We start from the raw sequence: 284,648 nt of genomic DNA, 5'->3' as shown, positions 1-284,648 counted from the left end.
TCGACGCTTCTTTTTTGGACACGCTCTTTCTTTTCCCTGTATCAGACAAGTACAAGGAAGGAAGGAAAGGAAAGTACAATAATTACGCTTTTATTGATTACTTTGAATCCTTTTCTGCGTCAGCTCAAATACCCGGAAGTGACACTTGCTCTAGGAGGAAAAACAGCAGAAATAAAGGTTTAGCACATCTAAGTCTTAAAGTTGTGAGAGAGACTCCTGACAGACTGTGGCTCATGGACCAAACAAACTGGCCACGCATCACACAACGCTCAACGCACGCGTGGAAAAATAGGATTGTTCTATTTTGAGGAATGCGTCTTGTGCGCTTCCGCTGGTGCGCGTTTTACGCACAGTTCGGTGTGGCCGCTCCAATTCACCTTCAATGCAGTATATGTCATACTCGTCAAAAAGGAAATACGTTTACGCAGAGCAGGTTCATAAACGCGCAGAACACGTGGACAGTGTGTCTGGGGGCTGAGAGCTTAAAAAGTGGCGCTGCGCACGTGGTGCAGACTGGCAGACAGATGCGTAAAGCGTGTCAAAGCATGGGCTGGTGGGTGTTTGCGCACACAGAAGGAGTCCAATGCTACCAAGAGCTAAAATAAATACATAAATAATGCGTGTTTTACAAATTGTAGATTCTCTTTGCTGGAGAGGGGGAGAGGGTGTCATTTTGGCTGTCCAGTCAGTGACATCATCCTCATGTGGGCACAACTTACTGTAAGTTCAGCAAACTGGCGAACAACCAATATGCCACTGGGTCATGACTCATGAGGCAGATATGGCATCAGCAGGCGGGACACTGGACAGTGTAGGTAGGCTAAAATGAACAACAGGTAACATATACAGAACGAGCTCTCCACCCAGCCCCTGCTGGCTTTAGGTAGCAATAGGTCGGCGCAGGCACTTGGCCATCTTTAAGCATTTGTTTATGCCAGTCTATCTTATCTTATCTTATCTTATCTTATCTTATCTTATCTTATCTTATCTTATCTTATCTTATCTTATCTTATCTTATCTTATCTTATCTTATCTTATCTTATCTTATCTTATCTTATCTTATCTTATCTTATCTTATCTTATCTTATCTTATCTTATCTTGTCTTGTCTTGTCCACAGAATGCACTGCACGCATTTAGCAGGAGCGCACACATACAGATGATCTCCCGGAATAACCGTGCGTAAACGGCACGGCACAGAGCGCACGAAGTGTTTGTGGACGTGAGCAGAGCGAAAGCCAGATGCTGATCGCGGGTCAATAGCATTCGGAATTCAGCTTTTATCCAAGCGACTCCGATCTAGTAAAGTTGAACTCGCGTTATTCTCCTTATAAAAACAGTTTGACTTCCGGGTATTCGAGTTGACGCAGAAATGGATTCAACGTAATCAATAACTGTTAATTGTATTTTCTGTGTTGGCAGTGTCTATCATCAAGTGAATGTCTTATATAGACAAATGAAAAAAACAAAATAGTCAGTGTTTTTATATTGCAACAGTACACAATATGTAAAAACTACTTTCAGATTTTGCATAATGCTTTTAAAATCAAAAATACAATGAACGCAAAAGTACATCCTTCCTCTCTCTCTGTCTCTCTCTCTCTCTCCTTCCTCTCTCTCACTCTCTCTCTCACTCTCTCTCTAATAATAATAATAATAAAAATAGCTACAAACCCTTCCTCACCCTCCGCGGGAGGTCTCTTTTTCCTCCAAGCTCGGGTCCCCCCCTGGTAGCTTGAGGGCTCTGCACTGTATCTTTTCTCTGACTTTTCTGGACCGAGATGCCTGATGTATTTCCTGGTATCTGCTGTAGCCACTCCTCCAGTTTGGGGGTCACTGCCCCGAGTGCCCCAACGACCACGGGCACCACTGATGCCGTCATGCTCCAGCTCTTCTCTGAGCCCCCTGGTGTTTCTCTAGTTTCTCATGTTCCTTTTTTCCTGATGTTGGTTTTGCTACGTCGACCACAACGGCTTTCCTCTGCCTTTTGTCCACCACCACAATGTCCGGTTGGTTCACCATCACCATTCTGTCCGTCTGTACCTGCCAGCATCTTACACCCTGCAGTTAATGTCTTTCTTGATATTGGATGATAAAAATGTAATTGTGGAATGGAGACAAGTCAGCAAGCATGATTTTGGACCTTTGGTGCCCTGTTGTGTCTAAGCTGTAAGGATGGTTTGGTGCAGCGGTTGTCATTGTGGGGACATTGCCAGTGGTTCGTGGCTTTTGTCAAAACTGACTCATGATGAACTGTTTTGAAAGAAGCCTTATGAATCAATGCTTAGATCAGCAGAATATTTGAGGTGAATTCCTGCATATTTATACTAAAACTGATGATTAATATGTTTATTCAGGTACAGGACGTTGGTATAATCAGCCTATTCTAAATGCATGTGATGTCATTATTAATATAACATGTCTTTTGCATTGGAAATCATTTTTCAACAATTCAACTATTAGGTGCAAACAAAACTTTTATTCCATCCAGTCCATAAAAAACATCATCACATATAGTCACATTACAAATCACAGGACAGAGGAGGTCATTGCCCAGCAACAACACTGTCCCACAGCGTTTCATAAGGAAATATGTTACGAAAACAATAAAAAGCTCTGACAAATAATGTGAGAAGCAATTTCAATGTGAATCTCTTTGATGCTGTCAAATGTGTGATTACTGATGGACCATATAACAGGTTTAAAATGTTGTAATAGACATTCTCTTTGTGTCCTAGGACAGCGTTTTTCAAATTTTCAAGACAAAAATGAAGATGAAACTGAATTGCATTTGAGTACGGTCAAAGAAAAGCTTTTTAGAAGACAATTAACAGTAAGAAAGGATGAGTTTGAAAACATTTAAAAGTTATATTGAGCCCAACACACTGTTTTTTGCCAATGAATAGGTGCTTTGGAAATAATCAACTACACCCTGGAGGTAGGGGTGACTTCTTCACTCATACATTCGACACATCCCGTTTTTGCAGTAGTCAGTGATAGCCTCTGTTGTCTGGGGCGCTCACACGACGGGGTAGCTGGCCAGGTTGGATATCCCACACAGGTTGTCACGGTTACGGGCCATCAGGATGTAGCCCTTGTTGCCCCAGTCCTCTCCCCAGCTGGACACAAAGGAAAATACGTTAGAAAAAGATGAGCATGACGTTTCTATTTAACTTCAACTTGGACGTTTTTATGTGTATGATGTAGGCAGCGCCCTCTTTTCACTATTTTTGTTTTAGTTTGAAATGGCCTTGCTCTTTTTGTCATGCAAGTCTTATTCACGTCAAAAACCGGTGGAGAAACCGACATTCTCTGGAAATAGTGACATTGCTCGACAGTGGTTTATCAAAAATACAAATAATATAGTCCAAAAAACATGTAATTGCAGGTTTTGCTCAAAATGTCTGTACATTTTTTAGCAGTTTTATAGAAATCCCTGCTTAAAGGTTTCCTGTCATGTCCGATGGGCGAGGAGAGCATTTATCTTTGGTCCTCATGGCGGGGTGCTGACATTGCTGCGATAACGACTCCAGAAGGTTTGCTATAACAACGAAACCAACTGGGACTTGTGTCAAAAACAACCTAAAAGCCTGGCTCCAAAGGTTTTAGATGATTTTAGAAGATATTTCTAAAAATACAGTGACAACTCTGAGAAAAGTGACATATTTTTTTTGTTTTATGCATTCTTAAAGAGGGGGTATTATGCTTTTTTCAATCACCTAACACCAGTCTATATCACACTACAATGATGACGAAACCTTCTGTTGGTCTGTAACTGCAGTAAATTAGAATAACTGCCTTGTATAAAATGTCTCTCTCAAAATGGCTGTAGCGAAAGTCTTGAAATAGGCCTCTGTCTCTTTAAGAACCTCTGAGCCTTTCCGACACGCCCCCTCCACACGCTGTCTGTGGCATCAGTGGGGAGGGGGTTCTGCTGAGGAGCAGTGGTTGGTTACTCGGCTGGTGACGAAAGCTCGGAGGCGTCTCCAGGAGGTGGGGGCGTTCCTAGGAGGACTCAGGCAAACCTATCCCTAAAATGGCCGCCATCAGAGTTTTGACAGATTACTCAAAAATACGTGAATGTGCCAAGGCAGCACTTCAGGCATGTTTTCAATGAGGGAATGACATAATAACATGATGTAAAGCTTGAAAAAGTCGATTTTGCATAATACCCCCCCTTTAAAAGAGCTGCCATCATAGATTCTGTCTCGACTGGACTAATTAATGTGCGCAGTCTACTACTATAATTCTACGGTCATGTCCAATTTGCCTTTTCAACATCCATTTCTCCCCCAAACATTCCTCTTTTTACTGGAATAAAAGTTTGCATTTTATTTTCATCATTCTATGAAAGTTTTAGCAAAGTTCTTCTCCGCCCGTCCACTGGGGGCGCTACTCTTTACAATTAAAAACCTCTAGTTCCTTATTGCTTGTCCTCTAGCTCGTGCACTATATTGCATTAGTTCTTACCTAAGCTATCCCTTTCAGTGTTGCTTTGTTTCTGGGGGGACAGGCCGACAGCAGCTGTGGATTGGGTGTGTGTGCTGAGTATTTGCCCTAAACGGATGTAGGAAGCGCCTTGTTACCTCCATGTAGTACTAGGTTAGCATTCCCAGCATAGACCTATAGACCCACCACAGCTGCCTTGCCCCACCACCTTGTTGTATCCTTTTGTAACATTTTTTCTAAAGTAAATTGGAACTGTTGTCCTCATTTTCAACCAACTCATTTGTGTCCTTATATCGTGATACTAGTAATAACCTATAGTAAACCACAAACCACTACATATGCTTCTTTTTTGTTGCAGCAGTTGTTTTTAAATCAGAATTTCCCTTTCTCGAGTGTAATTTTTGGCTTCTCCCTTCCCTAGAATTTAGAGTTTCACACCGTCATCCCTATCTCGAACATGGCTGACGGAGAGATAGAAAAGCCATTACGACTGAGCCGGGGTATCATTTTGTCGTCCCTTTGAGCCTCCACTCACCTGTTCTTGACGATCCAGTACTTCTTTCCTTTGACGGTGACTCCGAAGCCCACTGCCAGCACGGCGTGATTGATGTCGTCTTTGTTACAGCTGGGGTCGTAGAAGACACCTGTAGAGCACACCGAAAGCGAAATCAGGACTGTTTGCACCGGCAACAACCGGGCGATGAGGCCAAGGTCAAGATTGTGACATTGTAATAGAGACATTAATATAGTTTTGTTTCATTTTCCACCCAGATCATTCAGTGACGTGCGTGTGGACTCGGATCGGGCCCTGACCTTTCTGGTAGAACTGGAAGGAGCTGAGCGTGGCGTCGATGCCCACAGACACCGGCCCCACTTTCCACACGGCCACAGCCAAGGCGTGCTCGTTCCCCACCGGGATCTCCTTGAAGCCTTTGCACTGCGCCGCCATCCCGCTCGAGTTGTAGCGGCACGGCTGGTCCTGCGCACGGGACAGAAAAGGCAAACAGCAGAGGTTAGATTCAGGAAAGTTGTGTTTGAAATTACGGTATGGTTTTCACACTTCTTGTACGGGTCTGGGGTGCGACATCACTCAAATGCATGTTTTATGGTTCAAATACATAACTATTGGGTAGCTAATACTTCACAAATTGTTTAATCGATGAAAAATGCAACAACAAAAAAGACCATGGTTGTTTTGAGCATTTTGACAGTTTTGAAATTTTGGAAAATTCCCAAAACGTCTGAGCTAAAGTTCTCAGTTTCCAGAAAATGTCCAAGTCTAGGCTCCACAAAGGCCTCTCAACCGAGCAAATTTTCTCCAGTTCAGTTTTACCCAAATCTAAAAGCTTATTGACTGGTGCTTACAACCTCTAGGCCTATAAACCTTTGTTTGTCTAGTTTTTGTGCTTTTGTTGTCTTCATTTTGTCACTTAATGTCGCTTTCTTTTCATCGCTTTTTTGTCTTGTTTTGGTCACTTTTTTAGTCGTGATTTGGTCGCTTTTTTGTTATGTTATTGTTGCTATTTTGTCACTCTTTTTTGTTGCATTTTCATCCTCATTTTTTGTCGCTATTTTGGCACTTTTTTCAAGAAGCTTTTAGATTAGGGTGATGCTAAACACGAGAAAAAGTGCTCAGTTCAGGGGGGTTTTAATAGGTTAATATGATGTCAGATGGAATAATAAAATCCATGTTTTGTGTAGTGGCTTGTCGCAGCGTTTTGTCGAAGTGCCGGTGGGTGTCTGCAGTGAGTGTCTGCAGTGAACGTCTGCAGTGAACGTCTGCAGTGAACGTCTGCAGTGAACGTCTGCAGTGAGCGTCTGCAGTGAGTGTCTGCAGAGAATGTTTGCAGTGAGGGTCTGCAGCGAGCGTCTGAGTCTCTGCAGTGAGTGTCTGCAGTGAACGTCTGAGTGTCTGCAGAGAATGTCTGCAGCGAGGATCTGCAGAGAACGTCTGCAGTGAGGGTCTGCAGTGAGCGTCTGCAGTGAGGGTCTGAGCGTCTGCTATGAGCGTCTGCAGTGAGTGTCTGCAGTGAGCGTCTGCGGTAAGGGTCTGAGCGTCTGCAGTGAGGGTGTGCAGCGAGCGTCTGCAGTGAGGGTCTGAGCGTCTGCTATGAGCGTCTGCAGTGAGTGTCTGCAGTGAGGGTCTGCAGGGAGGGTCTGAGCTTCTGCAGTGAGCGTCTGCAGTGAGGGTCTGCAGTGAACGTCTGAGCGTCTGCAGTGAGCGTCTGCAGTGAGTGTCTGCAGTGAGGGTCTGCAGTGAACGTCTGAGCGTCTGCAGTGAGCGTCTGCAGTGAGGGTCTGCAGTGAGGGTCTGAGCGTCTGCTATGAGCGTCTGCAGTGAGTGTCTGCAGTGAGGGTCTGCAGTGAACGTCTGAGCGTCTGCAGTGAGCGTCTGCAGTGAGGGTCTGCAGTGAGGGTCTGAGCGTCTGCTATGAGCGTCTGCAGTGAGCGTCTGCAGTGAGCGTCTGCAGTGAGCGTCTGCAGTGAGTGTCTGCAGTGAGGGTCTGCAGTGAACGTCTGAGCGTCTGCAGTGAGCGTCTGCAGTGAGGGTCTGCAGTGAATGTCTGAGCGTCTGCAGTGAGCGTCTGCAGTGAGGGTCTGCAGTGAGGGTCTGCAGTGAGTGTCTGGAGTGAGCGTCTGCAGTGAGTGTCTGCAGTGAGTGTCTGCAGCAAGCGTCTGAGCGTCTGCAGTGAGTGTCTGCAGTGAGTGTCTGCAGCAAGCGTCTGAGCGTCTGCAGTGAGTGTCTGCAGTGAGCGTCTGCAGTGAGCGTCTGAGCGTCTGCAGTGAGCGTCTGTGCCGTGTACCTCTCCGACGTAGGGGTAGGCATCCTCGGAGTCGATGCCCCCGTTCTCCTGCACGTATCTGAAGGCGTTGGTCATGTAGCCTCCTCCGCAGCCGCTGTTCTCCGTCACACAGTCCACCAGGTTCTGAGGGCTGAGGTCCACCAGCTGACCCGTCTGCTTGGCCAGCTGTCCCTCCAGGGCCCCGGATGAGCTGAAGGCCCAGCAGGAGCCGCACGAGCCCTGCGGGGGAGAGAAGAGGACATTTTTTCATTTATTTCAGAAATGACTAATTTGTCATAATGCAAACTTAACCTGCACAAACTCTGTAATGCCTGCAGGAGAAAATAGATGCACAGCCAGAACCAAAAAAGTCAGACGCTGCTTTAGTGAACCTTTTTATGCTCAAAAAAAGAGTAGCTGACTGCCATAGTCATGACATAAAGCACATGAACTGATCAGAGCCGCCTATTCTGTGCTGAAACTAGAAACGTGCAGTTGTTAAATGTACAAAACCATTTCAATACGATCAAAATACTAAATATTTCATTTGGTTTCTGTCTTCATATTTCCCCCTGCACTGTCATTTCTGACCACCTGAGGGCAGCCTTGTTCCACATCACGCCAAAGTAAATCGCTCCCCATTACCTCATCGGTTTTAGGAGGATGATCGAGCACCAGAATGTAGAATAACTATGACGTAATGTCGTAAATAACTAAGCCTTTCAAATGTGTATGCAATGTATAACAATAAAATGACTGTATGGAAAATGAAGTTCAAATTCACAATCTTCGTGAGTTTGCAAATGCTTATCAACATAATGCATTTCAATCAGGGCGGATGGTGTGGGTGGCATTGTGAGGAGGGTTGCATTTGCATAATTCATAAACGCCATAACAAAAGATTAAGAGTCCACTAGAGGGAGCCGTGACCTTGCACCGGATACACAAAGCATAGGAGTACAGTAAAGAGAGAGAAGGCTGCACATAAAGGCTTTTAGGGCAGACTGGCTGACAGCAAAACAAATCACATATTTCCATATTTAAAAAAGGTTTGGGTTTGAATGTTCTCCATGTATCTGGGTGGAGTTCCACAGCAGTGTTAATTTTGACAACATATTTTAATTTACTTTTAGTCTTAGTCTTTTGACTAAAATGTAAATTAATTTTAGTCGAGATTTAGTCAAAAAAATCGTTTCAATTTTAGTCTAGTTTTAGACTAAAATCGACTAAAAAATTGCAAGTAAATTTAGTCGACTAAATTTAAGACTAATTTAGTCGACTTTGCATTGATAATATTCATTATAATCCTGTTTGATCTTGTTCCTCTGCTTCATGGAGCTGCTCCACATGAACAAAGCTCAGAGCTGCTCCTTTAGCAGTGAATTTACATGATATGAGGCTCTTTCAGACGGTCAATACAAGTTTGGATGATTTTAGTCTCATTCAGTCATTTTTATTTAGTCTTATTTAGTAGATATTTTAGTCTTATTCGACTAAAATATCTGGACATTTTAGTCATAGTTTTAGTCTCCTGAACAACTTTTAATTTAGTTTTAGTCCAATTTTAGTCGTCAAAAATATCACTTTGACTAAAATTAAGACTAAATATTTTAGTCGACGAAATTAACACTGTTCCACAGGGAGCTCCGGATTCCTAATCAACAGGAACCAAGCTAAAAACCTCCACCTATAAGATGGACATTGGGCAATAAAGTCTACAAATACAAATAAGTTTCTAGTCATTATTTATCACCGCATCTCAGTGGCAGAGCGTTTGCCACCGTTTGATTCCATCTTTGACCTCTACATACTGTTGTTGTTGTTGTTGTTGTTGTTATGTTATGTCCTTGTCTATCAGTTTTGAACTTCAGGATCAGTAGCGTAACACTGTGGCTGGTAGGACTCAAACATCTAAGGTCCTCATGGAACAGGGTGACCAAATTTTCCATATTAAAAACAGGGACACAATGGGACACATGTTGAATGGAAAACCCCCCCAGGTTGTGTAAAACTGGGACAAATGGATGGTTTTGTGAAAATCTGCGGGGACGTGGGAAAGACGACTCCAAACTGGGACTGTCCCGGGTGAACTGGGACGTCTGGTAACTCTGTAATGGAAAGGCATGCTCATCTTCTATTGCTAACACTGACTGCAGACTTAGTTTCAGTACAAAGACAGACTTATCTGGATTTTTACACCTTGACAAGTAAGTACCTTCACATGGTCGCTAGTCTTTGCGCGTTTATGAGCCTCCAGTGCATGTGTATCTGAGTAGCTGTTAGTTTACCTGGTTCTTGATGGACGACACCATGCCCTTCTTGCGCCAGTCCACGGTCTTGGGCAGCCTCTGAACCTCGGCCTCATCGAAAGACATGAGGTTAGTGGAGTTCCTCCTCACTGTCCGGGGGATGCCGCTCACAAACATGCCCCACTCCTCTGAGGTCTGCACACAAACACGCACCAAACACAACAGGGGGTTAATACTGGGACACTGACAATGCTGATGATGATGTTTCTCTGTTCCCTCAACTCATCCCTGTGAAGAATTAGCATGCTACAAATGTTTAAGAGTTCAAAACAAAGCTCAAGTGTTTCGTCTTCACTGTATTGGTTGTTCATTTGTCATAGCTTTACTGAGAAGCTCTTACGGCTCAAAAAAGGGGATATTTGTTTCAAAACAGTGAGAGTGTTATGTGGGGGTGTAATGCTTTTTGCAATACATGTTTATCTTACACTTTGTCGGTTAGAAAATGTCAGATTTTGTTAAAACTGAAAGAAAAAATATCTGGTAGTTTCACTGATTTTTACATGATCTCTCCACAGTTACCCTGCTCCTCTGGCTCCCCTTTGCTGTGCAGCTGTGTGATAAGAGGAAATAAGCTAAGTAGGGCTGGGCCAAAACATCATATTGTAGCATTAATACTTATACTACATCAAGTATCGCAGGACTTTCAGTACCTGTGTTTGGAAGTATTTTGATCATGCACTCTTTTGTTTTCCAGTAACAGCGATTCACGTATCAATCAAAACACTTCAATAAATGTCAAATGGCATGTGGTTTATAAACTTGGACAGTTTATTTTTGCACATTTTAATGTAAACTTATTACTTCTCATAATTAGTTTTTGTATCACAATACGTATCGGATCGGCCCCTGAGTATCGTGATACGTATCGGATCGTGACAAAAGTGTGTCGTCCCAGCACTATTAGCAAGAGATCCAGAGGTGAGGGAAGCATTCCCCTGATACGCAGGACCTTTGGGAATAGGAGGAGCTTTTTGGGATCTGTCGACTCGATGCAAAGACGATTCACAGATTGAGATCGAGGTATGTTTTTGATGAACGAACAACATTGTAACATTCTTTCATCCTTGTAGAGGATGAGGCTGTCAAACATACGGCTGAAGATGTTTTATTCCGGCCCCCGCCCTGTAGAGCGTAAATTCCAGAGTATGTAGGGAAAGAAAGTAAGTCTGTATTTCCATTCCTGTGCGGAGTTATGGATTTTTAAAGAATGACCAGAATGCTCATTCTAGCCACTAGGGGGCATTAAATTTAGACAACAGATTATATAGCCACGTGGTAAATGGACAGTCTGCCCCAGGGCGGCTGTGGCTTCATTAAAAGCATACCATCACAGAGTGTGGAGAGAATGAATTATGACTACTATGTAGTACTTTGAGGAACTTGTGACACAAGCTTGTAAAGTGCAATACAAGTTTAAGCCATTGTTGTTAATGAAACTACAGTCAAGTTGGAGCTTTGACAGCTCATTATTATTCATTTATTGGGAACATTTTCACTATTATGTGAGGCCCGCGACCCGACGTGGGAGCTGAATTTTGGCCCGTGACCCAAAATGAGTTTGACACCCCTGTTGTAGTGGTATGACATTAGTTTTGTCTATTGCAAATTATGGTATATGTTGTACAAATCATTTCTGCTCAAAGTCACCAAACTGACTTTCCTCGAGCAGAAGAAATACAGCCATTATGTAATGTCTAAACGGTAAAACTTCCTTCTCTTCCTTCTGTCATCCGAGGTGAAACTGTCGGTGTCACCAGCAGACATGGGGACTTATTTTTAGAAATGAAATCTACAGCAACAAAAGGGAGGATCGGAACTGATGAAGTTCGGCTGAGCGCATTCACTTTTCGCGAACTTCCAAGTATTAAAAGAGACAAAGGACCGAGACGCGCCGAGATAACGCTATCGTTGGAAACTTAGCGGAGTCCTTTAGCTGAGCTCTGACGCAAGAGACAGTCAGGAGGAAGGCGTTTTAGACAAAGGCTGCTCACTCTTCTAATTGGTGGTTTGTAACTATGAAATCCTTGCTAATTGTCCATTATGAGACTCGCACCTATACGTTGATGACTGCATCGCTCGCACGCCGAATGACTCGACAATATCACAATCAAGGTTTTCGCCGGCTCCGTTGAAACCGCTCGACAAACGGAAGCCATCCCTCCCTTTGCCAACCACCTGTTCTCCCACAAACCCTAACAACCCGTTTCCTTGCATTTTTCCAGGACACGCTCCAGACGAGTTCTCGCGTCTAATGAATGAGGGCATTATTTCCGTTTCTCTTCCTCCCCGCTCAGTGTATAGAGCTTGTTACAGGAGGCGTCTCAATTTACGCCGAGCCATCCGTCACAGCCCCGCGCTGACGTCCCGGTGTCTGCGGGTGATTTAAAGCCAGCGAGAACCAGTTTCATCTCGCATGGAAGAATAAAAACTCAATATGCAAATACGTATCCATGTGTGTACGCTGCAGTGTGCTACAGAAATGAAGAGGTTTGATTATGAGTCGCTGGTTTGACATGTGAAGCGTGATGCGGCGTTCAAATCTGACATATTTTCATAAGCTCGATGAGTCAGACTGATTACTGTCAAAACAACAAAGTCACGTCTTTGTGTTCGTTCTCTTGTTTTACAGGAGTTTCCCATTGAAGAAAAGAGTTCTTTAAGTCGCCGTCTGCACTGAGTTATGAATGTTTCACCGTTCACCATGGAGTTCTTAGAGCTGGAGTGTCCAAACTTGTTTTCATCGAGGGCCGCATATCAAAATTTATATGGCTTGGAGGGCCAGAGATCAAGTGGTCAGTGCAGGGAAATATTCACTATGGTGCATTTAAGGGGAGACACTACAGGCAAAACTAAATTTGTTCAGTTTTCAGGTTTTGGGCCAAATTGGTCTCTGAACATATAAGCTTTCACCTGGAAACAGAAAATATACCTAATCTTCACAATAACATGTTTAAATATTGCGCTGATTCAATGTTCCCCCATAGACTTATATGGGAGAATGCAATTTCAAGGGCCTTTTTATCAAAACACATTTTTCTGTCATTGTGGCGACACTATGTCCACGTCAGTCGGACCTAAAGACTTCACATTTTCCATGCTTACACTGAACAATATTTGGAAGATTTTTTCAGAGGGATTTTTTATTATTTAATCCCTAAGCCCCATTTGAGTTTTGAATGTAAAAACAAAAGGCGAAAATTAAATTTTTACAAAATATTCCACTAAAAAACAGCTTATTTTAAAACTAAACAAGAAATCCTAAATCCCCTCTGAGAAAGTCTTGATAACTCATTTATCGATAAAATGAAACAGAAATTTGAATGTAGCTCTATCCATTATTCAGATTTCGTCGCTGAAAAGATGGGAAATTTGGGGCATTTTTTGACATAAAACACCATGTTCGTATCTGAAAAGATAAAATGACAGAAAACTTGCAATGTATTTTTTTCTTACATTTATGCCAGTGATCTACAGCAAAAGTTTCAAATTGATATCTGTAAATATAATTTTTTTCCCAGGGGACCTGCTTATTGGATGGACTGCCCTGGATTATCGGAAATTTGGAATGACAGCAGCTCGCAATGGGACCCCGCTGCTGTCGATTGAAATGAACAAGCACTTTGGAGCAGGGAGTGACTGAGTGATGGAATGGACAAGCAATGGACTGTTTTGTACGACCTGGAAGCTCGGTGTGGAGACAGTCAAAAAGTGGACTAAATCTTGGGAGGAAAAGGGATGAACTGTGAAGGAACTGCCTGCTCTGGAGAGCTGAACTCATGCTGAGACCAAGTAAAAGCTAATTTATTGTATATTTATGAACTATTACTGGAATAATAAGGTTTGAAGCAGCTGGACCGCTTATCTCTCCTACGCCGTCAACACTTTCCCTTCAAGGCCAAGCCACGGAGCGAAACCAGATTAGGACTGAGCTCTTTGGGTCATATTTTGCATAACACTGACTTTCAGACAGTAAAGAACCGCACACACATACCCCCTCCCTAACCACAAACCCGTCGTTCTGCGTCTGCCTCAATGCGTTTCTTTCATCGTGTATTTCCCTTGTCTTGATGTTTCTATGTATGTGCTTTGCCTTAACTTAACCTGATTGTAATTTCGCATGATATTCTTTTGTAAGGCGCATTGAGTTGCCTTGTGTACAAAATGCACTGTATAAATAACATTGCCTTGCCTTTAACCTCTTTTCCCCCATCTACACAAGCACATTTTCTCCAGTTATTATCCAGGCATTACCCCCTGACAAAAGGGGCAAAGTAGCGACAAAAAGTTCTGACAACAAAGCGATAAAAACGTGACCAAAAAAAGCACTTTTGTAGGTCTGAGCTTTCAAACGAGGCGTTAAACGGGGCTGTGTAACAAGTTTTTAGATTTGGGTAAAGTCGATCTGGTGTTGTCGAGCTCTCTTTGTTAAATCGGGGGCAAAGAGGTTAAACCACAATTTTATTTAGGCTTGGAACCTTTATGTCTCACCATGAAATGTTAGAACAGTATTTGATGTCCTAACTGTGTGCAAATTTGAAACGTGCGGTAAAAGTACTTTCTCTTGATGGAGATTTGTTTCTGTTTTTAATAACAAGGTTAAGCCCCTCCCTACTGCAGCCTGCTACTTGTAATTGAAGTATTTGACAAGGCTTTCATGGTGAAATACAAATCATGCACTACTCTAAACAACCAGTGCAGACGACGACTTGAGCAAACCTTCTCTGTGAATGACATTAAAGCGGTAGTGCGAAAGATTTTAATGCGTGGGAGTGAAATTTTAAAGTAAACGGTAAAGGTTCACAGGAAATCTTGTCTCATTGGTCAAAGTGATGGCATTGGGGATTCTGATTCGTTGCTGAAATCAACAAAGGGAGGGACTTTATAAAAAATATTATTATTTAACATTACTTACGTTACATCAAATATCAGACCCATTTGGTTAATTACACGCTATCTATTAAACGTGTCAAACATTTAAAGGTACACTGCGTAACATTTTGGACTATACTGTTGCCATCAGTTCAAAACATGCTCCTAATGACCAGCTCAACACAGAAAATGCAGTGGATAATCAAAGAATCGATTAGCATTAGAACCAAACCCTGTTTAAATCTCAAATTCTGTTATCTTTAGTCACATCTCCATGGAAACGAGCTGGAGACGTACCCACTCCCAGTAAAGCTACAGCCAGTCTTAGGAGAGATGAGCTGCTCACGGCAAAGGCGCTTGTTTGTTTGTACATTTATGTTTTTCAATTATAAAAATATCTGACGTAAAATAAATGGTTATATTTCAATATTTTTTATAGGGTAAAATGTTACGCAGTGGGGCTTTAAACTTACAGACTATCACTTTAAGCATATACAACATAAGTAGTAGCTCTCATTTTGTCATTTTTAGTTTGCAGAAGTAGCTCAGGAGGGAAAAAGGTTGGAGACCCCTGCTAAATACATCTAGTGGTCACCAAAACTCTCCATAGAAAATTAGGAATGAGTTATGATAAGTACTAAACTTTTAAATGATCAATCTTTCAAGAAGTCAGATTAATCAAAACAGCAACGTTTTGTGACTAACCCGCAAACATTGGCATATTTGAGTCAGGAAGTCAGGAAGTGTTCCTGTCATGAACCTTCAAGGATCTCGTTTGTACATCATCAAATCGTTTCTTTTAGTTCCTGGTGTGTGCTTGTGTGACCCACTCACCCAGTCGCCGAACCGGTTGAGGCCCTGCCAGTAGGTGTGCAGGCCCAGGTCGGCCTCTCTGTTGTGGGCCTCCACCTGCACATAGTTCTTCTCCCACACGCTCCTGCGCCACGCCTCCTCCTCCTGCCGGGACACAACCACAGGGAAACAATGTTAGAGAAGCCACGCCTCCTCACTCCTCCTCACTCCTGGGACACGGCATGAGAAAAACAATGCGATTAGAAGTCTCAAATTGGTCAAGCACAACATCGGACACCTTTTCACCTCAAGTGATGAGTTCTCTTTTGGATAGTACTTCCTCAGATAATGACACTTTTAAAACAGTCTGAGTAATTTGGGCAAATAGGACGAATTTCCATTTTAATTAGCAGACACCGACAGCCACCAAAGCCCTATTTCACTAATGAGGCCATGGAAACGAGTTCATATCCGCACAATGTACCGTTTTCCTAACAATCTGACGTGCCGCTTTAGCCATGGCACAGGGGGTAAGGCATGTCCTGAAGAGTAAAAGTTAAGATATCGATCGCTCATACTGTTTTCATGTCAATGCGGTGAGCGAGCGATTGGATGTGGCCGCTGGGTGACGACAACGCGAGGAAAAAGATCCAGATAAGCTTGGGTAAAGCTGAACTGGAGAAAATGCACTCAGTTTCAGTTTACGTGGGGGTTAAGAGGTGAAGCTTGTCAGACTTCCACAAGCAAAATCTATAATCTGAGTATTAACATTGCTGAGATTCTTCATGTATTCATTCTCATAAACGATGAGGATAAATACATGAAATCCAATTATCTCCTACAAAAATGCCAGAAAAATACACAATAATATTTTTTCTGACTAAATATGTAAATATGTATCTAAGTGTATGTTATAATGTGCAATAGAAATGAAGATGTTTGATCATGAGTTGGTTTTACATGTGGGAAAAAAAATGTAGTTATGAACTAATATTTGACATGTTTTTCTGAGTTTGATAAGCCAAACTGCTGACTGTGAAAGATGGACTGGCCCCCTCAAAGTCCAGATCTTTTTTGGGATGTGCAGGAGAAGGCTTTGCACAGTGGTCACACTCTCCCATCATCAGCACAAGATGTTGTGTTGGAAAATGAACGTCATACTGGATTTTTTAATATTGCAGAAGCTTATTGAAACATTGGCACAGCGAATGCTGTAATCAAAGCTAAAGGTGTTGGATAAAATACATGCCTTTTTTGCTTATGAGTTGTTCAGTTGTTTGCTCAAAACCCCTTAAAGGACTTATATAATTTGTAAATTATGGCAATAGGTAACCAATCAAATCAAAGTGTTGTTGCTAAAGTGAATAGAATAAAGGGAGCTCTCCTCTAAATGTGCGAGCCTGTCATCTTCCCCTGTTCCTGTGCATTACCATATTGAATCTTCTAGCCTGACCTATGACGACCAGAGAATTCTGTGCCATTTTACTCTACCTACTTATCTGAGTGGAGCTGAATAAATTCCGCGGGACAAGCAAACACAAAGCTCTTTTCTGCTGACGACACAGTCAGTAACATATGTACAGAAGCGTACATCCTTAAACATGCAGAGAACGCACATACATGCATGAAAGTGCCGCGCTCTCTGGGGAATACATTAGTCGAGGCTGAATGTTCCGAGTCCGCCGCAGTGGTACGTATAGAACAGCTGTGCAGCGCTGACCTCCAGCCTGAGGGGTCAAGGAGACCCAGGCGGGACACGCTCTGGTCAGGAACACTGTTGGGGAGATTGCTATTGTGCTATTGTGATTTTATATTAACACTTTTTAATCATCTGTGTTATTTAGTTCAAGACGTTTCACCTCTTCTTCATCACTCTTTCTAATTCTAATCAAGCTAAAATCACACTGTGCAACATTTCACCCAGAAGATGCATTAAATACAGGAACTTATTTCTGTCTGGAGAAGAAATATAAATCTTTACTGTGAGGGAGCTCGCCTCTCCATATTTAGCTCGTAACTTTGCTGGCAGTGGGACAACACCAGCTCGTCTCCATGGAGATGTTGCTGCTTCGCTTTGACTTCAGCCAAACAAATGCTTTATTTTGATACACCATTGCAAATGTGATTGATTTAGAAATAGGCAGCAATAACAGACATGCTCCTAATAGTCAGTTTCTTTCTTTACTACAAAAAATATATAACCTGGAATGTGCTGCAGGGTGCCTTTAAAGCAGTACTAAGTAACTCTTCCCCCTAGAGGCCATAAGCGCAACTGCAGGTGTAGTAGCAAGTTACGATTTTTTTATGTATTAATTGTCTTGGAGAGTAAATACTACGCTGACAGGAAAGGCGAAGGGAGAGAGGGATACTGTGCATCCAATTATACAACGGAAATATTTTTTTTCACTCAAACTTGGCTGTAAATACTGTTTAAAGTGACGTTAGCCCGCAGTTAGCTTTGCCCGTTAGCCTGTTAGCTTCTTCTTCGTGATTCCATTAGTGTGTATTGCTTTCTCCGGACCGGTGGCAGTCAAGTTGCAAACATGGTTTTCTGGCCAGAGACACCAGGGGGAGATGAAAGACCCTCCAATCATCCCATAAACACTTGTATAACCCCCACAGGGACTACGGAAAGGATTTATTATGGTAAATAAGTTACTTAGTACTGCTTTAAGCATTATCCATGGCTTCCTCTGACCTCTGCATTTGACCTACTATTTTGTATCTGAAGGATTTGCCTCTGTGCATGTTGACATTTGATGGACTCAGATGCAGAGAGAACATGCAAACTCCTCACCGGGCCGGCCAGGCTACACTCCTTTATTTATCCTAAATGGGAGAGTAGTCCGGACATAAAGCTGCTTCAAGCAAGATGCTTGGAGAAAAAACAAAACACTATTGACCTTATTTCGTTTGTGTGGGTGAGTAATGCCCGTCCTCTCACTCGTATTAGTTTACATAGGACTGGAGAAGTCCTATTAGAGTTAGAATTATGTCTAATTACATTATGTACCTACAAACTACAAATACATATTATTCCATTGTGTATCTAACCCATAGGTACAACTTATTACACATTGTTACAGAGCACATTACATTGTACTAAATTTAGAAATGTAAAATGTATCAATAGTAGTGTAAAATAAAGTGCTACCATTTTATTTTATTTTTCTGAATGTGTAAAATAATACAAGTCCAACTCTAAAAACTGCAACTGAAATGGATGTACACCTTTTGTTTAATCCCCTACCAGGACTTGAGAAGGATTAGCATGAGCTACATAAGCTAGCAGTAACATAGCATCAAGCTAGGCTAACTTCTTTGTTGATATCAGGCCAAGGCAGGGCATCTTTACAGTCGTCAGTTACTGAAGATTACTTAAAATTGTCCACGTCACAGAAGCACAGTGCTCCAAAAGAGTTCCAAAAACTAGAGCCACTTTCTTTCGATCAGAAATAAGTGCGTCTGGATGGTCAGGCGAGCAAACTCCATACATGCTGTAGATAAAGTCTTTATCTCCCAGGCAAGTTATCCACACAGCAAAACACTTGCTGTGTGGATAACCCCTGTGCCACCCTGTCAACATCCTCCAGTTCAAATGCAGTTATACCAACTTCACACTTGAAACAACCAAAGTGGTGTCAGATATTTGCTCGGTGATGTCGGGTCTGTATGTTTAAGTGGAGCGTTGAAAGACTGGCAGAGGATGAGTGAGACACAGAGTGTGAATTCTCTTTGTGCTCGTCCTGCTTTAGTTTCCCTGTTCTCGGCTCCATCTGCTCCACTCGGGGCCATAACCACAACAGCAGCAACTCTTGCACCACTCGACTCATGCACACGCTCGCAGTGTGAGGCCTCACCGAGACATTCACAATGCAGGAGGTGAACAACGGCATGGGATTTATGTTCAGTGTGTCAGCGGCAAGAAGGTGCAGCAAAAAGAATTAGACTCGATTATGGGCAACATTGTTAGTGTCAATGTCACGCAAACAAATACATGTGAAAGTGCTTTGTATGAACTTGCACATACGAGAACTTCATGGTTTCGGTCAGATGGAGATTAACAAAATGAAGAATTTGGCTACGAAAAGCTTTTGATTCTTTGTTCATGTGTTGTATTTTGGTTCAAAGCTAAGGTTACACTGTTAGAAGGAAGAGGTTACAACTCACACATGTTTGTTGAACATCTGTCACACCATTTTAAGCTAAAGGAAAAAATGAATGTTATAATTATTCTTAAATCAGTAACATGCATTCTTCCTTTTATGTTATCTCAACTTAAAAAGTTCAAGTTGAGATAACATGATGTTTTTATTAACAAATATATGCACTTCTGGTTATATAAACTCATTATCATTTATTATTTAGACCAGGGTTCACCAACGTGGCGCCCGCGGGCACCCAGGGGCCCTTTGGGGCATGTCCAGTAGCCCTTGGGACTTTTTCTAAAGTGTAAAACACTTCATTTTCTTGAATCTAATTCTTAAAATTACAGTTATTTCGGTTCTTGTGACTCAGTATGAGTTTAAAATAAAGCTATTTTAATATAATATGGGCTCAATATCCTATAAGTGAACAGTGTACGTTTAAGTCTTTAGGATTTGTTTTTAACTGGTAGCCCTCGAACAACTTAATGCTCTTAAAGTCGCCCTCAGCTGAAATAAGGTTGGTGACCCCTGATTTAGACACTGCCATAAGTTTCGCACTATTAGCTGCTACTTTTTTTTCTAATTCATAGATTTTTATGGTCATACTGAATATTGTGTCATGTGTCACTCTCTGTCTTCCTCCACATCTGTCTACTGGAGTGGGGAAGCAGGATGCCCTCCCACACTATAGCTAACGTGGCTTCAAGCGCAAAATAAATGTGTTTAATTCTCTCACCGATTAAATATTATGAAGGGTCCAGCTAAACTCATGTATCAAAAGCCAGCCTCGAGCGGTCACCACGAACCCAGCTCAGAGCAGCTTTGAACACCCGGAAACTCCTGATGAGGAGTCGCTGTGCGGGCAGTGCTTTGGCCAAACTGAACACACGCACGAATAATACAATTGAAGTCCAGTATTTCCAGAGCACTGATGGCGGTTCAAATGTGCTTGTAACAGCTGCGGCTTATAGATCAGTGCAGCCTATATATGTACAAAAAATAATGATTCTTTATAAATTTTGAAGCGCTCAACAGTCCGGAATTTACAGTAATTGCCCATGGTACCAGCTATAGTTCTTTTTTTTTGTCTCAAGAAATTGTAATGAATTTTTAAAATGAGTCTCTTTCAATTATGTTTTAATAACATTTTGCAAGTTTATTTTCTGTGAGGTTTTTTTTTTTGCACTGAAAAAACATCAAACCGTGCCCCTCCAAGTTTAACCTCATTTTTAGTGCACGTTACACCCCTACTATTATACGCCTTGATTGCAGAATCTAGTGGAGTTTCTACTGTTATTGTGCTGTCGTTTCTAGCTCTCTCAATCCTTCCTGCACATACAATTGTTTTGGGCACATCTGCAGTTCATACAAAACACACTGCAAAAAGTAATTTACTAGATCAGTATAAACATCTCAATTTGAGCATAATAATCCAAATTTTAGTTGTTTTGACTGGTTAAGAAGTTCTTGGGCATTTGTCCTGGATTATTTCACTTGTTCTGAGATGTTTCTGACTCGTTTCGATACATTTCGTCCTTATTTCAGGTCAGGTTTCTTTGCCAATGGGGTAAGAAAATTGGTCTTATCTCATTGGCAACTTTACTTTCTTATTTCAAGCGAGATTTACCCTAGAACTGGTCTGAAATGTCCTCAAACAAGCAAAGTTCAGGAAAAGTGTCTAAATGAGTGAAAACCGCTCAAAACAAGATACATTTCCTCAATTCAAGTCATTTAAGCCAATGCTCGATATTTACTTTTTGTAGTGCAGAGCGGATCTGCAATAGACAAAAGGTGTGCCCACTTAAACTTTCTTTTCCATTTTGCCAGTTGATAAATTCAGTATGTGCATATGTATATGTATATGTATATGTATATGTATATGTATATGTATATGTATATGTATATGTATATGTATTTTCTTGTTGCACGGACTTCATGCCGACACAGAGAATGGTGGTTTTGCGGATGACTTTGCAAAAACCTTTCGCACCGGGAGTGACATTGGTTCATAAATCAATAACTGTTACTGACTGATCTGCCGTAGCTCCTGCCGTGAGTGACCTTCCACTCCTTCCAGTGTCCGTCCAGCTCCCTATGGGCCGTGGGCAGGCTCAGGGCCGACCCCAGGAGCAGCGCAGTGCACAGTGTTACCAGCATCTTCTCTCTCTGAAACAAACGAGAAAACTTCACCGTCAGAATGCTCGCACATCCCAAATCATTCACTCTTTTTGAACAATTTAGTTGAACTTATTCTTTAAAAAAAAAAAAGTGCCATGGCCAAACACGCAGACGCTTTCAATTTGATCTAGTTGTCAAAAAGCTTTGTCAGCAAGTTCACATCAAACACAGGCAACCAAAGAGCAATTCCTGTGTTCCGGAGTTAAGTGGAAACAGACCGCACAGTGTGACCTATTCCCCATTGCTTCATGACATTCTCTGGCCCACGTACAAAGCTTTATCATTTTCATTTAAGCCATCTGTGACACGACTGGATGAAAGCAGTTTGGATTAGGATTGCCACAACGTATTATGGAAAAGTAATCTTGCAAAGAAATGTTGGCATTTGTTTGTGTAAGCATTGTTCCATTATTGCCAAAGCAGTAAAAAAAAGTATGTTAGCGTGCTGTTGTTATTGAGGCGAGGCTACAGCATGTGTGAAGGAAGCTGCTCTATGTGTATGTACATATTTATTTTCAAATATATTCCTGCTGGCCATGTTGGGGCATGTTTATTTATGGTCTTTGCGTTATTACTAATTCTATTTTATCTGCTTTATTCTTTTCAATTATATGAAATGTGCTCTACAAGTACAGTAAACATGCCTTGTCTATGGATAGAGCATTTACTAAAACTAATAGAAACTAATCCCTCTCTGTTGGAGACACTGCAGGCCAAACTCTTAACCTATAAACTTTCACCTGCAAATGAAAAAACCTTAACTATAACCCGTTTAACTATTGCACTGATTCAACGTTCCACCATAGAATTATAAGGGACATTGTTTGTGTGGCCAGACATCCACTGTCTGTGCAAAAGACACGTCTTTGGAAAGAACTGGAAAAGTGTGTTCTTGTTGGCCAGGCTAGGAAATTGACAAGGAAATTAGTCACAAGGACTAATTTCTCAAAATTTCTCAACTTCTTCCTACTCCCTTTGAGCAGCACTAATACCTCTTATGTTGTAAAAAACTCTGCATGTTATATGCATACTATACCTGTATGCATCTGTTGCTCAAATAAACTAAACTAACTAACTCAAAAGGCATTTTTCAAACATTTTGGCTCCACATAAGTAATAAGGCTGCACGATATTGAAGGAGCTTGCGATATTGCAATAACAATATTGTTGTGATTTTTGACCAATGTTGAAATGTTGCATTCTATTTACGCAAATTGCAAGTTTTTCAGCAAGCAGAAGCACTGAAAAACACAAAATCAAGGGTCAAATTGAACTAAATCAGGAAATGTTTAACATAAACTGAACTTTTACACATCTCATTGTTTGCAAACAAAGCCTGAAGTATCTCCAATTTACTCCATAGTTGTGTAAAGCTTTTGGTCAAGTTTGTCAGATGATTGTTGGACTCTCGGAACAGTCTAGAAAAACTTAAAAGCTCACAAGCCCGTCACATGTCACATGGTCTGATGTCCAGTAAGACAGTGGTTCCCAACCTGGGGGGCGGGCTAAGACAGTGGTTCTCAACCTTTTGGAGCCGTGACCCCCATTATAACAAGTAAAGCCCCCCCCCAACCGGGTCACACCGCGAAAAATAGGAACATTAGCCTACATAATTCTTAAAAAACAAAGAAAAAAACAAATGGCTGAAAGAAAATTCATCAAACTACGACCAAATAATGGCACTCTGGTAAAATAGCACACACATGCTACAATAAAACATTAGATTATACGCTAATGAAAATATGTATATTTTATCTAAATGATCTGGCGACCCCCCAAAATTTGTCTCGCGACCACCTTGGGGGTCCCGACCCCCAGGTTGAGAACCACTGGGCTAAGAGACTGATTCTTCTGTTATGGAAGGGGAAACAGGTCCAAACCATGGATCAGCTCAATTGGACTGACCGATAGCACTGCAGGGTTTGGGGGAAGGTGTGGGAGGAAGTTTTTATTTATTTATTTTATAGGTTTAGGTTTTTTTTGGTTCCTTTGTTTGTTTTTGATATGTTTTAGTCATGTTATGTGTTTGTGCTCTGTAGTTTTCGTCTGTATATTGTGAGATTTATTTATTGTGTTTATGTGTTTTTTGTGTGTATTTTTTGTAAAATTACGTTTTGAACAGTTATTTTGTAAAATAATTGTTCAATAATGGTTTTTAACGTATACAAATATCTACGTGTAATTATTTAATTTTTTTAAGTTTGCCAAACAAGTCAGATGAAGACTTTACTGTGTACGGATATTGCATCACCTAATATCGCGATTCGAAATTTTGAAAGGTTTTTTTCCCCTATGGATTTTTTTAATGTCGAATTCCTAACCTGATTTATTGAATCTTGAATTTCCAAACACAAGGTGAAATTTGAATTTTCACTGTTTTTCACTGTAAATTATTATTATTTCAAATCTGAAAAAGGTCTTGTCGCTAATTTATGAACAACAACAACAAAAACACACATTTAAACCCGGCTCAATTCATTATTCAGACTTTGCCACAGAAAGTCTGAGCCATTTGGTGCATACTTAGGCCTATTTCTATATAAAAACATCAAATGAAAGAAAACTTGCAATACATTTCTCCCTCACATTCATGTCAGTAATCTACAGCGAAACTTTCAAATGGATACCTCTAAATTCAAAAAGTTTTCCTGTTCACCCACAGTGTCTCGCCTTAAGTGTACATCTGTTTAGTTAAGTCCACTATTGGTAAATTATGCCTATTTTATATTCTCCATTGCTTCATTTAAAAACACGCACCAAACCCTTGTGTTCCACCGCCTTTTTACGGTGGAATGAAATGATCCAAGAAATTAAGCGTCTCGACTGTTTTCAACGACCCGGTAAGTTCATCCAGTCCAGACAACACATTCTGTCGAGACAACGGCTTGCTTTGAAAACTCCCTTGACTTCTTGTTGCTTCCCACACGTTCATTAGCATAGCGCATCTCTTCACTTTTGCGTGACTCAGCGACAAAGCGGCGTCTACGGCATAACAGTTCCGTGACCTATGCAAATCCCCAACTGCATGTTCCCGAGCCTGCACAGAGCTGTCTTTTCTTTGTTTGAAGGAACGTAAAAGTAGGACAGGAAAACAGACCAGCAGCTATAGGTTCTGAGATTACGAAATGTCTCAAAGTGTCAGAGTGAAGTTTCCTCACCTTGTAGCCTCGTTGGTGTCCCTGCTTCTTAGCTTCCTAGGTCTTCAGAAGCCGCACCGGTTTATATGGATGGAATTTTGGGGAAGTGGACTGGTTTGGGGAGGAGTTTTTACCTACTTCTTCTTCCTCATTCTTTTCTTTTCTTTTTTTTTTTTCTTTTTCCTGGCTGGGGATTTACATCTGGTTTTGTCTCGACCAAGCGCAGACCTCCAAAAGCAGATGATGTCAAGTGTCGGGTTACGCGCACACGCCGTCTGGAGTCTGCAGAGAATTCTAGGTCAAGGCATGGGAAACAAAGTCAAACAAAACACACAACTTGGAATTTCTTGCTCAAACATTTTGGAATCCCAGCATGCTGCGTAATAAGTAACTCATACTAATCAAACTGATATTTCTGTGTGAGACTGAGCTAGCAGTTTGGTGCTTCACCCAAATAATGTTGTGGTTACTCAGTTAAAATCTGCTAAAGGCTCCATCGTTGAACGTTTGACTGCATTGACCACCGGCTGGCTCTCGATGTAGAGCAGAGGTTGGTTCTCAGCTGGTTTCGGGACTAGAGCTGGGTACGCTACATTTTTTTCCAATACCGGTACTTTAATACTTGGTTTTCAATACTGAAACCTGAATGATACTTTTTCCGATATCTATACTAAAATATTTGTCATCTAGAACCATTTAACAGAACATTGTGACTCTGAATTTAGTTAAACATTTTTAGTCATAACTGAATCTAAATGTCAAAATTTAGATTCAGAAAGTTATGACTCTAAATTTTGACATTTAGAGTCATAATTTAAAATATGACTCAATAAGTTATATTTAGACGGCTCACATTTGTTTTACAGTAATAATGAATGGAGACATGTTTGGCAGAAATGTTGTTTTCTTTGATTTTTTTTAAAGGGATTATTAAGGATTTTTGACATAGGGGCCTCATTTCCTAGTTGTCCAAAGTGTTGTTGATTTCTGGAGATTTTTCTTTTTTTTTTTAATTCATGCAGCCCTAATATTTGAAGAGTTTTGTGGTGCTGGGCTAGTGCTAGGCTAGCGCATGTCTATGGTAACTAGTAGCCTGCATTAAAAACAGTCTGACCCAAACACAGTGCACCTGAAGCAACTCACTTATAACACCAGATTCCCCATATAAATGTCTGTGTTTACTGAATAATTTTTGAAATATAACCATTTTGCATTTAAGAACTCATATTTGAGCAGCATCAGCTTCCTGGTTGTAAGCTACGCAGCGGCGGAGTGATCTGCTAGCTTACCGGATCTACAGTAGTTTGTTTACCTGTGGTCGGCATAACTACACATGGAATTCACCCAAATAATGTTGTGGTTACTCAGTTAAAATCTGCTAAAGGCTCCGTCGTTGAACGTTTGACTGCATTGACCACCGGCTGGCTCTCGATATAGAGCAGAAGTTGGTTCTCAGCTGGTTTCGGGACTAGAGCTGGGTACGCTAAATTTTGTCCAATACCGGTACTTTAATACTTGGTTTTCAATACTGAAACCTGAATGATACTTTTTTCCGATATCTGTACTAAAATATTTGTCATCTAGAACCATTTAACAGAACATTATGACTCTGAATTTAGTTAAACATCTTTAGTCATTATGACTCTAAATTTTGACATTTAGAGTCATAATTTAAAATATGACTCTAAAAAAGTTAGATTTAGACGGCTCACATTTGTTTTAAAGTAATCATGAATGGAGATAAGTTGTTTTCTTTGTTTTTTTTAAAGGGATTATTAAGGATTTTTGACATAGGGCCTCATTTCCTAGTTGTGCAAAGTGTTGTTGATTTCTCGAGATTTTTCCTTTTTTTTTTTAATTCATGCATCCCTAATATTTGAAGAGTTTAGTGGTGCTAGGCTAGTGCTAGGCTAGCGCGTGTCTATGGTAACTAGTAGCCTGCATTAAAAACAGTCTGACCCAAACACAGTGCACCTGAGGCAAATCACTTATAACACCAGACTAACCATATAAATGTCTGTGTTGACTGAATAATTTTTGAATTATAACCATTTTGCATTTAAGAACTCATATTTGAGCAGCATCAGCTTCCTGGTTGTAAGCTACGCAGCGGCGGAGTGATCTGCTAGCTCACCGGATCTATAGTAGTTTGTTTACCTGCGGTCGGCATTACTACACGTGGAATTCACAACGGAGCTTTCTACAAATCAGATATGGCAACGTTTGGAGGACGACCCCATGGTTTTGAACAGGTTCTTAATGCAGGCTACTAGTTACCATAGACATGCACTAGCCTAGCACTAGCCTAGCACCACTAAACTCTTCAAATATAAGAACTGCATGAATAAAAAATAAAAATAAATCTTCAGAAATCAACAACACTCTGGATAACTAGAATAAGGCCCTATGTCAAAAATGTGTTTAATGTGTCACATGCACTTTAAATTTGCATCATTTATTTGAGCTGAAACAACCAAATAACTTCCTTTCATACTGTCTCTAAAAGTCATTATTTAATTTCCGGCACCGGCAAGACTTTATTTGTTACACATAATGTGAAATACTGTCATTTCCACACAAATTATAATTGAATAAACATTAGATAAGCTTTAAAAGATAAAATGGTCGAATCCAGAGGGAAGTTTTTTGAAAGAAATGCTCCCTGGGAAAGGCTTGCGGCCCAACGATAATGGTTCTGGTAATGGTTAATGGAAACAGAAATAGAAATAGAACCTTCAAAAGTAGAAAATGGAGAGAAATTCCTTCTCCATTTGCTGCATTTACCATAGAAATATAAAGGATAAGTAATCCTAACATATCTGGACAGTTGGCAAGTAAACTAGTCCCAGACACTTTTCAGAATCCGTTAGCCTGCTCAATGTGTTTCTCTGATAGCTGTAAGCATTCGCCATCAAACATCGCAAGTTATGAAAGATCCAAAGAAGCACATTTAGGTCAAAGCCTAGTTAGAAATCATTAACGAATGTTCAGACCTGATGAGATTTTACTTAAAACAGTCATGTTTTTGCTTTTTGTGGGGTCAGATACAAATCCAGTGGCCACTAAACATCTTCTTATAAGATGTTAATGATAATGAAGCCACAGAAGTGATATAAATGCTATGAAAATGACAAAACATGCCTCCCCATACGTTAGTATTGAGCTGTTTTCCCTGTTTCATCTGCACTTGCTTTTGCTGTGTTATGTCGGGGTGGGAACCTCTCGATGGCTCATGATAACGATCATCTCATGGGCGTCTATTGACTGGGAATATGGGAATATATTGGGAACATTGCACCCTGTTAAATCTAATTTAGTCAGTGTAGGCTCTTTTTTTCTCAGTCCGGTTTAGTCCTGATTTGATCTCGATGGTGGAACTTAGTTAGCTAGTTAGTTAGTTGCTCTTGTATCTGAGAGACCTGTATCTTTGACTGGAGGGTGATAGAGTGAGACAGCGGTGTAATGGGTGTTGTCCTGTGTTATCACACGTGTAATGCATGTTATGGCCTCAGTGGTGTGAGGTTGGGAGCATAGACTGACCACTGTGGCTGCTTCTGTGGTTATTTTGGTGAACACGTTCCTGTTTTTGAGTGTAGCATGGTCATGAAACAGGGGGAGCACAGTAAGACAGGCACAGGTGAGACAGGAAGTCCTTTAAGTTTTTTTTTAAAACTATGGAGAGTCTTTGTTTGCGTCTTTCATGAATGCCCAAAGTGTACCTGAATTTATCGTTGATTGTGCCGGCAAAGCGTGCACAAAGAAGAGCACATCGGTCCAAAGGTGTTCATCACAAAGTCCAACTAAGCGCTGTGAGAAAAAGGCTCTCAGTATGGAGGACCAGAGTCATCCCGCACATTCCCTCTTCTCCTACCTACCTTCGGGGAGACGTCTGCGGAGCCTCAAAACTCAGAAATCTCGTTTCACAGACAGTTTTTATCCTCAGGCGGTGAGGCTCATGAACATCAGCCTTAAGGGGAGTTTTTTTTTTTTGCATTTTATTGCTGGAATGTTTTGTTGTGTTGTCTTGATGTTTTTATATGTAGATTAGTTTCCAGGGCAAAACTCTTTTCATTGCTTTTGGTACCCTGCACTTGACACATATGACAAATAAACTTGAACTTCTCCTTCTCCTTGTCAATGTCAATGTCAATGTCAATTTTATTCATAAAGCACATTTAGAAACAACCACAGTCGACCAAAGTGCTGTACAAGAACAGTAACAATATGTACAATAAACACAATAAAACAGGGGTAGGCAACGTTAGGCCCGGGGGCCAAAACCGGCCCTCCATCATCTCTGGCCCTCGAGATGATTTTGAGAAATATTATGACCCAAATCATAGATCAAGTGCCTGTTAAAGTGCTCTAGAAATGTTAAAAATACTGTCAATTCCTTAAAATGTCTTAGCAGAGCACCCTTTTAGGCTATAATCCTAAAAGAATACTCTAAGAATACTAAGCAATAGCTTAAATCTACTTGAATTAAGAGATTAAATCTAAAGATTGAGTGGATTTCGTCTGGCCTTAAAGCAGATAAAACCTATTCTTGCCAATGGAACAAGCACAAGTTTTTTCTTAATTCAGATTCTTTTGTATAATTTCTAATGAAAAATAAATATTTCTTTTACAGTAAAAGTTAATTTGTTTGATTTCCAGTGGGATTTCTATTTGTTCCATTGGCATTGGTGTTTTTATCTGATCTTAGAATAGTTCAAACCGACTCAAATTTAGCATAAAAAACCCTTTATTCAAGCGATTTTAAGTAATTTATCTAATTTGCAATGGACAATTTTCCAGTATATGATGTACAACACTGGCATATGTAGAAAGTGATGATTTACTTCAATTGCTTCAATTGGAGGGTCCGGCCCTTGGTCTTTTGACGATGAAGAAAACCGGCCCTCCGCTGAGCACACTTGCCTCCCCCTGCAATAAAACTTAAACACAGGTAATATATAAAGGCACAAACTGTGTCTGGTCTACATAGAACCGAAGGCCAAAGCAAAAAGATGAGTTTTTAATTTGGTTTTAAACTCCTCTACAGACTGAGCCGAGCGCACATGTAGAGGAAGGCTGTTCCAAAGTTTAGGGGCCACTGAGAAGGCTCGGTCACCTCTGGACACACGCTTGGATTTAGGAACAGACAAAAGGAGCTGGTCTGCAGACCTCAGAGCTCTGGAAGGACAGAGAGGCAGGAGTTCTGACAGATACTTGGGTGCCAGCGAATTTAGGATTCATTTAAAAACAGAATTTTAAACTTGATTCGAAAGGGAACTGACATCCAAAGATTTTCCTCATGGAGACATTGTAATAATCCAGAAATCAAAATGAGCTGGTAAAACGACTCCCAAGTACCCTAAGTACACAGGAAAAACCACACTAACTGGCAAAAAGCTCACAAAAGTAGATTTTTTCTAATCCGTCCCGTTTAAGAAGTCCCAGTATGGCCGTGCCACCTGCTCATCTGATGTACACAGTTGTGGATGTTGGGCTGGTGCAGTCATTTGTGCAAAATGTATATAAGATTGGACTGAGAACACAACCTTGTGGCACTCCAGTGTTGACAACGAGTGGAGCTGTTGTTCTGCCGCTAGTTTTTTTGGAAGGTGTGTTTAAAATCCTACATCCATGACATTGACTTGATGTGAAGTTCATACATGATAACGTCTGCTTTACCTAATGAATCCTCCCCCATCGGCAGATTCATGAGCTGCCATGTGGCCCCTAATAAATGAAAGTGCGAGGCTCAACGACACAAAGACGGATGGCCCCAAGCCGGGGTCCTTATCTGTCCGTGCATTAGCGCTGACACACGCAGACGTATCGGAGTGTGTCTCAGGGGGGATTTATGAGGCCAGCCACACTCCAGAGATAAAGTATTTATTGTAAGGACCTGAACATTAGGGAGCGGTGTAAAAAAACACATTGTTAAATTAAAAACACTCATAAATTTAGTCCCGTTTTCTTTGGAGATTCATGAGAGGGAAACTGCGTAGCACATTGAGCTGCCGACTTTTATAAGTGAAGTCAAAGTCTCAAACAAAGGGTAATGACTCACTTTTTGTTTGTTTTTGGGGGGGAAAAATGGGCAAAAAATAGGGAATGGATTTGGGGAAAATGAGGGAGAAAAAATGGGAAAATTAGAAAAAAGAAAAAAAGAAATTGGACAAAAAATGCGCTTTATTTTCTTTATTAAAAATAAAGAAATAGCCCATGTGAAGCGATACATGTGTGAATATTTTGTTCCGAGGTCATTTCTGCTGAGGAAGGGCTCGATTACACCTGTTCTATTCTGGTCTGATGGACTTCCCATTTGTCTGTGTGCACATCCTCATTTTGAACGGCGTCGTGTGACCGTGCACACTCATGGAGCCGTCTGCCGCTGCCTCATTCAGAGCGTAAATATAAACAGAGGCCCCACATGTGGCTCATATGTGAATGAGACATGTTTCCACTCACGCAGGGCAGGGGGTGAGGTCATGCAAGACCTTCTGCATCTGACACCGTACAAGGTAAAGTCACATGATCACTATACTGAGGCTCGGGTGGTGAAGATGATCCAAATACTGCCGTGGTGTCCTTGGGCTCGACGCTTTTTCCTGACTCTCGACCGTTCTAAATAGATTCATATTGAGGCGTCCGCTGTTAGGGCTTCAGCTGACTTCAGTTTGTGGAATATTTCCTGGATGTTCCTGACCTTTTTGCACTTTAATGATTCAAAAACTAAAGTCATTGTGTTTGGACCCAATTCCAGTTTTAACCCAGTTGATTCGGGAGGACAGAATGACTTTTGTTGTTTTTAAATGTATAAATGGTGCTGCCCCACTGTACTTCACTGAGCTCCTACAATCGTCCTCCGTCTCTCAGGTCGGCTGATCAGCTCCTCCTCAGCTACATCAGACAGGTTTCTGAGGGGCCTGTTTTTAAATCTGTTCTAAACACACACTTGTTCACTTTGTCTTTTGACTCAGCCTGAGATTTTGACATTTGTATTGTTTTTATCCTGTTTTACCTTTGTAGCACTTTGGTCAAACCTAGTTTTTTTCTTTGCGCAGAACGATATCGATTCAATACACACTTGAATCGATTCTAAGGTAGTGTATTTCCAAATAGCCTAAATAACCTAAATAACTTTAGAACTAAATGAGTGCATGCTGTAGCCCTCTGGGGAGCAAAGTTACAGCATGGCAGAAAAAAACTAGTAAGAATCTTCAAAGATTTAGTGGTTGTTTTTCGAAAAATCTTGCCATGATGTCTACGGTGGCAGCCATGTTGTTTACTGTGAAGGCCAACCTGATGTTGCTGGGCTGTGCCAGTGCGTCATTACACACATGTCCACATGGCGGTGGTGTTCAATTCTTAATGTAAATATTTATATTTTCACCAACTTAGAGTTAGTTTCTACTATTTGCAGCATTAGTTCTTCTGAGAATGTCTTCCAGATAAGATAAGATAAGAGAGTCTTTATTGATCTCACAATGTAGAAATTCACTTGCTACATCGGCTCCAATATCCAATAAAAATTAGTACCGTGTGATATCCTGAACTCCTATAAGTGAATCGTGAATCGTGAATTGGGTCCTTGTGATGAGAATCAAATAGAATCGATCTGGGAAATCCAAATCGATACCCAGCCCTAACTCAAACCCCTATTGGTATTTGAAGCAAAAAAGGTGGATTGTTGCACCTCTAATTGCGACAAAGCCACTATTGGGCTGCAACCACTTATGTCCACTGAGGAGGCTCTGCACCTGCTAAAAACAGTCAGGCAATTCTTATTACCTTTGCAGTGCTTCCGTTTAGCCTTTAGAGTAGAATCAGATCGCAAGCAGAATTGAGTATTTCGGACCACTGCAAAAGAAACAACCACATCATGGACTGGGACGAGGCTCGGGTCATTGGATCAGAAACCAATAAATTCAAACGCTGGATAAAAGAAGCCATAGAAATCAGGAAACGGAGCACCGACACCATCAACCGTGACGAAGGAGCGTTTCTCCTGTCCCACACCTGGGACACCCTCCTCCAATGATTACGCCCCCTGTCGCCCTGAATCCACCGGGCGGCAGGGGGCGTGACCAGTCTGTCGGACCTGTTGGGACCGTCAGACTGGTCACGCCTCGGGAGTAAGAACAGCTGATAAGTGACACGTCACCGCACGCTGGTGATGCTTCTGATGACGGCCTGCAGATGGCGCTGAAACATGTAAAGGTAAAAGATCTTTAACATCTCTAACCTTAGTGTCTGACAAAACGAACCTAAAAAGTGATACTAGAACCGAGTCCAACAGTTGTGATGGGACGTTCTGTCTGTAAGTAAGTTAGTAAGTAAGTGCCTTATTTGTCAAATTGTGTTCAAATAGCATCAGGCCTTCAATATAATTCAATATAGCGTTTCTTGAATGAATATGTTTGGTCACGGTGGTGGTGAGGAAGGGAGGGGTCCTGTCAAATGACCGACCCAGTGGCCAATGACCTCCAGTAAAAAATTCTCACAGCAAGAAGGATTATTCATCCGATTCATAAACTATTAGTTCAGGATCTCTCAAATGACTTTTAACAACAAAAATGCACATCTCATGCACACGGCTCATGTGAGAGAAAAATGCAGGTATTTCGTCAAAGTTTCTAACACTGCATAATTTATCGAAGTCTAAAAGTGTTCCAAAACACCGCTTTAACGTATGGGTGAAAGGTTCAGTTAAACTTCAGGCCTCAGGAGGGTTGGCGTTCAGCGAAAGCGGCGGCATTTCTCGACGGTAGCGTTGACCTGGCTGCCCTCACGGCGGCGGGATTAATGCCAGACTGTATGCAACACAAGAGGAATGATAAAACGCTGAAACTGTTTGCCAAGTTCAGTTTCCCAACAACTGCATCGAGGAAAGTTTGAGGAGTAAAAAAGATGTAGTTTCAGACACTTGAAGATGCCGTCCAATAAACAACAAAGCTTCTCCTGTGCTTTTACAGAACAAAGTAAATTTAGTGAAGCACTGTACTTCACTTGTAGTATTTGTGTTGGGAACTTTACACTTCTGCTCCACTATTTGAAAGAAAGGCTCCAAAGTAAAAAAGTCAATTTCCTCTTGTATTTTGTTCATTTTAAGGGGAGACACTACAGGCAAAACTCATTTTTTTCAGTTTCAGGTTTTTTGGCCAAATTGGTCTCTGAACATATAAGCTTTCACCCGGAAACAGAAAACATGCCTAATCTTCACAATAACATGTTAAAATATTGCGCTGATTCAATGTTTGCCCATAGACTTATATGGGAGAATGCAATTTCAAGGGCCTTTTTCTCAAAACACATTTTTCTGTCATTGTGGCGACACTATGTCCACGTCAGTCGGACCTAAAGACTTCACATTTTCCAGCCTTGGACTGAACAATATTTGGAAGATTTTTTCAGAGGGATTTTTTATTATCTAATACCTAGCCCCATTTACTTAGTTTTAAATGTCAAAAAATAAGGCGAAAATTACATTTTTACAATTTTGTCCACAAAAAAAACAGCATATTTTGAAACTAAACAAGAAATCCAAAATCCCCTCTGAAAAAGTCTTGGTAACTCATTTATCAATAAAGTGAAACCATAAATTTGAATGTAGCTCTATCCGTTATTCAGATCTCGTCACAGAAAAGATGGGAAATTTGGGGCATTTTTAGGCATAAAACACCTTGTTCTTATATGAAAAGATAAAATGACAGAAAACTTGCAATGCATTTTTTTCTCACATTTATGCCAGTGATCTACAGCAAAAGTTTCAAATTGATATCTGTAAATATACATTTTTTTCCTATTCACCTGCAGATTCACTTGCAGTGTCTCGCCTTAAAAGCCGAATATTGCACACTCCAGAACAGTAGGTGGCGCTGTACAGATGTCCTAACCACTGCCACCCACTCATTTTTACATAATTCATTTGATTACTTTCAATACTATTTAATGCCCTGAATATAATGAAGAAATACACATTGTAGTGTTTCTGGAAGAGAAGAAGAAACGTTTGATGATAAGTCTTCTGTAAAAGATTTGGCAGCATCTTATAGTACTTTAAATCTCTGTTGTGTGTTATCCCATTCGTCCAATCATCTGAGGGGTCGGGTCTGGCCTGGCATCGCCCTGATCTAAAACATTAATGAAACAACCTGCTATTTCAAGACATTTTCCCCAGTGGGTGGATTTACCAAAAGCACGGACCTCGAGGAGTAAACCAGCGTCCGCGGTGTTAATATTCCAAAGCTCAACATTGACCTTGCAAACACTGGACATCACCTGGGGCTCTCCATTAGCCTATAATTACCAGTCAAATGAAGCTGCGGTTATGCATACTAAACAGGGGCGCAAAATGATCTGCAAAGAGAGGGGCTCGGAAGCAATAACACAAACTCTCATCAGCATTCAGGCGACATCCACAGCTTCAGATTTCCCAGTGGATATAACGCTGAATGGGAACAGACAACAGTATTCCATTCACATACAAACCGGACAGCTTGCTCTGGTGTGTTCTGCGAGAGTCTGAGATCAGGAAGTAATATTCAGAATAATGGGTGAAATTAAAAAGCAAGTTTGCAACATGTGTTCCGCTTTGGTGAAACTGTGTTTGTGTTTTGTTGGAAGTTACACAGTTATCGAAGGGAAGTTTACAGCGTCTATTGGCTTTTGTTTTACTGGAGGGAAATGTGTTTCTGACCCGTCCTTCAATGCCAATTACAATCTGTTTTTCATGCAAAATCTCCACTGTCAAACTCGGACTCAGTCAACACAATGTGAGAAGAAACACACAAGTCTGATGAATAAAAGTTTGTGAATATAGGGGGTCATTTATCATCATTCATTAGCGGCAGTTTCTCATTTACATTACCGACTTGATAAATGACCCCCTTGGTTTGATGTTGAGTGTGTTAACATGCACTTGAACCCTAGTTAGGACACAGTTCTGGATAGGATGTTTACACGGGCTCAGAGAAACCAGGATAATCATATTGTTGTTTACATGGGAAACAACAGTATCCTGGAAATTTAGGCTCCAGAGTGAAGCACAGATGTCTAAACGCGGACAAAAACTATCCAAGGACAGCCACAGCGACACCCAAAAACAAGCACAACAGGTGAATCCTCCAGCCAAGTGATTCTGACCATCGGCCAGGCTCCACATCTGGAGATTGGTCACTGGAGCTGCATGCAACGTCGTCGGATGGGTCAAATGCAGAGGACACATTTCGGTGTACAGTTGTATAACCTTAAAGGGACAGACCACCGTTTTTCCATACTGTGATATGTTCTTACATCATGATATGTACCTGTCAGGTCTTTGTGCCCGTGAAAGAGCGTGGTCACTTCCAACTTCACCCCCGTTTGGAGCCATTGGAATATGCTGGGAGAGGCCAAATGCTAACAACATTGTGAGAAAATTCCCATCATCCAAGGAAGTCCCTGAACATCCACAGGGATGAAGGTGGATAAACCAAGCACACCGTCCCTGTTTACGCCGCCCTCCACCACCTGCTGATGATAAACAATCTGCCACCTGATTAAACAAAGGTCAGATAAAGGCAAAAAGAAACTGAAAAGAACAAAGAGCGGAGAAAATAAATCTAATGAAACTGATCCCTTGCCTCCTGCCTCTCTATCCATCTATGGGTTTTACCTTTACCAGACATCTTTCTGCGTGACTGAGGGCAGACCGTTTTTCCATACTGAGATATGTTCTTACCTGAGCTTAGACGAGTTGATACGTACCTGTCTGGTCTTTGTGCCCGTGGAAGAGCGTGGTAGCTTCCAACTTCACCCCCGTTTGGAGCTATAGGAAGATGCTGAGAGAGGCAAAATTCAAACAGCTTTGGTCATTGTGCGTGACTGAGCGCACGCACAAAGACCAGACAGGTACGCATCAACTTGTCTAAGCTCAGGTAAAAACATATGTCAGTGTGGAAAAACGGTGGCCTGTTCCTTTTAATGTGGGAAAAATACAGTACAGTCCCGGGTTCGATCCCCGGCCGGACAGGGGCTTTTGTGTGGAGTGTGCATGTTCTGGGTCAGCGCAGGTTTCCTCTGGGTACTCCGGTTTCCCCACCACTAAAAAATATCTACAATAGGTTCCGCTCTGGGGCCAAGACTCTCCTGGAAATGAGATTCCTAATCTCAGTGGGACTTTCATGGTTAAATAAAGATAAAGATCAAATACAAAAGTCCAAGAGCATGTGCAGAAAACCGCTGAGCGAAAAGTCGTTAGATACAGACCAACACCAAACCAAAGCACTTTAAAAATTAGCCAAAGTAAACACACCATAGAGAAAAATGTTGAGAAACAGAGTTAGTAACAAGTACGTCAGCATCAGTAGTGGTGAGAATCCTGGATACTTTGGGAATATCCTGGTTTTGAATACTTTGATTCTTACTTCTCCGGGACATTAAAACCAGGATTCTGTTTGACATGGGCACAGACAAAACCAGGACACTAAAACCCGGGATATTCCAGAGACTTTTTTGCCTCGAGGGAACCTGAGTAGGACTTTTTACTTCCAAGACGTGAGCTGTTTTCAAGGTGAGCCCGTTGAGCTCGATCGACGCGCCCGTGTCCAAAGTGCTTCACCAAATCCCCTGTAAGACTTTCTGTGCTCGGGTTTCCTACTGGCCACTTTATGTAATGAGTCTCCCCGCACCACTTTTACCAGTGATCCCTTCTCCAATCCCACACCGAGCGGCCCCCTCCCCCCCCCTGGTCATGACCCGCCCGTAAATGCACAGCGGAGTGGACAGCAGCCCCCGGCCGCTCCGTCTGTACCTGAGGAATCTATTAATAGGCCTCGAGTCGAGAGCGCTTCTCCATAATGAAACGGCTTAATGCTGATGGGAGCGTGGTGGCCATTCTCTTTATGACGGGTATAATGTTTTTATCCTTAGGCACGGATTTACTAGCACTTAGCTGCTCGGATTTATCGCTACAGGATAGAGTCACCAAGTTAGCGTTAGGAAGCTCAAGGACACAGGCGTTAGAGTGAATAGGTTCATTCGCCATTTTAGCGATTTCTCATGCATTTATTGGACACTATTATGAAGATGAACGGTTTTCAATATTTACGGTGGTTGATCAAAGGTAATAACGCTCACGGGACTGAAATGCCACGGAAATCGGTTTCAAACGGTTTGAATTCAGATGTTGAATGCAGATTTGAAGATGCGAAAATCTATTCTTCAATCGAGGTAGAAGTTCTTCTGAGTCATCTGCAGTTACTTATGCAAAATCGACTTTTTCAAGCTTTATGTTATTCTGTCATTCCCTCATTAAAAACATGCCTGAAGTGTGGCCTTGGCACATTCACGTATTTTTGAGTAATCTGTAAAAACTCTGATGGCGGCCATTTTAGGGATAGGTTTGCCTGAGTCCTCCTAGGAACGCCCCCACCTCCTGGAGACGCCTCCGAGCTTTCGTCACCAGCCGAGTAACCAACCACTACTCTGGGGGTTCTGCACTGCACTGCAGAACAACCTCCCGACTGATGCCACAGACAGCGTGTGGAGGGGGCGTGTCGGAAAGGGTCAGAGGGTTCTTAAAGAGACAGAGGCCTATTTCAAGACATTCACTACAGCCATTTTGAAAGAGAAATTTCATACAAGGCAGTTATTCTAATTTACTGCAGTTACAGACCAACAGAAGGTTTGGTCATCATTGTAGTGTGCTATAGACTGGTGCTATGTGACTGAAAAAAGCATAATACTCCCTCTTTAATTAATTCGTTGACTTCGAGCAAGAATTCTCCAGCTCCGACTCTGGAAAAGCATGTGAATATTTTGAGTGAAGCTTTTCTAAGGGCATCACTTGGTGCTAATCATCCAGGATCCCGGCTCATGATCTTAGGATGACCTCTGCTGCTCTGCGATCACTCGTTGCTCCAGAGACACCTGGTTGTCAAATGCAGGGAACAAACCTGTCCTTATCCTTTTGACCAAGACACTTTTGATCACTTTACATAGGCAAAAAAGGGAGATCTGAGGGTCCTCACCCAGGGAACATTTCAGAGAAAGTGACAATAACAAGCAGCTAGTTTATGAGCTAAAGACATTTGAGACCTACAAATGTTTTCTTCTGAAACACTGAAGAGGCACCAAGAGCCCCCCACACCTGCAGCACAGTGGGGGCGTCAGAAGAGGAGCTACAGGAAACAAGGAAGGGACAAAGGAAGAGGTATCCGTGCAAGACTCACAGCAAAGCCTCCCATGCCTTCTATCCTTAGTAGTGTTCTGGCTAATGGGCGTTCATTGGAGAATAAAACAGATTAACTGACAAGCTCTTCCTAGAAGATGGTGAAAGACTGCACAGAGGAAGAGGAAGGAGGAGGTGGTGGAGCTGATCAGTGCAGGATACCACGCTCTGAAACAGGGACAAACCCACGAGGCGCTGCAGAGGATTTTCAGAGGATCAGGGAAGACTGAAGGCAGCCAGGTTTCCTCGGGGTGCTCCGGATTCCCCGACCTCCAAAAACATGCTGGTCAGGTTGGGCCACAGTGGCGGTGTGACTCAGGACTAACACCTGAACACAATTTTGTTGTACGGTTGTACAATGACAAATAAAGCAAGGCAAGGCAAGGCAAGTTTATTTATATGGCACAGTTCATGTACTTGACAACTCAATGTGCCTCACAGTAACACCACACATAGTAAAGATAGAATAAAAAGCATTAAAAACACAATAAAAAGCATTAAAAATACAATGAAAATCAAGAAAACAAATCATTAGTTACAATTACATTGACAAAAAAAAAAAAAAAAAAAAGTTTCAATCTCCATAGGCAGCAGTAAAAAGGCTAGAGACAAAAGCATGAATTAGTCTCTCCAAGTCTGGTTTGGACACTATGTTTTTTATTTTGGCAATGTTTTTAGGTGGTAATAGGCCGCTGATTGTTTCGGACTTAATATGACTGAGTCTGGGTCTGAGTCCATGATTACCCCGAGATTTCTAACTTGCCTTTTGGGTGCCAGTGAAAGAGCTGCAAGATGACCAATGACAACCTCTCGGTGTTTTTGTGGGCCAAAGACCTTTTATCTGTATTCAGCTGGAGGAAGTTATTTTGCATCCACGCACTAATCTGTTTGATACAATGACACAGTGAATCTATAGGCCCATGTTCACCCACTGTCAATGAAACATAGATCTGCGTATCATCTGCGTAATTATGATAAGATACATTGTTACCTGATATTAATTGACCTAGCGGAAGCATGTACAAATTGAACAAGAGGGGCCCCAGAATCGACCCCTGGGGAACACCACAAGTCAATGCTATTAGGTCTGAGACACAGTTTCCGATGGCGACATAGTATGTTCGTTCCTCGAGGTAGCACGCTTACTATTAAAGTGTTATTGTATATTAACAGGTATTCGATCTCAATTGTGTGCCATTGTATTTCTCAGTCACCCTGACATACACTCGAGCCGTCCTTAAGACAGACACATCTTTCACCCTTCTCTCTCTCTCTTCTGAAAGAGGCGTTTTTTTTTTTATCAACTTACTAAAACGGCGGTGCAATTACTGTACATAATGACCTAAATGTGGTGACCCTTGGGGCACTGCACCGAAATGATTCTCCAACTGCCTCTTTTGAACGATGCAAACCAGATAAAAACTAAAAACATGTACAATAAGCCAGGATGAGTATAAATGTAGTGTATGTGATCACACAGACTGGTAGCCTCACTTCCTTCACCACCACCACTGGGCGAGTATGGACTGAATGAATAATGACACTTTAACGCTAACGTCCAGCGGCATCGAGGGATGGGTTGTACAGTTGACGTATAATGACATATAAAGCAACACACATTACCCAAATCCAAAAGCTTCTTGAAAAAACATCAAAAAAGTGATAAAGAAGCGACAAAAACGAGAGGAAAAGGATCAGTTTATATCATTAGCGTTACACTGGACTGTAAGCTCCAGCCATGAAGCTTTTACATTTGGGGGTTAAGAGGTTAATGAACATTCAATGACATTAAGATTTATTTAGCAATCATGCAAGAATTTAGCATAGTCGAGAGGAAGGGTTACAGAGAGAAGCCGTCAGATTTAATTTCATCCTTTTCTTGCAAACACCAGCAATGGGACAAATGTATTCCCTCTATTTTCAAATCTCACCACCGCATGCATCACCTTCTTCCTTCCTTCCTTCCTCTTTCGTTGTCCCTCACGCATCTGGTTCCCATTTAGGACCAGCTCAGCAACCTCCCAGGATGCTTAAGTCACGTGATCACCCCCTCCCTCCCCTCCTCCTTCACTCCTGCTGACTCAGCCACCACGGGATGGTCCCTGGTGCCATTACCGAATTGGTATAGGCCGCCTCCGTTAATAGCCACCGCTACGATCTTACATCATGGAGGTGAGCCATCCCATTCTCTATATGTGTCCCATCCATATGACACCCTCGAGGACACATTACGCAACGCCGTAGGCTGGCCCCGTTTAAGTCAAAAGGATGATAGGCGTTTTGTTTTTTTGAATTTCTATGGGTGAAGTAATCCCCCCCATCATCTATATTGTGTAGTTTAGCTCCAGATTTGGCCAGCTTTAAGAGCGTTTTTGGATTCTGGAGGATTAGAATATGAGGCGCGTTGTCTCGAGTCAGGATTGGGCGGTCAGGGAAAATGGGATGTGAATTTGAGCGAAGACTTACTGTTTTTGTGGTGTGGAAGATTTAACGTTTTTTTGAGAATTGATGATAATGGATTTATGTAGCGCTTTTTCTGGACACTTAAAAGTACTTTAGTTCATTCACTGCATACTCGGTGGTGGCCACAGCTGCCCTGGGGTAGACTGACGGGTGCTGTGGATAGATACAGTAACGCATTATGTGTTGGGTTTTCTTTATTTCCAACACTTAAGACTTTAAAGATTCAAGTTGGTCATTTTATACTCACTACTGCCACCTCAGGTCTTATGTGTAACTGTAGGTTCAATATTAAGCTCTTGCATGACGGCACTTCGGACCTTTTTGAGTGACAGTGCAGGATTTTAGAGGCAGTTGTGGTGAACAGGTCTGGGGCCATTCCACAGGACATTGCTGAAACACATAGAGGGAGGAAAATACTTAATTTCAACATTTTTAAACTCCATACAGTCCCTTTAAAGTATGAATGAACACAATTATAGGAAACAAAAGAGTGAAATAACTCAAAATATGTTTTATGTTTTTAAATTCTTCAAAATGGCCACCCTTTATTCTTGCCATTTTTCTCAGTGAGCTTCACCAGGTCGTCCCTGAAATGTTTTTTTCAACAGTCTGTGAATTCAAAACATCGTAAAGCTCATTGAGAAAAGCTATAGTTTGAATAATCTATTGCAACTTTTGTTGTTTAAAGGGGGGGTATTATGCAAAATCGACTTTTTCAAGCTTTACATCATGTTATTAAATCACTCCCTCATTGAAAACATGCCTGAAGTGTTGCCTTGGCACATTCAAGTATTTTTGAGTAATCTGTAAAAACTCTGATGGCGGCCATTTTAGGGATAGGTTTGCCTGAGTCCTCCTAGGAACGCCCCCACCTCCTGGAGACGCCTCCGAGCTTTCGTCACCAGCCGAGTAACCAACCACTGCTCCTCAGCAGAACCCCCTCCCCACTGATGCCACAGACAGCGTGTGGAGGGGGCGTGTCGGAAAGGCTCAGAGGTTCTTAAAGAGACAGAGGCCTATTTCAAGACATTCACTACAGCCATTTTGAGAGAGACATTTTATACAAGGCAGTTATTCTAATTTACTGCATTTACAGACCAACAGAAGGTTTGGTCATCATTGTAGTGTGATATAGACTGGTGCTATGTGATTGAAAAAAGAATAATACCCCTCTTTAAAACATAATTCCATATGTGTTCATTCATAAATGCTGAACGCTTTCAGTAAAAATCTACAATGTAAATAGTCTTGAAATAAAAGAAAAATACATAAAACTTTTGACCAGACGGTATATTAATAAGTAAATCATTCATTTGTCACACACAAATTTAAAGCCGTCCTCAGCTACTCCAACAACAGCTGCATTCCCACATTGCATCACTAGATGAGCCACCTTCAAACAGTGAGTTAACTTTGTCCCACAGAAGCAGATGAGTGCAGCACCTTCCTCACCTCATCCCCGACACGCCCCTCACCCCACCCACCCCCGGCCCCACCCCACCATGTCAGCACAAACACGTGCAGGGATCGCAAATGTTCGAATCAGCGGTCAGACTTTAGCATTATGGCAGAAATCCTCCAATATCTACAGGGATTTTTTTTCCCATAAAGCACAGGGAGGCGTATGGGGCGTTCGAAGGATGTGTGGAAATAAAAGTTCTGCCCTGTAAATTTAGTTCTAAATGGCACATTAATGTTCTACATAGAAAAAGTAATATAAGTATTATAGTATTGGTCTCCAAATGTGTCCTTTGCTACATACTTGATTTATTCTGCTGCTAATGTGTTCCAGGGTGGGGCGGGGTTGGGGGGGGGGCAGAGCAGGGTTCACTGACACTTACTGAGGTCAGCTTTGAAACAGTGAACTACATAGTGTCACTCTGCACCTTCACCTCAGCCCGTCTGACCACCACCAACCGCACACTCTGCATTCATACATAGGCGCAGGGTCGGCCAAGGGGGCATAGCCGATTGAATAGGGCGCCATCTGCTGGAGGGGGCGCCGAATTGTGCGTTAACGGGGGTTGTTTACGAAGCGTTTGACTCACAAAAGTGGATCGACAGCATTTGCGCTTCTTTTGCTCACGCAGCATTCAAAGACTGGATTGATTGAAAGCATCTCCGCATCCCAAAGCATCAGACGAGTCGCAGTCCTAAACATACTGGGCTTATGAACAGGACGCCATTTCCTAACGTCACATCGGTACAAAGGGGGAAAAAAAAGATAATCAACTCTAAGCTCGTGTGCTTTTCTCTGTGGAGTTCACTCGGGAGCACGCAAATCCCTTAGACTTCTTTTGTTCCAAAGCGATTATTCTGACCTTATCTGATCCTCTCTGATCTCTTTTGGACCGTCTTTTTATTGGTCGCCACTGTCTAGACATGACTTTTAAAAAAAATCTATGTCCTCCATACCTCATTAGAAATGCTATTTTTAGAGCTAACTCCGCCTGTAAGTGTTCCACATTCACTCGGAAGGAAATATGCTTCGCCAAACCAGGAGAGACTGAAACCCACACTGAAGGGATGAAGTTTGACGATTAGACCCCGGCAGGTGATGTTTACATGAGTACATCTGCTCCTGTAACTTTCTGAAGGACATTCTTCGTGCCCAATGGTGTGTCTGCAGAACTTAACACGGATCCAAACACATCAGTGCAAATCTGGCAGTTGTTATGACAAAACACACTAACACACACGCTAACACACATGCTAACACACATGCTAACACGCGCTTTGATTGACTCATCGCTCTGTCCAGGCCGCTCCATCGGGTGTTTACATGATGGGACTCACGTTGGTTAAAAAAGTTAATCCACTTTGATTCTGGCGAAGGTTCACCAAACATCCATCAAGAGAGAGTCACAGAAAAACACTATTTTGGCTGATAGTTGCCAAATCCTGGAAAGACATTCCAACTTCTGGCGAGTGTCCTCTTCTTTAGGAAGGTTGAAAAAAGTCCTGCACCTCTCGTAGCCAAACACGCTTTTCTCCACGACATTATCGTTAAAGAAAAAAGAACAAGCGTGTCCAGAGTAGGTTAGAAAGAGCTCCTTCTTCACAACTTTTGGTGCAAGTATGAGATCTGTTCAGACGCTCAGGGGGTGTGTTTTTTTTTTTTCTTTCTTTCTTACAACAGTAATAATGAAAAAAGCTGTTTAATAAATCAAAATCAGGCTGTAAGGCATTACATTAAATATATCAGGCTCTTCCTGTTTGACACTATGACGTAAAAACCGTCAGAGTGTCACAACTCAGTGGTTTACCTGGAGAGGGCGGAGCAGCTGCTCAGAGAATTTTCAAATTTTCTGTCATTTTATATTTTCGCATATAAAATATTGTGAAAGTGATAGTCTGTAAGTTTTAAAAATCAAATAGTTTGTGTATATGTGATGCAACATAAGTGATTTTGGATAGAAATATATTTTCTAAAGTCCGTCCTCAGTGCCACCACTTTGACCAATGAGACGAGCTTTCCTGTGAACCAATCAATTACTTTTGAAAGTTTGTTCTTGCTCTCCTCATTTTGCAAACTTGGAGTGGCTTTCTGGTCCAATCAGGAGGGAAGGAGGAGGATCTTGATTGTTCACTTTCAGATTTCACCCTCACTCTCTCCTCACTTTGCAATCATACAGACTGTCACTTTAAGCCCAAGTGTGTGTGTGTGTGTGTGTGTGTGTGTGTGTGTATTATGGAGTCTCCAAATAGTCTTCAAACGACCTTGTAGAATCCAAATGACCATATTTGGATGACAGCGTCATCTCTGTCGCCATTCGTGCTACACGTGGATACCAAACATGTCAACATTTGAGTATATTCATATAAGTGTGGGAAAGAGTGAGCGCTGCACCGTTGTAGTTATTTCCTGGAAAACTCTGAAGCGCTGCTCTGTCATTAAAATGTGAAAATAGCAACAAATCCAAACATTGACCACTGTGTGAAAAATCGATGTTTTTCAGCGCCTCAACGTAGCCTCAGTTTACTGTTTTAACTGTTTTATATCTTTGCTGTATCTTCAGATCATTTGGACAACGTCTTATTTTGACTGCCCAAAGGACGCCTGGATTTGATGTCTGTCTCCCTCTACTGGTAATATTTAAGAGCATGAAGAGCAAAAGAAGTTAACTTTTTTTGTCCTTCAAGGCAGACATTTGTGAAAAAAATTATTAGCTTTTTTATTGATTGTGACCGTGAACTTGACATGACCGTGACAGTGCTCATCCTCGCGAATCACTGATGTTAGACATGTTTTAGGAAATTTAGGAAGGAGTTAAGATCAGGGGCTTCCAACTTTTTCAGGCCGTAGCCCCCAAAATCACTCAACTTGGGAACCCCCTTCTGCAAAATGCAATTACTACAGGTTTAATGATGTTCGTTTGGATGCTATATTTTGATTTTCAGCTTAATAGCCTATAGGCCAGTGTAACATCTAATTTGAAAGCTAAGACCTACAAAGCTGATCTAAGATTTTTCCTCTCGTTGTCGCCAGGTTGTCATTACTTTCTCAGCACTTTTTTAAGATAACAACGGAGAAATTCACTTTTCTGTCACGTTTTTTTTGCTTTTATGTCGACTGTTTTGTCACTTTTTTTCTGCTTGTTTTCTCGCTTTTTCATACATTGTTGTTGCTTTTTAAAGGGATATTTCAGGATTTCTGACATAGGGACTAATTTCCTAGTTATCCAGAGTGTTGTTGATTTTTCAATATATATGTATACATGAGTTAATTCATGCAGTTCTTATATTTGAAGAGTTTAGTGGTGCTAGGCTAATCTCAAGGCTAGCGCATTTCTATGGTACCAGCTAGCCTGCATTAAAAACCGTCTGACCCAAACACAGAGCACCTGAGGCAAATCACTTATAACACCAGACTAACCATATAAATGCGTGTGTTGACTGAATATTTTTTGAAATATGACCATTTTGCATTTAAAATAACTTATATTTGAGCAGCATCAGCTTCCTGGTTGTGAGCTACGCAGCGGCGGAGTGATCTGCTAGCTTACCGGATCTACAGTAGTTTGTTTACCTGCGGCCGGCGTTACTACACGTGGAATTCACAACGGAGCTTTCTACAAATCAGATATGGCAACGTATCGAGGACGACCCCATGATTTTGAAGAGGTTTTTAATGCAGGCTACTAGTTACCATAGACATGCGCTAGCCTAGCACTAGCCCTACACCACTTAACTCTTCAAATATAAGGACTGCATGAATTAAAAATATATATATATACAGTATCTCCAGAAATCAACAACACTCTGGAAATGAGGAATTATGTCAAAAATCCTAAACTATCCCTTTAATCACTTTTTTGTTTGCTTTTTAGTCACTTGTTTGTTGCTATTTTGTTGCTTGCTTTGTTTTTCTTTCATCACTTTTTTGTTGCCTTTTTGCTGCATTTTTGTGGCCTGTTTCGTTGCATTTTTGTCACTTTTTTGACAGTATTGGTCTGTTCCAATAAAGATCTCTTATCTTATCTTTGATTAGATGCAGAAGGGGGCCCCACGTTGTTGGTTGAGTGATTTTGGGGGTTGTGCTCTGACAAGTCTGGGAAACAGCCTATACTTGTTTTTTGCCTATTCGTTTTCCCCTATTCCCCTGCTCCATTCTTTATCTCCATCCCCCAACAGGCTCCACCCACCCTGGGGAAAAAAACTGGCATTAAATCAAGCACCATTCATGATTTTTTCGCCTTTCACTTCACAACATCCTGTCCTGGCTGCATGTGGCATCTGCACAAACACCCCGGGGCTGTCCGCAGATGTGTTGTTGCGGTATCAGGATTAGCATTAGCATTAGCGGCTGGCATCACATTCATAATTTCCCCCTCGTCACGTGCAGCCTCCCCCCCACCCCAACGCAACCCTGCCTGCCGTCTTAAGTCGGGATTAGCGTCCACATGGTGTTTGTGCGAGCCAGTGCCTTCGCCCGTTCGCTTCATTCATGTTTTGGTGCGAGGCTTAAATGAGGAACGACCAGCTCTTGGAGTTAGCCTGGTGCCCACGGGGGAGAGCGTGAAGCGCTAGCCGAACCACAGTGGATTATGTAAGGAACCCATTCATAAAGACAGAAGAGAGGAGCCGTATTTGAGTGTTAATGTGGTTCTCACTGGCATCTTGTGTTTGCATGTTGTCCAATTGAAGCTATTGAGAGGTCATTAACGAAGTAAATGAACCTCTTAAATTCGTCGACTGGACTGGGTTGGGTTGAATGAGAATGTGACGTGAATGTGAGCCACATTCTGACCACGAGAGCTAAGAAGAAGCTTCTGTGAATAGAAGCGAAATGTCCTCATCTCAGCCAAGCCCAGTCCAGTTTAAGCTTCATTACGGCCATCGGGAATTCAAAGAAAATGGCCGATGATCCCAGATACCCACGTCTTTGTAAACAATAGGGAAAGCTCGTATTCGGGCTGGTCATTTCCAGGGACGGACTGGGACTGAAAAACGGCCCTGGACTCTGACCAGCCTGGCCCAAAGTAGCGTAAATGCAGCACTTCCACAAAGACATATGTGAACCTCTTACCTCCCAGCTTAACCGAGTGCATTTCCTCCAGTTCGGTTTCACCCAAATCTAAAAGCTTCTCCACTGGAGAGCAACAGCAAGAACGCCTCATTTGAAAGCTAAGACATACGAAAGTGATTGCACCCTTTTGTTACATGGTTGCAGCATGTTTTTGTTGTTTTTTCATTACTTTTTTTGTGGCTTTATGTTGTGTTTTCGTCCGTTTTTTGTAGGTTTTTCTTTGCTTATTTCGTTGCTTTGTTGTCATGTTTTTGTCACGTCTTGGTCACTTTTTTGTCACATTTTTGTCGCTTTTCTGGCTCGCTCGTTGCTATTTTGATGCTTTGCTTTTAAGCTCTTAGATTTGGCGGGGGTTTAAGAGGTCAAGGAGAACATTTAGACTGGTGGCCCAAGAACCAGTGGCCCTTCTGTGATCTTCCAGAATGGACATATTGGCCATGTCCGCCCCTGGTCATTTCCTATTCTATACAAAGACCACTCCGGGGTCTCGTCCAATCTGCCCGCGTTCCGATGAGCATGATTGCCTGTGTGAAAACAAACATGGCTGCTTATGTGAGAGAAAAAGAATAAAATTGCACAAAAGAGTGAAAACAGGTGAGAGTAGTTATATCTTTACTATTACAGAGGAATAGAACATTACACCCAGTATGGTTTCTCCTCCAGCTTGATCATTCTGAACACCAATACAAGATTTTGACAGTGGATCCGCAGCGAATGCAAACTGTAATCAAAGCTGTGTAAAGCAGCGTTTCAACGGCTAGGCTGTAATTTGGACATTCTCTGGATGACAATTTGCTCGTGCCTGTTTGGAAACCTGCACAGGTCACTGACTGAGCTCATGTGCAGGGCTCCCTTTCGCAGCTGACCGAGGCTGCTCTCTGAATCCCATTTCAACTGCTCTCATTCTGACTGAAAAGACGCATTAACCAACAGTCCTATTAGAGTTATATGACCATTTTTTGGAAACACACAAAGATTTTGTTATTGCAATGTGCATCCCTCAAATGTGGAAGAGTTCCCCTTTCAAATATTCAAATACATCTTTTTAAAGAGGGGGTATTATGCTTTTTTCAATCACATAGCACCAGTCTATAGCACACTACAATGATGAGCAAACCATCTGTTGGTCTGTAAATGCAGTAAATTAAAACAACTGCCTTGTATAAAATGTCTCTCTCAAAATGGCTGTAGTGAATGTCTTGAAATAGGCCTCTGTCTCTTTAAGAACCTCTGACTCTTTCCGACACGCCCCCTCCACACGCTGTCTGTTCTGCTGAGGAGCAGTGGTTGGTTTCTCGGCTGGTGACGAGGAGGTGGGGGCGTTCCTAGGAGGACTCAGGCAAACCTATCCCTAAAATGGCCGCCATCAGAGTTTTTACAGATTATTCAAAAATATATGAATGTGCCAAGGCAACACTTCAGGCATGTTTTTAATGAGGGAATGGCATAATAACATGATGGAAAGCTTGAAAAAGTCGATTTTGCATAATACCCCCCCTTTAAACTTTTTAGAGACATATCAAAGACATATCTGGAGCGAGGTTCTTGCATGATACATATTTAGTCACACTCGAAACGTCTTTCCCTGGTAAAGGTCATACAGTAGAACCCCTTGTCTCTGAGTTTTAAAGTCTAAACTCCTTCACCAAACCTGTTCTGATCCACTATTTTCTTTGCACAGTTGAACATGTACCAGCTCCGTTCTTCAAAGTGGGAAACTTGTTGTCTGGCCATGGGTATCATTGGTGCAGAAAGCGCAGAGGAAGCCGTGGAACTTGATATTGGAGAGAACTCTAACAGAACTCGAACAGGAAAAGATGAAGGATCAAGAGTGTTATTAAAACGTGGTATAAAACACTTGAGAGAATTAACTTTCTGGTTGAGTGTTCATTACTCTGAAAGGTTTTGCGCACAAGCCTAACCTTTCCCCTGCAGCCTTTGACAAAGTTCTCCACCATTCAGCTCGATCCAAGTTCGCTCTTCTCAAACTTTCGTCTGATGTCTGACGTGGATGTCGAACGCCCTTTTAAAGATTATTTTCTACAACTCGTCACGCCGGGACACATATCCAGGCCGTAATTACAGGATGTATATGTGCAATCAGCGCCTTTTCAACGGGATTCTGATCATGTTTACTTGGAAGCAGGGCTGATCTTTAGTTCCCTGTTGGAGGCACTTGATTAGGATTCAACCTTTTGAACGAATGCCATTGCACCCGCATGGGGCTGCCTGATTGGACGGAGCTGATTAGTATTTCCTGGTTCCCCCAACAAGCGCACGGGAGACGTCTACATTTTTTAGAGGGCAAGGTGAGGTAAGGCGAGGGCAGGGATCGATCGGACGTCGCCGCAAAATACAAATGGGATGGTTCCAATTGTGCTTGTCGAGGAGAGAGCGCTACAACTGAAGTCAGATGAGATTAATATTGATTTTAAGGATTTATTGAGTATGTCTTAGAGAAAGACATCGAACTCACGTGTTGTTTAACCTTGTGTTGAGCAGTGCTGACCGATCCAGAAGGAGAAGGAGATTCGCAACTGCTTCAGTTTTAGGACCAAAAAACAACATTAATTTCTACTTATTTTTAAGATTGTCTTGCTGTTTGACCTTGTATGTACAAAAAGGCCACACCCGGTGTTATCTGGTTTAACTGCGTTTCGATTGGGTCGGCTCTTGGCACCGTCCTCTGCCTCAGGCCAAAGTGCGCTGACCTGGTGTGAACAGACTTAACTCTGATTGGCCAGACACAGAGTGGGAGGAGGGGCAGCGAGACAGTGCAGGTGAATGGGAAAGAAAGTTAATTTATAGATGTCAATTTGGAACTTTTGCTCAACATTACTGACATAAATGGTAAATGGACTGAACTTACAGTATATAGCGCATCCAACATTGGAAGGTTTGGAGTCTGTCGGAGCTACTGCAGTGGTTATGTTGTTGCATGAGTGGAACAAAAACCTTGAGAATTTTGAGAAAACCAAACCGAAGGTTTTGTACCACGTGCAGTGCACATGCGTGACACATTTCTTTTCAAAATGAAAAGATATTTTTGAAAAGAATTTCTTTTCTTTTCTTTCTTTTCTTTTAGCCTTTTTTATACTCTGACATGAAAACTAAGATGTTAAGGAAGGAAACCCAGATCTCCACTTCGACCACTGCCTGAAAAAACAATACTTTCACCTGCCGTGTCTCGCCTTAAACTTTCAAAACTACACCCAAAGTATTTCTAGAGTTAAATTAAGTGAGTTTAGTTTACTAGTTGGTTCCCTCTCCTCATAACCTGCTCCACCCCTCTAGCTACACCGTACATCAGCTCAGATGTGTCTTCCCTCTCTGCGTCTTCTTCTCTTTCCTTTTTCACTGGCCGCTGACAGCACAGCCACCTGTGATGATGCAAAGGTTTTGTCTGAACGTCTGAATTTAACTTTGCCAGCAAATTTACTACGTCTGTATGAACGGCCGTGCACAAAATCTCATTGCGTGTGTGTGGCATCACATTGACACACATTTCTTTCTGTAGTCATACGGGACGTTCTTTTGTCAGTAAAACAGAGGTGCAAATCCGGTACAATGCCATTCGATCACAATGGCCTCGATGTGGTGCCCCTCGGAGCGCTTGATGCCCGACGCACAGTGACAGCCCTCACTAAAACAGGCATCATACTGATTATCACATGGCTGTTGAAAAAGGTGGTATTTCCGCCGTGTGCATCATGTTTCCTACACGGTACCGCCGACATGCTCTCTGTTGTGGAAGCAGAGGTGCAACCATGTAGAGTATTATTGCGCACTGAACCGTGTGGCACTGAAGCGTGCACCACGGAGGAAAAAATGACAATAGGATTTTTGAACCTACCTTAAATATACGTGGGGCTTGGTGATGTTTGCAGACCAGATCGAAGGGCTAGACAGGCCGCAACTGGCTCCCGGGCATTAGTTTGCCCACCTCTGATCTCATCCCTGTTAAGAACTGGGATGCTAGAAATGTCTTCGGAAACTTTGGAATGACAAATTTAAACTTTACAAACAATGAAAGTGGATTGTACTGTAGGGAACACCTAGTTTTGCAGGTACACGTCTGGAGGTGCCGGGCAGGTAATTATGTAACAGATGCACATCATTTGTTAATCCTGAAGCTCCTAAAGGTCCTGTGCGTTTGAGTTTATGTCGAGCAGGCTTTGGATGATTAGGCACAGACGTGAGCAGAATGTGAGCCGTGCAGGGCGGACACAAACTCAGCCCAAGGAAGCTTTGGTTTGTACTCGTTTCATCTTTGTTGAAAACAGATGCTTTTCTCACTTGATAGGAGCAAAGGCACAAATAGACTGGACTTGGTGAACTACCACAGGAGAACCGGCAAACTCTGCAGAAAGATACCACTCGGGCGGGGAACCAAAGCTGAGACCCAGATGCGGTGATACCAGTGACAGGTAACCGGAAGAGTTGGGACGATTCCTGGTGGGCCGCGATACTTTTGGGCCATCAAGGGGGGGAATCAATTAATAATGGACTCTCACAGTTACACGACAACAGGCTTAAAGGCTTTAACTGGGCTGCAGCTGGAGTCTAGGCTGCCGTTTTATTAAAACAAATGTTTATACAAATGTCTTTTGTCATGTAAATCGATCAAATAATGACTGAGGTGTAGAAAGAACTTTCACATTGGGCTTTGCATTCATTAGAGATGCCATTGGATGCTGAACTGACTCAGAGCAGAGTTAGTTTAAAGGGGCTAGACGCAAGTTAGCCGTTTTATACTCACTACTGCCACCTTCTATATTAAGCTCATGCATGACGGCACTTCAGACCCAAAGTAACACCTTTTTGTGTGACAGTGCAGGATTTTAGAGGCAGTTGTGGTGAACAGGTCTGGGCACATTCTACACATTAGGACATGGCTGGAACATGTAGGGGGAGGAAAATACTTTATTTTAACATTTTTAAACTCGGTATAGTCCCTTTACGTTGGTGCAGTCCAGCGGAGAAAACACAGACGTGTCCGCCTGAGTAAATAAGTGGACAGAAAAGAGACAGGTGAGGCAAAAGAAAGACAAAAAGAAAGGATGAAGGGCGACCAACGTGTAAAAAGTGCATGAATAATATATTTTTAATTTGCATCACTCAAAGCTAACTGTGGTGACGTGTCAGGCCCAGTTTATGTGTGCAGCGGCCCGTGTGAAAAGAGAAAGTGTTGGAACCGAACCATACAACCTTTAATTATTAAAGCAGTATGCGCTACGAGGTGAGCTAAAACTGGGGGTAAAAGAGCCGTTATATATCATATTGCTGGGTTGCAGGTGACATCACAGCATTCTAAAGGCCTATACTATTATATAGAGGAAAAATTATTTTGTTTTTGAGGAAATTTTTGGTCTTGTACAGAGAGATCTTTGACCCAGTGACTGATATTAAAGATCATTTTTTAAATTCATATATTTTCTTTTTAGCTACGACTTGTGAAAGTGTAATGTTATTAATAGGAAAAACTGGCTCCTGCCCCCCGCTGGGTCCGATGACATCATCACATTCTAGAACCTGCAACCCAGCAATAGCTCTCGGGGCTTAAGGGACAGCAGAAGGAAGGTTTCCTGAGAGCCTGGTGTGTGGAGCTTTTCTTCAGTTAGTTTGTCACCTTTAGTGTTGGGCAACGTTACTTTTAAAAGTAGCTTGTTAAGTTAGCATGTAGCTTGTTACATTGGGGGTCAGCCGTATGTTCCCCCGGTACCTATGCTCCCCCGTCAATAGAAGTGGGGGAACATCGATGTATCAAGATTAGGCACCAGCCCACTATCCTTAATGTCAGTGGCTAGGGCAGGGTCAGGGTTATGTATGACGTTTCACTCTCATGACTTGTGATTGGTTGATGCACCGACTCGCACTCAGGGAACATATGTACGCACCTGTTGCATTACTGCGTTGCTTTATTATGAAAGTAATGCGTTAGAGACTTGTGCGGTACCAATAATGCTCCATTTCACACACTGAGCCGCCAATAAAAGCTAACTCATGCAAACCCGATACCAGTAAATGTGTTTTATAATTGCACAATAAATTAACTTCACTAAGCTTTATTTTGTGCTGACAAATTACAGCAATGGGCAGCAATAATGAACATGTACACGCCGACTTATAAAAGCTTAGCTGCGTTCGCTTTATGTAAATAGTCAACAGTAAACAGGCCCAGTTTTTCAACTACAAGAAAGTCTGTAAAGGAGCTCTTACAAAGTGCATTAATAAATAATAATACAATAATAAACACACGACATACTCAATTGATTTAGATGAATTGTACAGCTTTCCTCAACCACATAACCGTTTGTTGATTCCATTGGAAGGACCGATCCTGTCAAAAGCTGCGTGTTTGAGAGGGCGAGCTTCATCGTGGGTTTTCCTCTTTCGCTTCGCCACCAGCGCTGGATTGTCCTTTTCACCAGGAAGTTTAAAATAATGTGAGTACTTCCACAATGGGACTAGCCTAGCCTTGGCCATCCGTAAACTCCGGTCAATTATCATTTCCTTACACATACGTCTGGGTCTGATCTCAGTTACATCGGTTGAATTTCAAACTATCATTCAGCGAGCGGGTCAAGCATTTGCTGGTTGTAGTTTGGCGATGGCGGCGGATACAAAAGTAATGGAAGCTCTTCAATCCATTATGGCTCGGCTCCCAAATATCCAGGAATTAAAATTGAAGCCTTGGAATACGCAAGAAATGCTCCCAAGAGGTTTGATAGAGTTATAATAGAGTTATGATAGAGTTATGATAGAGTTATGATGAGTTCACCCCTCCCACCTGAACGAAGCTCAATTGTGAAGGTTCAGACTCTTGTACGAAACGCAATGAGTACGAGGGTCTGGTACAATGTGAACACACTTGCTGAAAACTCTGCCATGTTGAAGAGTTACTATAAAGTAACTCAACCAAAGACATTCTCTGCAGTTTGGCTTCATCCAAATCTAAAAGCTTCAGCTTACAGCCTATAGGCCGGTGTTATCACTCATTTGAAAGCTAATACCTTTCCTTGCGACGTTGTCATCACTTTTAGCATTTTCTTTTTCATTTCACTTTTGCCACTTTCTTTGTCGAATTTATGATCACTTTTTGATGCTGTTTTGTTGCGTTTTCATTCTGGTTTTCTTCTTTGACGCTTTTACATTTGGGTAATGACAAACTGGGGCAAAGGTGCTCGGTTCAGGTGGGGGTTGAGAGGTGAAACATGTTTGCTTCATATCTTGGGGGCACAGATGGGCACATGCTTATGAAACATTTACGGAAAGTCACGCACAACCTACCTTTAAACCGAGACATTTTGTGCAGCTAAACAGCTAAGCGAGTCCTGGCGTTCCCGCTGGCACAGAGGCACAGACTGGCTCTCTGGGGGAGGCGGCGGGAGGGGCAGTGTGTGGATGAGTGCGTCTGAATTTTTGGGACTGGGTAATGCTAAAATGTTCCTGCCTCAGCCCTTGCTCCACCGCTGCCCTCCAAAGGTGCGTCTCTCTCTCACACTCTCTCGCTCTCTCTCTCTGCTGCGGATTTAAAAGTTGTGTTCCCATCCGCGGGGTAAATACCAGTGCGGCGCTGACAGGAACCAGCAGAGCACAAAATACAACAGGATCTTCGAGTGCTCTCTGACATCTGTCGGGAAAAAAAAAAAAGCTCTCGGTTTATTTCCCCCCCAAAGAGAAACGAGAAAGTCTGACCAAAGGTTTGTCTGCAAACAGCCCAGAGATACCGCACATAATTTTTCGTATCTAGCTTCTTTTTTTTTTTTTTTCGCAGAGGGCAGGATGATGAGAACCTAAAAGAGAGGGAAATATGCAAAATTGACCTTTGGAGCTTTCTACCAAGTTTACCAAGTGGTTTCATTTACCAAAACACGGCTGGAGTTGTGTTTTGAGTTGAGTGATCTTTCCATCTCTGCAGCAACTTTTCCAAATTCATTCCAGAAGAATGAGAGATATAATTTTCTACACATTTTTAAATTACCATAAATTCTCTAATATAGGCCGGGGCCTTTATTTACTCAAGGGCATCTAGGACCAGGCCTTTATTGGAACCACGCCACAATTAGAGACAGGCCTTTATTTCTATTTGAGCAAAACGGACGACCAGGAAAATGAAGAAAAACGAGATTTGTGTCCATTTGCACCTAAAATATTAGGTTCATTTATTAATTAACATTGCAAACACTGTCCCAGCGGCTGGACCATTGACGCCTTTTAATTTGTAGGGACAACAGGAAGTATTTTGTTGCTGTTAGCGGAGCTTTGACATCAATGTCACTGCAGGTTTCTGTTCTGTTTTTACCGCAGACCAGATTATTTGTTGTTATCTTGTGTAAAAGGCGAGTTTAGACGGAGCGTTTGTGTTTGTGATCGATCATGAGACTGACCCGAGAGAAGACGAGACGCTCGCGCTGATCGGACACGGAGCAGCTGGACGTGCATTGAAGACGCGATAATGACTTTATTAAAACCCTGGAGGGTCACACAACATTTGATGCTTGCCCTGTTTCCAAATACAGTCACAGGAGGTTTGAAAAGTGGCTAAATCTGTGTCAAAGTTACGCTCGGATCAGCTCCTCCGCAGCGTCCCCCTCGGCCCGGGTTCCCGTTTGTTTACTTCCTGCACGTGAGTTATCATTTACACGAGTATGAGACAAATTCCTAACATGGGGAATATTTCTACCGCTATAGTTTCTAATAAAAGCCCCGGCCTGTTTTAGAGACCGGCTTTAATCTGTTAGAGACCCCGCCGCTAATGGAATACAGGCCAGTATTCGAGAATTAATGGTACTTTTTACAAAACCATTTAGTAGAATTGCCTTTACACTGTATATTTTGGGATATTTTGGATTTCCTTCCACAAGCTTCTCACAATAGTTGGGAGGAATTTTAGTCCATTCCTCCAAACAGAACTGGTGAAACTTCAAAACATTGACTTTGTCTTCCTTAAACCACTTCGTAACTAGTTTGCTTTTGGGCCATCGTCCATTTGGAAGACCCATCTGTGCCCAAGCTTTAACTTCCTGTCTGATGTCTTGAGATGTTGCTTCAATATCTTTCTTCATGATGTCATTTATTTTGTGAAGTGCAGTCCCTCCCACAGCAAAACAACCCCGCAGCATGATGCTGCACCCCCCCATATGTCACAGTTGGGATGGTGTTCTCAGGCTTGCAAGACACTTTTTTTTTACTTTCAGTCGGACCACAGGATGTGTCTCCAAAAATAAAGTCTTTGTATTTGTTTTATTTGCAAGTCCACTCTGGCTTTTTGTGTTTCTTTTGGAGCAAGAGCTTCATGGCAGAGTTCCCTCTCAGCCCATGTTGGTACAGTAGTTGTTTCATTCTGGATAATGACAAACTACCATGCTCAGCATCTTCTCCAGGGGCCTCATTTATCAAGCTGTGCGTGAGACTCTGACTTTGAAAGTGCATAGGAAAGTAACAAAAAAATTCATACGCAAAGTTTATTTCCGATCTATAAAAGCTTGCGTATGCGCCGGTACGCACACCTGACCGTAATCTTTCCTTCGCTGATTCCACCTGGAGCAGAAAGCTGCGGCCCTCACGCCACGCCCTCTGCCCGCCTCCATTTGACCATAAAAGGCAATGCAAAGTGACTTATGAATGAGATTTCTCTAAACATGAGGCGATAATGAGTGGGTTTTACCGAAGGCGAGGTGCAGAGAGGGAGGTGCAGAGAGGGAGGGGCAGAGAGGGAGGGGCAGAGAGGGAGGGGCTGAGAGGGAGGGGCAGAGAGGGAGGTGCAGAGAGGGAGGGGCTGAGAGGGAGGTGCAGAGAGGGAGGGGCTGAGAGGGAGAGGCTGAGAGGGAGAGAGGGAGGTGCAGAGAGGGAGGGGCTGATGCTGCTGCAGCTCGGGCAGAGACGACACGGGCTCGAGGAGATTTACTGAAGAGTGAACTCTGCTTCTCTGATCACACGTATTGGCATCTTTCTACATATAAATATCAATAAAACTTTTCAAAGCACACAATGTTTAGAACGTAAAGAAGAGCCTTAAGTGTCGGCTAGATTTGCCAATAGCAAGATTTGGATTTGCCAATAAAACACGATAAACTGTGGAGCATTTCAGTAAAACTCCAAACTCCAAACGGCACATGCTGTACATTAGGTCATGTTCTGTGTAGTATGAAGCAGCGGTTCGGCCCGGGTCGTGTGAGTGTGGAGAGGTCAGTGACCGGGGTGAGTGAGTGTGGAGAGGTCAGTGTCCGGGGTGAGTGAGTGAGGAGAGGTCAGTGTCCGGGGTGAGTGAGTGAGGAGAGGTCAGTGTCCGGGGTGAGTGAGTGAGGAGAGGTCAGTGTCCGGTGGTGTCTCAGGAGGGCGCGCGCAGTGGAGCCGTGGTGCCGGTGCGCACTGCGTAAAGACGGCCTCGTCTGAAGGGCATGTGACCCGAGCTTTGGACCTAAACCCAGCTGGTCAGACTTATGTCCAGAGATGACTCAAAGCACAGGACAACGGGGTCATTCCTGCTTCCCGTTTAAAAGGCTTTAGCGCCAGTGCGCATACGTGCACGGGTACGAGCGTGCACGTATGTGCGCACCAATATTCACAAACATCGTAATAAGTTGCTTATTTCATTCTAATCTTTGTCATTGCTGAAGAAAGTAAATTCAAACCATTTCAAAGCAAACCAAACCAAACCTAACTTCCTCAAACCAGTGTGTCGCTGCTCTCCCGTCTCTCAGCAGTGTTTCTGAAAAGTGCGTACCTCGTACGGGAGCTCTTTAGTTTGCGTGGAGGAGCGCAATGTTTCACGTTCAGTTTGTTTTCTATAAATACCAACTTTGGCGCAGAGGAGCGGCTACGCAAAGTTTTGGCCTCATTTTGTGCGCAGCAAGCTTGATAAATGAGGCCCCTGGTCTTTTGCATTTGTTCTTGGGTTGATATTCACATTTCAGACCCAGAACCCGCCTTCTGTCAGATCTGTATTATGACTGGTCATTTCCATCATTGTTTTAACCAATGAACCTGAACCTTCAAGTGTCTTGAAATTGTACCCAATGATGAACCAGACTTGTGCTTCCAATGACATAACATCGTCATCTGGGCTTTCCCACATTGTTTAAAGAATTCATGTCAGACAGTGGGGAAAAAATCTTCTTTTTACTATATGGCCCTTAGAAATAAAAAGGACAAATGGTAATGTGTGTGCACAGTTAGAAAATATTAAAATTCTGATGCCTGTTCAATGGATTTCCCCCCCCTATTGTCATTAGCATAAGCAAAGCAGAACAAATTAACATAACACAAATTATGAATAAGATGTTTTTTTGGCTGTCATCGACCATATTTATGTGACGTCAAAGCCGGGTTGAAACATTTTCACTGAATGCATGCACAGGCCTTCTGAGATTTGACTATATATGTATGAGCAGGTAAAATGGAACCTAAAGGACTCCCGTCAGCCCTGGGTCTATCTACAGCCTGTCCGTCCATGGGAGTGGATGTCTGCTTCTGTGCTTCTCCTCGAGGTTTCTCTTTTTTCCCACTGGGTTTTTGAGTTTTTCCTTGGCAGTGCAGGAGAGTCTGAGGACGTGGGAAGCCTCGGGGCTCGTTTCAGTGAGCTGCTGACGCTTGTTTGTACATTTCCATTGCTGGAAATTATATTTGCCTGGACGCTAGATTGTCCTGTTCTGTTTCATTGTCGTAAGGGCCGAGACTACCTGGAGACTCGCCTTATCTCCAGGAGACGCCTCGGAGACATCTTCGAGACCAGCAGCAAATCAAGCCTCCAACTGGTCTCCAATTAGTTTCCAGGCCGGTGAGATAGGCCCTTAATGTTTGTGCACAGGACAAAACAATTGATTGATCTTTTATATTTTAGCTTAGTTTATTTGAGCAGTTTGCATTTATTATAATTATGGAGGCTCAAAAGAAGCAGGCTGACACTCCCCATGAATCCTCAAGCTCACTTTTTTTCTGAAATTTACTGCATAAAAAAATGGTTAAAGAACTTTTACAAGATAAATAAACGCTGGCCTACATTTCTGCTTGCTGTTTATCACGCGCACATCAACAGACCCCTTTAGAAAACTTGTCTCCAAATCTCGCCATGTATCCCCCTGAAGCAGACTGCCTGTCAAAGAGCGCATTAACATTTCAAACTCTGCCGGTTTGGGGAGCGAAGAGGAAGAGGCTGGCATTTCTATAATTCAGTCAGCCTCAGAGTGCCTCATATCGCAACAATTCTGAGGAGCTGATAGTATAGTAAAGGTAAGGATTCACTTGTTTGCCCCTCACAAAACGTGAAGCAGGCTGTGTTGGGGGCAGTGCAGTGATAAGCCCCGTATATAGGTCAAGGTTAGTGGTCAATCGGATCTAATATTTAATGTCCCGACTAAACCGGTAAATCCAACTGTGCGCACAAGTTAAGGGAAACGTTCATCCTTATGCTACACAGCCCGTCCCCCAGCACGGAGACTATTTTTCAAATAGTCTCCGAATATGAATGATAACACTCATAGTTAGCGGTTGTGTTAAGCCATTTATGGTCAAACAACTGAGTTTGTTTGACCATATCACAATGATAAAAGAAACTACCAAAGTGACCCTGGTCAAAAGTTTACATACCCTGGTGAACTTAGCCTGATAATATGCACACAACTTCACACAAAGGCGTTTGAATGGCTGCTAAAGCAAGCATCCTCACCTGTGACCTGTGTTTGTAATTATTGTGTGTTTATTAAAGGTCAGGGAGGTTTTTGGGTTCCTGACAGACCCTGTCATCTTTCATCCAGTGCTGCACTGACGTTTCTGGTTTCTGAGTCATGAGGGAAGCAAAAGAATCGTCAGGTTTTGTAAGAAAAAGTAGTTTAACTGTAAATGGGAAAGGGATATAAAAAGATACCAAGGTACTGAGAGAATCAATCAGCAGTTGTTGAAACCAAACCACGGTCAGGTTGACCAACAAAAAATTCAGCAACAACTGCCGGGAAAGACTCACTGAAAAAAGTGGTGTAGCTGTAGCGTTCAAGGAGGCACAATAAAGAGGCACTTGATGAAAAATGGGCTGCTTGGCCAATGGGCCAGAAGAAAGCCATTACTTTGCAAATGCCACAATGTATCTGTTTACAATATGCCAAACAGCACAGAGACAAGCCTCATCATTTCTAAAACAATGTCATTTGGAATGATGAAACCAAAATGGACCTTTTTGGCCACAACCATAAACGTAACATTTGGGGGAGTCACCAAGGCCTGTATGGCACACCATTCCTACAGTGAAACACGGAGGTGGATCACTGATGTTTTGGGGATGTGTGAGCTTCAGGGGACTGGTCAAAACTGATCAGGATGAATGCAGCATGTTATTGAGGAATACTGGAGGGAAAGTGTCACTCATCAACCTGGAAGCTGCACATGGGACGCACTTGGACGTTCCAACATGACAATGATCCAAAGCACAAGGACCTCTCATTGGCTACAGCAGAATATAGTGAAGGTTCTGGAGTGACCCAGGATGGCCCAGAATTCTAAAATTCTGCCCGGGTATGTACATTTTTGAGCAGAACTGTATAAATAATGTTAAGTGAGTTTGAGGAGAAGAGTTTTGAGTCTGTAGGAGACACTAAAGTGGAGATGCTGTTGCAATAGTGGAATAAAAAACACATTTTGAGAAAAGGGGATCTAGAGTTTTGTAATGTGTAATGTTTTGTACATTTCTCCCGTCTTTATCCCCTGCTGTCTCCCAGAAAGGGAACGACCATGTTTGGATTACAGCGTCATCTCGGTCGCCTTTCGTGCTATACCTGGATGCCAAACTTGTCAATATTTGTGAATGAATACGCAAGGGGGAAGACGAGGGAGTTGTAGTTGATATCCTTGGCTCGCTAGCAGACAAAGCAACTTAAAACAAGTTCATAAAGGTTTGTTTGGTCTTGTTTTTCTCTTAAAAAGAACCCAAATTAAACCAATCCATAAAGCTTCCATACATATTCGTTAAAGGAATAGGCCATCGTTTTTACATATTGAGAAATGTTCTTACCTGAGCTTAGACGAGTTCATGTGTACCTGTCTGGCCTTTACGCGTGCGCTCAGTCATGTAAACACAGCACAGACGGCGTTAGCATTTAGCATCTCCTCCTCTCCACTCCACGTTAAAAAAAGTGAATAGGTGATTTGAATATGTCAGTAAAATCAAATCAAATACTGATGCTAAACAAATACAACTCTTTCTAATGTCCTCTTGAAGGCTGATAAACCAGTGGTGCCCTTCCGTGTGTGTGAGGAGGGCTTTTCCTGTCCCGTCCCCACACTGTCTCACTCTCTCCAGCTGTTGTCATGCCTCCAATCCACACATTTGGCCGACCTGCGCAGATCCGCCTGGCTCTTGGCTCGGGGGGGGGGGCGCTCATAGTAATGTACTGTACTGGATGCGCGCCAACCTCCACTCACTCGGCAGCGGATAAAAAAGGAAAAAAAAAATCAAATCCTCTCAGCGCGTCCCGCCTGGGGGATTTTGTCACCCATATGACTGTTTTTATCACGAAGAACTGCACGCATCGGGAGCAGGTGTAGCCGTCGACCGCAGCGCTTTGCATCGACCTGTTGAAAATAACGATTTGTGCCGCTATTGTGGAAGTATCTGGCAACCCCCAAGAATGTGCAATCATCGTGAGCGCTCAGGATCGGGGCTCGGGAAAATAAATTTGCTGCAAAGCTCGGGCATCAGCAGAAAAAAATTGATCGTGCTGGCAAAATCCCCCCAAATTGTTTGCGCTCATAAGGGCAACGATGATGAATTGGACCGAGGCTCAGGTTATGTGAGGGCTCCTTATCTGTGTCCAAACAGCCTTAAAGGACTGACATCTGCTGTGGCATGGGGGTCATCATTAAATAGATCTCAAAGCTAAACTATAGACAGTACTGTATGTATTTTGAATTTGCATTTGAGCCATCCTTCAAAGGGACTTGGGCAAACATTTGGGGACTGGTCAGTCTAGATCTGGAGCCTCATTACTGGTCACGAACACCTTGAATAGAGTGGAAAAAAACGATGACTAATACTGATATTTTAATGACAAAAAATATTCCACCTTTTAAACAGTCAGGTAAGAACGTCCCCTCCTGGAACTGCCACCTTAACGTGGTGGAGGGGTCTGAGCACCCGAATGATCCTGTGTTGTCTGGGGCTTCGTGCCCCTGGTAGGGTCTCCCATGACAAACAGGTCCTAGGTGACGGGTCAGACAAAGAGTGGTTCAGAAGCCCCTTATGAGAGACCAACAAGCCCAGTTTGAATTGTGAAGTCATGTACCCACCACCTGCAGGAGGAGCCATAGGGGCTGGTGCAGTGTGATTTGGGCAGCTCCAACAGCTGCCCCCACGACCCAGAAACGGAAAAGTGGAAGAAATGGATGGATGGATGGATGGATGGATGGATGGATGGATGGATGGATGGATGGGTGGGTGGATGGGTGGATGGGTGGATGGATGGATGGATGGATGGATGGGTGGGTGGATGGGTGGATGGGTGGGTGGATGGATAGATGGATGGATGGATGGATGGAAGGTAAGAATGTTTACATTATACGTCAACCTATACAAGACTAAAGATGGTGCACTTGTTTTGTGCATTGTGAGATAAGCATCTCATAGTGCTACACCTTAGTCATTATTGATTTATTTTGACCATCACTAACACACCACATTCACACAGGCAAGGTGCGTGAAGTGCATTCCCCCAGGACACAAGGACAGTCTGCACTTGCAGGAGCCAAGGTCAAACCATCAACATTCGGTTAAGTTATACTTTATTGATCCCCGTAGGGAAATTCGTTCTCTGCATGTGACCCATCCTCAATGCCGCGGGGTCGACCTGTTGGAGCAGAGGGCAGCCAGCGTAAGCCGGCGTTCGAGGACCCATCTCCAGATTATCCAATAGCCAGGCTAATGTTCAGAAACACCTGGCCAGAGGATTAAAAAGGAAGAAAAAGAGGAAACCCAAGATTAGATTAGACCATCCATCCATCCATCCATCCATCCATCCATCCATCCATCCATCCATCCATTTTCTTCCACTTGTCCGTTTCCGGGTCGTGGGGGCAGCTGTTGGAGCTGCCCAAATCACATTGCACCAGCCCCTTATGGCTCCTCCTGCAGGTGGTGGGTCCACAGATGTACGGCCTCACGATTCTAACCGGGCCTGTTGGTCTCTCATAAGGGGCTTCTGAACCGCTCTTTGTCTGACCCGTCACCTCTGACCTGTTTGCCATGGGAGACCCTACCAGGGGTACGAAGCCCCCGACAACAGAGCTCCCAGGATCATGCGGGTGCTCAAACCCCTCCACCACGTTAAGGTGGCGGTTCCAGGAGGGGTAGATTAGACTAGATTGGTTTATTTGAATGGGGACAGTGCAATTTCATACACACACACAACACATTAACAAAAAAAAGCCAGAATTAGTCAGAAGGCTATTTCTGTAGTCCCCTGATCAGGAAGACAGCTAGAAGGTTTACCAGTCCTGGCAGGTTGTCCCAGCTGCATCTGGAGCAGCAGTGCCCAAAGTGTGTCTTGTCTTGTCGGTGGCCCTCCATGCTGCATACACTTCGACATGTCCATTTTACCAATGTTCCTGTCCTCCTTTATGCTGCCCTCATTCCGAGTGACCAACCTTTCCCTTAAACCTTTAAATCTTAATTTAGCACCTGTTGCAGAACTGTCGACCTGTCACATATTTCTGCGGCGGAACTTGTTAAAAGCTTTGAGAACCAAAGCAGCAGACACACCGCTGTGTACAAACAAAACAAACAAAAGCAGATTTGACCCAGATTTGTGACAATAACCTGTACCATCCTCCTTTCACATCCATTTCAGGTCTTACGTAAACCCGGGCATAGTCTGCGCGCACTGCACCCGCTTTTTACTATCGCGCTCCTCCTCTGCGTTTAGGACCAGCGCAAACTCTTCCAAACGCACGGGATGCGGAGTGGTCTTTGGCACACAGAGGGGGAGGGGGAGGGAGGGGGAGGGAGGGGGCGCGTGCGCAGCGGTAGCAGAGTCCAGAGTGGAGCCAGTTCACTAAAGCATCACTCTCTCTCCCTCACACACACACGCGCGCGCACTCTCTCTCGCAACAACGCACCGACACGCGCGACCTAAATTATCATAGTAGCGCAATTACCCGGAACTCCCCGAGGTATGCGCACTCAGAGGGAACATTAACGAGGAAGGAGGGCGCGACTGGGACGGCGCAGATGTTGGACAAGTCTCGTTAAACGCAGCGGAGGAGGAGGAGGAGGAGGAGGAGGAGGAAGAGGAGAGCAGGAGTGCAGAAGTACGGTGTCCTGGCGCGGGATGGACGCGTTCGTGCGCTCGGATGGAGACGCGTAAGAAAAAAGAGGAGATTCGGGACCATGTTTCCCTCCGTCAGAGCCGCGGCTGGTGAGTGTTCATGGCGACGGACTTTTACGCGTAAAGAAAGAAGTACTTTCCGCCTCCTTGACGGGCTTTGCGGCACTTTTTGAAGTACTTCGCAGCGAGAAAGTAGCGCAGGTTTCTGGAGAATCAAAAGTCTTGCGTGGATATTGTTTTCTGTTTCCACTTAATAATGTCATTCATGGAACAAAGTGCGTTATTTTTGTTACAGGCTATTTTTTTTTTGTAATTTCGAGCATTTGGAGAAACTTTGTGTTGGGAAAAGTAGCAGGTCTACACTGTAATTGTCTCTGTTCAGTTGAAGTGACAATAGAAAAAGAGAGATATATATATATGCGTTGTTGCCTGGTGTGGGCGCAGTGACCTGAGTAAGAAGATTACGCAATGTTTATGTCCAGCCAGTCCCGTGTGGAGATCGCTGTGGGACACTTTAGGGAAATATTCAAAGGTTTTTACGTTGCATTGATTTTTATCGGAGTCTGTTGAGTTCGCAGGAAGAAAGTTCCCTGAGCAGAGAGTCCATAAGTTATGAGCAGAAGACCGTTTTATGATGCAACTGACTAAAACCTGCATGTCTCTCAACTGATAAACTGAGCTCTCTCTTTCTTTCTGTCTCTCTCTCCCTCTCTTTTTCTGTTTCTCCCTTTCACTACCTCTTTCTTTCTGTCTCCCTTTCTCTCTATTTTTCTGTCTCCCTCCCATTCTGCCTCTTTCTGCCTCTTTCTCTCTCTCTCTCTCTCTTTCTCTCTCTCTCTCACTCTCTCTCTCTGTCTTTCTTTTTTGTCTCTGTCCCATTCGGTCACATTTCTTTCTGTCTCCCTTTCTCTCTTTGTTTCTGCCTCCCTCTCCCATTCTGCATCCCTCTCTCTCTCTCTCTCTCTCTCTCTCTCTCCTCTCTCTCTCTCTCTCTCTCTCTCTCTCTCTCTCACAAAGCTTTATTTCGCTAAATCGAAGCCGATGGCCACCTGGTTTGGCACAAGTCCAATGGATTATTTCAGGTTTTGTGCTACTTTTGCCCCACTTTCCTTGTAATCCTCATTTCAGCCGGTCGAAGGGGTTAGGACAGAGGAAGGCAACCAATATAAGACAAAATAAGACGGGACTTACTTCATCTCGGCAGTGGAGGAATTCACTCGTTACATCAGCTCAAAGAAACACTCTTGAGAGTGTTTTGTGCATTCTTTGATTCCACATTGTGGCCGACCTGACCCGGAGGTAGAGGAAACCGTAGCACCTGGAGGAAACGTGGCTGGCTCCCTTCCGTCTCCTCTGATCCTCTGAAACTTCCTTCCTCCTCCTTCCTCTTCCTCCTTCCTCTTCCTCCTTCCTCTTCCGCTCCACCACAGTCTTTCACCATGTTCTGGAAAGAGTTTAGCAGTTAATCTGTTTTATTCTCCTGTGAACGTCCATTAGCCAGAACAATACAGTAGTATAAATAGATGGCATGTGTGGCTTCACTCGGAGTCTTGCCTGGATACCTCCTCGTTTGTCCCTTACTTGTTTCCTGTAGCTCCTCTTGTGACGCTTCCCCTGTGCCACCACTCGCGCACTGCTCTAAGTGATTATCCCAATCAGTGGTTTTGCTCGGGATAATTTCTCTCCTTCATTTTGACGGACAGGGTCTTAAAAAATCCGTCATGAGCTATTTTTATCCGACATGAAAACAATGTGAGCTCAGGATAAATGGACCTAAACTAAACACATTTTTAACAGAAATAAGTTTGAATTAATGCGTAAAAGTCTCAAAGCTTGTCTGCTTGTCAATATTAAGGCTCATATTACACTAATAGAAATGTAAATTTGAGCTTTTTATTTGCATTTTCTCAACTTTAACGTAGTGCTTAAGAAACAGTGGGTGAACGGGACAGTTTGCATCGTGTGTCTTCGTAGCCTGCACTTCACGCATTCCCACATTGCATCTCCCTCAAACAGAGAGTTAACTTTGTCCCGCAGAAGCAGATGAGCACCGTACCTCCCTCACATACTTCCAGGAGTTTACACTTCCCCGGTGGGAAAAGTATAAAAAAAGAGCTTATTAAAGCTATATTTGTGGTTGGTGCAAGTCTTGTTCTAATGAAAGCAATATTAAAACTATTTTTCATTGAAAAAAAATTAAAAATCCAAAATTGAAGCGCTTTATTGTTTGTGGATAAAACACTTTTATAGAGCTTTGCAACTGACATGGTTTGAAGAAGGTTGCAGACCCCCCTGGGAAAGGTTGTGCAAGAGGCCTGTACTTAAAAAGTAGAAAAGTGCATCTTAGAGTCTATCAGATACTTGTGTTCACTCGTCTGTCTGCGGAGAATCAACCTCAGCAGATGTTCAACATCTGCTTATCTTGTAACTAACTTAGGAGTAGAGCAGCAGGTAGTGTTGGTGAAGAGGCTGGTTGTGTTTTGGCTGCAGCATGATGAAGCACTAACATGCCACTTTAGAGCGCGATGCACCTGATGAATCATTGTCAGCCACAAATCTGATATCTACATGTGAAATGAGATTGTGCTGTTGCCTTTGAGCATTTATGAAAGAGTTAGCTCAGAATATCAGGTCCTTATAGTTGCAAGAGAGGAAAGTGGTTGGTTGACTTTATTGATTTTTTTTGTTTTTGTTTCTTTGCTGACCATATCAAAGTTTATTACTAACAATTCCCAAAAAGAGAAAAGATGAATGAACATTGTACTGATTTTCATAAATGTCGACGAGGTCCGTTTGGCCATTTGGCCGGTGTGAGTCTTGGCCCAGTTTAGCCCATGTCATGTGCACAATAACAATCCTCTGTTGAGTTTGCTCCATAAACCTAAAAAGGCCCAGGCTCCACTGTTTTAGCCAGAGGATTACTGATCCCGCTCAGTGCTGCCTCACTGCCTGTTGTTACAACTCGATCAGAGGATTGTTGCTTTGCAATGAAGTCTGTAAAGGGGAGTATTATACAAAACACACATTTGACATCTTTTTACCGTGTTACAATGTTGTTCTCTCGTCAAAAACAGACCTGGAACTGTGTGTCGAGCCACTCCCACACTTTTGAGTAATCTTTCAATCTTCACCGGTGGCGATTCTTTGCAGCGGCAGCTCTCAAACAGCTCCTCTTGGGTCCTATGTATCCAGGAAATGTTTTCCTCTCCTCTCTAGTGAAAACTCTCATCACAGCTTCACTACAGCCACAACGGCGATTTTCTCTGGAGCAGAGTTAGGCAAGTCAGCGTCGTGTAAGGCTGATTTCAGCAAAACACCCGGGGTGTTAAAATGCCAATGTTTTACATTATGTATGACCTAGTGGGATGTTCTGCCAGGAACATACGGACAGTATTTCCTGCATTTGTAGTACTTTAACACATTTGAGCTGTTATTTGTATAATAATACTTCTCAATACTTCTCCGAGCGCCAGCCCATGCTGGCAGCTCACTGCTCCTACAGGTCGCCCCATGCGACACTGAGGATGGGTCAAATGCAGAGAACTAATTTCTCTACAGAGATTAATACAGTATAACTTAACTTAACTTAAACTCATCTTGGGGCCCCCCAAGATGAGTTTGATGAGTGATGAGAGGTTCTGTGCTGGAGGACTGGATTTGGCCCCGGGCCTGACGTTGCCGTCCCTCCTCTATTGAAACAGCTGTGCAGCGAAGGGGAGCACGAGTAAGGGGTGGGAGGGGCTTAGAGTGAGACAAAGTGTAAGCTATAGTGAAAATGTATTTGAGATTATTACTAAATACCTGCAAAAAGCAGAATACCCGCTCTTTAAGGCGCTGTGGCAACTTTGTGTCGTCATGGAGACTTTCTGCACTTGTGCAGTTCTGAATGTACCAAATATAAAAACAATTCTTCCAGTCTTCTTTGATCGTTGTTCTTTTTGTAGCCAAAGGTACCAGTCATGTGGCGCTGCACAATTTATTTCAATCTAATCAAAATGTACATGTTTGCAATTAACAAATTAAAAAGGCTGCATAATATATTTAGGTAATGTAATGTAATGTCTCTGAAGACGATTTGGACTCATCATGTACTAACCCTGTAGTTTAGACAGTGGTTCCCAACTGACGGGAAGATTTTCAGTGGATCAAAAATAATAGGTTGATTGGTTGTTTTGATATTTGACAATAAAAACAGTATTAAGTGGTGGGATTTATGGGTTCCCGACTGAGCCGGATCTTTGGGAATCGTTTAACTGGCTCATTCTATCTCATTCTATTCGGAACAGGAATATGTGAACAACTACATGTCAGATAGAACCTGATCATTCTAAGGGGACAAATAGTTTTCATCATAAGTTGATCGATGTTTTTCTTTGGGTCGCAGCTTGTTGTGATGTGTTGAAGATGGGCCCCAAAGCCACTAGACGTCTGCAAACTTGTTCTGAAATGTTTGTCCACGACTACGAACAGCCAGATGACGACTTAAACATCACTCCTGTGCGAATGAGAGTCAACACAAACAAGTCACAGCACTTGCTAGACAACTTGCTATGTCTGTGCAGCCCCACAGCATGATAAACGTCCTTTTTCCCCACTACCTTTAACTGCCGCCTGGCCTGCGCATTGAGCCATTAAGCCCGGGATGAGCGTGCGAGCTGGGGGGCCATGGAGGTACATTGTCCTCTGTGGTAATGAAGGACACACGTATGCTCTGTGGAGGGAGCGCCGGCGCCTGGGACCCGGCCAAACCAGCAATTTCATCAGGGCGTTTTCAGCGTGGGAAGTTTGTCATCGGGGTTAGTTAAGAGATGATTTATCCGCCCGCTCTGACGGGGCGTCTGCTGCCTGTCACGTCTTCACAAGGGGATGAGGACAAAGGTTTTCTGTGCCAGTTTATTCACCTTTATATGTGATACTTTCGACTAGGGCTGGGTACTGTTTGTTTTTGTTTCGATAGCACTACTTTAACGATACCTGCTTTTCGATACCGGTACTTTTTCGTTCAGGAAAAAACGGCACAACAGAAAGCAACAGAAAGCAACACAGTGGGCTTAAGCACTGATAATACAGTGTGTTCCAAATTATTATACAAATGACATTTTTGTAAGATTTTAACTGTTAGAGGATCATTTGAATGTGATTGAAAAAATCTCCAAGGACTTTTTTTCAAAAATAAATAGAGTAAAAACCTACAAATCTACTTTTTAAAATTATTATGCAACTCATTGTTTCAATAATTTTTAAAGCTTGTAACTAACTGAAAATGGCCATTTTGGGAATTTGCAGCATTAGGAGGTCATATTTACTGAAAACAAAAGCTATTTCGATCAAAAACATCTTAACAGATGCCACCTTTCCTCTACCCAATCTCGTCAGACCTTGGAAGCTAAGCAAGGGCCTGGTCGGTACTTGGATGGGAGACCGTTTGGGAACACCAGGAAGCCTAGTGAATGTAGTGAGTGAGTGGTTGGTGGTAGTCGGAGGGGCCGATGGCGCAGACTGGTTGCCTCGCTTTCGTCAGTCTACCCCAGGGCAGCTGTGGCTACAACAGTAGCTTACCACCACAGAGTATGGAGTGTAAAGCGTCTTTGAGTGTCCAGAAAAGCGCTATATAAAACCGAAGCATCATAGGCCAAGTTATATTTTAACATAGAGCCCTTTGATTCTTAAATCCATTAAACTTGTGAGTTTTTGGACAGTTTCTGCTTGGATTTCTTTGCAGGATGTCAGAATAGCCTCCCAGAGCTGCTGTTTGGATGAAAACTGCCTCCCACCATCATAGATGTTTTGCTTGTTGAGGCTCCAAAGGTTCTCAACAGGGTTGAGGTCAGGCGAGGAGGGGGTCCACATCATGAGTTTCTCTCCTTTTATGTCCATAGCAGCCAGTGATGCAGAGGTTTTCTTTACAGCAGGACATGGTGCGTTGTCATGCATGAAGAGGATTTTTATAGGGAAAGCACAGCTCTTCTTCTGGTACCATAGAAGTCACAACTTTGCTTAATAATGTGGAACGTCCTTTTTCAGTAGTTTTTCCCTTAACTGGGCTTAACTGACTACTCATCATAGGCATCTGAGATTGATGTCAGTGATTCAAAGAGCCCTGAGACACGATACCATCAATGAGTTTCATTGAAAAACGTATTTTTTTTTTAATCTTTTTGACATTGAAATACAATTTGCATAATAATTTGGAACGCAGTGTATATTTTTTATATAACTGGAAATAAATTCAGCCGTCAAAGGCTTAAGGGGAGACAAAGCAGGTGAAAGTATTGATTTGTGTTCGAAGTGGAGATTTTTAGCTAGTTTCCTCACTTTACATCTTAGTTTTCATGTCAGTGTATAAAAAAAAAACGAAACTGACCCCGTGCGATGCTTGATTTATGTCGTTTTGTCGCTAGCGAGGCGGAGATCACCCGGAAGTAGCAACTACGTCACTTCACAAAGGCAACTTTCCCTACACATTCATTCACAAATATTGACAAATTTTACATCCACGTGTCCTGTCATCCAAAATCCCTCTGAAAAAATCTGTCAACAAAATAAAACCATATATTTGAATCTTAGTCTATCCATTATTTAGATTTTGTTGCTGAAAATATAGGTAATTTTGGCCATTTTTATGCACAAAATGGAAAAAGAAAACTTGCAAATACATTTTTCCTCATACTTTATTGTATCATACTTAATTTCAGTATTGTTCAGCAAAAGTTTCAAATTGATATCTCTAAAAAAAATGTTCACCAGCAGTGTCTCTTGTCTGAAGAGAATCTGCATTTATTTTGTTGAGAATATTACACAAATAGAATCACTGAAGCTGATAAAAGTTGATGACTGTGCAACCATCGTCTACATACAGAACCAGCTTTGACAATCCACTCTTGCCCCGTAATTATTTACTTCCTGTCACCCGGAACAAATATGCTTACTTTATGTAAAGACTAAACTCGCTCTCACAATAAAAGCATCTGGGTTAATGTGGGCTGAATGTTCTGGTGGATACTCATTAAGGTTAGCCTTATGAATCAAGCCTGCTCCAGAACAAGAAAACCTCCTTTCATTCATGCCTTACTTTCCGAGGGCTAAAAATAGAAGCAACTTCCAGTTCGCTGCTTTGTAATATATATGTAAAAAGCACAGTCCACTCGGGCCGCTCCGTCTCCGTCCATTGTGAGCGATCAGAAAGAGTTGTGCGCTCTGAGAGGATGAATAAACAGCCTTCCGGACTGACTTTTGACGTTTTTACTGCAAGAGTAGTCACGGGTCTGCCGGTTTGGAGACAAAGAGTTGTGCGTTTGAGTGGATTCCTTTTCCATCAGAAGTTTTATGGGTAAATGAGGAAAAAGTGCGGTCTTTGGGCCCGTGGGCGGTGCACTATTCACTCGCTGTCATATCACATCATTCACTAAGAGTAGTTTAGAGTCTCCCATTCAACCTCTTGTCATGGTGTTGGATAATAGAAGAAGCCAGTACTAGGAGAAGAACTGGGAGATAAACTGCTGGGGCCCAATAGCACGTTCATTTTTCACCAAGATCTTCAATTGACGATGGGAGAGTGTGACCATTGCACAAATCCGTCTCTGGCACATCCCAAAGACTCTCAACGGGGCTCAGATCTGGACTCTGTGGCGGCCGATCCATCTCATGCTCCCTGAACCGCTCTTTCACAATGTGAGTACGATGAATCCTGGCATTGTCGTCTTGGAATACGCCCGCGCCATCAGGGAAGGAGAAATCTGTTGATGGAATTAGCTGGTCATTCAGGATGTTCAGGTCGTCGGCTGATCTCATTCTTTGGGCTCATAGTGTTGCTGAACCTAGACCTGACCAACTGCAGGGACTCCAGCACAGTTAGTTACATCCAGGTGGACACTTTTGGTCATAAAGCATGGTGGCTCTTTGGGCTTTCTGAATGGACAGTTGGAAGCAGGCAAGCTGAAGAACTTTCACATCAACTGTTTAAATTGTGATGTCAGCGTTTCGAAGGAAATCGACACACACTACCTCTTGATAGAAAGTGACAATAAGCATGACAAGCACAAGGAACCAAAAGTAGAGGATGTTAGGAAAGGACAACAATAATGGAAGAAAACCATTTGAATAAAATAAGCAGAGAAAATGTGTCTGGCTAATGTTCGTTATGACTTAAGAACAGCTTCAGACTGAACGATAAATATTGTGAGGATATAAGTATGTGCTGGAGAACACTGTATCCTCTGCAGGTTTAGAAAGGTCCCTGTACCATTTGTCATCGGGACATGTGTCCTATCTCTGTCTTTAAGTGACTTTGAAAATAATATATAGTTTGACTCTTGCCAGTGCACTTTAATGTCATGTCGTGGCATATAGCTGGTCATCACAGAAATGACAGAGATGATGAAAGGACGATAACGACTATGCACATCAAGAAACATGATCTAAATACAGCAATAGTTTTCCTCTTCCAGTGTGAAACGCCTGGTTTTCCGTTTGGTTCAGGTGATTCCCTGGGCTTGATCCGAGAGTGCTGCGGCTCTCTGCGGCGTCCAGGAAAAAATAGACTCCTTGCAGATTCTCTCCGTGTTGCGGTGTACGGCCTAATGCGGGCTAGCCTGGCCTAAGCCATCCTTAAACTCTGGTCAATGATATAACTTCCCTACATGTACGCCTGGGTCTGATCTCAGTGGCCGCGTTACATCGGTTGAATTTCAACCGACCATTCTGCGAGCGGGGGAGGCGGGGCTTGGAGGTGACGTCAAGCATTTGCGCTGCATTTGCTGGTTGTAGTTTGGCAATGGCGGCGGATACGAAAGTAATGGAAGCTCTTCAATCCGTTCAAATATCTAGAAATTAAAATTGAAGCCTTGGAATGCCCAAGGACTGCTCCAAAGAGTTATAGTAGCTGCTTCACTCACTCGGGCGCATAACGTACGTCACGACCAAACGCTAGCGAAAAATCTGATCCAATCGTTTCAAAGGAGTTCCACCTGATAACGGAGCTCAATTGTGAAGGTCCAGACCCTTGTACGAAATGAAGTACAAGAGTATGGTAAAACCAGGCTAGATGCAAACTTTTTTTTTGCGAAGGCAGTGCCGTAAATGCTCAGGATTCTATCTGAGCCTGGGGTAAAAGCGTTAACTTTAACGGCCTCGGCTACTCAGGTAATGAATCAGGAATAGGCTACTTCATATTTTGTGCGAGGATTAAAAGTAAAGTCCTTTTGTTTTGTTGTACTTTAGTTCCACCTAAAGTCGGGGAAACTGGAGCCTCCTATCTTGAACTCTATCTGAATCATTTAGCCTGTGGCCTCACGTATTCTGTACTTTAATATTGCAGAAGATTTTGAAAATCCTCCGTTGTCTTCCCGGGCCTCACCCAGAGTCGACCCCAGTCCCCTCTGACCGTCTCTGTCGCCCGGTGACCCCTGCGTGTGACTGTTACAGAGAAGCCTAGCGTCACGTGGCTCTATGTTCACCGGGATGTTCTGCTCCAGCTGCGCTCCTGTTCCCCAAGGTCATTAGGCTCGCTCCCCCCACCCCCCCACCCCCACTGCAGCATCATGGTCCCAGCATGCACCTCTGCACCATCGTACCAGCATGCACCACTGCAGCGAAGCTCTCCGGAGAATGTACTCTGCTCTTACTCTCACCTTCACTTTGTCATTTCGGACACAAAACGCACCACGGAGCTACTGAGCTGAGAAATTACACGGTGTTTGTCACTCAGGAAATGGGCCTGAACTCGCTTTGACTTGCGCTGTTTTGTTCACTGACGTTTCCGAGTTTGAATTTGCAATTTGGTGAAACATCGTTGTGTGGAGGCTCTGATGAGGGGATTCCACTACATGCATGTTCACCCAGCTCCGCTCCGGACCGCCTGGCTTGAAGAGAACAGTTTGTGGGGGGAAAAAAAGCAATCTAAGGAAAGAATAAATCCCTATTTACGTAGAAGCAGATACACTGAATGAAAAAAGAATGAAAAAAGCATCTCATTTTGCTGTAAATGTTTTGATAAATCTCAATTTACTTGAAATAAGATGTTTGTAGTTCTTTTAGTGCTAAAAAGAACTACAAAAAGATATGACTTTTTCCTGTTGAGTTGCAATAGTTATTAGCCTTTACATCAACACTCTTGTCTGATTCTCCTTTCATATATTATATTATCACATGAATCATAGTGCTTCACAGTAGGGGTGTGACAATATATCGATTTTGCGATACTGTATATCACGATATTTTGGGGAGCAAAGCAATACCGATTCTTTTACTTCTGATATTGATACTTTTGATGATGTCATGCATATTAATGAGGAAACAGTGCCCCCCATGTTTTCACAGTCAACAGAGGCCAATAATGAGCAAGAATTCAGTCAGAACAGTAGAGGGCGGCACTTGGACATGCCACACAGATGATACTTTTTATAATCATCAATAAGATTAGCTTGGGGTTGATTCATTCCTTTTGAAGTAGGTCTTTGGTTTCTTGTTTATTTAAATGTAAGTGAAGAGATGCTATTTTCAGTCAGGGATCATTTATTCACTTACTTATTTAAGAAAAAGGGCCACAAAGCACATGAAAAGAAATGTAAATGATGAATAATATGTATGTATGATATGTTATGAAAAAGCTTCCCACCCCTTCTTCACGGTTACATAAAACTACAAGACGGCAGATAAAATCAATCCATAATACATCAGTATAGAGATTAGTGAATTTGCCTGACAGCCCTTTCCTCAGAAGCCTGCCAGTATCTCTCCTACTCCACATGCTATGCACCGAAAAAAAGATCTAAGTCTCCACGTTCATTTAAAAATTGCATTCAGAAACACAAGATCGGGCCCTATACCTTGCAGTGTTTTTTAGATTGGTAAAAATATGTGTTATTGCTTTGATGTGGCTGTTTTAAGTTCAGGTTTGAGTCCATGATTACTCCTACATTTCTAACCTGACTTTTCGGTTTTAGAGAAAGAGACTCGAGGCTTTGTTTCTGTGGCTAAAGACAATGATTTCAGTTTTCGTCTGCGTTTAGCTGGAGTTCGCTTTGAAGCTCACGCACATCCAGTTGGTTTCTCCTGTGAGCGGGGGACACTGGGCAGAGAAAAGTTGCGTGAATCGTGTTGTCACTCTCCCGGGAGAACTCAACTTAGTTTGTTTATATCTTCAAACAAAAAGTGATTGAGCCTGGATGAGGTTTCTAGCTTTCAAACGAGCCCTCCTGGGGTTCCTCCGCCTTCGGGCAGAGTTGAAAAGTCCCGAAAACCCATGTCGAAAGTGTGCGCCCAGATCAGCCTAAGAGTTGTGCTTTTGTTAGCCTAAATGAGCATATTTTCCAAACAATACTAGACCAACCCATGTGTTTCCCCCCCCCCCACAAAACTAGACTTCTCAAAATGCAGCATAAATATTGTAAAAATCCAAATTTCTCCTTGGTATCCGACAGGTCTCAGATAGAAATAGTGTTCGCCAGATTGCCACACTGCTTGAGACCGCGTAGACCTCTCAGAGACCTCTCCAAGACCATGCGGAGACTCTGCTGAAATCTGACCTGTTTGTTTCCACCTGGAGACCTGGAGACTCGCCTTATTGCCAGGGGTCAAAACTCTCTGCGGTGAGATAGTCCCTTAAAGCCACTTTTCCATAGGCTGGCACAACTCGGTCCAATGCCTGGTCTGGTTTGGTGAGCCTTTCCACAGCGGAGGCCAGTGCCAAACCGGTCTCACCAGGCATACGTTTTGGGACTGACCTCTGGCTGTGGCCAAAGCGCTAAACCGTGACTAATGTGACGTGAGCAGACTGCAGTCCTCTGATTGGCAAACGAGAGAATGGACAGCCCTCACTATTGACACACAGGTCATTCGGATTTAATATTTCACATCATACTGCTGTTCTAAAAGGGGATTTCGCTGTTATTAGCATTTAGCCGCTGTTAGCGCAACTTTAGTTGGTGTTAGAAAAACATTTGCAAGTTGCTTTACCTTCGTAGTTTGCATTTTAGCGGTTTCTTTTCTGTTTTATTAGCCTTGGCACCTCTGAATGATTCCATAACCCACACCAGAAGGCAGCATTTGTCCACATTTGTTGTCATCGCGACGTGCACATTTTTTTATGACGTTCTGTTCATCTCCTCTGTGGGGGGGCGCTCAACTGCGGTTGTGTTATCTTGTGGAAAAGCAAGCGTGTACTGCAGGGGTAGGCAAGTTGCGTAACGGAAGGCCGATTTTCATCATTGCCAAAACAGCGAGGGCCCAACCTCATCATTGTAGCCTAAAGTTAAGAACCATTTTCTACAAATGCCAATGTTTTACATTTGTGGTTCTAAAGTGGTCCGGCTCCGAGACCCGCCATTACCTTAATGACAAGCTGCGACCACAATAAAGCTGTGATTTGTCATATGTTGTATAAAACATTGTATTTACCACGCATGTTTTTATTGAACAAGCCGTGGATTTGCTTTGAACTGACTGAAATTATAATAAAAACAACCCAATAATATTAATTTTAAAGGGGGGGTATTGTGCAAAATGTACTTTTTCAAGCTTTGCATCATGTTATTATGTCATTCCCTCATTAAAAACATGCCTGAAGTGTTTTGCTACAGCCATTTTGAGAAAGCAATTTTATACAAGGCAGTTATTCTAATTTACTGCATTTACAGACCAACAGAAGGTTTTTTGAAAAAAAGTTCCCTATAGGCTCGCAACCCACTTTTGAGTCCCGACCCACCAGCTGAGAATCACTGTTTTACATTATATTAAGTGGGATGTTCTGCAAGGACATTTAAAAAAATAGAAAACACACTAAAAAAAGTACTTTGACAGATATTTGATCCCTTATTTGCATAATAATATTTCTCAAAATCATATTGGGGGCCAGAGGTTCTGTGCTGGAGGGCCGGAAATTGGCCCCCGGGCCTGACGTTGCCTACCCCTGGTGTACTGGGTAGAGTCTGTCTAAGTGTGATAAGTGCACGTAGATTGTGGCGTGCGCGGTAGGAACGTGGAACAGAGGCTTAAAGGAATAGGCCACCGTTTTTACATACTGAGATATGCTCTTACCTCACTTTAGCCGAGTTAATATATCCCCGTCTGGTCTTTGTCCGTGCGCTCTGCCAGGCAAACGGAGCACATACGCAGCCTCTCCCACATGTCATATAGCTCCAAAAAAGCTCACGATAGAAGCTACCAAGCTCTTCCACGTGTTCCCTATTTAAATAAAGTTACGTGAAGTGTTTTCATGCAAAGTATATTTACACAGAAATGTAACATGTCGATTTTATAAGCAAATAAAAAGGGGTACTATATTGTGAGGCGTAATGATACGAGGAGCACAGCGTCCGCACAGTAACTCCTAAAGGTTATTGACGGAAGTGAGCGGGGGAAGTCTTTAGGAGTTACTGCGCGGACGTTTTGCTCCTCATATCATTACGCCTCACAATATAGTCCCCCTTTTTATTTGCTTATAAAATCGACATGCTACATTTCTGTGTAAACATACTTCGCATGAAAACACTTCACGTAACTTTATTTAAATAGGGAACACGTGGAAGAGCTTGGTAGCTTCTATCGTGAGCTTTTTTGGAGCTATATGACATGTGGGAGAGGCTGCGTATGTGCTCCGTTTGCCTGGCAGAGCACACGGACAAAGACCAGACGGGGATATATTAACTCGGCTAAAGTGAGGTAAGAGCATATCTCAGTATGTAAAAACGGTGGCCTATTCCTTTAAGCAGTTCACGGGATGAAGAAGGTTGGACACCGCCTTTCTTCTAATGCTGTTGAAGTTGCGTGATTACGTTGTGAGCAGAATTTTTCGCGTATTTTTTCAGCAAGGCGGGTTAAAATACATGCAAGTAAGTGACAAGTTCTTCCGTGCGCACCCCACAAATAGCACATTACATCATCTAGACTTTAAAGTCGGTGTCATCACTCGCTATACTTCTTGTCTCTGTGGAGTTGTGGCTGGCCCAGATTCAAGTTTCTGCTGCGGGGACATGTTGTCGCGAACGAATCGGATCACGCCGTACCTTTGCCTTACATGTCCTGCCCATTGTTGCGCAAAGACCCCGGAATAGAACCACCAGCCCCCTTCGCTGCAACCCATGTGTCGCATCACACTCCTGACTATGCATGCTTTTAATCCTCCAGACAAAGTAGAGTGGGGATGTGGCATGTTGTTGTGTCTCCATGATCACACGCACTCCTGGTTACGAGTCCACTCCCAGTAAGTGAACCAGAAGCTCTGCACGGAAAATACATCTACGTCGCACTTTTTGTTTTAAATAGAGGTGTTATAGCTTTGATGCTTTGACCAGGTCAGTGCTTCTAAAACTGTGGTATCAGGTGCTGCTCACGGTCATCTGCAATTTGTGAATTCAGTTACGCCTTAGTTATGCACACAGGCCAATTGTTGTTCTAGTTCAGGCATGATTTAGTCAGATTTGGATTTATTTTTAGTTCTGATTTGATCTTGGTCAAACACCCTGTCCAAAAAAATGATAAATCCGCCACAATAAAAAGGTCACACACTCTGATGTTTCGCTGGACCGGCTTTAGCTTTGACCGTGCATGGGGGAATGTGACCTCTTCTCCGGCACATCGCGAAGATTTGTCAATGGTGTTAAGATTTGGACTTTGTGGCGGCGGATCCATGCTTGAAAGTGATGCCTCCTTTGGGAGAAACCCATGGATGGAATAACCTGACATGGGTTGCTGAACATAGGCCTGACCAACGGCAGTGAGTCCATGATCAGAACAGTAGTTACATCCAGATGGTCACTTCTTTTTTTGGGGGGGGGTCAGAAGGTGTATTTTACGTGGTGGAAAGTGGGGAGAAGTTGCAAAACCATTGAACCGGTTTATTTACTTAAATTTCAGGTCACCATTACAGCCACTTAATGGAAACTTTTATGTGCAGGCAACAGAGCAATCAGAGCAAATTATTCAGAGCTCTCTGCTCTTCGACATGAGATGATTATACCGCACATTTATTTTACAGACTTGTAGTTACTTGTCTCCTTGGAGCTACACAGACCTGCCAAGTCAAGTGGACGGAGCCAAAGTGCATCCAGTAGAGGCAAAGGCAGCAGAGAAGTCACACATCCAGTGGAATCGGGGGTTTATAGGTTCGGACTTATACTTTGCCTGACCAAAACAAAACAAAAAAGAGTGGCCTCCTGGATTTAACTAACTGTTCTGGTCCCGGGTTTTATTTTTATTTTGGCAACTTTTGTTATTTGGCCAGGCTTTGTTCACTGCAAAAAATAATTGAATGTCTTAACTTGAGCATAATATTTCAGATTTGAGTTGTTTTGACTGTAGTTCAGATGTAGTTGGCCTTTTGACCTAGATTATTTCACCTGCCAATGGGGAAGGCAAATTGCTCTTATCCCATTAGCAATTTCAACTGTCGTATTTCATGCCAGATTGACCAGTCTGAAAAGTCATAAAACAGGCAAAGTAATCATGGTCAGATCAGGGGAAAAAGTCATCTGCCAGCTTAGCAATTATTCATATACAAATCTCAAAGCCTATTGACAGGAGAGTTTACAGTCAATATACCAGCGTGATACCTCATTTGAAAGCCAAGACTAAAAATTTCTAAAAATATGTGTGAGATCCGTGTGAGTGAAACACAACTCAGATCACATTTGCCGTTCCTAACCCTAATCATAACCCTAATGCCTGACCCTTAACCTTACCCTCGTCCCCTGATCGGGCGAACGGCAAGTAACAAGTTACTCCCGTGCTTGATCTTTTATAGTTTCGATCCCAGTGGCCGCGGTTAGTACAGTTCCATGATCACCATGTAGGGGGCCGCCATTGGCCTCCATTGCTGCTATACCTCCATCAAGTGGTTGCAGAAGAAGCTAGTTTTGCACTAGAAAGCATTGTTCTTTACACATGTTTAAACATCTGTAAAGCCTAGTTTCTAATTTTGTTTTACTTTCCACAGCTAGATATTCCTCCTGTGACAACACTGGGTTAGGTGCAATTAAAGAAACAAGGCGGGTTTTCGTAAGGTACATTTCTGAATTCTTGTATATTAATGAGGGCCTGACTTTGATTGACGGGCCGTTATCATCAGAGCTAAAGGCGCGGTTACGACTGAACTACACGCCCCGTGAGGGCCGAGTCTACAGGGAAGATCCCGCCCTTATGCCCTTTTTAGGAACATGCTCATTAAAGCAGGGTGGGAGGAGTCTGTAAATCCAGCATGGTTTACCTGTCGAACGTAGTTATTTACGCAAATTGTGTTTGTCTATTATTTGTTACAGTCTATGGTTGATCCATGGGACAAAGTGTGCTCTCAGAGTTTTCACCAGAACCGATGACGAAGATCATATTGAGCCTAATGACCTGACTGAATCCACTGTAACAGCCCTCGCCCAGAGACTGGCAGACTTTCATGAATATTTGACCAAGTAAAAAGTTTTACAGTGATATTGTGATATTAACAAAAGCAGATGCTACTGAGATCCTCTTTGCATATTCTTTTATTACATTCATTGTCATTCTCTTTGTATATGTTTGTTTGTAATGTTAGCAACCCAGTCACTGTCCTATTTCCTCCTCTTTGTATCGATGTCCTATATTTCAAATTCTTCCAAAAGTATAACGTGTAGACCTACTTCCATGAAAGTGCAAGTCTGCTCACATTGGGGACACGCAGTATGAGGCATGTCACTTTATTTAATCAATTCTGGGCCTGTTGGGAAATACTATGTTCATTAGCAAAGATAATTGACTATTATACTACTATTAACCAGACTCATTGTTTTCAGTGGATTGTTCTACTTGCAAAAATAGTCTTTAGTATGCAAGTACATTGAGACTGAAGCGCACTTAACTTGTTTTATCTGCACTATTAATCCTAAACTGACAGTGTTTAACATGCCACATCAAAAAAATCCCTTCCCTGTAGTTTTCCCCAACCTTTTTAGACATTTTACAACCCAACATTGAGGCAGGTGATGGGAAGAGTTAGAGCGTTGTTGTTGGACATACTGTTGAGAATATACAGCATGTAATCTGATAAATGCATCCGCTGAGAGCATATAAATCAGCGGCGTCGAGACCAACACCGCTGCCTACACTGCTTTCAGGGCGTTCTTCATTGTTGTCATCGCGCAGGATAAAACATAAATTGGCAGCGTGTCTGCAATGAAGTTAAATTTTCACAATACTCTTCGTATTCTTGTTGTATCATGTTGAAGTTCGATGCTAAAAATCTTACTCATGTGGAGGCATAAAGTAGTGGCGGTTCATTGCTCAAGGGGGTCGACAGTGGTAGAAGTGGGCCTTCTCATGATCAGAAGGCCGGGGGTTCGAATCCAGACTCCACACTCTTGTTGTGTCCCTGGGCAAGACATTTCACCCACCTTGCCTCTAGTGTCTGCGTACATTGGTGTATGAATGAGAGTGTGAATGGGTGTGTGGGTTAGTTAGTTAGTAACTTGGTAAAATGATGACTGTCTCCAATGATGGTTCTAGAGTCATCTTCTGTGTAGAACGTTTGGCCTCTCATCCAAAAGGCTTTTGGACACTAAAGTTTAAGCTCAGCCCGCAGACCATGTATGTATAGTCCACTGGGAAGAGTTTAGCTTGGCTCCGCCCCTCCCCTCTCCAGGCCTGGGCCGTAGGAGGCTGCTGTACAGGTGGAATCTAAGGCCACCATTCCTGTTCATGGAGGGATTTTGTTTCTTTGCAAAAAAAATGTTTCTTTGACTGCTCTTTCAAAACCAACGTTTTTCTTTAGCTACTTTCAAATGTCACTCTGTCTTTTCTCACTTTGCAAACCCACAGACTATCACATTTAAGGGGAAAGCAGTATTATGCAAAATTGACTTTTTCGAGCTTTCTACCATGTTATTCTATGACCCACTCGCGCACCTTTGAGTGATCTTTCTGGCTGTTCCCATCACCCCACACCCCACAACTCCTTTCGACACCTTTCGGTCTCTTGCTAAGCTTAATCCTCTCATTACGAAGTGAAAACACTTGCCATTGCTTAATCCGCAGAGGATAGAAAAAAGAAACTACACTGGATGTTTTGTTTTAGCCGTTTTAGATCAACATTGCATTTTCTAACCAACAAAGTGTAAGATAGTGATAAAGGTGGGTTAGCAAATGTCTACAAAAAGCATACAACCTGCTCAAATGCTACAAAATACAGTCGAATGGAAATAACTTAAGATCCAAAAGATCCAACAAACCCACTGTATCTACAATGCAACATGTCACAAGCATATCTATTGTTTTGACCTTCTCTGACAGCCGTCCCTTCCTCTCCCATTATTTCGTGTGCCTTTCACTGCCCCATCAGTGCGAGAGATTATACTACTGCTCGTGATTGAATAGAATGCACCCAGGCACACAATTAATATAATCTTATTTGTCCCTGCCGCTATCTGGGCCCCTAGCCACTTTATCTGCGCCCACCACTCCCTTTCCGAGCGCGACTGTTCTTGGTGGCTCGGTTAGATTAGCATTTTGGCGCCGCGTCCCCTACAGCTGTTTGAGAAATTAAAAACGACTTCCGTGACCTCCATCGCTGGCTGTAAATTGTTTTGTTTTTTCGCAGAGAGCGCAGATCAAGTATAATGTGGACGTGAATGAACGCAAGATTGGATGCTTGGTCACACAAAATGTGTTATGGTGGGTGCAGTTGTGGCTGTCACAAGTTTAGCATTCAAGCTGCAAAGTCAAAAAGAAGATGTGGTGGGAGGGGGGATTGCCAGTGTTATTGTTTCTTAAACTAAGGGGGTCATTTACTAAGCCAGGTGCTAAATTGCGAGTACTTAAAATTAGCGAGTGGGTGTGTTGCACTGGATTTAATATTAGAAACTGTGCGTTTGTTAGTGCCGCAAATGTGATGCTGCTGCTGCTCTTATTCCTGCACCTTTCAGGGAGCATTTACGTGGAGGAGCACATGTCACATGCTGCACAGGCCACAGCCATATCTCGGACTTAAGCTAACAGGACACAGTGATCTGCTGAATGTTTGCCTGGAGATTATGAGTTTTTTTATCATAGACCCCTCGAAAGCAGAGAATATCGATCCAGCAAGAATGCACGCGCGCACAGGCTCGCACTTTGGAGAAGCTCGGGGACGAGCAGCAGGTGAACAGGTGAACATACGGTTCTGCTTCGGCCCGCGGATTTGGTAAGGATTAACGCCTTTAAAAGGACAGCAGTTCAATGCAGAGCCAAAGGGAACAGTGCCATAGGTAACTTGTACTGTCTTTATAACCCTGCACACCATGAAAACAACCCAGATATTATTTTATCTTTGTAAATGAGCCAGATGTAAACATCTGTACACCACATATGTTCAAAAACTGCATTACACTGTCCTCCACAAAAGTTTACACCTGCTACCCCAACGTACTCATTTCTTGCACGGTTTTACTTTACATAGTCGAGATAACCCCTCCTGGAACCGCCACCTAAACGTGGTGGTTTGAGCGCCCGAATGATCCTGGGGGCTCTGTTGTCCGGGCCTTGTGCCCCTGGTAGGGTCTCCAATGGCAAACTGTCCTAGGTGACGGGTTAGACAAAGAGGCCCCTTATGAGAGACCAACAGGCCCGGGTTAGAACCATGACGCCGTCCTCCTGTGGACCTACCACCTGCAGGAGGAGCCATAAGGGGCTGGTGAAATGTGATTTGGCCAGCTCCAATGGCTGCCCCCATGACCCGGCAACGGACAAGTGGAAGAAAATACGACAGTGCTTGCTAAACGCAATCATCTGCATTTTCTTCGCCTCAAATGTTGCCCATTGTGGCAAAATTGCCTTCGGTTGCATATTCATGAGGACCCATGCGCTAAGTTTGCCTTTGTCGTTTTTTAGAAACGCAAATATCAACTGCACTTTCTTTATGCTCCACTTAAGTACACTCTACCGTGTTTGTACGTGTTAAAACGCTTAGTAAATGACACCGTAAGAGCAGTACGATTTTTACATTGGGCATACAGACCGCCTTCGTTTAGCAGCAGAGGATGCATGGACCAAGGATGGTTGCTTGAAGCTTTTGCAATCAGTCGCTCGAGTCACTTCAGTCGCCGATGAACACCTATCCACGAGAAGCTACAGCTGGTGCGCAGAAACCTGGGTTTTATTGCACGCAGGTACCTGAGCACACAGTTGTGCATGAAAAACTGTTTCCTCATTTTTTGTTTGTGCTTTGGTGACAGTGACATAGTTTTACTACCTTCCTTCGACACTTTACATAAACATCGCCCAGCTTCCAGCCCCCCGACCTCTCCCAGAGGTGCCCTCCCCGATGCTTTTTCTCCTCTCCCCGGGCCTGTGCAGTACGGAGGCAGCAACTGCTTCCAAACTGTGCCTCAATGCCCCCTCCCAGGCCTACGCAGCGAGCAGATACCGGGCCCCTGCGCAATGCAGGTTTGTAATGTCCTGCCCCTGACTGTGCCCTGGTTTACAGAGCAGCCCACAAACTTCCCGACCACTCGTACAGCCGAAACATTATTTCATGTGTGCTTTGGCGTTTCATAATGAGTAAGTCACAAACAATAAGTTATCCATTGAGTCTCATGTAACACACTGTCTCTGCGGTTTACACCTGTCTGTTCTGAAGTGGATGGAATTCTTGAATTAGTTTAGCAGATCATATTTCAGTCGTCTCTCAGGCGCTAATTCTTCTTCACTGCCTAAAATGAGAGCTATGTTATGACTCTCAAAGATGAATCTAATTAAAAATAAAAATCTCCCCTCAGACTGAGCAAAATGACATCAAATTGCTACCTTTTGCGTATTCTCAGCAGCATCCCAACACGTTTGATTAACTCTCCTCAGCCGATCTAATCCATATTTGCATAATGATTGTGTTAGAGTCCCGTCTAATCGAATCCTCCCGGGACTCTTTTAACTCTCCCGCAACGCACCCAGCAGCTGTTTCCGAACCCTCTCCAGGGGGGTCCCCTGGGGGCCCGCGGACTGCAGCAGGTGCCAGGAGCCCTCTCTTTCTGGCGTGAGTGCGCCGTATAACCAAGGGCCCCACGCTGTGATCTCAGATCCGTTTGTTCTCTCCAGTCACTTTAATTGGGGATTTGGGCTGGCTCTTGTCTTTAGTCCGGACCGAAATAGCTCTTTGACAAGTGTCAGAAGGCAGCAGGGATCACGGCGCATTCTCTGCTAAATGGGCTGGTGGAGCGTGCACGCATGGAGGGAAGGGTTCAAGGAAGTTTACAGAGAAAAACGAGACAAGCTTTCTGATCAGTCGTTTAGAGATGGCACGAGAAAACTTTACGCAGACAAAATACAGAATAAAAACGGAAGCTGGGTCCTCCACTCATTTCTTACTCAACAACGCGTACAAGCACGTTGAAAATGTCGTGTCATTTATTTGCCGACTTTTCTTCTGCTTTTAATTAGATACAGCCCTTCATCCCGTTCTTAACTTGCCTGACCAGCTTCTTTAATTGATTTTGAACTTTCTCACGGACAGGATCCCACAAGTGTTTGTGCTCTAGGAAAAAAGATGATCCTTTCCAGTTGTGCAGTGGAAATTACGAGTGCATTGTGGGCACGTTTTTTAGTGGTCGTCGTTAAAAAAACAGACAAGAATACTCTACGTCGTAAACGAGTAAATTCACATGACAAAGTCGTCTCGAGAACACTTTCCTGCTGCTACCTCGTATCTGCTTTGTTCCGTAAAACAAGACGCTACGCGCAAAAAGAGATGACATTAAACCTTTGTAGCCAAACGAATACTGTAGGCTTCATAACAATCAGCTAGGAGGCATGAAAACGTAGTATCGTTGTGTTGAAAGGTCAAAGGTGATCTCATCTTGGGAACTCGAGCATCAAAATAATTTCCCAGATGAGGAGGCGTTCAATTTTGTATCTACAATTCTTTATGAGGCCTAGCGAAGGCAGCATAAATGGTCAGATGTCCTCAGCAGCCATCTCAACACAGGTGCTCCTCAGGGGTGTGTCTTGTCGCCCCTCTTGTTCACACTGTTGCAGGGCCACTCGGAAGAACAGGTTCTTGATAAAGATTTTAGACGACACTTGGAGTCCTTCAGGATCTGAAAATGAAGAATGGCGCTGCCCTAACAAAGCTTGTCCAATGGTGTGACAGTATCCATCCTAATTTGAAACCAAAGATATGGTTATTGATTCTAGACGTCATCATCACCTCTCTGCGCGGCGAAGTGGTTGAAGTTGTGAAGAAGTACAAGTATCATAGTACTTGGACTGATAGCAAGTTGGGCTTATGTGTCCTGGGCCAACCTAGCCATGCTCTGTCCTCAGAGTTATGGCTTCTGGGTGTTGTTTCTATGTGCCTTCTTCAGAATTCTATCTCAGTCTGAAAAAGATAGGGTGAGGCAGTCACAAGGGGTGAACTCGGAGGACAGCTGGTCTGAGGAAGACCCGGGGCACACTGAAGAGACTTGGATCTGTGGCTTTCGGAGACTGCTATTCTCCTGCTGATGATTTACGCGCATGTCGATAAAGCCTGTAGTACTTCAGTATTTTGCATAACAAATGAGGAGCCTCTGCTTTTGCTAAAAGTGGGGCAGGGGGAGAGAGAGGAGCGGGGATGACACTTTAATTGGGCGGTGACACTAACTCAAGGCTCAGTGAAGACATTAGCAAAGTTCTTTGCTGTCATGGCGATATTTTCAACAAACATCGCCGATCTAACATGCACCTTAACTGCAGGAAAGGGAAGTAAACAGTCGCCCAAGCTGCACTCAGCACTAGGACCAGGGTAGTATCTTCTCCGGGTGGGAAAAGCCAGTGGGACTGCATACAAATAAACCGCTCGTCTCGCAAAAGCCGCTTTGGAGCCGTCTGAACGTGCATCTTTGTGAAGGGCTCAGGTCAATTACACACAGATTTATTTTCTCATTTAAATAGGATTGGAGAAGCGCTACTTTATCATTATTCATTCCAAACTTTCATGAATCATGTTGCACCTCATCAATCCCACTGACCACCACTCATACATTCACACAGGCAAGGTGGGTGAACTTTGAAAATGACGAAGACGGCACAATGTTATGAACCACGTGACTAGACGGAACAAGGTGGCAGAAAAGCAGAGCCCCATTGACGGCAAAACGACTCCAATTTGAGGCTTGGTAGTTTTACATTTTACGCTTTATACAACTCAAAACAGAAAGGGCAGATGGCGTACTACCTCCAGAAGCAGTTTGCGAGCCGACTAGTCTGGAAAACTTTGAGAATTCTGTATTTTGGTCAGTTTATTTTTCCTATGTCCGTTAGCATCCCATCGACCATATTCAGATGTTGTCAAAGCCTGGTTAGAAGTAATTCATGAAATAGTTAAAGGGGGGGTATTATGCAAAATCGACTTTTTCAAGCTTTACATCATGTTATTATGTCATTCCCTCATTAAAAACATGCCTGAAGTGTTGCCTTGGCACATTCACATATTTTTGAGTCATCTGTAAAAACTCTGATGGCAGCCATTTTAGGGATAGCTTTGCCTGAGTCCTCCTAGGAACGCCCCCACCTCCTGGAAACGCCTCCGAGCTTTCGTCACCAGCCGAGTAACCAACTACTGCTCCTCAGCAGAACCCCCTCCCCACTGATGCCACAGACAGCGAGTGGAGGGGGCGTGTCGGAAAGGGTCAGAGGTTCTTAAAGAGACAGAGGCCTATTTCAAGACATTCACTACAGACATTTTGAGAGAGCAATTTTATACAAGGCAGTTATTCTAATTTACTGCATTTACAGACCAACAGAAGGTTTCGTCATCATTCTAGTGTGCTATAGACCAGTGCTATGTGATTGAAAAAAGTATAATACCCCCTCTTTAATCCTAAAAATTAGCGTATAAAAGTGACTTCTGATCCAAATGTTAAAACATCAGTTATTGTGGGTCAGGTACACATCCAATGGCCATTCTTACTTTGCCAAAGTGGCACTGGCTTCACCATTCCAGACCATATGGGAAGAAAAAGCTCTATTTACAGGTCAGTGAAATCCGTTGACCATCATAAATGCCCATTGGTTTGGAACAGGCTCAGAAACTAACACAGTTTATGCGATTTTTATGGTGCAACCTGCCATACGTGCTGCATAGACGCCCATAACAATTGCTCGAACAGCTTCCACACCGCTAAATGGCGGACATTTGAATCTTTCGGTCGCATGGATCCGTTCCTTCGTCTGATTCACTGTCGCGATACGATTTTAATTCAGTAAAATGATGGCATGATGCAGGAAGCCCATATTCCAAAAGATTTACAACTCAAACCTGAGACTCTAATTTAAGCACTGTGAGGCCACCTGCTAATGTTCAGTCTGTGTGAGTTTGCGGCTCAGTCCCTTCAAGCCTGTGTGTCTGTGGTGTCATGTGAGAAAGCTGATCCAACTGGAAAATGTTATTTGTTGATAAATACTGGATTTATTTCCGCTTCTGCACGGTAACGTCATTTTCCACTTTTCTGCTCTTTGATATTTGAACCGGGGGAAATGTGTGTCTTTTGTGCTGCAATCACATTTATTTGTTCCACAGTGGAGAAATTGCATTACTTCATGAAGACGGAAAGGAAGGTCAAATGTGAAGCTAGGTTTAAAACGATTTCAGGGAAATAATGACTTCTGTCTTGTAATGGGGGTATATATATATATATATGAAATGACATGGATGATCAGTGTTCAAATGTCTTTACGGTGTTGATAACTTGTCTGTCGGTAAAGAAGAGGAAAGGCACAACAAGGTGTAGTGTAGATTATATGAGTCAGTGTTGTATTTGGCAGCTTGCTTAGTTTTAGTCGTAGTCTATTTGACGAAAATGCTTTTAGTCATGTCTAAATATGATAGTTTTAGTCTAGTTTTAGTCAACGAAAACTTGAAAAGTTGAGTCATTTTCAGTTAAAAGTATTCGTACTTTCAACACATTTAGGTAGCTAAGTGTTGGAAATTCAGGCCATGGTGGACAGTAGGCAAACATAATATTGTGATCAGTATTTTTCCTAAAAGCGGCCGCGATCCTCATCCTCTGATAATAACAGCTTGGAGGATGTTTATTAAGTTGTTACACCGCCATCCACCTGTAACTTTGTGTTTTACTCACACAATCTTTCATTTCAGAAGCTACGAGGTCTTAGCTTTGAGGCGTTGCACCAATAGTACCAGGAGAACTTCCACATCCGCACAGTAATATCTTCACTTTACTCCAAACTACTCCTGGTATCATTACACCTTACAATATAGAAAATCCACATTGTTTAATTTTGTTTAACTATACTTTACCGTGTAACACTTCACGTAACTATATTTAAAGAGGGAAAACGTGGAAGAGCTTGGTAGCTTCTAACTTCACCCGGTTTGGAGCTATAGAGGAGAGGCTAAATGCTAACGCCGTCTGTGCTGTGTTTACGTGACTGAGGGCACGCGTGACGACCAGACAGGTACAAATGAACTCGTCTAAGCTACGGTAAGAACATATCTCAGTATGTAAAAACGGTGGCCTGTTTACATGAGACAATTTTACATTCACTCCATCCACAGTGATAAGATGCATGTGCAGCTTTAACAGCACCGTCTGCAGATTCATTCATACTTTCACTGATCACGACGTTTGACAAACCACTTTTAAACATTTTCATCTTGTCAACGAAAACTCATAAAGGTCTCATCATGTTGTAGTCACCAGAGAGCCATTTTTAGCTGCTCACCATTATGTTAGGGGCGTTAACAAAATGATTTCGTTTGAGTGTTCATTGGCGTACAACAACACTGATAGGAGTCATGGTTTGTGTATCTGCATCTGCTTTTCGAAATCGAAAGTTGTTTGTAGTTTTAATTAAGGAACCACATGCTCCTGTTATAATTATGTATTTACTTCACCACTTTCTGGGACTTTTGTGTGTCTGTTTTACTTGCAAATGATTAAAGTCGGTATGCGTGGCTGACAGCTGAGGAGTCTGACAGCAGCAGTCTGTTAAGACTATGGGATTAATCATTCAGAGAGACAGGTTCTTTACACTTGAGTCTGCAGACAAACCCTTGTCTGAGGCGTCTGATTGGACAGACCCCTGCTGCTCTTTGCACACTGTCAGGAAAGAAGGAGATATCCACAGTTGTTTTAATAGTTACTGCATTGGCAAGATATAAAGTTATTTACACATGTCCAACAGTTACAATCATAGGAACTGATTACATTGAAAGATGCAAATTTAATTTAATTCTGGTATATTGTCCAAATCTGATGCAACAGTAATTAGCTGCCTGTTCCAGAATCCCCAAACCCTGCACTGAGCACTTGAAGCAACAGGCAGGTCTCACAGGCTTATGCAGACGCTTTGGTCATGTTGCCAAATCGTAGCTTAATTTGTCAAAAGGCTGTCTGCTCGCTTCATCCACACTTAGTCACCACCGCGTGCTTTCATTAGACGTCCGCCATAGCAACCAGTGCCGGTGCATAATCGAAAATAGTTGTGCTGTAAAAAAAAAAAAAAGAAAAAAAAAGAGAGAGAGAGAGAGAGAGAGAAAGAAACATAGCCTGGCAACTCGACACCCATGTGACCTCGCGTGCCAATCGGGGCATCAAATAGACGGGTCCAGTTTATTGTTGGGATTCCAGTTTAAATGGGGTCAGGGTTGTGGGTCGTGGCTTTTGGCTTCTCCTTGAGGTTTATGATGTGGTCGCGTGTAGGAGCTGAACGCAGAGGCGACGAGACAGTAAGAAGGAGTCTATAGCTTAACTGATTTTACTTACAGCAAAACAATCATGAATGTGTAGTCAGGTTTGGGGCATACCTGCTGTTTGTTGTCACCATTATCCTGTGTTTTGGGCGGCTATTCAGCTGAAATCGACACGGAAATGCTCGTTGATTGTAGCGAGAACAGTGGAAGTCATTGGAGTCGGACAGAGCACAATCGGAAAACCAGACACAGCTCTATTGCGTTCACTTTGTAGCATTTACGTATTAGTATGATGTTGCTAATTTCCTCACGATAATATTTGCCGTTCAAAAGGCCACCAGTTGATTCAATTCAAGCATCCACATTCTCAAAAGAGTTGCTCATACTATGTGCTTTTCTTGTATTCTTTCTTCTCCTTTAAAGAAGCTGGTTGACCCAATTAAAGTAATGCACTACTCACAAAGAACTATGACAGATGTGGTTAATTTGCTTCCACTGTACGCTGCAAAGTCGCCCTTGAGTCACTCTGACTGAAGTCTATAAAGTCACAGAACTTTGCCAACGCGTCTTTCATTTTGGCGTTTACGGCACTCCAGATCCCCTGCTTTGGTTCCAACATGAAGTAATCAGTGCGCTCTCAGACTTTCTCCATTTGTCCAGGCAGGTTACAGTCAAAGACGCTAGATCTCGTGTGAGCTGCGAAAGATGCAAAGGTTTGTTTATTCCCAGCTTACTGCAGATCGGATAGGCTCTATGCAGGAAAATGGCAAGTGACTTCCTAGTGCGATCCCCGCTGGTCCTTCCGCTCTCGCTATTATCCCATTAAGAATTAACGATGTCTTGCATAAATCAATGAATAGTTCAAGAAAACATCCCTCACAGTGAGTTACTGATCCTAAGTCACTCACTATGTGTTCAAAACATTACGTTGGATGTAAATTCTTGACTGCAGGAAACATCGGTGTTTTTTGAGGTGGACTTAGAGCTAACGGCGAGTATAATTTTTTTTTTTTTAAATTAAACAACTAAAAAGTATTTATGCTAGAGACAGGCCGATGTCAAAATATTGTTGCCTTTTTCATTTTTATTTAGTGTTAGCCATTAGTTTCAAGATAAAAACAAGTTTCCTCCGGTGAATGTTCCTGACGCGATGTTTTTAACATGATGCGAGTGACTGTCCACCAGTCACAATCTTGAGCTATTCTATCTTGCTCTCTTGAGGCGGACTGAGCAAGCGACGGCTGAGAATCCACTCGGACGTCACGCGACGCTCCCGTGCATACAGCCTATTGCCACGAGATCTAAACCGTATCAAATAGAAGCAGGTTGGCAGCACGGTGGCACAGCAGTTAGTGCTCTCACATCGTAGCAAGAAGGCTCAGTTAGCATTTGTGTGTGGAGTTCAGACGTTCTCCTCATGGTTAGGTTTTTTTACATCAATTTGAAACACTACTGTCATAAAAATAAGACAAAAATGTATATAAGTTTTTATTCACATTATGTAACTAATAAGAATTAATTTAAAAAAAAAGTCCCGTCCCTAATAATAGTATGGCGTTGTATGTGTAAAAGAGACAAACATGGAGGAAATCAAAATAATGGGTGGAGCCTGATTTAAATTTGTAGGGGAGGGGATTATGGATATTTTCATTAGTTTTTAAATAAGCTTGTAAAATAAAAAAAATAAAATTTAGCCTTGTTTTTGGCGGTACAAAGCTCCATAAATCAGGCTGGGAATTAGTTATCAACAAAGTCCTTCACAAAATGAACAAGTATTGTTAAGTCTAAGACTAGAAAGTTTGAGAGTTTGTAGGAGCTACTAAAGTGATTTTGTTGTCAGATTGTTATCTTGAGAAAAAGGCAGTGTGCTGTGATGTTAAAATCATCGTGATGGGTGAGTTTCCTTTTCTTTTTTGTTTATTAGATGTTAAAGGGCTGTTTCAGGATTTTTGACATAGTGCCTCATTTCCTAGTTATCCAGACTGTTGCTTTTTTGTAATTCATGTAGTTCTTATATTTGAAGAGTTTCGTGGCGCTCGGCTAATGCAAGGCTAGTGCATTTCTGTGGTATCAGCTACACTGCATTAAAAACAGTCTGACACACTCCACAGAGCACCTGAGGCAAATCGCTTATAACGCCAGACTAACCATATAAATGTCTGATAGAATAATTTTTGGAATATAACTGACCTTGCATCACATGAATGATCGCATTTTGAGGGACTATTTTTTAGCAGATCCCTCCGCCGCCGCGTAGCTTATACAAAGCTGATGCTGCTCAAATATAAGGTATTTTAAATGCAAAATGGTTAAAATTATTCTATCGACACATTTATATGGTTAGTCTGGCGTTATAAGTGATTTGCCTCAGGTGCTCTGTGGAGCGGGTCAGACTGTTGTAATGCAGTGTAGCTGATACCATAGAAATGCACTAGCCTTGCATTAGCCTAGCGCCACGAAACTCTTCAAATATAAGAACTGCATGAATTACAAAAAAGCAACACGCTGGATAACTAGGAAATGAAGTCAAAAATCCTGAAATATCCCTTTAAGGGAGATTTTAGCTTAAAAGCTCAACATTGACCTCTGTGTGAAAAAATATCTGTTTTCATCTGCTGCGTGTCACTTTAAATCAGGGGTATTGTGCTTCTTACACGTATTTGGTTATAATTTCGAACACATCAATCACTATCTTGCACTGTGTTGTCCTGAGTTCCATGGGGGAACAACATACAGTAGATAGTATCAGGGTATAATATTAAGACGTTTTGCTGAATGCCCCTCTCTACAAACGGACCAGACTTCAAGTAAAACCAACTCAGACACCCAGATCTAAAGCAATTCGTTTATGCTTGCTGAACAACAACACATTGGTAGTCCCTGATTGGAGCAGACAGCGGAGGCAGGAAGCTACTCCCCTCTCATGTGTTCCCCATGTCCCATGTGAGGCGCGACAGCTGCCAGCCTGTGTCTCTCATGAGGGGCTTTGGGCAGATCAAGTCCTTTCAGCCCACTCTGGGGAAGCCCTCACATTGTGGATGGATGGAAAGCTGGTATTTAGCACCACTTCCATCACGCCTTCGAGTTCCAATGTTTACACACTGCCCCGGAAAGAGGAACGGGGGACCCCTCTCGGAGACATAGCAGACAGGAACATGACACGAGGGAGAGGATTTTGTCTTGTTCTTTTGTTGGCCTCCCATTAGATTTAGCTCGCTATGTTAGTGACAGGTCTATCGATAAATCTACAACTGCTGAGTAGAGTTTTTGCAAGACTGTAGGTCTCGTCACTGCATCTTATCTGGAGCCTCCTGTTGTTCACGTTGGGTACACATGGGTTGGGTACACATGACCTTGTAGTGTCTCATGACAATGATAATCAAATATGCCGATGATACAACCATCATTGGGTTCATCAGTTCAAATGTTAAATCTCATGATCGTAAAGAGGTAGAGAATGTTGTTCAATGGAGTAAAGAAAACACTTGAAAAACATAGTCACTTGTTTTTGATTTGTGTCACAAAAGTTGCCTATTAATATCCATGATTCTGAGGTGACTCTTTGTTATGACATGAACTGGAACTCTAATAACATTTCTATGAAAGCGAGACTGTGCCACTTCTTTTTACGCAAGATTCAACAATTTATTCAAAATATTAAGATTCTTTTAAACTTCTGAGAGGGTTCTAACCAGTCGCATTCCTGTGTTGTTTGTTGTCTCACTCAGACAGAAAAGAAGACTTGAACTAGGGCTGCACGATATTGATGTAACTTTTACTCATTTGTGCCCAATCACAGGAACCAGGGACATATGTCTGTTCTGAGGGATTTTTGAGCTTTTCACAGATTGTTAAAGTGTAGTCTCCAACTGCTTTCCAACAATGTGTAACACATGGAAATCTGATTATATTTGGAGAAGTGAGAGCAATTTGAAGTTAAGGACCCAGAATATTTCTAACCAGAGAAATCGGCCTCTTAGGTTAGGTTAGGTTAGGTTAGGTTAGGTTAGGTTCGGTTAGGTTAGGTTAATTTATTTGTACCCGTGGGTAAATTCGTTTTGCAATTCTGAGAACTAGTCGACACATTAAAACACATTATACAAAGATAAAACATCACACATATAAAATATAAACATATATCAAAACATCTAAACTTTTTTGGGCAGTTCTCACCTCTCTCTGCTGCTCGAGTGACAATAGGGCTCATTTACATCTCATTTAGATAAGCCATACCCACTCCCCCCGTAAAGCTGTAAAGCACAGGGGGGAGGAAAGGCGAAAAGCAAGAAATGGGCCATCAAAGAGAGAGCCTACCTCTACATCAACTAGCAACACCATGACAACTAGCAACATTATCCCAACACACACACCTTTGACCAGAGGGCAAGAAGAAGGCACACACGGTCATTAGTTCCATGGACAATGACGACGTTATATTATCTGTAACCTGCAAACACAGCTTACTACCAAAAACAAAGCGCAAACAAATCCAACCCACTGAACACAGCACGTTTGCTTACAGCACAACATCAAAAAGCAAACAGACACGATGGCACAGTGGCCACCAGTGATAATAAAAAAACTTTCACTCACCCGTCTGAAGTAACCTTTGCGCACCTTCTGCCCAGCAAACATCCCGCTGTCTTAAAACACGCTCTGAAGGCAAGGCACTGGCTCGGGAAACGTAATGGTCAGCAGGGGGCGCTGTGCATGCTTACAGCCAGGGCATCATCAGTCGCACCACAAAAGTTAGCCTGGAAAAGTTCACTGGTTTCACGCAGAAAAACAAACTTCTGTAGTAGTATTTCAGCATTAGCATTCGGCTATTCAGAGCGCATAATCATGAAGCCACACACGCACAATGACACGCCCCCACGGTGTGTGCTATTTCTCCGACTTTTTCACCCTGAGAGTTCACGCTTTTAAATATACTAATACTTTTATCTAAAACATAATGAGGGCTTCTTTTTGATCTCAACAAAAATCACCAATTAAAAAAAAACCCTCTTCTTTCTCGATTTGTGGGAAACTGAGTCAGCCGACTTGTGTCCCTGGTTCTGGCGACAGGGCACAATTATAAGTTCAAAAGAATTGTCAATCTCAGTCAGCTGAAGACTTAAGTGATATACAGTATACAGATAATACAGATATTGCATCACCTAATATTGCAATACAATGTTTTGATGATATATTGTGTATCTCATCAGCAGGAACATTGGCTGCACTTGGAGGCCACATATAAAGCTAGACTTTTAAACCGGGCTTTGCAAATTGTTAATGACGCCTCAGGCCGCGCTGCTAGGGACATTTTTGAAACACTTCCTTCAGGGAAAAGGTATCGCTCAAATGTTCTACTGATCGCAATTCAAACAGTTTCTTTCCCTGAGCCGTGATGACTCTAAACAAGGGACTTTGTATTGTACAGTATTTTACTTGTGTTTTTATGTGGCATTTGCTTGTTTTTATCTGTAATGTGGACAGTGCACTTTGAGCTTCTGGCACATTTTTCCCCCAACGTGGTTTTATGTTACAAAATGCCTAATAAACTGAACTCAACTCAACTGAACTAACTACTACGTCATGTTGAATTTCCATCCTGGGTTGGAGTGTTGTGCATATGTCTAGTACAAGAACACAGTGAAAATATGGACTTGTCAGGCGCTTTGAACAAACAGGGCTCTGAACTTCTGATCATGGCTTGGCGTGAGATTTTGATGAGTGTGGAAACTTTCAAAAAGACTTTCAAAATGTAACATCTTCGAGCCTGCGTGGTGCTTCTGTTTTCCTCTGATGCCGTTTCTCGCTGGCTGTTGAGATTGACTCATATGTCGACGAAAAACATGATAAATTCTTGCCCGTTTGCCGCAGTAATGCAGTCCAAAGGTCCAGTCTCGGGGAAGGTTTTTCAGAGTGAGAAATGCGAGCGCGTCACTTGAGAGCTTTTGAACAACAGCTTAGTGTATTTTTGGGGTTTAGTTTCTACTTTTTGTAACCTTTGTGGTCCTGTAGTATTGCCTTTCTAGCTGTAATCCAATCTACACTGTTGAAAATGTAAAGCAGTTACGAAGGCCCACTCATTTTGCTTCTTTTTTTAGCACAATCCCCTACACTGCCTGATCAAAAAAGAAAGTCACCGCCTGGATTTAACTAACTTTAGAAACTCTTCCAAGCAAAATCAATCAATCAGTTAAATTTTTTTGAGTGATTTATATTTTTGAGTCACAGTGCAGGATTTTAGAGGCAGTTGTTGTGAACAGGTCTGAGCTCATTCTACACATTAGGACATGGCTGGAACATGTAAGGGGAGGAAAATACATAATATTAACATTTTTAAACTCCGTATTGAACAAGCATCAATCCCACTTGGAATCAGACAAATTCACTTTTGTATTTACAAATATTTATGCTCCAATTGAAATTATACAAAATGTCAGAATTGAGAAAAAGAAAGTCCTTGTTCCATTGGCAATAAGAGGTTTTACCTTATCTACGACTGCGCCCAACCTACTCAAACTTTAGATTTAACCCCTTAAAGTGATAACCTGGAAGTCTATATGTATTACAGATTTAGAAAATGTGCAAAAATCGACCACCTGCTCTTGCATTTTGATGTGAAGTAATAGTAAACGTCATAATAATAATGATAACCATAATCGTGTCCTCCCGTGTTGACCAATGAGACGAGCTTTTCCTGTGAACCAGCCTGTCAGGTCCAATCAGGAAGGAGGGGGAGGAGCTTGGTCATTTACTTCTTAAAATTCTGTTCCTGCTCTCCTCATTTTGCAAAGTAAGAAGGGCTTTCTGGTTAAAGACGGGAGGGATTTGATTGTTTACTTTCACATTTCCCTCTCCTCACTTTGCAAACTTACAGACTATCACTTCAATTCAAGTAATTTTATGTCATTTCTTCCTTTAGTCTGGATGATTATTGTTTTTCCAGTGTACCTGAACATTCCCAACTACCAGCTTATTCCATTAATGGATTTATTCTTCCCTGATAGCGTATTCCAAGATGACAATTCCAGGGATTAATCGGGCTCACGTTGTAAAAGAGCAGTTCAGGGAGCATGAGACATCATTTTCACACATGGATTGGCCACCATAGAGTCCAGATCTTAACCCCATTGACACTCTTTGGGATGTCCTGAAGACTCTCTCAGACGGTGTATATTTGTCTACGAATCATCATCACTTACACCGTGCTTTTCGCCTGAGCCCCCTTTGCCAGTCCTTGTGCTTTCTCACACGCTGCTCTGGATCGCGTCCCAGTCTGAATTCGGTCTCTTAATTAAATTACAGCTGATATCAATCTAATTTTGCACCTGCCATGTGATCGCACGCCTCACACGGTATATTTAATTACAGCCCAGCATTAGCGCTAATATGATGTCACGTAATCGTCTGGGGCACTATTTAAGGCAACGCCTCAGCCGCCATAACCCACAAGGCCCTGGAGGCTGTCCCCCGCGTTTGGCCTCGTGTGGGACGGCAGTTAAATAATAAATAATTCCCCCTCCCTCTCCTCTCTGGCCCGCGCGTGCTCCACATAGCGCGCTAATGTGACTCCTTCAGATCGATCCTGATTGGCAGGAGTTCAGCATTCGCGGCGGGCCAGTGGGGCTACGTTGCGTTAGCGCAGATATATTGGTCCGTCGAGGGGGTCCCTGGGAGCCGGGGACTGGAGAGCACAAGTGTGGGGATTGTGAGTCAGCGTTGGCAGCCCCTATAAGAGCCATCTGCGAAAATAGAGAGGAGGCCACACAGACAAACATTGTGCAGTCGTCCGGGGGTGGGCCGCCCAAAGTCCAGGCCGATCACGCGCAAGACATGGCCGGGGTCTGAGGAAGAGGAAGGAGCGTGGAGGCATTCGTGGAGGATTTTGTGGGATTATTTGGGCTCTGTGTGTCTCACTTTGTTTTCCGTGAGTGATTTGTTATGTTCCTTTTTAAAAATGTAGATGGATTTCTGGGTTGTGTTTAGTTGGGAGCAACTTGCATTATTGATGGCGTGCTCCCAAAAGCAGGTCCAGACATTCACAATGACGCAATTACGTAAGCGTTTGCGAAGTAAACAGTAATTTCTTAAGCCTTAAGTTTGGTTGAATATTGAATTGTAATCCTGTTTTGGTCTGTTCCTTCAGATTCATTCGATTAGCCTTTGTAGAAAGTAATCAGTTCTTCTGATTGTTCATGTGTTTTGGTTGATAATCTTAACAACTGAGACTTTTGTGGCAACTTGTAATTAAAGTTAAATCTTTAGAGACTTGCCAAGTAATTGTTCAGTTATGGCATTCTGTTCTTATCATCTTTTGCCAGCTCTCATCAGTTTCTACAATTTTCTTTAATTTTGGACACATACACCAATGAATTGTTGGTCAAAAGACATTCCCAAACTATAATGTTGGCTGTTGACAAAACACTGGTTTATAAATATATTGAACAAATTATTCCAGATAAATGCCTTCACTCTTCTTTCCTTCAGTACTTTGATTATTTCCGTCCAAATGAAATAAGTTCAAAATGAGCACCGTTTCTAAATGTAAATGAGTTTGTTTTGATGTGCCGTGTTGACAGTCTGAAGGCAGATGTCAGCGTCCCCAGGCCGTAACATTTATCCACGCTGGCCTCTTTTACAGCCGGATCACATATAGTCTCCAGCTTAGCGAGTTTTACAAGGTATCACTTCACTTTATAGGCGATAATATGGAGTCTAAAAAAGGTCGCATGGGAATTTGAACCATGCCTATGGGATATAGCGTGGCCTACATTGCTCAAAGTATCCTGATTTCTACATTTTAAAACCTAAGTGTACAATTGATCCCAAAACTGCACGTCATAATCTCACCTGAAACATTTTCAATAGTTCTGAGCTTGTCACCATTTGGAAATCGGTTTGGTTTCATGATGGACAATGGGACATCCCGACATATCAAGTTGTGCTATGAAAACCAATGTCAGCATTGATTCCTTACAGTATGTGTGCTTGTCTGTTTCATATTTTGCAGGCACTCCCAGGTGAAATGCTGACAAATCCAAAGTTTGACGGTACATGGGGGTCTCACAACAACGGAACTGCTGCTGGTTATGAAAATCTGCACTCCGGCACCTAAGCAGTGAGTATTTTTTTCTCCTGAGCACTCTTGAATATTTCACTAATACAGTTGGCTCAGGAATTATTCATCACCCCTCTAGTTTTTCCAGTGTTGAAGTCTGATACTGACATTGTCCAAATTGATTTCTTCACCGTAATATTCTTAGGAAATGTACACTCTTGTTTTTATGGGGTTGTACTTTTCTGTATCGTGGAAAATAATGGAATATACAGCAGTTATGCTTTTATGAATGTCCAAAAACAGCACAATGATGATTGTAAGCAATGGAATAAAAATGTTCAGGAGGCTTAAAAACTTTCTGAAATCCCTTTGTGTTATGTACATCTCAAACTTCTACATTTCCTTTCTGCTTTTTCAGTCCGGAGGAAAGATGTTTGTGGAGTCGGTGGTCCGATGGGGGGCTTGGAGCATCCTTCTGGCCTGCCTGGGTGTATCTGCAGGGGGCTGCCCGTCACGCTGCACATGCCGCCCTGAAGCTAAAGAAGTCATCTGCTCCGGCAAGCATCTGAACTCAGTACCGGAGGGCTTTTCCAGCGATGCCAAGCGACTGGATTTATCCTACAATAAGCTTAAAACCGTGGGGCGGCGCCAATTCTCCGGGCTGCAGCTCCTGCAAGAGTTGGACCTAAGCGATAATCTGATCTCCATGATGGAAGTCGAGGCTTTCCAGGGCCTTCAAAATCTCAGGACTCTTCGGATTAAAAACAACCGACTTAAGATCATTCCAGTCGGAGTGTTCGCTGGACTGTCAAGTCTACGCTTCCTAGATTTGAGCCAGAATGAAATACTCGTCTTCCTGGATTACACCTTCAAAGATATGTCAAATTTACAAATACTAGAAGCGAGCGAAAATGACTTGGTTTTCATCTCCCAGCGGGCGTTCTTTGGACTCACGAGTTTAGTCGAGTTCAGTATAGATCGCAGTAACCTGACGTCGATACCCACCGAGGCTCTCTCTCAACTCCCGAACCTGACGCGCCTACGCATGCTGCGCATCTACATCTCTTCCCTCCCCAACAATGCTTTTCGTAGGCTGCACAAACTCCGCAGCCTCATCATCTCCAGTTGGCCCATGCTGGACACTTTGGCGAGTAGTAGCCTCGCCGGGCTCAACTTGACCACCCTTGTCATCAGCAACTGCAACCTTAGTGCGGTCCCTTACGCGGCACTGCGTCACTTGGCTTATTTGCGCTTTCTGGACTTGTCTTACAATCCCATCACCGTCATTCAAGGAAATCTACTCGGAGATCTTTTGAGGCTTCAAGAGCTACACTTAGCCGGGGGGAGCTTGCTGCGGATAGAACCGGCCGCCTTCAGAGGGCTGACTAACTTCCGCACGCTCAACATCTCGTCTAATCAGCTAACCACTTTGGAAGAGAGCGCTTTCCATTCCGTGGGTAACCTCCAGGTGCTAAGATTGGACGGTAACCCTTTGGCATGCGATTGCCGATTGCTTTGGGTGGTGCGTCGGAGGCTTCGCTTGAACTTTGATGGATTCCAGCCCACGTGTTCATCTCCGGACGCGGTGAGGTTACGGCAATTCAGGGACTTCTCTGAAAAAGAGCTGCCGAAGCTGTTTACCTGCCGCGCTGCGAAAATTCTAGACCGGCGACCTCAGGAGGCAAGAGTCGAGGAAGGCACAAATGTCCTTTTCTCCTGCAAAGCCGATGGGGACCCGGCTCCTGCCATAACATGGATTTCATCTCACAAGAATGTCTTCTCGCCCATGGGACGGATACGCGTCTTGCCAAACGGTACCTTGGAAGTGCGCTACGCCCAAGTTCAGGACAGCGGCGCCTACCAGTGCCTAGCCGGTAACGCCGCCGGTAATGACAGCCTCACAGTCGGACTCTACGTGAAAGGAGTTCCGCGAAACAGGAGCATCCCCATTTTCATCGACGACGCGTGGATAGAGCCCACGCAACTCACGCAAACTGCCAACTCGTCCTCTCAAATGGCCAAACCCTACCCGTTTGACGCAAAGACGCTGATCATCGCCACCACGATGGGCTTCCTTTCCTTCCTCAGCTCGGTAGCCATATGCTTTGTCTTTATGTTCTTCTGGAGTCAAAGCAAAGGACAAATCAAGCACACGGCGACCATTGACTTTGTGCCGCGGTCATCCATGGGCGGAGGTGGAGAAGGAGGCGACGGGGGCAGGTTCACCATGAAACTGATCTGAGGTCAAAAGTGTCTCGGACTACTGGGAGGACAGTAAAAGACGCTTTCTGTGAATTCTGCCTCGTAGGGAACATACTGTAGAACATTGCTTGTCTTAGGTCTTTAGATCAGGTTGTATCTCACGTGTATTCATTAAGGATTGTTTCCAGTGCATGGTGTGGTGTTGGTCGGCTCAGAAATACCAAGGAAACCACAGCAGCAATGTTTGCCATACAACGTACATAGTAGAGCAGATAAAGCCCATTTTTGGCTAAATTGTTCTCTCTGTGACACGAGCACCAATGTTGCCTGGCGTGAATGTTGCCTCGGATTTGTGTTTAAGAAAAGCCCATTATCCATCCAAACAAATCATTATGAGTGCCAATTTTCATGAAGGTTTCCAATGACACTTCTATTGTAAATGGACCAGGCTTCAGACTCCTGCTGATGATTTTTTTTTGTACATTTAGAGCTGACCTCAGCCCGTTAGTAGATAATAATTTTTGGTTCCAAATTGGCACCTGAACTCCAGAACCTAGATGGACTTGAGTTCGTAGAAGGACTAGGATGAGGTCATAGACACCCACCCACCTCACTAGATCTAAAGTGTGCTTTGAGAAACAATAAGACTCTTATTTTACTATCCGGGAAAGCACCAGCCTCCCAAGTCCACCATGACTAATGAATAAATGCCAAGGTAAGGTAAAACTATTCCCAGTTGAGCAGTGAAACACTAGAGTTATAAAAAGTGAGACTGTTTTGATCTAAAAGTCCACACATCTGCCAATGTTTATGCTGCCAGTTGGCATGATAAAAAAGAAAGGCAGAAAGCCAAGAGATTCAGTAATTACAACATAACATAACATTCTTTAAAGTGGACATGCTGGATCATTCAAAATCAGGGATAGGTATATAGATATACCAATCCCGATATATTTGCTGATCATGTTTGAGCAGCAGAAGCCCAAATCCCACAAACAACAGCTTGATATCTGTAAATGCAGAAATCAATAACACGATAAAGCCACTTCTCTGAGCTTTAGACTTTAGACTTTTACAGCGTAAACATGTTCATTAAACCTCAGATGCCTGTCGAAGGAAATGGTAAGACTGAGAGAGGAGATGATCCGAACAAACGCATTACTGTGTTGAAAACGTGGCTACTACTAGATTACTTGAGGAAGCGTTAAATTGAACACTGGTTACTTCGCCATTCATTTGCAAAAGTGGAACCTTGTATCTTTCTTTGTTTTCTGTTTCTCACACCCAGACAAACCAAACTGTGCCATACTGTTCCGACCTACGCCATGCTATCCAGTGGAAATAAGCAGTGAATTATTGAAATGTCATGCTCAGAGAAAAGAAATCTGCTGAACTTTAATCATTTAAGATGTAGGGTATATGACCGCTTGCCTTGCACAGGTGTGTTTTGTATCATAATGTAGCATGACTAAAAGATTTCATAGGTGTAAGGATTTAGTGTAGATGATTTCCACTTAAACTCTTTTTGCAATGCACCAGATGCCAGAGCAAACGAATCAATACCGTTTTCAGCCGATACTCGCCAACACAAGCCAAGGACACGGTTGTACTCTTGACCCTCTCCTGAGTCGCTATTTCTGCCTCCTCAGCAGAAATCCACCCTTTGAAAAGAGCGTCGTCTGTGAAAAAAAAGGATAATGCAGGTGTTGCTACATGCCTAACGCTAGCACAAAACACCGGAAAACAGGCCGGAAAATGCTCAAGCTAAATACTGCTAAAAGGGTTCTTGCCACCAACACTGCAGAAAGGAATTTCCATTAGTTGAAATGTCTTGAATTCCAAAAACTTAGACCTTTTTAATTGTATTTATTTATTTTTCACATTTCATCCATTATATTTCTAGTGAGTGGTCATTATAACTACAATGTTCTTTCTCTTTTCTCGGAAAAATCTGAAAGAAAGAAAGATTTTGCCAGCAGGGCCGTCAACAGGCTTGCAGGGGCCCTGGGCAGGAAGGGCTCACATGGGCCCCCCTCACCCATTTTCTATTATTTTTCAAAGAAAATGGCCTCCTTCATGCCCCCCCCCCCCCCCCCCTTAAATTCTTAAGCAAATGACCTGGTTGCCCTCCCCTGTCAACAGCCTGGTTGCTAGTTTGATCCTATGGGCAAGACACTTCGCCCACTTCAGGGTTGCCAGAGCTACGGCAATTTTAAGAAATTGGACGGCTTTCAGATCTTTTTTCCCCACAAGTGGTAACTATCCACAGGCTTTTGCAGTGCTGTTTTCCATTTGAAATATCGTATTAATTCTTAATCAAGTGAAAAACCTCAAACCCAAAGGCCGTCAGAGCTGCTCTCCCTGTGAGTGGGAGAGAAGGGGGGTGAGCCCGGATTATCACAGAGGCGCAGAGACATCAAAATACATCGGAAGTAATAGTGTTTGCTAGGTTTGGGGGTTTTGGCTTTTGATATCTGGCAACCCTGTCCCACCTGGCCTTTGTGTAAGTGTGTTACATGCACTCAAGTATATAGGTTATCAATGGGGATTTTAAATTTCGTTTTTTGTTTGGTTCATGTAAACACAGAATCCTGGTTTCCTGGATAAGCCGATATCCAGGATATTAGAAACCAGGATATTCTCATTGGGATATACCCACAATTTCCATGTAAACACAGTATCCTGGTCTGTCACCATTGCTGACGTACTGAGCATGAACTTTTGAAACTGATATGGCCGGAGCAAAAACTTTCCTACAGCCTTTGTATCTTCAACAAAACATTGAAGTAACCATAAAAAACAACAACTTTTGTTGCTCTGTGGTATCTCCGGTGGAAGTCAGCACTGTTCTTGGATAAAATGTTTAAATTCTCAAGTCTGTCGCTAAAGCAGGGAAAGAACTCTACTGTTTCAAGTGCTTCTTTGGATAGTTCTTGTCCCTGTGCTGGAGAAATGTCAGAAAAAGCCATGTGTTAGCAACATTACTAAAGTGTTTAGATCCTTACCATATTTGTCATTAGCTCCACCCCTGTCTGGAGCCTAAATATCCAGGATACTATATTTGCTCATGTAAACAGGGATATGAGTATCCTGGTTTCTTGGACGCATGTAAACATCATATCCAGAATATTGTCATAACCAGGATATGCCTAATAACCAGTTTACTCGAGCGCATGCAAGCACACTCACTGTAGCGCCTGAGGGACTGCCTGTTTGATTGACACAGATTGGCTGAAACTTGCCGTAAATCGGCCCCAGGGAAGAAGTAACTTTCAGTTACCGCCTCCGACGTCCGTGTGTTTAATATTTCAAACGTCAGTCGTTTTAACTAAGGAGAAGTTTCCTTTTTGCTGTGAATATATCTATAATTTTAAAGCATTTGCAATGAACATTGATCTTACAACTTCTATCTTTGCTTGGACATGTATTCCTAGCATGCTAACTACCGCTAACATACGTTGAGACTTAAAAAAAAAAGATAATGTAGCAATCCGGGAAAGGCAGCGTAGAAAATGTAAATAGGAATGTAAGCTTTCCCTTCCTTAAGCAACCATTTGTTATGGCATCTTTAGCATTGCTTTTTTTGATACTTTTTTTTTCCAGGAACACACCACTCTGAAAATGTGCCTCAGCGACATTTGAAGCCACAGACACTGAATGCTCACCGGATCTGTCTATTGCCATGTAAATACTCACTCTGAGGTTACCTTTTTTGTACAGCAACTTTCAAGGCATGCACACTGAAAAAGGTTTTGCTTGATCCGTGGCCCACGCTGCTTTTTACTGTCAAATAGGGGCATATATGGCCAAGATGTGAAATGGGCCACTGATCAAGACATTGCCTAGTCATCATTCGAAAACTGGTTGGAACGCTTCAATCAATCAGCTCATCCATTCACATCAGCGGTTTGCTTTTTTTTCTATGTTTTTATGTTATTAAAAGCATTTTCAAATCGATCCTCTGTGTGAATCGTCTCCTTTCTTCGTTTCCTCTTGGGTCTCTTCCCAAATGGGCCAAATCCGATCGTCTTAAGTCTCTTAGCGGTTCCGTCCTTAAAATGACTGTTGTTGAGGAAATTGGCAGGAGAAAGGCATCATTGGTTGCATAATCAGAGCTCGTAATCATGAGCGAAGGCAATGCGTGGCCTTGGCCCTCAGAGCAGCACGCTGACAACGTATGTGTCTCCTCTCGACTAAGGAATCGGGTGTTCAGCTTTTTTTCCTCTTCTTCTTCAAAGACGCAGAACAGTGCACTTTCACTGCAATGATTGAGCAAACTGATTGATTTCAAAGGCAGAGTTCTTTTCACGAAAGTGCACAGTCTTTGAAATCTAAAATGTAGTTCTGTTCTCACTAAAGCCTGATTCACACGGCAAGATAATAAGGACGATTTTAGCCCCGATTTCCCCATTCGGACAATCTTAAAGGAACTGGCCACCGTTTTTACATACTGAGATATACTGTATGTTCTACCTGAGCTTAGACGAGTTGATGCGTAAATGTCTGGTCTTTGTGCGTGCCCTCAGTCACGCAAAACCACCAAAGATGTTTTTAGCATTTGGCCTCTCCCAGCATATTCCTATGGCTCCAAACGGGGGTGAAGTTGGAAGCCACGCACTTCCACGGGCACAAAGACCAGACATGTACGTATCAACCATAGACTGTAAAAATAATGGACAGCTTCTGCTCACTCCTCCCCGTTTACCATAATGACCACGGTTGTGGGGGAATTCATGGCGGATTTACAGACTCCCCCTCCCCAGCTCTGACGAAGCATGTTCCTAAAAAGGACATACGGGCGGGATTTTCACCGTAGACTCGGCCCTTGCGTGACGTGTAGCTCGCGCTGCTCCAATGCTAGCAGTCCAACCCTAATTAAGTACGAGATTTCAAACATTCATATTACGAAAACCAGCCTGGTTTCTTAAATTGTGACTAACCCAGCGTTATCTCAGGAGGAATATCTGGCCTAGTCTAGGTTTGAAAAAATTGAAACCAGGCGTTAAAGTTGCTTTTAAAGTGTCTAAACTCCAATGCTTTTCAATGGGGGCCTAGTGGCGATATGGAGGTACTACAGCAATGGCGGAGCAATGGCAGCCCCCACGTTCGTGGTCAAAAAGCAGGGCAGCCAGCGGCCATTGGTACCAACTCGTCTAAGCTCAGGTAAGAAGATATCACAGCATGGAAAAATGGTGGCCTGTTCCTTTATGGACGTTCCGATTATGTAAGGGAAAATGTATAGAACTCTGGTCATTTTCGGGAAAATAAGTACCGTCAGGGCGAACCGCAGAGGGGTCTTGCTTCGCCCTGAAGGTTTGTTTAATGATTTGCATGGCAAATAGTTCCCAAACGTTTGCACATTGCTTGGCAACATTTGGCTAGGCTAGTAGCAGCAAGGCTAGTAGCTAGTCCAGCTACTTAGTTGAAGGTGCAGTTGGAGAGGAGGAATGCTGGTGAATCTCTGGGTAAGTTGAAAGTCGGACTCCCACTAACGTCACGAGCGATTCCCCCGACTTCTCTGGCAGAGACGGGGACAGAGATAGTTTCTTCTACTACTACATGAGGAGTGATATGAAAGACCCGAATTACAAGCACAAACTCTATCAGAAAATAATGACCTTCTACTTGTGTTGTGAAGAGCCGTATAATAAGGTGAGCTAATCTTATCAGATATTCCTGCTGTGTGGTGTGTTAAAGCTGGGGTACCTTCTCCACGGTGAAACCAACACTTCATCTTCCTCCTTTGCTCGTTTGGAGCTCTACGTGTACAGAAATTTCAACCGAAAAAACAATCCAAATTGCAGTTCATCGTTTAGCCATGTGGGGCAGCACGCACACACACACACACACACACACACACACACACACACACACACACATGGTTTTAGACTGTTCAGGTGTAGAAAAGTGCAAAGCTTACACTTACATCACAAAATATAAACTGGGAACAGGAGACGACACTCAGGGGTAGGCAAGTTCGCTTGGTGGAGGGACGGTTTTCTTCACCGTCAAAATACCAAGGTTTAAGTAAAGCATAATTTTCTCGAATGCCAGTGTTGTACATCATATATGAATTAAATGGGGTGTTCTTTTAAGACATTTTTTAAGGAATTGACACTATTTGTTCACATTTCTAGACTTAAACATGCATTTGATCTCTGGTTTGTGTAATTCCTCAAAATCCTGTCGAGGGCCAGAGGTTCCATGATGAAGGGCTGGTTTTGGCCTGACTTTGCCTACCCCGTTCTAAAGGATTAAAGGAGAAGTATATTGTTTTGTAGGTTTTCCAGTGAGAGGCTCCGTCAGCTGGGAAAACCTTCCAAACAATTGATCCTGGAGTGTCCTATAGCGACCACAGTGATGGGAAGAAAAGGCGCCATGCTGACCACTCATACAGCCACTGGGTCACTACAAGGGCAAATACACACAAATATCAACCCTTTTTTTTTGCATAAAAAGTTGCATAATACAGCTTTAAGGTTTACAGGCAAATTCTTCAATTACACCCATGTGTTTTCAAGCTAATTTTGACAATAATGAATGAATAATGAATTCAAATGTGGATTACAACAATTATTTTTTTAAGATTTTTAATCCTGTACTGAATTCTGTCTTCTGTATCAATCAATGCTCCTGAAGAAACCTGTCAGGAGTAGCGGGCAGCCACGGTGCAACGCCTGGGGAGCCGCCTCCAGGCTTTGCAGTATACGCTCGGAATCACCGGAATGGAGGATTAACTGATTTTGCATGTTTTTCGGGGGAAAATGCCGGAGGAAATCCACCCAGACCCAGTGGAAACACGCAAACTCCACACAGAAAAGCTATTTAAACCCTGGACCTTTTTACTTCTGCTTCCTCTTAGCTTCCACCTGAACCAAGCATTTTAGATCTGGGTAAAGCTGTAAAGTAACTTGATCATTTACAGTACAGGAAGAGGCCCATTATACTTGTACCTATCCATCCCCACCGATAGGCCACATCTGCCTTTGCCAGATCGCGTGTGAGCGAGCGGACACTTGGATTAGCCGCTCGCGTCTCGCCCTGTTGTTATATATAGGTCTGTCTGCTGACCCGGGAACCGCCACCTTTTAATAAAACGCTGCGCTCCCTTTGGTCGAGGGGGCAGATTAGAAGCCCCGCCCCCCCGCACAAAAAAAAACATTACTCCAATCTGGATTAGAGAATAGTGAAAGATGAGGTCATGGTATATCAGCGTAGAACTTCATTTCGTATTTACCGTAAATGGCGAGGAGCGGGTTATAATCTCTTTGATATGAGATTACCACAGCAGACAGGCAGATTAAATTATAGGCCATTAGGACAGTAAATTATAATGGGTCAAAGCGTGGAGTTGGAGCTAAAGAAATAAAAACAGTAAACATATTTTGATTTAACATTGTCTAACCATGAAACACTGTTAATAATGACAGTTTAACCTCCTACCACCCGCCTTAACTAAGCACATTTTCTCCAGTTTGGCTTTTGTGCTTGATTCAAGTGGTGTTTAAGAGGTTAAATTCAGACTTGTTTATTGTTTCCTTAGGATCCCCATTCAGAAAATAAAGCAAAGTACATGTGCTTGAGTAACTTTTTGAAGAATTTTTACTTCTTACTAGTTTAATCATACAATGCTTTTTACTTCTGAAATTAAAGGGAAGTATCTGTACTCTTTCTTGAGTCAAAATAATTGTTACTTTTTCCGCTGTGAATATTTAAAGGTGCATTATGCAACTTTTTATGTGAAAACAAAAAAAAGTTGTTATTTGTGCAGTATTGTAGTGACCCAGCGGTTGTATGAGTGGTCAGCATGGCACCTTTAACACAGTGGTCTCTCTAAATCGCTCCAGGATCAATAGTTTTGTAGAATGTCTAGTGACAGTGTAAACCTTCCAAACAATAGAACCGAGAGTGTCTTAGAGACCACTGTGACGGAATGAAAGACGCCATGCTGGGTCACTACAAGGTCAAATACACACAAATATCAAGCATTTGCCGCTTAAAGGTGCATTATGCAACTTTTTATGTGGAAAAAAAACACATAAAAAGTTGCATAAAACACCATTAAGCGGCAAATGCTTCATTTTGATCTATACATGTTTCAGTTGTCAATTGATTTGAACACTATATACGTAAAGGGCACAACAAAAGAAAAAAAAAAATAGGGCTGGAGAGAACCCCCTGTTTGTGAATGCAGGTGGGAGGGGAAGGCAGAGAGTTCAGCCTCTGTTCGGCGGATGAAGCCTTCCTTCAGGACGCCGGCTCATGTTCTCAGTCTGCCGAGGAAGTAGCAACGCTGGATTAAAATTTGACACAGAGATGTATTTGTTTGTCTGTTTGTCTTTTTTAAGTGTGGCACCGCAGCCACTGCTTGGCTTAAACTGGCAGGGATCATTTCACACGCTGCCAACTGGAAACTAGCAATAAAATAAATAAATAAATAAATAAAGTCTTATCTCGGCTCCTCCGGGCTTGTGCAAAAAAAAAAAATCACATATGAAATACTCTCTTTGAAGTCTGTTAGGCTTTTATCATTGCATTGCACTTATTTTGCTTTGAGTACATTTTTTTTATGAAACTTAACCAACCAAAAATACACAAATTTGCAACGGTAGAAAAATCCTCCTCACAAAAGACCAACTACTTTCTCCCCTACAGCAATAAAAACGCATTCATTTCTGTTTTAGATAAATTTTAAAAAGTCCAACTCTCTCTCTCGTTGTTTTAATATAACTGTGACACGTGTAACTGTGCCACCGCGCGATAGAGAGATTATATCATGGTACACACGGTGAGGAGGCCGGAGTGCTTTGCTGCCATCTGGTGGGCAGGGGGCGCAGTGCAGTTCACAGCCGCATGACCTCGCGGCGCGGAGGGAAAGGTCATTCTGAGGAGCAAAAGGGCACAGCAGGACACAACAAACGCATTAACAGGGGAACCCACGCTGCCTGGAAATCCTGGGACACGCCGTGCCTGTTTTCTAAACGCATGGGAAATGAAGCGGGAAATGTCAAATGTCCAGGTGAGGTCCAGCTCTAGTGTTTTTAAGTGCTAGCCTAATGTGTGCTAGCGCTAAAATGGCGTATCTCCGATGTGCAATATCCTCACGGTCGGACATCCGGGAATTTTCAGCCCTAAAGTGAGGGACCAGTGTGACGTCCTCATTTGAAAGCTGACCTGCAAAACTGATCGTAACTTTTGTTGTTGCGTTGTCGCCGCTTTTTTGTTGCATTTTTTTAAGCGTTTTGATCTTGTTTTTGTACGTTTTTTTAGTCATTTTTGTCACTTTTTTGTTGCTCTTTCGTGACTTCTTTTTTCTTTTTAAGATAAGATAAGATAAACCTTTATTAATCTCACAAAGGAGAAATTCACTTGTTACAGTCGGCGTTACTTCACAGTCTTATTGTACAGTCTGACAGCAGTGGGGATGTAGGCTTTGCGGTATCTCTTTAGTCGTGTTTTTTTCGCTTTCTTATTGTTGCTTTTCGAGCACTTTTTTGACGCAGTTTTGCCGCGTTTTTGCCACATTTTAGAATTGTTTTTGCCATGTTTTCCTCTTTTTTGTCGTGTTTTTGTTGTTCTTTTGGCGCTTTTTCCATCTAATGTTTGTCACTTTCTGTTGCGTTTTCGGAACATTTTTGTCATTTTTTTGGTTGCCTTTCCATCACTCTTTACTCGTTTGTTTTTGTCGCTTTTTATTGCATTATTGTTGCTTTTCCACCACGTTTTTCTCGCTCTTTTGCCACTTTTTTCCCTTTAGATTTTGGTAATGCCAAACTGAAGCAAATGCACTCTGATAAGGTGGGGGTCTGCGACAAAGCCACACAATTTTAGAAACATGCTCCAAGTGTTGGATTTATCGAGACTAACGACATCATTTCTGCTCACAGGTAACTTTTTAATTACATATATGATTGATGCCGGGACTAAACATTAGCCGCAGCAGTGTAAAATTACTATCATCATTTCTATTTACGCTTATTTTAACATCAGTGTGTGACAAATGTCAGCCAAATCGCTAATCCTGAACATGCACTGGCGTTTTTACCCCATTTTTAACCACATATGAACGCTAGGGTTGCTGAATTGTTGGAAAAATAATAATTGAAATCACGATTATTCAACATTTATTTGTCGCCTTTAAAAAGAAGCATGCTGAATGAAAACTATGCTGAATATTTTCTGTTTTCTAAACAGTCATGAAAGTACAAATGATTTAAAGTTTGCCTCAATTAAGGAGAGGTCTCTGTTTCACACCTGCCCCCTGCTGGCCAGCCCTCACACCTGCACAAGTAAACTGAGCAGTGCGGTCTGATGACATCATCACACAGCGCTGTTTGTTTTTATGTCAGGCGAAAGCATGAGCCACGGCACGTGAAATGCGAAGGGAAAATGATCTCAGCGGCCTGAAATAATGCAAGTCGGCTTTGGAAAAACAACAACCTCTTCTTTTTTTTCCGCTTATGCTAGTGCTAATCGTTTAGTGTTATAATCGAAATCGTAATCAAATTTCAATTAATTGCACAGCCCTACTTTCTCCCGATGTGATTGAGCCAAAAGATGTCAAATAACTTGAATACGGGCATGTTTGTAGCCAAATTCGACCGGTTTGGCCTGGTTGTAGTTCATGGTAGTTTGGTCTCGGTTTGATTGATCTGCCCCAATAATTTCTGAGATTTTGAGGATTAGAGTGAAGTCGCTCATTAGTTTACCTTGGTGTTTGCCCTTTTCAGTGTCATGGCGTCTGGTGTGCTTTTGTGTCATAGCAAAGTGAAAAAAACTGCTGACCTACTGCTACTCTTGTCTGCTTTGATCGAAAAAACAATGTTTGGCTTTATTTGTTAATTTTTTTAAAAGGCGATAAGTGTGGAAAAAGAGATCATATTAAAGTAAAGTAGCTAAATAGCTGTGGTGTTGAGAGGTCTAAGGTTATCTCTTCTCGGGGACTCGGGCATCAATTATGATCTCCCAGTTTCCGTGTGGAAAATACGAGATGAGGTGAAGTTCATGTGCAGTATAGGCAAGTGGTGTTTACCATAATAATGACAGCACACGAAGGCAGCAAAAGGCCGCGAGGATAATGCGTCGAGAATCGAGAATAGCCAACAGATATTTAATTTGTGTGAGCTTCCGACTTCCTCTCGCCCTGTTATATTACAGACTTGTATGCAAATGTCTAATGAAGTCTCTCTATCCAATCCACCACTATCGTGGAACAAAAACAAGCAGATTCCCACACTGTTTAAGTGTGGCACTAAAATGCTTCCTGCGGCACCTAAACATAAAAGCCTTTATATTTCCAGTATAAGAGAGCACTTGGTAAAGAAGTCCTGTCTGTTCTGCAAATAAATGTGCCACACCCGGCTGGACTAGACTTAGACTAGACTTGCTCATTTCAGCATATCGTCAACTAGACAGGGTTGATTGAGTAGTAGAGGATGTTTCATTTCTAGCTTCAGGTACTTCTCCCTTCTTTTGCCAGAGGTAGGGGAGACTGGGGCTGTCTGTCACCAGGGTTGGTTGTCGCATTGTTTTTTATACACTGAAGAGGCACCAATAGCCCCCACACCTGCAGCACAGTGGAGGCGCCACAAGAGGAGCTACAGGAAACAAAAAAGGGTCAAACGAGGAAATGGTGAAAGACTGTTGTGGAGTGGAGGGAGCTGAAGGAGGAGGTGGAGCTGACCAGTGCAGGACACCATGCTCTGAAACAGGGACAAACCCGGGAGGGTCAGAGGAGCCAGAGGGCAGCCAGCCAGGTTTCTTCACGGTGCTTCAGTTTCCCCGACCTGAACACCATTTCGTTGTACACTTGAACAATGACAATAAAGCACTAACTTACTTACTTTCTTACTAGTAGTCTCACAAGGGGGTGCACATTGAGATTTTTTGTTTTGTTTTTGACGTTTGTACAGTTTAAAGTTTTTTTGAAGCCTGTTGGTGAGTAGTTTCTGAAAAGTGTCATCAGCAAAATCTATGTGAGAGCAAGTTCAAACATTTTGTCAGAAGGTCAGTTGGGGCTGTTCTGTTTCAACCTAGTCCTGTCGATAATATTTGGAATATCTCTACAACCGTACTTTTGATTTGTTACAAAGCACTTCATTGTTAGACACCGATATGGTCTTTGTGTGGTCAAAATGCTGAGGTTAAAACTGTCAAGGAAAACAAGTAGTTTTCCTTTGAAACATCCAAAATAATGAGACGTCGTAAGAAAATAAACTTTGGTTTGATAATGCCAGCAAATATCGGAATAATTCCCCTCCGGCAAAATCCGAATGAGGAAATGCCTTTTCACTTTCAAGTGCATTTAGAGGATGCATTCAGCTTAAAATCTGCTTTTAGAGCACTTCCAGTGCCGCTCCATCACAAAGAGGAAGAAGCTGAAGAATGGAACGAAAGTGGAGAGGAAGTCCGACAGTCGACAGCGAAACATCAAAGGAATTAATTCATCCCATGTTCATGATCGCACAATGACGCTGCAATTTGTGTTTTGTATCAAGAGAATTATACAGTTCGAATGAAAAGCCAGGGAGAAAAAAGGTGTTGAGAGTTGACCTTAAAAACAGTTAGTGATTCGACATGTCAACAGAGTGAGGGCAGTGCACTCCGTCATTTTGGATTTACAGTAACAAAAAGAGCGTGAAAGCGAAACAAATACCTCCATTTTAAAGTCAATGCGAAAACAGACGGGAGCAGGTGTAAGGAGTAGAAATAAAACAAAGAAGCGGCGTTTGATCCTAATGTAGCTGTCAAACATCTCAAATTATGAACAAGAGATTTTTCGAGCTGTTGTCAACCCACCCCAATGTCTGCAAAATGGACAGTTGAGTTGTTTGTATTGGTATTGTTGAGGTGTAACTGTCATTTCCTACTCATAAAGTGCCTTAAACACCTCGGGCAAAACGATCCGCCTCGTGGCCTGCTTTACTGATTGAGCTGGTTGTCAGGCCGCACACATGATTGACAGCCAGCATGACTGACAGAATTATCAGCCAATCAAAATTTGACGTACAATGACAGTCTGTCCCCCAGGGTCTGCTGTGTCTCAGCAGCTCCCCCTTTGTTTTCCTCACCTCACGTTTGGGCAAGACGTCCAAGCCAATCAGAAGTGATCACGGACATTTGGCGCCCCTTCCTCATGAAGAGATTTGAGAGTAAAGCAGCAGGAACGACAGCGGGACACAGATTGCTTGGCCCGGACAGGAGAAGAGTTTCCCCGTGCCAGCAGCCAGGGATTTGGGAAGGAAACAGGTACGAAACTAGGAGCTCCAAAAAGGCATCCCACAAAGCAACAAACTGAAAGATGAGTGTCTTTTTATTGTGTTCGATTTTGCATTTGAGTGTATCTCTGATGTCTCGCTCTGTCAATAAAACATCTGATATGAACAGCCACCTGTTTCCACGTTATAATGCACTCGTCTCCGCCTCATGTGTCGCTTGTTTCCGCATATTACAAGTGTTCCCAAAGGTTTTTGTTTGGGGTCCCTGCTTTGCTTTGCGTTGCTGATACATCCTTTGGCGAACACATGCCGCATCAAAAGGCAGTTGTATCCATACGCCTTTCTATTGTCGATCAGTTTATAGGTGTTTGAGTGAGAGAACCCAGGCTGCTACTGAAGGCCCTGACTGATCACTGACTGTGGATTAAACTTACCCTTTGGTAGGACACAAACGGCATGCAGCGTATTCTGTAAACAAGGAAGTTAGTGGCAACAGCCAGAAGAGTGGAGACTAATGAGAATGAGCTTTGTGGTTGTTGCCACAAAAACTTAAGGATATACACTGCGGTCCAAATTATTATGCAAATTGTATTTCAATATCATAAAGGTAGCCTATAAAAAAAGTTTTAAAAAGGTTTTCAATGAAACTCATGGATGGTATTGTGTCTCAGGGCTCTTTGAATCACTGACATTAATCTCAGAGACCTGTGATGATCAGTTGTCAGGTTAAGCCCAGTTAAGGCAATAACTACTGAAAAAGGACGTTCCATGTTATTAAGCAGACTACCATTTTCAAGCAATAAAGGAAAGAAAAAGGATCTCTGCTGATGAAAAGCGTGAAATAGCTGAATGCCTTGGACTAGATATGAAAACCTTCGATCAAGCGTAATCATTGTACTGTTAAGAGATTTGTGACTGATTCAGAGCACACACGGGTTTGTGCAGATAGAGGCACAATGAGGACGATTTCTGCCAGACAAATACATCAGATTAATAGAACAGCTGCTACAAAGCAACAAACAGGTATGGTAAGGTATAGGTAAGTGTAGGACAGTTAAAGGCTTGAAAATCATGCTGACTGTCATTTGAGTTGATAGTCTTTTCTTTTTTTTAAGTCTTGTTTTGACACGGTTTGCTGAAAAACGAGTTACTTGCGATTTGGGTTTAATCAGAATGGAAAATATCGCGTTGAAGTGATTCAGTGACGTATCGCAATAATATCGTTATGGCGATATTGCCCAACCGCATTGCGTATCCCAAGTGACTTCAATATTGTTCAGCCCTAATTAGCAACTCGGTTCAGATTTTGAATGTTGGAGAAATCAACACAAATGCAGCTGTTTCAATCAATGCACGGACGGCAACAAGAAGAAAATCCTCTCCGAGAAGGTAAAGCATCTAAGCAGGTCCATTCTTTTCAAGCACATTTAAGAAAATAATGTACTTGTGGTTCATTCGGGTCCTGACGTGACAGCGTGCCCTGCGATTGGATTGATATGAAACTGATTAGCTGTGAGCAAAGTTGCAGACGGTCCTGCTTTTGAACTGATACAAAAAGCAGGAGTGATCGCCGGCCAGGCAAGGTCCGGGAAGCCGCTGGCCAACAGACGCAACGCATTTGTAGGAACAGCCTCAGATAACTAATGCCATTTATTTGATTTCTATGGTGCAACTTGTATCAAATTATTCGCCCTCGTGTTCCGGGGATCAGCACTTTCTGCAGCGTCTGTTTTGTAATGACCTCTCATCATAAAAAAAAGAAAAAAAAGGTGAGACATTTTCCAAATCTCCCTCAATTAAGCCCCGACAAATGCGAGCGCAGCACATTGCCAAACTGCTGAATCACTCCGCAGACTCCGGAGCTCCATTGACTTGTATCGATTGGATGGCTTCTGTGGCAGGATTCTGATTGGTCGACGAGGGGACGCCGTTTGAAATGGCCCCCTGGTGATTATGATGATGATCTATGGCTATAATTTGCTTTGATAAACACTTCGTCGAAACAGGTTGGGTCATTGAATCAATTGGGTGATTAAGGTCTGGATTCCCTCTTACTATCTTACTAAAATCTGGCATTTTTTTTTTTTAGCATTTTTTTAGCATTTAAATTAGGTTACGATTCAAGCTCAGTCTCATCTTTCTCAATCGCTTTTCAAGGTAGTTTTATACACGTTTAAACAATCAAACTTTTGTTCCTCTGCTGAAGAACAAATTTGATCAAGATCTTTTTCTGCCGTCCACCACTTGTGAGCTGTGTTTTAACTCTCACAGATCTTACACATAGTTTGAGATAAACACCACAGAAACACCACAAAAAAGTGATGAAAAAGCAAGAAAAACACAGCAGAAACATGACAACCAAGAATGCTGTAAAACTCGCCAGCAAGTTCATGAAATTGATACAAATGCTTTATAATTGACTGTTTTACACACATGTCTAAGTTTACAATATGACAAAATGAATTTCTTCCCATTACTGGAAAATAAATAATCAGGTATAGTTTCTTTAACTAAAAAATGCACACGGCTTGGATTGAATTGAATTAAACATTTTGTTTTGAGCCATATAAACAAAACTATACAAACAGCGTTCAAGAACAAATACAGAGACAAGAGTATGCCATATATGTCCAAGATAGTTTACATACAACACACTTCCTTTGCCCCTATAATTGGCCAACAAAAAAAATAAAAAAAGATTTTAGCTCGAAAAGGAGTGGGAAGAAGACAAACGTGTTTACTCCCACCCCCATTCATATATTCTACATAATTTAAATAATGTGGTAGCTAACTATCTTAGTTTAGCCCTTGGTCGCTTGTAGTAATGAAACGATTAAGTTTGTTACATGTATAAATGAGATGCAACAATGCATTACATTAAAGCCGTACTAAGTAACGTGTTTACCATAATTAATCCTTTCCGTAGTCCCTGTGGGGGTAATACAAGTGTTTATGGGATGATTGGAGGGTCTTTCATCTCCCCCTGGTGTCTCTGGACAGAAAACCATGTTTGCAACTTCGGAGCAGGCAATACACACTAATGGAATCACGAAGAAGAAGCTAACAGGCTAGCGGGCAAAGCTAACTGCGGGCTAGACAAGTTTGAGCGAGAAAAAATATTTCCATTGTATAATTGGATGCACAGTAACCCTCTCTCCCTTCGCCTTTCCTGTCAGCGTAGTATTTACTCTCCAAGACAATTAATAAGTAAAAAAATCGTAACTTGCTACTACACCTGCAGTTGCGCTTATGGCCTCTAGGGGCGAGAGTTACTTAGTACTGCTTTAAGTCAACATTCACAAAATGCCACACTTTATAAGAAGTGTATAATTATTCATTCCTACATCCAATATATCAGTATTACTGTTATCATAAAATCATCATCATCACAACCCACACCGTATTTATAATGTATATAAGTGTTATTTTGATATATAACACAGCCCACATACATTCATGAGAAGTATAATAACAGATTGATTCATAGCTTGATTGATGCTCATGGTAACCAGATTTAATTTTGATGATGTGTAGGAAGGAGTTGAGGTACTTGTTTTATTTATTTATTTATTTTTTATTTTTTGTCAGCCTGATGCCAGAGGGTAGCAGCCCGCGAGCAACCGGCCCACACGTATGTTGAATGTGGAATGCATGGTTATGTGCACATATTATAACTAATCTATAACTATCTAAGAATTAATGTATTTATTTCCTTTTTGTTGTCATCAGCACCAATACCATTGCTACAATCAGTTTACATTAATCAGTTTAGATTCATGAAGCACAAATTAAGTCATCTCTAATGAAATGGGAAAGAAAGAAACAAAGAAAGAAAGCCAGTCCTTATTGGCAAAATGAAGACAGCAAGAACAACATTTAAAAAGTAAACAATCAAGCTCCTCCCCCTTGATTGGACCTGACAGGCCGATTTACATGAAAGCTCGTCTCATTGGTCAAAGTGATGGCACAGCACCGGGCATTCCGGTTCATTGCCGGAATCAGCAAAGGGAGAGCTAATTACTTATTATTACTTATATTAAATTGCAGGCCTGCTGGCGCTCAATTATATGCAATCTATTCAATTTGTAAAACATTTAAACTTACCGACCGTCACTTTAATTACCACCTGGCCAGGGGATGAAGTTAGATTTATCCAATTACACATTTTACAGATAAAGAATGGGACTCATTATAAGACCCGAGGGAACCTGTCTTTTCAGTCTGTTGCCCTCACACTGTGGAACGCCCTGCCCCCGTCTCTGCGTCCGACCCATTCTGTTAACTCTTTTGAAAAGGATCTGAAGACATGTTTATTTAAAGGGACAGGCCACCGTTTTTCCATACTGAGATATGTTTTTACCTGAGCTTAGACGAGTTGATGCGTACCTGTCTGGTCGTTGTGCGTTCGCTCAGTCACGCACAACGACCAAAGATGTTGTTAGCATTTGGTCTCTCCCAGCATTTTCCAATGGCTCCAAACAGGGGTGAAGTTTGAAGCTACCACGCTCTTCCACAGACACAAGACCAGACTCGTCTAAGCTCAGGTAAGAACATATCTCAGTATGGAAAAACGGTGGCCTGTTCCTTCAAGAAAGCTTTTGTTTGATGGGTTTTCACTTGTGCCACTTTAATTTTATATTTTACATGGCTCGCTTGAATTCTGCCGAAGCCATTCAGAATATGTGTGCTGCCCAAATAATGACTAAAAGTAAGTCTTTGAGAACGAGTTTCTCAAGTCAGCTGGTGCGTTAGACCAGGGGCTCATCTCCTGTTTCCAAAATGCATCACAAACTGCTTGAGAACGTTCTACTATGATAATTGGTGATGAAAATAATTCATGTTCAAGAAGATGCACTTGTGTTTACTAACTGTTTATTCAGTTAGTAATTTTGAACTGTAGGTCGACATTAGAGGTCCTGATGAACTGTTTACAGTCAGTAGCTTTGTGACAAACTAAATCTCCTCTTCTGGACACTATGACCTGCTAAAGAACATGGGACAGTTGTGTCAGGAGTCCCCAAGTATTTATTTACGGGTAATGTGGGCCATCTTACCAGATCAGAACATATAGGCCTCTGTTTGTGAGTGTGGGAAACATGTGCGCGTCTCCTGATTGGTCAACAGTGTCACGTGATCACTGTCACAACAACACAGTTCATGCTACTGCGGCTGCTGCTACTACGAGCTTCAACCTGGCGATAGTTCTGTCAAAATGGAGATAAACGTCGACAACACGAAGATGCAGGACGTATTTCTTTGGATTTGATAAGAAAAGTAAAAGGGCGGAGCGGAGAAAGAGAAGCTAACGGACTCGGAGAAAAGGAGCTGGAAAGTTCGTCTCCAAACTCCGTAAGTGCTGTGGTTAAACTCTGCTCGCGGTTGAAATGTAGCTGGAAAAGGCTCTTGTGAACTTTTGGTGATAAAGTTGCGCTGTTTCGTGTGGAGCTGTTTCGTGTGGGGCTGTGGCCATGAAATGAGTTGTTTATGTTGCTGATTTGAAAGAGGGAGGCGCTGCAGTGTTTTTTTCACTCTGTCATTGGCCGCTGCTTCTGAGTGTCGCTTTGGAGACGCTATATTCACTCACGTTTCTCCTGTGCGTCCCACATTGGGCATAAAAGTCGTGTAGTGTGTGCTGACCATAAAATATCACGGTGAAAGTCGTCAGAGCTTCCAGGGTATAGACCCAGCTCCCAACCCAGCTTTTGTATCGCCGATAAGAGTCTCGCGTTATATATATATATATATTATAAATTGTTTGTTTTTACCATCTCTTGTAAAGCACTTTATGATTTTATCTGTGAAAAACACTTTAGAAATAAACCTGACTTACTAAGTATATACGTTCGTTTGAAAGATGAAGACATGAAAATGAAGAATAATGTTATTGTGTTGACAAATAAATACTCAAAAACTCATTTTGTAAACCTAATCTGTGGAGTTTGCATGTTCTCCCCGTGTCTGCGTAGGTTTCCTCTGGGTACTCTGGTTTCCCCTACCACTAAAAACATGTACAATAGGCCAGGATGAATGATGTGTGTGAGTGAATGTATGGTGGTGTCAGAGAGTTGGCGCAGACGTGTGCAGTCGTGACAGCGCTTCTGACAGTCTCCCCCAGGGGGAGCTGAAGCTACAAACGTAGTTTACCATCACCGAGTATGGAGTGAATGTTCAATTGTCTCATGTAAAGCGCTTTGTGACCATCTCTGTGAAAGGCGCTATATAAATAAAGATCTTCTTCTTCTTCTTCTAATCTAATGGAACAATAGAGGACCACGAAGTACAGCAGTTAGCACTCGTGCTTCACAGAAGGTCCCGGGTTCGATTCCCACCTGGACGGGGCCTTTCAGTGTGGAGTTTGTATGTTCTCCCCGTGTCTGTGGTTTCCCCCAGGTACTCCGGTTTCCACTACCACTTAAAACATGTACAATAGGTGAATCGTCCAGCCAGGTGTTTCTGACTCAGTACTCCGTTCTAGTGACGTAGAGGGATGGGTCAAATGCAGAGGGTTAATTATGTTGTACAGTTAAAGCACCTTAACTTACATTACCTTCACTTCGGTCATTCTTGGCTTCATTTCATTTGGTCAATCGACTATATTGTGCATTGTCATTACTAAATAAATGATTAGGTCAAGACTAAGTGACAACAAAATCACTCCCAAAATCAGGTAGGCTTTTCAGGACATTCGTCAAAAAGGAGGAAAAATCGACCAATATCTAAAAAGAGTTCTCATTACAAAAGGCGTATTCCAGTCATTTCCAAACCGCCCGTATTAACAACAGCCCCATCCATCATCATCATCATCCTCCTCCACCAGGAGGAGGAGGAGGATGAGGTCCTCCTCCTCTGCAACAGGTCTGACGTGTGCGTCCCGCCTGTGCGCTCCTCGACTCTCCCCGCGTCTTTCCCCCGCTCGTACCTCCTCCTCGCTCCTACTATACTCTCCCTCCATCCGAAGCCACTCTCCGTATCCCCCCCCCACCCCTTCTATTAACTTCGCGCGTCCAGAGTAGAGGCGAAGCGAAGAGGAGATCAGGCAGTGTGCGAAGTGTGCATGCGCGCGCGCTGGACTCTGTGTGGGATTGGACTGGCGTTTGGCACCGATCCGACAGCAGCAGCAGCAGCGGCGGCGGCGGCAGGAGCAGCAGCAGCGGCATCACACCGGCAGAGCGCACGAAGCCAAGGCTGCTTTCACTGGGACGGAGGGACCGAGCGTTCTGCCTTTTGGTGAATTAGTACCATTTGTTTTTTGGACGAGGAAGACGCGGCGAGGCGCGTAAAAAGAAGCAGCAGCAGCATGAATTCGCTCATCTTGATGTCCCTTCTGCTCACGGCCGTGGCGGGGAAGATGGCTCGGCTCAAATTCGTGGTGCACGGTAGGTCACGGGTTTGGGAGTCGGCTACGTCCGTTTGAACCTTGTTTTATCGGCGCGAATAGATAGAGCCATGGGGGGGTTGGATGGCTGAATGAATCGACAGCGCGAGAGGACGGCTGGTCGGGTGACAGTTTAGTGAGCAGCTTTTTCTTCATAAACTACTTTCTTTCACTGTTTCGCTACAAAGAGTCGAACTAAGCGATAATTTCTGAGCCGTGTGGTGCGCATTGGAACCGTCCTCGGCGAACGGATCGTAAATTACGCGCCAGTGAAGGTTGTCTGAGGGGGGTGAAAAAAACAGCCCTATGACATGAATATTGCAAGACATAGGAAGCTTGTGGCTTGAAAAAAAAAACGAATCATCAACAGAGTGGCGTTTTTTTTTTTTTTTACGCAAAGGCGACGCGAACTAATCGGTTTGTCCTGCACAACTCCGCCGCTTTATTCCGCTTTTGTGCACTTGCCCGTCTCGTCTCTGACATCACCATCACCTGTTTCTCAGTCAAGGCACATAGTGTGTAACAGGCGACCTTCCTCTCTCCCTCTCCATCTCTCTCACTGTAGCAGCCAGCGCGTAAAAAGAACAAAAAAAACACCGCGTCCTCTCCATTTTTGTGTGTGCGTTTGGAGCAACACGTCCGTCCATCTTCCTCCTCCCCCCTTTCCTTTCAATCCGCGCCTGTCACCGGTAAAACGCCGGTCATTACGGTGAAATATAGTCTTTCTTCTCATTGTGTGTGTGTGTGTGAGTGAGTGCGGGGTTTGGGGGGGGGGGGGGAGGTTGGGTCTGTCGCCGCACGGCTCGGCTCCGGGGTTGTTGTGCGTCCTTGGCTGAGCGAGCTGCAATGCGGGACACGTACTGCAGCAGTAGTAGCCCGTACGGAGCGGGTTCGGTTAAAAAAAGTAGGGAACGGGGCTAGAGCGGAGGAGCAGGTAGCGGGGGGCGAGTGACCTCCATTGGAAGAGCGTACAGAAGACATCAAATAATATCGGAAGGGGTGGGGGTGGGGGTGGGGGGAGCAATAAGCGATGGAACATTCCCGCCTCCTCTTGTAGTTATCTATTCCACGCACGTCCTCGCGTAATGTATTCAGCAAATCAATAGCCCCGGAGAGAAAGGGGGCTGGAGTGTCAACTTCACCTCTGTAGCTTCTCTTCGCTCCCTCCTTCATTTCTTTTCTTTCTATCTTCTTTCCCGTTCCGCGCGCGTCACGGTATAGCCAAAGGAGCGTCCGTCCAGCACCTTGGACAGCTCCTCGGCGCGCTTGTCCCCGAGTGCACCTTCCCAACGACTACCGGGAGCGCCCGTGTGGCTACATTTGTGTTTCGTCTTACTCCTGCTGTGCGTATAAACGATTTGGCCAAAGGAGATTTGCGTAAGAAGAAAATGCTACTTTTAAAAATGCGCCCTGCTTGAAAATATAAAAAGCAGTTGCTAAGTGAAAAGGGAAAGAAGGCAGGACTTATCCGCACACACAAAAAATCCATCTCGGATCTCTTTTTTTTCCATTGTAATGTTATTTTCTTGGTTGTTTTGTTTGGGATAGAAGCACCAGATGACTTCACCCATTCATTCAAAGACAGAATTCAAGAAATCCACCATTGTTGCTGCGTCTCACCTGCATGAAGGTGTGTTCAGAGAATGAAGCGGCAGGTGTAACTTTTGCTGTGGCGGGAGTGAACGAGTGAAGAAAGAAAGATTGAAAAGTGACGCCAGACCAATGCCTTATGGAAAGTGACGTGCATTTCGAGACCGCCGAACACGTCTGGATTTAAAGCAGACCGCTGAGCTGATGATGTTGTTGAAGTGGGAGGAGAGTCACCGGGAATAGGAGAAATTGTGGTTCAATTCAATTTTAATTGAACCACAAATGTATGTAAAAAAAAAAAATAAAGTTGATAGGACCATTGGTATGGAGGTTTTTAGGTTTTTACTGCTGATTAAACCATTTCCATGGTAAATTTCCATTCCATTCCAACAACCTGAAGTAAAATTGATTCTGAAGCATTATGTGCCACCAGGATGGAGAGTGAAGGCACCAAGCTAACCACCCATACAGCTGCTGGGTCGCTGAAAGGTCAATTACTAACTAATATCAACTTCTGTTTCGTTGAAAAAACGGAGTACCCGGAGGAAACCGACGCAGGGAGCACATGCAAACTCCACACAGAAGGGCCCCGTCCTTGGTGGGAATCGAACCCAGACCTTCTAGCTGTGAAGCATAAGTGCTAGCCTCCGTACTACCGTGCCGCTGATATATCTGATTTTATAATTAAATCTGCTTGGATTTTGGATTTTTGTCCTTAATTGACATGGTTTGATTAAGCTAAGGTTATGGTAGTTGGGGGGTGGCACAGATTAGCACAGCCTTTCCCTGAGGCAGCTGTGGCTAGATACATACTGTGGAATGCACAGTGCGAATAAGATTAATTTTGTGGAAAAAAGTCTAAAGATATTGTGACACTTTTCCTATTTTGACAACATACTTTGAACGGAAATGACCTGACCAAAAAAAAAAGAAGGATTCCACGTGGATGTAACTAGTTGTTCTGATCTGGGGCTGCCGCAGTTGGTCAGGTCTAGGTTCAGAAATGCTATGTGCCCAAAGAAGGTTATGCCAACTGGTGGCACGGGCATATTCCAAGATGGCAATGCCAGGGTTGTGTCTGAATTCCTCAAATATGTAGCTTCTACGTCCTGATCCGAGCTCTCGAACCCTTGTCACGTGATAAGGTCAACTGTTAGATCCCTATGCAGTTAGGAACTAGAGCTTCAGAGCTGTTTACCCAATCTGACCCAGCGGCAGAAAACACAGGGGAAGTGACAGCAGCAGCAACTGTTTCAGAAAAAAACAAACAATTGTATCACTGTATAGTATTGGATTACAAAAAACACAGAATTTAATGAACCACAATAACGATATGAAGCCACACAGTAAACAGACGAGGATAAAAGGCAGTTTCAGATTTATCTTCCACAGCTACAGCCTCATCACAGAAATAAAAAACAGTTGAGGTCTGCTCCTCCACTGTGCAAAGTCTGCAAATGATCCATGTGGCTTTAAGTTTCCTCTAAATGAAAGCAAAAGCACGAACTGCCTTCATTTAGGCCGTTTACAGAGGCGGCTCTTTAAAACAGTGACTGTGCTGTGGTGACTCTAACTCTATGTATTTTGTCACTTTTATAAAGTTTGGCTTGTGCAGTTTTTGTATTGAATTAAATGCGCGCCTGTCAATCAACAGTTGTTGCGCATGAAGAATCACTGGAGGGTGGGGGCATTGGCAGCGTGGTGGCTTGTAGTTTGGCATATAGCTCCTAATCAGGAGATCCATATGCTATGATAGGAAGCATTGAGGCTCCTTTCCCTAACTCCTTACTAACTGACAGTCGCTTCAGACGCTTCTTGCCATGGTGGGCGCTAGGGCTGCTCGATTATAGAAAAAATAATAATCACGATTATTTTAGTAATAATTGAAATCACGACTATTCAAACGATTATTTGTTGCCTTAAAAAAATCTTTATTTCATTTATTCATTTTTATTATTATTTTAAAAAACAACAATAATAAGAGCATTTTTTTTTATTTGCTCACGTTTCTAAATTAACTCTGTAGGGATACCTGCCCCCTGCTGGCCAGCCCTCACACCTGTCCAACAGAGCCGCGCGGCCTGATGACATCATCACACAGCGCTAATGTTTTTATGTCAAACCAAAGAAAGCCTGAGCCTCTAGCACGTGAAATGCGAAGGGAACAGAAACAATCATCACAGTGGTATGAAGTAATAAAAGTCTGTTTGAGCTCCGTTGATCTGCTCCTGAAGAAGAGTTTCAGACTTTTCTACTAAACAAAACCAGTGCCTGAGCAACGGATATCGAGGCTTCTAAAAGCTGTTCTCCTTTCAGCGCAAGGTGAGCTCTTTACAATGGCGTTATCTCAAGAGTTAGGTTTAAAAGATACTAGTACGATATTATTTACAGTTCTGTCATGCTGCGCTGGTGTTTCAGCTGATCAGACGCCTCACACAAACCGCGCAGGACGGACTTTTTGCGCTTTGGATGGACGAGCGGGAGGGCATCCTTAGTAATCGTTTGTTCTCGATTATGCTATTTTTGTGATCGTCTAGTGTAATAATCGAAATCGTATTGCACAGCCCTAGTGGACGCTGATGCACATCCGGTTTGGGCTTAGACCTCTTACCAATCAGCTTGTTTCAGATTGTGAGAGAAGAGTGGTTCAGGGAGCGTGAGATGGATTGGCCACCAAAGAGTCCAGGTCTTAACCCCATTGAGAGTCTTTGGGATGGACTGGAGAAAGGCTTTGCGCTGTGGTCACGCTCGGGGAAAAATACAATGTAATCAAAGCGAAAGGCGCTACAACCAACTATTAGAGCGGCAATTTTATTTTGTTGTCAGGCAGTATATCAGAAAGCTAGCGTGGCAGGTGAGAATGAGGTCAGCAAGGAGTCTGACTGTGCCAGGCTAAAACGTGAAATGATGAGAGACAAAAGAAAGACGTTTCAATTGTCGAAAATGTACAGTAAATTCTGCCTGAGCCACAGGACGCTTGCGTTTTGGATCAAACTCCACCCGTCGCCTCAGGAGCAAACCCAAAAATAGAAGCCGCTCCTCTTTCATGTAAACAGGAACACAGCTGGCACATCTGGGTCACCTACCTCAACTTGCGGAGGGTTTTACGTCCCCCATCCCCCCGCCTCACCCGACGCTTTCCGAATATTAAGCAGGCTATATGTTGTTCCGAATGAAGAAAGCGCCGCAACTTCACGAGAGAGCCGAGAACGGCGCTCGCTTTGAACTGACTCTCCGAAAAATGAATTTGTTCCAAAAAGCCGATTAAGCTCCACACGCCACTTGTTTGCTCCAAGCCGACACTTTTGGAATGTTGATTTTGACAGTGTTGTCTGAATCTTCGCGTAGTGAAATCGCTGGTGGCTCGAACAAAGAGAAGAGGAGTAAGAAGAAGAAGAAGGAGGGAAAAAAAAGATTGAACGAACAAGTGGTTGATTGTGTGTGAGGGAGCTGGGTCTTTCCTCTGGTGCGGCTCAGTCAATACAAACACCTGCTCATTCTGATTAATGCACTGAGCATCCAGGACAAACAGACTGGTGTGGGATATCAACTGCGCTCAGGGTTTTCTGTCTGTAATTCTAAACGATCCATACGTGCTGGCTTTGAATCTTCAGTCGCTTTGCTTGTGTGTGAATGTCTTTCGTTTTTGAGGTTGAGATCATGTTGAAGATCTGATTGTCTTTTGAGATAGATAGATAGATAGATAGATAGATAGATAGATAGATAGATAGATAGATAGATAGATAGATAGATAGATAGATAGATAGATAGATAGATAGATAGATAGATAGATAGATAGATAGATAGATAGATAGATAGATAGATAGATAGATAGATAAATAGATAGATAGGAAGCAACAAAAGAGGAGATGGTGTTGTGGGGTGGAGGGAGCTGCGCAGGAGGAAGAGGAAGGAGGAGGTGGAGCTGACCAGTGCAGGACACCACGCTCTGAAACAGGGACAAACCCGGAGGCGGTCAGGATACGAGGAGACTGAAGGCAGCCAGCCAAGTTTCCTCCGGGTGCTCAGTTTCCCCGAGCTTGGGTTGGCCTGACCAGTACACACAATAAAGCCTTTGCTTTACTTATTTCACAAGTCTAAGTTGTATTTCTTGTAATTGCGGGATGATTGTGGGTCCCAACGACGTTCCCAGCTGAGAACCACTGTTATAGAGCGAGAACGCACTGCAGTGTATGTAGTTTGTGAATTCAATCTCTGAAAAGGAAACAATTGTTGAACCTGATCATTATTTGGTATTGATTGGATTCTCAAACTTGCTCAAATAAAGTCTGTGGCTGAAAGTCCCTTCATCTGGCCATCACCATATTTTGACACCTTTACGAGAAAGGTTAATGAACTTTTGTGGACTTACCCAGTAATCACAGAGAATATATACAGACGCGTCACACTAGGTCGTGTGACCGAGCCGAGGGTTGAAGCTGAAGCTTGTTATTGGAACCACAATTTGGTTTAATGAATGTTTGTTCTCATTCTTGAAAAAACATAAGCAGATGGTTTTGTAGGAGCGGGAAATCAGCACTCAAAGTGCATGTATCCCAGGCTAACGCTAGGATTCTCCCTTGTTTATGTATTCATGGCTGTTGGATCACTTTGCTTCTCACCGTGTCTCTATCTTTTTTTGGTAGAAAATACATCCATAATTTAGCACTTGAAAAAAGAGTAGTGGTGGAGTAATAGATGAAAAAGTAGTTCTTTGTGGGCTTTCCCAAAGATGCTGTCTATCTATTATCCATAAACCAAGTTGGAAAAAAATCTCTATTTCGACAGTTACCATAGGTACCACCATAGAAAATGGAAATGTCCTCCCATCAGTTTGAAACTTTAGGCCAGGTTTATTCAAGTACATTCTATACTGGTCCAGATTTCTCAGTGTGGACATTTGTAGTAGCCATAGTAGAATTAGTGGGTGCATGGTGATAGTATTTATTCATTATGGCGAGATTTCCAGTGGGCCAGAGCAGATTGTTTGGCGGGACGGATCTGGCCCCCTGGCTGCCAACTGAATATGCCTGCATTAGGCCCACTCTTCGTAAATTAAAGCACTAATTGCACTGCACAACATTTGGGGCCAGTTCTTCCGCCTGGTGCCTCAAACGCGACGTTCGGCAGGCACTATTTGACTGTGCCACTGGCAAGAGGGGGTCGCTTATTTAAAAAAAAAAGGTGACCGAGGTTTATTACAAGCAGTACTGAACTGCTCTCCTATAGCAGCCTCATATTCTTTTCCTCGTTTGCATCGTGCATGTTTCATGTTCTTCCTTGAGCATTCTGGGCTTTTATGAGCTCTAAAAACTCGAGTTTAACACTGTCCAGCTGTGTCCGGAGTGTCCGGTGTCCGGAGAGAAACAGCCAGTCCTGCTGCAATGCCAGTCGACCCAAACAAAAGCATGTGTTCACCCCCGACTCCCCCACCACCCCTCTCCCTCACCCTTCCTGCCGGCGGAGTCTGGTTGGAGGATAAAGGTTGTTCTACGTAACATCGGCATTGGTCATGGGAGTCTGTCCTGCCCACTTAATGTGCCAGGTCAGGATCTGCAAGACCTAAGCGCAAAAGTTATGCTATAGTCTGCGTTTGGAAACACAAGATCGGGCCCTCAACGTTTGATTGAAAAATATTTTTACTCTACATCTACGTGTTTATATTTGTGACACACTCATGGAGCATTTAAATACAAGCTTACCATAACCCATTAAATACAAGCTTACCATAACCTATTAAATACACGCTTACCATAACCTATCAGCAAATGTAACACCCTCTGTAATGGCCTCAGTGTTTTAGTCGGGTGTGTTAGCGAGAAAATCCAAAGGGCCATCATCATTTGAATTATACCACCATGTTTATGCGCATTCAGATCGTGTGATTACAAACGGATTAAGGATTTTCTCAACTCGCACGTAATTACACTGATAGTATTAATCATAAGTAGCCATGAGAGTCACTACCCCAGAGCCTCAACTCTTTCATTATTTTTGCGTTCTAAAGCTGTGGATTTCTTTTAAATTGTCGTCGAACATGCGACTGGCTTTTCATCCCATTGCAATGTTGATCCTCATCGCAAACATACCCGGAGTGATGCTTCTGTTTCAGAAATGAATTTACCCTTCGTCTTCCTCCTACATAACAACACCAGCCTTCAACAAATCCGTTCATGAACATCGTCGCACTCTCTCGCTGTTTGATTTTGAACCGCTTCCTTTTTTCACCGGTGCAGTTCAGCGTTCAGTTCGGACTTCCTGGTGACATTTCTATGACTACCTGGTCCGTTGTCAAGGGAGTGACGACATCTTCTTTTCTGATTACCTTACCCTGAACTTAGCCTTGCTCTCATCTCCCGTCGGTCCGGATTTTTGCCGCAATATATCAACAAAACTCTTTCTCACTCCCGTTTTGAACAAATGCGTATTTATATGATTATCTTGCAGCCTTTGTGTAGCAGTGCGGATTTTATTCAACCCCCAAAAATACATCAAAGTCAATTTTTTGGCAGATTGTTACGGCAGATGTGCAGATGCAACCGCCCGTGTACCGTGACTGGAGATTTTGTCTCCCTGCGGAAGATTCAAACCCTTGTGAATTCCTTCCACAACGGTGTATTAGCTGGGAACACTTGTGTTTAAGCGCCAAGGAACAAAGTCAGCACGGCCATTAGTTGCAGAGTTTCTCTTAAGAGGAAACGATTGTGTTCAGTCTTGAAAGTGGATTTAACGGAGGCTGATAAAGCTATACTTCTGGGCTTCTCAGCGTTGATATTTTGTTGGTAACACGATGTTGCTGTGGCATGTCTTGTCAACTGGAAGGTACAGAGAGGGCAATGAAAAAACATCACGTGAATACACCTGTCAGACCACATAGAAAACTCTACACGACGTTCCAAATGATTATGCAAAGTGTATTTCAGTGTCATAAAGGTTGTCAGTTAAGCCCAGTTAAGGGAAAAAACTACTGAAAAAGGACGTTCCACATTATTAAGCAGACCACCAAGCAATATGGGAAAGAAAAAGGATCTCTCTGCTGATGAAAAGCGTGAAAGAGTTGAATACCTTGGTCTAGGTTTGAAAACCTTCGATATTTCACGAACGATTAAACGTAATCATCGTACTGTTAAAAGCTTTGTGGCTGATTCAAAGCACACACGGGTTTGTGTAGATAAAGGCACAATGAGGACGGTTTCTGCCGGACAAATACATCAGAAATTTAAAGACGGGAGACGTTAGAAAACCTAAGAACCGGTTTTCTCAAAATGTGTTCCTACAGACTCTGACAAAGACGATATTTTGAAGGTTTTTCATAAGTGTTTTTATTCTTTGTCTGATTTATTGAGGTTTGAGCCGCAATTAAACAAGACGAAATTTTAGTTTTTACAATTATTGTCACTTCTAAGCTTTATCAAAACTAAACCTCCTTGTGTGCTTCTGCCTCTTGGCCGCTCTTGTAAAAGAGACTGTATATGTTAATGAGTGCTTTCCTTGTCATTTTACAAATGTACAACGAAATTGCGTAATGTGTTAGTCCTGAGCTGCTGTGACTGAGCAGCGCCGCCGCTGTGGGCCAACCTGACCAGCCTGTTTTTGGAGGTAAAGGAAACCGTAGCACCTGGAGGAAACCTGCCCTCAGTCTCCTCTGATCCTCTTAAATGGTGCACCGCCTCTTGGGTTTGTCCCTGTTTCAGAGCGTGGTGTACTGCACTGGTCTGCTCCTCCTCCCTTTTGACCTTAAAGGCCAAATAGAAATAAAAACAAGATCCAAAAAGATCACGTTGGAAAAAAAATCTTTGTAACTAAAATGATCAAAATAAAACCATACCTTCAAACTTGGCTCTATCATTTTTCCCTCCCGGTGCTTAGCTCTTTGAAGCCCTCATATCATTAACCAAGACTTTTGAAGACACACATCTCCCAAAACACTACCTCCTGGAGCACCCGCCTTTGAAAGGCAAAAGGGTCACGCCAACTCGCCCCCCCCCGCCGCATTTCGACGGAGACTGACAACCGCTCGCTCGGCAGCTAATTCCCCTCCGCAGCTGGCCCTCCGTTTTGAGCACCGGTGCCCTTTCTGAAGTTCACCGCCGCTTTGATGACCTTCTCCGCTCCTTCACAACAACCTCGGCGCGTCAATGAAAAGCTCCTCACGCACGGCTACAAACTCTGAGGCGTATTAGTCAAAGCCGTGTTTTTTCTTTTTTTCCCCCCCTTTTTTTTTTAAAGAGGCCCTCCACAAAACAACTTGCATGTCAAAAGAGTCAGACGGCAAAGAGAAAACAGCTGGTTTATAAACAGAATCAAAAGAGACCGACTTCAAAAGATGTCAAGAAGCGAACGCGTGCTCTTCGAAATGCGAACATCTTGGCAAAAAAACAACCGCGAGGTCTTTCACTTTTAGTCAATTAGAGCCTCTTCCTTTTTGTTGTCTCAGAGTGCGATTAACATTTTGGCTTTGCAGCACCCCTTTAGCCCCGATGTGGAGGCTTACACGCACCGTTGGGAGGGAGCGATCCACCGGCCCCAGATTCATTAGCGCGTTTTTGAAGAACAAGCAGAAAAACACAGCGCCCCTGCTCGTTTTCTCTGTTTTTTTATGAAAAGCTGACCTTTTAGCAGAATACCGTGGCTTTCACCCGGGTGTCAAAACACGCAGCGATGACGCGGGGGTTTATAGCAGTGGCTTTCGCCTCCGGGCGCAGTTGTAAATGCAGCGAGAGAAATGGAACAAGGCGTTTTCGGAAAGCACCGGAGAGAATAGCGGTTTGTCTGTGCGGAGGGAGACGAGAAGTGCTGAGGTGTGGGATTTCGCAGGTTGATAAGTTCCGCTCGCTGAAGCCGGCTTTACGCCCGGGCCCCTGTGCTGCTGCGTTGCTGCGCCCCACTGCCACTGATTTAGGAGCTCCACAAGCTCAGTCGGCGTTATTTAGCACTACAGCCGTCGGGGCGCTTTAGCACTTGCTCTTCTGATCAAATAAAACACAGACGTCAACAGTTCTATTATCTTTACAGCCGTCGCGTGGCTTTGGACCCCGCTCCTATTAAAGCTTTCTGACAGAGAGATTGATTTCAACGACCTATTACCCCGGATTATGATTGAGAATTGGAGGGGCTTTAAAAAGAGAGACAATGCCTGAAGGTTGAACCCTGATATCGGACAGTAATATTAATCCCAATGGAATGAAAGTCCACTTTGTGTGTTTCTGTTGAAGGGCTTGGTCGCTTCTAACTTCACCCCGTTTGGAGCTATAGGAATATGCTGGGAGAGGCCAAATGCTAACAACATCTTTGGTCTTTTTTGCATAACTGAGCGCACACACATAGACCAGACAAGTATGTATCAACTCTAAGCTCAGGCAAGAACATATCTCAGTAAGGAAAAATGGTGGCCCGTTCCTTTAACTCTCGACTCGCTAAGAGCGCAAGGTTTGTCCCGTCTGGGAACAATAAAGTTCAAACGAAATCAAACCTAGCCCTCACAAGTCTTTCGCAGAAAACTTTTTTTTTAAGTGTATCGACTGAAAAAGTGGAGAAACCTTACTGGAGTCTGTTGAAATGACTGTTAAGTAGTTCTCATATCCAATAGTTATTCAGTAATGATCTGTGGGGAAAATGGATGAAATGTAATTGGACTTTACATTGGTTATTAGTTTTACTAAATGTTTAAATGTTTGGTGCAGCCCAGTGAGGCAACATCAATATATTGGACTGTACAAAACAACTTGATTGAATTGGTTTGAAAATACACACATTTAATTTTTATTTGGGTCGTGGTTTACTGGTGGATCTCAAATCTATAAACACTGCTCTAAACCACTTGTAGCTTGTTGTGAAATGACGGTGATTCTTGTTTTAGATTAACATTTCATATCCCTGTCTTCTCTCAAATGTTCTTGCTCCTGGATGTGTTTAAAATTTACACCAGGAACTGTAGAGTCTAGATATTAAAACATAAATAGCACATTTTTAGCAATATCCAACCAAGGTTGTACTGTTGATGTGTCCATGGGCACGACAATTATCCTCACTGCTTCATTGCCAGTTCAAGTGTTTGAAACTGATCGCAGCAGAGCCAAAGAACTAAATGAATTGAAGAAAATGGATCCAACAGAATGACCTTTAAATGCATGAGGCTCTGACTCAAAATATTGATTTTAATTTACTCTTCTCTGAGGCCTATGTTATTACAGTGGGGTGTTTGCGCTCGGCCTCATTTGCTTTCTGGTGTTCTCTGACCATCTCAATTGTACTGTTGCCATGCAACCTTACCATGAGCTGTGTCTCCGGACAAATGGTATTTGTTATTAAAAGCCTACATAATATGCACCACATGGAAGGTTTTCTATATTACTTGCTTTATTTCTATTCAGAATAATCAGGCCTGTCATGTCCTTTCCATGGGTCTCAACTTGGGATGTAAAATTACGACCGTCGCCATGGAGATTCCCAATTAAAAGCATTTTATTAAAAGCACTATTTTTTCAATAGTGAACAGTCCAACAAATGGTATCCTTGAAAAAAAAAAACGAATGTGACTGAAATCAGTGAATAAGAAGAGACTGCAGCTGCCATAGAAATGTCAGCGTTTGCCTCCTAATCCATGTTCGCGCCGTCCCAGCCTTAAAACACAACAGCCTGCACCGTTACTTATCCATAATGCATGATAAATCTCTGCCCTTTGCAAATGTCCGGTCAAAGTGTAGGTAGGAAGGCTGAATCAGAAATGCCACGCGAATGTGCTCTGCTGAATGACGGGACAGGCCTTCAGCACCACCGGCGTGTTCACACTCCCACCACTGCCCTTTCGCTTTGGCGCTCTCACGGCCCAAACCCCCAAAGGCCACGTGTTTAAGGAACAGCAAAAACGACAAAAGCGGACGGAACCAGCCGCGGACGTCTTTGGAGTGGATATCGGACGTTTGACTTTACTTCCACTGGACCATATTCCGTGAAAAATGTTTTTGTTCATTACTCTTTCAGCTTTTATTTTGCATCGTCAGTCTCTGTTAGCTCCGAGGCTCTCAAGGCTGTCAGGCAATTGCCACGAGCGCTAAACTCGGTGCTAAATGCTTTACACCTGTATGATAATGGCAGTCAATCAGTCGGCTCATTAAATGGTGGAATCAGTTCGGGAAGACGTGCCGCTCTGAAGCGATATTACTATGTTAATCGGCCGCTTGCTGCTATCAGATGGCGGAAGAAAACTATTTTAAACGATGATAAGATGTGAATACAAATTAATTTACTCGAACTAATGTCTCATGCACCTGTTAAGAAAGATTAAGTACAAAGAATAATACAAAAATTGCCCATGTTTGGTGTTCTCGCTCATTGAAAACATTCCTGGAGTTCCAAAACGTACGATATGAATGCTAGAAACAATAGAGCCTGCTTTTTCAAAATGAATATTTCTTTACACTCTCCACTTTAGCTCACTTTAGCTTACACTCTCCACTTTAGCTCCCACAGACTCCAAACTGTGGAGCTTCCAGGCTTGGACTTTTGAAGGTCAACCATATTCAAAAACTAAGATAATCAAAATCCTCTGATCTTTGTAACTAATATATATCCACTAAATAAAACCATACATTGTATTTTCACGCATAAAATGTCTCATTATTAGGGCACAGTTAAACGATGCCAGTCGGGTATTGAGAAAAAAAAAAGTTTAGTTACTACTGGTATTGAAATAATAAAACTATCGAAAGAGAGGTAAAAAGAAATACAGTTCTGATGCTGTTGGTCCAGGGACAGCATTAAAGGAATAGGCCACCGTTTTTACATACTGAGATATGTTCTTACCTAGCCTTAGTCGAGTTAATATATCGCCGTCTGGTCTTTGTCCGTGCGCTCTGTCACGCAAACGGAGCACATACGCAGCCTCTCCCACATGTCACATAGCTCCAAAAAAGCTCACGATAGAAGCTACTAAGCTCTTCCACGTGTTCCCTATTTAAATAAAGTTACGTGAAGTGTTTTCATGCAAAGTATATTTACACAGAAATGTAACATGTCGATTTTATAAGCAGATAAAAAGGGGGACTATATTGTGAGGCGTAATGATACGAGGAGCACAACGTCCGCGCAGTAACTCCTAAAGACTTCCCCGCTCACTTCCGTCAACAACCTTGTGACTCGGTTGTTTAAGCCAAAAAAAAATTCTGAATGTTTGCCCAATGTTCCTAGTCTATTGCCAGACAAACATGTTATATTTAGTCTGGGGACCACCAATGCATTTTCTCCTATGAGAAGGTGATAGCATAGCCATTTATTGGCCGCTACGAATAAACTTGATTTCAAGATGGCGTTGCGTCTGCTGCTGTCATGTTGGATCCATAAATAACGTTTTTTTTTACCTGTAAACAAACTACAAGCTTCCGTATGTCGACTAGCGCGTCATCGTCTTGCCGTCCCTCCTCGTTCTGTGATTGGTCTCCAAAATCCATGCGAAAATTACGGTCATGGTTCGAAATGATTGGAGCGCACGCAGCAGCATGGGTGTTCCCAGGCTACAATCCCAATCCCATTTTTCCCCAAATTATTCCCCATTTTCACACATGCAGACCTTATTGTTCTGTGTTCTGGTTCTAGATATATTGTAGTATGGGTATCAAAAAAAAGGATCGTTCATGTATCAGTATTGTGAAAGCACAGGCATCGAAAAAAAACAGTACCCAGACCTACTCATTCTTGTATGAAAACATGACATTATAGAAAACCCTCCCCTGATCTCAGAAACATCCCAGATTTATAGTTAGATTTGCATTTGAAACATGCCAACTGCTTTTTGATTGTGATTCACCTTGAAGCCCTAAAATGCAGTTTCATAAACCAAAGGACGCCATGATATCGTCCGAGCTGGTCCGAACATTGAAGGTCGCCATTTATGCACTGTTCAACGACCAGACTGCCAGAACTTGACGTCATTCTCCCTCTCTACACAGGCCTTCTAATCCCTGTCTTTAAATCAGCGTTCTGTTTTGTCTAATTTGATATTGTCTGCCTCCATCCGAGTAATTAAACTTTTAGCTCCTCAGCCCCAGGCCACATCTTCATTTAAGCGTCCGAAGACAATAAATCCATGCGCAACTCTTCCTCTTGTGCCGGGCTGCCAGCTGATTACTTCACTCTTTATTATCTTTGTATCCGCAGAGCCCTCCAGGTTCCACTTCAGCAAACCGCAGAACTACATCAGCATGTACCACCCGGAGGGCACCGACACGCTGTACGTGGGGGGACAGGCATCCATCTACGTGTTGAACTTCACCGACAACAGCGTCAGCGATCTGCAGGTAATGACGCCTTTGTCATCTCTATCAGCACTAAGCAAGGGGGAATTATTTACAGTAAAAGTAAAGCGTGGTGGCATTACCATGAGATGCAATAGTTGAAGATCTTCTGGATAGAGATAGCTTTCAGCTTCCTTGGCCTGCATGCCATTTGGAAATGTTGGCGTCTTCGAAAGGGAATACTGTACAGTTGATGTAATACTTGGTCGTAGCACCTTTGGCTTTGATTACAGCAACATTCACTGTGGCATTCATTTCTCACTAATGCCCGGTGTACGTTGCACCATTTTATGAGATCGTATATGCACATTTCAGGACTTGGGGGGTTGTAAAATCGTGAGCCTGCACTCGTCTACACTGAAAGAAATGGGAAAGGCCGTCTGTTAAATTGACCAAATTTTATTTTGCTACGTCTACTCTATTGTAACGTGTTCTGTGTTTCAGCACGTTAGTTTTGTGTTGAACCGACACAAAGGGCGATAAAATGCGCATACACCTTAGATACGTGTCAGCTCAACATGAACAGTCCATGTTACAGTAACGCAATTCATTTTCCCGCCGAAGACTACAGAGGCGGGCTTTTGCAATGCATCATGGGAAGAAGACAGCCGAAGACTGCGGTCTTGACAATCAGCAGCAGCAAAAAATAGGAATAATAACCATCAAAAGTTGGTAAGTACACATTTATGAGAGCTACATAATTTTGTTTTTAGTAGATAAAGGAATGTTGTATTTTTTGTATTTTTATTATTAATGTCAAAGAAGCGTTCGGCCGGAAAAAGTGGCTTCTGCCAATGAATCATACGCCATTACCCCAAATTTTGAAATGAAAATTTCATATTAACATTTTCTTCGTTTGTGGTCATTACCCTTTTTTAAAAAGTTACTCCTTACAGATAAACTGACCGCTGAGTGTATATGTATTTAAAGTATATCCATAATTGTGGAAATGGCCTGTTACATTCGTGTCTCAGTGACCAACGTCTTTTTTGGGGGGGGGGGGGGGGAACAACGTCTTTTTTGGGGGGGCAACGTCTTTTTCTGCCGCTGTTTCAGCAGTGCTAATGTTAGCTAGACAGAGCGCTGGCTTTGCCTCTGTGGAGTTTACACGCGTTTACAAGAACGTATTGTCACTGTTTTTAGAAGCGTTTCCCCTCCTGCTGGCTCTCGCTTTCCCTGCCCGCTCCGCGCTCGCCCCTAGCCGCCCCATACTGCAGCCCCGCGGGGTCGCATCCCCAGCCGGAGCGGGGCACTGCCCGGAGCTCCGTGCTGACTCCACGCTCCGGGCGGAGCCCCGCGTTGCCTCCACGCTTCGGGCGGAGCCCCGTGCTGCATCCCCGCTCCGGGTGGAGGCTCGCGCCGCGGCTTCGCTCCAGCCACGCAAAGACATGCATCAGGACGAAGAGGATTTGAAGCGCTTGTTTGTCAAGTCCTTTACTCCTGGTGTCCTTTGCTATGTTGTTAGCTTTCCTACATATCGAACTGAGTTTGGGAAAGAATGGAAATCTGTTATGTGTCTGGTGCAAAGCAGTAGCTACTGTCCATAGACGACACAAGTTAAAAACTATACCTAAAGGAGGGCCATTTGCTATGTGAACGATGACAGTTTTGTTGTTGTTGTTGTTGCAGATTGTGACACGCGGCTCAACATTGACTCAACATGGCTCTCCCTCACGTTTTGTGGTAAGAAATATTTGTGGTTTTACCATTAATTCTCTTGAGCTTTATCTTGGGTTGGTTTTTGGAGGCTGCTGTCTGAACCTGACGATCCAAGCAGCTTCCTCCAGCTTTTACTTCATTATTTTCACTGCACTTTGTAATCTCCTGTTTGTAAAATGTGGTATAGGAGTATAGTTGGAATAAGCAATAACCTCTACATTTGTCATGTTTTGTCCTCAAGTTTGTTTTTATTTTATTGTAGTTTGATACAACATGTGATGACTGGGGATGAAGTCAGGCCATGCCCTCATTTATGTAAGTATAAATAACAATATTTTAATATTTAGTCCATTGTATGCTATAATTTACATTTTGATTCATTGTGCTGTAGTTTGTAGAGTCAGCCCATGGTGCTGGAACAATATAGTTATGCAATATTGTGTAATAGTTTCCACAATTCTAAGCTTTACATTTTAGAAAATATATATTTAGTGATTCATTTGGAGTTGATCACTGCTACATGTCCTTTGAGAATTTTAACATCAGCCAGTCACGAAAACCCCTTTTGAAATAGTTCTGTGTTCTGTATCCCCTTCATGGCTGTGAAATATCTTCATTATAGAGAACGAGGAAGGGCTGCAGCCTCTTCTCACCTGCTCTCTGTGAAGCAGCTCGGCCTCTGAGGCGCTCAGCGATGGGATACATGTGCAGTGCATTTCAGGTACATGTTTGGAGGCTTTTTTATTCTTCTTATTGTAATTTCAGCTGTTGAAATGTGTGATATTGTATATTTGCAGATAAATGCAGAGTTCACGTGTACAGCAAGAGTCCTGTCACAACGGGACTATTGGATTCCAAATCTTCTGAACGTGTCCAGGAAGCTCTCCAGCCTGCATGGAAGGAAGCTCGAAGACCAAGCTGCTAAAATGCCTGTAAGTACTTAGTGGAGTCAGTGGATTTCAGTGATCTGTTTTGCTGTTTTATTGCGTAGTTATAAGGCTACCTCAAAACCCGCTTGTGTTCCTTTGTTCTGTCGACATTTTAGCAGAAAATAATTTTATGTCATAAACTTAGAGCAGCACTGCTCTAAAGCTACATCACTGTGGAGCAGCACGCAGTTTCACTTTGCATTTCATATGTAAACTAAACCGCCTTTTATGGTTGATGGTTCCAACATGATGCACGCTCACATCAACGAGAGATTAATTAATGACCGATTAAAATGGCCCAAGACGGATTATTGTCGAATATTTATGCAAGATATATTATGAATTTCGAATTACTCATTGTAAATTAACATGTTTCATTTTAATTATTATTATTTTTATTCCCACTAGAACATGGACATGAAGCTCAGAATAGGCCACCGCTGTGAGGATCCACCAGGCAAGATCCAAAGTTGGAGTATTCTGATGTGTTGAGGTGAGGTCATCCTCCATGACCCGGACAATGTGGCCCTTGAAGTGAGAATAAACTCGTCATGGAGTTGGAGCCAACTCTGCTGTCCAGAAAAACTTGCACCCTGAAAACGTAAATGAACATTTGTCTTTTTGGGCTCCTGGAGGGATATTAGTTGTGGTTCAGTATTGTGTTGTTGTCAACATTGTATAGCATTTAAACTTTGCCCCATGCTTCAGTGTTAATTTTGTCTTCTAAGATTATATTTTATTTGTCAGTAATATTCTTGCTGATTAAAATAAGACCAAAAATGACTCAAAAACTGAAAAGTAAAAGGGACTAAAATTATGTGGACTTCATATGATTTAAATTCACTCAAAGAAACAGGTCTGAGCTTTGTCCATGTGGGACTAATTGTGCATTGAATTATTGTTTACTGAAAACAATCATTTGACTAAGTCTTGACTGACTTGTTTTTGACAGTGAGGAGATAAGGGAGAAATCTATGGTACATCTATAAAAAAAAATAAAGTTTGAATCTAAATTCCTAAAGCACTCATGGATATGGTCAGAATGTTTATCTACAAAAAGGGTAGTAATAGGTTATACATTGTTTTATATTGGCAATTATTTGTATCTTTTGACGCATTTGTGGGAGTTGTGTTTTTTGGACTGAGGGGGTGGGGCTTAGCTTCAGCCTGACTCCAAACATAGACTGTATTATAGCAATGAACTAAGTCTGTGTGGCATCCCCCATAGTGTTCAGCAGGTCTCACTGAACCTGGTTTATGCAGTCTGGCTGGACTTTTGCTGTTGGCTCCAATATTTTGAATAGAGAAGTAAAAATAGCAAAAGGGGGAATAATGGGACAATATAGCATATGGTAAGACAAACGCGTTTTCAATCTAACTTCAACTGAGGGATGGAAAAGTCACTACAGCAAGAAACTTTCAGAGCTTCCCGTTCAACTTCTTACAGCAAACATGTTTTTGTGTGTTCACTGACACTGATTTTACAGCGTACATAAGTGCAGTTTTATGCTCAATTGTTGGCACTATGTTTCTTTCACATTTATATCAAATAAAGGTAAAAAAAGTATTGAAATTGTTTGTCATTTTGTATGCATTTCATTTGCATTGTCATCCTTCATTTATTGTAAATTGTATTTTACTTCAGTTAAGGTTAATGAGAATACAGGATGTGTGATAGATTTGAGGTATCTTGTTAAAGTCACATGATTAGAATCATGTACAAGTCACATGATTAATATCAAGTAAGAACAACATGATTAATATCAAGTAAGAACAACATGATTAATATCAAGTAAGAACAACATGATTAATATCAAGTAAGAACAACATGATTCGAATTATGTAAGGGTAACACGATTTAACCATCTGAAATTGAGTAGTTTTAACACATTTTAGTTCTGCATACTGAACATAAATCTATAGTGTCAATTCTTCAGAATTACTTCATGTTGATGCAACACAATTTGCATCATGTAGCATCTACACAAACTACACGTGTGGAACCAATGTCCACAATTAAATTGTGTTAAATCAACATGGTACTTTTTTCAGTGTAGTTCAAAGAGATAATCGTAGCTACGACCAAAGTTCTGTCGCCGCGGTTTCAGGAGCAGACGGCGGTTTGTTTAGCTGAGGCGAGTGCCGCATGCTCGTGGGGTTTATCTCTGCAATAAAGTGCAGGGAACTAAAATGCAGCCCCGTTCATGGCTGGCCTCTGTTGCCTGTGACTCTGGCAGCGTGCGGTGTTGACGAGACACTTGACAGAGATCGCAGTTGCAGTGAAAGGACGGACTAGTGCTCCGAAATCGGTAACACTGCCTAATGTCGGTCGCAGCTCGATTTGGTGGTTTGACGGTTCTATTTTAAATCTTTGACCCTGTCTCACGGTACGACTTAAGACCTGCGATGTTGAGCGAAGACCGAAGATTTTACCCGTGACGAGTGATGGCTAAAATCGTGCGCTGTACACCCAGCTTAAGATCTTGTATCGGTGATGGGAGAGTGTGACAAAGATTCTCAATGGGTTTAAGGTCTGGAGTCTTTGGTGGCCAATCGATCTCATGCTTCCCCCTGAACCACTCTTTCAATATGGGACCGATGAATCCTGGCATTGACATCTTGGAATACCCCAGTGCCGTGAGGGAAGAAGAAACCTATGATTGGAATAACCAGGTCATTCAGGATGTTGAGGTCATCAGCTGATCTCAGTCTTTGAGCAACCCCAGATCAATAACAATTAGATACATCCAGGTGGTGACTTATTTATTTTCTGTATACTGTATCAACTTTAGGATGGAACAACCAGTACTACAAACACAGGATACTGCACAAAATATAACTTGAAACCTGATAGTGGCGACATTACTTTGACTTCTAAAAAGGCTTAACAGTGATTAGCAACATTGATCAGTCCAGTGCGTACGGTAGTTCAGAGGCCATGGAAACACGTGGAGCTGAAGATTTCACGGTCAGCTGAGTCCGCGAAGCCGTCTGGTTCTCAAAGACGCTGACTGCAGTGTGTTTAGCCTGGATGTTCCGCACGTTAGCGATATACTGTTGGGCACGTGCCAAGGTGAGTGTGAGGACAATGACATTACAAACAGGCTCTGAAGCAGACTCTGTAGCAAAAAAAAACGTGGTTCTCTTTCTTCAGTGTTTGTGAACGCTATGAAAATGTAGCTCGACCGTTTTCAGGCACGATGCTGTACCTTTGATGCCTCGATGCCTTTAGGACCTGGTGAGAAATCCAGTGTTTGTTTTTTTTGCCGTTGCCTTGCTTTGCCCTAGTTTGATTTCAGGATTACGAATTCTCTGCGCTTGTCGCCGGCTGTAATCCTCCCTACAACAGCTCAGATTACAGAAGTGAATTTGGACATTGTCACTTTGAGCCGACATCAGAGTGCTCTGTGAGTGAGGGCCAGGTGATGTGGCACGCACCGACAGCTGGGCAGGGCTGGCCCAGTTTGACACAATCTGGAGCGGGGTTGTGTTCTAAAAAAAAAAAACTACTGTGATGTGCAGAGACCACATTTAAGGCTATAGGAGTTTTCTGGGATCCCATCCACATAATGACACATTGTCTTTTCATCGGGCACTTACATAATCTGGGCTTGATGCATCTTCAACAGTCAGTTGACCTCATTATTCAATTGACATAGATTTACCCTTTTTTCTCACGTGGGTTGGCCCGGGGGCCAAATCCGGCCCTCCAGCACAGCACCTCTGGCCCTCAAGATGATTTAGAGAAACATTATTACACAAATCAGAGAGTACTTTTTCACATTATTAGAGTTAAATGGGAGAAAAAAAAGGTACTGTCAATACACCCAATTAGGTCATATATTATGTAGTTATTCTCTTTTTTTATTCTTGTTCCATTGGCGCTAGCATTTGTTTAGTTCAAACCGATTCAAATTCAACATAGAATAACTTTAATTCAGGCAATTTTAAGTCATTTATCTCATTTAAGACGGTCATGTTTCCAGTGTTGTGCTTTACTTTGGGCTAATAATCAGCGGCTTCGGCCCTCGGTCTATTTCCAATAAAGAAAATCGGTCCTCTGCCAAGAAAACGTGCCTACCCCTGCTCAATAATTAAATCAATCAATCAATCAATTAAAGTGATAGTCTGTAAGTTTAACTGTTCTACAAATCAAATAGATTGCGTATAAGTGACCGCCTGGGGCTGCAATTTGATGTAAAGTAAGTAAAAAATAATTCAGAGAGTTTCTAAAGTCCCTCCCTTGGCTGATCTCAGCTGCTAATCAGAATCCGCGGGGCCATTACTTTGACCAATGAGACGAGCTTTGAAATCTCTCTTTATGTCTCACCTCATTTTGCAATCTTACAGACTTACTAGACCCTCTTCAGTTTGGGAAAGCGATGCAGGGCATAGATGGGCTTCAATCACGTAGCTTTTCTCTGTTTTGGATGCCATTTTGAGGAATTTTTGAATAGGTTGCAGTCACGTGACATCACAACAGGGCAGGTAAGAGTTCCATGGTCGTAACTATGGTAACTTTCAAAATGTAGATATTTTTGTCTGGATTTTTGGCTAATATCTCTGTCATTACTGGGACAGTCCACATGAAACAAAACAGCGTGTCAGCACGTATACACTCGAGCTACTCGATCCACTTCTAGAGGAGAATGCAGCGTCCCAAAATGTAAAACTGCCTTCGCTAAATCTGCCTTCTCTGTGATCGGGTCAGTGGAACACACTGCCAACCGAGATTATTGCAAGTACGACATTCAAAAGTTTTGCGCATTTGACTAAAAAATGGCTTCTAGAAAAACAAACTTGCACTCATGACCTGTAACGCCATGTGGGAGCGACCGTTCACCCAGAAAAAGGACCGGTAGGAAATGTTCTAATGTTCCAATCTTGTTTAAATTAAATGTATGTTTTTAATGATGTCAAAATGTATAAATCCATGGTCAAGTTTTCATCTACATTTAAAATCAGTTTTTGTAACATCAACCTGCCCAGGGACTACAGGTGGAAAGTAGCATCTTTGCTATAACCTGGCACAATGCATCTTTCCTTTTGGTCAATGTTAAATTGTGCACTGTCCCTGTCTAAATAAAAACCATACCATACCATACACTAAGGTCCAATTATTTTCTTCTAAAGGTCTTGAAATGTGGTGACACTCAATTACTCGTTCATCAGTGGAAAGGACTTTCAGGTTTGTGAATTAAATTCCAAATAATGATCAATTTCAACATTTATCAATTCTCTAGAGTTACATTAGTCCCTGCCCTCCATCCGAGATTATGACATCACAATGTAGAAATCTAAACCTATTCTTGATTTTATATTTTTTACCATTATTTTATTCATTTACTGTATTTGCAGAATTTATTTATTCATTAAAATAACAAACAATGAAAGAGGAAGCTCTTAATTAAAATATTCGTTGTGGACCAAACTCCTTCCTAACTTCCCTAACATATTTGTAACATCCTAGTTCTCGTCTGGGACACATTTCTTGGCACATTTCACAGCTTCCAGGGTCACTTTTCAGGATCCATCCTTTAAGTTCATTATGATTTGTTACACAGTGCTTTTTTCTCTCCCACAAAGGCTTGGGTTTACAATAACAGAGGACAAAACTAATTTAGTTCCACTACTGTAAAACAAAATCAGGTATAGTGCCTTTAATTATCTCTTTTTCAAGGGAGTCCGGGCTCCACCGTTCCACAGCCATGGCTTGCTCTGCCAATGCTGCATATTTTTCATCGCTCTGAACCCATGCAGCTGGATGTCACAAAATCTGTCGACATGCCTAAAAAGCATGATTCGACACCCAAAAGTCTGAGTTTCTGCGAGCCTTTCCTAGGAAACTTTCCTTTCAACATTACAGAAATTGTATATACTGAAAAAGTTTGAATACCGGAGTCTGAGATGCTGAGTTGTTTTGTTTATGATTTCAGCTTGAGGCTTATTCCGTGCTTATATCAACAAGAATCTGCCGGGAAATACAGTATTTTATTATGAGCAGACTCAAACTGCACAGTGTTGCATATAGAGGTTGGAATAAGTTGTATTTTTATTAGAGTCCGGACGTGACACCATTGAGAACCTCTGCCTTTAAAGAGAAATGGGTTCTTGACGTGATTGCGGGTCTGGTTGTTATTGGATATTGCAAATCTTTCGCTCCATTACGTCCCGGAGGTGCTCTGCAGGCATTGAGGCTGGTGACGGCGGAGTCCATTGCGATGATGAGACCACGAGAAAATAAGTCAGCCTTCCGTGAGGTCATGAATAAATGGACAGTGACGAAGAGCCCAAGCTCCAAAAGGATTTCTCGAATTATGTCGCGTTTGTCAGATTTCGATGAGTTCGGGCATAATGCAATGGAGAATTTAGTCACAGCGATTCTGTTATTTACAGTCTCGAGGTTTGAGCTGCAGCCGTGACCTAACCTCATGGGGCTGGGGCCGTTTGAGTGAAAGACATGCTCACGCATCAGAATTATCGATGCTGATGAATCAGAAGAGGCTACAGAAGAATCAAGTTTGTATGCTCTGCTGTCGCTAGAAAACAAACTCCACGTATGTCTCGAGCAGAACTGCAAACTACCGAGTGTCCCACAACCTGCCAAGGCACGTCGTTTCCATTTAAAGGTCCTATATCATGCAAAATCAACTTTTTAGAGCTTTTAGACATGTTGTTATGCTATTTCCTTATCAAAAACACCCCCAGAGTGGTTTGTGGCTTCATTCACGCAGCTCTCAGTAATCCTCCTGAATCCTGCTCTCTGAGGCTCCTCCCTCTCCTGGTGAACGACTGAGTGTTCAGTTGTGTCGTAACAGCGGAACGGAAGTGCTCGACGTCTGTAATGTAATGTCTTAATTCTATGCTTACGGCCTGATTTTAATTTGTAAAACAGCTTTTTCATTATTTCTGTTGTAAGAGAGAAACAAAGAGGAAAAAAAAAAAGTGAAGGAAAAAAAAAAAGAAAGGATGTGCCCGAGAGGTGCTTCCAGGTCAGCTGTGGCCAAAACAAACACATCCCCTGAGCGTCTGAACAGATCAGTCATGTTTGCGCTGCAGCTGTGAAGATGGAGCTCGTTGCAACTTATTCTGGACACACCTGTTCTTCATTCTTACCTAACGATAATGTCACGGAGAAAAAGAAGCGCGTTTGGCTACGGAGTTTATTCAACCTTTTTCAAGAAGAGGCCACTCTCTCAGAAGCTGTTTTTTTCTCCGGGATTCAGCGACTATCAGCCAAAATATTGTTTTTCTGTGACTGTCACTGATGGATGTTTGGTGAACCTTCACCAGAATCAAAGTGGATTAACTTTTATAACCAACACGATTCCCACAATGTAAACAGCGATGGACCAGAGCGGTGAGTCAATCCAAACGCGTGTTAGCTTGTGTGTTAGCATATTAGCTTGTGTGTGTTAGCCATTTTTGAAGCTGTGTTAAAGATGTCAACTCCGTATAACTGCATCGTGAAGTAACTTCACTTATTGCTGTTTATTTATATTACGGTAAAGTGTGTGCGGAGAGAGGGGGCGGAGTTAACTGAATCGAAGCGTTGTGTCTTCCGGGTTTGAAAAATACCTCCAGAAAACACTTATATTTATCACAAAAATGAGTGCTCCACAGTGGTAGAGGTACAATATATCATATAAATGCCTATACTTAACTTTGGAATGGCTAAAATAGCATGATATAGCTCCTTTAAAGGTTGAGGTGGTAAAAAAAAGCCGATTGCCTCATCGAAGTATGCGCCTATCATTGTATAAAGTCGTGTCTAATTGTAACAGCTTTACAGATGATTTCTGATTTAAGTATGAGGCGGATTTTCATTAAAACAAGCAGCATTTTGCAGCTTGTAATTTGGAAAATGCATTTCTGTAGCTAAACAGAGGGGCAACACCATAAATGTCTCTTTGGCTAAAGTTGAAATGTAATAACTGAGTATGGTGATGTTTAACCAGCAGTTTTAGAAGTACGTGAGTGGATCCTTGCTGAAAAGCGCTTTGAGTGCCTAATGTAGGTGGAAAAGCGCTTAGTGTTTAGGGCCAGATTTTGTTTTTCACAACTTGCTGGTTTTGAAATGCAGACCTTGCAGAAATTAACGCTACAACACAAAAATAAATTAGGTACAGGCTTCATTTTGTTCTGCACTTTCCAGTTTTTGCCAAGTTTTTTGCTTTTTAAAACAATGACGTCCTTGAGGTATATTTCTAAAAGTCTCGAAACAGGAAACACCACGGAAAAGACGTCAAGTCCAGCCTAGTTTCCAAAGCCTGAATAAAGCAGAACCTTTTGGCATAAAGGATCCGATTTGTCAAACTGATTAGGTGTAACCAGCAGAGCGGCATTGAAAACACTGGAGGCTTCCGTCACTGTGCTCTTTAAATATGACATTGCTTGATTAATCACATACAACAAGGCTGTAGATTATGCATAAAATTATTTAAGATGTTAATTTATGCACTTGACGTGGTGCTACGGTTTGTCGTGGAGCTTGATTAGTTGTTCCACAAGACACATCCCGTGTCAGTAGCTAAACGTCACAGTGTATTTAGTATAGAGTATCGATGTTCTGCAGTATCGAGGTTTCTATTGACAGGGAACGGCTCACAATTAGATAATTATCAGCCTTTATTGTTCTGTTTTATGGTTCTAGATGGCAAATATTTCAGTAAAGGTCTCGAAAAAAATCTTTCAGGTATCAAATTGGTAAACAATCATGTCCGCCAATGCTTCCAGGGAGAACCTTTAAACTCTTGTGCGTAGCTGTTGAGAGTCTACACTATATGGTTTAAATCCTCCGGCTCCAGAGAAACTGACAAAGGAAGAATGTGTGTTGAAGGTCATGAGTGCAGGGCAGGATCACTTGTGCCCGCTGCTGCTAAACGAGCCCCTGCAGGGCGTCCAGATCATGATGTCATCATCTACAAGCATTATTTTTCGGGTTTGCAAAGTTAAGACAGCCCAACTGTGGAAAACTTCCGTAAATGTGAATAATAATATACAAAATATGTGCTTGGAGTAGTATCAAGTCATGTCATGCTAAAACTGTGCAGAGATTCAAGGGAAGAAGAGTTTCTATTTTTGTTTTTTTACTGCTTTGATTTAGTTTTGAAGCTTTTTTCCTGTAATGATTTTTGAAGCTTTTTAAATTAATAAACACTACTTTCTGCTGTTGCTCCAAATTCAACATGTCTCTGCCTGTCATTCGGTGAGTGTTTCTGTCATACTAATTGTGATATTATTTATTTTATTATTGACCTTTAACCAGGATAATCCCACTGAGATTAAGAATCTTTTTCTCCCCTTTTTCAGGGGAGTTCTGGCCCCAGAGGGGAATCTATTGTACAAGTTTTTAGTGGTAGGGGAAACCGGAGTACCCGGAGGAAACCTACGCAGACACGGGGAGAATATGCAAACTCCACACAGAAAGGCCCCATCCAGGTGGGAATCGAACCCGGGACCTTCTTCCTGTGAGACGTGAGCGCTAACCGCTGCACCACCGTGCCGCCAACTTATGGATCTTGAGCTCATAGATCTTGTGCCATGGCCAGTGCAAATGCTAAAGGGCTATGGTTATCTTTCATGTGGCGCAGCTGTTTCACTATGTGCCTGCGCCACTAGCGAGCGGGCTTTGCTTATAAAAAGAAAGGCGTGGTTTATTACAAGCAGCACTGAGAGCGGTGCTCTGATTACAGCCTCACATTCATTTATCAACCACCATCGTGAGTTTAACAATGTCCATGTCCGGAGAGAAAGAGATGTAGCTACAGCCAGTCCCGCAGTGGCGTGGTCGGTACTCGCTCGGCTATAATTGTGTTAGCGCGACCAAAACAAAAGCATACGTTCACCCCCAACTCCCCTCTCCCCTTCCCAACTGCGGCAGGAAAGGAAGCGGGAGGAAAATGGCTTTTGTTTTGTACATAACACCGCCATTGGCCATGAGTGTTTCTCCATCCCACATACATACTCCCCGCTAAGCGCTAAGTCTAAGTGCGCTAAGCGCATAATGTCACGCTATAGTTTGTATTTAGAAACACAAGATAGGGCCCTTTGTGTGTCCTTTGTACTCTCTGTGAGACGCTCGAATGCCCAGTTAATGTGATAACATTCATTGGCAAGCAAACACTATGGTGATGTTACATCAGGCAGTTCATGGTTTTTGTCAGGTCAGGTCTTGTACATCAGAATCTCCGGGCTGGTGTGGCTCTCAGTGTCTCTTTGGCCAACGTTTTCCCAGCTCCTCAACGCGTCAGGACCTGAGTCACAGCTGGTGCGACCCTCAGTATAGCCTTTCCTGACCATGTATGGGACTTTATGTGAAGGCCACATTAGGCTTTTGAACTTGCCACGTCCAAGAACAATCCTCAAATAGACTCTAGTCACATCACCAACAAAGAGCAGTTTTAGCTTATCTTTTGCTATGTCAGTCAAAACCTTGGTGCAGTTTATCATCTTTTATGACCTGTTTGCCTGAACACATCATTAGCGCGTGAGTCTCATTTCTGCTGATCGCTAATACCGAGAGAGCCTCATCACTACTCCCCTCCTGCACAGGTGTTTACTTGTCACGCATAATTAGGCTTTCTAATAGCTTGTTTCTTGCCACAGCAGAAGAAAATAAAATAATAACTGTCGTGAAATAAGTTAGTCAGAGCTAAACGTAGAGCCTGTGAAATAATTAGCAAACAAAAGGGAAAACTCACAGCGAAATGACTACGCACTAGAGACGGGGTGAGTAATAAATAGTACCGGTTGTGCCGGGCTGCGTCAGTGTCCCAAATGGTTATGTTCAGAGAAAGTTAATGGCCTGTAAGATGAGATGGGCTTTTATCTCAGTGGAGAAGAGCCTTTACAGCATGATATAGATAGTAGAAAAGTAAAAAGATATACAGAGTGAGTATATCTTGAGTGAGTCAAAAGATATTTAAAATTTAAAAAGTACAATGCGGCGAACTATGCACATATTTTCTATTGTGGTTGGATTTGTTGGATAAAATGCATCTAACTAAACTGAAAAATAGGATTGGTTGTAGACTTTTTCCTGCTATTTTCTACTTTTGTAGCCGTACACAAGGGATGGCAACGCGCGCTAGTAAGCTAGCCGTTAGCGATGTGGTGTGGTAGCCTCACCCTATGACCTCAAGTCAATTTCTTGTAGTATTTTGGACTGGCTGGCTTATGATTTTGGGCCACCTGGCATCTTATTGTCTTCTTTAGAAAGGTTAAGGCGAGACACGGCAGGTGAAAACGCGTTTATTTTGTTTTCACGCAGTGGTCAATGGTGAGATTTTTAGCTAGTTTTATCCCTTAAAGGGGGGGTATTATGCAAAATCAACTTTTTCAAGCTTTACATCATGTTATTATGTCATTCCCTTATTAAAAACATGCCTGAAGTGTTGCCTTGGCACATTCACGTATGTAAGTGAGTAATCTGTAAAAACTCTGATGGCGGCCATTTTAGGGATAGCTTTGCCTGAGTCCTCCTAGGAACGCCCCCACCTCCTGGAGACGCCTCCGAGCTTTCGTCATCAGCCGAGTAACCAACCACTGCTCCTCAGCAGAACCCCCTCCCCACTGATGCCACAGACAGAGTGTGGAGGGGGCGTGTCTGAAAGGCTCAGAGGTTCTTAAAGAGACAGAGGCCTATTTCAAGACATTCGCTACAGCTATTTTGAGAGAGACATTTTATACAAGGCAGTTATTCTAATTTACTGCATTTACAGACCAACAGAAGGTTTGGTCATCATTGTAGTGTGATATAGACTGGTGCTATGTGACTGAAAAAAGCATAATACCCCCTCTTTAACATGGACGTCAGGGGTCTCCAGCCTTTTTTACTCACTGAGCTACTTTTACATAACAAAACCATCAGAGAGCTACTTGTAATTATTCGTAGGGTGACCAGATGTCCCAGTTTACCCGGGACTGCAGTTTTGAGCCCTCTGACGTCATGTTGATTGTTCCATTAAATTTACATTAAATGTTTACATACAAACAACTTACCTTTCAAAGTGGAGGTGGGTCCCAGAGTTTTTATGTGCGATATCTGGTCACCCGGATTATGTGACAAAGCCAAGATGTAGCCAAAATATTAACTATTTGGTTTGTAGATTCTGTTCAAAATGTTCAGAACAAAAATACAATTTTTATATCACACATTCCCAGTGAATACAAAATGGAGTTAGCCAATGATTATCACATTTATTATGCCAAAGAAAAATCCGAACCTCTCTGGCAGCTGTGTGAAAAAGTCAATGCCCCTGGACTTAATAACTGGTTGTGCCGACATTTGCAGAAATAACTCAAGTCAAGTGCTTGCAATAACAGGTGATGAGTTTGCCACATCGCTGAGGATGGATTTTAGCCCACTCTTCTTGGCAGAATTAGTGTAACATATTGGAGGGTTTTCGTGAACTGCCCTTTTGAGGTCACACCACAGCATCTCAAATGGATTTAAGTCTGGACTTTGACCATTTGTTCTTTTTGAACCGTTTGGAAGTGGATTTGTTGGTATGTTTGGGATCCTTGTCCTGCTCCATGGCCAAAGAGCGCTTGAACTCGAGGGCTTGAACTGAGGGCCGGACGTTTGTCCTCCAGGAGTTCCTGGTAGAATTCATTATTCCATCATTGACAGCAGGTTGTCCAGGTCCTGAAGCAGCGAAGCACTGGCACCTCCATGTTTGACTTTTGGCATAGTGGTCGATGTAATGAGTCACAGACATGACAAAAAGTTCAACTTTGGTCTTGTCAGTCCACAGATCATTTCTCTAAAAGTCTTGGGAACCATCCAGATGTTTTTTGGCAAGAGCTGTTGCGTTCTTATTTGTCAGCAGTGGTTTTCGCCTCAGAACTCTCCACGGATGCCAATTTTTGCTCAGTGTTTATCTCATAGTTAAAGACTTTGACTGAGCCCAGTGAAGCTGCAGATCTTCAGACGTCCTTCTGGATTCTTCGGTGACCTCCTGGATGAGGTCATTTCATGGCGTTATAGGTTTTCTTATGAGATTTTGTAGCCTTCTTTGTTTTTCCGGTCTAAATGTGATATTTTCTTGATTCAACATGGAGGTAATCAGACTTGGGAGTGACCAGAGAAACTGAACTCAGCTTTTCCACAAAATTGGTTATTCACAGCTAATCACAGAGGGGCATTTACTTTTTCACACAGCGCCATGGAGGTTTGTATTTTTCTCTCCCTTTATAAATGTGATAATCAGCAGCTCCTACAGACTCCAAACTTTCCAGTGTTGGATTTAAGACTATTTTGCAGGATTTTTCAGAGGGATTGTTTAATATCTAATCCCTGCCTGATTTCCATCTGCTTTTTTTTTTTACCGTGCATCTTATTCTAAGCAGCCCGCAGTTTGATTTTGGTGAAGTCCATGATGGTACTGCCAGTGTTGTTCCAACCATATGCGGGTCATGTATGAACGGACATCAAAAAGGCATCGTAAAAACAGCGATTTGTGAAACATTACGGGATATTAGATACCCGCCCTCCGGGCATTTATACTCAAAGCTCTGGATTAAAGTTAATAACAGTGCGCCGATGTGTGATATAGAAACCTGCTGGCTATGTTTCTGCTGGTGTTGTTTTTCACAACACCATTTATTATGGCTGTAAACACCACACGGCCGCAACATAAAAATCTGGAGAATATGTGAGGGAAAAAAAAAAAAATATGGATGTGCTCCAGCGGTAAGCAACATTAATTCTGCCGAGAAAAGTCGAGCACAGCGAGTGCCAGTGCCGGCGCCGCAGTGATTTTTGGTTTGAGAGAAAGGTTTTGAAATATGCCACAGTTAATACACGCTGTGCATATATCCCAGCGCAACATATGGAAGAAAGTTGGAATGAAGCCATATTGGGCTAATGAAATATGTGTGAAATCTGCAGAATTGAGCAGCTTTTATCCCAAACATGACATTCAAATGAATAGCCTTGTATTGTGGTATGAGAGTTCGGTCATTTCGAAGCATCTGTTGATTATATTTTTGGGATTCAGAAAAAGTACATCCCATCATAATTTTTTTCCCCCGCTTGATTATTACTGTTACCTTTATCAATGTGTTAACTCCCTTTGTTTTTGAGTTTTTAACCATGTTCAAACGTTTAACTTGGAGTAGAATGTTTGCTTCATTCAACAGTTTAATCTTGTCCACTTTGGTCATTTCTTCTTCTACTGAAGCCTGTCAATCTGTTTTGGAGTGCATTGTATAACAGAGAGAATAGGAACCAGTGCTATCACAGGACTCCTGCTGCTCTCAAAAGTGTTTCTCACAGTTTTATAACTTGTGTGTGTTCCCATTGCTGCCTGCAGAGGGCGCTCCGTGCTAATTCAAAATTCTGACAAACCCAGTCTCTCACTTCTTACTGTCTTTTCTTTAAAGAGTCATTATTTCAGATTCTAAAAGACAGCCAAAAGCAATACTTCTAAGTTTGGCATATGTCCTTGTAATCCAAATTCAACTACACAATATATATTAAAGAGGGGGGTATTATGCTTTCAATCACATAGCACCAGTCTATATCACACTACAATGATGACCAAACCTTCTGTTGGTCTGTAAATGCAGTAAATTAGAATAACTGCCTTGTATAAAATTGCTCTTTCAAAATGGCTGTAGTGAATGTCTTGAAATAGGCCTCTGTCTCTTTAAGAACCTCTGACCCTTTCAGACACGCCCCCTCCACACGCTGTCTGTGGCATCAGTGGGGAGGGGGTTCTGCTGAGGAGCAGTGGTTGGTTACTCGGATGGTGACGAAAGCTCGGAGGCGTCTCCAGGAGGTGGGGGCGTTCCTAGGAGGACTCAGGCAAAGCTATCCCTAAAATGGCCGCCATCAGAGTTTTTACAGATTACTCAAAAATATGTGAATGTGCCAAGGCAACACTTCAGGCATGTTTTTAATGAGGGAGTGACAACATGATGTAAAGCTTGAAGAAGTCGATTTTGCATAATACCCCCCCTTTAAATACCAGCATTTAGGTATTTTATTACAAAACAGTTTAGTTATAATTCGATACAATGTTTCTTGTACTGCACACTGCTCTCGTCAGGAGGAACCTGCTGTTTGGTGTTTATGGAAAGGACTTTATACACTGCCACCTGGATGTTCTGGTTGGGGGGTCAGTGCAGTTGGTCAGGTCTAGGTTCAGCAACACGACGGGCCCAAAGAATGAAACCTGAACATCCTGAATGACCAGGTTATTTTATCAATGGATTTCTTCCTCTCTGATGGCAAGGGCTGGGCACCGTTAACTCCTTTACTCCCACCTGAACCGAGCACATTTTCTCCAGTTTGGCTTTACCCCCAATCCAAAAGCTTCTCGAAAAAAGGTGAGGAAATAGCGACGATGATGATGAAGATGTGACAAAAAAGTGAGAAAACTTAGACAAAAAACTGACAAAAAATGTGCAAAATAATTGACAAAAAAAAGAAAACAAAAATGTGACAAAAATGTGATAAAAAATTGACAAAAAATGGACAAAAATTTGACAAAAAATTAACACAAATTTGACAAACAATTTGACAAAAAATGTACCAAAAAGTTACTAAAATGAGTTGAAAACCCCCCAAAAAATTATGGGAAAAAAAATCTGATGACGTGAGGAAAAAGATCCATTCAGATGAGTTTTGTAGATCTTAGCTTTCAAATGAGGCGTTACACTGGCCTACAGGATTTGGGTAAAGCTGAACTGGAGAAAATGCTCTCGGTTCAGGTGGGAGTTAAGAGGTTAAACGACACCAGTATGGTATCGGAAAAAAGTTAGGGTTCTGATATTGAAACTGGACTAGCATCGCAAAAAAGAGTTTTGATGCCTCTTTTCCCATTAACCTCTTAACTCCCGCCTGAACCGAGAGGATCTTTTTCCTCACGTCATCAGATTTTTTTCCCCATCATTTTGTTGTTGGGTATTCAACTCATTTTTGTAACTTTTTTGTCATTTCTTCGTCAATTTTTTTTTTAATCACATTTTGTCATTTTTTGTTAATTTTTTGTCACATTTTTGTAATTTTTTTGTCATTTTTTGTCAATTTTTTGTCACATTTTTGTAATTTTTTTGTCATTTTTTTATAAAAATGTTGTCAATTTTTTGGTCATTTTTTTGGTCATTTTTTTGTCATTTTTTGTCATTTTTTTGTCACATTTTGTCATTTTTTGTCATTTTTTTGTCTATTTTTTATAACAATTTTGTCACATCTTTGTCCATTTTTTTTGTAATTTTTGGTCAATTTTTGTCATTTTTTTGGTCAATTTTTTATCAATTTTTTGTCACATTTTTGTCACATTTTTATCACTTTTTTTCCCACATTTTTGTCAATTTCTTGTGACATTTTTGTGACATTTTTGCCACTTATTCATCAATCTTTCGTCTCTTTTTTTGTCAATGTTTTCTCACATTTCCATCATTGTTTTCGTCTCAGTTCTGTTGCTTTTTCACAACTTTTTTCCAGAAGCTTTTTTGTCAATTTTTTGTCACATTTTTGTCATTTTTTGTCACATTTTTGTAATTTTTTTGTCCATTTTCAATCAAATTTTTGTCACATTTTGTCACATTTTTGTAATTTTTTGGCACATTTTTATCATTTTTTTTTTACATTTTTGTCAATTTCTTGTGACATTTTTGTGACATTTTTGCCACTTTTTCATCAATTTTTTGTCTCTTTTTTGTCAATGTTTTCGTCTCAGTTTAGTTGCTTTTTCACAGCTTTTTTCCAGAAGCTTTTGGACAGGGGTAAAGCCAAACTGGAGAAAATGTGCTCGGTTCAGGTGGGGGGGGTAAGGGGTTAAGGATCAGCGATGTCTTGTCTTCGTGTTAAAAGCATTCCGTTGGATACATACAGCCTGTATTGAGAAGGCTTTGTCACACTCTCCCATCATCAGCACAAGATCTTGGTTTGAAATGAGTGGAATTTTTTCGAGCGTGTCAACTGTATTTTTCATGCCTGGCCAAGGTTTTTTCTATTTTGTCAAGCAACGCCACAGTTCCTTGAGCACGATTTTCCATCTGCGTTCCCCTCCTCCTCCTCGTCCTCCTCGTTTTTTTTGTTGTCGATGCGTTTGGGGGCAGCTGCAGCAGGGTCAGCGGTGGCTTTCGCGCGGAAACCGAACTGTGTGAAATGACTAAACAATCTCTCCTCTCTCTCCATCCTCCCACAGATCCCAGCGGCGTCCGACGAAACCGCCAAGAACACCTGCCGGGCCAAGGCTGCGCCGCTTGAGGTATATACGGGCTCATCACTGCGGCCCCATCTCCACCCCCTCTCGCCTCCACCTCCTCCCCCCCTCTTCCATCTGTGTCATCACACTGTTTGTCATTATCATTACGCCCCTGCGCAGAGGTGAGGCCGCACTGCGCACTCACGCTTTCGCCGTCGAAAAAATCTGTCACAAAGAGACGCGCTGAATGTTGATCACTGTGCAGTTTGTGGGCTTTACGCTGTATGTGAATGTGTCATGGCAAAAAAATAAAAAAACGCCTCTCATCATCTTTGGGTAATCCCACGATTTATTCATCTTCAAAAGAGATTTCCTCCCAAGGCCTTTCACACCGGTTTGTAATCTCCTGTTTGGGCCGGAATAGGTTTCTTTGACGTAAGCAACAATGATAGACGTACGAGCAGACATCTTAGACAAGGGTTCTTGAGTCATAGGACGATTCGTCTAAGAACAGGGGTGCCCAAAGTGGGGCCCGTGGGCCAAATTTGCGCTGCGTGTGGTTAATACTTACTCTCTTCCATTCATTCTCATTGGTAAATATGGATGCAGTACACTTTTTGACCACCAGCGTCAAATTAGGGGCGCTGTTTCACTCCTTTCGCAAAGTTAAGGAAACACTGTTGTGGTGTCTTGGTGTTTATCAATTACAGAGCGTTGTAGCATCAACTTTCACAGTTTTTCAACTTTTATTGCAAAGGTTGTTGACATCGACAACAGTGTATGTTAAAAATTGACTTATAAAAGAATTGATGCTGAACTTTCAAACACTTTCAAAATAATCTAATGTGGCATTTGCTTTGAGTTAACGAATGGGGTAAAGTTACTGTAGGTGCTGTAGATACAGGTGGGTTTTTTTTGCACTAAATTGCTGCAATTGTTGATTTGGTTTTGCTAAAATTAGGCTTTTGCCATAGTTACCATTTGTTTTAATATAGCATGTTATTTGCATAGATAGAATCAAATGCAAATGTAGGCTATCGGGAAAAAAGGAAATAAAAAAAGGAACTTTATAATTTGCAGTTATGTGTTTTTCGTGCTTGACATCGCCGTGTTTGGCCGGCGACTCACAGGCACTTTTTAATTTTGGCCCTCGGAGACAAAAAGTTTGGGCACCCCTGGTCTAAGAAGTGTGGCAGCTAGACTTAAGAATAAAGAATTCCAGATGGAGATGGACTGCAGACTGAGAGACGCTAGAGGTTTCTCTGTGGTGTTGGTAGAGCGTCTTATGCAGCTGTTGTTTCGTTTCTCCAGTACAATGCTCTTTGCACTTTTCTTCATTGCAGAAAATAGTGATAAAAAAACCTTTGCTGTCTGTGGCTGGCAATTTACATTGTGCGCTGTATGAATAAGCTTCCATTCCATTGTACGATTCTCATTGAAAGCGTTAAACTATGAATGAACTGAATTAAATGATCTTTTATATTTCATAAATTCTTCAAAATTGGCTCACTTTGCTCTTGGCCTTTTCTCAATGAGCTTCACGAGGTCGTCCCTGAAATGGTTTAACAGGCTGTGAAGTCAAAACCATTGTAGGTGACTGCATTGTGAAGGCTACTGAGAAAATGTCAAAAGTGTGCAACAGTAATGAAAGCAAGAGGCTGTTTTAAAAAATCTATTTCAAAATGTTTTTGTTTGTTTAAAGTGATAGTCTGGAAGTGTAAATGTTGTAATGTTGATGCTAAGACCAACTGGTCTTGCATTTTGATGTAAAGTAAATAATAATATACAGTATACAGTATATATTCATTTCTGGAAGTTCCCCCCTTCCTGGATTTTAGCAACTAATCAGAGTCAAGTATCTTTCACCGTTGACCAATGAGACAAGCTTTTCCTGTGACCCAGCCTTGTCAGGACCAATCAGGAGGGAGAGAGAGGAGCTTGATCATTCACATTCTGTTCCTGCTCATTTTACAAACTTTCTGGTTAAAGAGGGGAGGAATTTGATTGATTACTTTCAAATTTCATTCTTCTCACTTTGCAAACTTACAGACTATCACTTTAAACAAACAAAAACATTTTGAAATAGATTTTTTAAAACAGCCTCTGTTTCATGAGGACAGCATGTTAGCGCAGAGGTCAGCGCCTCCGCTTCACAGCTAGAAGGTCCCGGGTTCGATTCCCACCAGGACGGGCTCTTTCTATGTGGAGAGTTCTCCCCGTGTCTGTGTAGGTTTCCTCCCGGTACTCCGGTTTCCCCTACCACTAAAAACATGTGCAATAGGTGAATCCTCCAGCCAGGTGATTCTGATCCTCTGAAGCTTTTCAGAAACGGCAGCTACATAGGACAAAGACTCTCTTTTCCTTCTTGGCTCTGTAGCCTGTCTGTCCGGTTCTTCACTTGTTGTCCTTTGAGATTTGGCAAAGGACCATTTGGGATAGCCGCAGACTGGGGGGGCTCTGTTCTTCTTCTTTCGCCTTTCCGCCTGCACTTGTACAGGCAGCAGTTTGTGTCGGAGCGTTCTACTGCTGGAGAGGACAATTGGAATCCAACAAGAGGTATTGGTCAGTGTGAGTGGCCTTTCTGAAGACTTCTGACTTCAAAACCTCTATAGGAGCAGACAGTTGGAGCAAGGTTTTGCCGATTTGTTGATAGAATAAAATACTATTTGAGCCATTCACGATCCATCGCGCTTCTCTCGCTTTGGTGAAACTTTTAATCAACTATTCAATATACAATATTGTGGCTTTCTTACCTTAACTGTAGCCTTGAGAGAATGAAAGGAAAAGCGCTCAATGGCAACTGTGTGCAGTATTTAGTTTTTTCATTTACGCCAAAGACTATGCCGTTCTTATGTGCAAAAATAGGTGATGGAAAAGAAATCTCTGCATAGTTTATTACACATGCTCACACATTTGCATAGAGTGTAGTCTCAAGGAACATTCTCCTTGGGCACGGGCATGGATGTGCATATTAGGCCTATGCTGATAGCTTGAAAGAGATGCATCCAATCAATTTTCAATACATGGCTTTGTGTTGCAGTGCATGGGGAGATGCTAACCGTTATTATAACTGCAGAGAGTTGTGAACACTGCCGTGACTACCGGTCAGGTACCGGTCAGGTACCGGTCTGGAGACTAGTTGGAGACTATGGCACAGCGGTTAGTGCTCATGCTTCACAGCTAGAAGGTCCCAGGTTCGATTCCCATCTGGATGGGGCCTTTCTGTGTGGAGTTTGCATGTTCTCCCCGTGTCTGTGTAAGTTTCCTCCGGTTTCCCCTACCACTAAAAACATATACAATAGGCCAGGATGAATGTGAATGCATGGTGGTGGTCATAGTATTCGCGACACAACTGCTTGAGACTGCGTAGACCTCTCATAGACCTCTCGGAGACCATGTGAAGACCTCTCACATGGACCACATGGAGACTTTTTCAACCACATGGAGACTTAAAGAGACTAGATGCAAGTTGGTCATTTTTTGCTCACTACTGCCACCTCAATTCATACGCGTAACTGCAGTCTCTATATTAAAGCTGCACTATGTAACTTTTTATGCGGAAAAAAAAATCTTAATATTTGTGTGTATTTGAGCTGAGGTGGCTCGGGCATCTGTTTCGGATGCCTCCTGGTCGCCTCCCGCGGGAGGTGTTCCAGGCATGTCCTAGTGGGACAAGGCCTCGTGGAAGACCCAGGACACGGTGGTGGGACTATGTCTCCGAGCTGGCCTGGTGTCGCCTCGGGGTCCCCCCAGAACAGCTGGAGGAGGTGTGTGTGGATCGGGAAGTTTGGGCATCTCTGCTGAGACTGCTGCCCCCGCGACCCGGCCCCGGATAAAGCGGAAGAAAATGGATGGATGGATGGATGGATGTATTTGACCTTTTAGTGACTTGGTGGCGTTGTGGGTGCAGCACAGTACCTTTGCTCTCCCTCACAGTTGCCTTTATCGTGCTCCAGAATCAATTGTTTTGGGGTTTCTGGCCCGTTTCTGGTATGAACCCCTAAAAACTGTTGATCCTGGAGCGTCATAGAGGCCACTGTGAGGGAAAGCAAAGGTGCCATGCTGCACCCACAACGCAACCAAGTAATTAAAAGGTAAAATGCACCCAAATATTAAGATTTTTTTTTCACCTAAAAAGTTGCATAGTGCACCTTTAAGCTCGTGCATGACGGCACTTTGGACCTGAAGTAACAATTTTTTGAGTGACAGTGCAGGATTTTAGAGGCAGTTGTGGTGAACAGGTCTGGGCTCATTCTACACATTAGGACATGGCTGGAACATGTGGGGGAGGAAAATACTTAGTTTTAACATCTTTAAACTCTGTATAGTCCCTTTAAGTCTCCGTGCAGTCTCCGCTGAAATCGAACCTGTTTGTTTTCACCAAAACTACCTGGTGACTCGCCTTGTCTAAAGGGGACGTCCCGGAGTCATCTCTGTGACCAGCGGCAACTCGAGTCTCCAACTAGTCTCCAGTGAGATAAGCCCTTCAGCGATAGCAGAAGCTGCGTGGGCAAGTGTGCTGGACAGGTGTAGCTAAACTTGTGCTACTCTTTGAAAATGGATTCTTGTAGACTCCAAACATACAGTATTTAAGTAACTGTCATGTTTAACAAATAAACAATCAATGTAGAAGCAACTACAGAAACAAAATAAAAAGACTTCATTGTGATATGGTCTTTAATTGAAAAACACTGCCAACATGGACTTCTTCAGGATGTAGTAATCTCTTGACAGTTATATTAAAGTAGTTTGATTAATCACTGTGAGTAATTAGTAGTAGATGTGCACACTGGAGTCAGTATTTGAATATATAACATCAGAAAGTCTCCATGCTACAACTCAATAAATTCTTGTTTTGATCGACATGAGCATCCCAAATCCTTCTTTATTAAGCCTGCGTGGAAGAATATTGGATCTGTCTGCTGGATTTCGGGAGCTCTAATTGAAAATTGATTTGTACGGCCACCTGTTCGAGGACCACTTTTATTTTCTCTGAAAGAATTTCAAACGAGCAGAGGTCAAGGAAGCAAGTGTCTGGAAAACACTGCTCACAGGATATGGGGTCGTCTTGTAAGCGGACGCTCGGCTGCTGGAATCCCGCGGGTGATGCTGTCGTGTCCTTGGGCAAGACGCTGGTGTGTGGATGAGAGTCTGAGTGGCTGAGCGGCTCCTTGATGTAAAGCACAATATGAGCGTGACCATTTAGCATTTTGGGCAGAGGTTTCCAAGAGCAATCTCACAAATTTGCAAAACATTTAGAAACACAGACTTATGTGTTCAATGCATGTTCATCAGACCTGCTCCTCCTTTTCGGGAGCTCATTTTTCAATTATTCCACTTGTGGAATGCCTTCCATCTTTTTCTTTTAATTACATGTGTGGCCGTACCTGTGGCGTTCACCGGCTGTTGCCAAGAGCGCTGAATGTGCTCCTTCTCCTTTGCAGCCTCTCCTCATGACCTCACGCTACAAACTCACGCTCTTTCATTAAGCATTTACATTACTTTCTATATATCCGGCACCTCATTTGAAAACCTTTAGAATTCAAACTGCTGAATCAGTTTTACAGCATGAAGATGCATTTCATATCGCCAAACAAATTAACTGTCAGCTTTAGCTAAGGCTGAGATAGAGGCTGTGATTGGGTCACTGAATGATTACTGGCCACTGCTGAAGGTCTATGTTTCCGTTCGAGTTTATGAAAACGCTGTTGCTGAAGTAACAGAATTATTGTATAATGATTCGATTTCCTTGGAAATGTATGAATGGTCGAGTAGCCTTTTTAGAGTTTGAACATCCAAATACTGGTTGAATGTTTTCCTATCACTGCAAATCAATTTCCTTACAAGGACACTGATGTAATGATTCATCAAAAAATCTATTTCAAATCGCTTTAAACTGTTTAACATGTGAATCGATGTAAAATATGAAATAATTGACGCCTCACCCCCAACACATGCCTCACCCCCAACACATGCCTCACCCACAACACATGCCTCACCCCAACACATGCCTCACCCACAACATATGCCTCACCCCCAACACATGCCTCACCCCCAACACATGCCTCACCCCAACACATGCCTCACCCCACAACACAAGCCTCAACCCCAATACATGCCTCACCCCACAACACAAGCCTCAACCCCAATACATGCCTCACCCCACAACACATGCCTCACCCACAACACATGCCTCACCCCAACACATGCCTCACCCACAACATATGCCTCACCCCCACACATGCCTCACCCCCAACACATGCCTCACTCCAACACATGCCTCACCCACAACACATGCCTCACCTCCAACACATGCCTCACCCACAACACATGCCTCACCCACAACACATGCCTCACCCCCAACACATGCCTCACCCCAACACATGCCTCACCCACAACACATGCCTCACCTCCAACACATGCCTCACCCCAACACATGCCTCACCCCCAACACACGCCTCACCCACAACACATGCCTCACCCCCAACACATGCCTCACCCCGACACACGCCTCACCCCAACACATGCCTCACCCCCAACACATGCCTCACCCACAACACATGCCTCACCCACAACACATGCCACACCCCCAACACATGCCTCACCCACAACACATGCCACACCCCCAACACATGCCTCACCCACAACACATGCCTCACCCACAACACATGCCTCACCCACAACACATGCCTCACCCACAACACATGCCTCACCCCCAACACATGCCTCACCCCGACACACGCCTCACCCCAACACATGCCTCACCCCCAACACATGCCTCACCCACAACACATGCCTCACCCACAACACATGCCTCACCCCAACACATGCCTCACCCCCAACACATGCCTCACCCCAACACATGCCTCACCCCCAACACACGCCTCACCCACAACACATGCCTCACCCCCAACACATGCCTCACCCCGACACACGCCTCACCCCAACACACGCCTCACCCACAACACATGCCTCACCCACAACACATGCCACACCCCCAACACACGCCTCACCCACAACACATGCCTCACCCACAACACACGCCTCACCCCAACACATGCCTCACCCCACAACACACGCCTCAACCCCAATACATGCCTCACCCCCAACACAAGCCTCAACCCCAATACATGCCTCACCCCACAACACATGCCTCACCCACAACACATGCCTCACCCCCAACACACGCCTCACCCCGACACACGCCTCACCCACAACATATGCCTCACCCCCACACATGCCTCACCCCCAACACATGCCTCACCCACAACATATGCCTCACCCCCACACATGCCTCACCCCCAACACATGCCTCACCCCAACACATGCCTCACCCCAACACACGCCTCACCTCCAACACATGCCTCACCCCAACACATGCCTCACCCCCAACACATGCCTCAACCCCACAACACATGCCTCACCCACAACACATGCCTCACCCCCAACACATGCCTCACCCCGACACACGCCTCACCCCAACACATGCCTCACCCCAACACATGCCTCACCCCAACACATGCCTCACCCCACAACACACGCCTCACCCCACAACACATGCCTCACCCCCAACACATGCCTCACCCCCAACACATGCCTCACCCACAACACATGCCTCACCCACAACACATGCCACACCCCCAACACATGCCTCACCCACAACACATGCCACACCCCCAACACACGCCACACCCCCAACACACGCCACACCCACAACACATGCCTCACCCACAACACATGCCACACCCCCAACACACGCCACACCCCCAACACACGCCACACCCACAACACATGCGAGGCATCGAAGCAGCAGACGCAGCGACAGTCAGCGGCTAACGCAGAGTTTAACATTATGACAGAAGTTTACCAAAGATCGTAAACTGACAAACATCTGACCTGCTCTGATTCTGCTGAAATCCCCATCCAATGTCCGTTTGTCAAATAATCATCTCATAATCCAATATCTACAGGGAGCTGTCATGTCTTTTTCCTCTTTATGATTACAAAAGCTGCAGCGGGAGACAAAAACTGCTTTGCTACATATCTTAGTTCTGCTGATAAAAGTGTGTTGCACACAAGATTAATGAGTTTTTCGTATCTTATTGAATCTATCATCAGCGTTTGCAGGAGGAGTGGGGAGCGTGGGTGAGGGGGGGAAGCCAGGTGAGGAGAGGGAGGGCAGGACAAAAATCATAAAGACATAGCTCACCCAGGGCAGCTTCAAAAAAACAAACAAAAACAGTCAAAATGATTAGAACAGTTCTCTTACAGAGACAGTTACAGTTATTACAAGGACAAAAATGCAGATGTTAAAAAATAAAACAAAAACAAAAATGAGTCATATTCATTTTCTGAAGAAAAAGAAAAATTGAATCGAATCGGTGGTTGAGTAACTCGCTACATCCCTGAAGGACACACAGTAATGTAAGTGTATTATCTGGTGGAAAGTCTCGTGGTATCAGGTGCTATTGTCATGAATGAATAAATATTGTAATGACAAAAACCTGGATCAGCGAATTGAAACGAAACACATTCTAGTTTACTATTATCTTGTACTGCATTCAATCATTTTGGCAAGAAAGCTGGAAAAAAAAACTCATAAAAACATAGAAAATGGAAAGCTTTACAATGACAACTAACAACTTTGACAAACAATCAAATGTGACACCCCTATACTCCAAGTACCCATCCTATATTTATGCATTTCTGATGTCTGGAAGCACACAAGACCCTAGAACTCAAGTAATTGTAATTTGTGAATAAATGTGCAGTAACAATGTACATCTCCGCGTGTTTTAGCCATAGCATCAATGATTAGCGTCTGGCTTTACCCACATCCTCCCCAAGCACTGACATGAACATGGAGGACGCTGCACTCGCTCACATGGATGTGTGGTCTTCCTCCATGAAATACGCGCACACAATCATATTAAACACCATAAACATCCACGTTTACGCTCAGCCATGCTAATGTACGCGGACGGTGGTTACGTCGCTGATATTGCTGCATCAAATCACAGATGAGGGAGCCGCTGATAAGACCAGCTACATATTTAATGAGGGTCCAGGGAGAGCACCGGCGGCTGACAGCTCTGAAATACAATACCCGAGCCTGAGGGCAGTTTAATAACTTAGGAAAGCTTAACGGAATTATTCTAAGTCCCCTGACGGTGACAATGTAATCTGCGCACACACAGAATGGCCAGGACAACCGTATAATACCGCCGTCAACACACAGCAATAGTGATAGGATGGTTTTCCAGGAGAATGTTCCCGCTAAACCAATGAAAATGGAACAATGGTCTCCACTTTCATTTCAGTGTGTAAATTGCCTTCACTTCCAAACCTCGTATCTGTTAGCATGTTATTGACATGATCCATTGTGCATTTACTTACAATAGAAGCAATAGAATTTTTTCTCACTGACTAGGTATTTTAAACGGGAAGACTTTGGGCGCTTTCACACTGGCTCTGGTTTAGTCGACCCGAGAGCGGTGAGTCCCACCGCAGCACGTTGAGCTGTTCTATAAAGCGGCTCTGGGACTGGACCGGAGCAGGCGTGATGTGAACATGGCCAACCTTGGGCTGAACTTAGAAGTGCATTATGGAACCTTTAATGCAGAAAAAAAAAAGTTGATCAATGCATATTTGACCTTTCAGTGACCCAGCGGCTGTATGGGTGGATAGTATGCACCTTTGCTTTCCATCTTAGTGGCCTCTAGGAAGCTATTTCTTTTTAAGGTTTCTGGTTGGTTTTCACTGCTGATGGAGCTGTCTCCATGGTTATGCACAAATTCCATCCAGAAAGAAAGAAGAAAATAAAAAAGATCCTGTAGTGTCAGCCGTGTGACAAGTTAAGTGCGTTTGTCCTCAGCCTCGCACATCAGCCTCGCTGTAGTTAACCACGAGAAGTGCGCACGTGCGTACATGACAGGGCTCCGATCGCTTGATTCCCGTTGTCATGGGAATGAGTTTGGCGAACAGCTGATTGTTGTTGCGTGGCTGATGCTGCAGCTTTTGGGGCGAGAGCTTGTGAATGAACTCAGCTCTCTAACTCTCAACTCTAACCCTAACTCCTAAGTAAACATGAAACTAGACACAGTGAGAGTGCCCAAAATGTGTGCTGGTGTTTTGACCACGTTTCTGCGACATGGAGTTTGCCCCACACTCTATGCAAGCTCTCTATCTAATTTTTTCTCTCTCTCAATCATAATCCACGTCCTCAGACTACCGGCGAAAGCACTAGCACACCGAGGAGACAATGGTGCAGACGGTATAGCAGGTCATCTTGTAAAACTTGCCATCTTACCCATTTCTGAAACGCATTTTTGCTCTAAATGTGAAGGCTTTTGAATGTGGTTTCAGTAAAACGTTCTCAGGGCCTATCTCACCGGAGAGAGTTGCAGAGACATTGTGTAGACGTCTCCACAACTTTTACTGATTCTGCGCATACAGAGGGCCTATCACCGGCCTGGAGACTGGTTGGAGACTACAGTAGAGTTGTCGCTTGTCACGGAGATGGCAGGTTCGATTTCAGCGGAGACTCCTCATGGTCTCCGAGAGGTTACACGGTCTCAAGCAGCTGTGGCAACGTTGCAAACACCATTTGTTGTCCTCAACCTGTGAGACTGCATTTGACTCCATGACTCTTTGAGATCTCCTTGGTATCCAACAGGTCTTGTAGACATTGCAGGGACGTCCCAGAAACGTCTCACAAAGCTAGGACAACAAATAGTGTTCGCGACACAACTGCTTGACCAGTGGTTCCAAACCTCTTTTCCTTGAAGCCCCCCCTGTGTGTGCTAGTGTTGGTCCGCGCTCCCCTGTCCAAAAATGTATTAAAACATGAAAATAATTTCTAATAAGTATTTCAAACAAATAAACTGAAATGTTTGTGTTTCATGCACCTGTAGTCTTCTCTCAATCATATTTGATGATTTTTTCCACGTAATGACCTGACCCTCTGACCATGCAAAACTCCTCTCTGCAATCAAAGGTGCCCCCCCTTGGGAGGCCCGACCCCAGGTTGGGAACCACTGGCCTAGATCCCTCGGAGACCATGCAGAGACCACATGCAGGTCTACACTGAAATCGAACCTGTTCGTTTTCACTATATGGAGACTCACCTTATCTCCAGGAGACGAAAGCACTAGCACACCGAGGCGACGATGGCGTAGATGGAAGAGCGGGTCATCTCATGATCGGGACGTCGGCTCCTGCAAGTGCACACTGTTGTCGTGTCCTTGGACAAGACACTTCACCCACCTTGCCTCCTGTGTCTGCGTACATCGGTGAATGAATGAGAGTGTGAGTGGATGAGTGGTTGTACACAAGATACTTAAGCAACGCTATTGTTGCACCAGGCGGACGATCGGGCCCCTACGTGTTCTTCCTCTTCTGGTGTGAATAAAGCATCAGTAAAGTCTGAATTTAAGGTCCATAATTAAACCTCTCAAATTTTGATGTTTCTGGGCCATATTAGGAGATGTATTTTCTTCACATTAACAAACTTCGCAGTAACAAACACACCGTAGTTTACGATAAATTGCGGCAAAGTCGTTTCTTTGTGAACTCATTTAAATTGATATTCTGACGCGGTGTACAACTGTGTCTGAGCCGACTCCAGGGGAAAGGCTGGCCCACCATTCTAATTACTTCACTGCTCTCTTCAAACAATTACTCCAGTCTCTGCGGGTTCAAGTTGGATTTCGTCTTTGGAATACAATATCTGTCAGGGAGATGCTTTTTGTGGATAATAGTGTCTTGACTTTCTCCGGCTCGATATTCGAAAGACCCAATGTATCAGACGTTATCTAGCCAGTGCGCCCTCTTGAGTTTTCATTTTGGTCAGTCAGTGTTTTAGATCCACAAAATGATTTTATCTGGTCTTACATAATTAAACGTGTAATTCCACTCTAAATACTCAATCCACTAATGGTGATGTTTGTATCTGCAAAACACTGTCACTGCTACAATGGAGAATTACAATTCTTTATTCAGAACCGGGGGTGTAGACAGCTTTTAACCATGTTACAATGTTGGCTTACACATCTTTAAGTAATCTTTGTATCTTCACCAGTGGCTATTCTTGGCAGGCGGTAACAGCCCTCAGAAAATCCAGGAAATGTTTCCCTCACCTCTCCATCTCTTGCTAAACTCAATCTTCTCACGCAGAGTAAAAATACTCTCTCTTCACTACAGCCACACAGGGAGAGCAGTGTTTTTTTTCTCTCTTTGTTGAAACAGCTGCGCAGCAAAGGGGAGCAAGAAGAAGGGACTTATGGAAACTACTAGATATTTAGTTTCAGCTGTTTTACATCAATATTGCATTGATCACAACCAACAAAGAGTACGATGGTGAAAACAGTTCCGTGCTGTGGAGAAAGGTTTAGCTGCTGAGCTATACGCTGTTATTGGTGGTTTTCCCAGGCAAGGAAAACAAAATGGGGGGCAGCTGCTGAGACACAGCAGGGCCTCGGGGACACACTGTCGTTGTACATCAAAGTTTGATCGGCTGATATTTCTGTCAGTCACTCCGGCTGCCAAAGGAGGAGCAGTTCACCAAGGCACTTTTTGAGTAGGGAATTACAGTCACAACTCCACAATACCAATATAAGCACACAACTTGTTCTGATTGTGTGCATGCAGAGGGCTTATCTCACTGGTTGGAGGCTACAGTATTGTTGTTGCTAGTCACGGAGATGTCTCTGATACGTCTCCTATAAGGCGAGTCTCCAGGTAGTCTCAGCGAAAACGAACAGGTTCGATTTCAGTGGAGACTCCACATGGTCTCCGAGAGGTTACACTGTCTCAAGCAGCTGTGGCAATGTTGTAAACAGATGACTCTTCGAGATCTCCTTGGTCACAGAAGCGTCTCACAGGGTGAGGACAACAAATAGTGTTCGCGACACAACTGCTTGAGATTGCATAGACCAGTGGTTCCAAACCTCTTTTCCTTGAATCCCCCCCCCCCTGTGTGTGCTGTAGTTGGGCCGCGCCCCCCTGTCCAAAAATGGATTAAAACATTTAAAAAATTGCTGCGATTTGAGTGTTTCATGCACCTGTAGTCTTTTCTCAGTCATATTTTATCATTTTTAACCACATCATTTGCTCAAAAAAAATAAAAAAATATGTATGACCTGACCCTCTGACCATGCAAAGCTCTGGGCCCCCCTGGGGAGGCACGACCCCAAGTTGGGAACCATTGGCGCAGACAACTCGGAGACCATATGGAGACCACATGCAGGTCTACACTCAAATCGAACCTGTTTGTTTTCACTGATACTACATGGCCGTATCTTGGAAACATCTCCGTGACCAACGGCAACTCGAGTCTTCAACTAGTCTCCAGGCCGGTGAGATAAGCCCTAAGTCTTTCTTATGAAAATAAAATACTTTTGCAGAAGGAAAGCCCACTCACATTATGACATTTTTAATTTGTTCAGCCCAGAATCAAACTCTTTCTTATGTTCATTTACAAATGCTGGCTTTTAATATCATATAGCAATTCTCTCACATCTCTCAGTCTGACAGTAGTTTTTGCAGCAGGAGCAGAGATTTTTCTTTTTTCCTCTCGGTGGAATGTGTGTGGGCAGTTTCTCCGAGTGCGACAATGAGAATAATGGTCCGAGCAGCGCAGAGGATTGTAGTGCCTAGAGTCCCTGCTTTCTCAAAAAATATCAATACGTGCAGCCCATGAGAATGCATAATAGATTCTACACCGCGCTCGCAGGTGTGTGCTCGGAGATTATTACATGGCCACAGGTTCAAAAGTGCACCACATGACGTGTTACAAGGCTATCATTTAGTTTTGTACTGGGTTTAGTTCAGGGTTTTGCCTGCCCTTTCCAAGTGACTTTCAAAGGCTTTCAACAATTCTGTATAAGCTTCTTCAAACCATATGCGGCTCTCTGCCATTCAGCTTTCTTTTTGTTTCAAGTCAATTACAGGCCTTTTAAAAGCTTCATGTTCCCATAGCTGCGTTTCCGTTGCTCGATTTCCATGTGCATTTTGAAGTTTCGAATTAGGGACCTGCACAGGAATGGATTTTCAACCCTGCTCCTGCCCAGCACCAACACCCTCCTGCCCGCTCCCGCGAGAGATTCACACGTTCCCGACAGGTCCCGAGATTTTTAAAAGGCCACACCAGAACGCAGTATGCCGTGCCAACACACACTGGAATGTTGTTGTTGGCTTTAATGGTTTATCCAGAGTACAGCGCACAGAGTGAGGTTTGACAAGTATTAAACACACCTACAATAACAGAGTTTGAGTGTAGTTCAGCTAAGTTCAGCTGGTCAGTGGAGCGGAGTTCTGCAGAAACCCGAGATGATGCAGACAAACACTCGTGTCCACTTGTGTTTTACACGCTGTAGTCTTCTCTATTCGGCACAGTTAGAATCCTCAGTTTGCATGAGGTGGTTTTGGAGCTTTTAGCACACACTGTAAAGCTTAATGTACAGCAAATAAAGCCATGTGACTGTTGGCGGAGCCACCCTTTGGACTGCAGTGGACAGAAGTGATGAAATACACAGTAATCCCATCAGTCGCATTCTGTCGCTTGTCCAAAAATATATTTTCCCAGATGAGCAGGACCGCTCACTGCTCAAACTGTTATGTGCCCATGCTGCCGCGACACTCACGCTAACCGAGTGCAACCAGAAACCAAGTTTGCCAACTAAAAACGTGCACGGACGCTACTGATTTTCATTTGAAAAGTCTTGTGAACGTCACTTGACATAACCATCAATAATCTGATTCTAAAAATAAATAAGTAATAATAATGTGTTGTTTTAAAGATTTTTTTCCAAACAAAAACAACCACCTATGTTGTGTTTGGTGCCGATGTGGCCATGCATCTCTCGTGTTCTTTCGCCTGCCAATATATTCTATATAATATATTATTATGCATTATAAGGGCACCCGACTTACTTCTACGTACACAATTAGGAGCCATGTTAGGCCCAGTGTGCTATGCAGTGTTTCTTTTGCTCTTCCTTTATCAGCCTGCCAGTGCTTTGCCACAATGCAGTGTTTGTGTCGCACTTTGGCAGAGGCCCGGTGTTGACAATAGTATCTCCGCAGTACAGTATATCCTGTCGAAAGAACCCGCCGCCTCTGCCTTTGGGAGGGGGGGGTAATCCACTGTTTGCAGCCGGCCTCTTACAACCGCGGGCCAAGTAAACACTACGCTAGTGAGCTTTGGTGATGGGACTTACAGACGGAGTCTTTCAAATAGGTTAAATTCAGTGTCTTCCAAGGTGCAGTTATGAAGTGCTATAGAAATAAATCATGATTGATTGATTTGATTTTCCATCCTGGTCAATATTTATCTGATCTAATTTGTTGCTTTGTATAACTTATTTAGATGGCAGAAATTTTTATTTTATTTTTTCATTTTATTTGTATTTGAATGTTTAAGCTGCTGACAGGAAGTGACATACAGTAGATAAAGGTAAAGTTCCACAGCAGTTTGACTCTTTTCCCATTGACTTAACATGGTTGGCACGGCAACAGTTTAAAATGGTTTGCCTCTAACGATGTCACTTCCTGTCAGTGTCCAATAAGGAAGTGTTAGACACCGTTGTGTTCACTATGTTTTGGCAAAAAATGGTCTAATGAGTCATATGCACTTTAAAGGAACATTATGGAACATTTTATGCAGATAAAATGTGTATAAAGAAAAAAGTCATGTTTCCAAAGTTTATAATCCAAAGGCCATTTGGCATTTATTGAAGTTAAGATTGAAAAGTGCAACAACACAAAATGTAGCAAAGTGCTGTGTAACTGTTACTGGAAAATAAAGGAGTGTGTGATTAAAACACCAAACACAAGTATTGAAAGTACTGCGACGCTTGACACTTTGATTTGCAGCATAAAAGTATTGTTGTACCATATTTTGTCCCAGCCCTAATGGTTACGCACACATTCCACTCAGGAAAACCTAGCACAAACCCTAAAAAGAATTTAAACTGGAGGGAAAAGTTTCAATCATGAAGTCTTTTGAGAAATACCTTTGCGGCTTCAAAAACATCATGATGACGCCCAAATTCACCACCTGTGCGACAACATAAACCTTCTTCCTCGTCGTGAGTCAGTGGCACAGCACATCTCACAGCGCCACCTAATGTTGTCTTTGGTCCTCATGTGGGGTGCTAATATTGTTGTGATACCGCCCCCTAGTGGCAAAGGGCGACTCCACAAGGAACCCTGTAGAGTGGAAACCTATGCGAACTTTACATCTCCCAAAAACAACTTAAAGGAACAAGGTCTTTCCATACTGAGATATGTTCTTACCTGAGCTTAGACGAGTACCTGTCTGGTCTTTGTGCGTACCCTCAGTCACGCAAAACGACCAAAGATGTTGTTGTTAGCATTTGGACTCTCCCAATGTATTCCTACAGCTCCAAACGGGGGTGAAGTTGGAAGCTACCACGTAAATGTAGCCATCTCTCTACTCAAGTACGGCATCGGATTTTGGAAGCAATAGAAATAGTGATTGTAGGTTTATTCCAAACAGTCTTAACTGGCAACCGAAAATTTGGGGCTCATTATAACCATTTTCGCATTAAGCATAGCCAAGTATCTACTGTGGGGGATGTTTTTGTAATTGTGAATAAATGAGCATTTGTTGTACATTCAATATTGCATATAAAATTAAAATTAAAAGAGAATACAGTGTCTGAATATATGGGGTCTTAAATATTGTTTTAGTGGGACTTTGACCCTCTATAAAAGAGTGTTTGGTTCGTGCGCATCTTTGTTAAATTACATTCAAAAATAGCAAGGCTCACAAATGAGATCCGTTCGAAAGATTGTATTGCATTTTTCCAATTCTGTCCACGAACATTGAATCACTGGAACCCATCATCCCCTGCTGTGGAAGGCGGGCGGTGAATCCGACGCTCGCATCGGGCCTGGTACGACTGCAGAGTCCCCCCGTGCAGGCTCCTCGTGCAGCCTCCACAGCGGCTGGCTCGGGCAGATGGTGCAGGATGAGAAAGGCCTGACGGAAGCACTAAATCTTTTTTTCCCCCCTCGTAACGGCTCCGGCGCAGGGGAAGGAGAGCGAAGGGCGAGCGGCTGAATCGGCCCTTTACGCAAACACATCCACTCACTCACGGGATAAGATCGACGCTAAAACGAGCCGCGCAAATGAGGTCATCGCCTAATGGAATTCACTGCATTAGCTTCATTTAAGACCAGATACAGTCTTTTTTTTCTCTCTTTTTTTGGGGTACTGATAAGCGGTCGGAAAGCCTGGCGTTGTGGAAATGGAAAAGTGAACGCCAGCTATGTCATGGGTTTAAAAAAGTTCTAAATCTGGAATCTGCCATCCTCAAAAACAGTCCAACTCCCTCTCCACACTTTTCTAGCTCCCGAGTCGCGATGAGTTGAGTGCAGTCGCAGCAACAACTTGACCAGACCCCACCAACAACAGCAGCACAAACAACAAGTTCAGCAGCCACAGCCTCATGCAGACGCAAACAGCACAGAAAAAGCCAAAAGAAATGCTTTTATTCCAGCCAGGTTTCAACTGCAAAACAAAGAAGTCGCAGCGGCTTTGAGGCTAAAGTGATTTCTCTTCGCCACCGTCACGCGGCTGATGTCGGTCCAGTATTTCTTTTCTTCTTACTAAATCCACTGTTAGTACGTCCATCTTCTTAGCCTCTTTTGCATTTCCATTTGAGAATGCCTACAGTAAACAGCCCAGGACATAAGCGCCATAGAACCGCGCTGGGGCTGGTTTGGGATCGGTTTTTTTTTTTTTTCTCCAAAGAGAGAAATTAAGCAGGAGGATGAAAAGCATTTGCAGCGTGGCTTTGGCTGTTGGGCAGACTAGTCTAGTGTGGCCTCTCCCGTGATTTTCCTTCATTATGTGGTGAACATATCTATAATCACGCCAAATTCAGTCGTGTAATGTGGACCAGTCTCTACACAATCTTTTAAAGGAATAGGCCGCCGTTTTTACATACTGAGATATGTTCTTACCTTAGCTTTGACGAGTTCTTTAGGACCTGTCTGATCTTCCCCTCGTGCCTTCAATCACGTAAACACAGAGCAGACGGCGTTAGCATTTAGCCTCTCCCTCTCTCCTCTATAGCTCCAAAACAGGTCAAGATAGAAGCTACCAAGCTCTTCCACGTTTTCCCTATTTAAATATGGTTACGTGAAGTGTTCCACTACAAAGTATAATTACACAAAAGTGGATAAAAGGGAGGACTATATTGTAAGGCGTAATAATACCAGGAGTAGTTCGAAATCCGCGCAGTAATCTTCACTTTACTGTGCGGATGCCAAATTACTCCTGGTATTATTACAGGTCCTAAAGAACTCGTCAAAGCTAAGGTAAGAACATATCTCAGTATGTAAAAACGGTGGCCTATTCCTTTAAGACTGAAAAAAAATCACGTAGTGTGAGTCCAGACGCTCTCACCAAGCGTGTGCCAGTCGTGTCCTCAGTCAAACTCTCCTCTCTGCACAGATTAGCCTCTTTGCCTGAGACTATTATTGTTACAAGGAAAGGAAAGGACTCTATTTGTATAGCGCCTTTCACAGACATGGTCACAAAGCGTTTTACATTGGAATATGTTCACTCCGTGCTCGGTGGTGGTCGGCTGCCTTTGACGGGAAGCGAGGTTGCCAATCTGCGCCATCAGCCCACTCACTCTCACATACACCCTAAAGTACATTTTAGTGGTGGGGAAACCAGAGTACATGGAGGAAACCCACGCAGACACGGGGAGAACACGCAAACTCCAAACAGAAAGGCCCCATCCCGGGATCTTCGCAGCAAAAGGGACCGGTTCCCGCCCCCCTGCTGAGGGTTTTCATTAGTGATGAGCGGGTTGCTGGTTCCCCCCCAGTCCCTGCAGGCTGCCCACGGGTCCGGTCGGGTCATAAAATTCTCAATCGATCGCGGGTCGCCACTCATTGCTGCCGTACACGCATTCATTCTATTCAGCCACAACTCATTCTATCTTTACAGCAGGTTTTTGATGTAAATATGTGGCGGATTTTCATAAAATACAGTAAGTAGCGTTTTGCTGCTTGTGATCCAGAGAATGCTTTTATGAAGTTGGTGTGTGCGTCTGTGCTTGAGTTCGCATTACCTCTGCACTTTGGGCTGTCCAGAGAGTGAGCACGAGGGGATAAAACACACCAGTCCCGTTCATGCCCATTTTTGTTCGGAATTAAAGCCGTGGCCCAATCAGACGGATCATTTTTGAAACGTGCAATTTCTAACCCGACCCGACCAATGCGGGCCCAAAAAAAACCAAGACTTGCACATCACTAGTCTGCATCTCTACATTTTTCATTCATTGAAATTGTTCATTGTTGTTGTTTTTTTTAGTTTTCCAACAATAATGGAGTACAAATGACAAAACAGACCTCAGATTCTTAAACACTTGAGATTTGTTATGAGTCAGAAACCAGCAAAAACTCCCCTTTCTCTAATGAAGGGCATTATGAGGCCACATCGATTTAATTTGCGACTTCCTGCTCTTGCCTGGACCGCCGCCAACGTAGTATATATTGCATAATATCTTAACGTCTTCTGCGGCAGTAAAAGGGAAGCTTTAACAGCGGACGGCATGTTGTTTTGGATCGATGAAGTCCAATCAATGAAGAAGAAAAATGTCTGGCCGCTAGCGTGCGCTAACGCCGAAAGTCTGGCTCCACCGTCAGAAACACACGGTCTACAGTTTTTGTTTGTGGACGTTTAGTTCTTTCTGCGCGGCTCTCCACAGACATTTCAACTTTACTTGCATGGAATTCACGTTCAGATGGCAGATAGCATACTTTCTGCTAGTTAAGATGAGAACTGAGAATCCAGTCAGAAAATGGTACGGCAAAACTGGCCCGCACTACCCACTTCTCACCTACTCTTCCCTCCCACATGTCCTCCCACGTGGACTTGCATAAGAACCATACGAGCCTCATGGGAGAGCTGTGTACATCTTCCAAGCCTTAATTCTACATTCCAAGTGATTCCAATACTGCGTGCTTCATTGTAATGCCTATAGCCTCCGGTGGTGTAGATCTGATTCCTTGTATACGGCTTGATTCCCTCACGTGGGACCAAAGACAGCAGGAGCCCTGTTGCAGGGATTATTAGAAATACCATGGCAACATCCTGGTATCTAGAGTAAGAAGAGGGACGGATCAAAGTTTTTTTATGAATACAAATTAGCATACATGAAAATGGCCTAGAAAGCTAAGATATGACTTCATTGATCTCACAGTGGTGGAAGTTACTAGTTACAGCAACTCTTAAACACACAGTGGGGTGTAAATAGTTGAGGTTATTGCCGTCGATTCCCTGAGAATTTACTATAGAGGGCAGCTCCCAAAACACCCTGTTAGGTCATACACAGCTCATGATGTGCAACGCTGGGGATTGGAGAAAGCCATTACTTTGGGCCCCGACGGGAGGTTTGGCTCCCGGTTTGACAAGGAAGAATATCAGCCCAGCACAAATCAGACTGACCTACCCCCTGGTGTAGGGGATAGAGCAGAAGGCCTGCACACTCCAAAGGATCGACCCCCCTAGAAAGGTGGAGGCGACTCCGGCCCTTCTACAGTTTAATGGTTTACGCCTACTCTGTGACATGACATGCTTTTGAGAATGTTAATGGCGAGACGGTGCCGCAGATGGTAGAGCGGGTCGTCTCGTGATCGCAAAGTCGTGGGTTCAAACCCCAGCTCCCGGAAATGCACACTTCACCCTAGTTGCCTCCAGTGTCTGCGTACATTGGTGTATGAATGAGAGAGTGAATGGGTGACTGGTTCTTTACTGTAAAGCACTTTGAGCCTGATAGATCCTGCTTCCATCACTGACTTCCCTAGGTGTCTCTCCAAATTGTACAGCACACACTCTAAACAAACATTTTCAGCACTCTCACTCACACACACTCCACTTACTATACTTTAGACCTGGCTTACTGATCCTGTGGAATTCAACCCACTGTGGCTCAGTCTCATAGAAAAACAGTGTTGTTCTCTTCTTCAGCTGTTTGTAGAAGTTTTTATTTGGTTGTCTGGGTTCTGTAAAGATGCCTGCCTTTAGTGTCTTTATCTCCAAAGGACTTGCCGCTCTGTTGTGCCGGTGTTTTGATCACATTTCCACTAGCATTCTATTTATTGGTGCTAGACATGGACAGTGTTTAACTCAGTGGGAGAAATAGTTTGTAGTTTGTCCTGCAAAAGCTTAATGTCAGAGGAGATCGAGCAAAGGGAATGCAGCAAGCGCACTCAGCCGACTCATTTTTTTCCCCCCTTAAAGGAATAGGCCACCGTTTTTACATACTGAGATATGTTCTTACCTTAGCTTTGACGAGTTCTTTAGGACCTGTCTGATCTTCACCTCGTGCCTTCAATCACGTAAACACAGCGCAGACGGCGTTAGCATTTAGCCTATATTAGAACTATATTTTAAGGCGTAATAATACCAGGAGTAATTTGGCATCCGCACAGTAAAGTGAAGATTACTGCGCGGATTTCGAACTACTCCTGGTATTATTACGCCTTACAATATAGTCCTCCCTTTTATCCGCTTAGAAAATCCACATTGTTTAATTTTGTGTAATTATACTTTGTAGTGGAACACTTCACGTAACCATATTTAAATAGGGAAAACGTGGAAGAGCTTGGTAGCTTCTATCTTGACCTGTTTTGGAGCTATAGTGGAGAGAGGGAGAGGCTAAATGCTAACGCCGTCTGCGCTGTGTTTACGTGATTGAAGGCACAGGTGAAGATCAGACAGGTCCTAAAGAACTCGTCAAAGCTAAGGTGAGAACATACTGTATCTCAGTATGTAAAAACGGTGGCCTATTCCTTTAAGCGATGCCCTCGGGCTACCGGCAAAATCCCTGGCAGACCGCTGTGTGTGCACAAGATAGCAGCCACGCCTCGACCAACGCTGTCCTGGCGCCAGGCGGGAGACCGGGCCCATAGACATCGATGCTGTCCGACTATGCAGCTGCAGAGTCCGAGCACATGACCCCCCTGTAAGAAGTCGTGAGATGTTGAGGTGAAGTTGCAGCATGTTCCACCTGAACTTGAGCTTGTTCCATCCAGCTACACACGCTCTAAACAACCATGAAATATGCTGGAAAACATACAGATCCGGACATTGCGAAGCACACGCAGCCTTCCCACGCTTTCCATCACCAAAATTTCTGTGAATCAGAAACATCTGCCACTCTACTCCCTTCGTGTTCCATTTATCTCTCTCAGACTGTCGAAAACCGTTGCTTGCAACTTTCACAGTCCGACCCTGCCGCGCTGTTATAGCTGAATGCCACATGAGTCATCGTTAAGTTTGTCCTGTCACTCATCCTCGTGTTTCCCCCTCCCGCTCCTCACTGTGATTCACTGGTGCCTGCGCTCGATGCAGGGCTTAAACTCCCCGTGTCTCCTTTGCGCTGGCAGACACAAACGCTCCAAACATGGCCGCGTTCCAACTCTCTTTGAGCAATCCTCTCATTCATAATCTTTCTATTGTTGGTGCCCATCTCTCTCTCTCTGTCTCTGCAGAGGCATCCGTTTTGTCCCTTTGTCCTTCACTTCGGCTACGTCTTTCTGTTTCTGTACATCTACGGTCAATCAATCCTCTATCCGCCAACTGTCCCTTTTTGTTTCTAGCCTGTTTCGTCTGCTTTGTGCGCATACGGAAATATAATTGTTGGCGTAAAAAAATATTGTGTGTGTGTGGGGCTTTCGCTTTTGTCCAAACAGTCTGCAGCGTATTGCCCACAGTAATACAGGTATATTTGCAGGGCTCCAAAGCATCCTGGCAAAGTAGAAGCTCGTTTCCGTCGGAGCGGTACAGTTCGGGCCGGGTCAGTATATCCGCCAGAGCCCCTTCTCTTGTGTAAAAGTGTTATATATCGAGCCACAAACAAGCCTGAATAAACACCGTCTCTTTGGCTTAGGTCACTAAAGAGGAACACTTAAGCACAGCCCAGTCTGTTGGCTTTACTCGCGCCCAGAGAAATGTGCACGACGGCCTTTGAAATTAACGGACGCAACGTTGCAGTCGAGGTGGAAAAACATAGTGTCCGTCCCAGATCGACTTTTTTTTTTTGGTTTTGAAACGGGCCTAAGCTGCTCCTTTGATGTCGAAGCTTGCGGACCCCAGGGCAAAACCAAAAATATGGGCTTTTGCCTTCAAGTTCTGAACCCAAAACATGGGCATTGGGCCTCTCTCAAGCGAGGGTCCTCTTGATCAAAAATTCAGGGCCCACACTTTGAACCTTGCGGCTTATACAACGGTGCGGCTAATTAATAGATTTTTATGGTCAGACTGAATATTGTGTCATGTTATCAATATCAATGCAGCTACATTTAATACGAGTGGGTCCAAAAACACTCAGCAATAACAGCTCCAAAACCAAACATAAAGTTATGGAGACGATGGAGAGCTCACGCAGTTCCTTTCGGACGTATCCCACTCATCTGCACAATAACTGGGACAGGTGCAAACCATATCGCTGTCTCCCTCTGGCTCTGTCAGCGGTGTTTACTGCACACCGGGGCGGGGACAGCTTTAACACATTGAGTGCCGCACTGTTTTTGTAATTTAGCTGTAGAGTTTTCATGATATTTGTAGCATCACAGCGTATTCTATGTTATAGCTATGGACACATGCTATGGCTCATTTGAAAGATGAGACTCTAAGCTCTCCGTAGGTGAAAACAGTTTCATTCTACGTGCCTCGGTTCCTGAGAAATCTAAGCTAAACAGAGGCTAGTTTTGATTTTTTTTTTTCTAGAAACGGAGATAATGTGTCTTTTATGAAACACTCAACTTTCTGATTAACTCCTCCCCCCTCCACTCTCCTCTACAGGCACTAATGTTATGGGAAGAGGCAAATAACTAGATATCTCAGTTTCAATGACAACATTGTTGACACGTTTTGACACCGAGTGTCATCGATCACTTTTTATCACACGTGCATTTAAACAGCCTGGTTCTCGGATTGAAGATTTAAATATGATATTTCTCAGCCGTCTGTGGATCGATTTTAACCATTTAAAAACTCTGAGAAATGTTAAAATCTCAACTATTTAGATCTGTCCACGGGAAGCCGCTCTGATTTGTCAAACGCGCTCCAGAGAGTGAGAAAGAAATGTCGGCTCTACAGCTGTTCTCTGCGCAACACCACGCCCCCTCAGACTAAAAAAGAAACGCAAAAATGGAGAAATGTCCAGATGTGACTTTTCACAAAAGCTTTTGATCGTCATTTATTTCAGTTCTGTTCATCACAGAGCTACCAAAATCACACATAAGGTGTATTAGAGTGTCTAGTTTCGTAATTTAAAAAAAAATAAGCGATTCACCACGGACCCAGCTCAGCGCAGCTTCGAACACACATTTGTTTCTCTTTATCAATTTTGTTGGTGCGGCTTATATTCAGGTGCACTCAATAGTCTGGAATTTACAGTAATATTAATAAATCATATTTTTTATGTATACTTAATGATACAAATGCCTGACCTGTTTCCTATACGCGTAGACTCAGACCTGATTATCGTAGCGAGCACATGATTTGATAATACAATATAGCTTGGGTTCCTGTCACAGTCCCGTTTCCCTGTTACGGCTGCCATTTTCACGAGTTTTGACAGCTCAAAAGATGAAATATTTTAGTTTTGAGTCCTTTTACTATGCTAATGGCTCTCAGATCATCACTTTGCACTGATGTACCCTGTTTAACGCCCCATAGTCAAGTCAATGGGAGAAGGAAATGCCATAGGCGTTTCCCAGTCCTGCCATGTTCAGTTCAGTCTCATTACTCACCGTTGTTCCCTGCATTTCGGTCTCTTCATCAGAAGTGTTGGCCGTATTGTTGTTTTTCCGTCTCCATTGTGGAGCCCATGCTGCCAGTGCGTGTGACTAATCTTGGCTGCTTGTCTCCTGCTAACCCCCGCTCTCTTCTCCCCACAGCTGGAGTGTGACAACTTCATTACGGTCATACAGAAAGTCAACGACACTTTCATTGTGTGCGGGACCAACGCGGGCAGCCCCAGATGCTGGATGCTGGTAAGACTCTCTCCGTCTTTTCAATTCAGTTTGTGAAAAGCACATCGATTGTTCCATTTTGCGCACAAAGAGAGCCAAGCTTTCATTATGACCTATTATCACAGCATTACAGTTTCACGCGATTGATGAGACTCTAAATCCCAATGACTGCCCCAGCCACCAACAGATGGAACTCATTTCCCAAAAAAAAACATGACTCTTGGCAGAACTGACTGTGGACACAATCGAAGGTTTATACACAGTTCCCAGAAACTTGGGGAGGTTTCAGACATGTTGCCGTGCTTTTGGGGCCAAGCCGCGAGCACACATTCATCTGTATCTTACAGTGAGTGGCACCCCCGATCTTGATTTCTAATAATGTGAACAATCAAGAAAGGAAAAGACCAAAACAAAGACACTGAGGTATTTGCTGTGGAAAGTACTTCAAAGTAGAAAGTACAAATATGTAAAATAAGTCATAAGTAATAATTTTGTGTCTTCAAAAACATGAAAATAGCACCTGAATTCCCCACCTGTTTGGCAGTGGTGATTGAGTGTGCTTTAATTGGCTTCTGGGATTATTAAAAGTCTTTTGGGATGCACCGATACCAGCATCGGGTATCGGCTCGATACCACTCATACTCATAATCGTAACCAACACCACTTGAGGTGCGGTGCTCCTACAGAACGCACCTCTCAGCTTAGGACAGCCTGGTAGAGCAACAAGTTGGAGAATTCTTCAGTGTGGAAAAGCAATCCTCCACATAGAGCTGACTTTATTTACAGACTACACTCCCTAAATCAGTCTGTGCTGGATTTGACCAGTGCTAATGTTGCTAACTAGCGGCTAGCTAGCGGCTAATGGCTCAGGCGATTCATTCATTCATCAGTAAAACGAATGGAGGTAGTCCATTCATCGCTTAGGTACATTTTAGTCCCTAACCCAGCAACTAAAAAGTACTCTGAAAATGATAATAAAGAGGTACTGCATGCCCATATTGAGTGAAATTTAGCTACAGCAAAAAAACAAAAGGCTGTTCTTGCTAAGTTGCTACATGCAAACACATGGGAAAATACACACAGAGTGGTAGTAAGGCTAATTCAAAAAGAGGACTGACTAGTAGTAGTAACCACATAAATACTATTATTAAGAAAAAAACGTGTTAAATGCAGCACACGTATTGAATACGACATGGACAGTTCTGTCACAGTGTGAACTTAACTATCTCCATTTAACATCTTTATAAATCAAGAAAGTGAGACCCAAGAAACATGATGAAATATAAATAGAATAAAATAGCAGAGATGAAATTCTTATATATCTTGTCTTAAATGTGTAGCCTACGATCGATCTGCTCTGGAAAAATCTGTCTATAAACAGTCTATACTTCAAATACACTTTGTTGAAGAAAATGGTATTTGGTATCGGCAAGTACTCAAATTAGAAAAAGGTATCGGTGCATCCCTAAAAGACAAATTGACTCTTTGGAGCCTTATTAGAAATGTAGTGGAGATATATTTGTCTTTCAAAGGTAATGGAGTAAAAGTCATAAGTTCTCATCAAAAACTCTACAAACACAGTACATCAGTAAATTAACCTATTCATTGACTGGCTGAAACTCAATCTCTTCATGCTCATCATAAAATATGACTATTTCCATCACACACTATCATAAATAGAGACACCCTGAGGGAAATATTCTCAATCCTGATCATAAAAAAGTGGATAAAATTTGCCTCACCAGACAAATATTCCGATGTCCAGTCCTACAGCATGTATTTACTTACAAAACACATCTTCCAAGTCTGTTCTTCACTCAAAAAAAGAGGAATGAATCCAAACTTCAGTCGGTCCAAGGTCAGCAGCCTTCACCCTGTCGCACTCCAGAGTCTGACAGAAACCACTGTTATGTCCCTACAATGTGAGAAAAATGTTGGCGATAAATAATGGACTTTGAAGTTATGATTTTCCTATTGTGAAAATTAGCCTACGTATGTAAATTGCAAAATCATTTAAGTTTCGCCTGCAGTGTTTCCCACTTTCTCCAGTTTGGCTTTAACCGAATCTAAAAGCTTCTTGAAAAAAATGTCAAAATAGCGACAAAAACGTGGCGAAAACACGACAAAGAAGAGACATAAAAAGAGACAAAAACATGACAAAAAAACGCTTCCAAAATGTGCCAAAACCGCGCCAACAAGGCAATAAAACATTTTATAATCAGATTTCTTTCTAATGAGACAATACACTGTTGCTCTCCAGTCAAGAAGCTTTTAGATTTGGATAAAGTTGACCTGGAGACAATGGACTCAGTAAAGGCGAAGGGTGAGAGGTTGAAACTTAAAGGGGCCTTTCAGCAAGCCAGAGGCTGTATGGGAGGGTAGGACGCTCTGGGACTCTCTCGGTACTTTTTAGGGTTCTGGTAGGGTTTCTGGATGGAATGTTTGCATAACCATGGAGACTGTTCCCTCTGCAGTTTAAAACGTACCAGAAACCCTGAAAAACAATTGGTCCTAGAGCGTCATAGAGGCCGCCGTGATGGAAAGTAAAGGCAGCCGGGTCACTTAAGGGGAGACACTACAGGCAAAACTAAATGTTTCCAGTTTTCAGGTTTTGGGCCAAATTGGTCTCTGAACATATAAGCTTTCACCCGGAAACAAAAAATATGACTAATCTTCACAATAACATGTTTAAATATTGCACTGATTCAATGTTCCCCCATAGACTTATATGGGAGAATGCAATTTCAAGGGCCTTTTTCTCAAAACACATTTTTCTGTTATTGTGGCGACACTATGTCCACGTCAGTCGGACATAGCACATTTTCCAGCCTTGGACTGAACAATATTTGGAAGATTTTTTCAGAGGGATTTTTTATTATTTAATCCCTTAAGCCCCATTTATTGAGTTTTGAATGTCAAAAAATAAGGCGAAAATTACATTTTTACAAATTTTTACACTAAAAAACAGCTTATTTTAAAACTAAACAAGAAATCCAAAATCCCCTCTGAGAAAGTCTTGGCAACTCATTCATCAATAAAGTGAAACCATAAATTTCAATGTAGCTCTATCCATAATTCAGATTTCTTCGCCGAAAAGATGGGAAATTTGGGGCCTTTTTAGGCATAAAACACCTTGTTCTTATATGAAAAGATAAAATGACAGAAAACTTGCAATGTATTTTTTTCTCACATTTATGCCAGTGATCGACAGCAACAGTTTCAAATTGAAATCTGTAAATATACATTTTTTCCCTATTCACCTGCAGTGTCTCGCCTTAAAGGTCAACGAATATCTTTTTTTTCTTCTATCCGCAAACACAGTTCCATAAAGCACTTTTCAGTCACAAATCCAATCGCAACGTTTTGTCACGTTTTTCCGAGTGACGTATGTTTGTGTCTGGGAACACAAGAGAGGTATGTTTTTGATCCGCTGAATTTTGCATAATAGACTCTTTGAAAAACCTTCAAAAACACATCAAATGGGAGCTGCAAGCGCACAAACTGTAAGTACCAAGCAATGTCCACATGCATTTGGGGAGAAAAAAGTCGGTACAAGGCTCTCATTTAGGGCTCTTTTTTTCTGCGGCAAATGGCCCTGTTTCGGAGCACAGCCGAGACGGAGCGCTTTCGCAATCAATGCCCATTAGCATTCAGTTATTTTCTCATTCCCCGTCCTGTCGGCGGGATGAAGACCGGAGGTTATTTATTACGGCTCAGGATGTTTTCGCTGAGTGAATTTGTGTAATGAATGAGCGACGCGTTTGCTGAACATATACAGGCAGCAGGTGAAACGAGGACGGACTATTCAAGTATTCTACAGTTCAAAAGAAATGTAAAGCGTCTGCATGTGGAACGACGTGGATTCTCAGCCATCCAGGTGGTTAATTCTTCTAAAACAAATGGACTTCAATTTAAAAGCCGACATTTCACTCCACTTTCGAAATAGTCTTTGAGGGGTTTATTGTTACAAGTATATTTCAAAGATTGGAGAGCTCCATTCACTGAGCCATCGCTTCAAGAAGCTTCTGCGACGTCAAAAGATCGAGGGTCGTGTTCATTTTTCACAGAGATCTTGCATGGATGACGGGAGAGTGTGACCGCTGCGCACAGCCTTCTCCAGCACCTCCCAGAGATTCCTAATAGGCTTAAGGTCGATGTTAGAGGTTGATGAATCCTGGCGTTTGTCTTCTTGGAATATTCCCGAGCTGTTAAGGAAGAGGTAATCCATTGATGGAATAACCTGGTCCTTCAGGATGTTCAGCTGATCGCATTCTTTGGGCATTTAGTGTTTCTGAACCAAGACCTGACCAACTGCAGCGAACCCCAGATCAGAACAGTTAGGTACATCCAGATGGACGCTCTTTTTTTTTTTGGCCAGGCAGTACTTACAAAAAATATATATGTTGGATTAATCTGGTCTGGTCGGACCAACTTTTTAATTGTGTTTGGTTCCAATCAGTGCTGTTTTCGTCAACGAAGACGATAACGTTGACGCCCCTTTTTTTAATGACGATAACGTAACGGTGACGAGCTAAAATGAGCTCTTTGGGGACTTGGGGACGAGACGTTTACGAGTTAAGTCAATGAGACGAGACGAGACAAAAATGGGAGAAAGTTTTTGGTCAGATCGTTCACAAACAGAGTTTGTGCGCGGAGTGAGAGAACACACGATCATGATGCTCATGATGCGCCCGGGCAGCGGCGCCTCTTTCTCTCTCTCTCTCCCCGTGACATGCGGTCACTGCTCGCGTACATCCTCCTCGGAGTGTCTGACATCCATGTCACAGGGACTTTATTTTTTCTCAGGACAGTTTTCAATACCGTGGCGTATGAACGCAGAGAGCACGTTGATGTAGGCTACGTATGTGCAGACAGCGCTGTTGGTAAAAAAAAAAAATCAAAAAAAATCTAGAGGCGATGATCAGAGGACGAGGAGAGCGGGCGCTTTTGGGAAAAGTCCTGTTCACAGTCGGCCGACCACTTCTGCCAGTGCCTATCGTGGTGTCATCTGTTTGTCAAAAGCTATAGAAAGCCAATAGCCAATTATAACTTCTTATAATGAAACAGACGAAAACTTGACAAAACCCTTTTTAATTTTCGTCTGACTAAAACGTGACTAAAACTATCACATTTTGAAATGACTAAAATGTGACTAAACCTAAAAGCATTTTCGTCCAAAAGACTAAGACTAAAACTAAAAGGGCTGCCAAAAACAACACTGGTTCCAATCCTGTAAATATATATGGAAAATGACTGCCAATCACACTGATGCTCTTCACAGTTGCCAAGCTACAAGTTTGGCTTCGTTACCATATAAATGCATCAATCTGAACAGCTGATATTTCTAAACTAAACACAATTAAATGATGGGATGTCCATTTGTCTTCATGCCAAAACTGCACAGACCCGTGACCATCTGGACATATTTGGAGGCACAGTTTGGCCCTGTTCCCGATATATTTTGAAGGTATAGCGAAGAAGTGGAGACCGAGAGGACAAGGATGAAGATGGTTCTACTGCATCATTTCAGCACATATTCTAAACAGCAGGTCCAGAGAGTACAGTTTTATGAATTGCTTTATATATTTGGATGAGGCAACGGTAACAGGCTGTGACAGTTTGGAGGCAGAACCAGGAAAAAGCCGTCTTTCTGGTTGAGCTGCCTCCTCTTACTTCGCTCAGAGTCTGCTTCAAAACCTTGTTACATCTCGGTTCTGGCTCCACCAGCTCTGCAGTCGCGCACCAGGGTTTTAAATCGAGTAGAATGAATAAGAGGACCAAATCCCCTGTGCACTTGGACTCTGCAGAGACGGCGCGCATGAACCGAACAAACGGGTATTGCATTCCTTAAAGAGACTGAGAAATCAATTGTTCCGCTCGTGGCCATTGATCTGAATCCAGGTTCAGTTATTTAGCCGTTTCGCCATTATCCCGGCCCGTGAGCCCGTGACAGCGGGGCATCCGAGCTCAACGAAGTAACTGGTGAAGCCTCATCTTGATCATAGTCTGCGCGTCGTGAATTTTTCAGCCGAGAAACTCCGAGCTCCGTCAAAGTGTTCAAAGATTGATGCGGTTCGCTCATTCATTTCTCATGGCGGTTTCTGTTGGACCCGGCCAGGGTCGACACGGGACACAATGGAGAGGCAGGGGAGTTGCTTTTGGGACCAAGCCACGAGAAAACTTGCCTTCTAAATGCATAATAAACATGTGGGAACTCTTAAAAAGGCATTTCAGTTTATCTAGGGTTCATGCAGTTGGTCTGTTGTGTGAGATCAAGAGTTAAGTCCAAGCAACATTAACTCATTGACGTCAGTTATGTTTTTCAGTGGGAACGGGTGCAGTAAAGCCTTATGCAACTTCCATGTAAAGAACTTGTAGACATTATTTTACTGAGTCAGCTCAACAGTGCTCTTTGGAGGCCCGATCACAGGTAGCAGAAGTAGAAACCGCGGCTACTTCTTTTGATCTGACCGTGGTCTCAGACAATGACGATGGCGACCAGAGTAGGAGAAGATCGAACAGAACAGTTTCTTTGATGCTAATGTTTTTTGCTTTAGTGAACAAACTGCTTCTCTCTCATATGCGCTGTGATGAAAGGCACCACTATGTCCGGACAAGGGCTCGGGGTTGGCATCCTTAGCGTGCTTGTCGGTGGCTGTTTTAGGTCGAACACCTGTCTGCTTCCTTCATCCTCCTCGTTCACCATGACCACTGTCATCTCCTCCAACACTCTGGCTGCTTCCGAAACAGGCAGATTGCTAAGAGCTCTTACGCCAAACCGGATGTGCGTCAGCGTCCGCCATGGCAAGTTGCCTCCGAATTTGTAAGTCAGTTAGGAAGTAGTTAGGAAAAGGAGCCTTGATGCTAACTATCATGGCCACTTTAGCATAGGGACCTCTGATGCTAACTAACTGGTGATTAGGAGCTATGTGCCATCCCACAAGCCACTGCGCCAAATCCCCCCACCCCCCTCGCCCCCACCCTCGAGTGATTCATGCGCAACCACTGTTGATTGACAGGAGCACATTTAATAATAAAAATAATAATAATTAAAAATTAAGATTCTGCACAAGCCAAACTTTGTAAAAGTGACAAAATCCATGTTGTCGTCTCCACAGCTCAGTCACATGTCAGTGTTAAAGAGGAAACTCAGTAAACGGATTAAATGCTTTTGTTTTCATTTAGTAGAAAGTTAAGCCACATGGATCATTTGCATAATGTAGCTTTATGAAACAGCTGTTGAAATAAAATAACACTAAAGGGAAATGTTTGGATCATTTGGATTTATTTTTCTCCTTAAATGTCTTTGTTTGGACACTATGTTGTTGTTGGACACTGTACAGTAGGGGGCGACATGCACTTTTGTTTGGCCTGCACTCCACCAATAACTTTAAAGAAGAAGAAAAGCAGCTGTTGGTGATGTCACTTCCCTTTCCCCTGTTTAAGGACGGACGGATTGTTCAAATGCTGCTGAAGCTCTAGTTCCCTAACTGCATAGAGGTCTAACAGTTGACCCCATGAAAGGTTAAGGAGTTAGTTGCTAGTGTTAGTGCTTAGAGGCTACAATTTGATTGTTTCGGATTGAGCCTCTTACTACGAAAACCAAAACCTGTTCATGTGTGAGTTGCCTGTATTTTTCCTTACATTACAAAAAATATCAGCGTCAAAGTCAAAGCGTCAAATGTTCTGCTTGATGTGTTTCTTTTTACAAAAAGCTCGTTCTCTCACCTTTTTGCTCAGAAACTGGCGTTTTCAGTGAAACTAACCTATATGCAACTGGTGATTACGGAAGAACGAAACAAGCTAGAAACCAACTTTTTTTTACTAATGAAAGTAGAAAGTCTTTTCTTTTAGAATCTGAAAACGCCCCCGGCTCCTGGATGACTGTGAGAAGACCTAAGGCTGTGGTGTCGTGTCAGCACTCAGGCAACTCAATTCTATTTTTAAGTGTGTCATTACGTGGATTTATGGCAGTGTAAGAAATGTGAGCATTTCTGTAGAGCTCCGTGGTGTTGGGTGGTGTGGGCGCTTCTCCGGCCCACGACACTTAGACTACTCAGATCTGGCTTAATCAGTCGTAGTCAATGTGAAACATCTCTGTAACATCTTTAAAGAGTAACTAAACACCAAATCCACTTTTTTTTGCTGATTCTAAATGGTTGTTGAATAGAGTTAGCTACATGTCCCAGTCAATATGTTGACATTTGGTGCAAACTTGTTCAAAATCTCACTTTTGTGTCTAAAACCGCAGGGTTAGCGCCCCTACTGGTTTCACGCAGCAACTACATTTGATATTTTGCGATTGGAGGAGAGTGTGTCCACGGCGTCCACAAAACGTCATCAGTTCTGCCCTGGTTCTGCCTCTGTGGCCCCGCCCACTCACGCCTCCGCCTCCGTCACGTAGCAACCAGGACACGCGTCGCGCACACGCCGCCTAAGCTCATGAGCTCATGTTCGCAGTCACTGACAGCGAGCGAGTCGTCTACCAGCGGCGATCTTTATTTTTTTTTCGTAGGATAGTTGTTACTAGTGATGCGCGGGTTGCGGGTTCCACCGCCGTCTTTACAGCAGGTTTTTGGCGTAAATATACGTCGGATTTTCATAAAACAAGCAGCGTTTTGCAGCTTGTGATCCAGAGAACGCTTTTGTGGAGCTCATGTGTCCTGTTTTCCACCGTATGTGCGACTGTGTGTGACTTCGCGTTAGGCCTCCGAGACCACCCCTTTCTCAGCACTTTTTGACTTTTGTTTGTGGGTGGGGAACGGCTCTGCCACGCCCGTTTAGTTGCACTTTAAATGGTGTCACCTTACACGAGTGAAAGAAAGGTAGTGTGTTTTTGTGTGCCAAACCTTTGACATTGATGCATTGCAACATTATACACATAACCCTCAGAATGATGTTAAGCCATAGAACTATCACTCGGAATCATCTGCTGTTGCCCACAATTCACCAAAACATCCGGCAAAAATGGTTGGAGTAAACAACAGCGATTGCTCGTATGAGAAATCAAATGATCAATGATCAATAAAAATTGTTTCAAATTTCCGGAGGACGACCCTCTCAAACTCCCTGATTGTTCCGTGCTTGGCGTATAAAGATCGCATTTGTAGAAGTGTGTTATCTTCTTTGAGCAAGGCCTTTTGAGGAGGAAGGAAATGGGCTCCATCACGAAGCAAACTGAAAGCAAAACTAAAACTCTTCCAAAAGACTTGAAACTGAGAGGGCAGCCAAAAACAACACCGCGTGGAACCGTCGTCAGCCTTTCCCAGAAAACTTACCGCTTGAAAACCACTATGTTGAAGTGCTCCAAAAAGATAGCAAAATGGGCAAATCCTTTATAAACTCCCCTGTTGTAAGACCTTGAGACGCTCCTTTTGTACTTGTCTTTTTTGTCCGTATGGCGAGTTAGCAGAAAGTGGTCCTTGAGTTTCGCGGTGCCGTGGGGAAGCTCGGCTCTCCATCCATCGATCAAATTCATCCCGGCACAAACATAGGCAAGTCCTCCTGCTGGGACACTGTGGGGACACTTTTTTTTAAGCTTCACGGTCACGAGCCTCCAGCCTTTCCATCTAGATTCGAACCATCTTCCCCGCGCACGCTTCTTTTTAATGCCGTGCGCATTTTTAAACAGGCTATTTGCTTGTTTGAATAGACTTCCCGAGGCCGTTGTGCGCTCCAGTCGCAGTGCGGCGCAAATTGAGTAAACGCTCTACAGGCGCTGCGGTCCCTGATAATGTCGGTGCATCTGTCTTTCCTCTGCATTTCTTGGCACTGACTTATCTTTAAACAAGAGCAGCCCAGTTGTGCTTCCTTTTATCTGTGTTAGATGCGCGTCCCCCTGGCTCTGCGCTATTACCGGCTGCACTGAGCCTCAGACAGTTCAGGGCCAGATCAGCTTGGTCGGGGCTATTTCTGGAGCTCCCCGCTGTGATTCCGCCGTACTTGTGTGATGTTATATTAGCACTTTGTCGGATGGAGGAATGGGAAGTATCATGGAAGACTGCACTTGCTTTTCAATTAAACACGTCCTGGATAACGAGTAAAATAGCCCAACCTTCAGCAAACTGTATTTCCTGCAACATGTTACTGCTGTCATCAAGACGCTGTTTCAATTCTTTTGCCTGCCAGCCCTTGCCTCTGAAGCGCCTCTCTTCGCATCTCATCCAAAAGGCTTCGTCAGCAACACTGAGGTTTTCAACTCTCACATGGACTAGATGAGGACCACTTGGGAAGGGTTAGCTTGGCCAAGTCCCTCCCCTCTAGCGTCCGGCGTCTCGGAGAAACCCCAGAGAGTGTTTGGAGAACATAGAATCCTTCAAACCGGGGAACACACTGAGGAAAAAAAAATGTTAATCATAAAGGCAAAACCCTGAGCCACAAACACAAATGTGGTTTATTCTGTATTGTAGAAACAAATCAACAGCTACAGGAAAGACTTTACCAGCACTGTAGGGAAAGCTGTCCACCTCAAAGCCACTCAATGAACTAAATGGAGGTCTGAGAGTTCATCTGTTCCCTGTGTACAGCAGCCCGTACCTGGAGGGCTCTGCCATGCTAATGCTAATGCTAATGCTAATGCTAGTGCTAATGCTAATGCTGATGAGGTGGTGATACAGCCCAGGACAGATCAATAGGCAGGTAATTAGCAGAGATCAGCTAGAGAGGGAGAACGCCGGAAACCTTAGTGTTGCTGACGAAGCCTCTTGGATCAGAGGCGAAACGCTTCAGCTGCAGACTCAAGAACTTTCATCTTAATACATTTCATGTTTTGAAGTATTTTAAACATCCCAAAATGAATTGCAACATAAATGAAACTGTGAAATACATTTAACAACTGTAAAACCATCAGAATCTGTACTTCTCGTCGGTGTGATTCATTTTGTAACATTTTCTATAATGTGGGGCACACATCGCTAACAGTTGTAGCGTGTCTGTTCAGCCATCCCCTTTTGGAAACACTCCGGCGTTCCCTGCACTGTTGTCCGAGTTGTTCATGTCCACTTCCTCAAACTGACATGACTCTGATCCTCTGATCTCATCGAGTCTGCTCTGGGGCTGGCGGGGCTGTTTGTGTCTGTGTGGAGGAGTGTGGATATCCGGCAGAGAGTTAAAACAATCCTAACGTTTGACTTCTTTTGGGGTTTTTGCACTATAAAACACAGTTATCTTACTGTAGTTTTGGGATGTCAGCAAAACTACTTCTGTTTACATGATTTTTAGACTGAAAACTTCTCCTGACGGATTGCAATTGTTCTATTTTTTGACTTCACTTTCAAAAGAAGACAAATGAGTAGTCATGGTGGGGGTGGATCGATCCTCCTTTGGGGTTGTATTGCAGCCAGTGGCTCAGGGAACACTCCATGGGCAGAGAGAAGAGTTGATTCAATTCAAATTCAACAAATTCTGAAGGAAAGCGTAACACCCATCTGAGAAAAAGCTGAAGTTTAAAAGCAATGATCGTAAAAGCACCTCAAAATCCACGAGGAATGACCGTGGGGATTTACAGTCTTAGGACTTAAACATCATTAAAGATGTGTGGATGGACCTTCAAAGAGCAGCGTGTGCAAGACAGCCCAGAAATGTCTTAGTTCTGGAACACTTTTGTAAGGAAGAAAGGGCAAAAATCTGTCAAACAAGAATCGAAAGGCTCTTGTTTCTTTCATTTGTCATATCCTCCTGACTACCAGTAATGTAAATTGGTCCTCCGCAGAGAACATTTCCAAACCTGAACATCTCCCACCCAGTACATACTACTGAATGAGCTCCTTTTGGCGTCTACAGAGGACATTTAGAGCTTTTCAATTATACCAAATGTAAAGAGGTGGGGCTTTGCTAACTTACTTTTTTTCATCAAGGAAAATGTTCGATGCGAGCACATTTTATGGGAAGTAAATGCATCAAACTTTTTTACGGAGCAAATTTTGGATTGAAATGTTTGCATATTTAAGTGTCCTAAACACGGTTAATCCTCCAGCCAGGTGTTTCTGACCACCAGCCTGGCTCCACTCCAGATGAGTCCATGCTGGCAGCTCACTGCTCCTACAGCTCGCCCAGTGACATTGAGGCTGAGTCAAGATGAGAACAAATTTCTCTACAGAGATTTCTCTACAGAGCTTAATAAAGTATAACTTAACTTAACTTTAATTTTGGTATTTGAGTTTTTTAAAATGTCCTCTGTAGTGGACATTTGTAGTTATATATATATGGAGGAAATAAGTACAAAGAAGAAAAGAACTACACGCCCCCACGTCAAAAGTATCATTATATAAGTACAGGGCTTCAAGTGAAAAAAAATCCTGAGCCTGAACATTCTGTGGCTCAACCAGGACTTTTATCGATACTCCTTATCGTTCCGGTACTTTAATGGTGCTCTTATCAGTACTTTAAAAGAGAAAAAAAAAAAACTTTAGAGGCTATGTAGCCTAGGCCAATATTTTTTATTAAACTTTTTTATAACACATTTACTCTGCATTTGGACCTAATGTATTTCCAATTTGTGCAAACACTTAATATATGGGAGGTAAAATACAAGTATGTAGTGTAATATTTTTTGAAAATAATCTAGTAAGTAAAGGATTAAGTGTCATACATGTTTGTTAATCAGGCTGTTGGTTAGATTTGGCTGGAGCTATTTGTAAAATAATGACCTGGAGCCACTTTCAGCTTGTGTCCAGTGGGTCAACACCGGCCGCACTGACACGTGTGCGCGTTCACGCCACTGTGTGCATCGTTTGCGGAACAAATAGACTCCACTCGAATCGGGTATTTGTGACAGTGCGAGGCTCTGTTCAGTGTGTAGGCGTTACGTTTCCCTTTTAACCCTTTTAACTTATTTTATTATTTTTAGCGCGGGTGATGCTACCCCGTTAGCAAATAAACTCACTGTGGATCAGTCGTAGAACCTGCTGCTCTTCGCCTCTTTATCCGATTCTCACTCGTCTGGTCATAGCGTCCATTTGGCAAAACTTAATCCATAACAAAAGTAGCTACAGCATCCGTGTGGCAGTTGTTTTGGTTTCAGAGGAATCACGTAACAGCGAGGCTGCGTGTGAGATGCATTCAAGGACCGTAAGAATTGCGGGAAACGCGAGTTTTTCACAAATGCGCGGAAAAACGGGACAAATAATTTGCAGTCTGCTTACATACATACATACATACACTTTGCTTGTGCCAGAGGCCTCAAGCCGGAAATCCGGCCCCCGGCCAGAATACTTTAAGCCCTGTAAGTATAAGAAGTATCATTCCAACAAAGCAAAACATACATGACGGTGGACAGGTTTTTGGATGTTAAACATGTTGTTATGTTGACCTTTTGGAATTGTATAACTTTGCTACTAAGGTACAGTTTAACCCAAATGGTTACGTGGTTACGTGATGAAGATCTGGACTCTGTGGCGGCCGACCCATATGTGAAAATGATCATCATCCTTTCCGTGTGCTTGTGTGCTCGCAGGTAAACGACACCGTTCTGACCGATGTCCAGGGGAACTTCCAGATCGCCTCGGCCTCCGACATCTCCCCGGCCTACCCCTCGCAGAAGTCCATCAGCGTGGCTACAGGTATGTTCAATTCAGGGCTGTGCGTTTTAAAAATCGACAAAACGCTATTCAAATATAACCCAGACTGTAAACTGTAAATCATTTATGCAGATCATTATTTATGCTCACTGAAATGCAAATGCGAGGTACGCTGAATCAAAATGCAATTATGGTCCACAGTATCATCATTTCCAGGTTATTATTTATCTATTTTCATAAATTAATTCAAATTTCCTTCCTTTGTGATTACCATTCACTGATGACTGTCATAATCAAAGTGTAGTCTGTGTTTCCATGAACTGCCTGGTTTAACGCAGGCGTGTTCCACGGTGGTTCTTTGGCAGTTCCTTTTGAACACCTTGGCCTTGGGTATTTGTTGTAAATTAAAATAATGTACGGGCTGTAAAGTGTGGAAAACGAGCCGGAGTAAAGCCAACCTCTATATCTGGACATACGACGGATTTGTGGTGAAGGCAATTGAAATGAACAGATCAAGTACTGTGAAGGGCTCGTGCGAAAATAGGGGGGGAAATGGGGATTAAATGAGGAAATAGGAATGATATTAGTTATAAAATATGAGCAAAAATTAGGGAAAGAAATGTGGAAACCGAGGTAAAAAAAAAAAAATGGTTAAAACAATTTTAAACTGTTACTGTCAAGGGAAAACAGTGAATCAGAATTGTATGGACCTATCCCTCTATTAAAGGTGCATTATGGAACTTTTGATGTGATTTTCTTCGGTGGCTGTTTGAGTGGTCAGCATGGCACCTTAACTTTCCATCACAGTGGCCCCTGTGACGCTCCAGGATCAACTGAATTTAGAGTTTCAGTAGGTTGTTCAGTGCTGATGGACTCTCTCACCAGAAAACCTACACAACAATTGATCCTGGAGCGTGTGGTGGAAAGTAAATGCACCTCGCAAATCAGCCATAATCAGCCATGTAAAAAACATTCCCCCCAAAACAAGACTTGAATAACAATACATCAGCACCACAGTAAGACTAAAAGTAACTAAAAGAGAAAATGCAGACAGTTTATCAGTTTGTCGATCTCAGTCCGATGAGGACTTTAGTGAAGTAATTGTGATTGTAAATTCTATCCCTTATGCCAGACTGATTTTGGCTCCCATTTCTGATGGAGGGCTATTGGTTAACAGTGGAGATGGGTTGTCATAAAGCTTATATAGGACCGCAGGGGTGTGGGGGAGGGTTGGGGCTTCTTTTTAAATTATTATTATTATTATCATTTACAAATTTTCTTCTGGATTTTGAAAACTCGTCTTTTTTTTACATCGTTTTTTCTTGTTGTTATTGTTTTTGTTTGTTTGTTATGGGTGTTTGTTGGGGGGGAAGGGGGAAAAAAAATCAAAGACATTTGTTTAGTTGAAGAAAATGAAAAATAGAAAATGAGCGCTGCTGAGGTCCCATAGGTGTGATAGGTATTGGTAAACTCACGGGTGCTCTTCCAAGGAGCCGATAGTGCATGAGGACAGAAGAGAGACTGGCTGTGCGTGTCAAAGGCAGTCAAAAAAGGGTAGGAGGCACTCCGGAGTAGCAAAAATTAAAAATCCTTTATTGGTGCATGGACAAAATAGATAAAAAAACGCCAACGCGTTTCGACAGCTATGTCTTCATCAGGGCGATCTTTGTGAGTGAAATTGCTTACAGGTGTGTTAAATACCCGAGAGGGCACACGTGAGGTATCACGTGACCCGGTGTAGCAAAATAATGCAACATAAGATCATCGAAAAACATTCAACAAGCTACTTGCATATGTGGACAGGACATATTGAAAGGCATATTAAAAGGCATTTACATGCGGGAGAAAACAACTTATGTGAACAGTTCAATAATGACGGAGTATAGAAAAATCGTTCATAAAGGTATTCACAAGAGCACTAGTGAGGGGACGACAATCAGTGTGTTAATGCTTACATATGACACCATAATAGAACAGGAGACGGAGAACACCGAGAGACAGACCGAAAAAGTCACACTTGCGAAACCAGGAATTTATGCTGTGGAGAGGAATGTCATAGGAAGGGGGAGAAATCTATCTCCTCATTTAGGCCCGGGGGGCTGGTGGCTTGCAGAGCCTCGATCCAGAAAGTTTCTCTCTGTAGGAGTCTTTTGAGTCTGTCACCCCCCCTCCGGTCATAGGGGATCTCCTCCAGGACCATTACTTTGAGATTGTTGAGACTTAGATGGCCGCTGTTTTTAAAGTGTTTAGCCATCGGATAGTCTAGATTTTGTGTTCTGATGGCATATTTGTGTTCAGCGAATCTCTGTTTTAGTTTGCGTTTGGTTCGTCCAACATAGAAGCTTCCACACATACAGTTGAGTCTGTAGACGATATAAGTGGAGTTGCAGTTGGCGAATGAGCGACAGTGGTATGTTTTAGAGAGGTCAGAGTTAGTGAAGGTGGTAGTTCTGTTGATGTGTGAACAATGAGTACAAGAGCCACATCTGAAGGTACCTGTAGGCTTTTTTAGAAAGGTTGTGGGCTTGTTGGCAGGTGTGTAGTTCCGTACTAGTTTGTCCCTTAAAGTTGGAGGCCGTTTGAAGGAGAACAAAGGAGGATTAGCAAAGGCTGGGCCCAGAGTGCGATCGCATGAAAGTATGCTCCAGTTTTTATAGATTATCCTTTTGATTGTGTGGGCCATGGTACTATATTGTATAGGACAGAAAATCCTGTTTTACAACTAAACATTTGTTTAGTTGTAACTTATTGTTCTGACTTGTCAATGAACAAAATTATATGTATATAAAAAAAACAACTGATTTGCATCACTGATACTCCAGTCCAAAACCGTTATTCCAAAAAATGAAAACCTTACAAAGCCAAATGTAGTCGACGCTCCTAAAATAAAACCCACGCACGCACTGAGATCACACTTACTTTCATATTTAGCCCAGATGCGTCGCCTTCCCTCAAACCCTCTTCAAACGCCGTCTGCTTTATTTCAGAACAACGCCGTTCAAACCAAAGTTCATCGCAGCTGCGCGCCACTGGAGCTGTCTCCCTAATCACTCTTTATTCAGCCGCATCATGCAAATGAAGATTCTCCGGGCACCAGCGTCGCCCGATACTTGGGAGTGCGGCTCTTGTCTCTCTCGGAGAGTAGTATTTAAAAACCATTCATCGTCGCGCTCAACAACGTAGCCGAGAACAAGTGGGCCCAATTACGTCCCGGGCCTCCCCATTCGGAACCCCGTTGTAGCGCGATCCAATTAAAACACACACGCTTTCTAATGAGGAACACTACTCGAGCCTGAGATTGCTGATTGAAGGCGTTAATAAACGTTGGGAAGGTTAAGGACGCTATCAGTCAGGCGCTAACTGCGATCTGCTCAGGCTGTTTGTGGCGAGATGTTAAATCAAGCCACATTGAAGGGACTGCATGAATGTATTGCTTCTTCTAATGCCTTAATGTGAGGTCGTCGTACTTCTAGACTGTATTAACGGGGATGAATTGTGTTGGAGCAGAGTCTCTTATAGAATTTAATAGAGTGGCCCTGTGAGTGCAGAGATCAGGAGCAGACATGAATAGAATACATGGGCGAGAAATAGTGATATTACGCTGACAGCCGATATGAAAATGAAATTTCATCCGGCTGAGACTTGTTAAACCGAAACACGGACATGAGTGCAGTAACCTTAGAGTTGAAAATGTTTCACCTTCATCCACGAGGTTTTGCCAAATGTAAAGTTCCGCTGGTAAAAGAGCTATGATGTGTTTTTCACTGAGGTAGGGTGACCAGACCGGTCCCGAATCCAGCTCAAATTGTCCAGAAAATGAACCCGAACCCCGTCTTTACCAGTAGGTATCGCCTGATTAGAGGCCATCACAGTCGGAGCCAGGGGTGGGAACCTCTGGGTACCTCTCGATTCGATACGATATGCGATACATGGCTTACGACAACGATTATCTCACGATACGCCGATCCTGTGATAATCGATATATTGCTCAAAAATAACCTGCGATACATCACGATTAAAAAAAAAAAAACATTTAACCTTTATTTTCACATACTACATATTATTCATCATGCACATTTCTTTTCATGTGCTTTGTACCACGTTTAGAAATGATCCCTGACTTACACACTGAAAATGGGTCTATAGATCTGTCAGGGACTTCATTTACATTTAAATAAACAAGAAACCACAGTCCTATTTAAAAAGGAATACATCAACCCCAAATTAATCTTCTTTATAATTATATCAACCATCATTAAAAGTAATTTATTTGTGTGACCGTGTTTGGTCCAAGTGCTTAAAACTGTAGTGCTGCCCCCTGCTGTCCTGACTCAATTCTTGATCATTATTGGCCTCTATTGACTGTGAAAACAGTGGAGCACTGCTGCCTCATTAATGTGCATGATGTTGCTCATAAATATGCATCATCAAAAATATCGATATCAAAATAAAAAGTATCGTATCGTCCCACAAAATATCGCGATCTATCCTAAAATCGATATATTGTCACACTCCTTCTCTGAACGCCTTTATTATCAATTATGGGAACACTCGGTCACGCTCAACTCTTCATATATCTTGTCTTCGAACCTGTTTTGTTTTGGACGTGGACATGGCTGAAGACGGCTGCTGGTTCCTCTGAGGCCACAAAGATCTGCACAGAGAGAAACTCCAAACGTGCTTAGAGCTGTGTCTTCTCTCTGTCCGTGATAACCAGCTTTGCCCACAGATCCCAGCGCTACATTTAGATTGTACTCAGCGGTTGAATCTCATTGGACACTGGCCAAGAACGCACCCTCCAGACCAGAAAAGCCCTTTGCTCCACTTGTTTGTTCCGGATCAGAAGCGTACTTCTTCTTTTTTTTTTTTTCCTTTGGTGCAGTTCGTATTCAGACAGGAAGAGATCTACATTTTGTAAACACACGTGTGTGATGATCGAGGCTCCCATTGGACAGCAAGGACCACAACAAATGAAATAAAAATGAATATTTGACGCTTCCTATGATAAGAGACTAAACTATACCGCCTTTGCTCTGCCCGATCCCGTCAGATCTTGGAAGCTAAGCAGGGAAGGGCCTGGCAGGACTTGGATGGGAGACCGTTTGGGAACACCAGTAAGCCTAGCTAATGTAGTGAGTGGTGGTCGGAGTGGCCGATGGCGCAGATTGGTTGCCTCGCTTCTGTCAGTCTACCCCAGGGCAGCTGTGGTTATTGAATGAATAGTGCAATGTAAAGCGTCTTTGAGCGTCCAGAAAAGCGCTATATAAAACCAATGCATTATTATTATTATTATTATTATTATTATTATTATTATTATTATTATTATTATTATTATTATTATTATTAAACCACTTAACATTAACCTTCACCGGAGTAGCTGGAGGAAGAGGAGTTTGTGCGGATGAAGGGTTGTCCGCAGAGCTGTTTGTTTCTATTATGGCCACGGGACAAACTGTTGGTCTTGTTCCTCCACTCTTCTTGAATGCGTCTCGTACTTTCATTTAAGTTTGGTGATTTTTTTCTCTCTTCATTTTCTCGCTTAACACGCTGAACACAAATACATTTTTGTGTCTTTTCTAGCAGTTGTGTTAGTGCACATCTGCCCAAATATCCAGGAGTCAGTGTCTCCTCGTTGCTCCAAGTCTGTCCACGGCTCATTGTTTGCATCCATCCAGTATTAGCGTTAGCAGCAGCGAAGGCCTTGCTACGGTGGCTTGTTAAGCCCAAAAAAGCTCATGTATCCTGGAGTTGTTTGGGATCAACAGTGGTTTATATTCACACCTGAAGCGAACTGGACCAGAGTCCGTTTGGAAGCGGACCGAGACCACCTGAAAAAGTGGGTCTCGGTCTGGTTCTTTGATCCGCATTTGGATGGATGGATGGATGGATAAACTTTATTGTCCTCAATGAGGAAATTTGTCTTGGGCTCATTGCCCGCAGCTGTCACTCATACAGTACAACCATTCATATAAAAGAATTCAGTAAGTCAGTGCAACCAGTACATCACAATAAAACAATTGAGTTCATCTTAGTTCTGACGCCTCTTCACCTGCTCTTTATCCTTCAGTTTGTTTAGAAGAGACACAGAGTTGGGGAGAAATGAGAGCTTGTATCTGTTGCTCTTGAACCTGTGTGCTCTGTACCGTCTTCCTGATGGAAGAATTTCATATTCACCATTCAGAAAATGTGATGGATTTTCAGTGATTTTCTGAGCTTGGATGAGGACAGTGCTTTCAAAGGTTTCTTTCAAGGACGGAAACTCTCTTGTGTTGGTCAGCTTCCTGGCCCTCAGGACGAGTCTCTCAAGTTGGATTTGTTTATTGTATTCACACCTGCATAAAAAGTCCGGACCAGCGTTCGAAATGAACCCTCCATCCATCCATCCATCCATCCATCCATCCATCCATCCATCCATCCATCCATCCATCCATCCACTGTCTTCCACTTGTCCGTTGCCGGGTCGTGGGGGCAGCTGTTTGAGCTGCCCAAATCACATTGCACCAGCCCCTTATGGCTCCTCCTGCAGGTGGTGGGTCCACAGAAGGACGGCCTCATGGTTCTAACCAGGCCTCTCATAAGGGGCTTCTGAAATGAACCCTGGTCCGTTTAAAGACGTTTAAAGATGACCAAACAGTGCAGGTCTGAATACACCCTCAGGCGGTGTCATCTGGTCACCCTAATTGAGAAGTTCCACATAAAACTAGCATCTACTTTCTTCAACTCAGCCAAACCACCTCGTGAATACCTGATCTCGTCTGATCTCGTCTGATCTCTGAGGCTGAACAGTTTGGGCCTATGGGCAGCACCAGGATGGGAGACTGTGTGGGGATACCTGGCGCCTGCGTGAGTTGGTGGCACAGACTGGCAGTTGCGCCTCGGTCCGCCCACGCGCATGAATCCCTAGTCTCTTTTCCGAAGCGCCTCGTGCGATTCGTGTCCGTGAAAAGCTCTATAAAATGACTCCTCTCAATCGCAAACGGAGATGAATCAAAACGTTCCCCTTCATTGGCTCCACACATCAGTAACCGTAAAGGCGGCCCTCACCAGCCTTAGATCAGAGCCTCCCAGTGTTAGTGAGGGAACAGCATAAACCAAAGCGGGTTGTTCTCGAGCAGTTATTCAGTAATCACACGACAGGAACACGGCGTCGTCTGAACCCCCCCCCCCCCCCCCCCCCCCCGCGCCTCTATCTGCACGGGGGTTGTTTGTGCAGAAGTCGAGGAGCTCTGTTTGCTCTGCGGGGGATGCTCATTGCGATTGGAGTCCATTTAGCAGCCAACGAACCGCTCCCGCACGCAAACGCTCTGATAATGATCTCTACTTACGAAGCCCCACTTTCCACTGCACTCTGGAAAAAAATGACTTCCAATCAAAACGGATCTACATTTGAGGAGTTTGGAGGTTTATTTGCTTATAAGGTCTGGATTTTCTCAGGCGTTTTCTTGTCATTTACCCCCCCCCAAAAAAAGGAAAATCGGGAGTGACTAAAACCAAAGAAAATGCAAAGTCTTGGATCACAGCGACGCAGATTGTACACTCAAGTCTATTTAGCAATCTCCCCAAAGGAATGTGGCCAACTGAATCATTCGTGCTTTCGCCAAGACCAAATCCAAATAGACTAAATAGAAATCTAGGTGTCATTTTAAACAGTGACTTCAATTTCAAAGCTCAAACATATTTTTATCAAAGCTGAGAGAGGCAAGACCTTGAAAAACTTGACAAAACCTAAAAGGAGATGCCACATAACTCCAATGTGTCGGTCCTTGTGTTGTGAAACGGCGCATTGATTTTAAAATCCTTTCATCAGTTTTTAAAATCCCTCAATGGAGTGGACCCTCAGCACTTATCAGAAATGTTCAATAAATACGTGCCTTCAAGTAAGGCTGGGCAATTCATCGAAATTTAATCAAAATCGCAATCTCTACTTTGGCCAATCTCAATAATCATCATGGGACTTTATAATCGACGGGTTTACAGCCATTTCTTTGGCACAAACACCTAGTTTGGGAGTTTGGTCGAGACAATGGAAGACTTTTCTGCGTTAAATGAGACTTGATGAAAGCATTTGTTTTTGTTTGAGCCGAAGTTTGAATAAAAGATGCATCTTATTTTGTGAATTGGCACGATGTTTTAAATGTAGTATGAACAAATAAAATTGAATCGAAAATCGAGATTGATCAATCTTTCACCTTCAAGACCCCTCTGATCACAGGATAAAGCATTTGCTCACTGTGCCCAGTAGGCTGCAGCAGCCTTTGGAGTAATCTCTCAGAGAATATAAAAGTAGTAGTGGAACAGCAGCAGGGTCATTTTTGCATTTTTTTGCTCATGCAGTATTCCCTCATTCACTGCACAGTCTGAGATTTGGGCAGTGTTGGGGGTAACGTATTACAAAAGTAAAGAGTTACAGAAATATATTGCTTTTTTCAGTAATATATTTATACTTTATTTATACAGTAATTTGTTTTATGAATATAACGTATAACTCAAACAAAGTAAGGTTATAAATTAGTCAATACAATTTAAGTTTGTAATTTAAAGGTCCTATATCATGCAAAATCGACTTTTTGGAGCTTTTAGCCATGTTGTTATGCTACTTCCTTATCAAAAACACCCCCAGAGTGGTTTGTGGCTTCATTCACGCAGTTCTCAGCAATCCTCCTGGGTGGGGGCGGAGTTAACCGAATCGAAGCGTTGTGTCTTCCGCGTTTGGAAAATAGCCCCAGAAAATAGTGCTCCATAGCGGAAGAGGTACAACATATCATATAAATGCCTATACTTTACTTTGGGATGGCTAAAATAGCATGATACAGATCCTTTAAGTAATTTGAGTTGCAAGTGCATAAACTGTTTGTATTGATATGCCAAACTTCCCACAAATATAATGCCTCAAACAAATCAAGTTGGACACTGGGGTATAAGCAGTTGCATGTCGTTAAAGGCCTAATGCGTAACATTTTGGCCTATTCTGTTGCCTCAGTACAAAACACGCTCCTGATGACCAGCTCGACACAGAAAATGCTATTACTGCAGTGGCTAATCAAAGAATAGATTTGGATGAGAACCTAAACTGTTTAAACGTCAAATTCTGCTGCCTTTAGTCGACATCTCCATGGAGACGAGCTGGAGACGTACCCACTCCCGGTCATGTCTTAGGAGAGCTGAGCCGCTCACAGCAAAGGCACTGGTTTGTTTGTGACATTTTTGAGGTATTTTTCAGTGATGAAAATATCTGTCATAAAATAAATGCTTGTATTTCAATGTTATTTACCGGGTCAAATTCTACACGGTGTGGCTTTAAAGTCATCTAAACATTTTAGTTTATATTTTGCCAAAAGTAACTCAAAGTAACTTAAGCCAGCTACATTTTTGAATCAGTGATATGTAATGCAAACATATAACATTTTAAAATATATAACAAGGCTACTAATATAGAATATGCTACATTTTGAATGTAATTTGCTCAACACTGGATTTGGGGACCTAAATGGTACATTTGGTGCAGCATGCTCACAAAGTTGCATATTTTTTTCATTTTTTTCAGGTAGCACTCACTGTTTAAGTTTAAGTTTAATGGTTTTGTATAGCCCAATATCACAACAGAAGCCGCCTCACAGGGCTGCACCGAACATTAAGGCAATAAAACAGAGCAATAAAGATGACAATTTAAAGTTCAGGTGAATCCAGGCAAATATAATGTCCAATAGGAGGTAGCGACGAGCAGTGTGGGTGTCCAGGGGCGGACTGGCCATATGTCCATTCTTGAAGAGCACAGAAGGGCCCCTCACTTTACCTTACCCTTGCCCTCGGGCGAAACCGAGCTTTACCCAAATCTAAAAGCTTAACCTCTTAACTCCCGCCTGAACCGAGAGGATCTTTTTCCTCACGTCATCACATTTTTTTCCCATCATTTTTTTTGTTGGATATTCAACTCATTTTTGTAACTTTTTTGGTCACATTTTTGTAGTTTTTTTGTCACATTTTTGTCAATTTTTGGTCAATTTTTTGTCTTTTTTTTGTAAATTTTTCGCCAATTTCTTGTGACATTTTTGTCATTTTTTTGTCATTTTTTTAATCAAATTTTTGTCATTTTTTTGTCACATTTTTGTCAATTTCTTGTGACATTTTTTTCCATCATTGTTTTCGTCTCAGTTCTGTTGCCATTTTCACAGCTTTTTTCCAGAAGCTTTTGGACTGGGGTAAAGCCAAACTGGAGAAAATGTGCTCGGTTCAGGTGGGAGTTAAGGGGTTAAAAGAAAAGCATCCAAAAACAAAAATGTGCTGGAAAAGCAACAAAAAAGTGACAAAAACACAACAAAATGGGACGAAAACGTGACGAAAAAGCGATGAAAAAACAACAACATGAAACCCCCCCCCCGAAAAACAAGAGACGAAAACACAACAAAAAGCCACAAAAAAGTGATGAAAATGTAATGAAAAAGCAGCAAAAACATGACAAAAACGCAGCGACAACGTGACAAAAAGTTACCATCACTTTTCTAGATTTGAGATTTCAAATGAGACGTTACAGTGTTGCTCTCCAGTCAAGAAGCTTTTACATTTGGGTAAAGCCGAACTGGAGAAAATGCTCTCGGTTAAGGCGGGGGGTAAGAGGTTAACATATGTATTTGTGGAAGTGTCGCATTTACGCTAATTTGAGCCAGGTTGAGCAGAGTCCAGGGCTGGTTTGCAGTCCCAGTCCGCCCCTGTGGGCGTCCCCCGTCCTTAGACTCTCCAGCACGGCAAGGAAAAACTCAAAAACCCGGCAGGAGAAAAGAGAAACCTTGGGGAGAACCACAGAAGGAGAGATCCACTCCCATGGACGGACAGGCTATAGAGACCCAGGGCCGAAGGATCCCTCAGCAGACGGGCCAAGATCACAGACCGTCCAGTCCTCAGATTCCAGAATATTTAGCACCTGCCCTGATAAATGACTCCCCTGTCTGTTCTAGTTTCAAGCCGTGTGACCATAAAAAGGGTGAATCTCAGTCAGAGGAAAGAACTCTTGTGATGTTGCGGTGTTGTGACCCAAAAGCAGGTTGAGAAGCCGCAATCGCCCTCATCAGATACGGCCACTTCAAAAACGGTTATTTCTCTTTTGCTGCGCACTCGGTGTCACTATGGAGACGGGGCCTAAACCGGAGGGCCGTGATTGGCGGAAACGCATTGCCACTTGATGTCTTCCTCCCTTGTAATGTTTATTCCAGAGTCCACAGCCTCCTGGGTCCACCGTCTTCAGTCTGTGTTTAATGTTCCCTCAGTGCGTCGCTTCCCCCTCCCCGCTCTCTCCCCCTCTGAAGCTCGTAGTCATCCATCAAAGCCGCCGTCTCGCTGAAAGCTTCTTCTTTTTTTTCCCCTCCCCTCCTCTTTCTTTCCTCTGCCTGTGTCTCTCAGATGGGAGTCTGTACTCGGCTCTCTCGTCAGTGGGAGGTCACGCCGGATCCATACGCCGCACATTTGGCTCCCAGAAGCTCCTGAAGACCGAGAACATTTGGCTGATGAGTGAGTAGGAGGAGAGTGGCACCAACACTGGCCGAGCACGAGCCTCATGAATATGGAAGTCACGGTCCTGCAAGAGCCCGGTGCATGGAAATATAGAGGTTTTAGAAATGGCATTATGTAACAAGGCCGCGCATTAGCCCTGCAATATCGTAGCACAAAGGACCAAATGCACTATACGAAGCATTAGACCTTGGTTCACTGCTGTACGACACACTATTTATTTCTTTTTCAGTTATTTGTGGTTGGAAGTTTTTATAGGGTAACCTTCTTTTTGCCTCATAAGAATATGTTGTAAAAAAAGTAAAATGTGATGTAATGTGTATTATATGTGTATTTTGCCTCACACAACATTCTTTATTTAAGGGATATTTCAGGATTTTTTGACATAGGGCCTCATTTCCTAGTTATCCAGAGTGTTGCTGATTTCTGGAGATATATTTTTTGTAATTCAAGCAGTTCTTATATTTGAAGAGTTTCGTGGCGCTAGGCTAGTGCAAGGCTAGCGCATTTCTACGGTATCAGCTAGCCTGCATTAAAAACAGTCTGACCTGCTCCACAGAGCACCTGAGGCAAATCACTTATAACGCCAGACTAACCATATAAATGTTTGTGTCAATAGAGTAATCTTAACCATTTTGCATTTAAAAGACCTTCTATTTGAGCAGCATCAGCTTTGTGGTTGTATAAGCGACGCAGCGGCGGAGTGATCTGCTAGAAAATAGTCCCTCAAAATGCGATCATTCATGTGATGCAAGGTCAGTTATATTCCAAAAATTATTCTATCGACACAGACATTTATATGGTTAGTCTGGCGTTATAAATGATTTGCCTCAGGTGCTCTGTGGAGCGGGTCAGACTGTTTTTAATGCAGGCTAGCTGATACCATAGAAATGCACTAGCCTAGCACAAGCCTCGCACCACGAGACTCTTCAAATATAAGAACTGCATGAATTACAAAAAAAATATCTCCAGAAATCAGCAACACTCTGGACAACTAGGAAATTAGGCCATATATCAAAAATCTTGAAATATCCCTTTAACTAGTCTGTAAGATTGCAAAGTAAGAAAGCCCTTTTGCAAAATGGGGAGACGAGGAACAGAGTTTTCACAAGTAAATGATCAAGCTCCTCCCCCTCCCTCCTGATTGGAAAAATATCAAACATGTTTGAAAACCCTTTCACTCGTATGTTCATCGTGAGCCGACTCGTAGCCTCCTGTACACTGCACAAAAGGGACGCACGGAGAGGCTGAAAGATCGTAGGACTTCAAAATAGTCATGCATAGGGACGGGACCGAAAAGCTCCGGTCGGGGGCAGTGTTAATTTTGACAACATATTTTAATTTAGTTTTAGTCTTTTGACAAAAGTGTAATTCAATTTTAGTCGAGATTTAGACCAAAAAATATATTCAATTTTAGTCTAGTTTTTGTCGACTAAAATTTAAGACAAATTTAGTCGACTTTACGTTTATAATATTCATTATAATCATATTTAATCTTGTTCCTCTGCTTTATGGAGCTGCTCTCACATGAACAAAGCTCAGAGCTGATCCTTTGGCTGAGAATTTACATGATCTGAGGCTCTTTCAGACAAGTCAATAGAAGTTTGGATGATTTTAGTCTCTCCCTTTCATTTTTATTTAGTCTTATTTTAGTCGACTAAAATATCTGGACATTTTAGTCATAGTTTTAGTCTCATGAAAGACTTTTAATTTCGTTTTAGTCCAATTTTAGTCGTCAAAATGATCACTTTGACTAAAATTAAGACGAAGAAGATTAAATATTTTAGTCGACGAAATTAACATTGGTCAGGGGCGGTATCTAAAAACTCAAATTCTTTCGGTGCCAACTTTCGGTTCTTCTTCCTTTCCAGACAGCAATATATGATCCGCAGGAAGTCTTAAAAAAAAAATCAACACCAGCATGTGAGTAGATAATGAGCCGCTTCAGCGCAAATGGAGCAAAGAAAAGCTGTAACTTTCTACACTTTTGTAATAGAGATGGCAGGACTGAGCCAGGACTAAACCAGGACTGAACAAAAAACTTTCAGGCAAATTGAAAAGCAAAACCAAGCAGTGACAGTAAGAATGTCTCTCTACCTTTATCGACAGACCCGGAGGCTGAGCTTACGTGCTGTTGTTTACAACTTTACAAGCAGCTGCAGCGAGGGGAATATCAAAGATTGTTTGTGGAAAAGTGAGCCCCCACACCATGTAAGGATCTTTGACGTGTGAAGTGCATTCGCTTCATCAAAGTGCGTTTAGAAAAGTTTAGCTGAAAGAAACCGTGTCATGATGTGGATCTGTTTCTGCAGCTCAGGAGGCAATAATGTTCTTTCTCTCTTTAGTAACACTTTGTGAGACGAGAAATGGGTCTATTTTGAGCAAAAACAAGTGTTGCGTTAAATTTTTTTAGCGTGTTTACCAGTGTCTGCCTCTGCTTCCTGGGAACACTTTACATTTACATTACATTCTGCTACAGCCCTATTGAGGATTGATTTCTTCCAGAACGTATCACCCGACCAAACTGGGCACTCAGCATTTTACAGTGCAGTGAATTAAAATGTGTTCAAAGACAGTTTATCATTTAACATTTACTTTCCTTTTGCCATTTGTGAAGAAAAAAAACACGAGGCGCTGTCAAACATTTGAACACATCTGTCCTTGACTAGAACTGGAATCTCTAAAAGCTTTTGTGCCTTTTTTGCTATTGGATTCAGACGTACTCTAGCTGTTTCCACTTGTGCGGAAGAAAATGAACAGGTCACAGACTACATTTCTCTGATTGGTTCTGCCCATTCTGGTTAGTCCTGCTTTGTAACAACCGACTTTCTCTGGAGCACACAATGAGAACACAATGAGACAGGAGCAGCCAGTTCGTAAATATATCGCACACTACTTCCATTTAAACAGCAGCGACCTCGATCGATATCCCGTTACTCTAAAATCTGTATTCCCCGGACGCCGCGCTGTAACCGTGGCACCTTAATGCGCTCTCATCAGATAATAGCATATCGATCGGCACAAAAAAGGGAAAAGTGGGAGACATTCGGACTGCGCACACTCACGCTTGTGCCGGTTCTGTCAGATCCGCAGTTTGCCGGAGCGGCCATGATCCCCACGTCCTTCAGAGACAAAGAGGAGATGTATTTCTTCTTCAGCGAGTTCAACAAGACGGCGCGAGTGGACGAGGAGCCGTTCCGCGCCCGCATCGGAAGAGTCTGCATGGTAAGAGAACACGACAGACCACCACACAAACTGAAACCGAAAGAGTTGACGAGTTTGGATCATCTCTGTGCCGAGGATCACGAGGTTGAGGCTAAAGCTGACCGCCGCTAGCGAAAAGCCCTTAACCACAACCCGCAACAATGGCATTAATGAGCTTTACACAATCTTTAGTTTTGAATAGCAAAATTGTCCCCCCATTAGTGGCGTATTTGAACGGCTCTTCAAGGTGAATGGTTCGAACCGGATCTCAATTGTGGAAAGAGCCGGATCATTGTTTCAGTCAATTTGACCCAGAACTCGTCAATTCAAAGATGTTGGTTGATTCCCTGACCACCATGTGACACCCTTAAAGGGGGGGTATTATGCAAAATCAACTTTTTCAAGCTTTACATCATGTTATTATGTCATTCCCTCATTAAAAACATGCCTGAAGTGTTGCCTTGGCACATTCACGTATTTTTGAGTAATCTGTAAAAACTCTGATGGCGGCCATTTTAGGGATAGGTTTGCCTGAGTCCTCCTAGGAACGCCCCCACCTCCTGGAGACGCCTCCGAGCTTTCGTCATCAGCCGAGTAACCAACCACTGCTCCTCAGCAGAACCCCCTCCCCACTGATGCCACAGACAGCGTGTGGAGGGGGCGTGTCGGAAAGGCTCAGAGGTTCTTAAAGAGACAGACGCCTATTTCAAGACATTCACTGCAGCCATTTTGAGAGAGCAATTTTATACAAGGCAGTTATTCTAATTTACTGCATTTACAGACCAACAGAAGGTTTGGTCATCATTGTAGTGTGTTATAGACTGGTGCTATGTGATTGAAAAAAGCATAATACCCCCGCTTTAAAGGAATAGGCCACCGTTTTTACATACTGAGATATGTTCTTACCTTAGCTTAGACGAGTTCTTTGGTATCTGTCTGGACTTCACCCGTGCCTTCAGTCACATAAACACAGCGCTGACGGCGGCCTCCCCCCCTCTCCTCTATATACTACAAAGTATAACTACACAAAATTAAACAATGTGGATTTTCTAAGCGGATGTAAGGGGGAACTATATTGTGAGGCGTAGTAATACCAGGAGTAGTTCTGCGCGGATTTCAAACAACTCTAAGGCTAAATGCTAACGCCGTCTGTGCTGTGTTTACGTGATTGAAGGCCAGACCAGACAGGTACTAAAGAACTCTTCTAAGCTCAGGAAGAACATATCTCAGTATGTAAAAACGGTGGTCTGTTCCTTTAAGTTTGAGTGTTGCAAAAAGTAATTGAGAAATTAGTATAGTTCCTTGAAATGAGTGGATTTGTCCTTGATTTGAGTAATCGATTTCAAGAAATCTGTCTATGAGGCAACTTTTTACACTGAAAATCATCATCAACAACAATCTTATTTCAAGCATTTAGGAACATTAGGATTTGTGATGAGATTTTTTTGGACACATTTCTTGAAATGAGTTACTCAAACCAAGGGCAAATTGACTTATTTCAAGAAGATTTTACTCAGAAAACCCTTATGTGTATAGCTTTCTTCTGGGTGTGTCCAATCAACATTTGTCTGACATGTTGCTAAAAAGGGGCTAGATAGAAGTTGGCCATTTTATACTCACTACTGCCACCTCAGGACATACGTGTAACTGCACCTTCTATATTAAGCTCGTACATGACAACAACCTTTTGAGTGACAGTGCAGGATTTTAGAGGCAGTTGTGGTGAACAGGTCTGAGCTCTTTTTACACTTTGGGACATGGCTGAAACGTGTAGAGGGAGGAAACTTTAGGGAGGAACTTTATCAAGTATCGCAATACTTTCAATTCTTGTGTTTGGAGGCCTTTTTATCCTGCACTGTTTTCCAGTAACAGCACTTTGTTACATTTTGTATTAATGCACTTTTCAAACTTCACACTTCAATAAATGTCAAATGGCATTTGGTTTATTAACTTTGGACACATGACTTTTTACTAGTGATGGGACTCGATTAAAGATTTTAATTGAGTTAATTTTGGCCTTTGTGATTAATTAATTGCAATTAATCGCATTTAAGCATCAATTATTTAGGGGTTCTATTTATTTTTAGAGGTATATTTTAGATGCTTTATGTATTTTTCTACATTTTAGCAGAACACAGTATTTGTCAGGCCTGTGTGATCATTTCAAACACTTCAAAGACAAGACTGATCTTTTCACATGTCGGCGCTTAACTGTGTGAATAAACAAGTTTGACAGTCAAAATTGTTTTTGGCTTCATGTGTTGTTTGTGCCTAAGCAACATCTGCAGGAAAAAGGAAACGGAAGTGACGAAAGTAAATTGTAATTCATTTCGATTAATATTTTTAATTGCACTAAACCTTGTGTAATTAATTAATCGTAATTAATCTAGTAAAGTCCCGGTCCTACTTTTTACACACTACTTGTAATTTTGTTCCCTCACGACATAAAAACAAACTAATAAACATAATAACAAACTAACTTTTAGTATTGATGGCACTGAACCCATACACGTGTGCAGACCTAATGCAGATTTGCGTGTGTGTATGTCTACATCAGGTGGATGAGGGAGGTGTCAAGCCCATCCTGGCAGACTCTTGGACCACGTTCCTGAAGGCCCGGGTCATGTGCGGAGCAGGGAACACCCAGCAGCAGTACAACAACCTCAAACAGGCCGTGGTGCTGACAGCCCAGGACAAGAGGGCGGGGGTCCTCTACGGACTCTTCTCCAACGCCTGGTGAGTGGGAAACCGAGGGAATCGTCTCACCACACGGCTGTACGGTTTTATTGACGCCAAAACAACGGGCGCTTTTATTGAAACTCATGAACAGCACGGCGATGGAACACGAGGTTATGCTGCCACAAGACTTACACAAACAAATATTTAAAGGCTTTAGTGCTTGGTTGTTTTGCTTTCCAGATTGATGCAACTGCGCCAATGTCGTTTGCTCCGTCAATCTGGTCGGATGTGGCCGGGTCCGAGTCGCCCTCATGTTCTTATCGTTCAATCCAAGCCCGTGTCACTTCTGACTAGCTCGAGGCAAGCCCACGTCCATGTTCTTCAATTTTTTGTTCCAAGATCTGAATGTGCCAGTCTGAGTCCAAGTGTCCAGCCCATTTAAGAAGAGTTTTCTTTTTACACTGCCTGACCGAAAAAAGAACCAAAAGGTCATCTTGGAGTACGCCAGGGAAGGAGAAGAAACACATTAACGGAATAACCGGGTCATTCAGGATCTTCAGGTCGTTCAGCTGATCTCATTCTTTGGGCACTGATCAACTACGGCAGCCCCAGATCAGAACAGTTAGCAACGTCCAGGTGATGACTTTGTTTTTGGTCAACTCTGATAACGCTGAACTGCCCATGAACTTCAATCATTATACTGTATCTATTCAGATGTTGGCAGGACTTGAGCTCTAAAAAAAATCGAGTCCGAGTCCAAGTCTGAACCTTAAAGTGACCTTCGGAAACTATAGAATAAGTCTGAGTGGAGTCTACAGTCAACAGTTGGATGTTCCGGCCGTGTTCCCGAGTCCCGTAAATGACTTGGAAAACGAGTGACAAGTCCTACATTCCGCTGACTACATCATTATTTCATTTTTACCGCGCTATAACTGGATTCTAAGTTCTCCAGCCACCGGCATATACAACTTTTGACAGGCCAGATCCGTTCTTTTCTACAATATATCAACAGCTCCGTAATTGACACTAGTTTCAACCATAATCTCCGGCGCGCACAGGCAGATTTACATGCACACTCCCCCTCACTCACTGTCTCCTTACATCAGCTCCAAAAGCGTCTTGTCACTAATGGTTTCGATTTCATTCCGCCGGAGTGGCAGTTTTCCGTGCGAGCGACAATCTGCCAAATAATCGTCCCCAAAGTTGGCAAATCCTGTCACGCTGATTGCAGCTCTCAGACTCATGACATCTGATAATACAAGTGCATCACAATGTGGTGTCAATTACCGCAGGAGGGGAGCATGAAATTACGCGCCGTGGTTCTAATTTGCACTGGGGATTTTTGCCGTTTCGTAAAAACATTTTTTTTTTTTTTTACGTTCTGAACTATAAAAGTTGTAGCACATGTTCTAAGTGCAATCCAGGAGCGTTAATGTTCGAGATAGTATTTATGAATGTGAACTGAATGTGCTGTATATTATGGAGGTTCTTAAGCGGTATTCAGATCTGTGGGAACTTGATTTGGTTTAGGGCTGAGAGACGGAAAAAAAAAGCTTTATCTGTACTGTATGTATTTTCTATTTATTAATGGTGCCTGTAATGCATTAACTATCCACTAGGGGTTGCTGCAGCGTCCTCAGCACCCTAGGGTCCCATGGCCTTTTTTTTCTCTATTTTCTTTTGTGCGTGTTTTTAGTGAATGGTGTCACATGAACCAGGCCCCATATTGGCTTATGTGTCAATTCAAATAATGTTAAATTGAACCTGAATTGAAATCACAAAGATGCCGAGTTGAAACTTTCAGTTTGTATGGAAGTGCTGCTGGACAAAAAGGACATTTGGTGTAATTATGTCATTTCAAACTTTAACAAATAGATATTGATCAGTTCCTGCCATAAAGAGCTGTGCTCACTACTCCACCTACTGACAATAAAAATTCAAAAAGACGTAGCTGAGGGCGGCTTTAACAAATAAGATATCCAACATCCTCTCTGAAAAATCTTTGTAACTAATACGTCAACAAAATACAACGATAAATTTAAACCATCCATCCATCCATCCATTTTCTTCCGCTTTATCCGGGGCCAGGTCGCGGGAGCAGGAGTCTCAGCTGAGATGCCCAAACTTCCCGATCCACACACACCTCCTCCTGCTGTTCGGGGGGGACCCCGAAGCGACACCAGGCCAGCTCGGAGACATAGTCCCACCACCGTGTCCTGGGTCTTCCACAAAGCCCTGTCCCACTAGGACATGCCTGGAACACCTCCCGCAGGAGGCGACCAGGAGGCATCCGGAACAGATGCCCTAGCCACCTCAGCTGCTCCTTTCGACGTGAAGGAGCAGCGACTCTACTCCGAGCTCCTCCCGGGTAACTGAGCTCCTCACCCGATCTCGGAGGGTGCGCCCAGCCACCCTGCGAAGGAAACTCATTTCAGCCGCTTGTATTCGCGATCTTGTCCTTTCGGTCATGACCCAAATCTCATGACCATAGGTGAGGGTGGGAACGTAGATCGATCGGTAAATCGAGAGCTTTGCCCCGACTCAGCTCCCTCTTCACCACGACAGACCGATACAGCGACCGCATCACTGCTGACGCCGCACCGATCAGTCTGTCGATCTCACGCTCCATCCGCCCCTCACTCGTGAACAAGACCCCGAGATACTTGAACTCCTCCACTTGAGGTAAGGACTCCCCACCGACCTGTAGAGGGGAAACCACCTTTTTCCGGTGGAGAACCATGGCCTCAGATTTGGAGGTGCTGATCCTCATCCCGGCCGCTACACACTCGGCTGCAAACCGCCCCAGAGGAGCCGAAGGTCCCGGTTTGTTGAAGCCAACAGAACAACATCATCCAGCAGAGATGAGATCCGGAGGCTCCCAAACCGGACACCCTCCGGCCCCTGGCTGCGCCTAAATTTAAACCATTACCGTTCAATATATATGCAATTTTGGCAATTTTTATGCAAGGAACCTTATTTTCACATGAAAGAATTCATTGAAAGAACACTCCCAATACTTTTTTCTCTCATATTTACGCAGCCAAAGTTTCAGATTGATATCTCTACACCCCCACCCCCCTCGTCTCTTCGCCTGCAGTGTCTCGCCTTAAAGTTTTCCTTTAAATTTGTCACTGCAACCAATTTGTTTCTTGTCCTAGTTGAATTGTCCCAAATGGCTTTGTCTATTAGGATAACCTGCAGCTCCAAAAAACAGCCAGAGGAGCAATGAAAGTAAGAGAAAAGATATGGCTCGGGGAACTCTCCCGTTGATCTGATCCCTTCTGAAATATTGTCTGTTACATCTCCGCATCCAAGATGGGAGCTCGTGGTTGAAGCAAAAAAGCCTGATTTAATGAGAGGAGTCTGGAGTTGGCACACACATCGCGACTCACATTTCTCCCTCCAGTTCATTTGCATAGATCTCTGTGTAATCCATCAGACTCTCTTGTCTCTGCATTTGAAGGTCAATTATGTCTAGACAGTCCTTGCAACAGACTGCCCTCCCCCAGGATGATGTCAGACACTCCTACCTTCACCACCAATGCCATGGCTACTACGAAGCTGTGACTCAGATGTCAATATTGCCGATGCACAGATGCAATGAGCAATGTTTTTTGATGGGGTTCAAACATGCAAAGCTAAATCATTCAGAGCAGCCATTGAAATGAAGATTTTCATGCCTGGGTTACAAAGCGGATAATGTGGAGGAAGTGTCTTGCCCAAGGACACTAAAACATTATGAGCTTGATGAATATATCATGCGATTGTTGGAGGGTAATCACCCTACAACGCGACAACCATAGATTTAAAAAAAAAATTATTAGACAAAATATCTTAAAATTGCATGATCTTGTTGATGTTTACACAGCAGTTGTGATGTACAAAGCTCACAATCTCAGGCTCCCTCAGTGTTTACAGGAGATGTTTCAAACTAGAGAATCTATAAACAACCTTAGAGGAACTGATCTGCTACTAAAACCTATGGCGCACAGTAACACTAAGAGGAGGTGTTTATCAGTTAAAGGCGTTGATCTATGGAACGGTTTATCTATTCAACTTAAGGGCTCCAAAACTATTAAAGCATTTAAGAAAATGTATAAGTTAAACATGATAGAGAAGTATAGAACACTTGAATGAAGACTATTAGAAAAGAAGTCGATCGAGGATACATGGCATCATTTCTGATTGTTGAAGTTTACGTTTTGTGCTTAAGTGTTTCCATCGTTGGTATTAGAGAAAGTGTATAATGTGTCATCTTTGGACACAGAGTCATAGTTTGTAAAAGGGGTTTAGGCAGAATAAGTCTTCAGCCTAAACCCCTTTCGATCCGGCATCATTTAGCACTTAAATTCTTAATGCATGTGTTTTCTTATTGTATAATGTCTAAGATCTTTGGAAAACATGTGATTTAAATGTTCATAACGACCGAAGAAAATAAATTAACTATAAAAAAAATAAAAATAAAAAAATTCAATAGAAAGGCCATTAGATCCTAACGTACGCAACATTACAGAATTCAATTGCCTGTTCTGTTAGCATTAGCCACCAAACATGACAAAATATGAACGGTCCAAATGTGTGTGGCTGTCGTCAACACATCGACCACATTTGCATGAAGCCTAGTCAGAAATATAGACCGTCAATAGCGAATAGTTTCCATAAACCACAAATCTAATGGACTTTACATTGAAACGTTTTTTGCATTTTGTCTTTGTCTTAACTTTTTTGCTATTTATATTTTTATATTAATCTTATTCTGAATAGTGGAACTGACTCCAAAAACCAAAACAAATTGCTAGCATGAGCGAGGTAGCATGAGCGAGCTAGCATGAGCTAGCAAGCATGAGCGAGTAAGCATGAGCGAGCTAGCATGAGCGAGCTAGCATGAGCGAGCAAGCATGAGCGAGCTAACATGAGCGAGCTAACATGAGCGAGCTAGCATGAGCGAGCGTTCAGTGGGGGCTAGCACTGAGCACTATGGGGCGCCCTAAGTCCATCGCCATTGACGGTCATGGATAGAAATCACTACTGAATGCACTGACCTTTTGAGGTTTTACTTTAGACAAAAAATAGTGTATAAAATCGGCCTCTGAGCTTGATGCTAAATCATATTTGGCTATGTTTTCTGGTTTGGTGGGGTTGGATATGTATCCAGTGCCCACTAGATCTCTTTTAAAGTAAAGCTTACACACACAAATTGAATTAGAACGATAGCTTCATGAGGCAATCTTTTACAAATCACAATAGGAATTTGAATTTTGTTTGGACACAATGGGTTAAAGTCCAGTACAGGTTGTCGTCTTTACTGGTTTGTTTTGAATTGAAGATATTTCGCCGCTCGTCTGAACGGCTCCATTGCTTCAACTGTTTAGTTCTGGCCTTTTATACTCTTCCAAAAAGTGGGGAGTCAGACGTGCCATTAGGCCTGCCTTTCTGTTGTCACCTTGTTATCAAATGACATGGGATGACAGGCTCAGGTAATAAAGGGCTCTTAATTGTGTCATTAGGCAAAAACTTTGAGCGCGTGGCTTGTGTAAGGAGGATAAGGACCTTTATATCTAAGGCGCTATCATTATCACTGAAATACGCCTTCGTCTGAATGTCACCGCTGAATGTGTTAACTCCTCTCTGTTCTCTTTCAGGGGCAAAACCGTGATTTGTGCCTACTCCATTGAAGACATAGACCAGGCCTTCTCTACGTCCAAGCTCAAGGGCTACAGCAGTCCATTAACCGGAGTGCGCCCCGGCATGGTAATCCACTTCTCCTCTCCTCTCGCCTCCGTTCCAAGTGCAAGTGCATGAGTCAGCCACGCTTTCATGACGGATCATAAAAGACAAGCAATTTTAATATCTTAGTCAGAGGCCTTGTGCTTCTTTCTGTTTTTAATGGCTTGTGTTTATACTTCAGACTCAAGAGCCTTCCCCAACCCGAGTCCTGCCTTTGTCGATTCTTTAGAAAGTAATTTAACAAACTCAGGTTATTAGATTATTCTAATTGGAAAGCAACATTTGAAACTTTCACAGGGATGTTCAAGGGGCCCTACTCAACTCTTCCCCCACCTAAAAACATAAATCAATATGACTAAAGTTGAATTTTCAATGTTTTTTATTTTTTCGTTCTTGCCTTTTTGCTGCTTAAATATTTAGTATTTGAAAAAGCTGAAATCCTGAATACTTCTATTCATTTACTGTACTAATCATGTCAAGATATGTCATAATCCTGAGACAAAAGACAAAAGCTGTCAGATCTCATCGCAGTCTTTGAATGAAGCAAGTCTCAAAGAAGACATGTTTTGGGTCCTGAGGCCAAAGCAAGAGATTATGATTTTGTAATGGGCTGGGAGAAACTCTAACTAAAGATAACGGTCATAAAAGGGAAGAAAAAGATCACTTTTGGGGGTTCTGACAGATGGCCTCTTTGCAGTGTTTCAGTATTGTGGTAAACCTGTTGGAAAATCATGCCTATTCTTATTCTAACACAAAACCCAAACCAACGTTAATGTCATACTTGATGTCAGAGTCTCAAACTTACCCTTGCCCCTCTCTCTCGCCAGTGTGTGCGCAAGAACTCCAGCGGGGGCCACAACGACATCAAGAACTTGGGGGTGATCCGGTACCACCCGGAGATCGAAGACGTGATCCGGCCCGTCGGCATCGCCCCGCTGGACCTGCCCACGGACGACCAGATCAACCACGCCGTGGCCGACATCGTGCTGGCCGTCAACGACGAGCACTACAGCGTCCTGTACCTCGGAACAGGTCAGTGGTTTAACCGGGGACTGAGACGGACCTGACAAATAACGAACAGTGAAACTTTCCCGCTTTGACCTCGGCAGGTAGAGGAGTTTGCTATGCTATGGGGAGGGTGAGGTGGCTGACGGTTACTTTGATCTGGCGTAAAGGGAATGGACAAAGGTTTGGACACTTTGTTAAAGGCGAGACACTGCAGGTGAATAGGGAAAAATATATATTTAGAGGTATTGATTTGAAACTTTTGCTAGCGATTACTGTCATGAATATGAGGAAATAATGTACTGTAAGTTTTCTGTCATTTCATGTTTTCATATAAAACTATGTGGCTTATACAGTATGTGACCAGTAACAGGAATCAGGGACACATGTCGGTTCTGGGGCATTTTGAGCTTTTCACAACAATGTGTAACCCATGGAAATCTGATAATATTTGGAGACGTAGCAGCGATTTGAATTTAACAGCTCCAGAAAGCCAAAAGGGCAGAAAAACCCCTCTGAAGTTTTGGGCTGGTCTCACCTCTCTCTGCTGTTGAGAATGACAATAGGGCTCATTTACATGTCATTTAGATAAACCATAGCTCCCCACTCTCATGTCATGTTACGTGTATGTTGTTGCTATACTGTATGTGTATGTTGGGCCATAGTGATGTAGATCATGGACATAGTGTAGCCTACTCTTTTATTTACTTTACAGTCAAAATGCTGCGTGCTTCTCCCATAGCTTCTTCCCAGTCCCTCTGCTGCCTGTGTTAGCTAGGCCTCCCTGAGCTGCTGGAGGCTCGCGCTGAGAGAGTTACAGACTCCAGACATGACTAAAGTTATAACTTTAGACAGGATTCCTGTACTACGTTTGTAATGCACGACAGGCCGATCGCATTGTTTACGTTTCTCTGCACACACCCAGCGTAACTTTATCTAACCATAAAACTGAAACTATGAGGCGGATCTTTCTCAAATGAGAAGTGGCTGAAAGCTAGGGATGCACTGACGACTTTTATGTATTAGTTTAAGCTTGTAGAGATTTTGATGTTCATTCCTCATGGACTACATGACTGTCTCCCATACAGAGAGATCATTAGTGATCACATCATCATTACTGCCATGGACAATGACTACGTTATATTATCCTTAACCTGCACACACAGCTTACGACCAAAAACAAAACGCAAACAAGTCCAACTCACTGAACACACACAGCAAACAGATACATGGCCATCCATCCATCCATCCATCCATCCATCCATCCATCCATCCATCCATCCATCCATCCATCCATCTTCCACTTTTCCGTTTCTGGGTCGTGGGGGCAGCTGTTGGAGTTGCCCAAATCACATTGCACCAGCCCCTATGGCTCCTCTTACAGGTGGTGGGTCCATAGAAGGACGGCCTCACGATTAACGGGGCCTGTTGGTCTCTCATAAGGGGCTTCTGAACCGCTCTTTGTCTGACCCGTCACCTATAGGACCTGTTTGCCATGGGAGACCCTACCAGGGGCACGAAGCCCCCGACAACAGAGCCCCCAGGATCATCGGGTGCTCAAACATCTGACGTAATCTTTGCATGCCTTCTGCTCAGCAAACCTTTGGTAAATCCTTTTTCGTTGCTTAGTTCTTTTCAGTGTAGAGTTTGGCAAATCCGCGCTACATCTTTCTGTCTTAAAACACGCTCTGAAGGCAAGGAGCTGGTTCGGGAAACGTAACGGTCAGCAGGGGGCGCTGTGCATGATTACAGCCAGGGCATCATCAGTCGCACTGGAAAAGTTAGCCTGGAAAAGTTCACTGGTTTCACGCAGAAAAGCAAACCTCTGTAGTCGTATCCAGCGTTAGCATTCGGCTATTCAGAGCGCTATCAACAGCAGCCGGCCTGCGTGCGACACATGGGGAAGTGTTGCATAGTCACGAAGCCACACACACAATGACGCTATTTCTCCATCAAAACAAAATATTTTTTCAACCTGAAAAACTGATGGACAATATAATAGGCGTATGTGTAAAACTGCCTTATTTACGTGGCATTTGTTTGCTAAAGCAAACCAAAAAGCAGCTGTGCCTCCTCCTCCGCGGTGTTAAACCTAAGTGTTTACGCTTTTAAATATACCAGTACTGCTAGCTTAAACATGTGGAGGCTTTTTCGTGGAACAGAACAGTCACAAAGTCTGACGTCTGTCTTTAATGCTACTTTTCTTAACTTTAATTACAGAATTTTTTAAGAGCAGGCGACACATTTATGCAGGAGATGTGGTGGTAGTTCATCATTTGCCGAGGCTTCTTCGTGTCTAGCCCGCTCGGTAGACTATTACATCGGCCCCTGCTCTCTGTCCGCTCTTTGTGGTCCTCTGATATGAGAACATGAAGGCAATTCATTGAGAGCAATATCACATTCAGCCGGCGTTCCAAAGACGCTGGAGTCAGAATATTAATGAGGAGACAAATTTTAGTCATCGCTTCGGTTCAAGGACAGGTTTTAAACCCGAGTCTTTCGTGAAACATTCGTCAGCTGGACCTGTTCCAAACACCGCTATATCAGTGACATGTTTAGTGCATTAGCATTTGCAAAGTCTAAATTGTCTTTCCAGTATTTGTGTGATTTTTCTGCCCCGACTATTCAAATGATGTAGATCACAGTGTCATGTTGTGATGCTTGTTCTTTCTGAATGGCAGTCACGGCTTAAAGACCTTAATGCACTGGTGTCACTGTAGCAAGTCTTAAGACCGCACCTGTCAAGCCGCACAATGCGACACGGATTTGTAACGAAGCACTTCTGGATTGTGTGAGCCAGTACACATGTTTTCAGAATCACTGACATGAACAAGGAGGATCGATCCCCTGGGCCAGATGGGGCTCATTGTGATGTGGCAAAAGTGCTTTTGTGCAGAGATTCATTGTATTTAACTTGCCATTAAGGACGTCACGATTCTACATTTTTGAGTCATGACTATTGTGATTACAATGATCAAAATGAAGGAAGAAAATATCCAAAAACCTCTTCCTCTTGGCAACGTTATATGCACTTTCAATTGGCTCATCTTCTCTGCAGTTGAAGAGCAGAACGTTTCGCCTCTCATCCAAAAGGCTTCATCAGTGACACTAAAGTTGAAGCTCAGCCCACAGACCATATATAGACCACTGGGAGGAGTTTAGCTTGGCTCAGTCCGACCCCTCTATTAACAGCTTCTCTCACCTGTAGGTTAACATCTTTGTAGTTTTAAGTCTTTGTAGTTCTAAGTCCTAACGATCTAACTCACACCAGAGTTTCAGTCTGAACAGCCCAACTCTCAGCTGATCACTGCTAATTACTTGCCTATTGATCTGTCCTGGGCTGAGTTTCAGCCTCATTAAAATTAGCCATTGGCACTGGGCCGTAGGAGGTGAAATCCAAGCCCATTCCTATACATGGAGGGATTTAGTTTCTTCACATGAATTGTTTCTTTGACTCCTCTTTCAAACCAACGTTTTTCTTTAGCTAAAATGTCCTCAAAGGAGTTGGAGGTGAACAGCAGACTGAGGGCCGCTTGTGCTTTCCCTGCAGTGTTGATAAAGCCTCTTCTGTAGCTGTTGTTTGGTTTCTCCAGTGTAACGTTCTTTGCATTCCTCTTCTTTGCATCAAATAGAACAAACCACGTTGCTTTGTTTGTAGCTCAGCGTTTTTGTCTTTGGGATGAACTAATTATCGTCTCCGTTTGTTCACTGGTCTGTGGCACACTGGTATTCTGTGTTGTCTAAAGATTCTCTGAAGTTTCTCTGAGCTACATAGGGCACGGAGACTCCCTTTCTTCTGGGCTCTGTAGTCTGTCTGTCCTGTTCTTTAGGTTTTCTTGCCCTTTGTGCTTTCGCGAAGGACCATTTGGAGACTGAGAGGCTCTCCGGACATGTTGTAGGAGTAGGAGCAACCTGTAGTTTGTAACGTCTACCGGTACTTTGTCCAGACAAGCGAAACCTCCTACACTTCAACTACAGAGTATGGATGGATAACTCCTGTACGACTGTAACGTGCCGCTGGCTTCATGTGCTTTGGGATGGATTTAACACCGGACGCTGTTTCTCCAGCCTTTACCAATGAATGTGCACCGTTGGAACCCGTAACATCCCGTCTGTCTGCTGCCCTCCGCTGGCAACAATTGTGAACAAAGCAGTTTGAAATGAATTGCACAAAGTAAGCTAATGTTCATTGAGGGGTTGATTAGAATTAACCTCGGCTTCCTTTCTCGTAAAACAACCCGAAAAGCCACGTTTTAAAGGTTCAGGTGAAGGGAAAAGAAATAATAATTGGGATAGCAGAAGTCAAAAGTTCAGGTGGACTTGCACTGCTCCACATTAGCCTTACCCTGGAGTCGATGTTCTGACAGAGCAGACATGAACTGCCCGGGAGTCTTTCGGATAAATCTGAGGTCAGGAGTTCAGCGGACTCTATTGCACAGAGAACCACTTGGCCGCGGGGAATTGTGTTGAGTACTTAACCGATTGATTGTTCATTTGGAGCTTTTGTTTTTGCCATTTCAATCGATGTCGGCACGAAATTAAACTAGGCCGGAGTTTTGATGAACCAATTTGTACTTGGTGTCCATATTTCGGCGTGGTTTATTTCCTGGTATTCCATAAATAGTTGATGTCGTGCAGCCAGTCATAAATATCAGTATCAGGCAGAAGGGCAGAGGCAGCTTGGCCACTGACCAGAAGAATCTCGTGGCTGATTGTGGAGCATTTGAAGAGCGGCAATTCTGAGCTGAGGTAGCACTCATGTTAGAATAAAGTTATGCATATTCACTCCTCGCCACTTCGCGCAGGCAAGTTGAAATCAAGAGGGAGGTGGACTCAGATGGAAATATAGATGAAAGATTTGCCCCCTACACAGTAAAAGCCATCATTACTTTGCTTCCATTGACCTCTATTGTACAAGTGGCTCTATAATCAGTGACCCCAACACCCTTCAGCATGTGACAAACTCCTACAATGTGTCACGTCAGGCCCGTGGGCTAAATCTGGCCCTCCTGCATAGATCCCTGGCCCCAAGAACATGAGCGCATGCAACAAAGATCAAATACATGTTTAAGATTTTAAAGTTTGATCAATTCTTTCAGAATATCTTGAGGAAGGATTCCAGGCCTCCTTCTGATGCGTGCCACCCACTGTTTGTTCCTCAGTTTATTGATGAGAAAGAAAATCATTGCCACTCAAGCTTGCCAACTGCTGACCTAGGTTATATGTGCAGAAGGAAGGTGTGACCTCCTACTGGACTTTTCAAAGGCCTTTCCTATCAGGGATTAGCACTGTCTTAAGCCTGGTGCACACACTGCACGATTTTCTTCCGTCTTATAAGATCTTGGGACGTCACATTGCAAGACTCGTCTCCACTGTGCGATGGTTCAAAGAGAGAATCATAGCTTTGACAAAAGTTTGTGGGAGCGAGTTTCAGGCTTCAGATGGCATGTGTTTTTACCTGGGGCAAGAGCCGCATGTCAGCGAGGGCAAAGTACTTCCAGGGCAAAGTGTAGGGGATGTGAATGTGAAATGTGGTCCCGTTCATGCCTGGCCTCTGTTGCTTGTGACTAGTGGTGCACCGATGTTGTATTTTGTTGACACTTGACAAAGAAAGGGTTTATACTGGCAGAAGCATGTAAAGTTTATTGCTTTTTGATGCACAAGTACTATATTTGAATACCCCAAACACAGAAAAAAATCGGCACATATTTCAGAGCTGTGCAGCTCTCTCAGTGGCAGACTGAGACACCCTCAGTGCAGGACGGAGCGCTACCGCAAAGCCTTCATCCCCACTGCTGTCAGACTGTACAATAAGACTGTGAAGTAACGCCGACTGTAACAAGTGAATTTCTCCTTTGTGAGATCAATAAAGGTTTATCTTATCTTATCTTATCTTATCTTATCTTATCTTATCTTATCTTATCTTATCTTATCTTATCTTATCTTATCTTATCTTATCTTATCTTATCTTATCTTATCTTATCTTATTTCATAGCATTTGCAATTTCTTGGGATTCACATCAGTTTCAGCCAAAACTGCAGCGGGACATGTTTCAACCATTATTTTGGGCGGCCGGTTGGTGCAGCAGTTAGCACTCGTCCCTCACAGCTCGAAGGTTCTTGTTCGATTCCTACCTGGGATGGGGCCTTTCTGTGTGGAGTTTGCATGTTCTCCCTGTGTCTGTGTAGGTTTCCCCTACCACTAAAAACATGTGCAATAGGTTAGTCCTCTAAGCCAGGTGTTTAAGATATCCTTTATTAATCTCTGTAGAGAAATCTCTGTAGAGAAATGTGTTCTCTGCATTTGACCCATCCTCAGTGTCGCCAGGCTGGTGGTCAGAAACACCTGGCTAGAGGATTAACCTATTGCACATGTTTTTACCACAAACGTACACAGACACAGGGAGAACATGCAAACTCCACACAGAAAGGCCCCAGACAGTCACAACACGTTCTGTAAAGTAAGTAAAAAAGTAAAGTAGCAACAATGTTTGAACAAACCTGCATGAAAAACAAACAAAACAGCTATTACATGGTTTTACACTGTTGCCAGTGCCTGTCCTGGCTTACTGTAGCCTCATAATCTTAAAATATTTATATATTCACAAGACGCTGCTAATCCCTCAAAGGAATTCACGGAGAGAGAATGAGCAGCTGCAGTGAGAACGATCGCAGTCTGAAGTCACGAGTTGCTTCTGTCCACACACCTGATCGGAGTGGCTCTCACCCCCAGCTTAACCATAGAGTAAAACATTCCAGACGGACTTCATGCTGTGGATATTTGTCTATTTGACAGTTGAGCTTTTTGTGTTGCCAAACGCATTCAAGCGCTTCTGGCCTTCAACCACACACTCACGATGATAAGAGACGCCAACGCCGAAACTCTGCTGCTGCTGCCCGAGGCCCTGTCTCCTGAAATTGCTTTGTGCCGAGGGGAGATCGCCATGGCAACCATCACACAGCGCTTCATGTGTGTGTCTATGAGCTTCACACGGAGGGATGACATCTGACGGCAAACGGCAAATGTTATTGATGCGCACGCAGTCGCTATTAATCAAGCTTTTCTGGATGTAAAAAGAAATGTTAGCCTAAATGAACAAGCTGGTGTTTAAAAGAAGAAGCCTGTCCGCTGTGGGCAGTGCTGCTAAATGTGTCAGAGGCCAGGCAGAAACATGGGCAGCCGGAACAGCCACAGGTCCCTGGGGAGCCTAAAAGAGAAACTAGAGCAGCCTGTGAATTCACACCGGGACAGGGGATGTGCGAGAGAGGGTTTCCATATGCCCGTTGGCTAATTTGGTGAAGCTGGAAAGCACAGAGATCTAGCATGTCGGCATTTGAAAGACCATATTTTTAAAGTCACACAAAATTAACTTTTAGGAGCTTTCAACTGTGTTATAACAACTTGTCAAAAAAAAACTCACCTGGAGTAGCGTTTTACATCATCACATTTTGCTTCATTCAAGTTTGAGTATGCTGATTCGTTGGCTTGTTTTGTCTCCTACTGCAGAAGCGCTCTGTATTTAATGGATGGTGACGCATATTAGAGAGAACCCAGAAGTATCCTTTGCATTTGAAAACCCTGTAAATAATAATCACCAGAGCTTTTCCTGCGCTCAAATTGGCTCAATCACGATGCTACGGGAGCGATGTCTACGTCACTGAAACTGATTCTTTCGTCCATTGAAACTAATGGGCAGAGATCATCCAGGAACTTCTAGTCTATGTCTGAGAAAACATTTTATTTGTTTTATTTATTTGTCAAATATTAAAAGGCTGAGGAAGACACTTGTTGCTTCACATATTTCATCGGGCCCTGTGCAAACCCTTGTTGGCTACAGTACAAAGGGTCTTTTGCTCATGTGTATTTGTGTACATGTAGCTGAGGCGTAATCGTCGGGATGGAGATGCCATAACATTTGAGGTGGATGAATGTAGTAGGCTGGAATCCTCGGTTTCTCTTGATTCTTACCCTGAATTGCACCCTTCCAACTCTTTTCGCTCGGTTCGTCTCTTGCTGCCAAGGTAGAAACTATACGACTCATTTGGCGGTGAGTCTGCTGTCCTGCGTTGCATATTTGATCCTTCAGTGACCCAGTGGCTGTATGGGCAGCCACTGTGATTCTGATCGTTTTTCTGGATGGAATGCATGGGTAACCATGGAGATCCATCAGAAAACCTACCAGTAACCCTCAAAAACAATTGGTACTGGAGCATCCTTGAAGCCACCGGGATGGAAAGCAAAGGCACCATGCTAGCCGTCCAAACAGCCACGGGTCACTGAAAGGTCAAATACGCACTTATATCAACTTTTTTCTGCATAAAAAGTTACATAGTGTGCCTTTAAAGATGATGAGAGATGAGTCAGTTACAAATGTTGGTAGAGAAGGTCCTAAACTATTGGCCATTTTAGAATCAAAGAATGCAAAAACATGTTTTGGAAAAGAAAGGCGAGGTTAAATGCGATGTCGTGCTCGGTCTTGGTTTTTAGTTGTGGCAAATTGATTGTAATTTATCAAATACAAAGGAGATTAGAACTGAAGGAGAGCTGACTGTATTGGTGTGAAGTGCTGGGGGCACTGCTGTGACAGAAGCAATTTCATGCCATTTGTCAAGCTCGTGACCGCTGGAGCTCGCAGGCGCACCCTGGAAATTCTCATCCGTCTAAATATATAATAATGAAACATGTTGTTTCAAAAGGAATCCAGTATTGCTAGTGACTTACTATGTGGTGTTCTTTTTAGATATTCTGCTTATTCTGAGCACTAGATCAGTTCTTGAACTAGGTGCTACTAGCACCAATCCAATAATGATACATTAGACATTGTTTCGACATAATGCAGTATGAACATCCTTTTGATTTTTGTCACAAACGTTATCAGTTGCCTGTTACTATCCATGATTCTCCTCTCTCCTCAAAGAATCAATCTTTTAAACTTGTACTCCTGCGTAATTGAGAGAGTTCTAACCAGTTGTACTGTGTGGTTTGGTAATCTGCCTCTGAAAGACTTTGCACAAAGTGGTTCTCATCAGCAGGACCATCGGCTGCACTTCGCCGCTCCTGGAGGCCACATACAAAGCTGACTCTTAAACCGGGCTTTGCAAATTGTTAATGACGCCTCGGGCCGAGCTGCTAGGCCAGTTTTTGAAAAGGTATCACTCGATCAAACAGATTCTCTCCTCAAGCTGCAATGTCTCTAAACAAGAGACTTTTTATTGTCTTTTTATTACCTTTCTCTGTGGCATTTGTTTGTTTTTATGTCATGTAACGTCCTTTTAAATGTGGACAGTGCACTTTGAGCTCCTTGCACATTATCTTCCCAATGTGGTTTTATACTGCAAACGACTGGACAGAGTCATCCATCCTACAGGCCCATAGAAGGTCATCTGAAATCCAGTTTCAGGTTGTGCTGCTTTTTGCAAATAAACCAGTGGTATAGTAGCTGAAACAAATTGACAATTCACAATAAAAAAGCTGCAGACACCAACTTTTACCAAACTTCCCTGGTTTCTCCCTAATAAAGATGTAACTTGTTTAACATCTCTCTGCATGCGCCACAAGGATCGACTGTCCCCATATTTCCTATTTCACGTATTGACTCCTCGGCGTCCGGCCCTTCACAGACGATCTCCTCTCGCCATTGGAATCACTGAGCTCTGCAGTCTTTCATCATCATCCATCCTCGTCACAAATATGCACCTCCGGATCATCAGTCGGCGCATAATTAATGTCAGGAGCCCGTAAAGTGGAGTGCAGGGCCCCGGCTCCTCCTGATGGATCGTGCCATTACAGCGATCGGCCAGTCGCATGAGAGGGGACTAATCTCACCACACACATGTTCTCGGGCCACGAGGAATACATTGGCCTTTGGAGGGACAGCGCACTAAATTTCAGATCAATGTAAGCCACTGTGCAAAATGAAACGTGGGGAGTTTGAGAAATGCTCCCTGCGGTTTTCACTCATTAATCTCTTACATGAGGAATTACTTACATTAGTACTATTTTCTACTCGATTGTGTTGTATCTGCCGGGTGTTTTCTTAAATTCTGAGTCACTGCCGCCCCTTAAGTGAAAGCAAAAGCATCGGATTAAAGTTCATGAGTAAGAGTGTGAAAGCATCCACTTACAGATGTGCTTTGTAAGTAAAACGTGAATGTATTTCACACAGATTCTGGTATTTTCATGAAGATTGTGGCTGTATCCGAATGTCCACACTATTCCCTATATAGTGACTATAAAGTGGTCACGCCATTTTGTAGGGGTGTCCGAATGTCCAGAGAGAAAAAAGTAGTCCACTCGAAATTTTCCCACAATGCATCTCGAAAAGTAGTGAGCATCGATGGTCACTAAACGGGTCAATATAGACCACAATGCATTGCGAGAGTCGGAGAAGAGCCTGACAGAGACAGGTCTTTGAACTAAACAACACGACTGAAGTAAATCAGCTGTTTCAGTCGTGTGCTGCGTATTCCTCATGAATAAACGACCAAAATACAAACGGTTACGGTGAAAAGATGCTAACGTTAGCTGCTAACCTTTAGCTTGAGCTGCTAAATGACCGACAGCTTCTTCTCGAATAATCCAAGCCATTCATGTAAAGTAAATGTGAAATAAAGCGTATCTGACTCGTGTTTATCCATAAATATTCCACTGTCTCTGAGATTGGTTGGTCTTTATCACAGAAATACTTTATTCCCGGAGTTTAGCGAACTTTTAGCAGATGTGGTCACTCAATCTGCTGGCGCTTCGCACACGGGACTCTGACCTACTTTCGGCAAGTCTAACGCTGGAGTGATTTTTTTTTTTTCTTCCTTTTTTTGTGGTGATAGTTTTAATTTAAATGACAAATAAAACGCCTGTGAAAGTGCCAAAACAGTCGTTCTGTTTCATACAATAAACGTTTGTAACAATAAATAAATTCAGATTAAAGGGACTATAAGGAGTTTAAAAATGTTAAAATTAAAGTATTTTCCTCCCCCTACATGTTCCAGCCATGTCCTAATGTGTAGAATGAGCTCAGACCTGTTCACCACAACTGCCTCTGAAATCCTGTACGGTCACTCAAAAATGTGTCACTTCGGCCCGAATTGCCGTCATGCACGAGCTTAATATAGAAGGTGCAGTTACACATATGGCCTGAGGTGGCAGTAGTGAGTATACAATTGCGAACTTGCTTCCAGCCCCTTTAAAAACAAAACAAAACATCACGCAGCTCGGAGAAAGTCGTGGCTTGTGTCCGAATCGCCAACAGAATCAGTGACTATGTAGTCGACTATAGTGCGGGCCTATGTAGTGAATGAGGGGTTAGGGGATAGTGTGGACATTCGGATACAGCCTGTGTGATCAAACCCGGACTAAACCATATCTAAGCCAGGGGTCAAGGGGTGCGGCTTCGTCCCTCAGTGTGTATGGTTTGACTCTGTCTGAGACTCCCAGGCATGAGTTTTGGGACCAACCTTGGGCCGTGGTCAAAGCGCGCTGCACTGATACTAACATGACGTGAACAGACTGCTGGCCTCGGACTGGCCTGACGAAAGAGGACAGCCGTCACTCAAACAGGCGCGTATTCAGGGTTCACTGCCTCCACCGGGACAGAGACGGCTGCGCAGTCTGGTCTTTGTCTGCAGGACGTACCACGCACGCCTGTCTGTCTCTGTGCAGAGTGTTGCATCATGGGCCCTGCTTCAAAAACCATGTCCGTCCCACGTGTCCCCGACCCTCGGCTTGTCATCCCCAATGTTGATTGATCAATAGTGTTGGAACTCTCTCTCTCTCTCTCTCTGTCTCTCTGCTTCTTCCTCCTCTCTCTCTGCTGGGACCGGCCCCAGAGAACACTACCGCCCACCGCTAACTTTCTATTGGTGCATCAGAACTTACATTTGCTGATGCTGGTTTTATGTTTTACCTAGACTTCAGCACGATGCCTGTGCGTGAAGTCTGCCCTGATCGCGGGCCGAGTTGCCACATGCTTCTTTTACTCCTCTTCCTCCCCGTTCTTATTGAATACGGCTGTATTTTTGTCAGCCACATTAATAAACCAGGGACGAAGCAAATACTGGTCAATGCCATTCAGTCATAGTGGCCTCGGTCAGAGTGTTCAATGGCCAAAGCACGTGCGTAATGAGGGTAAGGAAGCGGCAGCAAAGGGTGATTTAGCCGCTGTTAGCACAACTTTAGCTGCTATTAGCATAACATTAGCATGTAGCTTACCCATATAGTTCATATTTTGCTGTTTCTTTACTGTAGTATTTGCCCTGGCCCTAAAGATGATTATTTATTTTTTTTATTTTTTTTTCGTTTTTGTAAGATTTTGAACTGTAAACTTATGTGAAATGTGTTTAGATATCATGGACATGGAGCTCAAAAATAGACCTAAAACATAATGTTGGTGCCTCAGCATCGATATCTTATGTTTTATCATTTGAAATAATGTGTCTGTGGGAATGTAATTGTAACAATGAAATATAGGCACTAGAGGTAATGAAGACTTTGCCTGGGAATAACTTAAAACGAAGCTAACTTAAACTTAAAACAAACTTTCTGTTTTTAATCACGCCGTGGTTTACAGCTTCAGCACGGCCTGATAATCACTTTGATCGCAGAAGAGCCCAGAACCGATATAATATTATATATATTGGATTATTTAGACGAGGCGCTAAAACTGTAGAAGAAGAAACAGGATCAACCCTAGTATTACTCAAAACTCTGTGAATGTTTTGAAATACTATATATACTAAATACTAACAATATTTTAATCTGGTTTAAAGCTCAAAAAAGAAGTTACGGTTATATGTAAACTAAACCTATATTTGAGAATCACTGACAGGGCTGGACTGGCCATCGGGAGAATCAGGAGTTTTCCTGGTGGGCCGATGTACTTTTGGGCCGGTTGGGCCAGTCAGATCGAGACAAGGCCCATAATACCTTACACCGGCCCACAATTAGATGGAAAAGCCATTAGAAACTCTATCATGACATAGATGCAATTACACAATTCTTCCAATAGAGGGATGTGACGCCTTTTATACCCTTCTGGTGGCGCTTTCTTGAGTTATGTTCCCAGATAATCTCGTATAATGAGCAATGAGCCTCTGGGACATAACACTCATGCCCCTCACATTGCGAATATAAGAGGAAATAGTTTATTGTAAACACCCTCCAGGACCCACAGAACCTCGGACCTCTATTTTTGTAATACATTTTGCATCTCCGTGGTGAGTTTTACCATTTCATCTTCAATCAACAGTGGGATAATTTGGTCGGTTTTGAGAAGTTTGTTTGTGTTGCAGTCCATGAGGAACTTCATTAACAGAACGCACATTTTAAGATTGTTAAGTCATTTTACAAAAGTTCCATCAAGTTGTAAAAGACAAGATTAAAGTATTGAGTGCTATGAGGTGTTAGCTGGAATTCGGCAGAAACAACATGCAACTCTTGTCCTCGATTCACAGCTTATACTGCCAAGGGCTTATTGTTTTGCTCATCACCTCGACTATTGTATTGAATATGACTGTTGTTGTTTTTTTAGAGGGCCGGTCTTGACCCAAAAGTCTGTCTGTCTGTCTGTCTGTCTGTCTGTCTGGTGAGAACCCACGGACACCTCAGCATTACTCATCCCATTTACACCCCTCAGATCTGCACGCCCACCCGCCGCGCCACGCTTGTTTATTCTCAGCTCGCTCGTCTGGCAAACGCGACACATCTGCGCCTTTACACTACTCCCACCCTCGAACGCACCAGACCCGACCAAAAAAAAAGTGGTGCCGCGTCATTTCGCAGTCGCTAATTGTCAAAATAAGCCTCTGTGCTGCGTTCAAATGTAGTCGTTTGCCTGATTTGACCCGATTTGACACGCGCACTCATTAGTGCTCACTCTTGTCGACGGCTTTCCATGTGTTTTTTGTTATTTCTAGCAAACATCTGTGCCAGCGTGAGAAAAGCACACTCAGGCTTAATGATTTTAGGAAAAAAATATTGCCATGTTCAAATCAAGATTCACATTTGAAATATGTCCAACAGCGATAGCATTTGAGAGACGACTGCAATATGAACGGCTAAACTAATGCAGGCAATACATTCAGAACATGTTTGTAAAGGTTTCAACGACAGAACCTTTTGTGCTTTTGTTATATTCTGGCTCTGTCCATTATTCACTGCAGATTAAGGCCCTGTCCATACAAAGTCAAGCTGAGGACCAAACGCAAAGATATTTCATCAATCCAGTGTATCGACCATACAAGCCCGGCGTTTTGGGGGTCTGTAAACGACCATTTTCCAAACTAGGTCCCAGAGTGGAAAGATCTCAAAATGCCGTTTACGTGGCTCCGTTGTTACGACGTCTCTGAAACCTCTACTAAAACGATGACATCACAGCTCCAGAGTGGTGTCTGTTATCCATAATCTACTGACCTTAGAATGAGTTTGACTCATGGATATGTGATGGTTTGACTCCGCCCCTCTTTGCTCCACTGCCGTCCACAAGCCACAGGTGACAAGTAGAAAAACACGAGTCAGTCTGTGTTTTTGGACTGACAGTAAAAGTCACTGACAGGTTTTTTCTGCTTTAGTCCCGTTACGTCTGAAGAATAAACTCTTCTCCTCGTCTCTTCTGTAGATCCTAAATCCTTGAATCAGTTTCATTTTCACTGTTTACATTCCACATAGGTTGACTGCGCATGCGCCCTCTGCATCTTGTTCTATTTTCTGTGTTAGTGTCACAGCGCCGCACACAGGCCTGGAAGATGAATGTTCACAGACCTGAGTCGACCCATGTGGACGCACACATTTACTAAGCTGGCTTCGTGCTTGCAAAGAAAGTTTCTGAAAATATAAGCGTTTTGTCTTCATGTGGATATGGCCTTAATCGCTGAATATCTACAATATCGGCCGATAAAAGGGCGATATCTCCAGAACCGGAAGTGATAGCGACTTTCCTGTTTGCATTGGAAAGAGTCCCGTCAGAGCTTTAAAGTGAGTCCTCCCACAACATCTTATGCCTCAGGGGAGCTGAGAAACATTGCGGTGAAAATCAGTCGCAGGTTTGTAGATGTCAGATATATAAATATTTATGTTGCAGACTTTTGCTTATAATTTTGGAACCACAAGAGATGGAGACTTGGCGAGCTCCCTCAAGCTACAAGCTACCTTCTAAACATAAATATATCATCCCCATTTTACAGTTTAGGAGCATCAAACACAGGATTATAGACAAGACATCTGGAAATGATCGGCCGTGCATATCGGCATCGTCTAATAAAAATCCCCCATCGGCCTTTGAAAAACACATATCGGTCGACCTCCACTAGAAATCCTTAAACATTATCTGAAAGACTCCTTCCAATACATTTTCCTCGCCTTACGAAGAAGTCGTATTGAAAGAAATTCTTTTGAAACCATAGGTGAGATAATGATTACGAAATCAAGTCTTCGTCTTCTACTTTTTGTGCCGTAGTCTCCGTGGGGCTCTACTGCCAGACAAAAGGCATCTGGATTTTGACAAAGTGAATTTCTCAGCTCTTTTATCTCCGCCACGGTGCACAATAACGCTATCAGCCTCAATATCTGTCGTCTGTGAGGGGTGGCTGCAATCTTCGCCGCAGGTGCTGCAGACGCTGCCTATTCGCTCCCCGGACGCCCCCACTGTGCTCCCTGGAAGGTGGACGGTGCGTGCGTTGCTGCGTTGTTGCAAACCCTGGCGTAATCACGAGCCATCAGCGAAATACGGCTTGCATCATTAGCGGAAAGGTGAACGGACAGCATGGGGCTAATCTCAGACGCAAGATGATGAATGCTCGATTACAAAACGGCATAGAAGCGAGTCTGGAGAGCCACAACAGACCTTTAGAGTGATATTCTGTAAGATTGTAAAGTGAGGAGAGAGTGAGATTTGAAAGTAAATAATAATGTCTCGTGCCCCTCCCCTCCTGATTGGACCCGACAGGCCGCTTACCGGAAAGCTCGTCTCATTGGTCAAAGTGGGTTCTGAAGGGAGGAACTTTATACTATATTATTACTTAAAGGAATAGGCCACCATTTTTACATACTGAGATATGTTCTTACCTTAGCTTTGACGAGTTCTTTAGGACCTGTCTGATCTTCACCCGTGCCTTCAGTCACGTAAACACAGCGCAGACGGCGTTAGCATTTAGCCTCTCCCTCTCTCCACTATAGCTCCAAAACAGGTCAAGATAGAAGCTACCAAGCTCTTCCATGTTTTCCCTATTTAAATATGGTTACATGAAGTGTTACTCTACAAAGTATAATTACACAAAATTAAACAATGTGGATTTTCTAAGAGGGTAAAAGGGGGGACTATATTGTGAGGCGTAGTAATACCAGGAGTAATTTGACATCCGCACAGTAAAGTGAAGATATTACTGCACGGATTTCGAACTACTCCTGGTCAGTTCAGACAAGTCCTAAAGAACTCGTCAAAGCTAAGGTAAGAACATATCTCAGTATGTAAAAACGGTGGCCTATTTGATTAATCAAAGATCATTGGGAAGCCACAGAGATCTTTAGGGAGCCTATATGAGGAGCGCTTGGGACAGGAGGCAGTGCGCATCATAAATGACTCTTACCCCAGACGCTAAACAATGAGTTCGAACTACTGCAGTCAGGACGCAGATACAGAGTCACACCCGCAAAGAAAAACATTTTTAAGAACTCCTTTGTGCCGAGAGCTGCAAATTCTTTAAAGTTGTAAGAGAAGCTGGTCATCTTTAGGCATTAGCCTGCATTATTTTGCCCCTGTTTTAAAAGGGGCTAGATGCCAGATAGCCATTTTATATTCACTACTGCCACCACAGGTCATACACGTAACTGCACCTTCTATATTAATGCGGACCCGAAGTAACCATTTCAGTGACAGTGCAGGATTTTAGAGGCAGTTGTGTTGAATAGGTCCGGGCTCATTCTACACACTAGGACATTGCTGGAACATGTAGGGCAGGGGTGACGAAGTTGTTTGGGTCGTGGGTCGAAATTCAGCCCCCACAGCGGGTCGCGGGACGCATACATCGTAAAGGACGGTGGCCTCATAAATAACAACATCTTATTGTGCTTTATCAGCCTGTGTCACATGTTTCTCAAAGTGCTTCATAAAGTCATTATTCATTCACTCCACAATCGATGGCTGTAAGTTGCTATTGCAGCCACAGCCGCCCTGGGGCAGACTGACCATTTACCACGTGGCTATAATATGCTGTTTATATCCTGATCTCTTATGTCAGCGTCCTCTGCTGGACACGTGTGGAATTCTTTCCTTTTTTCAATTTAAGCTGCCCCCTAGTGGCTGGAGTGAGCAAGTGGTTATTTCTTTAAAAATCCATAACTCCACACAGGAATAGGTTAGAGACTTACTTTGCTTACGTGCTCAGGAATTCATGCTCCACATTAAATCATGCGGCCCGCGAGATGATGTACAATTTTAATTTAAAATTAAAATATTAAACTCTGTATGGTCCCTGTAAGTTAAAATGGCTTTGCTGCGTTAAATACAGGAAATGTGGTGCACATATGATGATGTTCTGGATGTTTGCATGTTTTTATATATCTTATATATGTCAATTATACACAATCTATTAATTAAATGTGTCAAACATTTAAACTTCCAGACTAGCACTTTAAAGTAGTTGCAATCAATTTATTTTCTTGTTGTAGAACACATTTCTTTTGCCGCCATAGAAAAACAAAACACCTGTGCTGTTGTGTATCTGGATAAATCGCTTTTTTACTGATCGCAAAGGCACCCAATTAATCCGGAACAGTTACGGTTTGGCCACTGCAATACATCATTCAAATCACCATTAGCCCCGCACACTGCAGGTCCGGTTACCAAGGCCGGACGGCACCACGGAAAGAACCCACAAGGATCAGGCCCAAGGATCAAACCAAACAGGAAGTCAGGCACCAGCCATGGAAGCTACAAACGTGCACTAACCTGGCTAGTATATCTCTGTGTTTGGATCGTCAGTCGTCAGTGGGACCCCGGCGTGAGAGTATGTCTATAAATCCATCCATCTATATGTCAGTATAAGCCCAGCGTGACAGTCCGCCTATTCACTTCTCAACTCTGTCTGAGACTGAGCTCCCACTGAAGCCGCCTCCCATCAACTAAATGGGGATGTTCAGGAGGTTCTGTGACAGCTAATAACGTGCTCGGGCTGCGGCAGCTGAGAGATTTTTCTCAACTACTGTACCTCGGGTGGTGTGCCTTTAATGACATGCTGGATACAACATCTGAAGACCGGTCGCAGAGACAGAGTAGCTTGCGTGGTGGCAGGATGGATTTCTTTCTTCATCCTAAGGGGCCAAACCTCCCTATTGTGGCGCAGGGTAAAGCACCACTTTCTAAAAATCTTACATGACTTCAGAGGATGTTCGGGGAAGACATTTTGAACAAACTGACTACTTTCAGCACTTTGTTTTAGTCGTTGTCAAAATAGCCAAAGGCTCTAAGCTAAAGCGTTGGATTGACCCCCGGGCCTGCATGACATTACCTCTCCCTGCATTAAACAAACATTAGTTCACAACATAAGAGCTGTGTCCATAAGCCGTCTTTATTGTCTCTTGATTTGAATTGTACAATACCTTTTTGCTCTGCAGGTATTTGTAAGACATAAGCACTATCTCCTGAGCTTCTTTCCCCACACATGTACTGGGTCTGTGTTCTCACTGATCCCGTTCAACAGTACAACTGTTCTTTACAGATGCTGGGCTTGTCTGGCTCAGTGAAACTGTGACCTTTGTTTTGTACTCCCACAGTGGAGGTCTCGTTTTTGTTGGCGTGCTTTAGTAGAACCTAAAATATTCCTCAGTCTTCGGTTACTATTATATTCAGGCTTCGATCAAATACTGCAGGCACCTTTAGCATTACCATTTCATCGAGCAGAATAATGTAAAGAAAGCATTCTGCCCCACACACGTAAAAACACAGTGCCCCCATAGGGAAATTTGTAGTTTGACTCATCCTTAAGTGGGACCCATGCCCACTTTGCCCAGATTCAGAGGTGTGCAGTCAGGAGCGTCTGTGTTTTAGGGTGATGTGGGAAAGGAAACACACTCAATCTGAGACCCAGGAACTCCTTGCTGTGAGGAAAGAGTAACCATTCAGCCTTCATGCAACCATTGAACCAGTGTAAATCAGGCTTAGGACACACATGCTTTCAAAAGCTTTTGTTTTGACCTCGCGTTTTGTAAAGCTGCATGTTTTGGCAGAACCTTTCTTACATTTCATTGATGTGGATTAGAAGTGGTCTGACTGACTGTGCAGGACCTGCAGCAGGAGTCAGAGGCACGGCCTTCAGTTCAAACCATAGCAAAATATGTATGTATTGTTGTAATTGTGCAATAGCCTTCGGCGCACCCCCTCCTCCGAGGTTTTTTTTTTCTTCTTACTAGAAGGATTTCTGGCTGTGGTGGAATATGGATTTGTACTTACATTTTAACTTTTGAAACCCTTTGTTTGCTGTGAACATCCCACACAGATGAATAGGCCTATTCAGTCAGTTATTTTCACTGCAGACGTGGCTAAAACCTCATTGAGGATCGTACAGCTTTGTGAAAAACAGATTTTGAAAGGTCGACTTATTTTTCAAAATAGTCAAGTCGACGAGTCGTGTGATGACATCATCATATTAACATGAGGACATCAAGTTCCCATCCAAATCCTTCATGTAACAATGTAGGCTCACATTCTTGGCCTCATCACATCAAAGTTCAAACTAGGCAGAGAGAGGGAGAGATTGACACACGACTAGTCCAGTGGTTCTCAACCTTTTGGAGCCGCAACCCCCATTATAACAGGTAAAGGGGTTCGTGACCCTCCGCCCGGGTTTTACCGTGAAAAATAGGAACATTAGCCGACATAATTCTTAAAAAACAAAGAAAAAAACAAATGGCTGAAATAAAACTCATCAAACTTTGATCAAATAATGGTACTCTGGTAAAGTAGCAAACACATGCTACAATAAAACATTTGATTATATGCTAATGAAATTATGTGTATTTCATCTAAATGATCTGGCGACCCCCCCAAATTTGTCTCGCGACCCCCTTGTTGAGAACCACTGGACTAGTCAGCCGACTCGTCTAAAATGATGTCGACTAGTGCCGCATTAATGCCCTACTGTGTATAGTGTCGGGGTGGCCACCCTCACATCCTCTTTACATTGAGACAACAGTAGCTCAGGCACAGAACCATTGAAATAAACAAGGTAGGTGGAGGAATAAATACATAAAATATATGCTGAAATATGAAAGTATTGAAAGTAATGCTAGCTTTTTTGTTTTTTTCACTGCTAGTCCATAATCTGCTTTGGATTGACTTTATTTAATTCACCAGAAAACGTCTAAAATGAGTTTCATCAGGCCACGCCCCCAGTATGACGCGTTTCCGTGTATCTATGAGCCTGTCCAGAACACCAGAAGATGAAGGGCACCACCTCATGACCTCATGAAGGTGGAACAGAGTATTTGGAGATGAACTAACCGCGCTCAAACACGCAGGGATGAATACGCCAGCAGAACTGAAAATAATCCTTGTCTATTTGAAGGAAAAGGCAGAAAACAAGTTGTGCTTCCGCAGCCTCAGAACTGCCGCTCGTTTTTTTGTCCAGCCCTTCTCTCGGAGTGCCCTTGTCGAGAGTTTTCCCCGCCCTTTTTTTTTTTCCGGAGCCAGCTTCTCGACGCCCCGGAGTTTGTCACAAGTGTATTAAAAGTCGGCGCTTCTCCGCACTCCAGTGAATCTTCCTGCCCCCACAATTATCAGCTGCCAGCGCGGGCCGTGTACCGCCGCGCACTCCCTCCCCCCCCAGACGCGCTCTCCATGCATCTTGTGGAGCGAGTGGGGCTTGACAAGGAAGGTTACGCTCATTTCACCCCGGACGAGTGCTTTTTCTGCGGCTCCGCGTACAGGTGCTTCAGCGTACAAAAGCTCTCCACAACTTTTCAAGCTTAATTGTATCCGACATCAAAACGTTATTTTGGATTTAACAAGAGCGCAGTACAGTCATCGATCATGATGAGGGGGGAGGAGTGTCCCCTCGCAAACATCCAAGTGGAATGCGGGTAATAGCGGAGAACGTATGACTTTCCAGAACAAAGGTCGTCAAAAAAGCCATTTTGTTTGTGAACTAGAGGAACTCCAGATAAAAGATGAACTGCACAGACTTAAAGTGCAACCTCTAGTGTTTATTACGATATATTGTCCTTGTTCCAGTCACTAGAGCGAGGACAATATATCGGTTTGTATAATATTGCAATACATGCCGTCAAACTTTATGAAAGCCAGTCAAACGCACTGATCTGGGATTGCTTTGTGGGGTCATTGTGCATGGAGCCACTTCTCTTTAACCTCTTAACTCCCGCCTGAACCGAGAGGATCTTTTTCCTCACGTTATCAGATTCTTTTCCATCATTTTTTTTGTTGGGTTTTTAACTCATTTTTGTAACTTTTTGGTCATTTTTTGGTCATTTTTTCTCACATTTTTGTCATTTTTTTGGTCACATTTTTTTAATCAAATTTTTTTCAGTTTTTGTCACATTTTGTCATTTTTTTGTCCATTTTTTGTCCATTTCTTGTGACATTTTTGCCACTTTTTCATCCATTTTTCGTCACTTTTTTCATCAATCTTTTCTCACTTTTTTGTCACATTTCCATCATTGTTTTTCGTCTCAGTTTTGTTGCTTTTTCACAGCTTTTTTCCCGAAGCTTTTGGATTGGGGGTAAAGCCAAACTGGAGAAAATGTGCTCGGTTCAGGTGGGAGTTAAGGGGCTAACATTTTCACTAAATTGAAAAATCTTGCTTGTAATGGTACATTTTTTCTGTAATACTTGAAGCACTAAGGCTGTTTTTGTGGAGTGTGCACTGTGACTGTAAAAGTACTTTTGATGGTTCATTGTAGCAGTTGCCTTGTAGTGTTAAGTTGAGTTTTGCTTTATTCATCACCGTAGAGAAGTTTGTCTCTGCATTTGACCCATCCTCAGTGCCGCAGGGGTGAAATGTAGGAGCAGCGTGAGTGTAAGTAAATCTAACCCAGTATCAGGACGTACTGATTTGAAAAGAGGAAAAATATAAGTTTGATGACCTCTTTTGATTGTATGACAATTGTATGGAGGGTTGCAGAATTCCAGGAACTTTCAACATTAGAAATTGTCCATGGGAATGAATAGAAATGTATGGGAATTTCCGGGAATAAATGGGAATACACAGCAGAGAAGAAAAGTCTCAATGAAATCGCAGTGTCTGACCCCAGGGTTTGAAGAGGACAGTGTTTTAGGCTGTGACCGATACAAAGAAGAGCTTTTGGAAGTGAAACAGACTCATTCTGTGTTTGTTTCTATCTTCATATTCACGAAGCGTGCAGTTTTACAATATTAGATTGTTTTAAAAGTCTGTAGTTTAGGCCTGCTCGGTGTCAGACATAGGCCCCGCCCACTTCTCTTACAGTAATGATCTGAGTCTCAGGGTGTGAGTTAGTGATCACAGTGTAATAAAAGTCATGATAGAAAACTTTGTCCCACCACTTAAGTAGTATTAAAGAGGGGGTATTATGCTTTTTTCAATCACACAGCACCAGTCTATAGCACACTACAATGATGACGAAACCTTCTGTTGGTCTGTAAATGCAGTAAATTAGAATAACTGCCTTGTATAAAATTGCTCTCTCAAAATGGCTGTAGGAAATGTCTTGAAATAGGCCTCTGTCTCTTTAAGAACCTCTGACCCTTTCAGACACGCTGTCTGTGGCATCAGGCGTCTCCAGGAGGTGGGGGCGTTCCTAGGAGGACTCAGGCAAACCTATTCCTAAAATGGCTGCCATCAGAGTTTTTACAGACTACTCAAAAATACGTGAATGTGCCAAGGCAACACTTCAGGCATGTTTTTAATGAGGGAATGACAGAATAACATGATGTAAAGCTTGAAAAAGTCCATTTTAATAATAATAATAATAATAATAATAATAATAATAATACCCCCCTTTAAGCACAATGTAGGTTTATGTTTTGACGCTATGGAGCCTCACGCATCAAAAACATTATGAATGGGTTGTTCACCAATTGTCATTTGGACAGTTTTTAATTTTGGAAAATTCAGATTCAGATTCATTCAGATTCATGTTCTTGTTAGACTCCCGAGGGAGGAATTTGACGTGAAGGAGAGTCAGGTGCATGACATAAATACAAATACAAGAACATAAACCCATTACAAAAAGACACCCACAGTGGCATGGCTTTACACATTCACATGATATTAGCTGTTCTCATTAAGTCATTGCCTGTGTGAGTACTAAAAAACTAGTTTCTGAGCTAAAGTCCATTGAAAGTATCGGGAATTATCCACCCTATTGCAGTCTTAGCTGTATGTAACATGAGTTGTGAATGTGAAGAGCAGATGCAACAGATGCACAGCACAACATGCATGTTAAGAAGAAACAAACAGGTCTTAGCTCTGTCATAGATGTTTTCAACAGAGCTGTACGTCTGCATTTTGACATGGCCGACTCTGACAGGCTCAAATAGCAACATATTTGTTGTGTTCACGATCTGACCAGGTTCCGGACAGACTTTCTTATTTAAAGTTAACAAACCCGTAATGCGCTCCCCCGTGTTTACCTCACACCGTCCCCCGTGTAAAGCGTGGCGGTTGTCACGGGGCAGGGCGGGGGCCACGGCGGCGGACCACGACGGGATGGTTGTAAACACTATAAAGCACAGGTACAGAGCCGGTGCGTTTCATTTCCTTCACCAGCTCCTGACAGAATGATCAGCGGGAGAGGGAAAGCCGCCGCAACACTTTCAATCACAGCAGCCCCGCGGCCATGGACAAATGTCAGCGTCTGCACTTGTATCCAGTCCACTGAGCCTCTCATGCAAGTGAATGAGGCGCAAAGGTTAGCGCAGCGCAGGAGGGTTTGTACAGGCAGGGTAATCATCCACAAACATCACCATTTCAGTTTGAAACTTGAAGATGCTTTATTTATCATCAAAGACTGGTGTTCCTCCGGTGAAATGGGAGCGCCCTCTACAGACGACAAAGGGTATTATCAATATTTAACCTCTTACCACCCGCCTAAACCAAATGCATTCTGTCCTCTTTGGCTATCATAATATGATAGCCATATTATAATATGGCCTGTGTAGCACCTCATTTGAAATGTATTTTTCCATCCATCCATCCATTTTCTTCCGCTTTATCCGGGGCCGGGTCGCGGGGGCAGCAGTCTCAGCAGAGATGCCCAAACTTCCCGATCCACACACACCTCCTCTAGCTGTTCTGGGGGGACCCCGAGGCGACACCAGGCCAGCTCGGAGACATAGTCCCACCACCGTGTCCTGGGCCTTCCACGAGGCCTTGTCCCACTAGGACATGCCTGGAACACCTCCGTGGGAGGCGACCAGGAGGCATCCGGAACAGATGCCCGAGCCACCTCAGCTGCTCCTTTCGACGTGAAGGAGCAGCGACTCTACTCCGAGCTCTTCCCGGGTAACTGAGCTCCTCACCCGATCTCGGAGGGTGCGCCCAGTCACCCTGCGAAGGAAACCCATTTCGGCCGCTTGTATTCGCGATCTTGTCCTTTCTGTCATGACCCAAATCTCATGACCATAGGTGAGGGTGGGAACGTAGATCGATCGGTAAATCGAGAGCTTTGCCCCGACTCAGCTCCCTCTTCACCACGACAGACCGATACAGCGACCGCATCACTGCTGACGCCGCACCAATCCGTCTGTCGATCTCACGCTCCATCCGTCCCTCACTCGTGAACAAGACCCCGAGATACTTGAACTCCTCCACTTGAGGTAAGGACTCCCCACCGACCTGAAGAGGGGAAATCACCTTTTTCCGGTGGAGAACCATGGCCTCGGATTTGGAGGTGCTGATTCTCATCCCGGCCGCTACACACTCGGCTGCAAACCGCCCCAGTGCGTGCTGAAGGTCCTGGTTCGTTGAAGCCATCAGAACAACATCGTCCGAGATGAGACTCTGAGGCTCCCAAACCGGACACCCTCCGGCCCCTGGCTGCGCCTAGAAATTCTGTCCATAAAAGTTATGAACAGAACCGGTGACAAAGGGCAGCCCTGGTGGAGACCAACACGCACCGGGAACAGGTCTGACTTACTGCCGGCAATGCGAACCAAGCTCTTGCTGCGGTCATACAGGGAACGGACAGCCCTTAGCAGAGGGCCCCGGACCTCATACTCCCGGAGCACCCCCCACAGGGCACCACGAGGGACGCGGTCGAACGCCTTCTCCAGGTCCACAAAACACATGTGGACTGGTTGGGCGAACTCCCACGAACCCTCGAGCACCCGATGAAGGGTATAGAGCTGGTCCAGTGTGCCACGACCAGGACGAAAACCGCATTGTTCCTTCTGAATCCGAGGTTCGACTATCGGCCGGATCCTCCTCTCCAGCACCCCGGAGTAGACCTTACCGGGGAGGCTAAGGAGGGTGATTCCTCTGTGATTGGAACACACCCTCCGATCCCCCTTTTTAAAGAGAGGGACCACCACCCCGGTTTGCCAGTCCAGGGGCACTGTCCCCGACCGCCACGCGTTGTTGCAGAGACGTGTCAGCCAAGACAGTCCTACAACATCCAGAGACTTAAGGTACTCAGGGCGAATCTCATCCACCCCCGGAGCCTTGCCACCGAGGAGCTTTCTCACCACCTCGGTGACTTCAGCCCCGTTGATGGACGAGCCCACCTCCGAGTCCCCAGCCTCTGCTTCCTCATTGGAAGACGTGACAACGGGATTGAGGAGGTCCTCGAAGTACTCCTTCCACCGCCCGACGACATCCCCAGTCGAGGTCAGCAGCTCCCCACCCGCACTGTAAACAGTGTTTGTGAAGCACTTCCCCTTCCTAAGGTGCCGGATGGTTTGCCAGAATCTCTTCGAGGCCGACCGATAGTCTTCCTCCATGGCCTCCCCGAACTCCTCCCAGACCCGAGTTTTAGCCTCCGCGACCGCACGAGCCGCAGCACGCTTGGCCTGCCGGTACCTCTCAGCTGCCTCAGGAGTCCCACAAGCCAACAAGGTCAGGTAGGACTCCTTCTTCAGCTTGACGGCATCCCTTACTTCCGGGCGCCACCACTGGGTTCGGGGATTGCCGCCGCGACAGGCACCAGAGACCTTACGGCCACAACTACGAGCAGCCGCATTGACATTGGAGGAGGAGAACAGAGTCCACTCGGACTCCATGTCCCCCGCCTCCCCCGGAATCTGGGTGAAGCTCTTCCGGAGGTGGGAGTTGAAGACCCCACCGACAGAGGGATCCACCAGACGTTCCCAGCAGACCCTCACAACACGCTTGGGCCTGCCAGGTCTGACCGGCTTCCTCCCCTGCCAGCGGATCCAGCTCACCACCAGGTGGTGATAAGTTGACAGCTCCGCCCCTCTCTTCACCCGAGTGTCCGAGACACGCGGCCGGAGATCAGATGACACAACTACAAAGTCGATCATCGACCTCCTGCCTAGGGTGTCCTGGTGCCACGTGCACTTATGGACACCCTTGTGCTCGAACATGGTGTTCGTTATGGACAAACTGCGACTAGCACTGAAGTCCAATAACAGAACACCACTCGGGTTCAGATCTGGGAGGCCGTTCTTCCCAATCACTCCCTCCCAGGTCTCACTGTCGTTACCCACGTGGGCATTGAAGTCCCCCAGCAGAACAATGGAGTCCCGTTGGAGCACTATCTAGTACCCCTCCCAGGGACTCCAAGAAGGCCGGGTACTCTGCACCGATGTTGGGCCCGTAGGCCGAAACAACGGTGAGAGACCTGTCCCCGACCCGAAGGCGTAGGGACGCGACCCTCTCGTTCACCGGGGTGAACTCCAACACGTGGCGGCTGAGCTGGGGGGATATGAGCAAACCCACCCCAGCCCCGGGCCCCGTGGGCAGAGACCCAGCCACCAGACGCTCGCGTTCGGGCCCCAACCCCAGGTCTGGCTCCAGGGTGGAGCCCCGGCTGTGCCATGCCGGGCGACGTCACGGTCCTTGAATGTCGTACGTCCATGAGGGTCTTCTGAAATTTATTTTTATTTTTTTCAATTTTGGTCACATTTTTGTTGAGTTTTTGTTATTTTTTTGTTGAGTTTTTGTCACATTTTTGTTGAATTTTTGTCACTTTTTTGTTGAGTTTTTGTCACTTTTTGGTTGAATTTTTGTCACTTTTTTGTTGAATTGTTGTCACTTTTTTGTTGTATTTTTGTCACTTTTTGGTAGAGTTTTTGTCACTTTTTGGTTGAATTTTTGTCACTTTTTGGTTGAATTTTTGTCATTTTTTGGTTGAATTGTTGTCACTTTTTGGTTGAATTTTTGTCACTTTTTGGTTGAATTTTTGTCACTTTTTTGTTGAGTCTTTGTCACTTTTTGGTTGAGTTTTTGTCACTTTTGTTGAATTTTTGTCACTTTTTGCTTGAGTTTGTGTCACTTTTTGCTTGAGTTTTTGTCACTTTTTGGTTGAGTTTTCAATACATCCTTGTTTTCTTCTCATTTTTTGCGGCTGTTTTGGTGCTTTTTCCCCAAGAAGCTTTTTGATTAGGGTAACGCCAAACTGGAGAAAATGGAATCTGTTCAGGTGGGAGTTAAGAGGTTAAAATATTGCACACAAGCAGATGTCTGGCGATGAGACAAGGCCAAGTATCAGTTCAGCTTAATAAAACCCAGACACAGTATTGTTTAGTTGTGATGCATTTTATACAGTGCCAAAGGAATTTACCAATAATTCATATCAACCGGCTGATATATCGGGCCTATATTTGTTTGTTTTTTTACAATATTGGCCAATAAAAAGGCACTGGCATTTTTATCTCCGGAACCGAAAGTGATAGGGATTAAATTGAGTTGGAAAGAGCCCAGTCAGAGCTTTAAAATGAGTCCTCCCACAACTTCACAGGCCTCAGGGGGGGCGGAGAAACATTGCAGTTAAAATCAGTTTGTTCACCTATTTTCATATATTTTATATTCTACGCTTTTGCTCAGAATTCGGGACCATAGAGAGAGAGAGATAGAGACTTACTGATTTTTGTCTTTCAAACAAGCTCCCGCTGAAGTACCTATACGGTTCGAGGTTTTATCTGTCCCTTTTGACTTTCCTTGCCAAGTTGAATAATGGATGATTTGCGGCTCACGGGAGAGCCCCAAAAGAGTCAAAAGATCGTACGTGAGGCTTTGGAGGCTGCAACCTGACAAATAGTCGTAACCCCGACACCACACAGAAGTGCCGAGGTGAATGACTAACCGCCTGCAAGAAGGGCTTATCGGGTCGTGCTTCCCCAATCTCGGGCTAAAGCATTTAAGGCACAACTCAAAGCTGTTCATGAGGGAGCAATAGAATAATACCTTTTACGGCTTACACCTGTTAAATATGGACAAAACGAAATCCATCTCAAATGTGTCTCAGCGCGTGGTGACCTGCGCCTGGTGCCGGTAACTCTGCGGTTATCCTGTTTAGTCAGCAGTCCCGAGTGGCAGACGCGCGCCGCACTGTCACCCGTTCCCCTTGGGCATTGTCTGGCTGCCATTTTTGTGCTGAGCTATTGTTTTTGATCAAAGTCCCCGAAAATAGCGGCGGATGAAAATACGAGTTAAGAATAGAACTGTCGTTTTTGGAGTCTCAAAGTGCACGGTTATAATAAAGATGGAAAGGCGAGTGCAGCAACTGTCAGTGAGAGAGAGACTGTGGAAATATTGAGACGTCAGCAGCTGCTGTCCACACAGAACGGCTATAAATGGCTCGAAAGTCTATTATTGTTTTGCATACGGCGAACGGTGATCCAATATTTAAAGAGAATGGGGACATGTGTTTCGAAACATAACTGGAACTGTATTTTGTTTCATCAACGCTTGTTTGCATCTTCAGTTTCTTTTGCTGTCTCCGCTGTCTGTTGATGACCCCTCCCACTCCAGGAAGTCCTGACCAATCAGGAAGCCCTCCACATTATAAAGCCTTAAAGGGGGGGTATTATGCAAAAACGACTTTTTCAAGCTTTACATCACGTTATTATGTCATTCCCTCATTAAAAACATGCCTGAAGTGTTGCCTTGGCACATTCACGTATTTTTGAGTAATCTGTAAAAACTCTGATGGCGGCCATTTTAGGGATAGGTTTGCCTGAGTCCTCCTAGGAACGCCCCCACCTCCTGGAGACGCCTCCGAGCTTTCGTCACCAGCCGAGTAACCAACCACTGCTCCTCAGCAGAACCCCCTCCCCACTGATGCCACAGACAGCGTGTGGAGGGGGCGTGTCGGAAAGGCTCAGAGGTTCTTAAAGAGACAGAGGCCTATTTCAAGACATTCACTACAGCCATTTTGAGAGAGACATTTTATACAAGGCAGTTATTCTAATTTACTGCATTTACAGACCAACAGAAGGTTTGGTCATCATTGTAGTGTGATAAGATAAGATAAGATAAGATGGTACTTTATTGATCTCACAGATGGAGAAATTGCATTGATATAGACTGGTGCTATGTGATTGAAAAAAGCATGATACCCCCTCTTTAAAGGAACAGGCCACAGTTTTGTCAATACTGAGATATGTGCGTTAAAGTGCTCCTAAGGTGTTATTACGCCTCACAATATAGTACCCCTTTTTACCTGCTGAGAAAATCAACATGTTTAATTTTGTGTGACTAGACTTGGAACGTGTAACTTTTCACGTAACTGACAGTTACGCATCAACTCGTCTAAGCTCAGGTAAGAACATATCTCAGTATGGGAAAACAGTGGCCTTTAAACTGTATTCAAATTGTATTTATCATAATAATCAGCGCCAATGTTGCACAAATCCGTAGGGCTTCTTCTTAGGGCCAGAGATGTTCAGTTCGACCTTATAGTAGAACGTGAGGAAGAAAATAGCTCCAACGGCTCCAATACATACAGACCAGTGTAGTTAAACTACTTGTGCGAGCCAGGAAGTATGACCTCATCACACCCATTCTGTTTTCACTGCACTGGCTCCCGGCTTCTGCCCGGATCGATTACAAAATCCCATAAATACATCACTGGTCACGCTCCACAATACCTGCAGGAGCTCATATCACAGAGCCTCCACCTTCATGTTCCTATCACCAAGCACCGAACCATGGGGGACAGAGCCTTCTCAGGGGGCAACGCTCAGAGCTGTTCCTTGAGCCGTGGCATTAAATGATACGATACTTTCAAATTGTCATTGGAAGTTTGGATGATCTTAGTCTCTTCTTTTCATTTTCATTAAAGGAACAGGCCACCGTTTTTCCATACTGAGATATGTTCTTACCTGAGCTTAGACGAGTTGATACGTACCTGTCTGGTCTTGTCTGGACCAGTGTGAGCGCCCAGGGGTGAGCGGGCATCGCCTCTTGCTTGTTGTGCGTGCCCATGGAAGAGCGTGGTCGCTTCCAACTTCACCCCCGTTTGGAACTATAGGAATATACTGGGAGAGGCCAAATGCTAACAACAGCTTTGGTCGTTGTGCATGACTGGGCACACACACAAAGACCAGACAGGTACGCATCAACTCGTCTAAGCTCAGGTAAGAACATATCTCAGTATGGAAAAATGGTGGCCTGTTCCTTTAAGTCATATTTTATATATTATCATATTATATATTATAGGGGTCATATTTATGGTCATACCGCCTATGCTCTGCCCAATCCCGTCAGACCTTGGAAGCTAAGCAGGGAAGGGCCTGGTCGGTACTTGGATGGGAGACCGTTTGGGAACACCAGGAAGCCTAGCGAATGTAGTGGTTGGTGGTCGGAGGGGTCGATGGCGCAGACTGGTTGCCTCGCTTCCGTCAGTCTACCCCAGGGCAGCTGTGGCTACAATATTAGCTTACCACCACTGATTATGCAGTGAATGAATAGTGCAATGTAAAGCGTCTTTGAGTGTCCAGAAAAGCGCTATATAAAACCGATGCATTATTATTATTATTAGTATTATTATTCTATTTTAGTCGATGAAAATGTTTTGATATTTTAGTCTGTCTAAAATTATCACAACATATTTTATTCGACAAAATTCCCTGATCTCCATTGTCAAGAATTGTGTGAAAAATGGGGAACAATTTGAGAGAAATTGGGTGAAAACTGGGATAAAACAACAGGCATTAAAACTTGGGTCTAAAGATAGAAGATTTTTTCGAGACTTTGATTTTTTCAATACCGGTAGCGGCTAAACTTTTTTTTCCCGATAACACACTGGTAACGCTCAACGGTACCCAGCCCTAACTCTGAGTTCCAGTAAGTGCACACTAAATAACTCAAACGGAAGGTGCGTAGTTCGGTCCCCGTCCGTTCTCCTGGTACTCTGGTGTGTGAATGTGCGTGAGCGGGTGAATGGTTCCTTGATATATAGAGCTGAATGGAGCTACAAAAAAAACAGGCTGTAGAAAATGTGTTCCAGCTTCCTTCTGGCCATGTTTGGCAAGGAAAAAACAAACAAGCCCATTTTGTAATATTGATTCATCAACACCTTGAATCCGGGACCCCGACGCCTGTTGAGTGTTTACAGGTCTCTGATTTACGATTCTCGCTTTTGTAAAGGCTTGAACTGTGCGCCTTCCTCGTACGAGAAGGTTAGGCTGTCTACACTTGGCAGCCCGGATTATTCAAGTTTGCAAACAGCTCGCAGCAAAATGAGACAGTTTGACACTTGAGAAATGAAACTCAGATGATGGATGACTCATTGTGGCTGCTTACTACTGTGGTGCGCGGTGTAAAACCTTGGTGTGACTGGCTTGCAGCTTAACCTTAAAATCTTTCTTTGGAAGCGTTGTTCAGACATTCAGAACTGCGGGACAACGCTGGCCGTTTCTGTTGCGTAACTTGAGTGAGGAGGTGTTGCGAGAAGTCGAACTCTTTGAAGCTCCATACCATCTTCCCTCATCAGAATGTGTCCGAAGAAATGTTTCTTTTACAAGCTAAATCACAAAGCTCTTCAAGAGGCGCATCAGAAACCAGACGGGACATAAACAAGACCAGTCGTCTAAAAGCTTTTCTAAATAGGCAGCTTTTTTTGTAAAGAATTTCAGAAAAACAATATCAGAGTCGGCCGCACTGAGGGACGGAGGCGTTACGCTGTTTTTGAGCAACAACTTAAAAGGACAAATCGTCTTTCTGAAGTAATTCTAAAGCAGGTCTGCAGGTGTCTGGCACAGCAGATTAGAAACATTTTTGAGGGTCTAACCATGTGAGACTCTAGAACAGTGGTCACCGAGCAACAAGCAAACAACTTTATTTTTGGCCTGTCCCTCTTGGCGTGCCAATTAGCCTGTCCATAGATGCAGTACATAATAAAACTCCTGATAGTCCTGACAAGGCAAGGCAAGTTTATTTGTAGAGCACAATTCATACACAAGGCAATTCAAAGTGCTTCACATTTGCATAAAATTACAAGAAAACAGATAAAAATCAATAAAACATTAGCATAAAATTAATCAATTACAGTAAAAGGCAAGAGTGCAGATAAAATTGTCATATACACAGGAAAAAAGAACTGTTTTCAGCCTGGATTTGAACATTGTCAGAGTTGAGGCCTGTCTCACATCCTCGTGAAGACTGTTCCAGATGATAGTTGCACGAAACTGAAACACAGCCTCACCGTGTTTATTATTGACTCTGGGAACCACCAGGAGAAGGGGGAACTATATTGTAAGGCGTAATATTACCAGGAGTACTTTGACATCTCCACTTTACTTTGCGGACGCCGAACTACTCCTCGTTTGGAGCGATAGTGGAGAGGAGGAGAGGCTAAACGCTAACGGCGTCTGCGCTGTGTTTACGTGACTGAAGGCACGCGGGAAGACCAGACAGGTACAAATGAACTCGTCTAAGCTGAGGTTAGAACATATCTCAAAAGCGGTGGCCTGTTCCTTTAACAGCGCCCAGCCCTGTCCTGAGAGAAGACAGTGTTCCATGGTTCCTCTGCAGCATCCTGCCATCAAAGGGCTGCTCTTCATGCTTTCAAAACGTGACCCAGAGTCTAATCATGCACGTGTCTCTAAGCACCGCAAACCCTCCCTCCACCGCGCACCGGTCCACGGAAAATGCCAACGCAGGGAGGAAGAAACTGCCGTAATGTCTGTCTGCAAGAGCCCCGCTGCAGTGTTTTGAAGACAATTCAGAGCAGATTCATTCAAACACGTAGAAAGGGAGAGGTCTAAACAAGAAGTCAGAAGCATGAATCATAAATTCAGGGTCAGAGCTGGATAAAGTTGGTCGAATTATATCAACGTGATAAAAAACAGTTTTTGACTTTCTGACTTTGAGACATTCATGCACTGAATCATTAGCGCTGACTTAGATTGACGTATGTCGGAGTGTGGGCAGGCGATTTGAGTTTTTATGAGGATGCAACGTGGCTAAAAGTCCCCGAAGAAAGTCCAAACACATTTGCTCTGTAATACGAAGCGTGATGTTTTTCTGTTTGCTATTGAGATCTTTTCTTCAGCAATACATTGTTTTTCCAAGCGTGACAGGTCCCGCCGTTGACGCGGACATTGCACAAGCCGTTTGCAATTTACAACAAGGCCGACTTCTGAGAGCGAGGGGGGGATTTCTCCTCTCAACTTTTCATTTTCAAGTTTCATCCCAAAAACTGAACTCTATTCCATGATGTCGTTTGGTGTCGTGTCTGCAAAGCCTTTCACTCAAATCTTTTCTTAAACGCGTCTGACATTTGAAGTTACGTCAGCGCAAAGGAGGGAAAAAGAACCCTAAACTTCAACCTTCTTTTTTCTCTTTTGTTTGAACAGAACAAGGCAAAGTACTGAAGGTTCTTCACACCAGCGACGGGGCTTTCATCATCTCCCAGTACTCGCTGTTCCACAACGAGAGTCCTATTCTCAACATGGCCATCGACTCCCAAAAGGTACCGAAATCCGTACAGCACTATCCGACGCCATCAATTATTCACTACAGCCGCTGCAGCACACGTCCACACACACACAAGGAGGTAAAGGAGGGAAAATGCAGAGCTACTGTAAGGGTTTGGTACAATGTAAAGTATTCACAAAATTGTTGTTATATATGTTGCTTTAATGACCACTTTCAAGTTTCCAAACGATGACACAAGGCGAGATGAGTCAGAGTTTGTCTGTAGGGCAGGGGCGGACTGGGACTGAAAAACAGCCCTGGACTCTGACCAGCCTGGCCCAAATTATTATTTTATTGGTATCATCAGCAAAAAGAACAGGAAAGGTGGTCATAGAAACAGAAGCAAAATCATTAATATAAATATTAAATAATAATGATCCCAAAATTGAACCTTGTGGTACACCATACTCCACGGAATTCCTTTTAGATTCATGTTTGTTTTATACTGGGCTTTACCCAAATCTAAAAGCTTCTCAAATGGAGATCAACAATGTAACGCCTCATTTGAAAAGCTAAGACCTACAAAAGTGATGCAAACTTTTTTTTGTCATATTTTTGTTGCCTTTTCATCACATTTTTGTTTTGTTTTCATCCTCTTTTTCTCGCTATTTTGATGCTTTTCTTTCTAGCTTTTAGATTTGGGTAAAGCTCAGTTGAGGCGGGACCGGTGGCCCTAGAGCCAGTGGCCCTTCTGTGCTCTTCCAGAATGGACATATGGCCAGTCCGCCCCTGCTGTAGGGACCATCCTTTGGACCAAAATGATCAAAGTATTGTTAGTCTATGATCATTTCTAGTCTTTACATAGTCTATGACAAAACAAATGCAGCCGCACATGGTTCTTTTGGGACTCTTCCTTGGTAATGTTATTCATGCATGGATTGGATTTAATCTGCATGTTGGATTATTGAACCTGCCGCTGACTTCTTTTATAATCGCGGTAACTGTCAAACCAGTTAATCGTGACATCCCTAGTTGCAAGATGTGAGGATTGTAGAATCGTGAGCCTTTCAGGTTTCAGACGCCGTGTGTTTAGCTGAGTCAAGTGCCGCATGCTAACGGTGTTTATGTCCACGGAAAAGTGCAGGGAAAGTCAAATGCGTTCATGCCTGGCCTCTGTTGCTGGTGTTGTATATTGTTGCTACGTCTGACAGAGATCACCTCTGCAGCCAGAGGAGGCTCACTGTGCCATGAGTGCTCCAAACTATCAGACACGGCCTGATGCCAGTCGCAGCTCGTCTTTGGTCGTACAACTTTTCGAATATTAAGCTATGTCCCTGTCTCACTGTACGATCTAAGACCTACCCTAACTGAGCTACGACTTCCTTATGACGAGATTTTCCTTATGACAGTTCATCAAAAGGTTTTGCATTGTACACCAGTTAAAGTGGACATGTGCAAAGAGGCTTGTAAATAGACTTAAAACATTATATTGGTGCCTCATCATTGGTATTTTAGGGTGTGTACATTGAAACAATGTCTCCTTAAGAATTATATAATGAAATACAGGCGAGACCTGGTGAAGACATAGACTGGGCCTCTTGCTGGCAACAGTGGAGATAACTTATTAAACAGTTTAAAGCCTGGCTTTAAAGTCATGTTACTTTTGGACTGTCACACAACATATTCTTGCTCAAACAGCCCCACATTAGAACAAAGCACAACAATCTACTACAAAAGATTTGGTTTTATGTGGACAGCGCCCTCTTCTGGAGGAGTTTCCATGACATTCAGAGTACCTCTTTGCCTGGCCTGCCAAACTACATGCTTTTTCATAGATATTTCAAAGACATATAGTCTGGGAGCAAGTATGATCTCAACGATTTCCCGTGGGCATGATTGACAGACGGCATCAACCAATTAGAGCAACGCTAGACCTCACAGCAACAAGTGTCAGGAAGCCTTTCCAAAAACGTCCTTATTTACAAGGAATGCTCTTGCTCCAGTTTTAGGGATTACATTTTTTTTTCCAAATGATTTAAAACCGTTGAAAGAGCAGAAGAAAACATCGTATCACTCGCCGCGCACGCCATCTCTATTGCGTTGGTAGAGTGAAGTAACGGCTTCCGCGTCTCGGGGGAATGAAGTCCCGCCTCTCGGTGCGTGATTGGACCGATGTGGGTAAAATTGTGAAATGATCGGCTGCGAGGAGCTGTCCAGACGGTTCTTCTTTTGAACAGAAAGGAGGAGTGTCTGGCAGGCCAGGCAAAGTACCTCTGGGGGCCAGCCACGTGACGCAAACAAGTAAAACTAAACACTTTAGAATCTGCTTTATGGAAACTCAAACTTTTATCTGTTGCAGCTGAACCTGAGATCAGAGGCTCCACAATTCTGATCGGTGACATCTATCACTCAAAATATGTCAGAGACAGAAAAAACAAAAACCCTCAGCCTCTTGAGGTTAGGTTATTGCAGTCGTCAAAACCTCGATTGCGATTCGATATCGATAAACCTCGCAGGCCTAATATGTCTCCTTTAAAATCTCTATGGGGTTTACACTATGACACCAGCCTCACATTTGATGCAATACATCAACACATTCTCTCTCTTCTTTCCTCCATTATCCATCACCATGTGTTTTGTGTCCCCCCCCCCCGCTATAGGGCCACCTGTACGTGGGCACAGCCATGGAGGTGCAGAGGCTCACGCTGGCCGACTGCGGTCGCTACGGAGACACGTGCCGAGATTGCATCCTGTCCCGGGACCCGTACTGCGGCTGGGACCGGCTCAAGCGGAAGTGCATCCCCATCCCGCCTGGATACAATGTCACCACCGGGTACGATTGGACGTGACGTCACACCGTGAACACAGCGCCGCAGGGGGGAGGGAGGGGGCGAGGGATGAGGGAGGGAATCGCGCCTATAGGAAGATGAAAAGCTGCTCGCCACAATATCTGCCGCACTTTGATAAGACTCTTCATATGCCCAGCTTCTTTCTACTCTGTGAGCCTGCACTCGGCTCTGATCAGATTAGCCGGGTTATGTAATTATGCTGCTTTTGAACCCAAGCCACAGTACGGTAGGTTGGCATGATTTGGCAAAAGTACAGCGGTTGCAATTAGATCAGGAATTCATTTTTATATTCAGGGTTTGGTTCAGTGCATATTTTAAGTACACATGACATGAAGAGCTAAACGGAACACATCTGCTGAGGTCTGAACTACAGGGTTTTCTGGTTGTATACATTATAAATACCAAAGAAAGGTCAGGTTGTTGCAGTTTTTAGACGACATCATATTATGCTGATGTTGTAATACACTAAACAAAAGGAAGTGCCTGGATTGTTCAACGACCTCAACATCCCGAATGACCAGGTTATTCCATGGAGGAATTTCTTCTTCCCTGACAGCACGGGCATAGTCCAAGATCGGCGAAAAACAAGTATTGCTAAAGTACTGGTATGGGAAAAAATGGAACAGTGCCCAGCCCAACACAAAACACTAGACCTTTGGACATTGCAGAAGCTTCTTGAAACAACGCCACAGCCAGAGCCGGTGCCGACCTTTCTGGGGCCCGAAGCAAAAATGTACTAGGGAGCCATACAGTTCGCATCTCAAGGCTAGTCGCCGAAGAGCAAACTCATTTACGATCAACAACAGTTCCACTGTGCAGTAGAGCAGGGCAGAAGTGGAACATCATGGCCTCAATTTTGGGCCCCGCTGTGTGAGAACCACTAACCATTTGCCCCTGTGAGGCTGGTGTTTAGGACAACACGAGGCTAAACACCAGCCTGGCTGTTACGCCCTCTTTGCTCTAGGGTACAAAGAAAGGAACACAGTAGATTGAAATAACTAAAACTGCAGATTTTATTCTTACTAAAAGGTAAAAGGGAACAAAAGGGTCCCAACGGCCCAACGGGTAAAACAAAAAAAACACTAACGAAAACCAAAAGATGAAAACGAACAAAATAAATTTACCAATCGAATAATTCAAATTAGTTCCTAAAACAACAAAGCAACCTAAGGAACTAATATCAAACAAAGTGTCTCAACTAAACCAAACAAGTCACTAACAAAGTAAGGCTAGTCATTTAGTGACAGAAATTAAGAGACACACGAAGGCGAACTGGGTTCCACAACTCCCCAGCCGCCTCGAACACGGGAAAAGTCCGTGGATTTAAAGGGAGTGGCATTCCAGGTGCTGTGGCCCGATTGGCCAGCTGGTTGACGGCCTGGTCCGTTGATTGGTCTGCCGTGTGGGAGGTTCTCCAATCGGTGACGAGCCGGCGGAACAGGAGCGGACCAATTACGCAGCGGGCCTCACCGAGCGGTTGTGCATATATTAAAACAAAGCTCCGTTTGCGAACAGAAATAACGGGAGTGCAACAGGGCTGAAATCCCCGTCCGTAACACCGGCTATTTTCCCCACTTTTTAAAATGGTGAATGGTCACATTCTCTCACCTCTGGTCCATGATCCACAGTTTGGGAACCACTGATTTAAAACGGTTATTTCTATCTCACCACTGAGAATACGCCTGGCGGTAATTCGTTTTAGACGCACATTCAGAGAACTAGAGTTACTGAACGTAACTCTGTGTGGATTCAACTTCCCTTAGAGACAAATACCACGGCTTTGCTCACTTCTATCCGCCAAACTACCGTCCTGATCCTCTGCTGGAGACGATAAAAAGAAAATAGTTTAAATGAGTGTGTGGCCGATGCAGCACCGCGTCCACGGAGAAAACATGAGGCGAGCAGCACCCGGGAGACGGGAGAGACAGCCGCGGAAGGCGAGCACCGGGAGACGGGAGAGAGCCGCGGAAGGCGAGCACCGGGAGACAGACAGCCGAGCGGGGATGCGAGCGGAGAAGCACTCGCGCCTTGGGGGCGGGGGGGGACAGGGGGGAGGCGGGAAGTCTCTCCTGCTCATCCACTTCAGCAAATTGCTCCATTTTGGTGTTATCTGTGGCAAAGTAGGCGGAGCGTGAGGGAGCGCTGTCAGAGCCCGTCGCCGTAACAACGTATTGATTAAGCAAAACAACACTGTAATTTGACTGAGATCCGGGGCCCTTGCGGTTCCACCCAACTTGCAAAGTCTGCGTATAGGAAAAAAACGCCTCTGGCCACAGCAAATGCAATCAAAGCTAAAGGCGCTTCAACCAAATATTAGGGAGCGAGACCTGTTTTTTTTCTTTTGGGCTGGCGGTGTATTAAATCTCGCAACTCTGCAGTCGACGATTAAATAACAGATGTTCATTTTGTAGCAACGTCTAACATCATGTCAGAAGTGATGGAAGATAATGATGTGTCAGAAAAGAAAGATCTCACTAAACGAGGAGAAGACGGAGAGAGTAATAGGAAGCTAGGGGACTAACTTTTCCCATTTTGAATCAAAACATTTGATCATTTGGCATTGGGATGTGTTTAGCTCATTTCACAGCCTCCGGGGGATTAATCTCTAACAGCCTCTATAATAAAAAAAAAAAGCCACTGGAGACATTACGGCGTAATTGTTATTCGGTCTACAATCCCGAACCTTGTAAAAAAATAAATGTCTGTTTTCCTTGCATGACTTGCACCCCCCGAGTTTCTGTCACAACAAGCAGATAATGGGCATCTGTTTAGGAGGAGACAAAAGACAGCAGGAGCCACGGCGACGATCCGAAAAGGAGCAAAGTGGCCTGGGGTTGTGTGACACCAATGGGTTTTTTCTTTTTTTTCATCTGCTTTCTCTTTGCTATTCCCAGGAAGCCCAAAAGCAGTGCATAGTGAAATGTTCTTAACACGTTTTTTCCATCGCTAACAAGACTCCCCTTTACGCACCGGCGGAGTCGCATAATTTGTCTGTGCGTGTTTAACTTTAAAGAGGGGATGTAAGAAAGAAAGAAAAAAAAAAGAACGCGGGTGCAGCGCTCTCTAATGTGGCTCATCTGTCGTCTTTGTGATTTCTCCGACAGATCTCTGATTCAGAACCTTGACCACTCCAACTCCTCGGTGTGTGAGGAGGCCGCCGGTAAGAAGCCTTTATCTCTCTTTCTCTCTCTACACTCGGCATCTTCATTAGGACACCAGCCCTTTTTTTCTCGGAGCCCGTCGTCGCACCAAGAAAAAGAGATGATAATCACATAATTGAGCGAGGTCCGCAAACCTGCAGGGAGTGTGGGGGTTTCTGTGCCGCGGCCCGACGCTTCAAAAGGACCATTCCACTTAGAAGCGGCTAATCAGCGCGTTATTCCCTCGACGCCCACGCCGAGGCTTTAGTGCCTATTGTAAGCCGTTCCGCCGATGTCACACATGCCGCCTCTGTGCCCGTCTTTTGATCTTTTCCGCGGATCTGTCCAAGTGACGGTTACTGTGCCAGGCTGTCGCATTCAATTTGTCTTACCGGGCTCATTAATGTCCACTCAAACATTAGCCTTGGATAAACAACATAACAATAAACCGTTTTTTCCACTCACCTGCCACGCTTTTTCCCAAATGTCCTCCTTCACCTGGGAGTTGTAACGGTAACTCTTTGGTGAAATGGCCGGTCCCCAAAGGCTGCCGAAGTGGTGAAATGAAAAGACACTGACAGAGACGGAGGGACCACTGCACTTTGCGGCTGAGCGCTACTGTTAAGCAGAAGACAGATTTGTGCTCAGCTTTGGGATCATTTCAAGCTGCGCCAGTTCTTCCCGAGTCATGACAAGTTTGAGTAATGTGGTGCGGCTGACAGACGTGACCAGAACCCAGTCGCAGCGAATCAAAACATGTTTGATTTTTTTAGGCCGAGGAGAAGCGCGGGGCTCTTTTAACAACCCCAAACGTGATCAACACACAGAGCGCAGCGGCCAATTATAGTTATAGACCGGAGTAAACACGGGAATAGTGTAGCCATAGCTGCTTGTTCCCACCTCATTTCCCTATCACAACAGTGGCGCAAACAGCAAAACAACGGCAACGGCTCAAAAGCATCGGCTGGCACCAAAATGTCACAAGAAGTGCTTTCTCTGGCCAGGTCTTAACCGTGAACACACTTTAGAAACACACACGGCTTTGAGACTAAAGTTACTTCTCCTCGCCGCCGTCACATAGATCTCTAGACTCCGTGGACATCTGTAAAAAGCGCCTGACACATTTGTTTGCAAAAGCAGCTGCTACTGATTGTCGTCATTTGTTGTGTTTTTAAGATGTTTTTCTATCTTTTTTCTCCAAAGAGAGAAACAAAGAAGGAGGACGGAGATAAGGTCATAATGCAGACAGACTCGTGTAGTGTGGCCGCTCCTGCGATTCTCACTCGTTATGTGTGAACCTCCAGGCTTTCTATATTCGCGCTAAATCCATGACTCCCCCAGTCTTTCCTAATTCTCCTAAGACTGAAAAAGTCTTGTAGTGTGTCCTCAGCTTCAGTGTGTATTGAGACTAACTTGTCAGTCTTGCTGTGTCAGTACACTTGTCACTAACACTTGTCTCTTCTCAGCGCTGAAGCTGCGTAAAACCTCCCCCAAAGAGGTGGTTGTTCCCAGGAACACGACGGTGTTCCTGCCCTGCCCGGTGCGCTCCTTCCACGCCATGTACCGCTGGGAGAGGGACAACTGCATGCTCAACTACCCGTGCCTGTTCTCAGGGGACTTCTGTGTGCTGGGCCCGGCCGTGGACACCCCGCTGAAGGAGGGCGTGTTCCGCTGCATGGCCACCGAGGACGGCTTCAAAGTGGAGGTCATCTCCTTCCGGCTGGTCAACCAAGGCCCGCTGTTCGCCGCCTCGGTGCTCTGCACCCTGGGCCTGTCGCTGCTGCTGGCCGCCGCCACTCTATGGCTCCATTAACTGCAGCTAAAGCTAACGCTAACCCTCTGAGGGCTCCCTATGAAGAGCTGCCAGGGAGCCATGTATGGCTAGGTTTGCACAGCATTTAAGACATGGTCAGTACACTACACTATCCGCCTAGTTAGCCGTCAAGTCTTTAGAAGTAATAGAGATTTACCAAAACGAAACGATATTCTAACAACTGTACAAACATGCTCCCCTGAAGCCATAGTTAAATGCTTTGGAAACCTGTCCTCTCTAACTCAAAAGATACATATCTATGAGTTGGGCAAAAATGTGCCAATACCAGGCCGTTCTTTTTACCATTTCTACTTGTTTTCAAAAATGAGTGTGCTTCTTTGTGAACATGTTAACCTTTAAAAGCGCTACACATCTCCTCATTCATGTGAAATTTGGGTATGCTTCATGAGTACTCCAACGTCTGGTATTGAGATTTTAAGCCTTAAAACTGGGGACTAAACTCCTAAGCACAATAGAGCAGCGGAGGCCGATGCTGCCGACTCGGCGGACCTGGTGCTATCTTTAGTCCACCATGCGCTGAGGAGGAAGTGCGTCTCGAAGCTCCTCCTCAGACAGGCAGTTTCACCTCTTTGATCAGACCTCTCCCTTACGCCTTGTTCACAGCTTTGTTTTGTCGTCTTGTTCCTTTTTCCCCCCCGTGCCATTGTCGCGCACCCTCCCCCAGAGCAGCACGACTAAACACTGGAGAGCTCGTCAGAGACAACACATGAATATGGAACGCTGCGTTACCAGGTCACCCAGCCGGGGCAGTGGATGTAGAGCTGGGAGATATCGCATAAATGATCATCAAAAATTCATATGAGCCTAGATCCCGATTTCCATTTTGTTCCAGTTTATATACACTTTTCTTTGCCTGATATGAACCTCGTCCCATTATGTAGATTTTCAGTCATCCAGGTGGTCAAATAAACCTTTTTTATTTTTTTAGATTTAGATACTTAGATTCAAAAAAAGAAGCCGGCGTTTCACTCCCTGATCTGCAACATCTGCTTTGGTTTAGTCCAGTTTTGTTATATTTCACTTAAATTGTTCCTTTTATGCGATTTGGTTCATGGGAGCAACATCTACGTCACAGAGAAGGTCAACTCCCCCTGTGGATGAAACAGAAGCTCTTGTCCATTGAATTGAATGGGCAGAGATTGTATCCAATGGGAAAAGGTAAAGTAAGTGATCTGTTGATTCAGGCAACCCATAGAAAAGACGTAGTTCTGTACATTGTCAGTACGCGCTACATTCAGCGGCTAATCTACTAGCTGCTATTGCTAATTGGTGCGTTCCAGACAACTGGTAACTGGTATCTTTCCCACTTGAAATTCACGACTTACGACAACTCAGAGCGTTCCGGGTGAATAAAGTTGTATTTAAACAAAATGGCTAATGCTAACAGTTAGCTGATATGATGCTAATGCTACATGAATGTTTTTTTTTCCATAATATAATTCAGAACATGCTAAAGAACCTTATATTGCAGGCTATGACCAAAAGTAACGTTCACGTCTCGTTCACGTCACCGATGCAGTGGCTTTGTTCAAGTTTTATCATTAGCTGCTCCTCCACCGGGGGGCGCCATTACTGTCTTTATCTCATATATGAACTCGGAGCTCTCTGGACGTCTCCGAGTTTACAAGCTGTAATCACCAGTTGGAGTGGCGTTCTAAGGCATTTTTCCTAGTCAGAGGTCGTACATTTACCAGTTTCCCGGAACACACCAGGCAACTGGAATATTACATCCCCAAAACGACTTCCTATCTGCGGCCATATTGATTCTACTTTTGTTTTCACCCACAGGGGGCGGGGCCTCAGCAAAAGTGGCCGGATGTTGCTCCCATCTGTTACAATTGCAGTTTTGATTCGACTGAGATGAATTGTGTAGTTTTGACTGCCTTCATCGGGTAAACTAAAGCTACATTCTTCCCAAGGGTTCAGACTTCACAGCATGAGGAGGCAGAATGTACTTGTGTTTGAGCGTCGAGTTTTCATTTAACAAAAAGTACTGAATACGCAGAGCTCGAAGTTCCCAATTACTGCATCAACGTGCTTCTCGGGGTGAGATCTGCGAAGTGCGAGCCGCTCCCGTCTCAAACCGGAGCCGATCCTTCGCTCTCATGGTAATGGTTCCAGATGGGATTGTGCCGCAACAAAACATAATCAATCACAGTGTAGTGCCAATATCAGCGCTGTCGCTGCCCAGGACGAAAGAACCGCTCTGACAAATCACAGCCATATGCTAATGTCATTTAAGGACGCCTGCACTCACTGGCAGAACAGGTGAGGGACGATCTCTATGTTTTAGAGCCGCCGGAGCATCCTGTCGGGAGCAGGTTTATGGCCGGGCGTTGAAAAGGACAGGGTTACGACTACGCAAAACCGAAGTTCTTACTATCTTTGCCCTTCCCTGTTTGTTGACAACTCTTCCAGTCGCAGAAGTCATAGAAAAAGTGTATTGGAGAGCACTTCTACAGTAGCAGCATGGGCAAAAAGTTCTGGATAAACCATTGACATTAGTTACTTTCTGCACAATATCCTTCTCAAAGATACAAGACTCCGCGCACGTTTAAAGCCGGCTTTGAGATCTAATCCACAGAATCAGATGACATCCCCTGCAGAAAGAGACAAATTGGGCACGAGCTTGGGAGAGAGCATTCCATTTCTTATTCAGCGCGTCAGACGGCGACGGCACAGACAAGATGTGAACAAGGTGTTTTACGCTCCGCCGATTTGAATAGGGCCGCATTTCATCAAAAGAACCAAACGTGGGGGGGGGGGGGACAAGGCTTGCGCCGTATGTGTCGAGTGTGCGTCGTGTTTTTATTGCTCCGCAGAAGCTGATCTCCACCATTGCTGCCTATTCGTGACCGGTGTGTTCAGAAGGTCTGGGGGGGGGGTTTGTATTAGCCATAGTTAGAACATGATGTTGGGTACTTTACTTGTATTTTGATGCTGTGATTATTAATAAAGCTTCACAGATCTCTGAAAGCAGCAGCCGTAGCCCAGAGTTTTCCCAAGTAGACACTGACTCCATCTGAAACATGAGGGGCCTATTTTGTTTGACCTAAGTCGACAACACTCTGGTTCACAGTCCAGAGGTCATACCTTTTCAGGAATTCAAATAATCCAATCCAATATTAAGAGTGTGAAGGTACTATTCAGCATGTCGACATACATGTTAATGAAAGCAAGGCGGGGGCTGCAGTTAGTGTTTGTGTGTATGCATGAGTCCCATGTGTGTTCATTGACATGCCTCAAATGAATAATAAACAAACCATAATGTTTCTTAGTGCAACTGGGCCTTTTCAGTTGTTGGCCTCAAAGTTTGGAACACAAATTACAACAGCGCCCTCTGTCTGTGATGTTTTAAGTTTTGTTTAAAGAGGGGGTATTGTGCTTTTTTCAGTCCCATAGCACCAGTCTATATCACACTACAATGATGACCAAACCTTCTGTTGGTCTGTAAATGCAGTAAATTAGAATAACTGCCTTGTATAAAATTTCTCTCTCAAAATGGCTGTAGTGAATGTCTTGAAATAGGCCTCTGTCTCTTTAAGAACCTCTGAGCCTTTCAGACACGCCCCCTCCACACGCTGTCTGTGGCATCAGTGGGGAGGGGGTTCTGCTGAGGAGCAGTGGTTGGTTACTCGGCTGGTGACGAAAGCTCGGAGGCGTCTCCAGGAGGTGGGGGCGTTCCTAGGAGGACTCAGGCAAACTTATCCCTAAAATGGCCGCCATTAGAGTTTTTACAGATTACTCAAAAATACGTGAATGTGCCAAGGCAACACTTCAGGCATGTTTTTAATGAGGGAATGACATCATAACATGATGTAAAGCTAGAAAAAGTCGATTTTGCATAATACCCCCCCTTTAAATACACCTTTCCTCTCACCAGCGTTTAACCAGACATAATTGTTTGTTCCATTGTCTTTTATTCTTTTTATGGTTACACATTATTTTACATTACGTTGATATATTGCACCTAACTACATTTAGTACAATGTAATCTGCTTTGTAACAATCTGTAATAGCTTGTACCTGTGTAGTACATACACAATAGAATAATGTGTATTAGTACTTTGGAGTTAAACAATGTAAAAGACCCTCAGGGTTAGGTTTAGAGTTAGGGTCTTATTACATTATGTACCTCCAAACTACAAATACACATTATTATTACATTGTACTAAATTTGGCAGGTTCAGTGTATCAAGCGTAGTGTAAAATAAAGTGTTTATTTATTTATTTTATATTCATTTATTTTGTTGTATTTTTATTGCCTTCTTATAATAATTTTATTCAGGATTTTAGCTTATTTATATTTCTTTTACATTATATTGTTGATTCATTTTAGCAATTACTGCAAAGATTTTGTGTTAGAAAAATGTGCTACACAAATATCAGCTGGAAATGCCTAATGAATGTCATTTAGGAACTTTAATAAGGCTAATAAAACATCTCCTTTAAGGCGACAGTATAGTAAATGAATGGGCCAAACTGAGCCAAACCCGGTGAATGCTGATGACTTGTGGAAACACGATTGTTCTGTGATGAATTATGCAGCGGATTAGGCCGCTCTCTCCGGGGTTTTGCAAATTACCATTCGGCGGCGTTACATAAATCTAGCCGCGCCGATCCCATTCACGGCGGAACGTGGAGGAGACGTCTTTAATGGACAATTAGACTCTAGAGCCATCTCATTAGGCAACATATTAACCAGTGGACACTAGCCGCTGGAAGACAGTGGCGACCGGAACCTTCACTGGCTGCTGTTTGCGAGATCTGTGTGAGCCTCGCATTGCACTGACGTGGACTGCAAACTGTGCCAAAAGAGAAAAAGAAAAAAAAGAAAAAGAAATGAAAAACGCTTTGTTGAGCTGTTTCATCTGCAATGCTTTATGCCTCAATTATATTTCCCATTCCGACAAAGCTGTTCGACAACCTGAGCTGCAGACGGAGAATGGCCTCAAAGGGCTCAGTGCCAACAATAAACCGCGGAGAGAAGCTAAGTGCTAGCGTTAGCTCGACACCAACGCGCCCCGAGGCCTTTTCCTGTTCCTCAAACTGTTGCGTCTGTGCTGTGTGTGGTTTGTAGAGCCGTAATGTTAGGGCACTGTCATTAACTGCTAACTAGTCACGCACCATTGTTACTGTTTACAGTGATACTACACTGGAAATGCAAATGAATGGTTTAGCCTGTCTTTTATGGCATTACATGTTCCATATTGATTTCTTTTATATTTCCTAAAACATTCCAGATGTAGTCACTGCACATTGCTTACATTGTTAAATCTATCATAAAAATATATTTGTCGAGAACCATTTTCAAGCCTTGAAAGTCTTAAAAAGGAATGCAAGATCATTCTGCATGGCCAAATACCAAGTTTATACTTAATGCATTTGCAAAAGCAAAGCAGAGATAAAAGTCTCTTTTATACGGTGTATTGCTTTGCGGCTGATTACAGATACATTTTCCATAATTCTGGTTTTAGAACCTCAGGCCCACTGGGGTTTGCCCACTGGACTGTGGTAAACAGCAGTAAATAAACCTAATGACAGAGTATGAGCCTGGGAGAGGTGGCCGGCTTCTGTCACCATTATTGGATTTGATGTTATGAATCACATTGCCACTGCAATAGTGTCGTATTACGGCTGTTTTATTCGTCCTGTCTCACAGATCAGATTCTATGGGACTGTTGTTGCGCAGCTGTAGGCAGTAATAAAACTACAAACCATAAGTAATATAACCGTATGTAATAAAACTACAAACCATAAGTAATACAGTTTGTTCTGTCGACAAAACACTGCTCCCAGTGACCTTGTGAGAGGTTAGTATTATATTATCATTATTCCTTGTTTTCCTGACTTTCATTGTACAAAGTGCAAAGTTTGTCACACATTTTGTCCTTTTCTCTCGTGTCCTCTTCTTATTGTGTAGTGGTGTTTTATGTTGACTCTACTTTACTCATTCTGCCATAATGACATTGAAATGATATATCCAATGCTATAGCTGCAAGCCCCATTACTGTCCTCTTATCTCTACTTGTGTTGACCATTATGCTCATGTTCCAAACTCTTTTGCATGCTGCAGCATTGACCTGATCTTACACTCCGAGGGAAAGCGCTTTGGTATTTTTCTCATCCGCCAGTAGCGTGTCATGAATTTGTACCAACAGACTTCATCGAGCGTCCTTTCGTACCGAGTAACTAGTCAGAACTGTTTCTTTTTTGAATGTACAGCTACACCTTCACGCGCGGAAGTCCAGCTCGTTCCCGCCGCAGTCGCGAGAGCCGACATTTTCCCCGGAAAGCTCTCGGCGCGGGGACGTGATCCGCTGTAATCTCCGCTGAGTGAAGACGCGTGCTTTTGTTTGCTCTGGGGTTTTCTGTGTTGAGTACTGTAAACGATGTGTTCCCAGTGTGTCTTGATATATCCGATTTTCACACGCCAAACTATTATTATCGAAGAAGAAGACGACGATTTTTATTGGTGCCATCTCCTTTCCCATTTCATAAGTATTTTTAAATAACAGATTATCTAAAGTGTACTAGATATTCATGTAACAACTCAATTTATGACATGTGTTTCCCTGAACATGTGCAGTGAAAATTAATAAAATATACAATAGAAAAGAACTGTACGGTCTTTGTGTTTTGTAACGTTTCGTATGTTACTAATCAATAACTACCAGTCCAAATGTTGGGGTCACCCGGGCCAGTCTGGGCATTATGGGTAACACTCGACTTCGCAACTTCCGGTTCTGCCTGCCGTAGTGTTTTCGTTCGTTCTCCTTGCTTCATCTTCTTCAAAAAAAGGAACACAATTCTGTAGCTGATATTTTATGATGCAGACTTTGGGCCAGATCTTGTGACTGGCGCAGTCCGTGCGCAACTCTAAACGCAACGTGGTACACGCGCAATCTTGCATGTGGCGCAGGTTTTGCGCTAAAGGCTGCGCTGCTAGGGAGAGGGCGTTATTTAAGAAAAAGAGGCGACTGAGGCCTGGTTCATTACAAGCAGCACTCGCGCTACTCTTCTATGGCAACCTTCACATTATGTTCCTCTTTACATCGCGCTGACTTGTCTTCTTCCTTAGAATCGATGTCAAATTGAAAACAAGAGCGAAATTGCCTTGAAAAGTCTGTTCGAGCGTAGGATACACACGGCTTACTTTCTACAGTAGATCAACACCACAACACAACACCAAAACAACAGTTTTCCATAAATAAACCACACGTGCCTCAAGTGCCACAACACCACGTCTGATCTGAGTTTTAAGGAGACATTTCCATCGTGTGTCAGTCTTTACCTCCTGATGATGCTCCTTGTGTAGCCACAGCTCAGGGCGCATAGCAACTTTATTTTCTTTTCCAATTCAGCCACTCCAAGAATCCTGCAGCTGTAGCGCAAATGTTCCAATAGCTACATTTTTCTTGCAACTGCTGCATAACTCTGCAACTCCTCCGCAGCCGATATGACAGTTTCTGATCTTTTAATCCTGTACATTTCGTAACTTTGCGCATTGAACGGTGTCCAGCGCGAGGCTGCTGCCTCTCTGTCCCCGCCCGCTCAGCTTGGATCTGCAGCGAGTGGCTGCAACAGCGGAGGGACACTTTTATTTCTTTAATCTTTACTAAACATTGCGCGTTGCATCACGCATGTTACGCGTTTACAAGAGAACCCCCCCGCTACCCACCGCCTTACGCAGGTCTGGGGAAAGCATGGGGAGGGGGCGGCACCACAACATCGCAATGCGAGTCTGTCCCCCCCTCCTGTCCTGCCCACTTTTTGCGCCAGGTATGACACTGAAGATTGCAAGGAGCGCCACCCGTCTGCGTATTCGCTTTCTCTACAGCCTGCGCTAAGAACCACAAGATCTGGCCCTTAGACTGTTCGGACATTTGGGGCTCGTACCTCCCCGCCTCCCTTCACACTGCCCCGCTGTAAGGTCTCCCGCCCGGCTCGGAGCCTCGAAGGCCGGGCGGGATAGCTAACCGCTGCCCCCGGTGTGAGCTGTCCCTGGGAGACTATAGCAAAAAGCAGCCATTTCATAAGCACTGACAGCCTCTGGTTATCTCTCTGCCCAATGCAACTTTATCTTCTCTGTTTTCAACGTGAGAACATCAGCCATGTCAATAAATAAGTCTGTAGCCGAGCTGCTAACGGCTTGCTTAGCAGCTAGTACGCATAGATCCGGTGAAAGCAAGTATTATGCACTAATAACGTCAATAAAGCCGGCAACTATATAAAGCAGCCTTTTGAGATGATCACACACTGACACATTTGTGGTTTATTGCGGACTTTTCATCAACAATGAGCTGTAGGCGATTGTAACAAGCTAACGGGGCTAACCTGGAATAACCATTGACCACTGGCATCAATAATCGTCCTTTATTCGGACATATGGGCTGGATATGTGCTTCAATACTGGGGAGATCCTGGCGTAGACCATGGGTATAGCTATAATTCAGGGATGTCCAAACTTTTTTCATGGGGGGCCGCATACTCGGGGTGAAGGGCCATAGTTTGGTGGTTAGTGCCACGAAACCTTGGACTAGCAGAGGTTTAAATTGTGCCCCACACCTTTATTTATGCTTAAAACCTTCATGCCAGCTCTGTCTCACAATAAAATATTAGTTGTTAGGTTAGAATTGTGTAGAATTATAACTTTTCAAATAAAAAAGACTATATCTGAAGATGTGTACCGATTCAGTGACAAGGCTGAGCGCCACCAAATATTGGTCTGAGGGCCGCATTTGGCCCCTGAGCTACACTTTGGACACCCCTGCTTTAGTTGAAGTTGCCTGGCCTGCCAAACTACATGCTTTTTCATAGAAATTTCAAAAACAGATAGTCTGGGAGCGAGCATGGTCTCAACGATTTCCCGGTGGGCGTCATTGACAGACGGCATCAACCAATCAGAGCAACGCTAGATACGTCGCAGCAACACGCGGCAGGAAGCCAAATGATTAATACAGATGAAAGAGCAGAAGAAAACATCCCATCACACGCCTCACACGCCTCTATTGGAAGAGTGTGGTAACGGCTTCTGCCTCTTGGGGGAATGAAGTCCCGCCTCTCGGTGCGTGATTGGACCGATGTGAGTAAAATCGTGAAATGATAGGCTGCAAGGAGCTGTCCAGACGGTTTTTCTTTTGAACAGAAAGGAGGAGTGTCTGGCAGGCCAGGCAATAGTTGAAGATCCGTAGGACATGGCAGTAGCAAAGAGGGACTGGTTAGCCCCAAAACAGCAGTTCTTTTTCAGTCAAGAGCGCTTCAGAACACATTTCAAATCACTCGCCCCTGACGTCTCAATCAATCCATGGTTTTGTAAAGCCCAGTATCTCAACAGGAGTTTCCTCACAGGGCTGCATCAAACATTAAGGCAATAAAGCAGAACAGAAAAGTCAGAACGCCCGAATTGCACGAGGGTCTTCTAATCAATTCAATTACCCTCTAGCACGATTAGCCAACACAATGTACCACGAGAACACTGGAGCGATGGTTGTTAGAAATACGCCTCTGCACACCTCTGTAGGTATTCCATTAAAAATCACCCATTTCCAGCCAGAACAGGCATTCACAACATTAACCATGTCTGGGCTGTATTTCTGATGAATGTAATGTCATCCTCATCGAAAACAGCAGTGCTTTTATTTAAAAAATAAGGACATTTTAATGGATCCCAAACTTTTGAGCGGTGTAGAGCAGTTACATTTTTTTATGGGGTCCACCACCACCAAACATCATATTTTTGGGATATGTACACAAATGAAAAAAATCACTACAATCATTGCTCGAGTAGAATTAAACATAAAAAGTTAAACCACAACAGCAGATTCGTTACACCTCTCACAGTTTATTTCAGCCCTGTTGGCGTCTAAAGCTCTACTGTAATATTTTGAAGGCCTGACTCTAAGCGCACACCCGAAGCACATGGCTACTTAATATGCGTAAACATAAGGACTTAATTAAGTGCTCAGATTCTACCAGTGTTCTGACTCTTGAAAGTGCACTGTGCAACTTTGTTTGTAAAAAAATAATGCGCGTTTGACCTTTCAGTGACCCAGTGGATGCTTGGGAGGTTAGCATAGCGCCTTTACTTACCATCCCGATGGCCTGTAGGACACTCCAGGATCCATCATTTTGTAGGTTTCCACTTATGATTGAACGTATCTGGTTACATACATTCCTTTCCGAAAACTGGTCATAAATCCTAAAAATCCTGAACTTAAATTGATCCTGAAGCATTATAGGAGCCATAAAGATGGAAAGCGAAGGCGCCAAGCTAACCACATACATCCGCTGGGTCACTGTAAGGTCAAATACGCACTAATATCAACTTTTTTTTTAACATAAAAAGTTGCATAGTGCACCTTTAATAGAAGCACTGCTAAGAAAGAAATTATCTGTAATAATTCTGTTTTAGCAGAGTTTCCTCAGTGAGAGTATAAGCTGCTGTGGACATTAGCGCATCATTTGTTATGGGAACTTGCCAGTGGGCCAGACCAGTTTGTTTGGCGGGCCATCATTGAATCGGGCTGACATCGAATCTCCTGAGTTTGTCCCTGTTTCAAAGCATGGTGTCCTGCACTGGTCAGCTCCTCCACCTCCTCCTTCCTCTTCCTCCTGCGAAGTTCCCTCCACTCCCTCCAATCCACAACAGTCTTCCGCACACCATCCAGACACCTTTATTATTTATGGCTCTTTACTGGAAGCCGAATCTGTTTAGTTGCATGTGCTTGAGGCCGCTTTTTAAAATATATAGTTCCTCTGAACTTATGCAGTAAAATAGCCGAGCCATGTCATTATTATGAAAGAGTGAAATTTGAAATCCAATGGAAAACATTCTAATGACATTTAAGGTATTGATTTTGGCACAGTTTATCCATCCATCCATCCATCCATCCATCCATCCATCCATCCATCCATCCATCCATCCATTCATCTTCTTCCACTTTTCCGTTGCCGGGTCATGGGGGCAGCTGTTGGAGCTGCCCAAATCACACTGCACCTGCCCCTTACGGCTCCTCCTGCAGGTGGTGGGTGCACGGGAGGACGGCCTTGTGATTAACCGGGCCTGTTGGTCTCTCATAAGGAGCTTCTGAACCGCTTTTTGTCTGACCCGTCACCTATAGGACCTGTTTGCCCTGGGAGACCCTACCAGGGGCACAAAGCCCCCGACAGCAGAGCTCCTAGGATCATTCAGGTGCTCAAACCCCTCCACCACGTTAAGGGGGCGGCTCCAGGATGGGACAGTTTATCTAAGGACTTTCAAAGCCCTGCAGAAGCCCTGTGGGTATTATATAAGTATATTATATATTAGCAACTTGAACAGTGATGATTCATTTCTCACATTAGTCATCTTCTCAAAGTATTAAATATTATGCACAAGCACAACAGTAAAGACTAGAGCTGTAGTATTAAGGTCGAGGATACATCACTCAACATATGCGCACATGGAAATGAAGAAGATAGAATTTATTTACAAACGGCGAAAGCAAGAGAATGAAACTTTCAGGCGTTTTCTGTTCACATGTTGGCTCTAACATGTCAGAGATGTCTGAAGCCACGGAGAGACTTGTGCACAAGAGAGAGCTGGTTTAAAGTCTATTCTCTGAGCGGCAGGAGCAGAGACCTGAGCACTGGACTAATATAGCCCAGCCGTGTTCCCCTCGTTTATGCGATTGATTTCATATTTAACTTTAATGTCTGAGTCCATTATTACTTCTGGATTTCAAATCTTTTCTCTGTGTTTCAATGAGTCAGTCTGTTTGATTTTAGCAGGAAGGGATGTAATGTTCTATTCAGGGTAAGTAATGATACTGCTCCATAGAGATTGAAATTTTGGCCAGATCATTCAGGAATTATTAAAAAAATAAAAATAAAAAAACATTTAAAAAGGCTACAGGCTGCTCCAAAAGCTCCTCTTTTTTGGCATGCCGTTTGTTCGGGAGCGCTCACTTGTCACTTGTTTACAGACGAAAATGAAAAAGTTCACACATCATATATCTGGGATTGGTTTACTCTGCCCAAGTTGGTCGCAGAATATACGGATATGTCGGGCTTCGAGCCAGAATGAAAACTGTGCCAAAAGATAAAAAAAGAGAGAAAGGTTTTCCATTCCGCCAAAACCTGAGCTACAGCGATGGGAAAACTGCAGAATAAACAGCATTATGTAGCTATGTATGCCCCGAATAATTACAGTTTACTTTTCGTGCAAGCTTGAAGGAACAATTAGTGTAACAGCGCCTGCACTGTCTCAGGAAAAGGTCTGTTTTTAATATTAATATATTCTTCTCTTTTTGTTTACTGTCATGGTTTGAAAACGCGTCAGACTTTGAAATGAGCGAGTCAGCTGACTGGTGAGCCATAGGTGAGTCTGAAGTCGCTCTACAACCATCAGGGTATCATGCGGGACTCTCTGCACAACTTGAACTCACCACTCCCAGTATCCACCATCAAGACAGAGACGGGTGGTTCCAAAATGAGGAACCGAGAGACCGTTTAATTCCAGCCAGAGGTCCTTTTAATAACAAGCTTCGACGTCACGTGGACACTGCACTTTGTCTTCTGATCAATGTACTATATTTACTGCACTCTCATATACGTACAGGTATAAATTAAGAAACCTAATCTAACCTTTGCCTTCAAACCAGACCAGCGATTGAGTCTGGTGACCGTGGCATCACTACATTTCAAGAGCGAGAGCAAACAGGAAGCGGAGTAAACCAATCAGCGAAGGGCGAGCGTCTGCCGTTGGTGCGGTGTTATTAGCAGGTCTGCGTTAATATTCGAAATGGATTATGAATCACGAAACTCACCTGCTGTCGATGTATTTTTGGTCATTTACTGGCAATTGGAAAAAAAGCTCTCTCTCGCAAACAACACATGTTCGCGAGTAGCATGTGCACCTCATAAGGTTGTGGGGTTTCACGAGATGACAACAACCATATAAGAAAACAGCAACACAAGAAATAATAGTAAGAAATCCACATGATCCAAATACCAGTTCAACCTGGATAGACTCAAACAGACAAAAGCAGCGATTAGGAAGATTTATTGACATGTATATTAGTTTTGGCGATCAGACCCCGGTGGTAACATTGATGTATGAAAGTCAGTGTGGATGAACAGCTTGGAGTTAGGGATGTCTTTCCCCGGAGTCTGAACACTGGTGGTGGTATTGAAGACCCGTGAAGATGCAGTAGGTAGAAGCCGTGGACGGAAGAGGCGGAGACAGCGTGGAGGCGGGTCGCAGCACAGCTGGGAAGCGAACGAACCATGATTGCTGGGGCTTAAAAGCTTGACCGAGGGCGATGATTGGCTGCTACAGCGGTGCAGCTCTTACGCTGATGGCTGAGATGGAGGTGTGGCCCTCTCAGGAGCGATCATTGGCGGGAGGTATGTGATGCTGAAATTAGTCTCTCAGGTTGAATCAACGCCTAGGCTTCATTTGTCCTTTTCCAGGGTGAGACGTACACATCTCCAGCGTCACTATTTAGCCAAATTGTTTACATTAGCTAAGTTAGTGCCAGTTTGTAGCTGATTTCATTAAGATAACTCAAAGGATTCTCTTCCCTGGCTGGTGCCCGTCTTCCTGTTTGGTTCGCTTAACTCCCCGGATCCAAGATTGCTGCGGCGTCCGGCAAAAACAGACGACCTTGCGAATTCTTTGCGTAGCTCCCTACGTATACGCAACCCTTCTGGATTCAATGAGAGCCTGGGGTTGGTCCTCCGGATGTGTAACTTACTGAAGAAAAGACCCGTGGGAAGAAATCTGCTTTGATAAAACTGTACAACTCGAGATAAATATTCCATTCACTCTGACACAGGTGAAGTGGATGAACGCCACTGTTTTCAGCACCAACCAGAGCAAAATGCGTAAACGCGGATAAGTGGAGCAACTCGGGCTCATTCATATTAACAAAGAACACAACACGGCGCACTTTTAACATGAAATGGAATGATAGCGCGTTCTCTCTTTCATGAATATTTAACGGCTCATCAGAATCAAGGTTTCCAGATATTAGGCCTGGCTGCCTCTGATCTGTGTCTCAATTGGCTCATTACCGAGAGGCTCCGTGTGTTTTTATATTCCCTCTGAACGCTTTCTGACTTTCGCTTGTTACATATTCATCCCTGACCGCAGACGGACGATCGATCGCGCGGCTGAGTCAAGAGCGTGAAACAGCCAGGGCTGCGAACGGAGAAAAGGCGAGTTCAGGGAATAAAAACAGACGCCAATGAAGCTATACAACAAAGCCGGCAAATGACAAAAATCACTTCTTTCTTTGTGTTTTGTGTCAGTTAATGTAAGGAAGAAATTCCCCAAATGTCTTTCCTTACAAGTTTTACTTCAAAAAACCTCATGCATCTTTACTGCGAGCAACACTTTGCCTGGAGCGGGACTTCATCAGCTCCTTTCTGTGGAGATGCTGCTGTGTTGCTCTGGTTTGAATGAGAACTCACTGTCACAATAGTACTGAGCACTTTTCTCCGATAATTTTCTAATACTGTTTTGATGTGCGGTAATTACGGCCATATCTTTTCTCTGCACAAAGCCGTATCTGACAGTCCAGATAGCTGTTAATCAATAACTAAATTGGATTAAGATTAATACCATAATCCCTAATAATTGTGATTAAATGTTACAGCCTTTTAACAACTATCTTTGGCGCGCTGTTGTGCATGTTTAAGAAGCAGATGAAACATTAGTGTTATATCTCAATTGTAGCTAGAATTTGCCCAGTAGCAGCACCAGGCTGAGGGGGAAAAAGCCGTTAATCAGCAGCTCACTTTGGATGTGGCACTGTGTGGAGACCATGCAGGGTATACACATGAAGAGATGCTAGCTCTGCGCTGCTCTCACAGAATTTCAGTATTTTTGTGGGTGAAAAAGCACGGAAATGTTTGGAAATGCAGCTTTCCTGTTAAAATACGCATCACCCGAAAGACAGTTTCAAGCACACTCACAAAAACCCAGGACACATTTCAAATAAGCGCAACAAAAATTAACAACGGGCCGTTCAATGTGGTGAGTGCTTTTGAGTTTTTGTAGCTTCTCACCAGCAAGGTCCACGCCACACCACAGGGTGTAATTACACAAGAACTAGCTTAGGTGAAGAAATGTGGCTGGTAAGAAAGGGTTGGTTGAGGCGTGGTCCTGCTCATGAACCATGTCAATAAAACATTTTTCCCATATGTGAGCCTAATTCACCTTCCCCTCACAACACAAACCCCCCCATATTTCGAAATAAAATCTCTAAATTCAAAGACTCTCAGTCTCAGTGCTGCTCTTTTTATTGGAATATCGCTATAAATTAACACATTGGATATTACGTCTGCACCATTTGGACAGGTTAGGTGGCTCATACCCGGCGAACTACTGCAGACAGGAGTCGTTAGCCATTAGCAATGACCATAATGACAAAAGAGGAAGCATAGTGGTGCCTATAAACAATGACAACAAATACTAGAGCAATATGACACTTGGTACAGCATACCTACCAAGTAGCAACACTTTATGAGGCAGCTACAGACCCTGGACCAGGTCAGCCCAGCATCAGCGCATTAGAAAACATAATAGGCACCCACTACACATGTTACAACAGTTAAATAGATCCAGAGCCGGTGCTGGCCCTTCTGAGGCCCTAAGCAAAAATCCACATGGGTGCCCTACAGTACGCAACTACGCAGCCCATGGTTATTCAACGAAGATCGCTTTACGGACAAAAACAGTTCCACTGTGCAGTAGTGCAGGGCAGAAGTGGAACATAATGACCTCAATGCAGGCCCCGTCCCTCTGTGTGAGAACCACTAACCACTAAGCCACCGTGAGACTGGGATTTAGGACGACTACTAGTCTATTTCCCAACTTTGTAAAATGGTAAATGGCAAATGGTCCCATTCTCTCACCTCTGGTCCCTGACCCACAGTTTGGGAACCACTGATGTAAAACTAACTGAAACCTGCACCTGACGGGTGTAGACTGTGTACATTCAGAGAACCAGAGTTACTGTAAGTAACTGCGTGCATGAGAACCGTGTGGTATCAACTCATCTTTGAGACAAAATAGTAACAATGCGTTAATCAATCAGGGAAACAACTCCGTAGTGGGGCCCTTGTGGCTGCAGGGGCCCTACGCAACTTGCATAGTTGGCCTATAGGAAAAACCGGCTCTGAGTGGATCGGACACGCTTACCAGTAACAGTTAACAGTTGCCTTCGAAGTTGCTAGCTTGACGTCCTTGGTTGCAGGCTTGACACTCACACAACGAATAACGACAAACATCTAGCAATAGTCTTGTAGCAGCGGACATGACGTAAGAGAATTACAGGTAAGGCGAACACGGGCTTTATTTTCAGTGCACCCCCTGATTTCCCATTGGCTAAAAGCAAAGACACCTTGCTCTGTCGGTCAAGATTCCAGATTGAAATGCCAATGAAGTGAAATTACACACGGCAATTCAAATAAACATTGAGGTTCCATTTTTCACATCCCTGCACCATCTGTTGTTGTTGTGACCAAATGCCAGGAGAGTCCACAGCCATTTTGCACTGCACATTCACAAATAACCAAAGCTACTTCCGTGTGGGCAAGTATGTTTTACTCATTTTCCGCGCAAAGGCGTCTAAGCTTATTCCTGGTCGGCTTTATAATTAGTTCTGTGAAACCCGTAAAAATAGCTCAAATGACGTCCAAAACCTAATGAGTAATCGACCGTGGCAAAAGGAAAAGCTGCTGTGACTAATCCCGGGAAGCACTGTGAACTTTAGAGACGCCGCTGAATCATACGTGCCCCCCACAAAAAAACAAACAAAAAAACAGCTAAATGGTGGTTCAGGCCCATTAAGTTCCGTGGAATGGGAGAGGATGAATCAAGCTGTTTATCTCCCACTTGAAACTGACATATAATGCATTACAATTACAGGCCGACCGCGTCAAATGAGCTTTTTGTTCCAAGCGATCCCAACCCCACCACCCACTGAATTTGAATAATTCCGCCTGCTTTTTCATGACGCGAACATGAGATTTTGTTTGCTACGCTTAAAGAGAAGAGTTGCATAAAAAGAAATCGGGTTACAGACTGTGTGCACAATAGGGGAAATATTGTAGTCTTGGCTGGCCAGGTTTGTAATTACCGTTTGTGCCTCAAAGCGAGACCGTGATTAAGGTCTAAGGCTGACAACACATCGACTAATGAAACTAAATGTTGCCCTATTTCCTGCACCATTAAAGCAAAGAAAGACGGTGCTTGACCCGAGGCTCGGGGAGGACGGAGAGTCTTATTGCTTGTGTATTTGTGGTGACTTCAGGTTTTGGACAGGCAAGGATGGAAGCGGCATCCTCGTAAACTGATGCAGCGGTCCGACACAGGTACGTGAAAATGTGTGGAAAAACATATTTGTGGGAAAACATTTAGTTTGTAACCATCCATCCATTTTCTTCCGCTTTATCCGGGGCCGGGTCGCGGGGGCAGCAGTCTCAGCAGAGATGCCCAGACTTCCCGATCCACACACACCTCCTCCAGCTGTTTTGGGGGGACCCCGAGGCGACACCAGGCCAGCTCGGAGACATAGTCCCACCACCGTGTCCTGGGTCTTCCACGAGGCCTTGTCCCACTAGGACATGCCTGGAACACCTCCCGCGGGAGGCGGCCAGGAGGCATCCGGAACAGATGCCCGAGCCACCTCAGCTGGCTCCTTTCGACGTGAAGGAGCAGCGACTCTACTTCGAGCTCCTCTCGGGTAACTGAGCTCCTCACCCGATCTCGAAGGGTGCGCCCAGCCACCCTGCGAAGGAAACTCATTTTGGCCGCTTGTATTCGCGATCTCGTCCTTTCGGTCATGACCCAAATCTCATGACCATAGGTGAGGGTGGGAACGTAGATCGATCGGTAAATCGAGAGCTTTGCCCCGACTCAGCTCCCTCTTCACCACGACAGACCGATACAGCGACCGCATCACTGCTGACGCCGCACCGATCCGACTGTCCATCTCACGCTCCATCCGCCCCTCACTCGTGAACAAGACCCCGAGGTACTTGAACTCCTCCACTTGAGGTTAGTTTGTAACGTATCAGACAAATCTCCAATTTAACCTTGTGTGTTTTCTGTTCATGAGTTGGCACGTAGCAGATTAGTCGGCGTCCTGCTTTTAAACTCTCGAAAAATCTATGCTAAAAATGAATGGGGTTTTCTACATCCGGACCCAGGCACGACTGACTGGATGTGGATGGGACTGTTAAAGGGGGGGTATGATGCAAAATCGACTTTTTCAAGCTCTACATCATGTTATTATGTCATTCCCTCATTGAAAACATGCCTGAAGTGTTGCCTTGGCACATTCACGTGTTTTTGAGTAATCTGTAAAAACTCTGATGGCGGCCATTTTAGGGATAGGTTTGCCTGAGTCCTCCTAGGAACGCCCCCACCTCCTGGAGACGCCTCCGAGCTTTCGTCACCAGCCGAGTAACCAACCACTGCTCCTCAGCAGAACCCCCTCCCCACTGATGCCACAGACAGCGTGTAGAGGGGGCGTGTCTGAAAGGCTCAGAGGTTCTTAAAGAGACAGAGGCCTATTTCAAGACATTCACTACAGCCGTTTTGAGAGAGACATTTTATACAAGGCAGTTATTCTAATTTACTGCATTTACAGACCAACAGAAGGTTTGGTCATCATTGTAGTGCGATATAGACTGGTGCTATGTGATTGAAAAAAGCATAATACCCCCACTTTAAGTTCTATTGCACAGATAATTTACAAGAAAGAAAACACTCAATAGAGGTTGTAGCACTTTTTGCTTTAGCACCTATAACTCTGGTAAATTTTTGAGCTGGAGTTCTCAAACTTTTATACAAAGGTACCCACATGTGTTTACTACAGATGGCGCCAATTCAAACCTCTGCAAGAATATCACAGACCTCGTGGGGTGATGTGAAATACATGGCGGACCTTTGTTACAACCTACCCCACTATCGGGGTAGGTTGTAACACATGACGCAGTGTATGCTCTGTGTACACATTTGTAAATATTATTTTGATCTGATCATATGTCTTGAACTATTTAATAATAATAATAATAATAATAATGCATCGGTTTTAGCGCTTTTCTGGACACTCAAAGACGCTTTACATTACATTATTCATTCACTCCATACTCGGTGGTGGTAAGCTACTATTGTAGCCACAGCTGCCCTGGGGTAGACTGACGGAAGCGAGGCAACCAGTCTGCGCCATCGGCCCCTCCGACCACCACCAACACTCACTCACTCACTACATTCGCTAGGCTTCCTGGTGTTCCCAAACGGTCTCCCATCCAAGTACCGACCAGGCCCTTCCCTGCTTAGCTTCCAAAGTCTGACGGGATTGGGCAGAGCAAAGGCGGTATGGCCACCATTTAAACCGATTCAGGTTTAAATAGTTTAGGACAGGTACAGCTGTAGTACATTGCCTCGACGAAGACCCAAAGGTCGAAACGCGTCGGTGTTTGAATAAAAAAGAAACTCTATCCAGTTGTGCCTCGGTAACTTTATTTGCCTCATCCACATACTGGGGTAAGTTGTAACAGTTAAACAAAGGAAGCAAAATCAGAGGCCACACCATGTGATATGTTTCAAAAAAATGTTTTATTTAAAAAAAAGAGCAATGTCTCTCTCTCTCTAACCTGTCATATGCTTAACCTCATGTGGAGTATCAGAGGATTAGCATAATGGTTTTAATCTACTGTAAGTCATATGGTTTCATGTGCAATAGTATCGGCACTGGGAAGTGGGTAAACACTGATATGATCATCTGACTCCTGTCTTATTCCTGAGTGGGGGAATATGTTCCAACCATACCCAGTCCCCCTTACTTAAAAATATGGCAAAATTACTTGATAACTGTTCAGTTTTATAAGGTTTTAGACAAATCTTCAATGTAAGTTTTATGTCCATGAGCTAGAAAATAGCTGATAAGCCGGAATCATGCTTTTAAACTCTTAATATTTAAATGCTTCGATGCTGAAATTAAATGGGATATTTAACGTCCAAACCCAGACACATGACGGGAAGTGGGTGCCGGTAGCAGGAAGTTGCCGGTAAACGTGAGGGCGGTAGAAACAATTGCAGCAGCAGGTTGGATTTTACACATGTGTTTTAGTAAAATATCGCTATGTCAAGCTTCTACACTTAAATGCCTAAACTTGTAGGAGCCGACTACTTGCACCGGACCGCGATTTCTGAACCATGTACGGAAAAAGCCAAGGACTAGCATTTAGCTCCAATATAGCTGATCTTGTAGCTTGTTTGTATTGTCCCGTTAGCTTTTGCTATTTGTGCCATACATATTTCTAATGTTTTCTACAATGCTCTTGATACATCTGAAATACTACTGAAGTCAATATCTTCTGTATTTTGTTGACTGTTTCCTATTGCCTTCGTACACATTGTTGTGGCGTTTTTCAAGTCCAAATGAAAGAAGAAGAAAAGCACAACTGACTATATTTTGATATTTGGATTTGTATGTGTATTAATACCCTCCAGGACTATGAAATTGACTGCACAACGTGAAAATGAAACTTGCAGCGTAGCTTTGTAACACAACACAGTGACTCAGCTCTGAGGTTGCACTGCGGTTGGTTAATGGCAATCATCCAACGTTTTAGTTTCGTGTTCGTGACTGAGCAGAGACAACACTCCCAACAAGCAGCCTCCCTTAACTAGCATTTAAAGAATCCGCGTCCAAATTATGAACAAGAAAGATCTGTTTTCCCAGACAGGGTATAACAGAACCTATTTCAAACTTTGACAAGATGAACCCTAGTATACATGTAAGTGTGGATTCACCATTCTGGCCGAATGCACAAATTAAGACTTCGCAAAAGCCGATATTATGTTTGACTAGTGACATCCATTGTTCTCGAGAGAAACCAAGTTTATCAGGGGAACGAGCAGAGAAATGCAGTCACGCGTCCCAGCTCGCAGCGTTCACAGGAATCAAAACGCTGAATTAATTGTTCGCATATGCTTCGTGTCGGCTGTGAGAGTTACACTTGGATTCATTAATTGCAGTCGCAGCTGGAATCAGAGGAACCCGATCTCAGAGATGAGCAATCTTGATATTTATTACATGCCTTCATTTATTTCTCACAGTTTTTCTCGTGTGAACAGATCTCTGAACCGCGAGCCTGTCAAACAACGAATGATGTAATGTTAGCATTGGAATGGTATCCAAAAAAGGCTGAATTTGAAGTGCATATGGTATGACAATGTAAAGTACTCATTTCCCCAGCATATATACACCGCCTGACCAATAAAAGTCACACACTCTAATAGTTTAGATTATGTCATTGTTTCTATAAGCTTCTGTAAGTCAAAAGATCAAGAGTCGCATCCATTTTTCACCAAGATCTTGTATTGATGATGGGAGAGTGTGGCCACTGCGCAAAGCCTCCTACAGCACATTCCAAAGATTCTCAATATCTTATGTCTCATGCTCCCTGAACCACTTTCACAATGTCAGCCCAAGGAATCCTGGCATTTAACATCTTGGAATATGCCCATGCCATCAGGGAAGAAGAAATCAGGTAGTCATTTGATCTCATTCCTTGGACACATATGGGGTGTTTCCACAGGCAGGCCCTACCCAGCCCAGTGCCTGGTCCACCCTGTTAGGCGAGCGTTTCCACTGCCAATGCCAGAGCCAAACCGGTCTGACCAGGCATAAGATTTGGGACCAACCTCTGGGTGTGGCCAAAGCACTGAACCGAGACTAACAGACTGAGCTCTAATTAGCAAACGAGACAGGACAGCACTCACTATTAACACGCCGGTCACAAGGATTTAATATTCACAACATCATACCGCTGGTGAAAAAAGTGATTCTTTTTCGATGATAGCATTTAGCCACTATTTGCACAGCTTTATCTTGTGTTAGCAAAACATTAGCATGTAGCCTACCTTCATGGATGTCTTTTAGCTGCTTCTTTTCTCCAGTATTTGCCTTGGCACCTCTGAATAATTCCATAAACCCCACCAAAAGCATTTTACATGTTTTTGTTCATTACATCACTTCCATGTGTGACGTACAAAGAGGTAGAAAGAGACACAAGTTGCCA

The 284,648-nt window shown here is 43.4% G+C and overlaps 3 protein-coding genes across 3 annotated transcripts; 2 read left to right on the top strand and 1 right to left on the bottom strand.

Annotated features, from left to right (window-relative positions):
* Window positions 1-2,490: 2,490 nt before the first annotated feature.
* Window positions 2,491-24,767, bottom strand: LOC306967056 (cathepsin K-like). The gene is made up of 8 exons (XM_079561959.1): window positions 24,686-24,767; window positions 21,381-21,515; window positions 15,244-15,366; window positions 9,520-9,675; window positions 7,253-7,471; window positions 5,262-5,427; window positions 4,984-5,092; window positions 2,491-3,118 (listed from the first exon to the last, which is right to left on the bottom strand). Exons 2-8 carry the CDS (start codon window positions 21,504-21,506, stop codon window positions 3,019-3,021), a joined length of 999 nt encoding a protein of 332 aa, XP_079418085.1. The 5' UTR covers window positions 21,507-21,515; window positions 24,686-24,767; the 3' UTR covers window positions 2,491-3,018.
* Window positions 24,768-100,816: 76,049 nt separating this feature from the next.
* lingo4b (leucine rich repeat and Ig domain containing 4b) lies at window positions 100,817-103,531 on the top strand. The gene is made up of 2 exons (XM_079562079.1): window positions 100,817-100,909; window positions 101,268-103,531. The coding sequence occupies exon 2, from the start codon at window positions 101,280-101,282 to the stop codon at window positions 103,089-103,091; it is 1,812 nt and encodes a 603-aa protein (XP_079418205.1). The 5' UTR covers window positions 100,817-100,909; window positions 101,268-101,279; the 3' UTR covers window positions 103,092-103,531.
* A 19,983-nt stretch (window positions 103,532-123,514) lies between these two features.
* Window positions 123,515-263,567, top strand: LOC306967020 (semaphorin-7A). The gene is made up of 14 exons (XM_079561902.1): window positions 123,515-123,644; window positions 138,389-138,528; window positions 158,276-158,338; window positions 183,227-183,322; window positions 196,755-196,860; window positions 208,213-208,320; window positions 211,406-211,545; window positions 214,082-214,260; window positions 219,846-219,954; window positions 220,758-220,962; window positions 254,679-254,794; window positions 257,400-257,572; window positions 260,693-260,748; window positions 262,195-263,567. The coding sequence occupies exons 1-14, from the start codon at window positions 123,566-123,568 to the stop codon at window positions 262,539-262,541; spliced, it is 1,917 nt and encodes a 638-aa protein (XP_079418028.1). The 5' UTR covers window positions 123,515-123,565; the 3' UTR covers window positions 262,542-263,567.
* Window positions 263,568-284,648: the final 21,081 nt, after the last annotated feature.

The sequence above is a fragment of the Gobius niger genome (assembly GCF_951799975.1).
Source record: "Gobius niger genome assembly, chromosome: 8".
Classification (NCBI taxonomy): domain Eukaryota; kingdom Metazoa; phylum Chordata; class Actinopteri; order Gobiiformes; family Gobiidae; genus Gobius; species Gobius niger.
Note: the sequence above shows the minus strand (reverse complement) of the source record. Positions and strands in the feature narration are given on the sequence as shown.

Bases quoted from the DNA above. Each gene is read 5' to 3' on its own strand.
- LOC306967056 (XM_079561959.1), bottom strand. From the start codon at position 21,506: ATGCTGGTAACACTGTGCACTGCGCTGCTCCTGGGGTCGGCCCTGAGC. The intron at 5,428-7,252 runs GTACACGGCACA...TCCCGTGCGCAG, and splicing joins CCTACCCCTACGTCGGAGAG to GACCAGCCGTGCCGCTACAA. The intron at 5,093-5,261 runs GTCAGGGCCCGA...TGTGCTCTACAG, and splicing joins CTTCCAGTTCTACCAGAAAG to GTGTCTTCTACGACCCCAGC.
- lingo4b (XM_079562079.1), top strand. From the start codon at position 101,280: ATGTTTGTGGAGTCGGTGGTCCGATGGGGGGCTTGGAGCATCCTTCTG.
- LOC306967020 (XM_079561902.1), top strand. From the start codon at position 123,566: ATGAATTCGCTCATCTTGATGTCCCTTCTGCTCACGGCCGTGGCGGGG. The intron at 123,645-138,388 runs GTAGGTCACGGG...TTGTATCCGCAG, and splicing joins GCTCAAATTCGTGGTGCACG to AGCCCTCCAGGTTCCACTTC. The intron at 254,795-257,399 runs GTACCGAAATCC...CCCCCGCTATAG, and splicing joins TGGCCATCGACTCCCAAAAG to GGCCACCTGTACGTGGGCAC.